Consider the following 256,808-nt stretch of genomic DNA (forward strand, 5'->3'; position numbering starts at 1 on the left):
CTTGTCTCCAGAACCCCATTTGGCAATGTTCTCTTATTTGATAGTGTTTAAGTATTTGAAAATTAAGCAATTTCTTCAAAGAACTCTTCTGTAGTTATAGCCACTTTTTGCAAACTTATTTTTTTCCCACAAAAATCAGAAATTATAAGCTTTTGTGTTGCTATGTGTTTTGTTTTGTTTCATTTTGGGTTGTGTTTAAAGAGCCAGTCTTCCCTTGAGGGAACAAGGGTGGCAAAGCCAAACCAGTCAATATCCACTGATTTGAGGCCAAGTTGGGCTAATGGTAGGGGGTGGGGGTGGGGGGTAAAAGTGAATCGGACATCAGTTTGTGCTTCTTTCTTGGTGAGCCTCGGTGTTTGCTCTGGGGACCCAGAAGCAACCTGACCAAGAATGTAGGTCAGCATTACTTTATGTAACCGTCCCCCTTTTGGGAGGCCAGGGCAAGGGTAAATGTTCATGGAGGTCAGCCGTCCAGAGTGAGCCTGGGGCCTGTCCAAGGAGACAGAGTTCAGTTGATGTTGGATGTTCAGAGCCTGGTGTCAGCAGATGAGGAGGGTAGTAATGAAATCTTCCCACTCAGGTGTTTTAAAGAGAAATGGACGCACCGTTACTTAGATCAACAACCACACCTCCCTTTGTGAGGAAGTCTCCGGAACCAGACAACTTGGGTTCGCCGCTTAGTAATTGTGTGATCACGGGCCAGGGTGCCTCAGTTTCCTCACATCTATAAAAATGAGAATAAGAATAGTTCTTACCACATAGGATTCCTATGCGGTGAAATGAGTAATATGTGTCAAGAACTGAAAGCTGTCTTGCACACAGCTGGTCCTCCCCAGATGCTGTTGGGTCTCTGCCCAACCCCAACGGCAGCCATTTGCCGAGAATTTGCCTCGTGGCAGGTTCCCATGGGACTCCATTCTAGCCTTACGACAACTCTGCGTGGTCACTGTGCTCATCCCCATTTCATAGAGGAGGAAAGAGGCACAGGGAAGTCGTACCGTTTGTTCAGGGTTACACATTCATGGGTCAAAGCACCAGGGTTCTAACCTGGTTTTGTCCCACACAGAAAACTTGTGAACTTCACCACCACGTGGCCCCACGATACACATAAAATTAAACAAAGCAAAAATAACCTTGTCATTAGCATACCGTTGCTCCCTGAGAAGGCTGTTAGGTTTTTCTCGGACTAGAAGCTCTGTTGTGGCTGTGAGTTTTTCCGACACCGTCTAGCACGGTGCTGTGGGCACAGGACACTTACCAGAGGCTTTCTGTTCCACCGTGACTGTCGCTGCTGATAACACTCTAAGCCCGGGTCTCGGATGTGGCCTCTGGTGCTGTCGGCAGGGACCCCGTGCACCAGCCTGTGTGGTACCGGAAGCCCGATGAAGGTAGGGGTGGTGTTTTGGGTGGAGGGAGAGTCAAAAGAGTCCCCATGGGAGTCCTTGATTTTCTCAAATTTCCATCCATTTTCAAGAAAAGCCAGACCAAGTTCGTTCTGTTCCGCTCTGCTAACATAGAGCCAAAGTCCCTTTCTGATTATGTCCCCCACTTCCCATGCTTCTCTTTTTTTCTCTCAAAGCTCAAACAAGGGAAGATTGATAGCTGGGTTGGGTGGAAAAACCCGTGGTGTGGTCTCACAAATATAGGTCTAGGCTGGGGTGGGAGAGATCCTCCTTCCTCATATGTTTGTTTAAAGATAAAGAGGCCCTTTCAGTCCACATGGGGTCCAGCAATTTAACCATAAACCATATTAATGGCTGTCAGAGAGGACCTGCTCGGCTGAGCTGAGGGGGAGGGACAGAACCCTGGCTTCCCATGGTTCTGGGCCAAGCTTTCCCAAACCCCTCAGCATAAAAGTGTGATCTCTTAAGTGCTTATTCCAGTGTCTCATACTCCATGTTTTTAAAGTAAAAAAAAATTTTTTTTTCAAGTGCTTTGTGTTCCTAATACAAAGAGACCCTGGGATTTCAGATCTGCCAATAACTCTCCCTATTCCAAAGGGGGAAAAAAAAAATCATTTTTTTTTTTCCTTACTGGAATTTTTTCATTCCTTCCCACCCACCCCACCTCCATTTCTCATTTCCTCAGGAAACCATTTAGTTGGAGACACAGGGAAAGTTTTCCAACATGCTTCCCGCAGCCCCCACAGACTCATGCACACCCAGAGAGCAATTTAGCACCAAGAACGTATGTTGCAATATACTCAACCTTGCCCGTGAAGATTTCTGTCTCTGGAGCACTCAGAAGGCCTTATGGTGACGGCCACCTTCATCCCTGCTCACACCAGTCACCCTTTGGGGACCCTTGGAGGTGTTTTGGCCTGAACATGACCTTCCTGTGGGCTTTCTAGGGGAAAAGGTGAAGTAGGGACTCCCTTTTGACTTTAGGAGGAAGCATAGGAGCGTTTGCCTTTTTGTTTCTACTTGAACAAATATCTGAGGACTTCACCACGTACCCAACAATGCTTCAGGGGCTGGGGAGACAGATGGCGGAGGGGAGAGCCACATTCCCTGCTTTCAAATTTGACTTTCCAGTTTGGGGACCAGGAGGGTTGAGTGGAGAAGGCCAAACAAGAAGAGGCAGGCAAAACCCAAGAAAACGAAGAAGCGAAATGCACGTGGTCGGTCATAAGAGCTGTGAAGAGATCAAATGGCAGTTTAGAAGAGTGACGAATCTCCTTTCCGCCTGCAGCTTTGGGGAAGCCTTCTGCCCCGGTCTCGAGTTTTGGAGTTGGCTGACATAACCGTAGGCTCTGAGACCCTTAGCGGCGGGTGCCTTTGTCCCGTGCGGAGCAAACGTTCCACCTCGTCCTCTGGAGACGGAGTCCAAAAAACTTACGCGAGCAAAGCTCTGAGGTCCATTCATCGCACTTCCATCAGCTCCTAGATGCACTTAACGAGTGGAGAGACAGAAGACTAGAAGAATTCAGCATGCTTCAGAAATCGCTTTCCACTCTCTGCCCCCAAACAAACGAGAGCTTTTTAGAATACTTGAGCAGCAAGGGGAGTAGGAAAATTTCCAGCAGCAGCAAAACCATTACCGGTCCCCAAAAGGGACTCCCCCTGTGCTGTTCACCTTCCCTGGCTCATCAAGTGTGTTGGGACAAAGCCGAACCCTGTGGAAGATCCAAGGAGTCTTGGATGCCCCGGGAAGCCGAGACTTCGTTCTGGCCGCCAACACCCATCTTTTCAGCGCTGGGGGGATTGTTTCTGTTGCGTCTTAGTCTGTGTTCTCGCTTCCCCTGTGGACACAAAAATGTTCTTAGAGCAAGAAGCGGCCTCCAAGAATCGGAGGCTGGGGAATTTGTTGTAACCGGAGGTAGAAGACCTTCTGAGACTGAGCTTACACTCTGCTTAGTAACCACCAGATGTCAGCAACTCATCTGATTTCAGCTCTGCAGCGAAGGGAAAGACACCAAGACGGAGGAAACCACTTGCCTTGGGCTGACATCGGTTCTTTCTAAGTTTCAGGTGTGACTTCAGGAAGGCATCTACCGTGAAGAAAAGTGTGAATGGCTTGAGCGGGATCCAAGTCGGAGGATGAGAAAAGAAAGCCACTCAAACACATTCACGTGATGGGAATTCTTGGGCTAACATTTTCATTTGCCTGTTGGCTGTTAGCACCACGTCCAGATAGCAAAGAAGTTCGCCAGGAAATTAAAGAAGATTCATCGGGAAGACTTTTAAGGCCAAAGGCAACTGAATGGATGCCTTTGCTTTCCAGGGTTGGCTGTTTGTTTTGCGCTGTTTTAAATAATCCTGCCAGACTCTTAAGAAAATCTCTGGAAGAAGGGAAAGAGAAGTCTGAAAGTGCAAGCATTATTTACAGGGGGCAGAAAAAAGGTACCCAAAGGGCAGGAGGTAATTAGAATCAGCTCCCATGATGGTTGTTTATTTTGCAAGCCTAGGTTAAGCAGCTATTCATATACATAAAATGTGAGACAAAATGCCTTCGGGAAATTAAAAGTCGAATATAAATAAAATTGCCCCCAGTTTCATGGAAGGCACCTCCCTGTCAGTTCACGGGTTTCACAGACCTATCACTACGTGTTCTTCCGCAAGCCAAGCCCAGGGTGCAAAGCGGTAAAATGACATTTATTAGAAGTTCTCAGAGGCACCTGGGTGGCTCAGTAGGTTGAGCGTCTGCCTTCGGCTCAGGTCATGATCTCACGGTTCGTGAATTCAAGACCCACGTAGGTTTTGTGCTGACAGCTGGGAGCCTGCTTTGGATTCTCTGTCTCCCTCTCTCTGCCCTTCGCCCACTAGTGTATGCCCTCTCTCTCTCTCTCCAACTCTCTCTCTCTCTCAAAAATAAACATTAAAGATAATGTTCTCAGGGGTGCCTGGGTGGTTCAGTCGGTTGAGCGCCAACTTTGGCTCAGGGCATGATCTCACGGTTTGTGAGTTCAGGCCCCGCATCGGGCTCTGCGCTGACAGCGTTGGGTCTCCCTCTCTCTCTGCCCCTCCCCCACTCATGCTCTGTCTCTCTCTCTCTCTCTCCCTCAAAAATAAAACAAAAAACATTAAAAAAAAAGTTATCAAACTCCCAAGAACCCTAATGGCAGTGATTCCCCATACATTCTTTTCTCCGTCTCTTTCCAGTGTCTCTTCTCCCACTTTTCACTTTTACTCTCCTTCCTGCTCTTGATTCTGTACTTCATGGTCAAACGGGCATCTCTCACACCGTTGTTGGAAAAAAAAAAAAAAAAAAAAGAAAACAACCTGTGGTTAGACGTGCAGGGGGGAGGGGAAGGTGTTCTCTGCAGCAAGGATCTCAGCCTGAGGGTTCATTACCATAAAATTCAAATCTGTGACCAAATTCCCAAGCCTGGCGTTGAGGCTGGGGCAGGGGCCTTGTGGGGGCTTTGCAAACATCTCCCTCTTCGAGGCCCAGGGTAGGGCTGGGCACGGACAGGGGGCCAAAGCCGACCGCCCGTGGAGAAAGTAGAGCCCAGCCTGCCTCGCCAACCTGATTCCCTGTTCCCACCTCTCCTGTACCTCGTCCCGCGCTTCAGCCCCCCAGACGGGCCTCCACTTTCCTTCTTTTAAGTCTGGCGTCCTGCCACCTCTCCGCACTCCCTCCCCTGGAATTTCCTTCCATCTCATTGAATTCGATTGCCTTGCCGTTTCAACCCTGGCCACCTCCCTCAAGCCTTTTACCTGTCACTCCAGCCTGATGTCAGTTCACACCTCTTCACCCCTAAGCACACCAGCAGCTCTGTCTGTGGTTCTTGAAATTAACCATCTTATATCCTATTAATACGGATACAGCTGTAATTATATATCAATAATGAATGTGATGATTTAGATCATATTGCTATCTCTATCAGTATTATGTGAACCTGCTTCTTCCGCATTTTCTTCCAAACAGATTTGAAATTCCTCGAAACGTAAAAAAAAAAAAAAAAATTTTAGCCACCCGTTTTACAAACGGTAGGATGCCCAATGGGCCCTCGTTCAGTGAAAGTGGAAGTGTTCCATTTGCTGATCTCAGTTTATGCACCAACTTTCAGAGTACACATCCATGGAAATAAACTGCTAAGGCAAATGAGAAGTAGACCCTGGACCCCTGGGTTCCTTCCTCTTTCGCTGCCCCATTTAAGATCCTCACATGAAGAAAGGCCCAGAGAAGTGTAGGCGGTTCAGTCCCCACCCCCTGTCTCTGAGGCTGTGGTTCCTCTCGACAAAGAAGAATGTCAAGCCTCAATTCCCTGAGGGTAATTTGATCTGCTAATTATATGCAAAGACTAGGATCCCTAAAAGAGGGCCTGACTTTGTTGTCACCTGGGAAATGTCAACAAATGACATTATCTCCCTTTGAGCCAGTACCTCGGCTTCTGGCTGGGCCAGGAGGGTCAACAGGGGAAGCAGGTGAATCAGGAGCCCTCAGGGTCATGAGGGCCTGGGATAGGAGGGGCATTCAATGACTCTTCTTTCTGTAACTTTTTCTTCTTGCTGAAATTTTTAGAATGCATCACGGTTCCTTTAATGAAGAGAATCTTGAAAGGAAAATCAACTTCCTGCTTGTGCCAAAGCTTTGATGGGTGTGTGCGGCATCATAACATCGCTCATGCTGGCTAGACTAAGGCCACATCCAAAGCCAGTGGTGTGCGCTGGGAGGCTATCTCTTCTGTACTTCCTGCTAGAGTAAGACGAGGTGGGATGAACGAGGGTGTGGTTGGTGAAGCTGATGATAATAACTTCCTACTCCCGTTAGCCAGTGCTTGCTGTGGGCTGAGCGCTTAACATCCATTCCCTTCTTCAATCCTTAGCACGACTCTTGAGAACCAATCACTACTTCCATTTTATAGAAGAGGAAATTGAAGCTCAGAGAGGTAAGAAAATTTGCCTTGAGTCACACAGCTAATAAAGAGGAAGTTTCATCACCATTACTGGTTTTAAACCCGGGTGTCAGGTGCCTTGGATTCCAATCCTGATTTTGCCACTCTCTAGTTTCATGACTTAGGAAGGACAATCTTTTAAGCCTCCGGGTCTTCTTCTTAAGATGAAGGGTCTGGGCTGGACCATCCGGAAGTGCTCCGTTCAATACGGTGGTCACTCGCCAGGCGTGGCTATTAAGCAACTTGATGCGGCGAGCCTGAATTGAGAAGGGTAAGTGTATGATACCTCCCGGCTTTCAAAGACCGGGAAAAAGAATATGCAATATTTTGATAGTATTTTAAATATTGATTACATTTTGGAATGATAATGTTACATATATATCTCACATATACTACATATATTATATTCATGGTTAAATGAACAATATTATTAAAATTCATTTTACCTGCTTTATTTTTCGTTTGTAAAATGTGGCTAGTAGCACATTTAAAATTACGCGTGTGGCCCAAACGATTGTTCTTTCAGACCGTGCTTTCTCGACTTTTCTGAGACATCGTCGCTAGAGGTCACGTGTCTCAAGAATGGCCATTTCTACGCGACTCTTCAGGTCTGGAGGTGGGTGGTCTCAGGAGGAGCCAAAGCTGAGGGAGGAAGCACAGACACAGCAAGCCCGACCCTTGAGCGGCACAAGCTTGGACTATTGGGACCCAAACTGGCCATCCAACTTGGTGACGAACGGACTTGTCCCGGACAGCATGTTGACTAAACACGCGGCAACATGTCGACTCACACTTTTCGGCCGGCACAACCACCTTTGCAGGTGCCGGTTGAAGCGCCTCACGTACACGGAGTTCTTTACCAGGTGTACAATTTCATGTATTCTTCGTGGCAGCCCTATGGGAGCAAAATCTGCTATTACGCGGATTTCACCCATCTGTGTGAAAACTGAGGCACTACACAGGTTGAGTAGCTTGCCCAAGGTCCTAGAGCTGGTTTGCGAGAAGTGGGTCTGATTCAAAAGCTTGTATTTGTAATCATTAGGTAATTCTACTGAGTCTAGGCAGCCTCAGTTTATCCAGTTGAAACCAGGTGACGAGTGGAAAAAAGCTTCTGCTTTGTGGGAAGGATATGGGTACTGGAGGAACCTTCCAGAAGATCCTTGATTCTGCTCAGGGATTATTTCTGTATATCGGAGGGCTGGTCTGTCATTCTCCACCTGCCGGGCAGAAGTGCTCTGTGAGGCTCTGCACCCCAGCGGTTTGGAGAGACTGTGCTTTCTAGGTTCTTTGGTTGAAGACAGACAGCAGTGAGGCAGAAGGAAATAATTATTTATCGTGCATAAAGCTCTGCCAAGCAATTGGATAAAAATGGGAGGTTTGTCTCCATTATCCAACCATTTCCAAACATTTAGGTGTGCAATTTAGAGGTTGGACTTTTAAATTTCCCTCCAGGTATGTAACGCTGTGTGAGTCAGTCAGGGTCTAATCAAAAGAGAGAATCGGCACAGTAATTTGAACACAAAAATGTTCATATAAAGAATTGTTAACTGTAACAGGTGATTAGAATAATGAGGGATAAGTAAAGAGAAGTCTAAAAACATAGGAAAAGCAGTCAAAAGAGGCAATTATTACACTCAGGGCTGAGATAGGAGCCTAAGGAAGAATTCTCTGCCTTTTGCCCACGCCCGGCTCCAGCTCACTCCCCAGGCTGGGATTCCGACGTTGTTGGGGGAGAGCGTGGTTGTGGCCCCCTGGATGGAAAAGGAGTAGCTGTGTCCATGGAATTTGCTGGAAATTTGCCTCATCATAGATGAGCATAGACCTCATCATAAATGAGCTCCCTAGGGTGCAGAGAAAGTTGTTCAGGAGGCAGTGTCTCCCCGAAGGCATTTACTATAGAATTTGAGGTCCTGGGGGAAGCTGATAGAGGAGGGGGCCTCTGGCCTCCACGCACTGAAGGACCCGGATGTTCGGGAAGCCACGGCGCTTCAGCAGCAGTTTCCTGGACCGCGGGAGCCTGGCCCTGAAGAAGCCACACGCTCTGCAGAAGTTGGGCAAGCCACGTGCGCTACAGGGGCTGGTGCTAAAGAAGGCGTCTGCCCTGCAGGCTTTGGATGCTGAAGAATCTGGGCGTGTGCGGGAGTGGAGCAGTGGAGACATCGCCCTCGATGCAGGATCCTGCCGAACGGGAGCACCAGTCGGGGGTGCAGATCCCCCTCCTCCCGCCATGTCTCTCCATGCTTTCTACTCGCAAAGCTTTGCGTTATGCTAGCGGGCAAAGCAAAAATACTTAAAGGGTCCATACATATTTTTTCCGAGCAGGCAGTGAAGGGTGAATTTGGAGCTAAGAGGCAATAGATCGATAACTGGCATACCAGAGAAGAGAAGAATGGTTCTTGAAGTCTAGCAATACCTACGCAGTACTGGGTACTTGTGAAAACTTCAGAGTCTTAGGACCCCACATTCTGATTCAGGGGATCTAAGATTGGCTCTGGAATTTGCAGTTGCACGGACACTCCATGTCACCTTGGTGGGTGATTTGCTACCGTCAGTATTCACTTGGATTATCGCAATTGTCTCTTCACTGATGTCCCTGATTGCCTTCTTGTTCCCGTATCCTATATAGTGCACAAAGCAGCCAAGTGATCCTATTAAAATAGAAGTTAGAATATGTCACTCAGTCATTCAAAATCCTTCAGTGGGTCCTCTTCTCACTAGAGAAAAAGCTCAAGTCCCTACAGGGACGTGTGTGATTTGAGCCCCCTGCTCCCTCTCCCCTAATACTCTCTCTCTGGTCATTCTACATGGGCCACACTGGACTTCTTGCTGTGCCTTGAACATTCCAGGCACACCCCAGCCTCCGGACCTATACCATTGCAATTCCTTCTTCCTGGCTGGTTCTCCTCCCAGATTTCCGCAAAGCTCAAAGCCTCACTGCCTTCTAGCTTTTGTTCATCTGACACTTTTTCAACAAACTCTCCCCGGATCACCCTGTTTAAAATTACAACTCTCGGGCGCCTGGGTGGCTCAGTCGGCTAAGCGTCAGACTCTTGGTTTCAGCTCAGGACATGATCTCACGGTTCGTGAGTTTGAGCCCTGCATTGGGCTCTGTGCTCACAGTGTGGGGCCCACTTGGGATTCTGTCTGTCTGTCTGTCTCTCTCTCTGCCCCTTCCCTGTTCATGCTCTCTTTCACTCAAAAATAAATAAATAAATAATAAAATAAAATAAAATAACAACTCTCTTCCTTCCCCTTTCACCCAGGTAACTCCGAATTCACCTGCCCTGGTTGTTTTTCTCCCTAGCACTTACCATCATTTAATTACATGTTCTATTTATTTTATTGTTTGTTTTCAGTCTTGTCCCACGGGAAGGTAAACTCCATAAGAAAAAGAATTTGTATCCGTTTTGTTCAGTACTGTGCTCTCTGGGGCCTTGAATGGAGCTTTGGATAACAGATGCTAGATGAATATTCCTTAAATGAATGAATGAATGCAGCCTGCACTTAGAAAAACGCCTCTATGGAGTATATAGATTGTGAAGTCATTGTACTCATGGAGAGACAAGTTCCTTAACGGTTCTCAAACGTGTCAAGAGCTTCACACACATGAACGCTAACATGGACTTTTTCAATGAAGCCACCCTTCATGAAAACAGAGGCTTCTAGAGCAGTGTGGATGCAGGGGGCGGGTCAAGAGCACGCCTATTCGGAGAGGCGCAAAAGCAGCCCAGTTCAATGAAAGAGCATGTGGAGTTTTAGAGAGAAAACAATGTAATTCCTCAAAATGGCAATTTTTGAGAAAAGTCTGTACTCTTCATCACGTTGCTTCTGGAAAGTTTCTAGAGGCTTCTGGATTTAGAAGGCTGGGCTCCAGATACAAATAAAACAGGTCTGTCTTCTTCCCAGAGCCACCTTTTCTTGTTTTAGGAGGAAGGAAACATGCATGTGACTGGTACTTCCTTCAGGCCCTGGAGATTGTCCTCCATCACTATCCGGATCAAAACTCTCCTGCCTGCTCTTAACACTGAAGGACTGAGTGAATTCCAAGAGTGGCCTTGCCGAGTGAGTCATATCCCCATTTCGCGTGATTTGGACCTTATTTAGCCAAGGACATTTAAGCGTTTCTGGATGAATTATTTAAGGAGGGGGCAAAGGAAGACTGAGAGGTAGATCCTGAGATTCAAGTTGGACTCTGTGGAATTGATTAGCAGCAACAAACCAGGCTTGGCACATCCTGTACACGTGCTATGGTAGGGCCAGCAGTCCGTAAGTCTTTAGACATATTTTAAAAATGGAGTTGGACAGAAAAAGTCAAATCTTGTTACTGTCAAAAGACAGAGGGGGAAAAAAATGAGACGATTCGAGTTGATTTGCAATTATTGGGACTATTAGGTCTATTTATGGAGTCGAGGCAATTCAATCCTAGTATGACTACTTCACCTGATTTTAACACTTGCTAACAAGGTATCCTGTCCTGAGTACAGGCACAATAGTCTGAAAAGATCCTGCTTTGTAAATTCACAAAGGTCGGGACAATGTATGCCCTCTTCCGAAGGTTGTCAACTCACCAAAGCTTTGGAAGTTGCAATGGGAACTTACCACCAATCATCGTTAACTTTTTAAAAATCTATCTCCTGATCATCATTTTATTATCAATATTTCTATTGTGTAGGAAACCAGATTAGACTAGCAAGAACAGTTTAAAGAGGCTAACTGACCCTCGGGTGTCCCTAAGAACCATGAAGGAAGACAAGAAGGATGAAAGGGAGGTTCATTGCCTCCCTTGACCTGGTGTCTTTCTGCAATGATTTCTTGGTTTGTCTTACTTGCTTATATTGGTAATGTATGTGCTCTCCAGATTGTCAGAGCCCATGGCCAGTCCTCCATATCATACTCCATCCGTAGCATGTGAGTGACAGCATTCAACTTGTAAAGCTACCTTCGTCAGACCCGGATACCCCTTTCTTCTGGTTATTCATTTACCTCACTAGCTGTTGCCTCCAATCTCCTTTGCTGTTTCCTTGTCACTTCTGTAAGATCCACCAGATAGAAGGTCCAAGGAATTAGTCTAAATATGTCATCTATGTTGTAACTAATCACTGCCAAGATAACCTCACTCATGGTTTGAAATATCATTTATCTTCCAACAACTTCCAAATTCACATCTCAAGCCTAGACTAGTCCCTGAATTCAGGTAATATGCAATTTTTTATTTGACACTTCTGCTTTGAGGTCGGATAGGTATCTCAAACTTAACATACCCCCAAACAAGCTCCTGATTTCCATACTCCCTGAAAACAAAATCTCTTTCTTGTAGTTTTCCCCACTTAGTTAATGGGGATCTCATCTTTTTAGTTGTTTGGGGCTGAAAAACTTGGATCCTTCCTTGATGTTTTCTCTCATAACCCACATCTGACCCATCAGCAAATCATGTTGGTTCTACCTGTAAAATAGACCTAGAATCTGACTCCCTCTACTATCTATTTTTTAAAGTTTATTTATGTATTTTGAGAAAGAGAAAGAGACCAAGCAGGGAAGAAGCAGAGAAAGAGGGAGAGAGAGAGAATCCCAAGTAGGCTCTGTGTCATCAGCAAGGAGCCTGACGTGGGGCTCCATCCCATGAACTGTGAGATCATGACCTGAGCTGAAATCAAGTCAGACGCTTAACCAACTGAGCCACCCAGATGCCACCTCCCCGCTGCCACTATTTTGATCCTAACCAGTATAATCTCTCCTTTAGGCTATTGGGTAGTTCTCAAGTGGTAATTCTGCTTCAACAGTTGCCCCCCAATTATATTCTCAAGACAGTAGCTGGAGTAATCCTTTGAACAGGTAAGTCACATCTCCTCTGCTAAAAACCTTCCAGTGGCTTTCCATCTTACTCTGAGTGAAAGCTAGAGTTTTGCAGTGGCCTGAAAGGTCCTGTGTGACTGTCCTCACTCCAGACACCTGCTTAACCTAATCTGCTACCACTGTCACCAGCTTCGCTAGGGCCACACTGGTCTCTTGACTTTCCTCAGACACACCAGCCAAATTCCTACCTCGGGGCCTCTGCTTTTGCTGCACGTTCAGCCCTGGAAAACTCTCCTCCCAGGTAACTTAGTGACTTCCTTCCTCACTTCTTCCAAGGTCTCTGCTCAAATGTCACCTTCCCTGCGAGGTCTTCCCTGGACAGCCTTAAAAAAATTAGCAATCAGGGGCGCCTGGGTGGCCCAGTCGGTTGAGCGTCGACTTCAGCTCAGGTCACGACCTCGAGGTCCGTGAGTTCGAGCCCCGCGTCGGGCTCTGGGCTGATGGCTCGGAGCCTGGAGCCTGCTTCCGATTCTGTGTCTCCCTCTCTCTCTGCCCCTCCCCCGTTCATGCTCTGTCTCTCTCTGTCTCAAAAATAAAAATAAACGTCAAAAAAAATTAAAAACAATTAGCGATCTGTCTCGGCCAGGTTTTTCTAGGTAAGGTGTGAAGAACTACAAGTAATAACGCAACCTACCACGTGATCCTTATCGCTGCTCCCCTTCCCGTCCCTTTGTGTCCCCCTCGGCCCCTCAGTCTTCTGCCCCTAGTGGTTTGTCACGCTTAATATCTGACATAGTATGTATTTGCTTGTCTGTATTGTCTGTCTCCTGAAACCGAAACATAGAAGTTCCCTAAGAGCAAAGGAACTTTGTATTCCAGTTGCCTTGAATATCACCTGGCACAAAGCAAGTGTCTGATGCCTACCTGTTGAGCGGATGGTAAAGAAGAAGCATTTTCTGGTAGACTACAACAGGTGTACCAAATGGCATTGCAGTGGACTGAATATTTGTGTCCCTCCCAAATTCATACGTTGAAGCCAACCACGTGATGCTGTTTGGATACGGGGTCTTTGGGAGGTGATCAGGTCATGAGGACAGAGCTCTTAGGATAGGATTAGTCCTTTTTTTTTTTTTTTTTTTTTAATTTTTTAAGTGAGCTTCACGCCCAGTATGGAGACCAACGTGGAGCTTGGACTTACGACCCTGAGATCAAGACCTGAGCTGAGATCAAGAGTTGGGATGAGTCACCCAGGAGCTGTGGGCTTAGTCCATTATTAAAGGGACCCCAGAGCACTCCCTCATTCCTTTGGCCATGTGAGGACACAGGGAGAAGATGGCCATCCGGGGCGCCTGGGTGGCGCAGTCGGTTAAGCGTCCGACTTCAGCCAGGTCACGATCTCGCGGTCCGTGAGTTCGAGCCCCGCGTCAGGCTCTGGGCTGATGGCTCGGAGCCTGGAGCCTGTTTCCGGTTCTGTGTCTCCCTCTCTCTCTGCCCCTCCCCCGTTCATGCTATGTCTCTCTCTGTCCCAAAAATAAATAAAAAACGTTGAAAAAAAAAAAATTTAAAAAAAAAAAAAAAAAAAAAAAAAGATGGCCATCCATGAACCAGGAAGCCAGACCTCACCAGACGCTGAATCTGCAGACGTCTTGATCTAGGACTTTCCAGCCTCTGGAACTGTAACAAGTAAGCGCTGTTATGTATAATCTGTCTCGTCTAGGTTAGTGTGTTACAGTGGTCTGAATAGATGGAGGCAGGAACTGTGAATCTAGGAGGGTTCAATGGAGCTGGATGCCTTTATGAGAACAAGCTGATGAGGGAAGTGATAATGTCTTTCTACTTAGAGAACTTCCAGCCAGAGGCAGGAGCCTGAGTGCTTCCTGTCCAGAGCCCGTTTGGACCCGTGTTTAACTGGTTCGGCCACTTACTAACGGTTTGTCTTTGGACATTGAACCCTGCTAAATCTGCGTTTTTCTCAACTGTAATAGGAGGATAATAATAGAATCTACTTTAAGATTATTATGAAGAAAAATATGTTCAAAATGTCTAGCCCACTGCCTATATATATATATAAGGGTTCCGTCGATGTTACAATTATTATTTTTGTTGTACGAAATACAATTTTGGCAGGATATACCCTAAAACATCAACAATGGCTAGCCTGAGGTTTGAGGTTGTGGGTGACTTTTATTCTCTTCTTTCGGCTTCTATTTTCCCATTTTCCTACAATGAATAAGTATTATTTACTATATGAAAACAAACGAGCATTATTGCTTTTCTACAAAGAATTGACTGACACAGTGTTTGGCTGGGACTGAGTCAAGTGGACCAATTCGAATGCGCTTGATGGGCTCCCCAGGTTCTGATCAGTCTTTGTATTGTGCTATTTCTAAAGCAAAGGCTAGCACACTTAAGAGCCCGCGTCCTCAGGGCAAGAGTGGGAGGAGGCAAGAGTAAGAAAAGACAGGAAAGGCAGAGAGCTTTGAAGACTAAAGACGGACAGAGGCTAAAGTGAGGAACTTCTGAATCTGGCTTTCTATTTCATGGCTTAGGATGAGTTTAACTTTAGGGCCCTATGCTGGGAAAAAAGAAAACACAAATCAATTCCGCTTTGGTTCAAGCACGAAAAGGTTTCATAATGAGGCAAAGCCTGAAAGTGGGTTCTTGAGGAAACCTGGATTCCAATGTGTTGAAGCTAAAGCTTCTCCAGAGGTGTGCTGTGTGATGGAAATAGAATACGCACCCTGGGAATTTCCAGGTTTCTAGTGGCCACATTTAAAAAGGGGGGGAAAAAAGAAAAGAAAAGAAAAAGAAAAGAACAGGTGACGTTTATTTCAATAATGTATTTTATTTACCCCAACACACCCCAAATCGCATTTCAACATGTAATCAGTATATAAAGGTTTTTAATGAGGTAGGTCACTTTTGTGGTTGTTCTCAGCCTTCAAAATTCAGTGCACATTTTACATTTACAGCGCGTGTCAATTCAGGCTAGCTGTCTTCCAAGTGTTCAACGGCCACCTGTGGCTAGTGGCCACAGCTCTAGAACATGTCACTGCCACCGCAGGAATGGGGATTCCCAAGAGTCAGCTGGAGCCTTCTCTTTCTTCTCTTCTGTCTTATCATTATCTCTTCTCAGAGGTCCTCAGATGTAGCCGGCTGTTTCCTGTCGGGGTTCATTCTCTGCCAACCTTTCCCAGAAAAGGAGCGTTTCCTGGAAAAGATAGGGCCTGTTGAGAAATACAGAGGGGCAGGCAGTGAGCCATTTTGAGGGCGCCCTGTGTCACCCTGTGCCTTCGGAGTCTCCAAGGATACTGTGAGTAGGTAGACAATACCTAATGGCCAGTGCCGCTGGGTTGAGAAACCCTCAAGGTTAGCAGAAGGCCTGAGTGGGGAGAGATGGCATGGCTTGGCCACCTGGCTGAGAAAGTGACCTTCGGGAGCTCCTCCTACCATACGCTGTTGCCTCCCCCCGACCCTGCTCCCCACACCCAGCCTCCATCCCCCCCCCCCCCCAACACATGTGGGGTAGCCTCTGTGTTCCTTTTCTCCCAACTAAAGGCAATTCAGGATAAAGAAATATGTTTATCTTGCCTGGGGGGTTCAACTAGTACATTTGTCAGCGTTGGAGCTGGGGTTTAAACGTGACTAGCTAGTTCATCTGTCACAGGGGTGTATTTATCTGTGTTCGGAAGATTTAATTTTTCCCAATGAAGAACTGTATAAATAGGTCTAATGAGCCTTGAGGGCTCTCATTTGCTTTCAGAGTTTGCAGCAAGCTGGGACATCTCAGAGCACACGCGCCTCTCAGGGTTCCGTGCCGCTCCTCAGGAGGAGAACGGGCAAAGGCCAGCGCCGTTCTCCTTCCGGAAGGTGCCTGTGGCCTTGGGAGGCCCAGCGTTCCCCATTCAGGGGCTCACATTTTGGGATATTTAGTGAAGATGATTTTTTTTTTCTTTATGCTTATGATAATCTGCATCATCTTTTGTTTGTGTAGCTGGCGAAGTGCTCTCCAGATAAAAGAGAAGGGGCACAGTTAATATATATGAATAGAAGAACACCACCGGGGCACTCGCTTCTCCGCAGATCTGCTCTCCATTGAGGCGATGACTGCTCCTGGCTCTCCTATGCTCTTCCTTTGTTTCATGAGCAGGGTTTCTGTCCAACTGTGGTAGCTCCAGCCGTATGTGTGTGTAGGGGGGGCAAGGGTAGAGAGAGTGAGAAGGAGAGACAGAGAAGCAAGGCTGCGTATGGCAGGCAGCAGAGAGAGAGCCAGAAGGAACAGCGTGGGGGAAGGGAAAGAAGGTTTGAAGACACTGAAGAAAACAGGAAGACCAGAAGGAAGGGAGGAGAAAGTGAGAAGATAGTGGGAAAAGGCGGGGGGGGGGGGGGGGATGGAGGGAGAAAATCACACCTGTTATTGCTGAAAGAGGCCCCAGAAATCATTGTTTTGTTTTCGAGCTGGGGAGACATGGGAGACAGGGCGATGGGGACATGCCCGCAGCCACATGTGGTTACCGGCAGAGTCCGGGTTCTGTCCACTGGTTTTCCCCTGTGGAACCTCTGAGCCTGACGCGAGGCTCGAACTCACGAGCTGTGGGATCGTGACTGGAGCCGAGGTCGGACGCTTAACCGACTGAGCCACCCTGGTGCCCCGAGACTAGGCAATTTTTAAACAAAATTGCTCTCTGCCCTGGTTTCCCCATTTGTGTTTCAAAGTAACGGGACTAATAATTTCTACCTCGTGGAATGTGTTTGAGGGAGTGGCCAGCAGAGTCTGGCTGTGGTGTAGTGGAGGGGAGTTATTTCTGCTTCGTTGCCCTGGGTAGCTTGTTGTCTCTTTCTTCAGTCCTGTGACTTTTAGGAGTCTGAGCTGAAGCTGGCTTGTGCTGCTTTGCCAAAGCTGATCTGGCTCATCTCTTTCCAACTCTGCACTCTAACTGTGTCTCCTTGGTAGGCCGAAATCAGCCTTGCTGGGGGTATTTACGCCATGAAATTGTCAAATGTTGTAAATCAAGGATTTTTTCTTTTTTTTTTCTCTCCTGGAAGAGTCATTAGTTAAACATTAGCAACACGCTATTGGGCTTGACCTTCTTATTTTACTTAGATGTCCTCTGATTTCTCTGGATTTTGAGCACGTTGTCCATTTGGGCAGCGATGACTTATTTTGTGGCCTACTCCGGATCAGCGGTGTGGCTAAGGTTGCCGGATAAAATACAGCACAGCCCGATAAACTTTAATTTTAGATAAGCGATGAATAATGTTTTAGTATAAGTATATCCCGCGCAACACTGAGGTTGTACCTATACTAAAAAAGAAAATTAAGTGTAACTGAACGTCCAGGGTTTTTACTTGCTATAGCTATCAACCTTAGCTGTGGAGAAACCATTTATACAAGATACAGTGTCTTCATGCGTGTTGCTTAGGATCCGGTAGGAGTACTGACCTTGTGAAATATGAAATCAAGGGATTATTAACCCAGAGCTTTTTACACTCTGATCCTCGTCTTCCTCATCATCTAGCCTTTATTTAATGTTTATTGAGCAACTGTTGTGCGCTGAGCACTATTCTAGGTTCTGGGGATTCAGCGGCAGACAGAATGCACACACCTCTGTTCTCATAGCGCTCCCCTCTTGTTTGGCAGAGACAGACAATAAATAAGATATAAATGTAAGAGACATGGTCTATTAGATAGTGGTAAACACTGTGGAGAAAAATAAACTAGAGAAGGGACCGGTGGGAGGCCAGGGAACAAGTCTTTCTAAGAGAGAGTGCTCTAGGTAGAAGAAACAGTAAGTGCAAAGCCCTTTATTGGGTGCTGGCCAGAGGCCAGGCCTGTGCTAAATGCTTCACTTCCATTATCCTATTTAATGCATGCAGTGGCCTTAGTGGTAGGTATTATTATCATTCCCTTTTTGCATGTGAGCAGACTGAAGATGTTTTTGAGAGGTTAAGTCTCTTGCACAAGGTCACCCAGCGACCACCCGGATGTTCATTCCCACTGAGAAGAGGGTTTAGAAGAGGCGCTTCTGTGTTCTCTCTACTCTCAACATACTCTGGCTGTGGGGAGAATCCAGGAGGAGACGGGAGCAGCTCTGAGCCTTCCTGGCTCTGCCTGTGCCCTGCAGCGAAGGAGGGAGCCGTGTGCTGGGGTCGGCAGGGTCCCCCCTTACTCCACACAGGCCCCAACCCAGGGGCACCATCACTCCTCGGGCGGGCACAGGCTGCCACAGCTCGCGGGCCTGCACCGGGAGGGGGGTGCGGGGGCTGTGCGCATCAGGGCCTCCAGCAGGATGGGCAGGATACCATCTTGCCCCCACGGTGGCCGGCCGGGTACGTGCTCTTCACTCCGCCCAGGAAACGCCTGGGCAGGCCTTTGGAGCCTTCGCCCCTGCGGCAGGGGGCTGGCCGTCACCCCGAGGTCCAACAGACGCTGACCTTGCACCTAAAAAGAATACATTGTTTTCAAACACTGCTTCCTATTCCTGCCAGATAAACCAACACATTAACAATGCGTCCAGGTTGTAAAATGTTGGCTGGGGATTCGTTTTTAGCAGCAAACTTTTTGTCAAGAGATCGGCATTTTCCTCTCCATTCATGGGGGCCGGCTCTGGTTTCAGGGCTGGGCGCTGGCCCCTGGGGACCCACAGACACACACACACACACACACACACACACACACACACACACACACATTCTGCCCGTTCAGCCTCGCAGCGTTGATAACATTGTTATTATTAGACGTGGCCTCTGGAATCCTGAAGTTCATTCCCAAACAACGGCCCTTGTGGGTGAAATGAAAGAGCAGCTCAGGCTACAGAGGTGGCGGCGGATCCATTACCTCCGGCCCTGCGAGAAGCCCCGCCTGCAGTGTCCCCGTGCGGGGCTGGAACCCCGGCCGCCACCAGCGCTCCCGCACCCCCCACCCCGCCCCCCCGCGCCCAGCCCCCTCCTGCCGGAGGCGGACCTGACCTCTGTTAATTCGCCCCGCAGCCTGCTGGCCCCCCGGTCCGCCCTTCTCCCCCGCGGAACCGGCTGTGCCCCAGGGCCCCCTGTCTCCTGGGCCGGCCTGGGGTGCACGTGCCCAGCGCATTCCCCCTGAGCACTGACTGTAAAATGTTACTGCTGCTTTGTCGCTTTCTTCCTAAGGACGCTTTAAGACGTGTGTATGTTTTTTCGCACAACATTAGTACCTTGAAGTACTTGTATGTGCCTTCCCAGCCAGATGGGAAGCTGGGAGCCTCCTGATGTGTATGTGGCTTCTCATGTGCCTAAGAATACCAGACTGTGAGGTCCTTGCGGGCAGAAAAAGTGTCTCTTTTTTCCCCATCATCTATAAAATATAAGTTGACTCTTGAACAACAGGGGGTTCAAACCGCGCGGGTCCACTCCTATGCGGATTTTTTTTTTTTTTTCAGTAAATACAGGATAGTACTATACATGTAGTTTCACTTCCTCATGATTTTCTTAATAATATTTTCTTCTCTCTAGCTCACATTACTGTAAAAATACAGCACCTGTATTTTTGTAAGGGCACCTGGGTGGCTCAGTGGGTTAAGCGTCCCACTCGGCTCAGGTCATGATCTCACAGTTTGTAAGTTCCAGCCCTACCTGGGGCTCTTTAATGTCAGCACAGAGGCCAGCTTCAGATCCTCTGTCCCCTTCTCTCTCTGCCTCTCCCCTGCTCACACTCTCTCTCTCTCTTTCTCTCAAAAATAAATAAACATTAAAAAAACCCAGTGTATAATTTAACATCCCAAACGATGTGTTAACTGTTTGTGATCAGTAAGGCCAATAGTAGGCTGTAAGTAGTGGGAGTGAAAACTTATACCCAGATTTTCAACTGGAGGGATATCAGTACTTCTCACCCCCACGTTGTTGGAGGGTTGACTGCATTTGGAGTCAAGTGTATATACACTGCACTAACCTTAAGTGTATGTGTATACACACACACACACACACACACACACACAAACACTACAAACACTGAGCTGTACTCATATGTATGTAAATATATACAAAAAATATGTATGTATATATGTGCATGTGTGTATATATGTGTGTGTATATATATAATGTACATATATATGAATATATATATATATATATATATATATATGACTGTTAACCAACATCCAGATCAAGATACAGAGAGAGTGTTTCTAGATTCCTCTGCGCCTTCCTGGTCAATGCCATCCCATCCCCTGAGATGACCAGGTTTTGACATCTAGGAAATGTCTTAAATGTCTTTTCATCCCACGTAGGAAATGCTTGATTAAAATATTTTTTTTTAAGTAAATAGTATTATGCTTTGTACCCAGTGAAAGGGGCAGAGCGCTATACTCAGTTGACCGCCTAAGATTGGCTCTTGGTTCTTAATGAGTTAATTGTGTAAGCCTGGGGTTGTATTTCAGCAGCTCTGCTCGGTGCTGAATTTAAACACAGTGGAAACCAAGTTAAGGGCAGTGCTGTTCTGTATATCAGTATGCCCACTGAGCCAAGGAGACCCATTTATTTTTAATTGAATTAAATTGCTCACAAAATGAAAGTAGCATACTTTCATTAATATTTAATTACATACAGTGTTAAACAATGATCACAAAGAAAACTTTGCAGCTTTTTTGGTCTCTGCTTTTTTTTAATTATTACTTTGTTAAACAAGATACTTTTATTAGCTGTCTTATGCTTGGAATTTTAAGGGCCCTGTTATTATACCACTCAAGAAATATTTAATTGGCAGGACTCAGCTGAGTGAGGTGGTAGGTTGGCTGTGACGCTGGCCACTGGTAATTTGTGTGTGTGTGTGTGTGTGTGTGTGCACGTGATGCATATATATGCTCTCACTTCGGTCCCTGAGCCACAGAAAGATATTTGAGGGAGCATTTAGGGCCTCCAACAAAGATAGGAAAGTCCACATTCTGGATCTCTTGAGGTCAAGTGGCCATGCCTACTCCTCCAAAAAATTCTGTATATACTGAAGAAAGACATTACTTTTTGTAAGAGACCATCTGCAAAGAAAAAGAGTTCTCCTTTGACAGCTTATTTCTGTACCCTAGCAGATTGTTCTCACATCAGAGGGCAGTGATTCTCCAAATTTCCAGTACCTAAGAAGCCCTTGGGGTGCTTATTGAAACATGAATTCTCTGTTCCCGTGGCCAGAATTCAGTAGGGCCACAGAATCTGCATTTTTCACTGGCTTCCAAGGTATTGATTCTGATGCAGGGGGTGAAGAGGCCACACTGAGAAATATCACCATGAAGACACAGAACAGAGTCAAAGAGACCATCGAATCATATTTTTAGCAATGACATTGTTTTCAAATTAAGTCTGATACGGAATTCCAATAGTTAGAACAAATAAAAGGATTGTTGCTATGATTAAAATGATGACAAGTTCCTTTCCTTTCCTTTCCTTTTTCCCCTTTTCTCCCCTTGGCCCTTTCCTGGGGACTGGAGCCATGGCGTTGTGGCACTTGGAGGTACGGTTTGAAAACCCTGAGTTAATCTTGAGAGATAATAATTGATGTTTTAATTAGTTAAGTATTTGCTTTAAAAAATTTTTTTTTGACATTTATTCATTTTTGTGAGACAGGATGCAAGTGGGTGTGGGGCAGAGAGAGAGGGAGACACAGAATCGGAAGCAGGCTCCAGGCTCTGAGCTGTCAGCACAGAGCCCGACGCGGGGCTCGAACTCACGAACTGTGAGATCATGACCTGAGCCCAAGTCCGGTGCTTAACCGAGGGAGCCACCCAGGCGCCCCTAATTAGGTAACTCTGTAACATCATGCGTGAATTGAGTAAGATGTGTCCAAAGATACAACAGTTTCCTGCAAAAGTAGCATCGAATTCTCTGTCATAACAGGAATTTAAGCAGTCTTTGGCTGCCCACTTGGTAGGGATTTTCATTTGTTCCTTCATGCATTTAACAGAAATGGACTCAGAAGGGGCACACGAGTGGCTCAGTCGATCTGACTCTTGATTTCAACTCAGGTCACGATCCCAGGGTTGTGGGATCAAGCCCTGCATCAGGCTCCACGCTGAGTGTGGAGCCTGCTTAAGAGTCTCTTCTCTCTCTCTCTCTCTCTCTCTCTCTCTCTCTCTCTCCCTCTCCCTCTCCCTCTCCTTTTCCCTCTCCCCCTCTGCCCCACTTGTGCTCTCTCTCTCTCTCAAATTAAAAAATTTTTTTTAGTTGACCGAATGCCCACCATGCAAGGGACACTAGTGTTGGCACCGGGAAACAACAGTGGACAAGACAGACCAGGTCACGGCCATCTTGGAGCTTGTGCTGCACTCCCAGGACAGATGGTGCACAGGAAAGCGAACACCCAGGGGCTATGGAGGGCACAAACACAGTCGCATGTTATTCAGGGAAGGTGTCCCAGAAGAGGTGATCTTTGAGCCGAGACCTCTATGATATGGGGGAGGCTCCAATGGGAAGAATTGAAGGAAGGGGCATTTTGTGCATAAGAATGCCGAAAGTCTGAGGTAGGAATAAAGAAAAGACGGAAGATAATATAGTTGCAGCATAGTAAGCAACGGTATGAGATGGCGGCGAAGAGTCTGGAAGGGGCTGGATCAAACTCCAAGGCCAGAGGTTTGACTGATGTAGAAGCCAATCTCACTTTGGATATTTCACTGGACTAGTGACTGTGGCTGGTTGCATTTTCCCAAGATATGTACGACAACGTCTCCCATCCCCACTCTCTTCTGCAATGTGACTGTGTCTCTTTCTCATCAAAATGTGGAGTTCACTTTTCTATTCTCTCGAATCTGAACGGGGTCTGTGATTGCTTCGACCAATAGAATACGGCAGGAGCAATGCCATGCCAGTTCTAGGCATAGCTCTTAACTGGCCCAGCAGCTTTCGCCTCCTACTTCTTAGAACATTCACTCTTGGGACACTCCCTCTTGGGATCCAGAGACCATACTGTGGGAAGCCCGAACCACATGGAAAGACCATATGTGCCCTCTTTGCTTGACAGTGGCTCTAACTGAACTCCCAGTTTGGTCAACATTAAGTGCCAGCCAGGAGGGGGAGCTATTTTGGATGTCTAGACCCACTGAACCTTCAGATGGACGTAGCCCAGCCCAAATCGGGTTATAAGTGCAGGGAGAAATCCTAAGCATGAACCGCCCAGCAGAACCCAGTCAACTCTCAGAACAAGAGATACCACGTTGTTTCAAGCCATTATGTTTTGAGGTGGCTTCTCACGAAGAGATATCCAACCAGTAACCTTTCAACACTGAGATCCCCTGATGACCTGAGTCTGGGATGTTAATCCAGCTCTATTTGTCCCTCTATTGTGTGGCCGTGGACCTCTTAATGGACCAGTTGTGAACAAATGAAAAACTAAGAGAGGCTTTTAAGACAACCCACTTTCAAAATCTAAGTTGTTTTCACTTTGCTGTGAATAACTCCTTACATCGATGATTTTACTAATTTTACTATCCTAAAATGATTCTTTTCTTTGATTACATGCTCCTCTTATTCTAAGCTTAATCGTCACAGAGAAAATGAGAGCTTGAGTACAGAAAATTCTCTGAAAAGCGAATTTTTCTCAGATGTAGAAGGGAGGTTTCGGTTAACTGTAAACTCCAGAGTCCATTAGGAGGACTGTGGGCTTTGGTTTTAGAAAGAGAATAGGTTGGTTCCATATCCCACAACTTTTTGATTGTATAGTTGGGTCACATAACTTAAACTTTCTAGTCTGTTTCCTCATCTTTAATACTCAGTTGTAGGGAGGATAATATCAAAGAGCAATGGAGAGGGGGCTAAATGGGATTTTTGCAAAATGCCCGGTGAATGTACCTTTGGCACTCGGGAAATGTCATTTCATCCCATTCTCTTCGACTCTCTGATTTCCTCCCTTCATTTTCTCCCCAATCTGTTCTTCTCCAATAGGACACAGAGCTCGGAGCATAAAAACGAGACTGGTAAGTGAGAAAACTCCAAACAGAGCCTAGGGTCCAACAAGCATGTCACTTGGCTTAGTCATAGAGGTTGGAAGGGGTGCAAAGGTCCCCCTGAAAAGTCCTTGGAGGCTTGTGTTTCTCCCTTTGCTGGGTGATTCATGATCTTGTGGCTATTTCGGGTTATTGTTAATTGGCCTTTTAGTTTACAAAGCACTTTCACATACCTTATTGCATTTGATCTGCACAATCACTGCAGGGCAGTTATTATTTTCCTCATTTTACAGATGAGCCAACTGAAACTCACAATGGTTAAGAAATGAGCCCACAAACTGAGAGTTAAGAGGCAAAGTCTGAACTTGAACCCATACGATCTGGCTCCCCTATTAGAGCAGTTCCGCTATTCGTATGCTGTCTCTTGAAAATAATTGTCAAATTGGTAACACAATAATGGTTCTCTCTCTAGAGATGTCTATTATATGAACTTTTAAAAAGGCACTTCTGGGAATAGAAAAGTAAGTACAAATCATAGCCCCTCCTTCTTGAATAGAGTTGCCATTTAATGTAGAGTTGAGAAAAGAGCTTTCTGACCATCTCTTTCTCTCTTTCCAGCTCTCTCTTTTTAGTACTATGACTCCAAAGATTCCAGTCACCCCACCAGAGTGGATACCCCGTGACCCTACCACCATTTTACCATCACTCTCTTGACTCATACCCTTGTTTCTCTTCTTCCCTCATTGAGATTCTAAGGTGCGTCATTAGAGCAACTCCTTATGTAACATTCGAACTCTTTTCTCATAGCTGGACTTGTCTGGCAAAGCACCAGCCCTGATTACATTGACTTCTCAGCCTACAAGGCGTCGCACATTTCTGGCTGGTCATGGCTGAAGGAAAACAAACAACTGTAACGAGTGGTCTGGCTTTAGCTTCAGGATGACCACCTTCGACTTGGCTCTCATTGTCGGCTGCCAATTCTACTAGGACTCCCTAGTCCATTCACTTTCCTTCTTACCTGCACAACTTCTTCTCTTTCCTGAGTATTCAGTATCTCCACTCCCACCCATGCTCAGAAGGGAAATTCCATAACCTTTACAACCACATCCACTCACCTCCCTCCCTGCCTTTGTACTATGTGCTCTACCTTCAACACTCAGCTTCCGAGACAAGGAAAACCCCTTCACTTTTGCTACCTGATACTACAAGTAGCCTTGCGTCTTGCTATTCAAGGGCATCACTCCGGCAATTCTCCTGTTTCATCCATTTCTTCTCTTGTGATGCATCATTCCCCTCAGCATACAACCTCTGCTGTTTTTCCCATCTTAAAAAAAAAAATTCCCTACCTTGACCTCTTACCACCCTTTAGCTTTAGCTCTATTTCTGTGCTGTTCCTCTTAGCAAAACTCAAAAGAATTGGTGATACTCAATGCCACAGTTTCCCTTCAATTCTCATTCTACTCCGGTCCGAGTCCGTGCTTCTCCTCCCTCCCCCAAACCACCAAAGCCTCTCTCATCAAGGCCACCGATGATGTCTGTGGTTCCAAATCCAATGGTGACTTCTCAGTTCTCACCTCTTTTGTCTCTAAGAAAAATTTAACAACGTAGATGACTTCCCCTTCCTTGAGGATCTCCTTCACCAGGCTCTTAGGATACCATATGTTTCTGGATTTCTTCTAGTTTGCTGGCCACTCCCTTCTCATTCTCCTGGTTCCTACTCATTTCTCTGATTTCTAAACATTGAAGAACTCCACCTCCACCTTCAGACATCTCATCTCCTTTCTTTACATTTACTGCCTTAATGATCTCATCTAATCTCTGTCAATTAAGGGATGACTCCCTATTATGGGCTGAATTGTATCCTCCAAAATTCATATGCTAATTCCTAACCCCCAGTACCTCAGAATGTGATTATATTTGGTGAAAAAGTCTTTAAGGAGGCAATTAAGGTTAAATGTGGCCATTGGGGTAGGCCCTAATCCATTGTGACTGTAGTCCTTATAAGAAGAGGAAATTCTGATGCACACAGAGACACTAGGGATACGCATGCAATAGAGAAAGACCCTGAAGGTTTTTCACCAAGAAGGCAAGGTGAGAGGACTCAGGAGGAACCCAACCTGCTGACACCTTGATCTTGTACTTCCAGACTCCAGAACCGTAGGAAAACAAATTTTTGTTTTAGCCATTCAGCCTGCGGCATTATGTTATGGCAGCCTAACCCAACTCTTATATTCCCCTGGTTATTTCTCTAGCTCAGAACTCACCCTGGAACCGCCCCACTCAACACCTCCACTTGGGTATCTAGCAGGCATCTCAGGCTTCACGTGACCTTCCCTCCAAAAGTATTTCTCCATCTTAGTAAATTCTAACTCCGAGCTTATTGGTTAGGCCAAAACCCTTGGAGTCTCCTGTGCCTCCTTTCTCTCTCTCTCTCTCTCTTTTACTCCCCACCCTCCCTTCTCATGTTCCATATTGAGGTCCGAAGCAAATATGTCCAGCTCTACCTTCAAATGATATCCAAAACATGTTACTTTATACCTCCATCATGCCACCACCTTGGTCCAGTCTCCATTGTCTGTTGCCTGGGGAAGGCCAGTAGACTCCAACCCATTCTTCTTCTTTCTGCCCGCATCTCCTCCTCGGTCTGTTTACAGCCCTGCAGCCAGAATGATGCTATGAAAACATACTGGGTCACATCACTCCTCTGCTCAAAACCCTGTGATAGTTCCCACCTCGCTCGGAATAAAACCGAGTCCTTACTGTGTCTCACATCTCTCATCTCATTTCCTACTCTTTTCTCTCTCACCCACTTAGTTCCAGCTCAGCTGGCCCCAACTTTTCTTCAGACACATCCCAACACTTCTGTCTCATAACCTTTGTCCTCACTCTTTCCTTGGCCTCGAGTGCTCTCCTCCCAGACACTTTTGTGTCCTTCAGGTCTTTGTTTCTATGTCATCTTCTCAGAGAGGGCCTCCTTGATCACCCCTCCACCCTTACCAGGCATTTCTTGACCCACCTTCCCTTCTTTACTTTTCTCCACAGCACGTATTTCGTTTTCTACATATTTTACTTACTAGTTCGCTGTCTCCTTTAAGAGCAGGAAAGCTCCATGGAGGCACAGGTTGAGAGTAAATTTGAGGTTCAGGCTTTCTACTTTGTTTCCTACTGTATTTTTAGTGTCTAGAACAGTGCCCAGCTCATAGTGGGCATTTAATAAATATTTCTTGAATGCATCAGTAAATGAAACTATTGGAAGTCTTAATGGTGAGGCTGAATAGTTTGGAGTAAACGTGACAGTAGGAAGAGAACCCATGGAAGATCTTGAGTAGAAGAGTTTATTAACTATTGTATCTACACTACATAAAAAGATCTACACTGATCACTTCGATAATTGCTGTTCCTTCTGTCTTTTCTCCATTTAAATTTTTATGTGGCATATTTCTAGTCATCCTTTTGGACCCAGCATAGTAGGCTTTAACCATAACTAACTTCCCCTAACTGCTCAGGCTAGAATTAACCCTGCATCTTCTTGGGGCCCTCTTTTGTGCCCACTGATTTTGTTACTACCTTGATCACACTGATTACTACTGCGTTTTTGTATGTCTGTCTCTTGCCCTAGACTGTGGGCTCCCTGCGATCAAGTATTGCCATGTCTGGTTTCTATGCCTTCCTCACCTAGCACTACATGTAGGATAGGCAACCAACAGTATTTTATTTCAGTAACTTGAAAGTAGGAATTACAGATTCTCTCTCTCTCTTTTTAAAATGTTTATTTATTTAGAGAGAGACAGAGAAAGCATGAACCAGAAAGGGCAGAGAGAGAGGGAGAGAGAGAGAATCCCAAGCAGGCTCCGTGCTGTCAGCACAGAGCCTGACGCGGGGCTCTAACTCACGAACTGTGAGATCATGACCTGAGCCAAAGTCGGACACTTAACCGACGGAGACACCCAGGAGCCCCAAGAATGACAGATTCTCTTATGGTATATAAATAGAGAAAGAATTTATCACCAAGGAAAATTAGATTCCAGGTTGTGAAAGAATTTGTAAATTTGATCACTTTCACACTCTCTGGGATCTTTGAGGAATTGGAGAGACTAGGAGGTAAGAGATACCACGTTTGAACGAGTTTTATCCTTGCTTGTAAAAGAAATGTGGATTAAGGAAACTATAAACCGGTGAGTTTAACAACATGGTGTTATAATAGTTTCTCTTTGGGAAGTTCATACAAATCAAAGTCATATTCACCAAAAATCCAGGGTGCATTTCCAGAGAGCAAGTCATACTGGAATAATCCCATGCTTGTTTGGGGCAGAGAAACTAGAATGACAGATTAATTGAAAGAGTAGAGTTTTCTCTGGGTCTTTGATTTATTGTTTACCTCCCTTCTTGAATTTAATTCTTGAGGAATACTGCTTGGCAATGAGAAAGAATGAAATCTGGCCTTTTGTAGCAACGGGGATGGAACTGGAGAGTGTGATGCTAAGTGAAAGAAGTCAGTCAGAGAAAGACAGATCCCATATGTTTTCACTCATATGTGGATCCTGAGAAACTCAACAGAAGACCAGGGGGGAGGAGAAGGGGGAAAAAAAAAACGTTACAGAGAGGGAAGGAGGCAAACCATAAGAGACTATTAAATACTGAGAACAAACTGAGGGTTGATGGGGGTGGGAGGGAGGGGAAAGTGGGTGATGGGCATGGAGGAGGGGACCTGTTGGGATGAGCACTGGGTGTAGTATGGAAACCAATTTGACAATAAATTTCATATTAAAAAAAAAGAATTTAATTCTTGAAAAATACATTTCCCCAGAGTCTGTCTCTGTCAGGCCCTGGTCAAGATGCTGAGGATATATCGTGGAAGGTCTGATGACGGGAGACAGGAAATGATGAAGTAGGACGCACAGCATGTCACATGCACACAGTGTGGGGAAACAGGTGCAAAGCGGGGAGATGGGTGGTCAGGAAGATTCCACAAGATCATCTGAGGCATGCTTGAAGCAGAGGGAGCAAGGCTTCACGGTAGCTGGCAAAGAGTGCTCAGAGCCAAAAGAGACAGATGTCCCTTGAGACTTCTGGGGGGACGATGTCTGCAGCAGGGCCAGTGACGGCAGGGCCACAGATGTCATCAGGCAGGAGAAAGGCCTCAGCGCTGGGGCAAGAATTCAAAGGGGATTGTATCAACTTTACGTTTTCCAGTGAGCTATGGAAAACCATCAGCCAGCTGGAGCAGAGGAGTGAAATGATCTGATGTACAACTTAAAAAGTCCCTTGAGGACACGCGGAGGCCAGTGTGAGTCCATTGCAGTTGGAGAGGCCTGGGTGGCCAGCATCAGGATGATAGCACCTGAGGCTGTAAGAAGTCGTCCTTGGATTTCTGATATATTTAAAGACAAAGCAAAGGGGCCTCATTACTTGATACTTGGGCAAAGACGGAGAAAGAAGGCCTGAGTGGAGGGAGGGAGAATAATGTGACAGGTAAAAGGGCAGACTGAGCCACAGTTCTGTCGATTTCTCATTATACGACCTTAAACAAGTTATGTAAACTCTTGGAATTTTAGTGTCCTTATCTAGAAAATGAAGACGGTAATATCTGCCTCTACTTAAGTATTGTTGTGAGGATTGAAATAAGGTAATACAGGTAACATTTTTTATGGTGACACACACAGAAAAGAATCCATAGGTAGTAGGTGTGTGTGTGTGTGTGTGTGTGTGTGTGTGTGTGAATAGTAGGGATCACAGCTTGAGGGTAAGTTTGAGGTTCAAGCTTGTGCTGTCTGACCGATGCTAGAAGAAGACTAAAGTAGTCTTTGAGAAAGAATTCATTCAAAGGGAAGAAAGAACCAGGTATGAAAATGACAAAAAAAAAAAAATCATAGGAAGGGGAAGAATAAATCCGACTCGCTTCCTGGACCAGCTGCAGGAGCTCACGTCTGGGCCCTAGGGAAAAAGATTACACTTGTGAAAGGAGAAAAAAGAACAACTGAAAATAAAAATCAAACTAAAATGTATTAATATATCAGGGACCCAAGCATTGTGTGCCCTTTCAACACTTTCAACAGAGTATAGCTCAGGGGCACCTGGCTGGCTCAGCGGGGAGAGCACGTGACTCTTGATCTCAGGGTGGTGAGTTTGAGCCCCACATTGGATGCAGAGATTACAGAAATAACAAACAAATAGAGTATAGCTCCAAAGCATAAGGAAGTTGGTCTGCCGTAAGCCACAGTCCATTTTTGGCAAACTGAGGACTCCAGTGTAGCAACAGCGGTGTGAATGAAAGTCGGCAAAAGCCAGAACAGTGCTTTAGGGGAGACCATCTTGCCACATATAGATGGCAGTGGTTCCTGGCAGAGGCAGCTGGTGTTAGACCCAGTGGTGATGGGAGCCGTGCTCACCAAAAGCAATGGTACCCAGTGAAATTGGCCATGGTGCTGGTGGGTGGCTCAAAGTGGCTGAAAGGGCATCTACATTAGCAAATATGAGACTCCCCTGGGGACATCCAGAAGAACTGTACCTGGACGACAAGGTGAAGGTGGAAGGAGAAACAGAGGAGGAGGCCCAGTTCTGCAGGACTGGGGGCATCTATAGAGGTAGGGAGAGGCAAAACCCAAAGTGATATTTGCATTCCCTGGGACCTCATCGTATCCAGAGCTGAGGGAAACTGGGGAAAGTTTCCCTAAAGTTAATAGGGTATACTGTGAACTCCATCTTCAACCGTACTGTTTTATGCTTTAAAGTTTAAACCAATGTTTAGATAACCTTGTAGAGAACAGATTTATCAGATTTACTGTCCCCAAAGGATAACTGCTAATCATGATAGCTAATATTTATCAAATTTTATTATATGGCAAGTGCATACGGCTTAGCCACAGCACATGTGCAAAAAGAGATTTTAACTAGCATACATCTCAATGCATAAAAAATAGTTTGAATGATGCCCTCTCCCCACAAAGCCCAAAAGAAATCTGCTTTTAAGAGGCATTATAAAAGCTTATGTTTAAAATTAGGTAGGTAATTGTCTTAGTCAATAGTATTTAGAACACACATGAAATGTGTTGTCCAGATGCCATACTTGAAGAAAGAAAGAAAGAAATGAAGTATACATTTCCAAAGAAGGTGTGAAAGCTAGAAAAAGGACTCAAAACTCAGTCCAGTGAAGTGTTGTTGATGCCACAGGAGATTTTTAGCCTGGAGAAGAGAAGACTCAATGGGGGAGTATCTTCATTGCCTTCAAATACAGTACTCGTCACTGGAAGAGGGATTTGTTTTTTTCTGGATGACCCCGATGGGGCGGGACTGGGACCGGTGGATGAAGATCCTGGGAGACAGGTTTTCATACAATATAAGGGAAGACATTTCTTTTTTAATGTTTAGTGTTTATTTTTGAGAGAGAGAGAGAGAGAGAGAGAGAGAGAGAGAGAGAGTATGTGTGTGTGTGTGTGTGTGTGTGTGTGTGAGCGGGGGAGGGGCAGAGAAAGAAGGGGACAGGGGATCTGAAGCAGGCTCTGTGCTGACAGTAGAGAGCACGATGCGGGGCTCAAACTCATGAACCGGGAGATCACGACCTGAGCCAAAGTTGGACACATAACCAACTGAGCCACCCAGGCGCCCCTAAGGGAAGACATCGCTAAGAGAGATGTGTGATATTAGAAGGGCAGCTTGAAGAGGAAGCGAGGTCTTTTTTTACTACAGTTATCCAATCAGGGATGTGCAGTCACTGGGCAGGGGCAACAGGGGCAATTTCAGTGTTTGAGTGGGAGTCATTTAAATGGCCCCTTCCCGGGGTGCCTGGGTGGCTCTGTCAGTTGAACATCTGACTTCGGCTCAGGTCATGATTTCTCAGTCCGTGGGTTCGAGCCCCGCGTCGGGCTCTGTGCTGACTGTTCAGAGCCTGGAGCCTGCTTCAGATTCTGTCTCCCTCTCTCTCTGCCCCTCCCCTGCTCATGCTTTGTCTCTCTCTGTCTCTCTCTCTGTCTCTGTCTCTCTCTGTCTCTCTCAAAAATAAATAAACATTGGGGCGCCTGGGTGGCTCAGTCGGTTAAGCGGCCGACTTCGGCTCAGGTCATGATCTCGCGGTCCGTGAGTTCGAGCCCCGCGTCGGGCTCTGTGCTGACAGCTCAGAGCCTGGAGCCTGTTTCAGATTCTGTGTGTCTCCCTCTCTCTGACCCTCCCCCGTTCATGCTCTGTCTCTCTCTGTCTCAAAAATAAATAAACGTTAAAAAAAAATTTAAAAAAAAAAAATAAATAAATAAATAAACATTAAAAAATATATTTTTTTAAATGGCCCCTTCTCACTCGGAAGTGGTTAGGTTAGACTAGTTGATTGAGGTCATAAGGCTAGTGGTCCACGAGGGGCCGTGGTGCACCTGACTATATTCCAGAGCCGCTGCTGATCCCTTCAGTGGCCATACGTAGAGTATCACTTGTGTTGACAGAAAAAGAAAGAACGTTCATAAAAGCCATGGAAGTGCAAAATCTTATGTCAAGATTCTGTTTTCTCTATGAAGATGTTTAAAATTGGGAGCTTTTCAGGACACCTGGCTGGCTCAGTCAGTGGAGCTTTCAATTCCCGATCTCAGGGTTGTGAGCTTGAGTCCCATATGGATGCAGAGATTACTTAAAAATAAATCTTAAAAAGCTGCAAGCTTTTCAAGAGAAAATGTGAAAATAAAGCAAAATTATGAAGATGGCACAAGCCCTGTTTTGACAATGCGTCAATGTCAACACGACCCCAACAGCCCGTATCTCCCTGGAGGTTTGAGCCACACCTTTCCGACCCTGTGCACACTGTATGTTTACCTCATAATGATATGAATCTACATCCTTGTCACCCCTATAACTGCAGGCATCCCGAGTTAGTCCCATGTGTGATTTAGCTTTGGATTTGACAGAGCTCCTCGCATAGGCCTTTATATGCAGAGGGTGCCTTTTACTGAATGAATAAATCCAAATGTCCTACTAGAGTGTCCCAAGGAAGTGATTATTTTTATATCAAAAATCAGTCCAACAGATGATTTGGTATCATATATATTATATATAATTTTAACCTTTTCAAGTGACCTACCTGCTGCAATGAGTTTCACGGTATTAGGCATTTGCATGGAAAGGTAAATGAGAGTGAAAAAATTCCATTTCCAAAGAAAAGTAACCCAGTCCAAATTAAATTTATTAGCCATTTATCAAGAGCCTACTGCGGGGCGGTCATCAGGTTGGACTCTATAGGGATTATAGAAACGACTCAGATGTGAAACCCACTTTTAAAAACCTCATAGTCTTATGAGACAAAGTGATAAACTATTGCCAGAGTTGTCAACAGTTGCCTCCCCCCCCCCCCTTTACCTGTATAAGGAGTAAATAGAATTTAAGGGTTGAGACTGAGCCAACAGAGAAGACAGGAGATTGAGGGAGAGGAGATCCAACGTGGAAACATGATGAGTGCTGGAGCCCCAGTAGAAGGCATGGTCGGTGAATACTCCCTGGTGGTCCAGAGGAATATTTGACCCTTACAGAGAAGTTGAGTATTTAGTTTTATTATCTGCCCTGAGGGCAATCACAGGGGCCCCTTGTCATTACTACTGAAAGCTTCAGTAATGTTTACTCTATAGGGCGTGGCTGGGTGAGTGAGAGGTGTTTGGGATAACATAAAACAAAGGGGTCATATCCCATTCTGGGGCCCCCTTGGGGTATGCAGTGGAAAAGTCACAAAGCTGGGCTATGAGGGAGACTGAAAATTCATCAGAAGCAGCGAATAGGGACCAGAATGACTAGCTTCACTGTGAGATTGCCAGAAAGCTCTGGAAACTTTGGGACAGACTCTGAGGTTTCTTTTAAATGGAGAAAAGGGAATGTGAGCCAAGCTTAAAGGGCCACGCAACCTTATCAAGCTAAGGGCTTGGGATCACACAGGTAGCTGATACATTGTTTTGCGAAGAAAAGAAAAGTATAATTTGCTAAAGCCGTTAAATGTGGGTAGAGGAATAAAAAAGAAAAATTCAAAGACATCACCAAAGTTTCCTTTGCAGGAGAGAAAGACGATGGTAGTGTCTTTGATAAGTGATAGCAAGAGAATGCTCTGGACCAAACTGAATTTGCAATGACGGCAGAATAGTTGAGAGGCAACATCCTGGAGGACGTTGGAATTACAGGATCAGAGCTAAGTAAGATTTGGGGATATACTATAGGAGCATGGGTTAAAGGTGATAATGGAAGCCATGAAATGGAAGGCTTCGGAAAGATTGATGTGTGATATTCAAAATTAAGAGGTGATAGAAAGCCAAAGATAGTTGGGGAGAAAGAGGAAAGTGGGGAGCTAGGAGGAGAGCCAAGAAATTAATGTAATGGGAGGCCAAGAAGTAGCCTCATCCAGTAAGTGATTGATCAACAGGGTCAGATGTAGCAAAGATACAATGGAGGAAATAAAAATGGGGAACCTACCGAATTTGTATTCATATGTGTATAAAATAATTTACTTCTTTTTTTTTTAAATTTTTTTTTTTAATGTTTTTTATTTATTTTTGGGACAGACAGAGACAGAGCATGAACGGGGGAGGGGCAGAGAGAGAGGGAGACACAGAATCGGAAACAGGCTCCAGGCTCCGAGCCATCAGCCCAGAGCCCGACGCGGGGCTCGAACTCACGGACCGCAAGATCATGACCTGGCTGAAGTCGGACGCTTAACCGACTGCGCCACCCAGGCGCCCCAATTTACTTCTTTATATAAATATAAAATATAGACTTCTAGAATTCAAGCATCATGGTCATAATCAAATAGTAATGTTGTTGTGACAATGCAGAGGCAACAGAAGATATTTATATTCCTAAAGATATTTTTAAAGAGTTTACAATCTAAAAGGTAAGGCAAAGACTTGTCCAGTACAAACACATACACGGGTTGAACAATTATGACAGTATTTGCACAGCATATTTCCAAGCTCTGGCTTATGAGCTCTTAAAAGCTTATTTGATAAAAATAAATTTGAATTTAAGCAAAAAATTTGCACTGTTCCTTAGAGTTCAACATAGCAAAATGCCCCCTGGAAACTAAGCAAGAAGAACTCAATATCTAAGACATATATTTTAGAGAGACACTGGTATTTAACCTCTCCTTCCAAAATCTAACACTTAAAAAACCTCATAGGCAATTGGTAATTTGTGTATCTGATGCTGATGCTGTGCATGAAAATAACCTTTATTCTGATGACTGGATATTCTTATTCTTCAATATCTGTCACCCAGCCTTTTGCTGGGAGTTTCTTCTGGGTACTTGCCTCTGAGATGTCTAGGTTTCCTCTGACTTCCCCTCATTTTTCTTCTTCGCTTTTCTTCAGCCCTCAATTCCTGTCCATTTCTTTGTTTCTTGCACACAGAATTCCAGCTATTTCTCTGTTCTCCGTCTTTCACCTGTGGCAATTAGGAAAGTTATGCAATCATCAACCAGATAGAAATGATTTCTTTCATTATTTGAAAGTAAGGTAAGCAGTTGCATAGAACTTACGGAAGCAAGAAACCAAAAATTCCCTCTCTATTTTATGTTTCTGTAATTGCCAAAGCTCTGCTTAAAATTAGCTCATTGATAATGTGTGGTGGTGATCTTGACAATGAGCCTAGTAGGCCTCCAACCAACCCTAGGGCGTGCAGTTGACCGTGGCCTCCAGCTGTTGTGCTGTGAAATCTCATGGCTACGTTCACACCAAGGTCTGGCTTCCCATGGGCTTTCTCCAGCCAGTGACTGAGTATGGCATGAATACTAAGGCAATTTCAATTCTAGGAGACACCAGGCTCCTCTGATGGCTGACTTGGGCTCCAGGATTCTCCGAGGACTTGCCGAACTTTCCTTAGACTGCTTCTACCCAACCTACCAGCCTTCTCTCCTTTCCTTGGGGTCAAACTAGCATAACTGCCTGGAAGCAATTCCAGCCTTTCCTGGTTCTCCCACCATTTTCCATCACAGACCTTTCCCATAATAAAATCCTTACACATCTCATCCTGACTTGGTGTCTGCTTCTCAGGGGACTTGGGTGGGTACACACATGCCTAGTGGAAGAGTGAGGCTTACAACGCCATGGGTCTTCAACCTTGGTTTTCTCACTAGCATTTGGCTTTGGTTATACAACCTACATCAAAATAGTTGAATCAAAGTGATCTGACTTACAAAGGGGGTGACGGTGGCTAAACAAGCAAGTCTGGTGAGGAGTCAACAAGGTTTTTATTGAGAATTACAATCAGAAGGTCAAATGCTGGGAGATCTTTGCTAAAACCATACACTCGCTTGGCATTGCAGTTCTCCCCTTGTATTCACATATCACACAAGAGATAGGACTGAGTGAATGGATATACTGCTTGGGTGGGGTCTGATTCTCTGGTCTCTAACAGATGTATTCAACATTGCCTACATTTTTGATGGAAAAGAACAACTTAGTATGAAATTGTTCTGACTCAGAGAACAGAAAGTTGGAAATGTTTGATTTTCTACAAATGATCTGTTAGACTGAGATAAAATTTTTTACTTATCAGATTAGCAAATATTTAAAAGATTGATCTTATCCAGTGTCGGTGAGGGGATAAGGAAATAAGCAACTTCTTTATATGTGTTAGGAGTATAAAGAGGTAAAGACCTTTAGTAAAGTTAATTTGTCAGGATCTATCAAAATTAAAGACAGACATAATCTATGGTCAAGGAATCCTGTTTTAGAATCTTTCATACAGGGGCACCTGGGTAGCTAAGTCGGTTAAGCGTCTGACTCTTGATTTTTGGCTCAGGTCCTGATCTCATGGTTCGTGAGTTCGAGCCCTGGACTGGGGCCCTGTGCTGACAGCAGGGGGCCTGCTTGGGATTCTCTCTCTCCTCCCTCTCTCTCTCTTTCTCCCTCCTCCTGCTTGTGCTTTCTCTCTCTCAAAATAAATAAATAAATGTTTACAGAAAAAAAGAATCTTTCATACAGAAATGTTTGTCCAAGAATACAAAAATCTATATACATGCATGTTCACTGTAGCTGAGTATAGTGCTGTTTGCAATAACAACACAGGAAGCAATCTAAAGGGCCAGCAAGATGGGGTTGGTTATGCAAATTATAGTACATCTACACCACGGAATATTACGCAGCTGCTAACAGGGCTACCATTAGCCCAGAAGGCGCCTGTGTGTAAATCGGAAAAAGATAACCCCTTCTCTGGGTGAACAAAGCCAAATCTCAGGAAGCACAGTCTGATGAATGAAGCACCTGCTAGATTTTAGCTTCCATTATCCCCCTCTGCCAGGTGCTCCGTTACAACGCACAATTTGAACAACGTACAACGTACCCTGGCTGTTACAAACAATGAAATAATGTTTCATATTATGACAGGGAAGGCTATCCATGATACCATCAGCCTTCCCCACAAGAAAAGAAAAAAATACATAAAGGAAGAGAAGAAAGTTGGAGAATGCATTGTTTACTTCTTCATAATAAATCTCCCTGAAACTCAGTATCTCAAAAAGACAAATCTTTATTATCTCACGGCTTCTGTGGGTCACGATTCCTGGTATAGCTTGACTGGGTCTCCTAGCTCAGGGCCTCTCGAAAGACTGCCTTTAAGGTGTTGATTAGGGCTACAGTGTCTCAAGGCTCAATCGGGGAAGGATCGGCTTCCATTCTTATATGTGTGTGTATTTATAAGGAGTATATGTGGTTGTTGGCAGGATCCAGTTCCTTCTCTGCTGTTGCACTGAGGGCCTCTGCTCCTCGATGGCTATTGGCTGGAGGCCACCCTCAGTTCCTTGGTAACGTGAACTTCTCCATAAGGCAACTTAAAACATGGCAGCTGGCCTCCCACAGTCAGAGAAAGAGTGTAGCAAGATGGGCATCACAGTCCTTCATAACTTAATTTCAGAACTGACATCCATCACTTTCTCAGTATGCTATTTGTTACAAACAAGTTACTAGCTTCCGCCCACACACAAGAGCTTCTCCGAGGATCACACAAGGGCAGGAATAGGGGACGCTGGGGTCATTCGGAACCATTTTAGAATCTGCTTACAGCAGAGGATATGCATTGTAACTGCAAATACGTGAATAGTTATATCTGAGGCAGAGGCTTGGAGAAGTTTTGCTTTTTAAAAACAGTATTATTCCAAACTTAAAGAACAGTTGCAAGAATAGCACAGGGACCTCTTACATACACATTTAGCCAGTTTAACCAATTGTTTCCATTTTGCCCCATCGCTTTTTCATTGTCTCTCTATGTATGTGTTGATGTAGGTATGCGTATGATCTTTTCTTTCTGAACTACAGTAAAACCTTGGTTTGTGAGCATAATTTGTTTTAGAAATGTGCTTGTAGTCCAAAGCACTTGTGTATCAAAGCAAATTTCGAAAACCTTTGGCTCAGCTGCAATCAGATGACATTTAGTGTCACATATTACCCGTATAACAAGGCATCACTCATTTATCAAGTTAAAATTCATTAGAAATGTTTGCTTGTCTTGCGGAACATGCACAGAACAAGTTACTCGCAATCCAAGGTATTGTATTTGAGAGGTATTGTATTTACTGTATTTGAGAGTAAGTTGGAAATACAGTGTCCTTTTATCTCTTACTATCTCAATCTTTATTTTTTAGGGTTAAAGACATTTCATTACTACGGTAAAATATTAAAATTAGTCAGGAAATTAAACATCGAAACTCTACGGTTACAGAGTCAATATTCAAATTTTACCAAATTTCTCAAGAATCCTGTTATAGCTATCGTTTTATTCTCAGGGCAGAATCCAATCTAGGATCATGCATTTCATCTAATGATCACAGCTCTTCAGTTTCATTTAATCTGGAATAAGTCCTCAGCCTTTCTGTATCTTTCTTGACTTTGGAATTTAAAAATTTTTTTTTTTTTAACATTTATTTATTTTTGAGACAGAGAGAGACAGAGCATGAACAGGGGAGGGTCAGAGAGAGGGAGACACAGAATCTGAAACAAGCTCCAGGCTCTGAGCTGTCAGCACAGAGCCCGACGCGGGGCTAGAACTCACAGCCCTCACGGACCGTGAGATCATGACCTGAGCCGAAGTTGGCCGCTTAACCGACTGAGCCACCCAGGCGCCCCGACTTTGGCATTTTTAAAAGAGCACGGGTCAGTTATTTTGTAGAAAATCCCTTAATTTGGATTTGTTTGGTGTTAGCTCGTAATTAGATTTAGGTGGTATACTTTTGGCCAGAATACTTCCAAAGCATGGTTACCGCTAAAAGCATTGTGCCTTTAATAAATGTATACTAATAAACCTATACTTAATAAACAACAAAATTTGTCATAATGCAGATTTACTTTTGTATATAAGATGAAACATTTTCATACCCCCCAAGAAAGAAACCCCTTTCGCCATCGTTACCAATTGTCACAATCAATCCTTCCTATGACGAATGACAGGATATTGCTTTTGGTGTTTACCGTGGACACTGACCACGAGCTTCCTTATTCTCGCCATCCTTCATAGCATTTCTTTTGGATGCTCTAAAGAAAAAGCCAGACAGGGGGTGGCAATCATCAGTGAACTGAATAAATACTTTGAAAATGAAGTTTTAACACAGGGAATGACCTACTAATCTTCAGTGGCTCTCAACTGTGATGACGAGTTCAGCTGGGGATGCCAGCAAAAATTCAATCCTGGTGCATGCCGACATTACCTGGCCAATGATAACGTTAGCTAGAGATTCAGCTAATCTTCAAAGGACAAAGAGAACTTTCTAATTTTAGAACGGGCATTTATTAGTGCTTCAAATGAATGGGTGATTACTTTTAAAGACTGCCACTAGGGGAATGACAACTAAGCTTAGGCAGCTTCATTTCCGGTGAGTGGAAGAAAGAAAAAGGAAAAACGACAGAAGAGATGGAATCTAAGACCGCATCTCATTCGAAGGTGTGTTGGTTTTCGGGATCCCTGAATGTCTTCTCCATCCATGTTGTTCACACCCCTTTTATGAAGCCTGACTATGGGACCTTGGCCTTCTGAACAAAAACCTTCCAGGTAGACCACACGTGACAGACAGGCAGTGCAGCTGGGGAGTGAGTAACCTCTAGTCATCTTTTGATTTTGCCATTAGAAAAGGCAAGGGGCTCCTTTCTGGAATGTTCCTGTGGGCACCCAGCATTTGAACTCAGGACGCCCTCCTTATGCCATTTGCCTATTGGCCCAGACATCCGCCTTGGTGCTGCAAAGCACTGCCCATCGGGAAAGCTGAATTGTGAGGGCGGCTTGTCTGCCTTGGTCGCGTATAGTTGTTGTTCCTTCTGTCTGAAGAACACAGCGCTGAATTTTTGACCTCCGTTGGCACACTTTCCCGATCTTCTCTTCCCCAACTGGCTGAGTGCTTGGTCCAGAGCCACCCCACTTACTTTTCACCCCCTTGATTCTCATCTTATTATCAGATTTTCTCCCCTTCTCCTTAATGGGAGACTCGGGGGAAGGGATTGTTTTGGCTGGAATTTGACAAGGCACAGGTGGTTTTACCAGCTGCAAGTTCTTTAGTTCTTGTTGGCTGCCCACCAACTCTTGGTCTTTTCACAGTTCTTTCTGCGGTGGTGGAGGAGGGGGAGGGGCAGGAAGGGACAGTAGGCCCTTGATGTGTTGTTCAACATCAGCAGCTGTCTCAGGTTGGCATGGAGTCCAGAGCGGTCCTTCAGGAAGGGTTCCCCCCGCCCCCTGAATGTTTTCACCTCTGGAGACTGGAGAGAGCTGAGGGGAACAGCCACAAAAATGGCAGCTCGGCCTGTATCGTGGTCAGCGGGCCCAGGGGCAGGAGGGCCACACGCCGTCCTTGCACACGTGCTGGCTGCCGTTGTGCGTGGCTCCCATACTCACGTGGCCGCCGCTTGCAGCCTCAGAAATTCAGGCTCGGCCAAGGCTGCTTGCCTCTCTACTCCCTGGCTGGTTGGAGTCCAATGACACGAGCATCGTCTCCCAAAATAGACAAAAATAACCCTCAGCCCGATCTCTCAAATGCCTCTTTTTTGAGGAAAGAAAAAAGGAACTCAAAACTTAAAAGAATTTTTCCTTCTTCCTTTTCCTTTCCAAGCATCTTTTTGATAGCAACAATAAAACACTTGAATGTGCCAGTTGACCTCTGGTGGCGCCCCCTTCACTGTTCTCTTCTCGGCCTTTTTCATTTTGAAAACATTCATCCGACCCCTTTCCTTAGTACGGTTTCAAGCCCCTGCTCACGCTTCCTCAGACTTTTCCTTCCTGCGAGGCTCTGCTTGAAAAGCTCGGTTCTGTGCTCTGCTCGTGTGTGGGTGCTCGCCTCCCCCATTAATCTGAGCACACGTGAAAGGGAAGGCCAAAACGGCCGTTTATTGATTAATTCCTCTCCCTCTTCTTTCCTCTGATGCTTCGCCTTCATGTCTCCTTGCCCTCCTCCTCCCTAATCGCCTCATCCCTCGGCACCAGACAACTACTGGGATCTTCATGTGGCCCTTTGCTGATGAGAACCAAGGGCTGCCTGGCAAAATCCCCTCTAGTGTGACGGCAAAGCCCAGTGCGGCCCGTAGGTGTTTCCGGCGGCTCTGACGTCTTCTTGTTTCCTCTGCCCCTTCACAGCCGCACAAAGTGCTGGTTCCTGTTCCTGACTGAATTCCCTGATTGTCTCCTGGGACATCCACACCACAGCTCCTACCTCCCCTTGTCATCAGTCCCATGCTGCCTTCATCTGTTAAGAGATCGTTCTAAGGTTGGGGCGCCTGGGTGGCTCAGTCCGGTGAGTGCCCGACTTCGGCTCAGGTCACGATCTCACTGCTCGTGGGTTCGAGCCCCACGTCGGGCTCTGTGCTGACAGCTCAGAGCCTGGAGCCTGCTTCGGATTCTGTGTCTCCCTCTCTCTCTGTCCCTCCCCCAACCCCGCTCATGCTCTGTGTCTCTCTCTCTCTCTCAAAAATAAATAAACATTAAAAAGAGAGAGAGAGAGTGAGAGAGAGCTCATTCTATGGCTTTCCCAGTTCCAACTTGCACCAGAAAGCTACGGGAGGCATATCTCCGTAACTGTGTGTGAGCTGAGTTTGGTTCTCCCAGCCCAGAACTGGCTCTTTCAGAGAGTATAAGCCCATTAGCTGTTTAATAATGCTTTGTTGATATTCCACCGCTTTCTGTTTGCTTTGCACACAGAGCATTTCTTTGAAACCCAAACAGCCTGGAGTGAGGCACAGAAACGAGGTGGAAGAGTGAGGGGTGTTGTTTAAGGATGGTGGGGCGCAGGGGGGAAAGCAGAGAGGTGTTTCCGGCAGCTTTCAATTCAAAAGCGGGCAAGGAGAGGAGAAGAGGAAAGAAAAGAGGAAAAGTTTTCTGCTTCCCAGATTTTCCCGAGGGAGGACACAGTGGGGCTGCTATGTGACTACGTCTGGATTCCCAGGACCTCAGAGACACCCACCATCAAAGATAAGCAGAAGCACATATTCTAAAGCTCAGTATAAATGAATCTTGGAATACTCCCTGCTTTGGAGTCTCCATACTTAAAAAAAAAAAAAAAAATCTTCTTCAGCCACAACAACCAGGAATGAACCTGGTTTGATTTGGCCAACGCCAGCATTTTTTTTAAAAAATCATAGTTCATAGTTCTGCTGTGTATGTCACTGCAAAGTATTCATCATACTTAAGGGATGCCGCATACACCCGTCAATTCAGTCGAGCAAATGTGCATCTTTCCTATCTGTCTCTCTTTGCTTCAAGGGACCGGCAATGCTAATCGTTAGCGATATTCTTTCCCCAATAAGAGCTCACATCCAATCTGAATGCTAAATAATGTTGTCACGAGGTTGCATGGGCACTGGTTAAGATCTATGCCCAAACTATAATGAATCTCTCTTCTACATAACTGTTATTGTGGCCAAAATTGGTGAAGAGCCCCTTCTCAAGGGAGCAGTGGGAGGAGACTGGAATATTGTGTTGGATTCTGTCCTGGACATATCTTCGGCTAGACTCCTGGAGCAGTTTAAATCAAGGGCTGGGCTGAGCAGGCCTGAATGGCTTTCAAATGACAGATTTATGGAGGGAGGCCTAATTAGATCATGGTAATTTGTAGTACGACAGTATCTTTTGCTCAAGATCTCAAAGCAAATTTCTGCCTCCATAGGTGGGCAAAACAAAGACCTATGAATGTCGAGGGACAGTCTCAATTTCACAAAATAAATCCTTGGGCAGCCCAGGATAAGAGTCATACCTTGCATTTGGATGTTGTCTTATTTGAGCCTCCTAGAATCCAATGACGGTATTAGGAAAGGCAGCCAGTGTCTCCCCCCATTTTAGAGAAGAGAAAACGGAGGCACTGGTTTGTGGTTAAGTGACCTGCCCAAGACCATAGCATCAGTAGCTGGGTTGATCTTTATATGCCCTATGTGGGTTGACAAGGTTTTTTGGAGAAATCAAGCGGTGTGATTCTTAGCTGTAAGGGCAGGAGGAAACCTCGAGATACTGCGGTTTTGCTCCTAATGACTTGGCAGAAAGGAGCGCGGCTGAGGAATACGAGCTGCAGAGAAGCCAGACTGGGAAATGGTAGCAGGAGACCTGGGATTCATGTAGGTCAAGGGCTTAAAATGAATTGCAAACCCCAGTGTTAGCAGTATGCAAAAGCCACGAATTTGCATATCAAGGTATTGCCTTGGCAAAAAATACTATCGTGTGTATGTGGCCACGTGGTCACCGTGGTGGCCCGTCAGTCATTATACAGCTGCCAACAGAGGTGGTGATCCCCTGAAAGAGCAGGAACAGTAGTGGGCAGGATTACTGGGTGCGCTCCCCAGGGACTCTAAAGTCACACACAGTTGCCTTACCTGCCTGTTGGGACTGTCCATTCCGGGTAACATTCATTTGTTTCATTCATTGGGTAGCCAATGATACCCAGTTGGTCCCTTATTAAGGTGATGCGTGGATTTTGCCTTCGAGCAGCTTACGTTCTAGTATAAGGGCCCAAACATGTGCCTATATGATAATGAACAAGGGGAAGGTGATACCTGTGATTAAAAACAAAAACAAAAACAAAAACAAAAACAAAAACTTGGTTCCTTGTTGCTGTGCTAAACTTGTACATCGTCCAGGTCTTTTGAAAGAAATAGATGGAGCCTTATATTTTTGGTTTCCCCAGTAGGATTCTGCACATGGCTGATGCTCATAAAAATGTGCTTATGTCCAGAGGATGGTTTTCTTTCCCCTTTTGGTTTCTTGAGGACTCTTACTGAAAAAGATCTTAATAAACAACTAACCTACATGAGTAGCTTGTGTTTTTCATCTGTCTTTCTCTCTCTCTCTTTTTGTCTCTGTCTCTGTCTCTCTCCCTCTGAACATGAATACTCTGTCATTTTGGAGATGAAGCCAATACCTACTAGTAAATGACCCATCACTGTTAAATGCAGATGGCCGAGAAACTTCATTTTCTAATCCTTAATTGTCCCCAGCATGTTAGGGGCAATTTTAAATCTAGTTATCCACATTTTAGCAAATCCAAATACATTTATTCCTAGGAAATAAATAAGGAGGTATCGATAAGTGTCTCATTCTCAAAAGGGTCACATCACATGGTCCTCAGCTCAGGCTTGCCCTGCCTCCTCTTTAGAACGAACCCCAAGTGGGTAGACAATGGGTGGGAGGCAACTTTGGGGACCCACAGAATCTTGAGACCGTCTCCCCTCTCTGTTTAAGCACATGGATTATGGCAAAAATCACAAACTGCAGACTTGGCGGATTCTCCCAGAGCAGGAGGGGAAGGTGATAGCCTTCTCCAAAGTCAGAGGAGGGATGGGTATTGAATAAATCACAACAAATATGTGATATGTCCTGCAAATGATATGAAAAATTAAATACAAAGAAAAGTGAAGACAGGGCTTCTCAAATGACGGAGCTGTGGGGAGGGTGAAGGGGGAGCTGGCGCGGGAAGGGGGGGCGAGGCAGCAGGGGGGGGAGGGGGCAGAGTGCTAAATTTGTGAAAAGAAAAACACTGATGCTATGCATACTCTGAAAGATGACATGGTTCCCTAGTCCAGATGGCAGTTTTTTAGAGTTTTACTTGCATTTTCTGATTGAACAGACTTTGCTCGGGTCCCGTTATTAATGTTAGAACTTGGGGCTTGGGCTCCTGTGTTCTTGCCAAGGCAGATGACAGTGCTGTTCCGGTGAAGGGGAGTTCAGAGTCTCAGGGAGCAGCAGCAGCAGCTTGGACTTCTGGGGAAACGAAAGGAGGACTCCCAGGCGGCCGGTCCTGCCACCCCATAAAATGGAAGAACCTTAGCTCTCCATATGCGTTCTCTTTGTGATTTGGAAGACAAGTAAGTCTGCTTAGTTGTCTATGAACAGGTACCGCAGATGGCTGGATCCTGATCCTTATAGGCTGCTGTGGAAGCCGGGGGGGCTCTTTTACTCTTGCCCAGCCCCCTGAAGTTGTTAGCTAAGGGTGGGTTCTTGGAAGACAATGGGCTATGATTACTATATACTATAAGTAACTCCAAGGGCAGTAGTGAGGATGTGGGCTACCGTGTGAGGTTTCCCCGTAAATAGACAATGTATATAAAGTTGCTCCTGGGGTGCCTGGGTGACTCGGTCGGTTGAGTGTCCGACTTTGGCTCACGTCATGATCTCACAGTTTCAGGAGTTCAAGCCCCGCATCGGGCTCTCTGCTACTGGCACAGAGCCCGCTTTGGATCCTCTGCCCCCCACCCCCCCCACTCCCGCCCCTCCTCTCTCTCTCTCTCTCTCAAAAAAAAAAAAAAAAAAAAAAGGTGCTCCTGTGATAAAGTCACTAGGCAGCTTGGAGATGTAAGGACATTTTTAGGTATTTTTAGATATTTCTCTTAGAGAATCCCAGGCAATATTTCTGAAATATTTTAAAAATATTTTTAGATATTTAGAAATTTTTAGATATTTCTCTTAGGGAATCCCAGGCAACAGGGAATTCTTCAGAATCTTTTCTCCTCTTGATATTGGAACCCAAGGGATACGTTTCTAAGATCAAAGAACTTTAAGGGAAGCAATAAAGGGAAGACAGTATTTTGCTTTTCTTGATAATGATGGATGCCCAATTTCTTTGTTCAAAGATGTCAGCCTGTGAATCAGAGGCAGAATCCCTTTTGGTTTTAGTTGTCACTGGTGTCTATTTATAGTCATGGCCAAATGTGACCTCATCCTCTAGGTTTTGCAAGCTCAGCAAAGTGAGGCCAGGTTAGCCTGGCCACAGGTCTCCGAGGAGCACCCCAGATGCTGCAGCGTGTCTTGTCAGCAATGCCAAGGTTTTTCTCTTTCTGCAACTTCTCACATGCCTTTCAGTTCAGAGAACAAGGTGATTGGAGACGCCATCTTTGAAGTCAGAAATAAAATGGAAGACTCAAGAATCACCGATTTTCTTTCCCTTCCTTCCTTCCTTCCTTCCTTCCTTCCTTCCTTCCTTCCTTCCTTCCTTCCTTCCTTCCTTCCTTTTTTCCTTCCTTCTCTCCCTTACTCTCTCTCTTTTCCTTCTTTCTTTCTTTCTTTCTTTCTTTCTTTCTTTCTTTCTTTCTTTCTTTTTTCTTCTTTTCTTTTCCTGTTTTGAAGACGAGAATGGAGAAAGGAGATGATGGTAGACAAGGAAGAATGGGACAAATCACTGGTGGAAGAGTCCCCATGGGGGCAGACCACTAAGAGTTTCTAGGGATTCAAGCAGGAACCTGATCCTTTCTCATAAGTATTTAAATATTGAGACCCAGGCAGACAAACACATCTGTGAAAATTACAGCTCTCATCTTGGGAGGAGCCATGGTGTTAGCGAGCTCTACCTAATTTCACAGTCCATTTCTTGGGGCCCTTTGTTCATCCAACCAATTTTCACTATGTGCTGCCTATGTGCCAGGCTCCCTCTGAAGGCACCTTCTCTCCGTTTTTCTGGTTTCTCATCCTTTGTTTGGAAAAAACGAACTGGGCAATAAAGCTGGAGATTGCTCTATCAGTAAAGTACAGCTCCATTTCTGTGACATGGCCAACTTCGTTGAAGTCAAGGAAAAGTTCTCCTTTTCCTAACCCAAGAATCTTTACTAAGCTGTGGATGGCTTTAGTGACCCCTTCCTTCCTATTTCATTCAATGCATATTTATTCAGCATGACTGAATCGTGTGTCTTCAAGTCTACAAAGTCATAGGAATCAGTTGCTTGGTTAATTGAATTGACAAGTCTGTTGAGCCAATTGTTAAAGAAATATGACTATTCAGTCAAGAGCTGTTGTTGTGGCTTCACATCGATGTGGCCAGGGTGGGTGACATTGTCTGAGACACAACAGTTTGCAGAGATGTAGTCCCTGACCACTAATTACCCAATGCATACTAAAATGTAGGGCACTTAGAGAACCCCAAGAAACGTAAGGGAAAACAGCACAGTGATCAGGAGAGATCAGTAGAAGCTGAAGGAAAACCAAAGATCTTATACCTGGGAAAAGGATACGTGTTCTGCCTCCAACTTCTACCAATCAAAACCATATTTAAGCCACATTGGTACCACAGCAAACATGTATTCGGTAACGAAACCTACCTCGATTTTTTTGGTGAGTGTTTAAGCTTCAGTTTTTCTAAGGTGAAAATAACCTGAAATAAAGATGAATAAAATCAAGGGAGTGAAATGTGCAGCAAGAAAAAAAATCAATGCAAATATTCTCCTTTCACTGATGTCCCCGTAAACTAAAATCCCAAGCAGCTTCTTTGATTTCATTTGTGGTAATTGCAACAGAAAATTGCATCTGGACCGACAATGTGTATACCAAGCTTCAGCCCAGTGTGCTTACAAATTGCCAAGTTATAGCAAACCCCCAGCAGAAAGGATGGAGATTTCTCACAGAAATACTGGCAACCCTTTAAGAGCAATGGCATTTACTGACACTACATCCTAGGAAAAAGAAATGAACTGGAAACTGTACATCAGGGTGATCATCAATGTCAACTGAGTCCTGGTTTTTCTTCTCACTCCCCTCCAAATAATTTGGCTTTCAAAATTACATCTGCTGTTCTCTCTTTAGTAGATACAGCAATGATGCAGTACCTAACTGGAATTCTCCTTCTTTCTCTTCCCTCTTTACTCCTGGAAATCTGGATATTTAACAGAAGCAGTTAGGAAAAGTATTATAGACAAATCTCAATCAGCTACGTGGGAGAAAGAATCCATTTTTTGAAAGTTTATTGTGGGGGGGGGGAGGGCAGACAGAGAGGGAGAGAGAGAGAATCTCAAGCAGGTTCTGCACTGTCAGCACAGAGCCACATGGGGGGCTCGAATCCACAAACCTCGAGATCATGACCTGAGCTGAAATCAAGAGTTGGACACTTAACTGACTGAGCCACTCAGGGAGCCCTGAAAGAATCCAATTTTGATTCCTAGACTACAAATATTTTAGGAAATATTTAATCCCACTCTGGTTTTCCTGTCCCATCCAGAACTCTCTTGGTTGTTTCCCCTAGGCTGTCAGTACATCCGTTTTGTAAAAATCTAAATTAATTTTCAATATTTGCCTGAATGGAACATGAACATTTCTTCACCAAACACAATTGAATTTTGCCTTTTTCAATTCACTTTTGCATATATCTCTGTATTTATGAAAGCTCTGCAGTTAATTGGAGATAAAAGTGGATGTTAGAACTCTTATAATCCTGGAGCAGTGGTTGCCAACTTTGGATCAGCGATTCCCTGCTCATCCGTGTAAAGAACTAATGTGACAGGGTTCTGGGAGGAATGGAGGAGTCCTCATCGCTGAAAGCTTGGGAATATGTTCTGGAACATGGAACTCTTAGGGTTCAATCCTGTGTTCGCTTGAAGAATGAGGAGTCTGGTCCTCCCCCTGACAAAAATCACGCACCATATAGGTATGCACATCCCAAATACTAAACAGGAATAATATGGTCTGGTGCGTACGTGTTTTTATTTGTTTGTTTTGTACTTAGGCCACGTCTATACATCCGCGTCAGCTTGAAAAATAATACACCAGCATCACTTAATCTCAGCCACTGCAAACAACGATTCACTAATTCCTTTGGTGTTTTTCAAAATAAAAGTTGTCTGATGAAAAGCCACTGCTGTTTCATGCTGTTCCTTACAAGATGAACAGGACAGAATCTCTATTTCTTACAATACCCGGCCAACAATAGATGTTTACTGAATGCAGCCTCACTTATTTATATGCTGCAAATAATTGTACCTTCCCAATGATAGTCACTCTCACGAAAATACAGTACTGTTTGTATCTTTTTTAAGCGTTCACGACGACGAAAGGATTACGTGGTCACGTGGCAAAGATTCCCACCAAAATAGGAGAACAGTGGGAAAATAGGCGCAGACTCCAGTGTTCTTTAATATATTCATCACCGTGCAAGAAGCCAATGTCCAGGCTCCTAAATGATTATCAGTCAGCGCCATCACACTAAAGTGGGTTTCCATCAATACTGAGGTTATCTTTGCTTTGCCTCCGCTGACCCCGAGTGGGACGGGAAGAATGGCCCGGGCACACCTAATGGCTCCTTGCCGTCAAGCAGCCGTGGGAAGGGCAAGTGTACTGAAGCAGCGGAATCAATCACCAGACTCATTAACCCGGCAGCCTCCCACCCCCCCTCCCACGGGCTCCCCAGCCGTACCACTTGCCACTACCCTCCCTCCTCCGGGATCCGAGGTCACCCAAACCACCTTCAAGGGGCCATGCACCTGCTCCCTACACCACACTTCCCTCCCGGCCCCTTGCAAACGGGCAGCCGCAACTTCAAGGAGAACATTTCCGAAACGAAACCTTCGCTCGCCCCGACGCGCACGCGTGCGCGCACACCCCCCTCCCACGCACGTGTGCGCACGCGCACCCACGTGCGCGCGCGCCGCTAAGATCCTATCGGTGCCAGTGTCGTGGACAGACGCCCCTCGGCTCAGGGCGGGGGGGTGGGGGGGGGTGGGGGGGTGTCCCCGCCCTCCTTCCTCTCTGCCCCCACCACCCGGAGCCCTTTCTCTCCATCCAAGGGCGCCGTGCTGCCTGCGCTCCGAGGCCTCAAGGCCACTGCCTTCCCTCTCTCGTGCTTGGAAGCCGCAGCCTCCGATCAGGGCTCTGTTTGCCAGCCCTGTACTGTACTTCATTAGGCAGCTCTATTTAATGGTTTCAACAAAAGCCATCATTTTAGCCCAACTGCCTTGACTAAATTAAAATTTCCAATCTCTGTTTTAGTGTTCTGCAACTGATGTATACATAAGCAAAACTGGTCAACATCTGCCAGGGGGTTGGCAAAAAGTTCTGTAAAGATGTACTTCACGTTTCTGAAGCATGTGCAAAGTAACAGCGTCCTTATCCTCCCGAGAGCCCTCATGGTTTTACTTCACCATTTGTTCAAACACACTTTAGCCGCGTATAAGCCATACAGTTCATTCCCCCCTTGGTTGCCGTTTTATCTGTAGTGTCATTTTGAGTAATTGGGGTATGGTAGCTGATCAACTTACAGGTTTCTCATTGGCAGAAAGGGACCGTATTGGCACCAAGAAAGAATATGATGGGTCCTCTCGGTGCATAAGCAAGTGTCCCTCTCTTGCACTTGGCTACCCAAGGCCATTAGGAAATAAGCTGAATAAAGCCTCCAAGTGTATACGTCTTCCCTCTTCCCGGGCAGAGGGAGGCACCTATAGAAGAAGCATAGCAAACCCAGTGTGGAAAGATGGTCAATGTACATATTTAGTCAGTGATCCGTGAAAGTTTTTGAATTAGTTTTTAAAGCTTTGTTAAGACCAGAACGCACAGATGTTGAAAACAAGTTCAGATGTAGCGACAGATGGTATTTGATTATGAAGCAGACTGTTCATATAATACAAAGATGCTGCTTCTGCCATACCCAAGTAACTGCAGACAGTGCAGTAGAGATTTTGGAAGGCAGGCGGTTCGAGAGGGTCTTTGTGCAGCAATAACTTTCCCATTTTCCGGCAGTGCTAGAATTGGGATGATTCCCCCCTTTTCTTTTCAGTCAGCGCCTCTCTCTGCTCTTCTGTGCCCTGCCTCCCTCTCCAGCCTCAAAACCTTCTCTCTCCCTTCAGTGAGCTGCCTTCCCTCGCCCACGTCGTTCACAACAACTGTGCCGATCGGAGGGTGCGTGGCCTCACCCGAAGCAGTCCCGGGCCCGAAGTTAGAGGGAAAGAGGAAGCGCTTGCCAATGCTTTTGTGGTCTGAGAGAAGAAGACTCCTCACCGTTCTTGCTTTGCGGTGAGAACTCCCCCTTTAAACAGCAGCCGGGATGATGGCTTCGAACGTGCTGCCACACGTGTGCCGAGGTTGCTGCTGACACGGCGCGGGCATCGAGACTCAGCTGCCCCATCTGTAAAGTGGGGATGCCTCTTGCCCCATTCGTCTCTCAGGCGTGCCCGGAAGATCATATGGGATGCCGAGTCAGAAAGTGCCTTGAAGAACGGACAGCACTGTTCACGTGCATGTGACTGTCATTGTTGGGGTCTCAGGATGGGAGAGCGTGGGTGCCTTCATGTCGAGAAGAGAAACCTCCCCGTACTTTGGGAGACCTCAGCTGGAAAGCCGCTGTCCTTCTTCCGTGTAAGCCCTAGAAAAATGCCGTGGTATCAGAAGTGTGCTTATTAAACGAGCGAAGACAGCAGAACCCCCGGCTGCAGATGTGTGCCTTCCGAATGGTTATTTCCCCTGTTCAGACTGGAAACTTTGAGGATCAATGACTTAGACATCATGGGACCCCCAGCGCCTGGCCATGATAGAGTGCCCTGGTGAAGGTCCTGGGTATAGAAGCAGACACGCTTAGAAAAGGGCGGTGTGGATTCGACAACCTCCTTTCCGGCCTCCTTCAGAATCCAAGCTTTCAGGTCTGGGTGCGTTATCAGGCCTCGTCTCCAAAGCTTTTTGTGGCTCTGTTACTTTCCTTTATCAACACAGCTGTGGCCTGGCCTGGGCTGCGGTGCGGGTGGGGGGGGGGAGGGCACAGGAGGGAGGTGGGGGCAGTGCCGGTACAGCCCCTTTCATGTAGACCTGACTCAAAAGCCCACCGTCTGTCCCCTGCCCTCCAAGTCTCTGGTTTTGAAGAGCTTGCTATGTGCCAAATAATGTTTAACAAACACAGATGAGCCACAGGAGACGAGGGAGAGAACTGGCGTGCCAATACGTATAGGAGGAGATTTTGAGAGAGCTGCCGGGGCAAAGGGGGGGGGGAGGGGGAGGGGGGTGTGTGGGTAGAGAGTAGTTGTAGGTGGGCTCAGGATGGAGGTGGATGAGGAGACAGAGGAATTTTCCGGGCCTCCTGCGATGGAGGGCCATCCCGGGATGTTTTACGTGCTGCTTCTATGCAAACCTTCCTCTTTTTTGGTTACCTTTATGGGTTTACTGGTGAAGCTGATGTGGCACTAACGTATATTAAATGCCCCGGGTTTGATTAGCCAATGAGAAGAGGGATTTATATTCTCTCTCCAATTTGCAAATGTATATTAAAGCCCACTGCATCTTTTTTTTTTCCAACGTTTTTTTTTTAATTTATTTTTGGGACAGAGAGAGACAGACAGAGCATGAACGGGGGAGGTGCAGAGAGAGGGAGACACAGAATCGGAAACAGGCTCCAGGCTCCGAGCCATCAGCCCAGAGCCCGACGCGGGGCTCGAACTCACGGACTGCGAGATCGTGACCTGGCTGAAGTCAGACGCTTAACCGACTGCGCCACCCAGGCGCCCCATAAAGCCCACTGCATCTTTATTGCAGACGGAACTGGTGATATAATCCGTGGGGCTCTGTCCAAAATGAAAATGTGGGGTCCTTTGTTTAAAAATTATTAAGAATTTCAAGAGGGTAGCGGCAGAGCGGGGAAGAAATGTGGGGCTCTCCTAAGTGTGGGACTCTGTGTGACTGCATAGGACTCACGCCTACGAAGCCGGCCCTGACCGCAGAGGGATAGAAAAGCAAACTCCTCTGATCGCCTCCCATCCAGAATCTCTGCAGCACGCAGAAGACACCTGCGGTTTTTGAGTATCAATTTGCTGAACTGTGAGACATTAAGAGATTGCCCTGAATGAGGAGGAAAGCGGAAGACGGGGACCACGGATTCATAAAAGAAAACAGAGTGGGCCAGAAGGCAGGCTGGACAAGATTCAGAAGTCCTGGGTTCGCACTCAAATCTTATCACTAGTCAGATTTCGGAGCTTATCCATGAGAGAGGAATAGTCAAGAGTTCCCGTTAGAGTCAAGAGTCTCCCAGGGTTGACGTGAGCTCCAAGGATGACGATGTGAATGTCAACGTGCAGGGTGCTGGCCAGCCAGTGTTCTTGGTTCAGGCAATGTGCACTACACGTTAGGAGGTGAGTTGATGAACCAGCCAGTCAGGCGGGATTGATGAGGCAAACTTTGTGCTCGGCCCTGTGACGAGTGCCATAGTTACTGCCGCGATAACCGGGGAGACACTGGTGCTTGGAACCAGGCTGATGGATCCTCTCTCTGGGTATTCCACTGAGTACTACCCATTCCCCAGGCCCTGGAAGAAGAACCGTAAAGCGAAGGTATGCGAGTCCTTACAAGGTACATAGGCCACTCACGAACGTTCACGTGGGTCGGGAAACCAGCTCCAGAAGAGGCTATTTTAGCCCAGGAGAAATACAAATAACAGTGAATTTGATGACCACGGATAATATCTGTCTGCCGATGAGTCGGTGCCATTGGAGAGCTGCACTAAGTAGCAAGACAGCTTTAAATGGAGAGCTGAGGAGTGGAAGAGGTACCTGGCCCCCACTCAGGCTCTCTTCCCTATTCTTGGCCCTTTCTCTGACAGCTGTTCTTGATGAGGACTGACCGTGGCTTCGTTCCCCACGCCCACAACCACCATCACTCCTCCACTGAGGACCCGAGTCTCCACAGGAAGTATTTCCATCACCTTGGTTAGGACTGTCTCTGAGGAAAGGAGATGTAAATAGCTTAATATTTCCAGAAGGGCCTCGTTTTGTGTGTCCTGCTTTTGGGTAAATTGCCCTGTTAAAGCAAAAGCACCCAGACAGCCCACGCCCAAACTCATGTCCATAGAAACGATGAGATAATGCATATGTATTGCTTTAAGCCACTAAATGTGTGGCAATTTGTTATCCAGCTGTAGAAAACTAATACATATTGCACTAGTTTATTATCATATAGTAATAACTCTCACTCATTGAGTGTCTGCTGTGTACTTAGCTTTCTACGAAAGCATTTATACATATTCTCTTAATTCTCACCACTCGGCGATAGAGGGACCGTAAGGACTATTTTAGAGATGAAGAAACTGAGGGGCAGGTAATTTGTCCGAGAGCGCAGAATAAGAGGTGGGAGGAGGGATTTGAACCCAGGTCCGCCTTATCTAGAGTTCATGCCAATGAAGTATGAGGGCAATTTTCTTTCATTGTGGTGTCTTTCTTCCTTTCCCAGCCTCCATCCCAATCCATTATCTTCCGAGTTTGGTAATGTATCAAGATCCTGCTACGTGCCTGGATCTCCTCCCCTCCACTCTCAGTTCTGCAAAGTGCTCAGGAAACCTAGCCTACCTCCTGGCCAAGTGCCTGGATGCCAAGGCCTCCTCAGAGACACATAGCACCCCTAGGATGTCTCACGGGGCTCCCCTAGCAGTTATCCTTGCTGCCTCCTGGGTCAAGGTTCCGGGAGCTATAACACTTTAGGCTTCAGGGTTCTTCACGAGAACAGCTGGCTGTAGTGCCTACAACCTCCTCCTGGACACTGCCATTGACACTGCAGTATGTGTTCCTTTTCTATGGCTAAATAGCAAATTACCACAAATTCAGTGGTGAAATGTGCACCAACAGGGCATAGTGCAGGCAGAAGGAGGGCTTTTGAATCAGATCTATTCGGATTTAAGTTTTGGACTCCTTGAGCCTCCCACTTACCAGCACTTAGCTGACAGCTAGCCTGTAGAGGACACTTACTTGAGTTTGTTGAACAAATCAATGAAGTTAAGCAATACCGATGATGATTGATGATGCTGATGGTGATGGTGATGATGGTGATGGTGATGATGATGGTGATGATGATGGCAGCAAGATGGTGGAACAGAGAGAATTCCTGAAACCAGCTAAGAAGCCACGGTACTTCAAGCAAGCTCAAAGCCAGTAACAGCTATTGAAACAGCTTCATCCACTTGAAATCAAATAGTGTTAAAGACCTGGAGACTGTGTAACAGAGACAGCCAGCAGAATGATCCTCCTCGTTGATTCATCGTCTTTGGAAGACACTCTGAGAAATGTCACTGCTCAGACAAAACCATCAATACTTAACCATAGTAAAGGAAGAGGAGGTCAGAGAAACATTGTTGGAGCCTTTGGATATTTCTTGCCATTTGAGACAGAAGCAGAGTCAAGTGTATCTGGCAGCCTTAATGACACGTATATCTACTAATTGATATAGTTTGTGGTTGAAATTGTTTTATGATTTGGGATCTGATTTATTTATAATGCCTTGTAAAGTTATAGGTAACAAATCACATTGAGCTCCACCTTGAATAAGTCATTTTCGTCGAAAAAAATTTAGCAGCGCAAATTTATTATCTCAAGTTTCTGTGTGGCAGGTCTTGGTGGGGTTAGTCCGGTCTTCTGCTCAGTGTCTCGCCGGGCTGAAATCAAGGTGAGGGCTTGTGATCTTATGTAAGGCTTGAGGGTCTCCTCCAAGCGCTCCAGTTAGTGGCAGAATTTGGGGAATGTAGTATAAAAGGTCCTATTTTCTTGCTAGCTGGTGACTCGGGACAACTTTCAGCTTTTCAAGGCTGCCATCAGATCCTGGCCATGTGGCCCCCTCCATAGACAGTTCACAATGTGACAATTCAAGGCCAGTAGGAGAATCTTTTTAAGATCTCACTTAATCAGTCCAGGAACACCCAGGGTAATTTCAGCTTTGATCAGCTGCTTAAGGACCTTAATTACCTTCATCTTTGTCATATAATGTAACCTAACTATAGGAGTGATAGCTCATCATATTCATAGGTTCTGTCCACACTCAGAGTGAAGGCACTGCACGAGACATGTACACCAGGGATGGGAGTCTTAGGGGCTGCCCAAATATTGCCAACCACACAGAACTTGAAGAGTGTGGCCATCTCGGAAGACTAAAGAACCTTGAGAGGTTAGAATAGTGGGCGCCGTTCTTTTTTTTTTTTTTTTTTTAATGTGTATTTCTTTTGGAGAGAGAGAGAGAGCAAGCACACACACAAATGGGGGAGGGGCCGAGAGAGACAGAATGAAAAAGACAGAGAGAGAATCCCAAGCAGGCTCCGCACCACCAGTGCAGACCCCGGTGCAGGACTCGAACTCACAAACAGTGAAATTGTGACCTGAGTTGAAACCGAGTCGTATGCTTAACCGACTGAGCCACGCAGGCACCCCAGTGGGCGTCAGTCTTAATGGTGCTTGAGGGAACCCGCAGGTGGATGACGGCCGCTGTATGTTATGGTCCTCCAAAGCAGAATACAATGCTGATGGCTTGGAGTCCCCTAGTCCAGAGAAATATAGGACTTATCTTTCAGTTTCCATATTCCCATAGTTTTCAGAAATGCATTTCCTTCCATGAATTTTGTTCTTGTTTACGGTGTGGCAAAAATTATTACTATTGTTTCAAGGAAAAAAATGTATTATGGGTGTTTGTGATTTTCCCCTTACCCCTGGTTTTAAACAGGGAACAGTTAGTGTTTGTAGAGGCAGCTCTAAGGCTTTCCTTTGTGGTGGAAAGTCTAGGCAATGGGGATATGATAGGGAATATTTATTTTCTTGATTTTCCTTTCTTATTGGTATAAGAAGAAGAACCTAATTTCATCATATTTTCACAAATATGTTCTCACCGTATTTTCCCATTCTGCCCATTGCATAGAATGTTTTACATTCTTCTAAAGACATCTTTCTTGGAACTATTGAGTTCTTGTTTCAGTGTGAATGAATTATAGTCTAAGGCTGCTACACAGCTGTGAATCTATTTTCTATATACTTCCTGATTTGTTTCACTGTTTCTTTATTCCACATCCTTTCCCCAGCCCCCCCCCCCTTTTTTTTTTTGGTTTGGTTTTCACCTTCATTCCGTTGGAATACATCTCAGGAAAATTTTTCAGAAAGAGTACATGGAAGATAAGCTTTGAATCAGTGCCTACTGGAGTTTTTTATTCATGATTGATAGTTTGGATTAATATTATATTCTAGATTTTCATATTCCACCTCTGGATAGCACTTTAGGGAGTAACAAAGAGCTCAAGCAGCAAATAAGAAAAGCATTCAGGCAGAGGAAACATCTATGCAAATGTACTGAGGCATAAACTAAGAGGGTATGTATTGGGAACCAGAAGCAATTCAATACTGTAGGGCAAGAATTAGAGGGAAGGGAGAAAGTATTAGGAAATACAGCAGAAGGAACAGGTACAAATAATATCCTAGGGATCGGGTCTGCCATGCTAAGGGGATTAGGTATAATGCTGGAGTGAAAGGGAATTGCAGATTAGGCTTAATCCGGGAAATACCAGAGTTGTGACACAGAAAGATCAATTACTTATTGATAGCAGTTGTATGAAGAATGGCCATGAAAATGGAAGAAAGGAACCAGCACAAAAGAGGTAGTTCATTATAGCTGGGTGGAGGATAGTAGAGCAGTAACCAGGGAGAGATCATAAGGGGTCTTAAAAAGTTATGTTAAGGACTTTGGACTTTATTCTGGAGCAGTGACAAACTCTCAATTTGAATAGAGGGACAGATTAATGCTTTAGAAAAACCACCCGATACAGTGCAGGAGAATGGATTAGTGCTGGGGTAGAAAGACTGAAGGAAGGAAGGCCTATCGTAATGTTGTTCACTGCCTGCCTTTGTAGAACCTGGGATGAGAGTTGACAGGGCCTGAATTAGGGTACTGTGGCTAGAAGGTGATGAATGGATTTGAGTGATATAAGGAACATGAATTGAACATCAATAATGGTTGATTAGATGTGGGAATTGAGAGAAGAAAGACAGAATGACTCTTGGGTTCTTGGTTTGGTCCAGTGGATGGATGAATGACTCCATCCACTTAGGCGAAGACATTTTGGGGGAAAGATGTCATAATCTGGAATAAAGCAGATTAGCCATATGTATATCTCCTTCCTTCTCTCCTGAAATATAAATCACTTTTATCTGTCTGGAGAAGCAAAGAAAAGAGCTTCATATCTTTCCTCCTCCAGAGCAATGGAACAGTCTCCCCATCGCACCACCCTCTCTTGGGAACACCCCACCATTGGCATCCTGGCTTTAGAGGAATAGCCTTCTTTCAAGCTTTCAAATGCTCTCCTTTTACCCCAAACACGGGTCCTTTGCACTTGCCTGTTTTCCCTCCTCTTTGGCCACGTGATACTTACTCACTTTTTAGATGTCAGTGCTAAGTCACTTCCTCAGAGATGCCTGCCTTCTCCTGTCCCAGGCCCGGGGACATTCGTTCCAGCATGACCCTGGCCTTCACCTTTCTAAACTTCTGCACCAATAAAGAACTTTGTAGTCTACGTGGTTCCTTTGTTTTTGTGAATAACTGTCTCCCCCACTGGAGTATAGCCTCCACCGGGGTAAGAACTATGTCTTACTCATCACTGTTTTCACGAAGCCTAGAACAAATGTCTGTTGAAGGAATGAAAGAGAAGAATGCCCTGTAGCTTAGTTTGGCTGTGACCACAGAGGCTTTCTGCCCCCAGAGTGAAATGACTCTTCTCAGACAACTCTGAGCAGCTGTTTGAGAAGCTGCGTGGCTAATTCCCAGACAGCAGTTTATCACAGGCCACGTTGAGGCCACTGCACACAGTTCCGGCAAAACTATAACTTTAGGCCTCTGAGGCACACCGCTTCAAGTTCTGAACTGGAGACCCTGCACTTGCTGTCAGGCCACTCTGGGCAACGACCAACAGGGTGGTTGCAATTTTACCTACAGACATGGGGGTACGTGCGGCCGAAGCGCACCCCCCCCCCCACCCCCTTCTGGCACCTTTGCTCTCTGGAGACCATGAACTCCTCAAGGTAAATGTCCATGTGCATTTCTCCCTGGACCCAGATGAGTGCTGGGCGTTAAATGAGCAAATGTGTTAAATAAGCAAATGGATGTAGTAAGACGGAGCTACCAATCTGCCATCATATAATTTTTTTTTAATTCTTTAATGTTTATTTATTTTTGAGAGAGAGAGACAGACAGACAGAATGGGAGTGGGGGAGGGGCAGAGAGAGGGAGACACAGAATCTGGAGCAGGCTCCAGGCTCTGAGCTGTCAGCACAGAGCCCGACGTGGGGCTCGGACTCACGAACCGTGAGATCACGACCTGAGCTGAGGTCAGAAGCTTAACCGATTGAGCCACCCAGGCGCCCCCATCTCATTTTGTTACAGTAAAATTTCTTTTAAAAATTGTTTTAAAATTGCAAGAGCAATAGAGCTTGCAAAAATTCAAATAATAAAAAGTTTACATGGTAAAAAGTAAAAGGTGCCATTCATATCTCCTCTCCAATCCCAGGTATTTATTATCTATCTGTCTACCTATTTAGCTATGTCTGCCTATCTCTATCTATCTATCTATCTATCATCTATCTATCATCTATCTATCTATCATCTATCTATCTATCATCTACCTATCATCTCTGGTACAAATTGGTCCAGACCATTTAGAATCAAGCAGTTGGACATTTCCTTTTATAAAGTGCCCCAGCCCTCACCCATCAGAGCTGGCTGGACATCTTGTCTGAGTCATGGGAAGACTCTCTCTTTCCCTTGACGTTGATTGAGAACTCCAGGATTTGTGGGACTTAGGAAGACTATGGATGGGCCTTTGCTCTCTTGTCAATTATGCTTCTGTATTCAGGGCTCCCTGCTTCTAACACTAAAGGCTACTCAAAGCAGAGAGCTCTTGTGGGGCACCTATGCCACCGTGATAAGCTTGGTCTCAGACATCTTTGCTTCTGCCTTCAACACGGTGAGCCTGGCACTCAGTCCTCCCCAGGCATCTGTGTAGCAATCCCACCCATCCCTCCATTTCAGGGAAGCAGCTTTCTGGCCTCCTAGCCTAAACCCTAAATTCCCACCTCCTTGTAGTCACCAGGGCATGGAGTTGGACTATGCCCCTCTCTTGCCCTTGAGACAAAGATGCCTCCATCCTCTCTCTTTCAGAGACCGCTATCACCGACAGATCTGATGGTCAGAACTTGTAAAGGCCCCTGGAGTGAATGAGCCAAATTCAATAATATAAAGACCAGGCTTCCCTTAAAGGGAAAGAAAGAAGATTCTCCTTCTGCGTCTTCTCCTGCCCCTCCCTCTTCTTTATTCCCCTTTAAGACCGGTACACAAGAGAGGTACCAATTAAGTTCTCAATTACTCATTTTGTTAGACGTATAAATAAATATAATTTTAAGTATAAATGAGGTGATGTGGTTACTATATTTCATAAAATCTAAGAGGCATCAACTGTAAGCCATGCTATTATCTTATGTTTAAGTAAGAAGAAAAAAATGCTATCTATTATAATTATTAGATGCTGTGGGCTGTATGATGCATCACAATTTCAGAAGTATTGATATGTGGGAAAAATGATTTTTAGAAGCAACAAAATATAGTACTACATTATTCTGCTCCTAGACTTTTCTAGTTAGTAATTTACCCTGGAGATCTCTCTGTGTTGTTACATAAAGATCGATCTCATTTTAACAATTAGTCTAGGGCACCTGGGTGGCTCAGTTAAGTGTCCAACTCTTAATTTCGGCTCAGGTCATGATCTCCCAGTCATGAGATCGAGTCCCACATTGGGCTGTGTGCTGGCCGTGGAGCCTGCTTGGGATTCTCTCTCTCCTCCCTCTTTGCTCCTCCCCTGTTTGCACACTCTCTCTCTTTCTCAAAATAAATACACTTAAAAAATATATCACATAAAAAAATTGTTCTGTAGTTTTCCAAATATATATATGAAATAATTTGCTTAATCATTCACTCACCAAAAATTATAATTTTTGCATTTGAAAACAGTGTTTTAAATAAAATTTCTTATACTGGGGCACCTGGGTGGCTCAGTCAGTTAAGCATCCGACTTTGGCTCAGGTCATGATCTCACGGTTCCTGAGTTCGAGCCCCGCATCGGGCTCTGTGCTGACAGCTCGGAGCTTGGAGCCTGCTTCGGATTCTGTGTCTCCCTCTCTCTCTTCCTCTCCCCCTTTCACACTCTGTGTCTCTCTCTCAAAAATAAACAATAAATAAATAAATAAATAAATAAATAAACTTTCTTGTATATTTTTGTGAATATACCCAGTTCCTAGAGGTAGAATTACTAGACCATATTAAATTTTGACCGTTACCACCAATTTGTCCTCTAAAAAATGTCTATTTATAATCTTGCAATAATGTCTGAGTGTGTATTCCCCCAGACCCTTGTCAAAACTGGGTAACATCAATATTTTCTATTTTTCCAACGTAACTGGCAAAAACACGGTATTATGTTTTAATTTGCACTTCTCTGGTTGCCAGTAAAGTTATGCATATTTTCACAGATTCACTAACCACTATTTTTTCCTTCTTATCTTGACTATTCCTGTCCTTTGACCATCTTACTATTGAATGGTACATTTTTTAACTGATTTATGGATGTGTTTTGCGCACTAAGGCTAATTAGTCTAAATGTAACTAATATGTATTTTCTTTTTGTTTATTTTCCCCCAATTTTTCCGCTTTTGTCATTGTTGCTGAGATATAACTTTTTATGTAGCCATATCTTTAATTTTACTTTTTTATGGTTTCTGGGATTTGTGTGGTTTAAAATATTTTACAAAGCGCAAGATGGTAGAATCAGTTTTCCAGAATGTTCATGTGTGTGTTTCGTGTAGGAGTACGTGTGCATGTGTGTGCACACATGCATTTGTGTGTGAATACATACTTTCAACCTTTTGTCCATCAATAATCTATTTTTGTGTATGTTGTATGACGGGGATGTGACTTTTTTCCATATCATTAGCAAATCATCCCCATGCTCTTTGTTGACTAGTGTTGAATACCTTTTGTGGTTGAATATCTTTTCATCCCGATTTGAAAGTTAACTTTATTATAGACTAAATTCCTACGTTTACCTGTATCTGTTTCTGGGTTTTCTAATCTGCTTTCTTGAACTATTTTTCCTCAGTCCTTATTACTGTGATTTCACATTTTGTTTTTATATCTGTTGGGGTAAATCAGAGAAGAAATAGAGAGAAATATAATATTAATTCTCCTAATATTGATTGAGTGTCCCCCATGTGCTGGGCTTCATTGTAAGCCCCTGAGTGGTGTATCTAATAATCTTACTGGACTTTAATGTAATTGTTTTTTAAAGTTTATTTATTTATTTGTTTGTCATTTATTGTTTATTTAGAGAGAGAGAGTGTGTGTGAGAGAGAGCAGTGGAGTGACAGAGAGAGAGAGAGAGAGAGAGAGAGAGAGAGAAAGAGACAGAATCCCAAGATCTGCGCAGAACCCAATGCGGGACGGGGCTCCAACTCAGGAACAGGGTGATCATGACCTGAGCCAAAATTGAGGGTCGGCCACCTAACCGACTGAGCCACCCAGGTGCCCCTGTAGTTGTTACCAGATTTAAAAATTAATTCTCTTTTTACTTTTCAATACTTTCTTGGCTTTATTTTTAGAATTTTCTCTCCTAGGTGAACTTAAAAATTGTTAAAAAGAATAAAAATCGTTATGTTCTGTAAGCAGTTCTCTAAATTTGATTGGGGTCACATTAATTTATAGAGCTAATTGATTGCATTAATTTACAGAATAGAGTTATTGAGCAAATTAAGCAAATTAAACTATTTATCATTTGGGGTCTTCCTATGCAAAGAAGGTATACTTTCTTTTATGTGCCCTACTTCCCTTTTTTAAAAAAAAAACATGAGGATAATCATATTAGTAACTCATAGGATTTCTGAGAATAATGAAATCATCTAGATAATTCCTGGCACATCATAAGAACATAATAAATATTAGTTCTTATAATCATTATTATTTTTATCATTGTTGTCTGGCTCTCACATTTTTCAGGTCTTCTTTATGTCTTTTTTTTTTTTTTTTTTTTTTTTAAATTTTTTTTTCAACGTGTTTTATTTATTTTTGGGACAGAGAGAGACAGAGCATGAACGGGGGAGGGGCAGAGAGAGAGGGAGACAGAATCGGAAACAGGCTCCAGGCTCCGAGCCATCAGCCCAGAGCCTGACGCGGGGCTCGAACTCACTGACCACGAGATCGTGACCTGGCTGAAGTCGGACGCTTAACCGACTGCGCCACCCAGGCGCCCCTCTTCTTTATGTCTTTACAGTATAGTTTTATAGCTTTATTCCTGATAGTTTATAGGTTAGGTTGTTATTTTATTTCCATTGTATGCTCTAGTTGTTTATTGCTAACATATAAAAAATGTAAATTGAAATATACATGAATTCTCCAAATATTTATTGGGTGTCCTCTATTGGCTCTTTCCATTCCTTCCTCCAGTATAGCTCTGGTGCCATTGGGAAGTACCAGGTGTGGAGAAACAGAGGCCAGATTCAGGAGTTACTATGTGAGCTTCGCTCAAGGTGGATGTGTTATCACTCCAATGTCAAACATAAATATGCTTTTAAAATTTTTTTAACATGTATTTATTTTTGAGAGACAGAGATAGAGCATGAGAAGGGGAGGGGCAAAGAGAGAGGGAGACACAGAATCTGAAGCGGGCTCCAGGCTCGGAGTTGTCAGCACAAAACCTGACGTGGGCCTTGAACTCATGAACCGCGAGATCATGACCTGAGCTGAAGGTGGCCGCTTAGCCAACTGGACCACCCAGGCGCCCCCATAAATACATTTTCAATGCTCAATTGTTCATATTAATCTTCCCCCTGACCGAGTTGGATGCATTGGAGAATTGACTACATTGCACATGGGAGTAATTATTGCCCTCAGAATCTCTAAATACTGACTTCTACAAAATACAGATTTGACCATCTATGTTGCAGATAGCCATTTGATCCAAAGGTTGGGAAGTCAGTTTGTTTTGAGACCTCAGAGCTAACTCAGGGTGCCCAACATGAGGATATGGCTTGGTGGATTCCGGCCATTCCTATGATGCCAAGAGAGGAAGTGGTTAAGGGTCACCCAATCTGCCAGAGTGTTTAGATACGATACTTCCAAATGAGACATCATGCATAGCATCTCACTATGCTATGCGAGGTAGAATATAGTGGCTGAGGCTGCTATGAGTCTAAAAGGACATCATCTCTCCCTTGAACAAACTATCCAGGCGATTTGTGGATACACTGGGCAACTCAGTCACATCATTAAGATCAAAGGAAGTCTACGATGGCCTCTACGGTGTTAGATTTTTAGGAAAAAACTCCCCAGGCAACGGTCTTCACATGCAGATTTTGCTGGCTGTGTTCAGGTCTAGGAAGCAGTCACACAACCACACGTTTATCTATTTGGAGGCTTTCAAAGGTCGGGGGAGCCCACTCAGTTTATATTCCCATCATTTAAAAGTGCATATTGCTGTTCTGGACATTGTTTAACTTGGTCTTAACTCTCTCTATTCATTCTTGCTACGATGGGATCCCCTCAAGTGTACTGGCCCGATTCCACTACGTCAGACGTATGCAGCAGGGAGAGGAGCTACACCAGCAGCTGGGGGAGCTGAGCGGAAGGAAGGAGGCTAAAACATATTAATCCCATTTCAAGTAACAGGCACTGTGTTAAATGCTTTCAGACACAATACCGCATTTAATCCTCACGGCAGTCTTGCAAGGAGAGCATTGTTACGATTACTTTCACACAGGAAGAAACTGAGGCTTAGAGAAATTAAGATCTGAACCAGGGTCTATTGGACTCCAAACCCCATGGGTCACAATTCTGAGCTCCAGCTAGAACTGCCAGTGATCTTAGGCCAGGTCTCCAGGATTCCTTGAGACAAGACTTAGCAATACTGGGTCCGAAGATGAGGCTAAGTGGGTTGGACCTGTCCACTTAGCCCTGGGTTTCTTTACTGGGAAAGCGTTCCGTCAAGCTCTCCCCTGATGCGCGGGTCAAAATTCTTTCCAACCGAATGTAGACCTGTAGTCATCATGGGAATGTTGCTATGTTGTTCCTTCAGCTCCAAACTCTACTTCTGGGAAACCAGGTCACAGACTTGTAGGAGTTTCCATCCACGGTTCTGCTTAGTCTGTTAAGATCAGATGAACAGGGCTGAGGAAGCTGTAGGCAGACAGAATTAGCGGTAATTCTTTCCCACAATACTGCGCTCCATTCTTCTAACATACCTCAAGTGCATGCCCTCGGCCAAAACAGATCTGGCAAGAGGGAGATTAACAATGATGACAAAAATAGTCCCTGACTTGATAAAACAAATATCAACTGGGTCAGGGGACAAGAACTGCCCATAGCCAACCTTGGGATCTAATATGTTCTTCATTAGGACAGGATTGCACCAATCTTAAGTATTTCACCTCATGCTAACTCTGAAGTTAGACCTTATACCCCTGCCCTTGAACTTAGTCAATATTTGCAAAGTGCAGGGGGGAAAAAAAGTATACAAATCAGCAAGTGGGGCAAATGTAAGACATTTGGGAATAACGTTTTTGGTTTTCTGGAAGCTCCTAATTCCCTATCCGTTAATCTTTCAGAACGGACCTTCGGAGACCAGGTGATTCGGGCAGATGTTTTACGTGGTCGTGCGTGCATCGTCGCGGGGTGGGGGGGCGGAGGGGGCGGTGCTAAGTTTTCATTGAATAAAATGTGGCTTTGTCTAGGTCTGGTCTCCCGAATTTCCTCTCAAGATAAAGATGAGCTCATTTGCACCTATCCGCCTCTAGATCAGTAAACACTCTGCATGGGTCAAATTCCAATCCCAGACCTGAGGCCCCGGTACTTCAGGAGTCCATTGATTTTCCCTTTTCTGAGGCTTCAGGGTGAGAGGTCAGGGCAGGTGGGGGTGCGGGCGGCCTGGATTTCCTCTGCCTCCCACCTTTGCCACCATACGTGCTCTGCCCGAGTCTCCAGCTCCCAGAAGTGTGAGCGTCAAATCCCACTCCGCCCAGGGCAAGTTTCTGTACCTGACCGTGCCTTCCTCACCGTCTCCTTCTGTAGCCCATTCTGCCCTCTACCCAGACTTCCAGTGTGGTTTTTGTGCCATCTGTTTCAGAAGTTAATTTTTTTTTTTTTTTTTCCTGCTCACTCACCCTGAACTCTGGTCTTCCTAAATAAGGTTCTCCTGCCTCTTTCCCCACTTCTTCCTTACCTGCGGTAGGGAACTACGAACCCATTATCACATGGACCCACGCGAAACACAGCATATCCCTTCTGCACATTTGACGCCCCCCCCCCCCCCCCCATGTGTCACAGACACATCTACATCCCACTTGGCCGGTACTTGTTTGAGGAAAACAAGTGCCCCCTGCTTGCTTCCCCTACCAGATGCTTGGCGAGAGTCGATATGGGCTATCGAATCGGCAAGGGAAAAGACAAAGGAAGCAAGCAGCCGTGGTGGCATTTAAAATGTCAGTGACCACCCTGTGGGGGCAGCCGTGTTTCCCAGACCTCAAGGTTAACGAGAATTCTTCCTACCTGACCGCCTCTTCCGCCTACCATTTATTGAGCACGTTGTATACCATGCACTGTGCCCAGCAGAGCTCATTTACTCCTTAGTGTGAGAGGTGGGTGTTCTTTTTATAAAAGATCTTGATTTTATAAAGCGATGATTCAAAAAGATGAAAAACCTGACATGTCACGGACTAGGCTTCAGATGTAGGTGTGTTTGGCCCCGTGCCCCCACCTTCTTCAGGAGTCACTGACCGCTGAGGTGAGCCCTGCAGTCCAGACTCCCCCGCCCCCGCCCCTGCCCCGGCCCCCGAGGACACAGACCAGACCAGGGGATCCATTGATCCAGGTCAGGACCTCACTTCCTCTCTGTGGTGAAGGCTGCACTCTTCCCTCAGTGCTTTCGTATTTTAATACCTATGCCTCTTACAAACAAAAGTTGTGCTTGTTTGCTGAAAAAAAAAAAAATTAAATGCATACATTTAGGCAGAAATGTATATAGTCAATGTTTAAACTCCCCCCTCGCCGAAATGCTTCCTTGCCTATTTTCACTCCTCGGGAGTAGCATTTACTATGAAGGTGCGTGTTCTCACAAATAGTGTCTGTGCACATGCATGTGGATATAGATAAAGGTATAGCAACTTAAAAAAAAACCCAAGGGTGCCTGGGTGGCTCAGGCGGTTAAGCATCTGACTTCAGCTCAGGTCAGGATCTCAAGGTTCCTGACTCCTGCATCAGGTGAGCCCTGCTTCCCTCTCCCTCTCTCTCTCCACCCTCACTCCCTTGCGCCCCCCCCCACCTTAAAAAAAACAAAAACAGAAACAAAAAGCCCGAATGGAGTCATGTTACAGAAATATATTACTCTATTACTTTAAAAAAATCAACAACATATTATGGATAACCTTCCATTTCACTACATAGCTATAGCTCAACCTCAAACTTTAATTGGATACATAATATTCCATAGGCCATGGACTTAAAATATAAATCTTACTACTAAAGGCACGAATAAAACTTAAAAAAAGCACGGATAATTTTTTTTTTTTTTGCGTGGCTGTGGTAACATAACAGGGAAACTTATTCTTGAGGTCATTTGTACCCACGTTAAAGATACCTCAAAGAGGAGTAAAGGAACGTATTTTAACAATTTGCCAAGTGATGGATATTTAATTTGTCTCCAATTTCCCCTTATTACCCCATAATCTTTCAGTGACTATCCTCGAACATTCCCCATGAAATTTACATGTAGTAACTGAGATCTTTCCATCTTAAAAAATTTTTTTTCAACATTTTTTATTTTATTTTTGGGACAGAGAGAGACAGAGCATGAACGGGGGAGGGGCAGAGAGAGAGGGAGACACAGAATCGGAAACAGGCTCCAGGCTCCGAGCCATCAGCCCAGAGCCTGACGCGGGGCTCGAACCCACGGACCGCGAGATCGTGACCTGGCTGAAGTCGGACGCTTAACCGACTGCGCCACCCAGGCGCCCCAGATCTTTCCATCTTTAAACCAGTATCTGTGACTCTTCCTTGTTCAGTCAGGGGCAAGCACTGCTTCTAGAAGGGATTCATGGCGCAAATGCAGAGAATTAAGAATCGAGGTTTTGACTTTAGAATGTCTAAGTAGGGTCCTAAAATTTAGTATTGAGCTAATAGTCTTGAAAGTCAAGGCTTTTAATTTGCCAGTCAGGCTTTTTTTTTTTTTTTTTTTTTTTTTTTTGGTGATAAGAAAGACTGTTTCATGTTGTTTGCGGCATTATTTACAGTAGCCATGATATGGGAACAACCTAAATGTCCATGTATGGATGAATGGCTAAAGAAAAGGTGGTATATACAAACAATGGAATATTATTCAGCCATAAAAAAGAATGAAATCTTGCCATTTATGACAACATGGATGGACCTTAAGGGTAGTATGCTAAGTGAAATAAGTCAGATAGTGAAAGACAAACACTGGATGACCTAACTTATGTGTGGAATCTGAAAAACAAACAAATAAATAAACAAACAAACCAAGCTTAGAGATACAGAAACGAGATTGGTGGTTGTCAGAGGTGGGAGGTGGAGGATAGAAGAAACGGGCGAAGGGGGTCAAAGAGACAAACATCCAGTTATAAAATAAATTGAGTCATGGGGGAAAAAACCCACAACCAGTTATTGCTATTTTACTACATATTGGATGTGGGAAGGGGGTAGAGTAGAATAAATCTTGAAATTTGCCTGAAAACTGATTTTGACAGGGTAAGAGAAAAAGTGTATTTTAAAATACTAAAAGAAAAGACTGTTTTTAGTTTCAAAAGCAAAGCACCAAAGGAATCAAGGCAAAGAACCTAGAGCAATAACAAATGAAAAGGACTTTTAGGTGACCCTCACTGGCTGGAAGCTTTCCTGGACAGAGAGACAAAATGGCCGAGAGACTTGCTTGCAAAGGCACTTTGCCCCTCTTGTCCTGGGCTGAGCCTGAGGCTTGGGTAGAGGTGACAGAGCAGCCAAGGATGTCTGGGGTTCAGAAGAAGGAATGTGTATCTCTGCTTTACCTGGCACCTAGAATGTAGAAGGCATGCAGACGTGCCCTGGCCACACGGTGTGGCTGTGGTAGGGTACAGACGTTATGAGCACCAAGTCCAAAGTGGCTTGAGAGGAGTCAAATGTTCCTGTGACCAGACCACTGGACACGGGATGGTGAAGAAATGAGCCACTGCCCCAGAGGAAAATGGTATGAACCCTGCGTGTCAGACGCCCAATGCAGAAATGACCATTTTAGCAAAGCATGGTGCCTTGATGACAACTGGGAATCCAATGCCTCATGTCTTCCTGCTCTAAGACTAGAGAGGACATCCGCCGGGAACCAGAAGCGTCCTGGCTAGCCCATCTTTTCTCATCCTCAGGGAAAGGTGCAGAAAGGGATAAAACCTAGTCTGGGACAGTGGTGTGATGCCTGAAGTGACCGGATTGTTTCTCCCACAGACAAAAGGGGAGTTTGATGAAAGAATTTAAGTTGAGTTGTAAAAAAAAAAAGAAAAAAAAAATCACAGATTTTAATGTAACCAGATACGTGCCTTTATAATTCCTGTTTGTCCATGGATACAAATATTCTTAAAAGCTGACTGCTGCTTTTGTTGAGTTCAGTGGGTTGGTGAGGCAAAGGCATGCACATTTTAAATAAAAAAACTATGCCAAGTTCCTCTCCAGTGTCCTGTTGCTCACAATGCAAGCTCTCGTAAGCATCACCAAATTGTCTGCAGTCCGTGCTGCCCAACTCACTTCTTTAGAGCCTGGTATCTGATTCTTTCCTCTTAGAATATGAACAAATGGGTTTTTATTTTCAGTTGATATTCCAGAAAATGAAAATCTCAGGATTCCTTTTAGGTAGAACGAAGAGCCTGTTTTTAATTAGCGTTATTTTTCTGGATTTCTTATCTTCTTCGTCTTTTTTAAATTGTTGAGGGAAATCCTTAGAGCTCCTCTATGTGAACCTGTCTTTATTCAAAGACTTGGAATTTCCAAAAGGTATGTTAAACTGAGACATGACCTCTGAGTTAGGCAGCCAGGCAAACTAAAATGGCTGAAAGAGCAAAGGCTACTTGGCCCTTGTTGGAGAAAAAATTAGGAGACGGTCCCACATAGTGGTTGGGTTAGCTAACAGTGCCAACAAGAAATATTTGTTTCCGTTATCATTAGAAGGTAGGAAAAATAAAACAAATCAACACACCAAGAAACTTTTTCCTGCTTTTCACCAAGAAGTAAATCCAGATCTTCCTACATACATCCCAGTTTGTTCTAAAAAATGAGCCTTGTTTGTTGGTAGTATAGCATTTATTATTATTTTTTACTACACTGCTCAACTAAACTTACTTACATTTTTATTTGGACTTTTTGCCCTTGTATTACTAGATGTAGGCTTTATAAAACAAATTGGGATGAACCATGTATCCAATATGATCTCTTTTTGAATAGTTGGTATATTTCACCCATAAAACTATAAAGGCCAGATGCCTTTGGAGAAGAGATTTTTGTTTGTTTTAGTTTTGTTTTTTGGACAACTTTTACAATTTCTTCTGTGGCCTTGATTCTTTAAAAAAAATTTTTTTTTTTTTACCTATAGAGTAATATGTGATACCTACTTTTTGCTTAGAAATGTGCCCATCTCATTGAGATTTCTCACATATCTAACCAAAGTGTTGATTCGACAAATTCTTGAATATCAAATAGAGAAAAGGCATTAACAATATTCAATTTGGTAATGTGTAATTATTCATGAGTTTTTCTAGAATGCACATACCTACACTCAGATGCACACGCACCTACCTCAAGACTCGTTTGCTCAACCTTACTATCAGTCACTGGGCTGGGATTTAGTGAGAACATTTCTTCCAGTTACCAAAGATTTTCCACTTGTGAATAATTGGAAATAGGACCATGGACTTTTGGAATTATTTCCCAATAGGCCAAGGGTAACAACAATAACAAGAAATCCATAGCTCCAATTTTGATGGTCTAGAACTACCCACACCAAGGAATTTCCAATACCAGCAAAGCACAGGGTACTATTTGCACAAGCAATGGGGAAAACCCAGTGCTTTCTCTACTGGCAGATTTATTTGCAGAGACACAGGCATTTTTTCCAGGGCGGCTGCCAAACTATCCCCTGAGCCTGTCTAGCTAGCACCTGGACAACTCAGCAGGGGGCTTTGCAAATAATACCCTCCCCTTGGCCAGGGTAGAGGCAGCCTGAGTGATTCTGTTTCAGGCTGCTGTGGCACCTTAATCTTTCTAAGCTGCTTCACCCCATTCTGGGGCCTACCCAAGCACGGCTGGCTGGAGGTGTGCCACAACAGCTCTATGCCTGAGGCTGAGGGCAAGGGCCTGAGGAAATGGTAGGTGTGGGAGAGAAGCTCTCAGTTCCTGGAGAACTTCTGTGTTCTTCAAAATTTGAACGTTCTGGGAAGTTGCGATGAGTCTGGGCATAATTCTTCCATCACAACTTAAAACAACATGGCAAGAGGAGAGAAGCTGTCAACTGTGGGAGAAGAAAGGAAACTAACAGTGATTCAGCACAAACCTATGTGCCAGGCTCTGTGTGCTTTCTTTTTTGAAGGGTTGACAGAAATCACTGCTTCTTAATTTTTTTTTTTTTTTTTTTAATTTTTTTTTCAACGTTTTTTATTTATTTTTGGGACAGAGAGAGACAGAGCGTGAACGGGGGAGGGGCAGAGAGAGAGGGAGACATAGAATCGGAAACAGGCTCCAGGCTCCGAGCCATCAGCCCAGAGCCCGACGCGGGGCTCAAACTCGCGGACCGCGAGATCGTGACCTGGCTGAAGTCGGACGCTTAACCGACTGCGCCACCCAGGCGCCCACTGCTTCTTAATTTTTTACACTCATCCACGAAGATCCCTCCCTCTACCCAATGAGTGCCGTGTTGCTGAGCAGAAAACTGCTTTCTTTAAATGAAGGTTTGACAGAACCTGTTATTTCATACCCATATTGATACTTAGAGATCTGCTCCATCACACCTGACAAGATCATTGTTATTTTATGCAGATAACTGCTTGTTTTTTTCAACGAACACTTTTTTTTTTAACGTTTTATTTTTTCTTTTTGAGACAGAGAGAGACAGAGCATGAACGGGGGAGGGGCAGAGAGAGAGGGAGACACGGAATCGGAAGCAGGCTCCGAGCCATCAGCCCAGAGCCCGACGCGGGGCTCGAACTCACGGACCGCGAGATCGTGACCTGAGCTGAAGTTGGCCGCTTAACCGACTGAGCCACCCAGGCGCCCCTCAACGAACATTTTGTGCCTTAGTATAAAGATGAAGCTCCTTTGGTTAAAAGAGGTCTCAATCTGGTGGCCCCTGAGATAATATCAAATTGCCGTTGAGATCTGGGTCATAAAAGCCACTGACGTTGATTCTCTCTAAAATGTCTTGAGTGCTAATCATTTTCCTCTACCACGAAGATCTCCAAGAACCAAGGGTGAAGGGTCTCTCCTTCTGTGCCTTCTTATGATCGATTTTGGGCACGTTTGGAAGGACTCTAGGACAGTGGGCAGGAAACAAGTACTGGAGAGGGAGGGAAAGAGGGCTGAGAGGAGGAAATGCCTTGACAGACTCCTGCATTCGGGCAAGGTGTAGCCATGAGTGATACCACCCAAAAGACCCGGCTTTATGTTTTCTGGGGGAGCCCTCCAGCCCTTAATCACTTGCGTTTAGGTGACCTTGGACCTAATATGAAAATGTGAAAGGTATTCCTGTGCGCCATCTTTTTATGCATATACCACTGGAAGAGAAACATAACCGAGTCAGCGATGGCTTGTTAACTTTACCAGATGGCTCATCCCTGTGAACAGAAGGAGGCTGGGGCAACACGAGAACACTATGTGCTTGGCAAGGGGTTGAAACACTGAAGGAAGAATGGATCATGAACACGGAGAAAAAGATCCAAACTCACACCTGGTCAACTTCAGAACTTTGTCCTTGCCTTGTCCTGCATCTTAAATTGCCTTTCTTATGAGAAGCAAAAATATCTTACTAAACTTTTTTTTCCCCACATAGGACTCTGCCAGAGAAAGTCAACAGGGTGGCTACACTGATCATAAGACTCCATTATAGCCTTTTGTAATTCTTTGGAGTCTTCTGGGCGCTCAGGGGTTAAGGGTCTTGCTTAGGTTTCCCTGGATAGTAAAGGTTTTTAGAAATGAACCAATTAAGGGGCACGTGGGTGGCTCAGTTGGTTGAGCTGGTTGAGCATCTGACTTCAGGTCAGGTCACGATCTCACATTCGTGAGTTCGAGCCCTGCGTTGGACTCTGTGCTGTAGGTGTGGAGCCTACTCAGAATTCTGTCTCCTTCTCTCTGCCCCTCCACTGCTTACTCTCTCTCTCTCTCTTTCAAAATAAATAAAAATAAACTAAAAAAAAAAAATAAAAAGAAATGAACTGGTTAAAGGCAAGTCTTCTGACATCCAAAGCAGTGCTCTCTTGATTACTTTTCTCTTAAAGAAGTTACCTTTTTTTAAAATTTTTTTTAATGTTTATTTATTTTTGAGACAGAGAGAGACAGAGCATGAACGGGGGAGGGGCAGAGAGAGAGGGAGACACAGAATCGGAAACAGGCTCCAGGCTCCGAGCTGTCAGCACAGAGCCCGACGCGGGGCTCGAACCCACGGACCGCGAGATCGTGACCTGAGCGGAAGTCATACGCTTAACCGACTGAGCCACCCAGGCGCCCCAAAGAAGTTACCTTTTAGGTTTTTACCCCAGTGTCTCGACCCTCCCTCCAAAGCGTTATATTATTGGTTGAGAGGAATGTAGCATTTATATAAATGTAGATTTAGTAATCTTTCACAATTTTTAGACATCGTATCATAAGTTTTTTTTTTTTTTCCTTTAAACAGTATTAGCTCTTTTCCTTTATATATACTCCCCTTGTATTTTATGCCTTTTAAAATACTGGAGCATTCATGGATTCTAGAATTTGGCAACATGTGGCAAATATCTGAAGTTTTCCTATGACTTTCATTCAGGGGCATTTATTCCTTATCTTTGCGCGTGCTCGTAAATTAATTGTCGAATTGTGGTGCTTTTTAGCTGTTAGTCTTTAAGAAAAACTTGTAAATTACTTATGATGGTAAATGGAGATAGCAATGAATAAGCCCAGCATTTTCTTTATTATTAGTTTGTAGAGTTTATAGTTTCAAGTAGAACATGAGTCATGGCAGACGTGGAAACATCTGTGGAGCAAGTTTGGGTCGTCAAGGGTTGGGTCGCTGTTGAGGATGGCGGTACATATTATTCTAGACCAACGCCATCAGATAATCGAGAGTCACAAAAGTAATGATTTGGCGTTATATTTTTAACAAACCTGTCAGAAAACATTACCACTTACTGTACCTTTTCAGTAATTTAGGTGCTCCCTGGGTTACCCAATCTAGTTTAAAGTGGACCGATTTCAAATAAATACAAGGAGATGAAAGGGTCATTGTATTACTTCAAATGCCTTCTTCCTTCCTTCTGAGTGCAGGTGGAAGAGGGGGCAAATCTTTTTTTTTTTTTCCCCCTCCAATCAGGGAATAAATATTTTGGCATAGAGGGACATAAGCATGCTCTTTTGCCCAATTTAGTTAGGAAGACTGGAATTTAAATCTGGGCCACAGATAGAAACATAACTTTAAGTGAAAAAAATACTGTCGTTATTTACTAGTTTTGATATCGCATTGATTCTAAGCATCTTCGTGTGAATAGGGTCAAAATAGAATTTCATCATTCAGGTGAAAGTAAATGAAATCGGAGATTAAGAAGACTCAGTCTACGGTAATATGGAAGCCAGAAAGGGAGGTGCAGCTGTGAATGATGTATAATAGAGTCAGTTTCGAGGAGGTAAAGGATTTTTGCTAATTCTTCATGCTCCTGATTCAAAGATAAAAGAGACAGGATTTTAAACCAAAGCGAAAGAGATGAAGGACATTTTCAAAAGCCATAGACCAGTGTTCTTAGTATGAAATATGCTGCCAGTCATCATGTCTAAAGGAACATTCTAGAAAGGTTTTGGAAAATTTACATTAGTACTTAGTTCTGAGTCCAACCAGAGTAGAAACAATACGAGCTCTCGTTCCACTTATTTCAGTGACATATTTGCCATTCTTTGACTTTAGGGAACATGTCCTCTTGTTCTGAGAATCGTCAGACATTTGCAGTTGGTGAATTGAATCGAGCTCCCAACATTGTTTTGAGCCAAAGCTTTTATCATTTAAAAATTTTGAGGGCTAAGTAAAGTTAAATCTGTGAGAATAGATAGATTTAAAAAGAGATCTAATCAATTACTACAATAGTCTCAAGTCAAAAAATCATTGCTAGGAGTCGTGTGCATTCATGTGAGGCTTGTGTAATTAAGCATTTTAATAAAAGCAAAGCTCCATAATTGATATTAGTCACAACTTGCCTGTTGTCCTCCAATGAGACGCAGGTCCAAAAGTTAAATGTCACATGTTTAAAAACCAAATCAGGGGTGCCTGGCTGGCTCAGTTGGTTGAGCATCCGACTTCGGCTCAGGTCGTGATCTCGTGGTTTGTGGGTTCGAGCCCCGCATCAGGTTCTGTGCTGACAGCTCAGAGCCTGGAGCCTGGTTCGGATTCTGCGTCTCCCTCTCTCTCTGCCCCTCCCCTGCTCACACTCTGTCAATCTCTCTCTCAAAAAAAAAAAAAAAAAAAAAAAAAACAAAAAACGTTAAAAAATTAAAAAAAAAATCAAACGGCACTGAGCTTGTAATGTATATTTTATTTTGCACAAGCTTGCATATATACTGCACATACATTCAGTTTAAGAGAAGATGAAAGGCACACAAGGCAATTGGACTACTGTATCCTTTAAGTGGTACAAAGCAAAAGGTAAAAGTTTGGAGAGTATACAAAAGCTTAAAACACACAAAGTAAAACCCCCTACCCACCCACCCCCCAACAACTTTTTTCTGTTTTAAAATTTAGTAGCTGCCAAACTAAATTTTTGTACTTTTACTTTAAAATCAATTGTCTACTGCACCTTTTTATTTTCTTTTTAATATGGACAGGGAGTCTCATTTTTTTTATCATATCAATTAATATTACAGTACATCCTTGGTAATACAAAATTGTACACCTTCATCAAATAAATTAGGATAAATTAAACCAATAAATTATGCAAAGTCTTCAGAACAATAGACAACAACAAAAATCCACAATTGAAATTGCCTCTAGCTAAAAAAAAAAAAATCAAAAATTGACTTTATCAGTTCAGTTATTGTACTATATTCAAATCAAAGGGTCTTTATTACAAAAAAAAAAGAGCTTAATAATGCTATTTACAACATATTGCTAAATAATAGAAAGGCAGTGTTTTGTCACGGTTTATACTATATACATATGAAAAATGGCTGGGACGACATTGGGAGAAACTATGACCTTGGATTTTTCTAGGTAGCTCTGAGACCAACCCCAAATACGTTGTTGTTCTAATTCTAATTTTGAAGTGGTAATATGCAATTTCAAAATGCCTTTTCCTCCCACGTAGAGGATTCAAATATTTTTAAAATACAGAATGAATGCATTTTCACAAAAGAGGGCCAGTCTGTTTGCCTTTTCCGCTCACGTTTGTGCATTTTAGGGGGTATCTGATTTGAGAGAGGGCTCAGTTGAATGACTCAAAGTCCAGAGGCTTCCAGATCCTGTTATATTCTTAGAAGGATAATTGTAAGAAGATGCAAAGGTTAAATGCCAGTTTTGATCCCAGCTCTGAATATGAACATCTTAGCTTTAGTTTTTTAAGATGGTTTACAACCAACAGATAGACAGAAAACAAAACTGCATTTCCTTCAACATAACATTTAAGTGCAATACAGTAACTGCTTACTCATATAAATCAGTTACATTCTTTTAAGGGGAGCTTTTTGAAAACAATGCTTCTTGTAATTTGCAAACACAGAGTTTTGTACCAGAAGGAAACATTTGTACTATTCACACCAATGAATATTCTATAATATACATGGCAAAGAGATTTTGCTCTGTCCTCACATGTACAGCTTTCAGGGAGTCTGTAAACCACTTTTTCTTTGATGAATTTATGATTGCTTCTGAGGGACAGCCTATTTTTAAAGCCCCCCACATCTTTAGCTTTCTGACTTAGTATTAACCTGTGTGTGTGTGTGTGTGTGTGTGTGTGTGTGTGTGTGTGTGTGTGTTGGGGGTTACTTACTGTTTTCATGTACATAAAAAGAAATTTCATAAATTTACAGAAACTGCATTACCCTTGCCCTTGACATCTGATGAAAGAGACTGTTATCTTTTAAAAGTAGAGAGCAGGATTTTCAAGAATGCTTTCAACTGTCTATACAGTCACTGTAGTGTTCCTAATAAATTCAACAGATGTTGTGAGAATGTAGTTATTTATTAAAATCTCATGTCTTACGTAACCACAGCCATGAGGTTAAATATTTACATTGCTTTATAAAAGTTCCCCTCTTGCTTTAGTGTTTTTGTTTTGCTTTTTTTGTTGTTTTTTACAATTTTTAAAAATGATATTCACCCACATCCCTAGCACAGCAACAAAGATTCTGCAAACATAAAACACTTTAATTAAATAATACTCGGAGGCACAAAGCAAACTTCAGGAATATGTGGGTGAACGTTTCCTTAAATAATTACTACATCCTACCATCTTCCAAGTGGTTTTACCATTTAATGTGAAACGTCCTCCTTAAACAGCCAGAGATACAGTAAGAATTAAATGTTTTGTTGTTGCAAATAGAACATTCTTTTCACAAAACGTAACAAATGTCTAAAATAGGTCCTTAAATCTAGATAGGAAAAGGTAAGCTTTCCACCTCACACGCATATATATATGTATATTTTTACATGTGTGTATATGTGTGCATGTGTTTATGTTTACCCACCCGCACACACATATATAGCACATGGTATGAAATATTGCTTCTATACTACTTTTCATTAGGCTAAGAAAACACAAGATTTGCACCACAGTTACAAAAAATTGGCTTCTACAAGAATTTTCAAAACTCGGATGCTGCTCAAACAATTGAAGAAAAAATAATTTGCGGTATCAAACTGTTCTAAAAATTCTCTTCTTCAAAAACGTATTCTCCCGCTTTGTTTTAAAAAGACACAAAATATGCATAGCTATCAACGTTATGTCAAACAGCCAGAAAAAAAATCTAGTGTTTATTGCAGCTGTAGTAATTGGAAATAAAGTCAAAAAAGATGAAATCGAAAGCCACAGAAGGCACAAGAACAATTGTACTTGTGGGAAAAAACTGGTATTTTTGAAGGATTTTTAAAAATCCCCCCGCTGGTGCATTTTAGGTCTAGGCACAGACTATAACCTCAAGTGTATATGCAAAAATAATTTCGGGTTAGCAGAAAATAACTGGAAATGTGGTATTTCAACATGCACTTTAGACTTTTTTTCCTATGTAAACTGTCCCTCATCCTTCACCCTCCCACCTTCGTAGAAAGTTAACTTTCTCCCAAGTAGCCAATTTTTTTCACTTGGTGAGAGTTGAGCTGAGATTTGAAAGATGGTGATTTAAAACAAACAAACAAACAAAAACAAAAACAGAAAAGAAAAACCCCAAAATTGTTAAATAGGAGTTGTGAGAGACAGGCTTTTGTCACTTTCCAATGCACTGGGAGGCACAAGATTTTATGATCGTAAAAGAGGAAAAACCACCTAAAAACAAAAGTGATCGAGTTCTGTTTTCAGAACAAAGAGATGAGTTTATCCTCAAGCAATTTCTACTCTGAAATAATTTCTACGCCTCAGTGAACATTGAGCGGATGTTATCATAGATAAGCACAATCAACATTGGTTGTGAACACACACTTTTGCTTAATTTGTCTATTTAAATTAGAAAGGCAGGGGAAAATAATACTAAAGATCCAAATGAGTCTGGAATCAATACTGAATTTGCCCCAGATCAGAAGAAACTTGCAGTCTGTCTACATAGGTGAATACACTACGGTTTTGCCTTCTACCTTGCAAATGGCAACACACAATGTTGATACGAATTATATGGAACAGCAAAGACCCGGGTGTGTAATGACGTGAACAATGAATTCATACTCTTTCACATGAAGGAAGGCAAAAGAGTGTGACCACAAGTTGAGATTGGTTCCCTACTTTGTGCCGATTCGATTTTCTTTTCTTTTCTTTCTTTCTTTCTTTTTTTTTTTTTGGTTTGCATTTTATTCCAATGTAATGATTATCCGAACACGTTTTTTTTTTCCACCCCCAGGCAAAGCCGGAACAAGAACAAATTGGATCTGATGGCTCTGTGTGCGTCATGTAGGGGGACACAAGTCGGATGATGCATTTGGCTGTGGGGTGCAGAGTGAAGCCAGGGGCGCTCCTGCCTGTGTTGCTGCACTCCGTCCACACTGTGTGAGCCTGTTAGCCTCCTGAATGATGCAGGGGCATCATACGACTGTGCCGTTTAATTTAAAGTCAGCAGGTTTTAAGGCTTTGTGCTGACAATAATTGCCTCCATACATTCCTGTCCATCAGCAGAATTTATAAATGATGTTAAATTGCGGCGATTGGGTCAGCTAGTTAGTCACATGGGCCAACCTGCATTTCTCCAAAGTCAAAGGTGGTTTTTATAAAAATTAAGGAAAAATGGTATTTGTGTTCTCTATAATCTAAATACCAGGTTTGTTCCTGTGTCATTTTAAGTGCGTATCAAATGACTTACGGAGGGGGGGCGGGGAGGGGGGCTTAGAAAAGCCTGTTAGGATGAACAAGGAATTCTTACTGCATCTGTACACAAAACCCATCTGAAAAAACAAGCGTGAATGCCATACGACTTTTTAAAAGCAAGCATGGGACACTGTACACCTTTGAAAAACTGGAAAAAAATAGAAAAAGGAAAAAGAGGAGAACCATTGAAGAAAGCATGAAATAGCAGCTAGCTTTCTTATGTATGCTGAAATTGTGTCTTTTGGGTTAACCCCAAACCTTCCTATGCCATCCATACACTGTTCGCACATTTTGGTCAGTACTAGCTTCTGAATTAGAAGAGACTTTATCAGTTGCTTTAAAATGTTGTACCTAAAATGAAGAAACACTTAATTAGACTGTCACCGCTCTGAATATCCATCAGGGTACTGTGGAATTGTATATGAAAATGGGTCATTCTCACACGTGCTCCTCTCCAGAGGTGAAGATCAAGTCAGCCAACAAGGTTCTAATGCAGGCAGGAATTGTACGGGTCAACTTGGGATGTCCTTTATTCCTTACTACAGAAAGGTATTCGGAAAATAGTGTTTTCTTGAAAAGCGTGTTAAATATTCAGCAGAAATTATAATCCTTCGAAGCACATCAACAAAGTTGAGCAAAGAGTACATTTGAAACGTATGCGCCTCTTAATATCTGAAGTAAGACAATAGAAAATGATGCTCTAGGGTTTCTTTTCTCTAATGATATATACTCGCTGATGATGAAGAGCCTGTTGTAAAATTTAGAGAGGTAATTTGAACACCATGTACAAATTCCTAGTCTCATCATGAAAGAGTCAGTTTTGTGTAAAATTGCTTTGCCTCCGTAAGAAACTGGCCCTAGCTTGGGCTCTTTGCCACTTTTCCTTGGAAAAGCTTGATAGTGATTATTTTTCTTTTTGAAATTTGGCCTTTCGGGGTAACTTTTGAAAAGTGAGCTGTTTACCTGCCGCTGGCATTGTTTTTCAACGTGTGATAAAAAGCTACGTACGGAGTTCCAACCAAACAAAATATTTAAGTTTATGTAGTGGTCTCGTTGAGTTTTCTGGCCTTCTTAGCAGTAAAAACAAGAGACACCCCACCGTTTGGAGAGCGGTCCTGTGTCACGGGTCTCCCTCCACCAACTGCCATTTGCGATAAACCATCAATCAAGCAGAGGCACCTTTGAAATGCCTTTCCTTGCTAATATAGATTTTACACACATCAACATTCTTTTTCCCTGAAAATTAACCCTATTTTTAAGTCTCCAAATGTTAAGGGCTTTGGGCAAAAGTAAACTAAAGACAGAAGGAAAAATAACCATCCCCTTGCGATGGAAAACGAAAGGAAATGAGCGAAAGATGATAAGGGGGAATTACCAGCTGATTTCATAACACATCCATGCCTCCCATACACATATATATGAAATCAAAATCTAGAGACGTACAACGTGGACATCCAAAGGGGACTGCTACTATTCATACATTCGAAAAGAGTTGTTGAAATTTCTACTCATGAAGCAGCTCTTGTAGGCAGTTCGGGGATTTGAAAATCTCGGGGACTTCACTATCCAGCTTGCAGATGACCTTGTATATGGCCTTCTTCCAGGAAGGATCAACATCTTTGCCTGCGATAATGGCATTGAAAAACTCTCGTAATGTGATCTGCGCAACTTCCAGGAATCTCTCTGGAACCTGCTGATACAAGGAGACAATGGCATTAATAAAGTTTTCAGTTTCAAGTCTCCAGTTCTTCAAAGGAAACTGAGCTAAGTTCTTTCAGGAAGGGGCTTACACGGCACCTGCATTTGCTAAAAATGGCCGGCCTCTATTCTCTTATGTAAATTTGTTATATATAGTAGCATTGTAATGTGGGGTTGACAGCTTTGCGAAGTTTTAGAAAGGGACTCGTGCAAAGGATCCACGCAGACATACTGACAAACTAGGGTCCCCTTCTGAATATCTGGGTGAGAAAAGGGGACACGCACTGTTGGGATTCCTGTTTACGCACTTCGTAAACAGGTGTATTCCAGGTGCAAGTTTCCAGCTAATCTTTCAGAACTTCAATCCTATTTCTCTTTGATTCCCATTATGAAAACAAAACGTGTTCCCAAAAGCAGGGTAAGAAATAATTGGCCTTTGATAGAAACGAACCCCCCTGGAAAGGAAGAAAACCTAGAATTTGTTTCCTGCATAAGTGGAGGGTTATTGACTCACCTGCTAAATTGGATACGAGAGTAATATGCATCACAAAGTACTCTGCATACAGAAAGGAATGAGATAATGACACTAACACTGAATCTCCAAATACAAAGTTTTAGTGACTCCTAAAATTCTACATCAGAAAGTACTTTCCTTTGAGATTAGAATTGTCCCACAACAGTGATTTATGCAGCTGATAATAGTAACGAAAGCTAACATTTTTGGGGTGCTCGTTACGTGTCAGGCGCTGTGTTGTGTACTGACTGTGAATGATGCCATTCAATTCTCCCAACATCTCTATAAGGTGTCATTATCCTCTTTTTACAGTGGAGAAAACTGAGGCTCAGAGAGATCAAGGTAATTTTTCAAAGCCCTTATACTCTAAGATAAACATTCTCCAAATGTTCTTTTCAGAACCCCTATTTGTTTATCCTTTTCTTCCAGAGTAACTTAATAGAAATGTGCATGGGTGTGTGTGCCCATGTTCTTAATTGTTTATTTAATAGTCTGACCTCTTGTCCAAGAAAACGGTAGCTATTGATGTACTTAGTATTCTTTGTCAGTTACTCAAGGTAAAGCATCCACACCAAGATAAAGGATTTGCAGAACCATTCGGTGAACTCATAATTTTCCAAGTACACACTGACACTCAGTAGATTTCTTTTAGTGGGGGTACTTATACGTTAGTAATGTTTTATTTAATAGCAAGAGCAGACATATGAGGAAGTAAATGCACTGTAGTTGTACGTGTGGACAAGTCCGTCCACACATACATAAGAAGTGAAAGATTTTCATCTCAGTTCACGTATGCCTCTTAACCAAAGTCCAAGGGAGGTAGTGTCATGTTGAACATATATGATCTCTTCCTCCCCACCTTTTCTCAATTTGTACAATAGACCATTTTAAAATGAGAGTAACTATTAAAGATAACTAAAATGATCACCAGGCATCCCCGTTTGATACATTTAAAATTGGACAAAGAAGTTCACTCCTTCCAGGGGTCAGTCACTCGTCTTCTGTAAAGAAAATGAGTAATTCCCCAGAAAAAGAAGGGACCCCATCTGGGGTCTATCAGAGTCTAGAAAAAGTGAAAATTTTGAGTATCCCCTTCCAAAGACATATACACTGGCCAGTTTCTCAGGACATAGCTCCCCCAGATCATCCAAATACCGCCCTATCCTCCATGGATGTGCAAACTCATACACCCAATGGCCATTCCCTCTTGAGAATTCATCTGGATTTTCTACAGAACGTTGGCGATTTCTCCCCAAAACCCCTGAAGATACATCTGTATTTGTGGAACAGGAAGAGCCTGGAGGAGAGATTAGCTCTCCAACTCACCTCGCACTAAATAAAAAGTCATTAAGCAGCCTTTTGGAGTACTCTCCTCTCTTCCCTCAAAGATAATCCTTCACATTTTATCAGATGGGCATTTCTGAGGGAGGGAATCTGGCTGGAGAACAGCGAGGCAGTACAACTACACACTCTAACTACTTGGTTTGGGAGCTGTTAGCCAAATGCTACAGAAACATAATCATAGGCATTTATTAAAATAAACATTTCAAGAAGTGTGGTTTTCCCGGCCATTGGCAACAGAGGCATGACAAAGATCTATGTTCCTCCAACACTTGGGAGACTCAGCATAGCATGAGAGCTGTAAAGGACAGTGGGTATGTCCTTTACAGATGAAGTCAGAGAAGGCCAGAAGCCCCTCCCCACCAAGGGCCCCACAGGAGGGCTGGGGCACCGGGGGCCAAGGGAGCAGAGGTATTGCTGGAGATCGTCAGAGGACAGAGATCCATCTGGAACAGCATCAGCACTACAGGAGGGAGGGAAGCGTAGTTCTAGGGTTTGCCTGAGAACAAATCAAAGGAACTTCTCTGGGGGGGCATGTGGATTCCACTCTATCGTTATCATCCACCATGCGTGTTAATGGTTTTTAGCGGGTTTTATCTTGTTTGAAACATTCATTTCTTTTGGTAGCCATCTTGGGCTGTCCTCTCCCATCTTTTGTATTTACGCCTTGTGGTGTTTAAGTAATGAATTTATCACAAGATGTCTTTAGCTAAAGAGCCATGGTTTCTATTCTTTGTCTCCCCCATAATGCTTAGTCTTTCATATTGAGAACTTGCCTTCTACTTTAATCCACATTACTCTAGAGTCACACTTACCTTCTCCCTCAATATTTAAAAAAAAAAAGAATTTTTAAAATAACGATGAAGAAAGATAGCATTTAAAGAGTTGGACTAGATCTCAAAACTCATTTTCTAGACAAAGAAACGAGACTCTACAAGATGACTAAATTATGAGAGGAGACTCATGTGAAATAACATGTCCAGGTGTCTTATCATTAAACCATGCTGGCTCCTTCTTAATGCCTTTTCAGTAACTTCTATTTAGATGAGGCATCAAAACCTTGACAAGCTGTGGATCTGTGACTGAGAAAAATCACGAAGAGCTGGTAACTTCAAAATAAATGTGAATGGTACAAAGGATTTCCAGGGGGAGACTTGGGTTATTAGTTTATGTTTGAGAAGGGATGAATACTTTTGGAACAAATGGAATGGTTTGCTAATTTAGCGCTTACTTTGAAGCAGTAACTCCTACAACGGATTGGGCTGGTTTAAAACAGTTGATAATGAAAAATCCTCTAATACTAGAGCAATGAATCTTTTTTCGTGGCTCCAGAGAGGTAAACTGATGAGTAACAACTGATCTTTTGAGAGAGTGGTCAAGGAGTTCCATCCACAGGTAGAAATACCACCCATGAGAGAAGAGATCTTTACCTTTCTGCTTCAAAACTTTCCCCAGCTCCATTTAACAGAGTAAGAGGGGGGTCCTTTCTGACTTGGGGGGGACTATCTTAGAATTCAGGCTTAGGAGAATGATGTTGCCATATTTTTCTGTACCTCTTCACACCTAATGGATTTCCAATCACTAACAAACATCTGCAGAAAATCCCTTAGTGACAAGTAATCCCTTATCTAGGTTTCTTTTAATAGAACCCAACAATCTGCAGAATGAACCCCAGAGTCTCTCCTCAGCATCAGGTGGTAACAGTCAATCAAGCCCCTGGAATGCAAGACAATGCAGGCTGCTGGGAGGGGGGAGGGAAGGCCATGCCTTTGGACATGCCACAGGGGAAAAACAAAAGGCTTCCAAAGACTCTGGCTGCAACTCCGAGGCTATTGTGAGAGCTGCTGGTGCCGAGTGTTCTTCAGGAGAGGAGAATGGAAAGTTTGCCTGATACAAAGGCATCCCAATATAGGAACCTCACCCCAAATGGTCTTGCCTCTCCTTGCCTTGATATTTGGAGGAGAATATAATTGCGAGGAGGTACTTGAAGGCACTTATAAATTTGAAGGGGGCTGGCTACCAGCATCTACCAATTTCATCACAATTGTTTGTACTTGAGTCTCCTCAGAGCAAACAAGGGCCTTATGGGCTTTGATGAAATGGGGAAATCGGGAGGATGTTTTCCAACCTGCTCCAGCTGTGCCCGGGTTGCGCGTGCGCGCACACGCGCACACAGGCGCACGCACTCACGCGCACGCACGGTATGTTGGGTGAACGGCTGTTTTGCTGGGTGGTGGTGGTTGTTTTTTTTTTTTTTTTTCCTTTCTCGGAGTGAGTGGCAAAGACACATTTTCCCCCTGTCTTCCTCCTCCTCTTCCCAGTTGCTTTACCTTCAAGGATGATTTGTTTTATTAAACTGACTGTCCCTAGCCTCTGCAGTACATAATAAAAGCCTGACAGAGCAGGCTGCCTGCCTTCTGTGTCCTGCAGACACTCATCATAAGTGTCAGGACATACCAAGGTTAGTGGTCACTGCAAGTGTGCTCGCTGGCCCAAACCTTGCCAAACGCTCTTGGCAGCTGAATGAATGTCACAGAGAATAGAAAGGGAATTACAAAGGTTAAAAAGAAGACAGCCTCTCCTATTTTCTGGAGACAAGAGAAGCTGATTTTTCACACCTCTGAAATATCCCCAAGCTCATCCCTTGGCCTTTTGCAGGGGACCTGAGCCTGGTCCCTCGCACAGCTCCCCACGGATGCCTCTCCATCCTTGATCCCCTTTAAAAATCGGTCCACTGGCCTAATTTCAGCAGTGAGATGATCTGCGCTGAAACGGACAGAAAACAAACCAGGCATGGTGCTCTCTCCCCAGCCCCTCCCCCATGACCAAAGGCTCAAATGGCTTATCAAGGTTATCAATAGATCACAATCTTATCAAGGGAGATCATCTTTTCAACTAGTTTTTTTTTTTTTTTTTCCCCCCAAACTTACTCTGACTGGGAAATGTAAAAGGAAACCTATGCATGGGCAGGAGTATTTAAGGGATGGAAAAGTAAAATCCTGGCTAGTATTTTGGTGAATTAGTTTGTGTGTGGGTTTTCTTTCTTCTTCCTCCTCCATTTTTTTTTTTTTAATACTATAAAAGGGCAATAAAATGCTGACTGTAAGAAGACAATGTCAAGGAGAAAAGGGTACTGGTATTTTGGATACTCTTCACTGCTCGCCTTGGAGAGAGAGTTATTCTTGTCACAAACCCTTTTGTCTGCATCTGCTGACTGCTTGCCTGTAGCCAGCAGCATACTTTAACTGTTTTGTCACCTCCTAACATCACATGCATCAGCTGTTGGGCTTTTGTTACGGGTATTGTAGAACTAATCCACTGTGGCTGTTCTACTGTGCAGTAAATAAAACAGAAACGGGCTTCTCAGACAATTCTGCATGAATATTTCAGATGGCTTTACAACTCCAATTCACAAAATCAAATAAATAAATAACTCCCCCAGCCTCTACCCGCACAGAAACAAAACCCCTCAAACTAGACCCAGATGCCTCCAAGTCAACCGCATTGAAGACACTGACTTGAGCCTTCAAGCAATTGTTTCAGTGAAGTTGAAAGAATAGTGCTCTCTACACTTGAACACCGCGCTATTCATACTTGTTATTAGCGTTAGACACATCTAATTCCAAAAGCTGGGTAAGCAGCTTTGGAAATCTGGAGAGCCACTTCTCTCCTTGGGCTTTGTATAAAACTTAAAAAAAAAAAAAAAAAAAAGTAATGCCATCAGAAATACATAGTTAGAGTTGCCTTGTCAAACCCCTTTCATTGTTTCCAACTGCATTTTCTTCCCTCCCACTTATCAAAGGGGTCAAAGGAAGATGCTTGTGTATCTAGTTCATCCCAAGAGCCTTTCCAAAATGTTTAACCTGGGTAGGAGCACAAAAGGAAAATCGAACTTCGGGCTGGGATTTACATCATGAGTTCTCTCATAGTATAAACAATACACTAATCATACACAGCGAGGCATTTTCTAGATGACTTCTAAGTGTCTTTGGAGAAGCTACAAAGAGAAAGGGTCTCTGCACACACACGCACATGTGCACACACACACAGACCCTAGGAAAGAAGACAAAGTTGAAGTACTTTCCCGAGCATTCATTCACCCTGGTGTGCACATGATTCCTCTAAACAAACTCTCCCATCCCCGCTGTTTGTTAAGTAAATATTGATCAAGGAGAGACATAGCTCCTGACGGCAGTGGCACAAGCTGGGGACTTAAACTGCAGACAGAGTGGACTTAAATGGATAAACTCAGATGCTTTAGTTACTTCTCACAGAGATTATCAGATGAAAAGGCAAGAACAGATACGTTATGGCTGCTCCTCTCCGCTGTCTTGTTCGTACTGAATTTTTCTGTCAGAGGCAGAGGAGGAAACCCGGAGCTTTGAAATGTGGTTACAGGACATTGTTACTAAGGGTCTCCCCTGCAGTCGTGCACGCGTTTATCCTGTGTGTATGACCGGGGACTAACTGGGCCCGAAGGAAGACAGGGTGCAGGATGCTGCCCAGGGTGCATTGTGGGATTGTGTCCCAAAGCCCTGTCATGGTGGGGAAGCATTAGGTAGGAAAGCAAACACGAATGTGCTTTGGAGAGCATAAAGTACCACCCAGATGTAAGGTGGTGCTTCGAACCTTTAAGGAAGAATCCAATAACTGGGAAGAGTTCCACTGTGATTAATAAATGTGCGCAAAGCAGTATTTTGAAAGATGCCTTGAGGATGTTTGCTTGAGTAATTTTACTGGCTGAGTCAACAAGTTGACAAAGTTGCTCTGCATTTCCTAAGTTTTATTCCAGTCATGTCACGATTGTGACTTGAGTCCCTATCAGGAGCTGCGGGGCCCTGGGTGCTTCCCTGGGAAGGCCAGGTTTTAAATCGTCTCTAGAGATTAGGTTTTGTACCTTAATTAATCACTGAGCACCACGGTCAAAGAACAAGGTGTCGTATTTAGAGTTCCCACCAAATGGCTACGTGGTGTTTAAATTTTACGAGGTTGCTCACACCTATGTTTGGAAGGCCTGGCATTATCTGGGGAGCACTGGTCGAGAAGCCACTTGCCTACGTCTGCTGGGTTATACCTGATGAGGCAAAGGAAGGTTCTATGGCAGCAACCAGGCTTCAGACTAAAGTCTCTTTCACTCTGATGTTCCAAGTGGCGTTCATCTTTCAGGGAACTTACAGGATTGGATCAGCGTGATCGTGCAGTTTTAGGCCTATGAGTGGGCTCACTTCCTAGTAACATGTTTTGCTACTTAAATATGTGAAGAGTAAATGCTTATAGGAAGTGGCTATAGTTCAAGGCTGTCCTTAAAAAAAAAAACCCAAAAAACAATAAAACAAAAACACCCCCCCATGTTTCCTCTAAGCAAAGGAACACATAGCAATAACAGTCTGTATCATTTTTTTTTTTTACAAACCTTCAAAAGAACAATGTTCTGTTGAGCAAAATTCAGTAGCATTCTGTAAACATTAATTTAAGGAAATCAATAGACTCAGTGAGCTAAAGCCATATTGCAAGATAAACTGGCCAGAGTGCCACTTTGTCAAATAGATTCTCGTTTTCTCGGCTAGATAAAGACAGTTTCAAAACGGGGCAAACGTGTTGCAACCAAGGTTTGAAAAGTATGTGGCCTTCAAACAGTCTGCTTGTTCCTACTGCAAAGCTGGACAAACATACTTTAAAAATGATAAGATGGCTTAGAATTGATGTGGCTTTCAGATTTTATGGACAGTAGATTTCTTGGTTGTCTCCCAGGCAAAAAGTAAAACAAAATCCCATGCGTTCTGAACACAAAAAATTGTACTTGGGAGAAAGGGTTAAACTGTCTTGAGAAAGGGAGCTTTGGGGGCAGTGTCAGTTGGTGCTTGACTTTAAAAAAGAAAGGAAGAAAGAAATCTTTATTCATGCTGACCTGATGGGCAACAGGCCTTCTTGCCAAAATCCAAAAGCCAAACTCTCTGGTGGGTTTGGGATCAGAGGTTTCAGCTGGTGGGAGCCGCTCCAGTTCTGTGCTCGCCATGCAATGTCATGTTAATGCGCGAGGGGTGGGGGTGGGGATGGACACCAGGGCCCCCAGGTTTCTCCAGGCCAGCCTGAAAGAGCGGCAGGGATCGTCGGAAAAAGTGGCAAAAGGAAAGCATGTCTCTCCGTCTGTCACTGCGGCAGGGAGGGACACTGAGCCTGTGGCAGGACACTTCCAAGTTAAACCGCCTGCCATCCTCCAGTGCCATACCAGTCCGTACACCTGCCAGTGGAGGGGCAAAAAAGATGGCACGTGGTAGAAATGGCCCACTGGAGGGAATGCAATAAAAAGAAGGAACAGTCACGTGGAAACTGCGAGGAGGGAGGTTAAGGGCCCGCCTTGAGTGGACAAAGGAACTCCACGAAAAAGCATCACGCGTGGGCTTTGGTCTGTAGCGCGGGCAGTGGGGGGCGACTCCAGGCTATCACCCTCACGCGGACCTCTCTGACAGCAGCCTGAAGGAAGCACAGAGGCATGCCCTGAGTCTTTTCTTGGTTTCCTCACCTGACTTGAGTCTTTCTCTTTTCAAAGTGCTCTTTACAATATACAGAATGCACCATAAAATGTCTACACCCTTAAGATGTTGATAACATCTGTACGGATACAAACAGCGTACGATTATCAACGCATGTGCTAGGATGGAGCGTTTTGAGCAGTTGTGACTTCCGGTGATAAAAAAAAAAAAAAGAATGTCTTAACATCTATTCTACCTGTTAACGACTTGTGTGTACTTCTTAAGCGGTGTAAGCATTCCATCGGTAATGCGTAGAGATGTCAAGATAAATACAACCATCTCTCCCCTATCCCAAGGAAAGGAGGTACTATATAATAAGCTCTTATGGTAGAGTTTAGAAGAAACTCTTTGACACTGGCAACAATTGTTCTGAGGGGCCGAAATGTGGTTCACCGAATATGATTAAAATGGCCTGGAAGTCTTGGTGATGTACATGTCAGGTAACACAATGATTGTCACGTCATTTCTGGCGACGGAGTCAATTCTCCTTCCTTCCCAAACTCTGCACACGTTTCAAAGAGTGATTCCACGTTTTAACAAACAAAACAAACAAATGAACAAAACTCGCCAAAAAGAAAATCAGGGGCAAAGTATTAAAAACTAAAGTCTAATACTTTCCCCAGTCTCTGCACCCCCCAGACACTATGAAAAGACTCTTAGACCTTAAAAACAGTTGGAAGCCTTCTGCTGGAATAATGCGTCTGGCAGGCTCTTCAGGTAAGAGCTCGAGCAAGACTATTTCGTCAAAGCATCAGAGGGTTTGGGGACCCCAGGACTAGGAGAGAGTCCATATTCTCCGAAAGAGTGAAACAGCCTGAGCCAGCCGTTGGCAATCTTTCTCTGAAAAGGGCTAGAGAGTAAACACATAAGCTTTGTGGGCCACATTCTGTCTCCGTTGCACGTTCTTCTTCTTGTTTACAACTTTTTGAAAATATAAGAACCATTCTGAGCTTGGAGTCATAAGAGACAGGCCGCGGGCCAGATCTGGCCCATCCGCCACTAGTCTGCCAACCTCTGCTCTTAGCCAAACTTGAGGGCTAACCCTTCTCCTGAATGCGCCTTCATTCTTCACTAATCCTGTGTGCCTCACTGGATCAGCACACTCCTTGTTCTCGCTGGGTAGCTGGGATTGATTCACCCAAATTCAACCTGCAAAGTCACGCCATTCCGCAGATGCGCTGAAGGCTGCCCGTGTCTATGGGATCAGAGCTAAACCACACCCAGAGATGGTCAAGGACCGGGAAGACTTGAGTCTTGCTCTGCCTCGATGGGGAGCTTCTCGTGAGGAACTTTCCTGCCAGTAAATATTCAATCGTACGAGACGGAGGGATCTGTACCTCCTTCACAACACATCAAATGAATCAGCTCGATACTTAGATTAAAAAAAACAAAACAAAACAAAACAAAAAACACAAAAATAAGCAGCGTACCAGTCACCGTGCAGTGTTAACTAACTTCCCTTCAAGGCAGCCCCACGAATTATGTGCCACTGGCGTCTGAGTTCAAGACGGGCTGATAGTGCTTAAAGTTTAACTTTTGCTACAATTACTGGGTGAGGTGGTAAGATAAATAGGGCCAAGCTTGGTGCCATTCTTGGACGGGAGATTATCCAAAAACAACAAGACATAAACTCTCCAATATTGCACAAAAGGAAGCTGGGGCACAGATAATCCACAGTTACTCCTGTTTCGTTCGAGAATGCATTACGTGATTGTTTTCTACGGCAGGTTTATCTTCGTAATTAAGCTTTGCCGAGGCTGACATGGAAACTGGTCTGCGTTGCCCTGTATTCCTGCTGATGGAGCATGTGAGGGAGGAGCCCAAGGAGAAACTGTTAGGAAGCAGAGTTCAGGCAGGACGATGAGAACAGCACCACTCACCGCGAGCACCAGAAAAGGCACTGTGAGATGTGGGTGATCATCAAAAGAGTGCTTCCCAGAACACCGGATCCTGGGAGAGCCTCTCAGTCTGCTAACAATAGAGGATGCGTCCCAAATCATATCCGGGCTGCTCTGAGAAAGGACTGGGATTAAACACCCCAGTCCCATCTTTTGGTTTTGCCCAAAACATCCTTGTTCTGTCAGACAAATTCTATTTTGTGCTTCTAGAGTATCCTGTTGGTCTCTCCTCCACAATTACCCTTTGCAAAACTAAGGATGAGCTGTATTTCAAAGCAACCTGAGGGCTTGTGAATGGCTTTGAAATTCCCTTTTCAAGAAAGGTACATAGTTTGGAGAAGGGGAGAAACAGATTCCGGAATGGCCCCTGGGGGCCCTGGGAGCCCCCTCCACCCATGTCAACGGCTCACTCGGCTTGAGGTGACATTCACGGTGGGGAGTTTTAGGGTGGTGTCGGGGATTGGCCCTTGCCTTGGCCCTGCTGAAAGGCACTTCCAGGAGTCTACATAAAAATGATCTTGTGTACCTTCAGGTCACATTCAATGATACATCTTGGAAAATCGTCTGTATATTAAAGGAAATGCAGTGGCCTTGAAACCAAAGCCTCTCATCTTCTTCTACCTACTTCTGGTTATTTCTCGACCGTTAGAACCACTCAAACCCCCACACTTGTTCTCAGTCAACGTTATTGTCACCTTTTATGAAAAGTCACTTGTACAACCAGATTTCACTTTAAAATGTTATGGTAGCCCTCCCCCCCCCCCAAAAAAAAAGAGAAGTTGGGGACTACGACCAGAGGAAGATAAAAAAAACACTTATCCAAATGACTTGTGTGAAGATTTGCCACCTGTCAACCACACACATGAGCACACACAAAACCCCAGTGGAAAAGACTTTCCTGATGGAGACTGTCACCATGTTGGGCGTCCCTAAAAGAAAAGGTGGTAGTGCCTTTGCAAAAATTACCAGCCGAGCCTAGGAAGGAAGGTAGTTGTCTGAGGGGAGGTGTTGTAGATTAAACAGAGGTTGATGCGTATCACAAATGCCAGCGGTCTGGGTCGATGTCGGGCATACAGGAAGGTGTACGGGAACAGGTACACAGACAATCCCTTAGTTGTCCTGTTCTATACCATCTCCCAGAAAACCCACTTGCACGAGGGCCTCAAGGACGAATGTCCTCATTGCTTGGCTGCCCTAGCCGACACAACGAATAAAGTGAGCAGCAAGTCTCACGACTAGTGCCAACTCAGTCAACAAATGTTTATGAATTTAAAAAATTAGTCCCTATAATCTCAGCGAGGGAGCTGCCACGTCTCCAAGGGCACCGCTGAGATTTAGATCTGCGAAGAGGGCCTTGGGAGAACACTGAAATGGGCACCCTAGAGATGTTCGCTGAGATAATTAAGCCACAGCAGAGCCACACGGGGGGAGGTGGCCCCACATGGACACCATCTGGATTCCTAGGGGCTCCGCAATCACTGCTTAAAGCTTTGCATCATGCCCAGGATTTATTTAGAGAATGCAGAATGTCTTTATTCTAGAATCACAGAACTTCAGAGAGAGAACAAAGCTCCGTGTTTAATCGTATCACTTTACAGGTGAGCAGAGTAGAGCCCAAAATAGACAGGTGTTGCCAGAACTAGACCCTCCGATCCAGGGTTCCCTCCCCCAGACCCCATCACCCCATCGCTGCTCTTCTCATCTAGAACCCATGACTCCAGAATCCTGGAGCTGTGCCAGGCTGGTGTCACCTTTACAGCCACACTTGGGGCAGGAAGAATCACTTTCTCTTTTTAAAACCAGTTTTGCATTGACTCTTTGTCCCAATTCTGATGAGAACTCCCTCTTCCGCTCATTTGTTTGTTTGCCTATTTAGGGTCAGCGGGAAATGGCGCAACCGTTGAGCTACTGATAACGGCAACAAGGTAACTTTTACTTGGCTCTGGGAATTAATAAAAGCAAATGCTTATACGCACTTACTTTGGGCTAATATATTCGTGCGTATTCATTTAATTCTCAAGACCACTCGGTGAGATACTTGCTATCATTTCCCCCATTTTATAGATGAGGAGACTGAGGCACAGAGAGCGGGTAAGACATTTGCCAAGGTTTCAATGCTAGAAAGTGGCAGAGCTGGGTTTTGATCCCAGGAACCGGTTCCAGGATGCAGGCTGTTCGTGAGGCTCTACTCTATTATAATCAGTTCAGGACCACGGACATGGCAAAGACTCCCCAAAGGATTTCCTTTTTCAGATTTCAAGGTGATGCTTTTATTTATATAAAAAAACACCTACTTGTAAGTGAACATTTTGTTTCCTGCCTGAGAATAATTTAGAGACCAGAGCTTTCTTGCTGTAGTTATCATTGTTATAGGCTCAAACCCAAGACTAAGGCCATATCTTCCCGATATCAAACACTCTGATACCTTATCAACAAAAACACTGAAAACATCCAGACAGTAGGGCAGATCTGCCCATTTTTCATCTGGCTGGATATGTCCCGTGGACACATTAAGATCTGCCAGAATTCTTGCCAAGCATCTCATAAATTGGTCTCATGGGATCATTTTAACCAAAAAGTGCTAACTGAGAAGCTACTCAAGAAATCCAACTTCCGAGGATAAACTTTTGGGACAATCAAAGCAAATCGCATTGGGTGTGTGTGAGAGAGTTATCATCACCAAAGCGTGGCGTGGTGGCCCACAGCTGGAATTCTGTCCCCTTGGCCAGTAACTGCACTGTCCCTCACGAAGACACAGTCATGCCAGAAGCGCATTACAGAAGGGCAGCTAAAATGATCAGGGGTGGCCCACGGACTGTATGAGATTAGACTTTTAAAAAGGATTAGAGCCCCTTAATCTGGACAGATGAAGATTAAGAGGGAGGAATGATCAAAGTCTATAAAATCAGAAAGGAAATGGAGAATATGGCTACAGTTCTGTTCACAAATCCCAGGATATTGTAACAAGGGCTATCCCTTTGGAGTTCCAGGAAAATGACTTTCAGAGCCATAAAAAGAAGATACAATTTTCACAGCAGGTAATAAATTTAGAGAATTATCATCTTGAGGAGTGGTATACTCTGAGAATGCAGTTAGGTTTGAAAAAGGCTTAAATAAACCTATGGGTGATAAAACCATAATGAGGTAATAATGGAAGGTTGGGAATGTTCTAGGGACATCCTGAGTCTTTTGAAAACGATCCCATCAATGACAGGTACCAGCCCCTCCTCACAGGCTTCCCGCCTGGGGCTGGGTGGCCTCCTGATGCGACCACCTCTCTTCCCTTCCCTTTGCCAGACAGGTTATTCCTAAAATTCCGAACGGGGCTCCGTGACTGGAAAGATTTCCGACCTGGTACAATATGACAACTCATTCCTTGGAGGGAGTTTTCTTTATTTCTCACCAATGTCTTTGTCCTAGTGTCTGTGATACCCATAAAAATATGAACTTAATCCTGAAAACAAACAAACAAATCTATGTTTTGCTCAAAGATAGAGACATTAAAACATCTTCTGTTGCAGTGGTTGGGGGGATAAAAACTGGTGAAACTCTCCCCTGGGGAAGCTACTCATTGCATGCTAACACAGACCAATGAATTCAAACTTAAGGGGAAATTAAACGTCCTGATTATGTAGCACCTATCACAGCCCAAGGTATTGAACTCTGAAATTTCCCGCAGTTAATAGAAAAACGCGCACACCTGAACAAATGCCATGGTTCTGTGAAACATACAAAATAAAACTTAAGAGAAAAGCTTTAGCTCCTTTCCCAAAGAGCCAAGTGTTAATCACTTTAAATATCTAATAATAGGTCATTGTTGGGGGCTGGGGAGGTTAGGGCCACAGAAGGAGGCAGGGGACTTCGGTAGGGGGTAGAAAGGGGATGAAGATTCCATTCAGAGAAAGGGAACCTTCAGACAACTGTAACATGCACAGCGAAGCATGAAGAACCTTTTCTGTACTCACGTTTTAGACTGCTTTCTGAAAATTGATAAAATGTGGCAAATGAAGGAACCAAGGGGAGGAAAGGGGTGGGGATGGAGGAGAAAGGCATTCGTCCAATAAGCAATATCTAATAACTCCTAACCCCAACCCTATCTACCTACCGTCACAAAGTGGGGGCTGTCCCTGGGCATCTATTCAAATTCCAAGTTTGAAAATGTGAGTGCTCACGTTGGGGAGCCATTCCAAGTCACTGTTCACTTGGGGAACGGAAAAGTAGGAAGGTGGCAAGGGGCGGGGACGGGTTAAGGGGTAGAGTCACCCCGTTTCTCGTTGTAGCCTGCAGAGTGATTTGGGCAAGAAAGCTGGGACATCTGGAGTTCAGAAGTCGAGGAAAATGGGGAAGAACCGGGAAGATGAATACATGATCATCAGCTACACAAAAGAACGGAGCAGAAAGAAGCCTGGATTTGGGCACTCGCGTCTGGCAAGGAGGCCAGCAGCAGGGCTAATGAAGCATTTGTGGTGTGGGACGCTTGCCAGCACGACAAAGAAGATGTGCTGGGGCTCTGCACATGTGCCGGGGCCCCCAGAGCAAAATAAGGACATAATCACCATCAGTGTCACAGACCAGACTGTACACAAGGTGACGGGGGGGGGGGGGGGGGCCTGTAATACACACACAGGGAGGACGCGCCATGGCCCACGGTGGCTGCTGCCCCGAGGCCGGGGACGCAAGCAGTTACCCACCTCTCCATCTCTAGCTGTCTCTCAAATCCTGAGGTCGGGCTCGGCCCCACCATCGGTGGGTGTTTCCCATGCAACCCAAGTTACTCCTGACGGGGCAGCAGACAGCTGAAAAGCTGAAGAGAGTGTTAGACTGGTGGAAAAGGGCTGAATAAAGGGAAGCAGAAGGGGGGGGGGGGAACGGAAGGAGAGAGTTCTGAGGCCAACTCCCTCTGTCTTGTGCCAAGTTCTGTGCTCTCACTTTCGAGAACCTGACCCTGGCCATACCACCTGAGGTACGGTATTATCACGGACGGCCATGTTTTTATGCTGTCAAGAAAAGGCAAGAGAAACGCGGGGGAGCCTGAGGTGGGGGACACAAACCCGCAGCGGAGGGTCCCCCTCGGCGTGAGCACGAGAGCACCTCGCAGGCAGGAGGAAGCGGCCCCCGCCCATTTGAAATGAGGTCTCTTCAGAGGGCCCGGCACCTGCCTGTGGCTCCCGCTCGCTAAGGTGGGTGTGTTAGTACAGCTGTCTAGCTTTTAAGTGACTTTTGTCAGTTTGAAAGTGAAAGTCTGTTTGAGGAGCTGCTTGAACAATAGCCCAGAGCCCGGAAGAAGAGCTCGCAGCACAAAGGACTTAGACGACACTCGTGTCCCTTTTCACTGCCTCTGATGAAAGATTCATAAGAATAACTTTAATTTTTTATGACCCCCTTTTTGGTATGACTATATTAGTTGTGTCAACTTCCATACACAGGTTCTCTTTAAATACCCAAAGGTCCGTGCTGAAAGTTGTTCAAGGAGCCACGGGGGCAGATATCCTTACGGGTCCCTTCCTCCAGGACAAACCGCTCTGCGAGACACAGAGATTTCCTTTCGAGATGGTTCCCTTCAGCCTCAACATCACTGTGAACACTACCGTGAGGTGATCTGAAAGCTTTCTAATGTGCCAATTCAACCTCTCTTTGGAAGAACAATTATATTTGTTTTTCTTGGCTTCACCCTATTTAGCAGGAACAGAGGTATAATAATCATTAATGGCCCTCCTTTGCCTTTACTTCTCAGATGGCTGTTTCCATGTTGCATCTTTATTTTGTGTCTCAGCCAAAAGCAGGCATTGGCGGGGGTGGGGGCGCGGGGGCACACAGACTGTGCTTGTTTTATGGCACGTTACCAAAGAGCACCCAAGACTGGCTTAAGGCAGTCACTGAAGGTGATACAATAGTTTTGAACCAGAATTATCTACTTTCAAGAACCAAAGTCCTACGCTTCCCCGAAAAGAATGTTTGCAAAAATACCTGATGCTGGCAAATTTACACGGAGAGACTTAAGAGGGATGAGCGAACGAGCACTACATTTTCTGCCCTACGGCTGCAAAGAGAACCAAACAATTACAGTGAAATAAAATCCGGGCAGTGGGAGGAAGATGAGGAAATTTGATTTAAAACACTCTCTGCCGTGTGAAAAGGGATCACCAACTTTCGAACGCGCTTTGGGCTGCTCAATGAGTCTGTTTAATCTCGACGAAATAAACAGGCTCATTTCCAAAAGGCTGTTAGAACTTCTTCAGACGTTTCATTCAGGATGGGCCCAACACAATGCCAACATCCCACCGAAAGATCCGACCACGACCGGCCGCTTGCTCTCTGCAGAGAACTTGCTTCTTTTCTCCTATTGATAACCCTTTGTGGGACGAAGAAAAAGAGCAGAGGCAAGGAGGAGTGAATGTCAGACAATAGCCATCCCTCCACACACTGTCTCTGAACTTCCCTCATCTCTGAAGGACAATTAATTATGAAGGCCTTAGGGGTAGGTCGAAGCAAGGGAAAACGCACTGCCATCTCCGTAACGCGCCTGCCACCTCTGTGTTTGCTAAATGGCTTCTCCTGTTGGGGTACAGCCACCAAGAGAGCCAATAGATCATGGGGGGGGGTGGCGGGGAGGGAGGAAAGCAAAAGATTTTTTTTTTGTGTGTGCGTCTGCCCTTGTATAATTCTATTCTCACTGTGAACTCATCCATACACAAAACACAAGGACAATTTTTTTTTTTTTTTAAAGAGAGAAAAGCCACAGGGTATGTTGCAGCAGAAACGGCCTCTCAGTGGTGTGTTAAAAAGGATGGTCTTTTCACCAAATCATTTCACAGAGGCAAAACAGACAAACACAAAGGGTTGAGGCTTTTTCTCCGACATTAAATGGAGTAACTGGTAAGGTCAGACATATGATACCTAAAGACATGAATCTGTGAACTCTTGAAGTCAAAAGGCCTCTCTGTGCTGAGGAACAATCTTTCAAAGGAAATAGATCATAGAACTCCACTGAATCCGCTTTAAACTTTATGAAGCAGGAGGAGAAAAAGTTCTAAGTAGGGAAGCTTGACAGAAGAGCCTTGAACTATTTTCTGAAGGAAAGATGAGACCCTCCCTAGGCTGCCACAAAACATTTTTTTTTTCTAAAGGCTCCTCTGAACTTTGATATGTGCCAAGACACTGCCATTGAAAGCTGTATAATTATGTGCTATCGCCACTGTAGAAAATGCTTTGTTCACCCCAACAAAGGACAATAAGCAAAGTAAAGCGACGTTACACTGTATCTTTTTCTTTAAGAATGTTGAGAAAGGTCATGGAATGCTATAACTAATAAAGCTGTTGAGTAAGGAGGTTTTAAAGCTGATCTTACTGGGCTTGAATGTAACCCAATGACAAAAAAGACACAGGGAGCTAAAAATGCAATGACATTACCAAACAGATGATAAATCAATGGGCCCGCTTCATTATACTGATCAACACCTTGAATCCCGAAAGGACACACGGTGCAAAACTGAAGCTCTGGTCCGCACACAATTCCGCCTCTGCCCTACCCCCCAACCCTTCAAGCCCACCTTGAAGCCGGGCGTCTTTACCACTCTCTCCTTCACCCTTCAGGCCATCACTTCGCACAGGAATATGCTCCCAGACAGCCGTGTGTGTACGTATATTTAGAGAACATTCATTTAGTCTCTTAACAGATCAATTTGGCTTGTCAGTGGCGGGACTGGCAGGGGAAGAAGTGCTAAGAGTCTCTTTCCCTCCTCGCCACCCACCAAGGGCGTGTGTCATGTGATCATTCAAAAGGCTCGGCGGCTCTGGGGCCAAAAGACTGCAACGGCAGTAAAAGGTTTTCACTCATGTGCCAGTTTTCCAAGCGATCACTCATATTTAAGTATCTATTTGGAGCGGAGGGAAGCGCTTCCTAAATCCACCTGTCCTCATTTTTCTTTAAAGAGATGACGACGTGAACGAGAGATTTCCAAACACATTAAATCTTCCTCAGTGTGCGCGGTGCGGGCAGTGGGAGGGTTGGGCACCGGGCAGGCAGGGTGGGGACGGTGTATTCAGCACGTGTATTTCCGAGTGTGTGTGCCTGGGGGTAGGGGTGGAGGCGAGGGGTGCGGCTTCTTAATTTTCTCTTTCAAAGCGGAAGGCGAGGCAACCCACAAGTTGGGTCTGCGGAAGCACCCTTCTTGCCTGTCATGGGACACCCAGAAAGAAATCGAAGCACAGGGTCTATGATGGAGCATCGACATAGACATCAGTGTCTTGGGATGGGACATCAGTGTCTTGGGATACGGTACGTACAAGCCCGCTAATCAGCGAATCAGGCTCCCCGTTCTGTTTATTTCTAGGCCTTCCATCCCCAAACCTGGGTCTTCAGTGAAGGCAATGGAGGCCAGTCAGTGTCGCAGGCACTTGCACCCTGCCCACAGACCAGTGGCTACCACCAGGAGGCCCGTGAAGGATGCTGGCTGCCCGCTGAGATGGAAGAGCTACCCTTCTGGTACTGGAGAAGGACAGACAGCGCTCAGTGCAGCCTTGGAGACTGACAGCCATCACTACCTTCCTTCCTGCCACGGTGGGGAGGGCAACAAAAGAGTGATAAAATCCAACTCGTATGCCCCTCAAGTCAGAAGTATCAGCACGATTTAAAAACTGGGAAGGAATCCCAACCCTCCTATCCCTCCCCATAAAAAAAAAAAAAATGTTGGAACCTCTTCAAAGCAAAGTGTGAATGGAGCATGGAAATACATCCCATAACACCTGGAAAGACAAATTTATTGTTGCCAATCTCATTAAACGTGAGAAGTAGGAGTGAAACAAGCAGCCTGTAATTAAACCCCCCTCTCCTGCACACCTTCGCAAACTCACCTTCAGCAGCGAGGTGCCCCGCCCCGTGTGAGGTGGCCAACTTTCTTTCCTTCCTTCGGTGCAAGCCGACCGACCGCTGCGTTGGTGCCCCTCCCCCTGCAGTGCCTTCTCCCGCTTCCCCCGGGTCTTCTCAAGCTCTCACCACACTGAGCCTGAGCGCTGTGCCAAGAATCTTGGCCATTGTGTAAACTGATACAAAAGGCAGAGCAAGCTCTCCTGTCACTTAGAAGGCCCTGACTCATAAAGGCCAGGAAACGCAGGGTCTAGAGGAGGAGAGAGATTCAAGCCACTCCTCCCTCCTTGCGAGTGATAAACCTTCCCCATCTGCTTCATTTTCCTGTAGGCCAGGGGTCAGCAACCACTCTGGCCTTGAGAGCCAGGAGCAGCAGGGGCGGGAGGGGGAGGGTGCCTAGCAGTCACAGGGGTGGCACCAGCCAGCTTATGACACAGCCGGAGCAGAGAGCTGAAAAAAGACAAGCAGCAGAAGAGAAAGAAGAAAGGAGAAAGTCCCAGCGAAGGAGGGAAGGCATCAGCCTCCTTCTCCCTCACCCTGCTCTCTCCCTGCCTCTACCGGTTCCCACTAGTTTAGAATTACTTTATAAACAGTATAGAGCGTTAGGCACACTAAACTTTTTCTCCTATTAATATCTCTATCATTATTCCCGCTCACGTTAAATCAGTTAATATTGGTAAGACATTTGGAAGGATGCTCAGGACGTCATCAATAAACATTAGCTATTTTGTTATTGTTAACAAACCTCTGATTGAGAGATCTAAAAATGCAATCAATAAGCTGTTTTAGTACTTGACCGGCTAATACTCGGTTGGGTTAAAATATTCCTTTAAATGTAGACAAAACTTCAAAGTCCCTCTATCATGCTTCATCTCCGTTTAAAAATTAGAAAATGGGGGTGCCTGGGTAGCTCGGTGATTGAGCATCTGACTCTTGATTTCAGCTCAGGTCATGGTCTTGCGGTTCCTGAGTTCGAGCCCCACATCAGGATGGAGCCTGCTTGGGATTCTCTCTCTTTCTCCCTCTCTCTGCCCCTCCCCGCTCATGCTCCCTCCCTCTCTCTCTCTCTCTCAAAAAAAAAGAAAGAAAGAAAGAAAGAAAGAAAGAAAGAAAGAAAGAAAGAAAGAAAGAAAATTAGAAAAGAAACAAGGCATCCAGTTCTCTACTTGGCCATCTTCTTCTTGCTCCTCTTAGAGTACAAATTCACTCTGGTTGATCTTAAGAGGAGAAACTTAAATACAAAAGTCAAGCAGTGCACACAGTATGGGTTGAGATATTCAGCATGGGGTGCTGGGTCTGCTTGTGGCTCGTGGCCACGGCCCACAGTGGTAAAGCTGCACTGATAAGACCAGTGGCTTTTTAAGCATCTCGCTTAAGCCCTGACCTCCGTGCACAGAAAAGAAGGGGTTGTCTTATCTGAAGCTCTAGTTAGTAAGCGCACCAAGCTGGGAAGCTAAATTAAAAGCTATTTAGTGATCATATGTGGTGGTGGGTAGGCCTATGGGCATACGTGTGAGGGGAGGGGGCAGGGCAGAATCCATGCTCCTGCGTTTCTTCTTACCACATTTCCGGAAAGATCCTAGTTTTTACTGAAGAAGGAAAAGACCCAGAATAGACCAAGAACTTGTCTGGAGTCACATGAGAAGTGACAGAACTGCTCCCCGGGCCCCATACTCCTTGCACTGAAGCAGTCTTAAAATAGACACTGCAGATAAAGGAGAGGTGGCCGGGCTGGAAGTGGATCTGATTCACAAAGAGAGAAATATCAGATGTTAATCATATTAAAGGAGGATTTAGATGATGCTAAATGGGGCAGCTCGTTGGGTACCTCCTGATGCCAGCCGCCCCTGTTTGTGTCATTCTGTGCCTTGTGCTGTGAGCACAAGGGATTAAATTCCAACCAGGTAAGGTTCAAAAAACCCTAAAAATCCTAATGTGCCCTGTAAGGATTTGTCCTCTCGAGGATATTACACAGCAAAAATGCAGCACTCAGCGCACGAACCTTGGGCAATTCTTTTATGAAGCCTGACGCACACTGCCAAACAAATATTTGCCGTAATCAGCCGTAAAGAGTTCACTAGTGCATAGCCGAATTCTCCTTGGGTCAAGTTTAGAGCAACAGACTTACCAGAAAGGGGCAGAAAAAGAAACGGAACTCTGAATAAGGTTTCTTTAAACTATTTAGCCACAGTCCTCTTCAGCTTTAAAAGAAATTCTGCTAGGGTGTCCCATCAGGTTAGTCAACCAGAGCTCTCTTTCAACACACTTTAAATACAGAGACTTTAAAATGGTGAAGCAAAACAAGGAGGATCCCCACTTTTCATGTGTTCAGCCCGAGAAAAACCTTGCTCATAACACATTTGGCAAGAAGAACATTGTAGTCTAGGACGACAAAGGTAAATTGGTGGCTTCCAGTATAATGGTTCAAACTTCCAAGGGAAAACTGTGACCTCCCCACGGCTAAGCTTCCACCTTCGGTGCCTGGTAAGCCACCATCAATGATCTGCGCTGCTAAAACCTGTGTGGGAAGGGCCCCCCAAGGGAATGGGCAGACAGGGGGGCAGGAAGGGGCAGATCCTTTCGTTGGCAAGTCTAGACCAAGATGCCCTTCTCTTCCCCTGAAGCTGCAAACTTCTGGGTGTTTCTGGGTGCCTATCTATGTGAGGAGAGCAAGACTATTAACATAAGGTTCCGGCAGGAGCAGATGTGGGAGAAAAAAAGATTCTTGTCCTCAAGATAACAACAAGAAAGGGACCGACTTTATCAGGCCACAGCCTGTCTACACTCACCATCGGGGGTTCAGCCTGCAGAACCCTTGCCACATTCCCACCTCTAACTATTGTTGCCTGAGCCAGCAGGGCTCAGCAAAATGCCTTTGTGAGGACTGGGAGATTCGCTAGTGTTGTCTCATGGAGAGTCATCATGTTGCAATGAAAAATGTTTGCTGAGGCACCACATTAGCCAGTAAAGAAACGCCTTACTCATAGCCACACATCTTTCACTGTTGCATAGCTATTGCTTTCTGGGACTCGTCTATACTGCTTTGCGTGTATCTAGAATATGCATGTCGTAGATGTGCGTGCGTGCGTGCGTGTGCGTGCGTGTGTGTAAGAGGGCATGAGCGACGGGCAGCTTGGTTGCGAAGCTACGCACACGCGAAATAAACACACTAGGTTCTCTCCCGAAAAGAACAAAAACGAAACAAAAACAAAAACGAAAGATGTTGATGGCTCTCATAATACGGACTTAGTAAATTCTCGTTCCATTTCTTCCATAAAGGCAATACATGCTGATTAAAGTAGAAACCACAGAATCACTCCCCCATCAACCTTTCCAGATTTTTTTTAGAAAACAACTTTTGCAGCTATCCTAGCACGCAGCGTATGTCAGCCCAAGCGACATGCCAAAACCTAAATAGCAAAAAACGCCTATCAGAGTGGGGACCTCTTCTCTGGAAAGGGAATCACTGTGTGGGTGGGTTCCTTGCTGCAGTTTTCTTTGAATTCTCCAGTTCCCTCTTTCTGTGGTCAATGGGTCTTCATGCAAGCAGCCGAGCTGGGGAATGGGAAAGGAAGCAGAGGTGGGTCAGCTCCCCAGGACCCGGATGGGAACCACACAGGGGGCTCCTCACTGCTGCTTTACCTCTTACCCCAGTTGGTCATGCTCTTAGGAGATAACGAGGCTGACGCCGATTTGGGGACACTGCTAAAGAAAATACATTTCTTAAAGAAAGAAAAGGGAAATGACCAAACAATAAAGATGAGTTCCTACCTCAAAGTCATTTGCTTTATTGTAGTGCATGTTCAGAGCCCTGTACAGCTCACAGTCTCTGGTTATAGACAGCTCTTCAGTACTGGTGACTCCATCGTTGATGGCTTGACGCGCGTACTTCTCCATCTGAATGTAGTAAAACTCACGGAAATTGCTAAACCACTTGATGAGCTGAGAGGTAATGCATCTGTTGAACTGTCAAATTTAAATGTTGAAAAGGGTAAGAACATCACCATTTTCTTCATTTATTCTTTAAGCAGTCTGAAGTATTTTTAAAGATCTCCTCTCCTTCCTGCTTGGATGGGTGTGTTTTTGATTTCACCAAAATGGTGGCAAGAGGGGTGAAAGCAGTAATACATTCATAAGATATCATAAAACCCGTCAACAATGGAAACCACTCCCCAATCCTCCACATTTCAAAAGGAAAACTCGCATTCTAAACCTGATTTTCTGTAAGTTGAAGATCTTATTTTAAACATTGTTCTTCAGCTTTCAGTGGAACAAACTGTATGTGTGTACTTCTTATGGAAATTCATTCAAACCACAAAACCCTGGGAAGAGTTGTTACTTTCAAGTACAGCCTCCCCTGCTTTTCAAAAGTTCATGTTCCGCCATTTTGCTTTTACGAAAAGGCCTACATTAGTGCCTGGTTTCATTAACAGAAAGAAATCCAAAGAGGATTTTTGCTTCTCAGAAAGAAAGCGAGAAGGGAAAATAGCATTCAGCATTGGTTTTGCAGCGAGCCATTAGGGAGGCAGCACGCACCCCCAGCAGCAAGAGTGGCTCCACCAAAGCTCCTTCCCCAGGAATGAGGCTCAGCATCTCAGCATCAAGCCGCCATAGCTTTGAACTGTGTCTGTGAGCATCTGTGCTTTATTTGATTTATTTTGTACATCTGTTATCGAGATGTGTCCTAGGGTATCAGAAAAGTCTAAGAGAGGTTATTTTTTGGGTCTGGGAATGCTCAACATTTCCCCCATATAAATTAATGGTAATTGCTTCTTTGCTTTATGCCATTTCGGCTTATGAAAAGTTTCTATAGGAACGCTCTACTTTTGGATAGCGGGGGAAACCTGTACCAGAGATGGTGAGCCACGTGACTTCACCGCCAGCATGATTTCTTTTTTTAATGAGAATTTGTGTCATCACATGACAGCCCCGTACAATGCTGGAAAACAGCTTTCGTGCAAAAGGGGAGGAAGCTGGCATTTGCTTATTTTTTGGCAAATGGGTGATCCCCATGGCCATCCAGCTCTGATTCCACTTTATGTTCGCACACGGCACTCACGTCCGGTCCTGTCTGGTCAGACCGCCATGCCTGCTTGCACACTTCCCATGGCCAGCATCGGATAAGACCCACGCCCCTTTCCATTGGCGTCTATGCCGTTTGGAAGGTGTGGCTAAGACGCAGATGGCATAGGCAGAAACTATATTGCATTTTTTTTTAAATGCCAAGTTACCATAACATGATTAGGCTTTAAAACTTTGTTTACCAAGGTTCCCTGATGACCTTTTAAATGAAGATGTCTTCCTGGATTCACTGCAAATGATACCATTCTTATTGACAAACCTCTGTTCACGTAAAGGACAGATGCGTCTCAACTTGCCAAGTCAAAACCAATAAATCCATAGCTTTATATCAGGCGGGCTGACAGACAACCCCCTGCCTTTTGTCATTACAGGCATTCCCTTCCCGGGGCCCCCAGAAAAAGATGTACATTCATCAAAAATCAACAAAGACCACTTATCAAACACTGGCCATGAGAACATCCAGACTCCAACAGGATGACAGCGAAAGTGTGTATTGGGGCTGTAATTACTACACAGAAAGTTGTTCCTATACTAGCAAAGATAATAAATGAATGAAAATTTATGGCAGAGAATGGACGTAACAAGGAAACAGAAGCAGGGAGACTGGTGTTTCTCCCAAAAGGCCAACTTGCATCATAATTGCCATGGAGTTGCAAGGGCCCTTACAGATAATTGACCAGAAAATGATTAAGTCATCAGCAAATCGCTTCTGCTTGCAAGAGTTCAAACATGTACTTAACCTATCCAAGAATTATATTTTCACTCTGTGTGTCTGCTCTGTCTCTATTCAGCCTTGCGGGGAACCCGATTAAAAAGACAACTGAAGGACCCCCCTTATCTGATCTTCTGGTTGCCGATTTCAATAGAACTTAAACCCATTACGATTTGCTGAACTTGGAGTTCTTTCCATTTTATCTCAGCAGTAAAATACACTGTCCAAATTTCCAGACACTGAGATAAGGACTACAGGCCCCCGTGACGGCTTACTGTTCCTTTTTAATTCTTTTAGAATAAGAAACAAAACATTACAAAATGATAGCAGGCTGTGCACTGGGGAATGAAAATTGCTTTGACATGGAGATTAGGCTTCTGCATTGTTACAAGACATTGTCTCCTATGGACAAGAGTACTGTAGAGGAAAAAAATAGAAGGGTGTTTTTTTTCTAGAATGGTCATGAATGACCTAATGGGGGAGGACAAAAAAGTAAGTGCACTTGCCATTATTTAGGAATGGGACATAAAGGGAGATTTAAAGCTTATTGTTAGAGAATGGAAATACCAGAGAGAAAGAATGGGCAAAAACAACAGACTCCCCCGACATAAGACAAGTGAAATGACCATCACAACAGCTTGAAGAACAGGGCTTCCCTCCACTAGAAGTGAACTGAAATTCGCTCTGTTTTAGTCGCTGGCGAAAAGCGAAGGCAGGCCCCCTCTTTTCCAGATACTCACGTTGGGGGAGAAAAAGTGTTAAACTTTAAAGAGTTAATTTCCCCCCCCCCACCCCGTTCCGTAGTGGCTTACAAGAAAAGGATCAATTGTTCTATAAAGGAGACCTCTGTCGTGTGTTAATGTGTTACTGCAAAAACTAATCGCTACAATAAAGAGGCTGTGTTTCCACAGTGTGTGAGTCTCTGTGACTTTGATTAATGCTTCCCACGGGACATCTCAGCCTCAATATGGGCTGAAGAAACTTCCTAAATATTCAATGAGCATGGTCAAAAGATGTATAAAACAAATCAATCTGACACCTTAATCTGGCTAGGCAGCAGTTGACTCAAGGGGTGGAGGGAATGAGATACATCATTTAACACTGCCGGCGTGAAAAGCTGTGAGCGTCTGTTCTTCAAAGCTAAAATGGCACCGGATCTGTTGTCCTTAGTGGTCTAAGAGTTATTAGTTGATACATTAAAATCAGCACTCGGGAGCGCACAGGAAGATGGTGGGGCCCATTGCCCTCTGGCACGTCTCTCCCATTTGCCCCTTTGCTCTTCCCAAAGGCTGGGCTTTTCGTCCGGCTAAATGTCATGGTGAGGGAACGAAGTTGGAGTCCGTGAGAACGTGGAACTCTGTTTCGATTCTGACTCGAGGAATGAGACCAAGTCAGCCTTGGCTTCATCCTTCCTCTGTATCAGCCCTGTAGGACTCTCACCATGCCAGTGTCTGAACTGTAGGAGGTTTTCCTCCACCTCTCTCTTTGCAAAGCAATTTAAGAGCATTCACCTAGCCTGCCCAAATGGAAGTCGCTAGTGGAGAGTGAAGCACTGTATCCGTTCCTAAGGCAAAATGCAAGGGAGGGTGGATCACTCTGGCTGGGCTCACCTTCTGGAGCTGATCAGAGGATTCACCTGGTCTAGCACGATCTTCCAACTGTGTCTTTGATGACACCTAGGCTGAGCTTCACTCATGACACAAAATATTTTCTACTGGTGTTGTTTCTTCTGTGTTTTTGTGTTTTTGTTTTTTCACTTGCGGAAGTAACTCCTGGTCCCCATTTGAAATGCAATGACTTTTATGGTTTGGAAAGGTACATTTTGCTAGGATTAGGACTTTTCATCTAAGTAGATGAATGCAGCCACAATCAAGTGTAGGCTTGTGTGATTGTGACAAGTACTGCTTGGTCCACAGACACATGAGCGTGTCTTTCTCAAGATGGGTGATGCCGAGTGTCACTTCCGATAACTCCTAAGGTGCTTCCTCTAATTTCTAGGGGGTGTCTTAATTCTGTAGTGGTTTTCTTGCATCTAAACTTTGTCATATATAGAGGAAACATCTGGTTATTTCAGTCTTGCAAATAAGAATCCACCTTTATGTGTCTATATCTAGAAATAGGTATGTGTGTATATATAGATACACATACACCTAACATAACATAATAATATAATATGACATCAAATCAAATTCTGGATTTTCCTTAATATTAAAAAATCCAAGAATGCTCTGCCATTGTTTTCTACAAAGTTTCTGGAACACCATGCCTAGAGGATCCTTCACTTTCTATGCATGCCTTTCCAATATCATCAGCATAAGCCCGGGGAATACAAATTCATTTATTACTAGCCAAAGAAAAAACACAATTAGCAAAGTTAAAAATGTATAATTCATTCCAAAAATAAAAGAGAAGTGACCTTTGGCGATTTTCTGCTATGCATTATATGCCCTACTGTTTCCCCTCCATTAGAGTGGATAATTGGGAATTAACTAGACTCAAGTATACTTTAACAGCCTTCTCTCCCAGTATGGATGGAGTATGGATAGAATCTATAATGTGAATATTAGTGCTTTTTTAAATAAAATATTCACCCCAGTATTTAATTGTTGTTTACATAGTGCTTATTTGCAAAGCTGAATTACTAGTTGTATTCTAAAGGAATGGGAATAATTTCATGTCAGTTTACACTGCAGAGTATTTATAAGGATTACAGATTAACTACTACAGATTAATAATCTCCCCCATCCTTGCCCTTCTCCCCCCCCCCATACACACATGCTTGCGTGTGAGGAAGTTTCTAATATTTACATCTACTATTGGATAGTGTTTCTGGCTCAGAATGGCTGCGCTCCACCCTCCAGGTGGCTGCAATTCAATGGTAGGCAAGGGATCCCTATGTGTACAGTTTGTAAAGCTCTCTGGCCTCCTTGTAATACAAAGCGCTATCTAAATAGCGTAAGGTATTGCCATTATTATATCTCAACACTGCAGATCATTGCACCAAGAGGAGTGGAGGAGGTAACATGGGCACCTACACGCACACACACACATACACACACACACACACGTGTGCAGTCACACTTTCTCCCTCTCCTCCATGTCCCCCTGTCCTCGAACTAGTGTTGAGAGGACCCCGTGACAGAAGTCTGCCGGGTTCCACTAGGCTCCGGAAGCTGTCTGGTCTTCAACCAGTTGACAAATTCCCTCCATGGTCTCTGTTTCAGATGGTCCCTCACAAAGTCCAGACCCTTTCCCTGGCCTGCTGTGTCGCTCAGCCTTTTCTGCGCTTTAATGATCCTCAACCAGCCATTCAAGTGACTGCCTTTCTGTGCCTTCCCATCCAGCCCAGTCTGCTGGCCCCGAGTGGGGAGAAAACATGCCTTCCACTTAAGGAGCTCAGCCAGGGGAGGAGAAAGATAAAAGGCTGAAGTTGATACACAATTCAAAAGCTAACAGGAGGGAAAACAGAACTTTTCTTAGGAGGCCAAATAAAACATCAGCGAAGGAAACTAAAATGAGTTGGCCTGCAAAGGGGGCCAACGCAGCAAACTGGGCATCGGGCACAGAACACACTACGCGGAGGGAGCGGAGGAACAACAAGCGTGTTCTGGCAGCTCCTGAGTTCTCAGCGGCAGAAAGAAGAACTTGTACATATGGGGGGTGGGCAGCAGAGGGCGGGGAAAGCGCCCAACCCCAATAAACTAATCTCAGCTAATGTAATGTTTATCAAGTCCCTCAGATAATGATACGATGCGTGTCATTATCATCATCAAAACCCAATCTATGTTTTAAAAAGTTGCAGATGATTAACACAACATCAAGTTGTTGCAAACAATTACTTAAAACCCACACACAGACACAGACGCGCGCGCGCACACACGCACACAGAACCGGGAGGTCCCCATATTCTGTAGAATGAGGGAGGCTGCAGCTGTAGGCCGACAGCTTTCATATCCTCATTTGAATAATGTGTCCTGAATCTGTCACTTTATTCATTCTCCTTATGCTCAGTGTACTCCACATCAACAACAAATTAAGTTGTAAATAAGAGACAATCATCACTTTTGTTTTTAAGCAGCTACTGCATAGAGAATTTCAATGTACGCTCCTTCCGACAGGGGGGAAAAGACGTGCTAGAGTTTGCTTTCATAAGCACAAATATGGGGAAACCAACAGAAACGAAAACAGAAACAGTTTACTGTTGCTCAGGGGAGGAGAAAAAAAAAAAAAACATTCTCTAAAGCACACCCATCCAGGACTAGCTGCGATTTCTTCCAAGGAGTTACTAAGACATATAAAGACAAGAGGCAAAGTTTCACGCATCACACTGGAGACCCATGTGACTTCATACCAGTCTTTTGGTCGTAAGGGCGTCTTTGCCCAGTTCAGCTTTAGACAAAATTGCAAGGGCATTAAATCAATTATAACACAGGTGTATTCATGAATTGTTTTCACACTCATCTCCATTAACTTCCAAGAGTTCAAGTCACTACCACATGCACAGAAATGGAAAAATTACTAATGAAAAACGTCCTTACCTTTACATCGGAGAAGTACGTCTTCAGCATATTTGAGCTGGGATAACGGGTATAAAAGAACATGAGCTTTGCTTTTTTCAAGTGATTGGGTGACAATCCTTCCTGCATGTAGGATGCATTTGGTTAAGGAAAACATTTCTTTAGACACAAGCACCTACCACCCCCATCCCCCCCCCCCAAAAAAAAAAAAAAAAAAGAATCTGGAGGCCCATCACAGAGCTGTGGGAATTCTGAAAGGTACGAGGCACTGGCCACGAAATCCCTCACTGCTTCGCTGCACTTGCTCAAAATGACCATTGTGTGTTAGCAAATGTCAAAGGTAATGGTGAGGATGCACAGCGTAGTTGCAGAATCTCGGCTACTCCGTGGTGAGGATGCAGAACATTGCCCCGTTGGAGGTCCTTACACTACGTATATGTTCACTTGTTGCTAAGGAGACAAATGTACCCAACGTGTATCCCGCAACTCTTATCGTGACAAGTTTTCTCCTTCTTCGCAATCGCAGTTCTGTTTGCTCTTCTCCCCACACTCTGCAGCTGACGGCAAATTATTACCCTAATGTGCGTGAAGATATAAAATGCATTATTTTGAACACTATTAGGCAAGCTTCACGTTTTACCTTTTGGTGCTAATCTACTGGGGCATTTTGACTCACTTTCTTCCTATCTTACTATTATCCCCTTTTAATTGTTTCCTTTTAAATAATAGCTAAAACTTGGGAGGGGTAGTTTTGGCACAGAGAGAGCAGGGAGGGGGTGTCGCTTTTGTTCAAGCAACGATCCAAAACCAAATACGATTTGCCTCTCCTGGATTTATAGTTAACTCCTTTGAGAGTGGCACAGTGGTTGGGGCTAACAAATCAATAAATGCGGGTTAGCAGATCAATAAATGGCCACTTACCCAAAATAAGAAGGCCTATTTATCTGGAAACATCATTACCTTTTAGATCTGTAAACAGCAGCAACTAAAACAGTTCCCAAGAGAATGTGAGGCTAACCATAACAATCCAGGCTTCCTGATTCTCCCCCAGATTCTTGGCACTCCTCAGCAGACTCGGAGCTGGGATGGCTCTGGTCACATCTGTGCCGCAGCCTGGCCCTGCCATTTCCTCGGCAAATTAATGGCTTTATAATTTATCAGAAATGAAGATGCACGTGGAGAAAATCAATGTGGTCCCCCACAAGGTCAATTAAGGGTCCTTCCTAGAAGCTTCTCTAAGGATTTTCTCTTAAAAGAGAGTCTGGGAAAAATAAGAAAAGAAAAGAAAACATGCACTTGTGTGTGTGTGTATGTGTGTGTGTGTGTGTGTGTGTGTGTGTGTGTGTGTGCGCGCGCACGCGCAGACGCGCGCACGCACACACACACGTTTTACTACCCAACAAAAATGCCACACCTTGTGAAAAAAAGGTCAAATAAAGACACATATTTAGGAAAAGTCAAGGTTTCTAAATGACCTCCATCAAGAACAGCGTGACCAATCTTAGGAAGACAGAGAAACCAGGAGGTGAGTAGAGAAACATAATCAAATTAATATCGATAAGCTCTTGACTACTTATAACGGGGCGTTTAACCAACTATTCTGCAGAGGGTTTGATCAATTAGCATCCCCTTTAACATCACGCAATTTTTAAAAGATCACCTTGGTTTGCAAAGAGAAAAGTGAGATATTGTGCTTCCCCCTCCCCTCGCCAGGAATAAACACTGAAGGAAGAAATTTTGATTTTATATCTGTACGCCAAAGCAGCTTAACCGAACTTGTGTTTTTGTTTCAGATCCTTAATGATCACAAAGACGATAATTTATGACTGACATACTTCTTGTGCCAAGGAAAGAGCTGAAAGGCCCTCCAGTCACCTCCATTAGACAGATAGACACGGCTAAAGGAACCCAGCGCACTTCAGGACCATCTGTCCAAATGGATAAGTGAAATAATAGTTGCAAGCTGTCTCCTATTGCCTCATGATAAGAGTTTTAGGCAAGCCCAAACTTCAGCAAACAGCCTCAGATCTGGGTTCTAATCTTTTCTAAAGGCGGTGAGATTAAAAAACCACCTTGCACACTGCAATTATTCGCCGGGAAAAGTAACAGAGTTTTAAAAATTTGGTGTCCTACAAAACAGACCGTTTTGCCGTGGTCCTCAGTGATAGAGGTACCAAAAACTCGCTGACACTTCCAATACACTTAAATGATCCTCAGAGGTATTCGTTCTTTTTATTTAAAAAAACAAAACAACACAAACTCTCCATCTTATTTTGATCAGGACTTAGGGGCTTTTTATTTCATGAAAAAATTATTCTAATTTGGGTTTCTGAAGCCCGTTTTGCTTTGAAATGCTTCCTGTCGGTGATACTTAGAATTGATCAGTTGAAATGGAACACAGAATAAATCTGTATCTCTTGCTCATCGTGTAATTAAGATAAAATTCCCATAAAATATATGTTTCTAATAAACTATTAAAAATAGCTAATGAAACATTTAAAAGCCAACAGTTAGATAATCCTTTTTTTCCTCCTCAAAATAAATCTGAACTGACCAATTGGTTAATTTCCCTTTTAAGTGCTTGTGCTGAAAAGCAACTGTTCTTCCAAGAAAGCACTAGCTGTTTCCAGGATACTTACACACGCACAATGACTCATGATGGAATAGATTCAGTAAACATACAGCTGTACTGAACACGAGCTAAGCTCCATTCAAGGCCAGGAAAGAAAATGAGCACAAATAAATATTAAGGAGGTAAGGGGGGTGGGGGGAGGGGGATGGAACGCAAACCAGATCTGTCCCGGCAGCTCATGTGGCTTTGCCTCAATTCTCTTAGCCATAGCTTTGTGAAGACAGATGACATTCAATTCTATGTGTAATGCAAAATAGACAATAACTGCTGAAACTTGAGACAGCTGCCAGGTGTAAAAAAAAAAAAAAAAAAAAAAAAAAAGAAGAAGAAAGAAAGAGAAAAAGGAAAAGGGGGGGAAGAAAAGATGATAAATCCATAAATTAATGAAAGACATCTGCTCAGGAATATAAAAGATCAGAGAAGGAGAGTACTGTGGCTGAACCTGAAGCGGTGTTCAAACAACCTGAGAATCTGAGTGTTGTCTGTTTACCAAGCACAGGATAACCTTACCCAAACAGCAGTGGCAGGGGAGGAACAGAGGCAGCGAAAAAAAGGCAAGTGCAAGAATATGTTGTGAAGGCTGGAGGAAGCGAATTCTTCCCCCCCGCCCCCATGGAACCCTGAATTGTGGTTAGAGATTTTACAGGCTGCCGTGTTCCAACCAAATTGGATTGGGGCTCCTTACTTACATTTTCCAAAATGCTTTGAAACCCAAAGAATTTTAGCTTTCTCTGTATGCTCTGATTTGTTGTTTCTAAGAGATGTTTCCCTTGAATGGCGAGAAAAGATATAACCTGTCTCATTTAACGAAAGTGATAGAACAAATTGTTTCTCCATTAAGGGGATCAGCACATGAAGGTGTGTCATTTGCGGAAATTAAAAAAAATGTTTTTGACTTAATAATTTGGGTGGGGGTAGGAACCTAGAGTCTCTCAGTCTGAAAATAAATCTTTTCCCCATAGCTAATACAGCTAATAGAATTACTATGGCCCCACAAGACTTCTAAAAAGGTCTATGGATTATTTCACATTTTAGAAATTCATTTTTAATCCATGTTTCCCAGTTGGATTTTAGTTTCAAATTACCAATTTCCCTTTCTAAACTTTACGTATTTTAAACATTCTCCCTAAAAGTCAAGTAGGAAACACTGGCTGTCACAGAGAACAGACTCAGTTTCTTCACCTGCACATCTTAAGGGCTTCTAATACTCCTCTTGTCCTTTAATTGGGTGTATGCAAATGTCTGAGGCCTGAACAAGGCTATTTTTCTTGAGATGCAAAGGGGGTGAATGACGAGGAACACCATGAAGAAAAACAACTGGCTGGCTGTTTCTTTTGGAATTTGAATAAAACTTAATATTTGATTAAATAGATTCATTTGCAAAGATACTGAACACATTTTTTTATATCCAAGACGTGAGTGAGCTCCTGGAGCAGGTGCACAGACATTGAGTTTACTGTGCACACATTCACTATTGCCTTCCTATTACAAAGGATAACGAGATAGTGCTTTTATATAGATTATATATGCTTAATGTGCTGAACCTAGAATGGATTTATCTGATAAGCTGGTATTCTTCATAGTTCTTATCTTGGCTACTTTGTTCAAAGACACAGATGATGCCCTTTGGGGTGTGAAAGAATCATTCCTTAGGCACTAAATCATTCATTTCTACTTGGAAAGCTATGGCTACAAATAAAAATATAATAATGGCAATCGTAGAGGTATCATTTCATCCCATTTCTACTCATGTTATTGAATTTTTTCCTAGGAGTAACTGTACCACCTGAAACTGAAGTAGACACCACTCGCTATATGATTCCCAGAGACTTCTTTAAACTAAAAGCTTGAGAATTTTGCCTACGACGCCATCAGATAAATCAAGGGAAGGACCCATTGCCATTCCAGGATGGAGAGAGGAGAAAAGTGGATCCAGTCTCCCAACAAACACTCAGATCCTCACTGGCTTCAGAATCATGCGGATTATAGAAAGAGAAGCCAGCCCATCTTCTTCCTGAGAAATAATAATATATCAATGAGATAAACGGTTAAAAGTATGGCATAATCAAGGGGAAAGATACAGGAAGAGGGTCAATGGCCAGAAGGTGGAAAATGTAATCATTAACTCCAACAAGAGGCCAAAATTATTTCGCTTCATGAAAGAAACAGTTCCAGGTGTAAGCAACATTTCACACGAACACAGGTGTTTCCAAACCATCACTCTTCCACAGACTCTTACATTGGGAGGAGAGGGAAGTTATTCAGCTGAAGAAGCAACTATATTCTCATTAAATCCTTTGATATGTATGGAAATAAAAGGAACTTCTTTCAATTCAAATCCTCTAAATTCCTCAGGGGATTTAGAGAGAGCGTGAGACAATGAAGGTAGCCAACACTTAAAGCAATCTAAAAGATTTCTTTCCTAGAAGACCCAACTTACTTATAAAAAAAAAAAAACACAGGCATAATTATCTGGTGACAATGAAAAGTCTAATAAACACACACACACACACACACACACACACACACACCCACACACACACACAAAACCCATAAACTGGTTAAAGAGTTTTTAGTCTGCACTTAGGGCACTTTGAAATCTGGTTTCAAATGTTCCTCGAAACAGGTATGTCCCTTCCTCTGCGTGTGTGTGTGTGTGTGTGTGTGTGTGTGTGTAGGAGACAGAGAGAGACAGAGAGAGAGAGAGAGAGAGAGAAACAACCCACCATCACGACTACTGCCTTCAAACTGGAGACGTCTGAGAGCAACAGGGTCTAGCCCTGGACATCATCAGCCTTGTATGAGCCTCAGAAGACGCTCTTCCTGCCAAGGGTGAAAAACCACTCAAGACACTGCGTCTTCTTCCTTCGCCTATCTCATCACCAACACTACATTACAATCATTTTGACCAATGTTTATTGCCTGTTAATCACGAGCAAGGCATGGTGCCTGGCGCAGCTTTGGTTCATGGCTGGTAGATTAAAGTTTAGGTCTTTGAAAGGTAGAAGTTAAATCAGCAACCAAATCAAGACTCAGTTTCTATTTATATGTCTAAGTCCTCAACATCTTTATGTTCCTTCCTCTCATGACATTATTCTCTTCTTCCTCACTATGGAAAGAGACTGTGTTTCACTGCCCTAAAGTGGGTCTCATTATTTGTGGCTCTCATTCACCTTATCAAAAATCTCCACAACTCTTCTGAGAGCTGGTCTGAAGGACGGCCTTCACTACATAGGAAAATGTATTTCCACCATAGCTGGGGCTTTGCACTTATGTGGCAGCCTCTGGAGTGGGCTTAGATACTAAAATGTCAATCTCTAGTCATCAGGACAATTGCTCAAAATCCTCAGTTTAGCAACAGCCAACTTAATTGCTAAATTTTATATCCATCTGGCAGTTTATTATAAAAGAAACACGCCTCTACGTGCCCCCAAATGCTACCATTCTACTACCCGTACCCCAAAACACCAACAACCACAAGATTTTTAAAAATTGACTGAAAGGACCGATTTACAGAGAGAAAGAAAAAAAGTCAGTTAAAAATAGCTGGAGTTCAGGAGGGGTCTAATAAAAACTATAACTGGCATCTCTACCTAAAAGTCAGGTTCAAAATATAGAAGAGTCATAAAAAGAGCCATTTTTAAAGCCGAATACAGCTGAGTTTTATATTTAATTGTGCTCTCTCGCTTTCCAAAATAATTTGCTTTGTGTATGTTAGGACAAAAGATTTCTGTGTATGGCTGAACAGAGGTTAATCATGCATAGAGGCAGCTGCACCAAGATCCAAAGAACAGACCTTGGGTGAACGAGAGAGACCAAAGCTGTCTGAATAAATCAGTACCTGTACATTTCCTTAAAGAACAAACAAACAAACAAACAAACAAACAAACAAACAAAAAGAACAACGACCCCCCCCACCCCCCATGTCTCACTTACAGATTAAAGAAAGAATCTAACTCCCCACCCATGTCCATTTTTCTCCCACTGAAGCCTCCCACCAGGAAAGTGCTCTTCATAAAATTTAATCGGGTCTTCTTTGCAGGGACCAGGGGCCTTGCAGACGGTTTAAAGAGGGACAATTCTTCCTATGGAATCTTAGGGATCTCAAAATTGACTTTTCCCTCGACGCCATTATAGAACGTAAAACCTTTTTTAAAAACCTGATAGAATTCAACGTTACAATGAGATTTTTTTTTTTTTGTCCACCTCTGAATCTACTCCTAAAGAAAAAAAAGTGTGTGTGTGGGGGGGATAATACTGGAACAGCAGAAAGAGCACAGTTGAAAAGGGACATATTAAATACCAGCTCTTCGAGGCAATTAACAACTTGCGAAAGTTGCAAAGATGTGGGTTTCCTGGGACGCTTTTGTGCAATCAGAAGTGTGTTGATAAAAGCCTATTACTCTGGATAATAGAGAAGATTGCGTTCTTAAGAAGATACTAATCTACATTATTCTATATATTGTGGAAACCTGACCTTGGGGGAAGCCTTGTTTTGTTCTGTTTTGTTTTCCTCCAGGGGAGAATAAAAGGATATTGCACTTCCCGAATAAGGTGAGATTTCGGACATGTCTTGAAGATCGCCACACTCGGACTTGATGAGCGACAGGGAGAGCCCTTCTGCGGTGCTGGGTGGGTGTGCTGGTGAACACGGATGGTGGCTTAGATGGTGGGATGACATCTTCGTCCTCAGACTCGTCGTCTCCCTAGTTAAGTCTAAGGATTCAGGGGAGGCTCTGTCTTTTCCCGAGAAGGAGCCGGAGGGAGCACCTAACGGACTCTGAAATGGGTAGGCCATCAAGGGAAGGGGGAAGGGGTGGCGGAAGGTAGACGTGGTGAAGCCTGCGGTGGCAGAGAGAGGCGACTGGTGCAGGGGCTGGTGGTGGCCGCCGGCCGGGGGGCCGGAGGCGGACTGGTCGGATGAGTTTTTGCGGACAACCAGGGGCAGTGCTTCCGTCTGGTCTGTGGAACTGGGCATCTGCACGTTGCCGAAGGTGTCCAGGGGGTTCGGAATGATGACGTCGCCAAAGCACTGCAGGCGCTGGTTGGCGGTGTGGAAATTGTGGTTCTCCCCGTTGACCGCGAATCTGGCCTGGGGGATCTGGAGAGGCGGGAAGACCTGAGGAACCTGGCGGGAGGGTTTGGCTGAAAACACTTTGACCACCGTGTCCACCACTTGCGACATGGCGGTGTTCAGTTCCTGCTTCAAGGTCTCGGCCAAGTGCTTGCCTTCGGGTTGCAAGGGGTTCGGCCCGTGATCTCTTTCTTTGTTGTTGCCTTCTCGTTTCGGCTTGTTTTCAGCCAGCTCCTGCTCCCGGATCAGGGCCCGGGCCCGGTCAATGAACTGTCCTGGGTCTAGCTCGCACATCTCGTTGTCTGACCGCCCCACAGAATCCTGGGCCCGGGCGTCCAGCATCTCCGAGCGCATGCTGTCTTCAGACAGGTTGCCATCTTCATCATTTTCGGAATCGGTGCTGTCATAGATTTGGTAGAACTTCTCCTGCAGCTGGCGCAGCTGCTTCTGCATGTCCTCCAGCTGCTGCTTCAGCTGTCGGCGCTCCTCTCGCTTCTGTTCTTTTCGGGCTGAAACCAGCTGCTGGAAACTCTGTTGCTGCTGCTGGGGCAGTTTCTGCTTGCGTTTGTTTTCTCTGTAACTTTCTCGGGGACTCACAGACTGCGGGGCCATCTCTCTTTCATTTTCATTGCCCCTTAATGCCACACTGGGGGAATGGCTCATACCCCGAATTATATTCTCAACCCGGGCGCGCTTCGCTCTCAGGTGCTCATCACATAAGCGATCCATATCAAACTGGCTCATAGTAGGCCTGCCAAAAGGGGAAAGACACTCTGGGGGGCTGTCTCTTGAAGAGTTGCTGCATATATCCTCCTGATGTACTTCGGAGCCTGTGCTAGAGAGGCCGCTGGCTTGGAAACTGGGCTCCGTGCCACCATTTTTGTTCATGTTATTTTTCAACAGCTGGGAAATTATGGTTGCTCCTGGAAAAGGCATCATGGCATCTTCATACGAGTTCGCCCTCTTCAGCAGCTTGCGGAGTACATTTGACTTTTCCCCATCTGCATGCTGCACCACTGAATACTCAACATCCTGCTCAGAACCTTGGGGATTCATGGCACTAAAAAACGTTGCTCTTGCCTTAGCAAAAAATGCAGATGCTGTCCCTACCGTCCTTTTCACTCCAATGTCAACTCTTCTCCTCTTGGTCTGCCGGCTTAAGAGGGCTGTGCTGTCATGGTCAGGCATCACTGGACAGTTATTGTGCCATCTTCAAAAGCTCGTCAGCTGGGCACAGCTCAAGAATCCCGGGACCCTGGCCAACAGAACAAAAGGACTGATGAATCATTTTCTTTAAATTTCTCCAAATTTCCTGACCTCAATCCTGAATCAAATGCAAAATGCATAGGCTCTGGGATTTATGGCACATTACAATTATTGCAATTTATTATGCACTCTGCTTGAAATGAAACATTTTTAAATATTTCTGCTCCACTGGTTTAAGATGGATTAAGATTAAAAAAAAAAAAAAAAAGCAAAAACTGCTTAAGCACCAGTAATATGATTCTCTTTCACAAATGCCTAAAATGATACTGTTTATCTTCAGAAGAAACAGTAGATTATAAGAACACAGCCTCTGACAACCAATTGATTAAATTTTGGGCATTGAGATTCATATTACAAAAGAAGATGAAAGTGGTCTCTACTTAAGATATAAGGTTCAATTTTGAGGCTGTGTGAAATTTGGAAGAAAAATTCCATTTCTGAATTAAAATTATTCTGGTTCTAATGCCCTTAGAGGAGAAAGACTCGAAAGTACATGCAAATGCTCAACACGCCCCCTTCATTACTGAATTTTAAAATATTTCTGTCATATCTGAAATGGGAGGGAGAACACCCCCATCAGCACCTTTCCAATACAAATGGTCAATTTAACATTGAAATAAACGCACAGATATTCATTTCACAAGTCTGCTTATTTAGCATGGATGTGCATTTTTATTAGTAAAATCACATTGGAAAATGCGATCTATTGCTATATCTTAACGTAAGGGTGAGAATATTTATGAATTTTCATGATGTCCTTTTGATGACTTAAATGACCACAAAGTTGGACTCACTGTAAAAGAAGGAATTGCCACATTTCAGAAAATCAGTATGGGGAACAATAAACTGAGTGAGGCAAGGATAAATGTATCTTCAGTATTAGTTCTCTTCTGTTAAAATCTGCCAAAATAATACTTCAAATGCCTAAAGAAACTTTAACATACACATCCTTTGTGAATCTTTTTTCTTATGCCAAATTCAAGGTGGGGGGAGACTAAAAGAAAGTAAATAAAGATGCAAAAGCATCAGTCAGATATATGAGAAAGAGAAATATCTTCTCTGCACATGAACTTCCATTGTTTCTTGAGGACACAATAGTAAAAGAGAATATCCTTCCTTGCATTTTATGCGAGGCACCTGAAATATTTTGTGACTTATTACCCAGTGATGCTAACCCCCAATTTTGTGTGCATATAAGATGTCATATCTTTTTTGCTTACAATTAACATTTTATGAAGAAAATGAAAATATTTTTTTCACACAGGGTTTATCTAATATTAAACTTCACGTTTGCTTAACAGAGCACATCTTCACAATAACAGGGTCTATTGCCAAAGGCAGCGTGCAGAGTGTTTGGAACGGTTCCCATCTCTTTCGGTTCACCTGTAAAAACATCTACGTGCTCCCTAGGACTGCATCTGTGGCTAGTTTTAAAGAATGACTATCCATGCAAATAGGCATAATTTCAGCAGGAAATAACCTGTAAAAATCAAGAAAATGCTCAATGCTTAGATGACAACGTGTGGGTTTTTTATTTTTATTTTTATTTTTTACTCAACAAAGATTCCGTCATGCATTCCTTGTTCCTGGTTTCTATGTGAAGACACAACATTTTTTAAAAAGCCTGTTCATGCAGGCAATATGATGCTTCTTTATATGTTTTTGTATGCTTAAAATTAAAATACTTTTTGTATGCCTCAGGATAAAATTTCCCAAAGTTGGAATGGAAACAGATCTTAATAACTTCAATATTGGGTTCAAAATTGAAGTCGGAATGATGGTGCACCCTCACACATCAATAATAAAACTGATTTCAGGAATACAAAAATGCAATGACAAATATTTCGCTAACACATTGGATCCCATAAATCAGGTGTAGCCATCAGGTGAGAAAAAGAAAAACACCGAGGCAAACAAGAAAAGAAATGGGTTATTTCGGAGCCCAGAAAGATTTGCACACTGGGGGTAGGTCTCTGCAAGGAGGACCTCTTTGTGTGTGTATCAGCTTCCCGCCAAATAGTTCATTGCCATTGTTTTAAAATTTTACCTCTGTTCTTTTTTTGTGTGCAAATTCTCTTCTCCTTAATATCACCTGAAAAGCACAGGGATCTCTAGTCAAAACATTGAACAAACTTTCCGCAGTCTTTTTTCTTCCTCTGTTCAGCTTAACCCCCAATCTGGATTTTTCTCCTGCCCATCCTTGCCAGGGGACAAGCATCTCTGCAACAGGGGCTCAGAATGACAGGCTGGTGTAAGAGATGCGCACAAGGTCATCCGCAGGCATCCTTCCTTTCCCAACTGTCATTTACCTCTGCGTCAACTGCACTTCCTCTCATAGCCTAGGTATCAACAGCTGCATCCCTGCCTCGTGCCCAAGCCAAGAAGAGGGCTGTGCTCTTCTGAAGGCAGAAAGAAATGATACTCTCATTTGCAGTGGACAGTAAGTGTTAATTAAACATGTTTGGTGGGTCTTCCAAGAACCAAATACCCTGTGACTTCCTTCAAATTCACGAATCTAAACAGATTTTTTTCCATCCCCTGTCAACCAGTCAGCATTTTTAGATTAGATAATGATTTGCTTCTGTTTGGGGCTAAGAGAATATGGGAATCCTTTTAGGTCTTGTTGTAAAATGTCCAGCTGAGACATAACAAATAGGACAAAACAAATGGGAAAAAGTATATATTCTGCCAAGACCAGACATTATATTAATAGGCATGATTAAATACAGCTCTCCATATAGCTAAGATCTAAACTTAAAAATAAAGGTAGAGGGGTAGTGCACGCTGGGACCATAACCCATGGAGGCAATAGACAAGATTAAGTAATTATAACTGGGTGACATAATACTTGATTAGCAAATTGATTCATAAACAAGAGATAGATGTGAATGTATTTACCACATAAGAAAACGCATTGTTCAACGACTATCATATAAATTAAATCACTTGAAAACACATTTAAAGGTGCTGCCATGGGCTTCCTAATTCAGAATTTAGAGAATGCTATGGACTGACTTTATCACTGATCTCATCCTGTCCAATAAGATTTTTAAAAATTCCTTTATTTCTCAACAGATGTCCTAAGTCATAGTGTTTCAACTACAATTATTATTGACTCTTATTGTATTTTGATTTTTACATTCGTTTTGAGTTTAAACAGGCGAGATGAAACCTTTTGATCAGCCCTTGGAAACAGTAATATCAGCAAGTATGCAGAAAAAAATCCTGATGTAGAATTTGAGCCCAAATGTATTACTGTTTGGATACATATATTCTGTTCCAGTAAACTCCTCTTCAATTAACATGAAAACCCATACAGAATATTTTTATTCTTAAATAATTTGTCACAGCTAGCATTTGGTATCTAAGTACTCAACTGCTTTAATAATTCCTATACAGTGATTATCTTGACATAGCAGCTTCCTCCCAGAGAAAGATAAGAACAAACATCCAGGTATAATCGAGTCAGATTTTAACTACTCCAAAAGATTCATTAAGATCTGAATTATCTCAAGAACGTCGGGTAGCTTAACATGGAGAATGCTAAGGAACTTGATGACTTAATGTTAGAAAAGAACTTTCAGCAAGGAATTTCAAAGGGATTGGAGTAGAAAGTGGCTAAGTGCTCTACTTGAATAAAGAAGTTATTTGGGGGAGGGGATTACAACTTTTACGTATCTATCCGGAGTCCAGATTCTGGACAAAGAAGTGTTCATCATGGTTATTATCCAAATAGTTTAGACAAATCTTTTATAAGACAGGGTGAGTGTAAGGTTGGCATGGTTTCCTGTTTGGATAACTTAGATTATCTGTCTTTGTTGGTAAAATTATTTGAAGAAATTGCTCAAGCCTACACTTTACTTCTTATGGAAAACAATCTTTGAATGGGCCTCTAATCTACTTGGGTCAACCTGGTTATGAAATTTCGAATGCACTATCACTAACAAAGAACATCTTAAATCCACCTGAAAATTGGTAATTCAAGGCAGGGGGGTGGGGGAGATCAGATGATTTGATTTAGGTAGTCTCCCCTAAGACCACCAAATCATCAAATCTTCCCCCTAACCCCTCTTCACTGTATTCAAGAGTTCCTTTCTGCTAATTAGCAACTTTTCCTTCAGGGATGTTTCTGCTTGCTGTAAGGTTAAGAAAGCGTTTTATGTTTAGTTTGAAGAACCCACTTGACAGAAGTTCGTACTTCAGTTAACTGAGATTGTATCCTCAAATCTCATATCAGGTTTTAAAATTTCCTATCATAACAGAGTTCTCATATCATAACCGTTTCACTTAAAATTCCTCCAACCTATCAAAAATTCCGTACGTTTTTCACCTGCAAAATGAACACAGAATATTTTCTGAGACATGCCTAAAACATTCATTTGCACCAATAATTCACCACATTAGTAAGTAAAAGAGTAAGAAACGATCTCAAGAAAAAGCACACTTTTTTTCTTTTTTGTAGAAAATTCAAATACTCTAAATGTCCTTTGAAAGCTTTAGACTACGCTAGGCATTAAGGTTGGAGAAATTCCTGAGGTATCTGTCCTTTCCAGTTGATACAGGTACTTAATTGGAATCCAATAATAATATGTCACGCACAATCCATCTTTATACTAGGAAAACAGTCACATTTTATAATTTATTTTGTTAATCCTAAACCTAAACATTCCTTCTATCAACAGTTGAAAATGCAAGACAATCCCTGAAATGATATAAGAAATTCATGAAAAAAAAAAGGCCTATTTGCACTTTGAACAGATAAAGAGAACCCCGGCAGCTGGCTTACGTTTTAAGATTGCAAGTGCTACTTCTAGAGGAACCATGCTAGGAAATGAATAAAGTGAGAACAGAGATGCATGTGACGTAGGCATGACTTTTCTTCTCACAAGGTGATGATTAAACTAAGCAGAATTCTGCATAATGGACACATAAACATACTAGTAAGTACCAAGCACAGACAACCTCTATCAAACATAAAGGAAATGGACATATCCATAGATGACGTGAAAAAACTTCGCAAACACCCAAGACAAGTATTGAGGGAGGGACTCTGAGGTTTTAAGTCTAAAGGACAAATGACACACAGTATCTCATTTTCATGAACCCACGATCGTCACCCAAACAACAAAGACAACCGATAAAACCATTCACCATCTAACCTATTTCTATGTAACACAAGAAGTAGCCTGTTTAAAGAGAAACTTAAAAGGTCAAGTTTGAATAATCCAGATATAGTGCTTCCACTGAATTCTCCACAGCTTCCCTCACACATCAAGCCACGGTCCTTACCCTCGCCGATTTTACCATTATATAAACGTGGCCACGTTGTAGCATATGGACAGGGTAACACCAATGCTCTGCTTTTCCTTTCTCACCACACACAGCCCATTTCATTCTGAAAACACTCAGAAGTTCTTGCAAGAAACTCCTCACACAGCTGATTGCCTGCATCTTGCATCAAACAGAGAAAGCGCAGTTACCTCTCACGTACTTGAGATTTTCCTTCTCCGTCAAAGTAATAACTAGGACATCTGGCACATGTCTGGTACAATGACAGGCTCATTCTGCTTTATGAGAGTATTTAACATAGGACTTGAAAGAGTTTATGCACATACCTATTCTTTCTGGGCAGAGAGAAGGCACGCTAAAAAGATAAGCTTTAACAACAGTAACACTTTCAAATGACTTTGGTATTCTTGGCAGTTACACACACCGCCCATGGCCGCCCAAAACACACAGGCACACAAAAGACGGCTCTCGCCCACCCCCCTTCCGCACCACGGACCTGGGAGATAGGCAGAAACTATAGAGGGAAGCAGAGGGAAAGTCAATCTCTCTCCACCTGCTGCCTGAAGTGGGGGGACTTTCAGCCGCCTGGCAGGCAGAAGCCTGAGACACAGCCTCAGCAGTAGCCTGCCAACATCCTTAAGGAAAATAAACAAACACATACCAACTTATCCCCCACCCCCAAGCAAAGAACTCACATGGCCCATGGCCGGGCTCAAAGCATAACAACAGCCCAGTTCCCATTAGCCCGGAGAATCCTATTAAGCAGGGCACCCATAAATTCATAAACTTCTGCAACCCTGGAGTGCGCATTGTGGTCTGGAGCTGTACAGACACACACAGACACAGAGGAAATCTGCACCTGTCTTTCTTGACCCAACACACCTGTCAGGCCCTGCCCATGCACAGAGCTCTACGAATAGACTTCTGCCTACCTAGTTTAGGAAAGGAAATTATTATTATTATTTTTTTTGGTAAGGGAGGTTATAGGTGGGAGGGAAGGAGGGGGGAAGGGAGGAGGAGAGAGAGGGAGGGAGAGAGAGAGAGAGAGAACAAGAGAAGACACTTATAGCCTTGACTTTGAGAGAAGGCCACCCTGTGCTCGCACTGTTTTTATAAGCTCTGGGAGACAACACAGACCTTCTTGGAAAAATAAAAACAAGCAGGTGAGCTCCCAGCCTTCCCCCAGGCGGAGCAGGGTTCTGGACTGCCAAGAACAGCAGTCTCACACTCCAACCTGCCTCCTTGGGCTATTTAAGACGATCGCCCAACCGCTCCTCCTCCTCCTCTCTGCCAGCCTGGAGGACTCTCAACTTCCGAAAAAAGCTGAGAAGTGGCGGGAGACGTGTGAGTCTCTCTCGAAAGCTACTCCCCCTTCACCTCCCTCCCGCCATTCCCTACCCACCCCCCGCCCCCCACTCCGAACCACGCTTTCCACCGGCGTTCAGGCGTTAGCAGGAGTAAGTGGATAGCACGCCAGAAGAACCAACAACTTGCTAAACTGGACTTTGGGTGAAGTCTCCCCCCCACCCAGCGCCCCCCTGCCTGTCCCCCTCCTGGTGTGTTCAGCCAAGATAGCAGCTCTTCCCGCCCTCCTCACCATTCTCCCCGGTAACAATCACCCTCACCTCTGTTCTCCTCCCTCCCCAGTCCGCTGAACTGGGGCACAACGGCAGGTACCACCCAGACAAGACCAGATCCCAGCAGCCCCGCGGCACACACACTGCCAGCCAGGGCTGTGAGAGTCCTCGCTTCGCAGATCCGCAGCCCAAGAACATCCCCTACCCCCACCCGCACCGCCAGCACTCGGTCCCCCCGCGACGCTCCGGCCCCATCCCTCCACCACCGCCACACGACCTCCTGAGGCTCCCGCGGCCGCCTTACCCAACTCAACTTGACCTAGCCCTGGTTCCTCGGAGCTCTGGAGAGGGACGCCGCGCTGCTTTCCCGGGACCATCTCTCCACCGCTCCAACCCCGATTTCAACATTGCGGCTTCGACAGCGTTTTGCGAGTAAAGTAACAGAGCGCCCCCCTCCTCCCTCCCCCCTCCTCCCTGCTCCCCGGCCCTCTGCTGGGGTTCAAAAGGAGAAGTGAAAGGTATGCAAATGACAAGCAAATTGGAAGAGGCTGGAAGAAAGGCAGCTATAATAAACAAGACAAAGAGAAAGGACGTGGGGGCTGGCCCAGGAGTTTTAGCCGGGAGAGACGGAAAGGATGGGGCTTGGCGGAAAGCGGGGATCCAGGCGAACAAAAAGCGACCCGGTGCCCCTCGCGGTCCTCTCTCCCGAGAAGAGAGGGCAAGAAAAAGAAGGAAGGGACGCAAACGCCTCCTCACAGCCCAGGAACAGTACACAAAAGGTGACAAGATCAGCGACAAGTCCAGCAGTATCAGCCTCCCCCGCCGCCCGCCCCCCCCCCCATCGCCACCACCACCCCAGCCACCAGCAGGAAAGAGAAAGAAATAAAAGCCAAGCGGATCACTTACTCTTAGGAACTGGGAGGAGCGGAGCGCTGAGTTCCACGGAGGCTCCTGCTTACAAACTGTTTAGAGCCTATTTTATTATGATTCATTTAAATAACACCATTTTCTCCTGGAAAAAAAAAATGTTTACACGGGCATGAGTAATGGGAGTCTCTTTTCTTTTCTTCCCATTCAAGAACAAGCCAGGACAAGTGATTCTGGAAAAGGGGAGGGGACTGGCGAGGGGGAGAGGATACTTACGCGGTGCAGAGGGCAGTGGGACCGAGCGTGGTTTTGCCGGCAGGGAGAGGAGAACACGCGCGCGCACACACGCGGCGGTGTCTTGCGGGTGATGAATGTGATAATTGGACCGGGGCCGGTGAGTGCGCGCGAGCGAGCGAGCGAGCGGGGCGAGCGGGGCGAGCGGGCGAGGGAGAGGGGACGGTGGGAAGGGTGGGAGGGGAGAGGAGAGGAGAGGAGAGGGAAGAAGACGAGGCAGAGGAGGGCAGGGAGGAGCGGAGAGAAGAGAGGAGAGGAAGGAGGGAAGAAGAGAGGAGCCGCGGAGAGGAGCCGAGCGGAGAGGGAGCGGGCGGCCCGGCGAGAGCTCTTTTGCGCCGCTGCGCTTCCCCGGCTGCAATGGTGTATTATTTCAGAGCGCTCCCTCAGCTGAGGGCTCCGCTCCACAACAAGATTTACTTTAAGACACAGCTGAAGGAAACAGGAAGACTGCACGTCACAGTCTGACTGACGTACCCGGCCCCAGCACCCAATCGCGAGGCGCCTTCGGATTCAAGGGGGGATAGCGAGGCAAGAGAACTTGGGAGGAAAAAAAAAAAATATAAAAGGGGTGGGGGGTGAGGGGCTGGGAGGAGAGGAGGGGAGAGGGGCCCCGCGCTCCCCCTCCCCCGCCTCCATCCCCGGCCCCCACCCCCGCCCCCGCCCTGCCACCGCTTCGGGGCGACTGGATCGCCGCGCCGGGGCCGGAGCGAGCCATCTGCGGGCACTGTGCAAAGCGGGCGACGGCGCGAGCGGCGCTCGGCTCACACTCGCTCGTCCTGGACGCAGGTCCTTTCCCCCCCCCCCCCCCCCACCCCCTCTCTTCCTTTCCCAGATACAGCTGATCGAGTTCACCGAGTGGCCGAGCTTGGAGCAGACTTGGGTGGAGAAAGGCACGGAAAAGTATACTGGAGAAAAAGTGGGGTTTTAGGGGTGGAGTGGTATAGGAGGAGGGAGTGGGGAAGCTCGCAGGTCGTTCCACATTTTAAATGATCACAGACAGTATCAAGAATACATGTCACCCTTGCTTGCTTTTAGAGGCAAAGTGGACAATAAAATACAGGTAGGTTTGGGATTTAAATAATACGTGCCAGAGGCTTCACTTGGGCTCCACTGCATCTGGTAGCAGACCAGTATTGGCTGAGTTCCAGTTAATCTCCCGTCAAAATTACTAGGAAGAAGAGTATCTGCCCTTGGTTCTTCTGATTGTAGGTACAGCAGCCTTTTTTTTGGGGGGGGGGGAAATGTTGCAAACATTACCTCGCAATTATCCCTCACTAACTCACTCACCCCACGATGACCAAAGAGAGAGGTTTCATACCGGAGTACACAATTTTGGCTCCTGGGTAGCCAACTTTAAAGTTTATTAAGTAAGAAATTTCAAACGCTTAAATTTCGGGCTTCAACGTAAAGCTATAGAAAATGCACTTTGGTTAGACATCTCTTGGAGGAAAAATAACCAGGGAGATTTCTTTAGATAACGTGGCTCTTAAAGAGCTCCTTGGAGGTTTGCAAGTTACAAATGCGAAAGGGCATTTCCAGCCGCAGCCAGAACGTGTCTTTCACCGGGCACAGTAAACGGCTTTTAATAAAGCAACCGCGTTTATGACCTAAAGATCCTATAAAAGCCAGGACTTACAAGGGCTGAGAAGCAGAAATACTCGTACCTAGTCGATTAGACACTCAGTTTTTAGGTAGGATGGGAACAAGTATTTTTTGTATGTTCCTCGAGTTCAAGCAGATCAAAGGTTTGGGACAACTGTCAAGCAGACGTTGGTTGGGACGGGGCGTGTTACCAGTACACAGACGGACAACCACCACCATCTTCTGCCACGCACATATACCCCTTTCCTAGGACGTTTACAATTTCAGTCTCAAATTCATCACTGTGAAGAAGTCTTCTCTTTGAATAAGAATAGAGATGGTAACACGCCTGAGACTATACTCTGTAGGAAACTTTTGGCACAGGATTCAAACATTGAGAAGAAGAAGAAGAAGAAGAAGAAGAAGAAGAAGAAGAAGAAGAAGAAGAAGAAGAAGAAGAAGAAATCAAGCCCGCCAGGGTAGGTGTCGAGGGTAAGAAAAGAGGCTTGCTTGAGCATCCCCCAGCCTTCACTTCTCTCTTTCCGCCGCCCCCAGACCCTCCCTCCACACCATTTCGGAAACGACACAGATGCGGGCAAACACATCACCCGCACTCCCAGTGATCGGCTATTGTATCAAGTGTTTTAATCGAGATGTGACAATTTAGGCTGGGGACAGAAATAATCTATCAACATGCCCATTAGTTGCAGGGTGGAATAATGCTTCTATTGGTTGGGTCCTTTCGAGGTAAGCGGGTGTATTGAGCCGGGAAATTTGGGTTCTGTGAATGGATCGAGGCTACTTCCTTTCTGCCTTTCCGTCCTATTATTTTCTTTAAGTATCCCAGTTTGTACATATGTTAGCGCCAGCCCACAAATAAACTGGCAGGAGTAGAGGATATATGCCCTCCACACCTTAAAACCATCTGCTCAGTTTGACATTTACAAAAAAGGAAGGAGAGAGCAGGGAAGGAGGAGGGGGAGAAGGGGGAAGAAAGGAAGCCGAGAGGGAGAGAAAAGATTCAGAATCTGCAAGGAAATGGCTTGAACTTCAGCCCACAAGTTATGCTAGTTACACCTAGCGCTCGGTTTGCACATTTTGCACACTCTACGCCCGGGAACTGGCGGCAGGAAAAGTTCCTCGCGAACCCCAGTAAGCCTTCTGTCACTCTCGGGGGGAAGGCAGGCCTGAGTGCAAGTCGGGGTAAAGCCGTCTGGCAGACAAGGAAGCTCCCCCACTCCCAGCCAACGCCGCGGAGGCTCGCAGCTCGCCACGCTCCGCCGCGGCAGTTCGCAGCCCGCATTAGGGCGCAAGAACTGCTGGTTGAAATAGGAGCGCGCGCGACGCTGGGCAAGCGAGCTCGGTCCGAAGCCCAGCTCCGTGAGCTACGTACGCGGAGCCCTGTCCTGTCCCCTGCTGTCGGGGCGCCCTACAGGCCGGGCTCCTGGTAACCTCTCTTGCCCAAGCTGCGGCGCTCTCCCAGGTCTTGGGACGCTCTAGAGCAAGGCGTGAGGCCCGAGCCCCCTATCTCGGGCGACTCCCGGTTTGTTTTCTGATAGGGGGAGAAGTGATCAGTCAGGTCGGAGACGAGAAGTCGCCTAGATACTGGCTCCATCTCTGAAACCAGCGGCCAAGCCTAGGGTCAACTCCTTCCTCTGTCCATTGGAAACACAACCCCAGTAACTTAAAAGTTAACACAAGTTCTGACCGCTTTTCCAACAAACCTCATCCGTGCAGACTGCCTTTACTTATTTATGGGAAGGGGGATCTGCTGCGAGTTCTTAGTCAAACTCCTGCAGTCCTCACTTGTGCATCTGGTCCTGGGTTAAACCACTTTGCCTTGACCTTTCCTCGGTGTGTTTCCGCCCCCCTTCCCCGTTCTTAAAGCCCTCAGATGAAGCTAGGAGGGAAGATTGCATATAAGTAATTTAAAACCTTACGATGAACCATCGTCAGATCCTAAGCAAACCAATTCTGGGAACTTCAGCCAGATCCAGTAGAGAGGCAAACGTGGGCGTGGATTTCGGAAGAAAGATGCTGAAGATCCCTGCCTGGACGGACACGCACACAAAACCATCCACTATCCAGCACCACCAGCACCACCCTGAAGAAGGGAAGAGAAAGAAAGAAAAACCAACTCCAGGGTGCAGGCCGGCCTGCTTCCGGCAGTCTAAAAGCTGACTGACCGCCATTCTCTCCTTCCCCACCCCCCTAGCCCCGGTGCCCAGTGCGACGCCAAGCTCAACCTGGATTTGTTCTGAATGGGGGGGAAAGTGAAATGCCACAAGATCAGTAGCAAGTAGCAGCTGCAGCGTTTCTCTCCTGGGAACCCCACTGCTTAGAAGCCTCCCGAGTGATGTTTGTTTAACCAACGGCTTTCAAAGTAAACAGAGGCGAAGCTCTCCAAAGAAGTTGAAATATAACCCTTACAAGAATTTGGGGCCGGAGTGCTGGCGGAAAAAGTAAAAAAAAAAAAAAAAAAATTTTTGTTTTTTAAATAATAAAGCTTCCATCCCAAATAAGAGCCCACCACAGTGCCTAAAGGAAACTAGAAGGGTCATAAAAACATAAATTTATCGAAAAGATTCATTGCAGTAAAGTGACCTCAAAATCATCCTTCGTCCACAAACACACACCTGCGGGGAGCGGGGTTGGTTGTCAGTGACTTGAAGGGGCACACTACTACTCGATTTTAGGGGAAGTGGGCGAAAACAATCGAAGGGAGGTGCTTTCCCAGCCCTGCAGTAGAAAGGAGTAGGCAGGGCGCTCTGCGCCAGCCCTGGCTTTGCCTCAGGCACCGAACTTTCCAATATCAAGATATTAACAGATGGTGGTGAGCACATGGAGGGCTGTTACTTACATAATCCAGCCACTCCGCCCAGCCGCGCTGAAGCCGGCGAGGCGCCCGCCAGGCCGCGCGCTCGCCTTGCGAGGGGTGCTGCTGTCCCCCGAAATAACGTGCTTTCCCCTCCAACCCCCACCCGGTTCTTTGGGGGCCAGGGTTTGGAGAGGTCGTGCTTTCAGAAAAACATTCGCATCGATCGGGGTGTGCTTTACCTTCTTCAGTCCACAGTAAAGAAGCTGGAGACCCAAGGGCAGAGGGAAGCGGAGGGAACGCTTTCGGGGAGACCCGGACGCCGTCCCTCGGTATGGGTGGGGGGGGGGGGGGTACACGGGAGTGGAATGTTCGCAATTTACATCCCTCCTTCTTTGGCTCAGTATTAGCAGATCTTTCCCAGTCACTGAAATACAAAGGCAGGCTCGGGCCGCGGCTGAGGGGGAGCGGGGTGGGGTGAGGGTGTGAGTGCGAGGGGACGCCTCTGCACGCGGGGGCGCAGTGGGCAAAGTTACGCAAAGCCTCCGGGCACCGCTAGGCTCCCGAGCTTCTGCAGGTTTTCAAGCACTGCTTCTCGCACGCGGGGAGTCCCTTTCGGCTGTGTGGCCGCCTGCTGCCTTCACGGTCCCAGCCACCTCCCCCGAGGCCCGGTCCCTCCCCGTGTGCCTGTGTACCTCCGCCCGTGGGTCGGGGGGCGCGTTTGTTTGCCGAGCCTCTCCCTGACGGCGACTCCGGCCGCCGAAACCCGTGAGGAACACGCCTCAGTGGGCTGGAAAAGTTTCGGGTTGGGAGGGAAGGGTGGGAGTCGCCTCTCCTGGCACCCGGCGCGAGCGGGGCTGCCTGGCCGGCGGCTACCTCCCGGTCCCCTCCTCCCTCCCGGCCCTTCCTTTTTCGCCGCGGCCCCGCGCTAGGTGTCGCGGCCTCTCGGCCCAGAGACCCGGAGCGCGAGGTGCGGCGGCGGCGGCGGCGGCGGCGGCGGCGGCGGCCGGGAGCTCCGAGCGGAGGGCACGCCCCTGCCGCCCGCGCGGCCCCCGGGGGTCCCGCTCGCCCCGCCCGGGCTCTGCGGCCCCCGCCTCCTCCCGAGCCGCCGCCGGGGCCGGAGCCCCTCTCGGCTGGCCCGCGCGGGGCGCACGCCGGGAGCAGAGGGCAGCCACCTGCTCCCCGGGCTGCGCGGGGCAGCGAACATCCGACGCCGCCCGGGCCCCGCGGCCCCGCGGCGCATCCCCCCGGCCCTCCCCCCCCTTCCCCCGCGTCCCCGCTCCGCCACCGCCACCGCCACCGCCAGCCTGTTGCTGCGGGGGCCGTTCCGGCGGCGGCGCGCCCGCACCCGGGGACGCGCACCACCTGGGCGACGGGGCCTCCCCAGGGACCCAAGGAGGGGCGGGGGCGTTTGAAAGGATGGAAGAAGCCTCCCCTCCTGTCCACCCCCTTTCTGTTGTCAATTAAGGACATTTGGCCGTTACCCCCAGCTTCTCCTTTCTTTGGTGTTTCAAGTCCAGGGTGTGAATTCCGAGGAGGTGCTCGATTTTTGGTGATTTGGGGTGATAGGACTTAAATTACCCCTCCTGTCCACCTTGCTAGCCTTTTATTCAGGAGCGGATTCGAGATAAATAGGTGTAGGCCTGGCACAGGGGGAAAAGCGAAGGAGGCTCCCAGTTTGGATTTATTTGGGGGGAGAGAGCGCGACTCTGGAAAGTTGCATTTTGTTTAAATTAGAGCAAGAGAGAGTTGAAAGCCAGATTTCTATAATTTTTTCTGGTGATATTTCTTTTATGAAGTATCTAAGTGTCTGTTTGTCATCATTTTGAGATCAAAAGGAAAATCCATATGCTGCATAGTTTTTCGAAATTGCTATTTAAATATGTTTTAAATGTTTTATCCAACGTGGAGAAGGCCGCTCGCTCGGAGGCAAGGCTGGTAACAGGGATAGCGGGATGGTTTGATGTGGAGCAGTGGTTCCCAAGAGTGGCCCATAATCAGGAGTCACCAAGGGAGCTTTTAAAAAACAAAGATTTCTGGGCCCACCCCAGCAAGGGAAATCAGTGGGAGGACCTGGGCCTCTGGGGGTCATGCTGTGTTTCCAATTACTGTTCAGTTACTGATCAGTGACCTTAGGTGTGTTGCTTAATCTATGTGAGCCTCAGTTCTTTTTATCTGTTAAGTGGGGGTAATATCCAACTTACGGAGTTGTAGAAAGTGTTATGTAAGTAAAATTGTTCAGCATGTGATTGGTGCTCAATGAGCCTATTTTGTCTACAAATGTGTGCTCTGTACAGTTGCACGGGATCCCTACTCCTTTTATGCAGAACCCTTTCTCCCAAAGATTTTGGTGAAACTAACTTCACCTAAACTTGCCCTTTGATATGTTTATGTATGCACATTTCAGCCTATGCATAGCTGCTCCACTGGGCCCTTATGTGCACACCTTTAAGGCCATAAACCATAGACTTGGTGCACATTTGGAAGCTAGGCTCTGGGCTCTTGCACCTATAGAACTGTCCATCCAGGCAGACAGGAATCATTTGCTGATCTGAGGTCTGCTTTTCTCTTTCTTTCTTTCTTTCTTTCTTTCTTTCTTTCTTTCTTTCTTTCTTTCTTTCTTTCTTTCTTTCTTTTTTTCCTTTCACCTTCCCTGCTTTATAGATGGCAAACCTTTCCTACAGAAGCTGCCCATCAGACCAGTGAAACCTGCAGGACAAAAAGTTCTATTCAAGAAGGGAACAACAAGGAGAAAAAAAGGCCAACATTCCCAGGTAAAACTAAAACAAATGTGTATCATCTATCGTTTGCTTTTACATGTCTGAATGAACAACTTCCCCAAATCTATGTAAACTACAATGCTTCATAAAATTCTGTTCCATTGAACCAATGAACACAATTACGCCCCGACATAATTAAAAGCGAACCCAGCCAAAGGCAGCTGTGAGAAGGCAAAGAAAGATAGGCAGGAAGGTGCTATCCCTGGCTGTGACTCTGCAGTCGTGTGAGGGGAAGAAAGCCAGAGAAATGGAATGGGCTGAACTAGCAGAGAAACATCGAGAAGGCTGACAATTTTAGAACCGGAGACGGCTGACTAGCTATTTACTCATCCCAAAAAAGGTATTCGCTGGGACCCTCCGAAAGCTTGAGATACATAATCAGGGTGTTTCGTGGAGCAAGATAAGGGAGAGATTGCCAGCTTGGGGTGTCTGTGGGCCCGATCCCTGGTGAATGAACCCATGGGTTGGGAGGAGATATTCCCTGAATGAGGGAGAGCTCATGCATCACCCATAGAGGCCTGTCCCCCCTACGGTTTGTGGATGTCTGTGGGCAAGTATGGAAGGCTCCTGCTTTCTGGTTACTCTCTGTACCTGGGGGAGATGCCTCTAGGGGACAAAACAGAGAACCCCAAGACAACTCCAGAGAAACCCGCATCTGGGGCCAAGCTGTAGGGAGACAGGTGACACCGACTGACCTTTCACTCCCAAAGGCCCTCATGGTACAAACAGCACTTTGGCCTACACTTAGGTGGTGGGGAGATGGGGGCAGAGGCTGAGGGGGGAAAGAGTATGTGTGGGGGGACAGAGTTTGGAGGGGCCAGGGATGGGTAGGGGGACAGTGTCTGTGGGGGTGGGAGGGGAGTGGGTGGGGGTGAGGAAAGAGTATAGGTGGAGGTCGACAAGGTGGCAGAGTTAGGGGGAGAGTGCCACTGGGAGTACTAGGGGTGACCAGAAAGGTAGGGGAGGAGCACCAGTTCCCCCACCAGGTGGCTTGCTGGGGGCTAAATGGCACGTGGGAGTGTGGTTGGAGGACTGAAAGGGAGTCAGGAGAAAAGGTCCAGAGGCGACATGTGGCCTTTGCTGAAGAAGCCTGGATGAAGGGCGCAGCAACTAGGTTTCCTCAGGCCCTCACCAGTCTCGCTGAGACAGGAAGCCACTGGCTGGCTTACTAGTCCCAGCTTGACCGGAAGGCCTAGGACCCCCTGTGAGGCCCGGCCTCACTGGGTGGGGCATCCGGGGTTCTCCCGCTGGGGATGCCCCCCCCACAGGCAGGCCTGCACCCTGCTTCCCTCTCCTACCTCCAGCCCTGCCCTCCCCCCCTCTCCCAGCAGGACGTCCCCTGAAGTGCCTCCATCCCCACTCTAGGCCCAGGGTTGCTTCTGAGCCCCAGGTCTCCCTGGGCACTCTTCTTTCCCTCCCAGATAAGACGCCTTCACCCCTTCATCTCCTCCATGCTAATCTTCTGCTAGTGGTGACTGAGGCGGGGAGGGCGGGTAGCAGGCAGAGGGCAAGAGAGGGCCCATAGCCCAAAGTGGACTCAAAGAGAAGGGAATGACACAATTCAACAGAGAGCTAACGTTTGCAAGACATGGCTAAGAATGGCAGTTGGTGACCCTGTTGAGGGAGCCGAGTGTACTGGAGCATTTGGGGTCTTAGCCAACATGGGGAGATCATTATCATGTGTGGGATTTAGTTGAGCCTCTGAAACTTCAATTAGGAACACAAGCCTAGAAGAATCTGGATGAGGGGCAAACGCGTCCACACGTAATCCTCTCGGTATCCCAGTGGTCTTTCTGTGAGACTTCAGAAGGAGGCAAACAGACGAAGTGAGAAACGATGATAGGCAGGTCGGCATTTATTGAGCACTTCCAGTGCCATAACTGTGCCAGATGCTTTATACCCAGCACTGCCATTTTCTTAATTCTAAAATGCCATGGATTAGAAGATGCACTGACAATGTAAAGATGAGAGAGAAGGAAAACACAGTGACCTTAAATGCACAATAGGTGGTAAAACATACTGATTTCAGGAACGTAATAAAATATGAGAAAACAGGAATCTCAGAAGTGAAGAAACAAAGTCTATTAAGCGTAGTTGTCTCAGCAGCCCTGATAGGAATTATCCCCACTGTATGGATGAGTAAACTGAGACTGTGGAAGCTTTCACCACTTGCTCAAGGCCACAGAACCTGTAAGTAGCAGTCAGCAGTGACGCCCGGTCTGCCTGCGGTCAGAACCAGAACAGTCTCTCCCAGGGCACGTAACCTCTGCAAGATTGGGCTCCTTCAGCTTTTTTCCTAGCCCGGGTTCTGTCTGGACCCTTTTACCACCGGCGACCCCTCCCCCACCCTCTAAGCTCTGGAGATTTCCAGGAGGAGAAAGTAATTCATTGGGGAGAAAAGGTACAAAATAGTCAAATTACATTCTTCAGATTCAAATAGAGTCTTTAAAAGGGTAAAAATCCATGCATGCCAGGTTTTGCTGTGCACTGCAGGAAGTCGATGAATTCAAGGATCCCTGTATTGCTGAAAATAGAATTGTAAAAAATAAAAGGGGTGGGGGGGAGAAAGTGAACGAAACTAATCCTATTAAACGTGGTAGCATGTTTTTGTGGCACGCAGGGAGAGATTAAGCACAGGAAAGGGGATAAGTACTGCTTCAGTTTCACTAAACTAATGTGACAACTTGTCATTGGAAATCTTTGCAGCCTGTTAGTAGATGACTAGCTGATTCAGAAGTGTTTTCTATCCTTCCCTTTGTGTCTCCCGTGAGGTTTTTTTTTTTTTTTTAATTTTCTTTTTTTTCCTGTTTCTTTCTTACCCATGCTGCTCTATTTTGCTTTTTAATCCTTCGTGTCTCCTTCAAGTCAAAACATTTAGCTGGATCTAATCAAGATTTGGTTTTGAAGATGCCCTTTGACCTCGAGTTGCCCAGAGAAGCCCCGGAGGGGACTGCTCTCCATCCCCAACCCAGCTTCTGTCCTGTGGCTTGAAAACCCGAGTTTCTGGGGGAACACTCTCAATTTCAGATGTTTCGACCTTCTCCTCTCCCCTTTCTCCTTTTCCTTTTTTGTTTGCACCTTCTATTCTCTCCTGTTTGACTTTCATTTCCGTGCTTCTGTTTTTTTTTTTTTTTTCCTCCTGTTTGACTTTCATTTCCATGCTTCTGGGTTTTTTTTCCCCTCACTTTCCCTTTCTCCTCTTATCTTTCCTAATTTCCTTCCTGTCACCTGCTTTCTTTGCATCTTCTCTTTCATTTCTTCCTTAGAATTTCTTTTCCCTCCTCAGTGTACCCCGGTAGCTCTCTTAGTGTTTCTTTCCTTCGGCTAAGACTGTTACATTCCTCGAGAAAAGTTGTGAATCCCTCCCAGTGGTGTCCATGTTATAGCAGTGACTGCAGCTGAAGTGGGCAGTGTCCTGGGGACCGAGAAGCCCCAGGGCCCATCACAGACAGGCAGGGAACAAAAGGCCGATCTAAATCAAGAGGAAGGCAAGAATTTTAGGCTCGGTCACTGTCTTTCCAAAGCAGGTGTCTGGCTTGTTTGGAAATGTCGCTGACAGTCCCTCTCCCTCTTGCTTTGGCATCACCCTCTCCCCCGTTCCTCCTCCCTCCCCCGCTCCAACTTTCCCCACTGGCTTACCACCAGAGGCGAGATGTTGAGTCAATGGAAAAACAACATTCGCCAACATTAAAGGGAGACTGTTTAGAAAAGGAAGGCCCTGCTGAGGTGCAGAGGAAGCCTGTACATTAACACGGGCCACCTCTTATCTGGGGCAGCTGGGTCTCAGCTGCCTGGGCTGATTCCCTGGCTTTGCCAAGAGGCCTTCGGCAGAGAGGCTGCCTTGCAGAGTGGGAGGGGGGTGGGGTGGGGGGGGGACTGCTCCTTCTCATCCAGGAGCAGAGCATCCCAATCACTTTTAGAGACAAAAAGTCATGGCTTTTCTCCCAGGGATTTAATGGGTGTGTGTGTGGCGGGGGGAGGCAGGGGGAACCTGGACCAATAAGTAAAGTCTTGCAAAAGGCTACAGGTCCTCTGGGCCTTTGCCTCTGGACACTCCTCACCATAAACTAGACTCCTCTCATTTTCAGTACTTTTTCGGACTCCCCAGTGCCGTACCAACTGGCCGTTCTGACCTGAACGTGAATTGTAGGGAAAGACATGCTAAAGTGACCCAAAGGAGAATTTAAAAGAAAAAACAAAACACGTGGGTAGGTTCACCCTGGCTCTAAATTGCTTACCGTTAAGTCTTGAGCCAGCTCCCGATGGAAAGATAAGGTAAATCCCTAATCAGTCAATAATTAACCGAAGTTCCATGAATGGGCCAGTCGGCCAAATCCTGCTGACACCTTCAGATCCCTGCTTTAAGTGGGATGCTTAGGTAGAACCTTCCGATAGACCCCACTCGTGGATCCCCATGAGGGGTAAAATGATGCCGATACCTGCCAGTGAAATCTTTTCTTAGGCTCACTCCTTTGGATAACATCTGCAGATTTCACTCTGGGAAATGTGTGTGTGTGTGTGTGTGTGTGTGTGTGTGTGTGTGTGTGAACACACGTGTGTCAGACAGAACAGCTTGGAGATCCATTCTGGTTCCAGGTCAGTTTGAACCAAATCCCAGATGTGTTCTGATCGTTACTCCCTTAGTCTTCCTAGAGGACTGTATCTTTTTTTTTTCCTGCTTTTCCCATCATTGTAGTTTCTTCCCAGTGCCTATAGATATTTCTGTTCCTTGTCTCTCAAGGTCAGTGTGTCTTCAATTTGTGGTAAAAGCAGAGATGCACTTTAAGTGATAAGCAGCCGCATAGCCCTACCAAAGCAGGAGAATAATTTTCAAATTTTAAATAAGTAGAAAATTAAACGACAAATAAATACTGATTTTGGTGCTTCTGGCAGGCCAGGTTCTTTTCACTTCCTACGGAAGCAAATTTTTAGTAAGGGGCTTAATTCTTAAATGGTTCTAATTTCCATTTTTTGGTTTTGCTTTGCTTTGTTATTCTGTACAGCATTTAGTGTATTATGATATGTGCTTGTAGTTATACTATTAGATGAGAAAAATCAGTATATTAAGTGTGGTTTGAATTTTTCCTAAGATCAAGCTGTGGGTCACGACAGGATGCCAGTCTATGAACTTTTCCCCTAATTTTGTCTACTCAAGCCATTTAAAAAACAGGTTCTTTTAGACACAGGGGGAGTGGGGTGCAAGAGTGTGGCTCGATGTGGTTCCATCTCCATTCTGGGAGAAAAACAACAAAAATTGAACGTTTGTCTACGAAGGTATCACAAGGGTGTTACTCCTTCATGTCAAAGATGGTCCATCCATTTACACTTCCGTTGGTTCCACAGCTCAGCCTCTGTGATCACCAACACATTGTTCTTCTCTCCTAATAGAACTCAGTAGTCTGGGTGCTCAATTAATCTTTGGCTGCTTGGGGGAATTGCCAATGAGTGGAAGTTCCGCCAATGATCTGTGACACCCTTTTCAACAAACATTAATTGAATGACATTTCTTTTTTCCCCACATCATCCATCTGTCCTTTCTTATGCAACTTGTGAGTTTCAAAAGGGCAGAAGGCAAGCTTTCTTTTGGTCACACATTTGGCCTAAGAAGACAATCTAAGAATTAAACAACATAATCTACTACAGCCTTATACATAAGTCTAGAAGATTCATTGGCCTGAAACAACATGTTAAATATAAAACCGGCTAGGGCCAGCCGTCTTTTTCTCTTTGCCCATTAAAACTTCTTGCTTTCATCAAGGTGGTAAGTGGTTACATTCAATGTTACGACAATCATTTGGGGATACAAGTGGGAATGGGAAAGATAAGAAGAAAAACAGTGAGAATTTTTTTTTAAACTAGTCATTAAATTTGTAGGTAAACCTGGGATCTAGGTAAACCTGAGATCCAGTTTTCTTGGGCTTTATGTTAACTTTTGATTGTTTTAAAATAGGAAAAAGTATCTCACCTATAAGAGGGCTGGTAAGTAAAGCAGAGGACATACATCATGCTGTCTGTGTGGTCATGTTGCTTGGATATTAAAATGAGATTTTAAAAAATGAAACTGGAATCTATTTTTCAACAGGTTGAAAGGCATTTATAATTACACTAATAATTTGTGAGTATCATACTAATGAGGATAGGGAAATGTAGACCTTGACATTGGCACGTTTAGTTACACTCACTATGAAAAAGATGTTTACCCCTCGAGAGTTTCTTAAGAAAAAGAAAAATCAATCTCCATCAATGAGCAATATTTTTCTCCCCAAGGGATATTGATTTGAACATTGACTTCGCAATGGGTGAGTTATTTCCTTCAGGCCCCCTGTTATGAATTGTTAGGTGACATGTCTTTTATGAGCCAATAAACATGTTGTTTCTAGTATAGTAATCTTGTCAGGGAGATTCCAACTTCTGAGCTGTGGTTGGTTTGGGATATTTCAGCTTTTGGATGGCTGCGTTAAGTATTTCTATGGGATATATTCCAAGTTTAAAAAGCAGTATCGCTCATCTGCCTTATTTTTTAAACGAAGAGTAGCCTTTCAGTACTTCTGAGGGAAAATCAGGTGGCAGTGAATAATTCCCTTTTCTGCTTGCTCCTCAGCTTTGTGTCCTCTCAGCTTGTGCATGGACCCATGACTCATGTGTAGTCATACAAATGTCTTCATGGCTCCCTTTTCTCCCTTTACAGAACGGTACAATGTTGGTATCTCTAATTCTGAAAATAAACCAGATTGTCCATTTGCCAGAGGAACCAGTACGTCAAGGAACATCGTGATGGGTGGAAGCAGAGGAAAGGATAAGTGGCGTTGGATGCTTGTTGACACGAATGAGCGTTTTTTCAATTCATCTGTCAGGATTTGTGTGCACTGCGTTTTCTTGATGAGCTCCTTGAAGGACGAAATTAGAATTTACATTAGATCGCCTTAGGGTCGATTCATCCATCCGTTCGTTCTTGAACGAATATTAACCTGTGCCCATATCATGTGCCACACACCATACTCAGCACTGATGATAAAGAAGACCCATCTGAGGCTTTCACAGTGTGCTTGGGAAGGCATCGGGTCGGATAGTTCTGGATACATGTTGACACAAAATACTTTAGGAGCCCTGAGGCTTATTTCGCAGAAGCTGGGAGTAGCAAGGAAGCCTTCAGGGAGAAGTTAAGCAAAAGCGTTAATTCATCGGACCATGGGCTCAGGAGAGGAACAGAAGCGTGTGTCCCCGTTGCAAAGGGAGTGGAATCCTAAGCAAGTCACTGTATCCCCCTGAGCCTTAGTTTCCTTGTCTGCAAACTGGGAATAGTGATACCTGCCTTCTGAGATTGCAGGTTAAGTGAGATTGCATGAAGAGGCCTCGACACCGTGCACAAAGTAGACACTGCATAAATGTCTGCTAGAAAGGTATGATAAAGTGACACCTTAGCACACTCTCTAATATTAATCCAGCAAATATTTGTTGGGCACTGACCAGGTGTCATGCCCTAGTGCTGGGTTCTGGGCAAAAGACCAGCAGTTCGTCAGGAGACACCATGAGGACGGAGCGAGAGATAGAATGACAGGTGGCTTCTGCGAGGCGTGGAGGAGGCACACTTCTGTGTGTGGCGGGCCTGAGCTGGTCTCTTACTGCTGGAGCCCAGAGCACCAGGGGGGGCCTGAAGGAGGAAGAGCCAGCAAAAGTCGGTCTTGCCCGACCAGGAAGGGCCTTGTGGGGCAGTGATGGCCTCAAAACAGGAAAGAGACAGACAGATTTGTTCATCTGTGATTTCTCAGTTTCCTCTAAGTTTTCCCACGGGTGTTCCTTGCCTTTCTGTAGCTGGATCGCGGCCTCTTCAGAAACCAAGAAGCCCATCTGTTTGCTGTTGCCTCTTCTAATGTGGCGCCTCTGATATACCCTCAGTGAACGTGGCTAGGTCTTTATACTTCCCTCTTCTCCACATGCTGAAATTTTCCAGTCCTTTCTGAAGCCCAGTCAGTTTCAGAGTGCTCAGATTTAAGTGCTTGCTTGTGTGCTTATTGAAGAGATTCGTGAATTGAGAGTTGTGATCGTGTCACTGCCTAAAACTCTTCATATTGCTCTTAGGATAAAGTCCAAGGTCCTGAATGTGTGCCACGAGACTTTTCATCATCTGGCTTCTGTCCTGGGCTCCTGCCTCACCTCCTGGAACTCCCCATTCTCCCCACGTCTCCACGTCACTGGCTTTTCTCCCGTTACCTCAGCACTGCTGGTACCTTTATCGTGTTGCTGCCTTTGTTTGAAAGGCCTCCCAAATCCCTTCTCCAGACAAACTCCTCTCTTTAGTTAGGGTCCCACTTAAAAGGCATTCGCTCAGGAAAGGCCTCCCTCATTTCCTAGGTTAGATGATCTAATGATACCAGCTCACATCACCTATGGTTTTCTTTTCTTCTGCTTACCCTAAGTGAAATAAGTTATTTGAGCACAGACCTTATTCACCCAACAAATACTCTCTGAGGCCTTCAGAGAATGGCCTAGATGTTGGGAATACCACACAGGAAGACAAAGTCTCAGCCCTTGGAGCTTGTAAGTGAGGCAACAAGCAAGAAGCAGATGTGGATGGGATATAATGTCAGTGATATAAGCACTCTGGAAAATAGTTAAGCTGGGTAAGGGGATGGAGAGGGCTTGAAGATAAGTTGGGAATGAAAAGAGGGAAGGCTTGTGGTTGTCTGGTTCAGTGTAGAATTCCCAATGCCCAACACAATGTCTGGCATCCAAAAAGGACCTTGCAAATATTTGCTCATTGAGAATCATCTTGGTTCAAGTAGGCCTGAAGGAATGAAGGGTTGAATTAGGCTAATGCAGTGGTGCTTGCTTCTCCCCAAGTTCCCTGACTGTATCTGGGACAGTGTAGTCTGCGTGTTTACCCAATATCCAATGGGAATCCACGTCAAACCTATGTCCCTGTTAAAGTCTATGATAGTCATACCTTTTGTGTGGTAGCCTTGCACACTTTCTTCTTAACCACCACAGGCCAAATAGCAACTGGTTGGTGAATGAAATATTTATGCTTTGGAGAAATCTTGATGTTCTAATCAGTTTCTATTTATATAATGATCAACTATGCCTATGAGGAGGAGGAGAGTTTTTTCTGTGATCTCTGTGCATCTAAGTGACTAATGAAGTCAATCTGGACTTGGCAGATTTTGCCACAACTTGGACAGACGTAGCACCCATGATGTCGTGTCACTTCTCAGCTTGCTGGTTGCCTTGTTCCCACTGCTGTGATCTCATGTTTGGCATTTTCCTTTCAAAGTGTTATCTTCCCATTTCGCATGGTCCCTCTGTGTGGCTCAGGCTAAGGCACTGTCTACCACTTGTCTTTCAACCAATCTTGTCTTCTTAAAGAATATTCTGAAGACCAAACATTCTGTTAGCTTTAGTTTGTTTTAATTTTGGAGGAGCCGAGGGGGTGGGAAGAGGAGAGGGGAATTCATACTTTCACAATTTTTTTCTTAATTTGAATGACAGAGCTGGACCGCGGGGCTGAGTTTGAATTGAGATTCAGACAAATTGGGTTCGTTCTCTATAGTCTTGGTTAAAGAAAATTTGCACAGCACGAAGGAAATGAGCAAAAGAATGGTTCGGATTCTCTTCTGTGGACCCTAGCGTACCTTTTCTTTTGTGCTGGCCCCACAACTCCCGTGAAACAGCATCTTTCCCTGCCCTGGGGGCCTCTTCTGGTTTTGCACTTTTATAGGAATTCATTGCTTTGTTTGTATCACTCTTTGGACCAAAAAAGCCGATCAAAGTCCATACTCTTAAGTTCACTTTGGCTCCAATCCCTGCTGTTTTGTCTGTCCCACCCCTTTCTGTGTATCACACTGTTTATCTCCACAACCAGATCTCAGAATCCCCAGCAGAAAATCACATAGTTTGTATCTGCCATTAACCAGCTTCCCCAACCACCCCATGCCCTAATCAGAGGCCTTCCGATAGTTGCTGCTCAGGGGTTTGGGTAAGAATAAGATCGGAAAGAAATGGAATATATTTCCAGCTTCACGCGGTTTCCTTCAATCTTATCAGTTTGTAATTATATATTTACTTATCTTTTTACGTATTGACGGCTCTACCTTCCCTCCAGCAATAAGCCTCATAAAGGCTGGAAAATGTGTCTGCTTTGTTGACCAAGGTATGCCTGATGCTGGCCAGAGTAAACATATTTAATGAATCTCTGTGGAATATAGGAGTGACTATAGAGAAGAAGGAGCTTATTCAGGGTGGATTTTCACTTACCCTTAAGAAGTGAAATGAAAGCAAACTTTGGTGGTTTTGTTTAACTGTGGGCAAATTGGTATGGACTGAGAAATTCAATTAACTGTATTCATCAATTTTTGTTTCTGGGCTAGAATCGTCAGACTGAGACCCGGAATTCTTGATTCCCTTTTGTGGCATTAAAAAAAACAACAACAAAAAAAACAAAACAAAAAACCCAACCCAAACCTTGGCATATTACACCACCCAGATTTTTTTTCTTTGTCTCAAAAAAGGCTAAGCTGAACACTAGATTCCTTACCCAGTGCAACAATCAAAAACTCCTAAAACCTCAGCTGCCTTGGATGATGTCACAAAACCCTCAAGAATGCTCACTGCTGAGTTGGGCACAGGCCCAGCAAACACAATTCTTTCTGCCAGTTATTCAGGGTCTTTGACAGATTAGGTGGTCTTTCTTATTCTTTCTTCTTCCTCTTCCCCTCCTCCTCCTCCTTCTCCTCCTCCTCCTTCTTCTTCTTCTTTTTCAACCTCTGAAAAGGCAGTTCAGTTTACCTCTAAGCAAGACATTAGCTCTGACTGCCCCCAAATAACATTTTAATTGGAATCTCAGTCCAAACAAATGCCCAGCTTCTTTATTAACCCCAACAGTGTAATTTTTCAACCTCAGACTGATTCAGGGGGAAACTGTCTCACTCAAACTGCCATGCAATGGAACATGGCAGTTTTCCTCAACCAGTCTCTCTTCTGACCTTGATTTGAACCTTAATCTCTTCTACCCGTGTTTTCTTTATTAGCTGCTCATAGCTGTGGCACAAGACTAATTTTCCTGTTTTTAGACTACCAGTTTACAGAGGTATTTCACTCCCTCTTTGATTCCCAAAAGTAACCAAGATTTCATGGACCTCGTTGGGAAAGGGAAGGTAATACCCATTCTTCACATTTCTTTTTAGGTTTTGTAATTTACCGTAGCTGCTTTGCAAAATGTGCTGTAGAATTTTAGACTGTACCTGCTTTGCAAAATGTGCTGTAGAATTTTAGATTGTACTTTTGAGGTACAAAGTTTAGGTACAAAGAAATCATACACTTAATTGTCAGAAAAAAACTAAAAAAAAAAAAAAACCCTTCTAAATGATTACAAAAGACTTTTCATCAATAGACAGGTCCACTCTCATAAAGTGAAAACTAAGGCTATTACCCGAGTAATTTAGGCAAACACAATATGTTTTTTTTTTATTAGAAATCTCTAATCTTTTGGGGGAGATACGAATTATCCAGATAATTGCTTCAATTCCTTCATTTTTATGCTGAAATATAATCAATGAGTAATGACAGAGAAAATAACTTTTTCTCAATTATACGTCTGCATTTTTTGACGTTGGTAAAATGATCCAAATTAAAAAGAAAAAAAAAAAGGCACCCTTTTCAATAACAATGAAAAAAAAAAGTGTTTATTTGGAGTATACCTTAATATAGCAGAACTGTGTAGGTAGAAAAACAGTGCTTATGATCGTGTGCTCAATTAGATTTATTATAGGTTTTTGTACTTTTTGGCATTAGCATGAAAGCATATTGGTTATTAGTTTTTATAACCTAATTGGAGGCTTTGTATCTAGTTACCCCTCTGTTCTCAGCTTCATACAATAGTTTGTTGATTGCAAAAATTACATTTCTGTGACTTTAAAGTCCTAGAACTAGGTCTGCCACTGCAAGTTGGGGATTCAGCCTGGTGTTTGGAGGGCAGGGACCATGTGCCCTCTGGGTGTGAGGGGGTAGGCAGCTGGGAACAATTGTCTGTCCCCCGCGGTGTTCAGTGGCATTAGCAGCACGTTGGCATGATAAACTTTGCCTTCATTTCACTGGCTCAAACAATTAGTGGGATTGAATCAGAGTTCTCCCAGATCATAGTTTATTATATGTTATTAAATTCCATTATTCAAGAAGTTGCCGCTCTGATTATAAAACTTCCCAGCATATCCTGCAAAGCCCTCATCTCCATCCCTGGCGCATTTCCTTTTACATTTATCTTTTGCTTCTCTGATAGACAAGCTTTTTTTTTTCTCTCTCTCTCTTTCTTTTTCTTTCCCCTTGGTACTTATTTAAAGAGCTAAGAGCTAATTTGAAAATACATCTACGAAAGGACAACAAAAATGAGATGTGAAAAAAAATGGGTGAAGATTCTTAATTAGTCCATTATTTGACACGCACGATTTAACATGGTATGCTTAGCATTGTGCATTCCCCAAAAGAACAAGGCTCTTTTTTTTTTTTTTTATCCCAATCTTTAACTCCCTCTCATTCATTATATCCCTTCTTGTCACTTTCCATTAGCTGATCATGACATCCTTTGCTGGAAGGGCGAGCAAGCAGATTACTTCCAAACTGGTGTAAGTGACACTCAAAAGACTGGCCTAAAGGGGGTTCTGTGATAGCAACAAGCTCTTCAGCCCCTGGAGTTGGAGAATGTCATTTCAATAATATATTGGAGTCCATTGTCACATCCTTTCTGTAGCAACTTGGCAACTCCCCAGAAGTGGCAGGAATGGTTCTTCTACCGTGATAGAATCTAATGTTACCACTGTTGCTGATGATAGAAATAATAATAATAATAATAATAAATTATTATTATGAAGAATTATTTATAAGTATATAAATAATAAAAATCATTATTATTACTATTTACTTAGCCAGTCTAACCCTTCATCTTGCATTTTGCATTTTACAGATGAGGAAACTGAGGATCAAAGTAGCTAAATAAATTGTCCATGGTCCCACAGCTGATAAGTAGCAGAGCTGGGATTTTAATTGTGAGGTCTGATAGACTCCAGGCTATGCCTCTTACTGCTAGAGCAGGTTACACATAACACACCAACTTTTAGGAAACGTCACCATGTCTCCCTAAGTCTAAAAGAGTAAAGAGATGATCAACAGAGCATTCATTTTAACGCAACTGAAAAATAACCTGTCACCAGCCACTTTCGAATGAGGGTGGAGAGGACTGAATGAAGCAGCCAGGGACGAAACACACATGCACAAATGGTGCTGACTAAGAAGAAAAGGGAAAGTCTGAGGCTCTGATCAGGTCAGCCCTGGAGATGCAAACTGTTCCCAGCGCATCTTCCCTGCCCCCAACAAGCCCTCTCTTACCCTCAAAACCCTGACCCTGGGAATCATCCTCAGCCTTGGAAGGGCACGGGCCCAGGAAGAGCTGAATGGTTGCAGGTAACAAGTCACAATGAACTCTGATCCGAACAGCACTGGGACCAGTCCCGGCTGCTGCTCATGCCTCGTACCGGCGTCCAGGCTTCTATGCTCCTCTGTTCCTGAGAAAACATGTTTCCTTCATTCACCAAATTTTAGCCTCTTTCCTTCATTAAGCATGTTTTATCTTCTTTTCCCACCAATCTTTGAAATATTTTCATTATAAAATAGAGAATAGGGAAATACAGGTCAATACATTAACTAAAAGTTACCTGTTTTTCTACTGTAGCAGGAGAAAATTGATAGTCCTATGGTGTATGTCTGTTTTGTTTAAGATATTTATTTATTTATTTATTCATTCATTCATTCATTTATTTATATGTATATAGTAGGCAGTAAAACAGGGCAGACTGAAATCGGACCACCCATCTTTAAATGTAGACACTGCCACCAGCCGTGTGACCTAACCTCTCTGGACCCTAGTTTTCTCGTATGTCAAGTACCTCCCTCAAAAAGCTGTTGTGACAGTGATCTGATGTGTGTGAAGTAGCTGGACCATGGGGAATCACTTCCTGCATCTCGTTGCGGTTACATACACGTTCGTCAATGTTCTTGCTCTGTTTCTGACCATGCTCCAGCCTCCTTGATTCCAAGCCTGTAGCTAACTTCATCCTCAGCCACGATTCTGTCCCTTTTCAGTCCATTTGGTGTGATCAGCTTCCCCCTTACACTTCACCAGCGGTTTTCCCGGTCTCAGTTCCTGTCCGTTTAACCCCAACTCTTAAGTAGGCATCACCCAGCCTCTTTTCCCCACTATGTGATGGACGCATTTCTGCCTGGGTGCCCTGCCTGCTCTGCCCGAAACCGAGGCAAAGCCTGAGCTCAGCCTTCCTTGTTCCAGTCTGGTTGGAAATCCTTGAAGTGAGTGCAGATGGAGGCAATATCACGAGTTTGTGATCATAAAGACAGCAGCAACATCAACCCACAATCTGGGGGCCTCTGGAATGTCATTGAAAAACTAGCGTCCAGACGTGTAGACATACGCAACGCCAAAGCAAGTGTATTTGTAATCATTTTAAATGTAAAAAATCATTTTAAATGTAAATGTAAAAAACAATCATTTTAAATGTAAAAAAGAAGGTAATTATGAATGATTTCTTTCATCTTCCCTTTAAAAGCCCTCTGTTGTCCAGGCCACCTTCTCAACGATCTTTGTACTTCTGAGAAGGGGGAAAATATGTGTGTATGTATGTATGTATGTATGTGTATTTTAACTGGGGGGAGGGGGAGTAGTGCATGTGCTGGGAGAGCGGTTGGCTGGTGGCAGGAATGGGGAAGAGAGAATTATATTTAATGAAACTGGGAGTTCACATGGACCTTTCAGACTTAAAAAAAGTGTTGATTTTTACATGCCAAAGTCTTGAAAGGGGCTTGACGGCTCACGGCTTTGGTGTATTTTTCCAGATGGCAGATGCCATTTTGTGTTTTGCATAAACTGACTAAATTTGCTTGCTCTTTGTACGTATTTCAGACGCAACCATTCTTTGCTTTCAATAGGACAGAAGAGCTCCTTGGCATCGGAACCCTCCTGGTCCGGTGAGGGAGGGATGAGGGTCGCTCGTGTATGAGGATACACGGCCATCATCCAAAACTTCCTAGTTCAGGTGGAAGGAAGAGGTTGGACCAGAACTTGGTATCCGCGTTGCCCAAAAGATGGTTCAGACGGTGTGAGTGAGTCACAGAAGGTAAGCTATGCTCAAGAACTTTCAAAAGTTATTTTCCCAGTTTGTCCATTCTTATCTCCATGGAGGACAAATAGGTTCGTTACGCTTTTTTTTTTTAATTTTTTTTTTAAACGTTTATTTATTTTTGAGACAGAGACAGAGCATGAACAGGGGAGGGTCAGAGAGAGAGGGAGACACAGAATCTGAAACAGGCTTCAGGCTCCGAGCTGTCAGCACAGAGCCCGACATGGGGCTCGAACTCATGGATCGCGAGATCACAACCTGAGCTGAAGTCGGCCGCTCAACCAACTGAGCCACCCGGGCGCCCCGGTTCGTTACACTTTTATTCCAACTCCTCTACGTCTTGCAATTGCTAGTTGTACGATCCTGTAATTTAATAACTCTGTGCTTCAGTTTCTGCAAAAAAAAAAAAAAAAAATTAGGATGATAATAATAAATAACTCATCTCTTAGGATTGTTGTGAAGATTCCATGAGTTAATCCACATAAAGGTTTCTGAACCACGTCTGGCATATAGCAGGTGTTCAAGAAATGTTGATAATTATTGTTGATATGATTCATTTCTGCGGAGGTATGCATTTTTGCCTTTATTTTCTGATGATTGACCTGTCCAGTTCCCATGGCCATTATGCTAATTCTTTGGGTTGATTTTATGGAAATAGACTGGTAACAGAGTGATTAAGCTATTGGCTTTGCCGTTGAACAGAATCAAGTTGAAGTTCTTGAAGTAACAATCAATAGCTGTTATCTCCTCAAGAAGTGACTTAATTTCTCCAGGCCTCAGTTTCTTCATCTATAAAATAGGGATGACAATAATCATACCTGCTTCATAACCTGACAGTGGTTGAACATTATCTGGCAAAGATGTAAAAGCATGTTGGTATTATTATTATTTTTGCTGCCCCAAATATACCGAATAGCTCATTATAGTCAAAAGTGCCTCTAGGAGCTTGTTAGGACCCCAGGGCTCTAGCTTCATGGCAGCTACCTCACCAGAAAAGAGAGCAAACACAGAAATAGAAAGATGCTGTGAGGCCACGACTTTACTGGGACTCTTTGCCACATAATGACACAGATTTGAGAATCGAGTCTTGCTCAACATGGATTCCAACTGAAGTTAGAAAACTCCAATTTCTGAGCAGACCAATCCCAACTCATTACATTGGGGGGGTATTCCAAAGGATGGGAACTATTGGGATAGGAACCGCAGCCTTATTTTTCTGTCCTAAACCCCCCACCCCCACCCCCGGCCCACATAAAGCACAGAGCCAGGTAGATTGTAAGGAAGCATTAGTGACCCGTGCTGGTTACCTTTCATGGAAGCGTCTGGCTTTTGCCACATTATAAATATTTACGTTTCCCATTTTCGAAAATGTTTGTTTATTTCTTCCTTAAAGCTGAAAATGGATAAAAGTTGCATCAGTGACTGAAAGAAACCCCTCTAGAGTCATGTTATTGAAAACAGTTATTGAAAACCGTCTAGATCACACATGCCACTTTCCTCCAGCAGTGACAGGTAGTCTCCATTAATAACTGAATAAAGAGAAAAACAAAGCTTTTACCCTGAAGCTAGTACAAAACCTGAAACAACCCGAAGAACATGGAACAAGGAAGTCTGAAAAGCATCACCAAACTCGCAGATACTTTGTTGGCTCTCTGACGGTTTTTGGACCGCCCCTTCCTGCCGCTGCGTCACTTCCCACAGTGAGGATAAGAGGGGACTTGAGTTGGGAGAAAAGGCACAGGAATGACTTCCTTTCTCAATTCAGACAAGATAGCAGCTCCACTTTTTGTTCCTGACCTTACGCTTAGAAATTTCTCAGAGAGTGGAATGCCACGATTCGTTATCATTAACGGGAAAATAAGAGGGGAAGGTAAGAGCAAACAAAAGACAAAAGAAAGTGCATGTCAAAAGAAAAAGAGAAGTTGGAAAGAGCACAAAGCTATATTGTTAACAAGGGGGGAAGAAAGTACAAAGCAGAAAACAAACGAAAGAAACGTCCCAGTGCTGTGCCAGAGGTGGCTAACTGGCCAATGAAGATTCATCCTCCCCTTCTGTCAGGTAGAGGTGTTTCTGGGATGTCAGCAGGAGACTGTATTTCCCAGCCTCTCTTGTGGTGATGTGGGACCAGGTGACCAGTTCTCATCAGGGGAGTCTGAGCTGAAATTCAGGAGATATGTGTCACATGGGGGTTCAGTGAAGACTGTGATAGTTTCTCCGTTCTGTCTCTGTCTCTCTGTCTCTGTCCCTCCCCGTCTCTCCATCTTCTGGCTAGATAATGCCAGGGTAGTCTTGATGTCCCCCATGCCTGGAGCCATGACAGGCAAGGAATATGGATTCCTGAATCACTGCTTAGAGAAGAGCAGCCCAGAACGGCTGCCCAACCGGGAATATCCACATTGGACTTTTTTGTGAGTGAGACATAAATGTCCATACGTGAAGCCGCTGAGCTTTTAGGGATTGTTTGTTATACCAGCAATCATTACTTACCTTGACTAATACAGAAATTGCTACCAGAAGGGAGCTCTAGAAGCAGTTGCTTTTTCTTCTCGCCTTTGCTTAAAAACCAGTTAATTATTTCCTGATATCCTCTTTTTCTTCTATTATGTTGTCAACAGCAGCCAATAACAACCAACGCATGCTATTTTTCACCTACGAGCTCCAGAGTCACATGGTCTGACTTCCAAGTTACGAAAAGCAGCAGTTTTGCCAGTATTTTTCCACTGCATGATATGGATCTGCAGCCATCCAGACTAATATATCTGCTCTGGCACCTTGACCGCAAAGTCAACGCCACATATATTAGGGTCTTGTTATAGGACACCAGATCGGGTACTGAAGAGAATAGTCAAGTTTATTCAGGAAAATAGAAGTCTCTTGAGGCAGATGCGATGTAATGTGTTCACCAAATGATTTCTTTTCCCCGGGCACAGGGGAAGACCACGAGCCCCTCTCCTTTGCAAGTTAATTGGGGCCAGAGGACCAGTTCTTTGTAAGGGAGTGTATGCAGAAGTACTGTGCCTCCTTTGGTCCACGGAGTTAAGAGTGTGTGTACGTTTTCCCTGTTTCTGTCTCCTCTTCGTCCATAGGGATCTTGCAGGACATGTGTTCCGGATGGTGTGGCTACAAGATAGAAGCCACTCAGCCTACAACATGAACAAGAAATAGCCTGTATTTTGTCATATTCTCCAGGGTTGGGGAGTTGTTTGTTACCGAAACATACCTACCGCATTCTGCCTGTACTCAAAGTGTTTCATCAGGGAGGAATTCAGTGCAAGGAATTCGAGGACTCCAAAACCAGAATCACTGGGAGAGCCAGGGAATGAAGGGAAATCTGAAGTGAAGGCACCACCAGGACATCAGCTTGCCACCGATGATCTCAGCTCCCTGCAGCACTGATGGGGGAGAGGCCTAGGAAGAAGCCCTGAAGCTGACATGGAACCCCCCCCCCCCCCACCGTGTCTGCAGTCTGTTAGTGCCCACACACCTGCTTGTAGCTACAGATAGAGAAAAATGGCTTTTGCCTCCCGCCTCCAATGATTGCAAGAGCATCTCTCAGTGGGAGGTGGTACTGAAAACCCTATTGCCAGAGGAGCCTGGGGATGTCATCACCAGGCTTTTAGCCGTTATGGTACAGAGGACAGAGGTGGTGCCTCCTGAGTCTCAACAAAAAGTGTCAGGCACAAATGCTCCTCGTCCTTCCCATGAGAAATCCAAATGGTCATCCCTCCATAACCCATTTTCTCTTGACTCTTGAGGGCAGATCTTACTCCATTCTTTATCCCCCGATGCCAGACAAGACCAAACAAAAAATTGTTCTGAAGTGATTTGGATGGAATGACAATAGAATGAGTAGCAAATCAGAAAGTTGTCTCCGTGTATTTAAGTTAGGTTTCAAGGTCTTGTGCCCATGGAATCTGATGATTCTCCTTAATGACTGCCCTAGTTTCTTCCCTGGCTTAAGCTCTTTCCCCTCCTAGTCTGCTCAGAGTGAAGAGCTTCTTGTTCAACAAGTGACCTTAAGCTTGAGCTCTGGGTCCTGTCCACATAGCCAAAAAGAGGAGGCTTTGATAATGGGTCTGGTAGAGGCTGTCTATATTCTCTCTCTCTCTCTCTCTCTCTCTCACACACACACACACACACACACACACACACACACACACACATGTTTTAAACTGAAGTATCACGTTGGTTTTGCAGAGTTAGTCCAAGTATTTCCGTATTTTATTCACTTGGTCTGAACATGACTTTTGTGCTCTGGCAGAGCTAGGACATCTTTGGGAAGGTGAGGTTTACGAGTTCACATTGGGGCAGGGTGGGGAGTATTCTGTAAGTGAGGAGAGGGTGGGGTAGACTCGGGTGTTAGCCCGAGAAAAAGATACTCAGGAAAGGGAAGGCCAGACCTTGATGTGGTTTTACCTAGAAAGGCACCAAGTTAAAACTCTGTGGAAGATTAAAGACATCCTCTTGATATTTTCATTTTCCTCATCAAAAAAGGGTAAGACTATTGTGCCTATGGTAAAAATAATAGTAGAATGACTCAGACTTATTTACAACCATCAAAGAAATGGAAGATATGGATCATGTCACTAATTAATCTTTTTATCATTATAAAGTGGTGACTGTATCTAGCTGAAGCGTTGTGTGCATAACAGCACAATTATGGGGGATGTGATGATGTAATAGCGGCTAGTGCCCAGTATTTAGCCTCTCTTTTCCATTCCCACCCACCATGATCTCTGGCTATATTTAGTTGTTTTACACAGTGTACCTGGAGCAAAGTCTATTTTACAAAATTCAAAGAATGGAGAGAAGAGATAGAGTCTTCACAGAAAAACCAGGCTCCACAAAATCTGTTTCCCTTGGTTACTCATGTTCCTTCTTGGTTAATATATTTTCTTCTACTTTGCACCCAGAATCATGGATGGAACACAATCGTGAGTTTATTTTGTGTAAAGGGAAGTAGAGCATTGAGCAATCATCTAATGAATGCAGTCAAGATGGTTAGTGAATCTGGAAAATTCCACTCTCAAAAAAAAAATTACTTTCTCTACTCTGTAGCAGATTTCCTCTTGGCCTTAATTATCCACAGAGTTGTCCAATTTTCTGATAGTCTTTACCATTGTTGACATCACCTTAATAATTTATTTAATGGATTTATTTGGGTTCATTTGGGAACCTTTACTCTAAGTGGCTGCTTTTATAAATCGTTCAATAAGCATTGGACACTATTCCAGTTATCTGTTGCTGTGTCATGAACTACCCCCAAACCTGGTGACTTAAGGAGACACTTCATTATTGTCATTCTCGATTCTTACGGTTGATGGGCTCAGCCGAGCAGCTCTTGCTTGAGGCCCTCACATGGATGAAGTCTGGTGGTAGCTGGGGCTGGAGTCAGCTAAATGTTTCCTTATTCGTGTCTGGCTTCGGGCTCCTCGGGAATCTTTTTTGCTCCCCATAGTTAGCTTGGGTTTCCTCAGAGCCTGTTGGTCTCTTGGTAATCAGCCTTCTTACATGACCGGCTTCCTCACGTGCAAGTGTTCTCGAATCCAGGTGCAAGTTGCAAAGCCTCTTAAGACCTAGCTTTGGAAGTCATGCGGGTGACTTCTACTTTCTGCTTGTTGAAGCAGTCACCAGCCATCCCAGATTCTAAGAGATGGAGAAATGGAGTCCACTCACAGTAGGGGAATGGCTTGTGCATTCAAAGAAGGAAAGAATTGATGGCGGTCATCTTAATGACAAGCTACTATAATTATCTGCTATGCAGCAGGTACTATGATGGATACTAGAGAAATGTGTTGAGCTAAACAGGCACAGCCTCTGCCCTTGTGGAGATTCAAATCCATCTTAACTTTAGGTTGACTTGACAGTTTCCACAATCCACTGCTGAGCAGTGCCAAGTGTATTTGGCTATTAAACTGGTAAACACTAACAGGATAATTTGTGGCCTGGTCATTAGCTGACTTTCTCAATAACCAAACTGAATGGAATTTGTGATTCTCTTATCCATAGCTTGGTGATCAATTTGATGAGCTGATTGATCCATGTATTCTTTTTTTTTATTAAAAAATTTTTTTTTAATGTTTATTTATTTTTGAGAGACAGAGAGAGACAGAGTGTGAGTGGGGGAGGGGCAGAGAGAGATAGAAAGACACAGGATCTGAAGAGGCCCCAGGCTCTGAGCCATCAGCACAGAGCCCGACGCAGGGCTCAAACTCACAAGCTGTGAGATCATGACCCGACCTGAAGTCGGATGCTCAACTGACTGAGCCACCCAGGCGCCCTGATCCATACATTCTTTAACGCATCATCTGAGCAAGGTTGGGATATCATCTGGTGCTTAACACATTGAGTTCCTGCTGTGCACAGAGGCTGAAACTAACTTTTAAAACTTGTGATAGGGAATACATAAGATACTGAAAAGCCAGATTTTGCTCCCGGTAGAGCTTCCATTCCTTTTGGAAGTTCGATCGGGAGCAGGTGGAGCAACTCATGACAATTACAAAGCAAGATGTGGGACCCAGAAAACGCAGGAGAAATTAGACAGGAGGTATCTTTCCATTTCCCTCCTGACGATCATCTTTTGGAGAGACAGAGAATTGATTGTTTGCCTCAGCTTTCTTCTGTTTGGTGTCATTAAAGGAAGGTGATCTAGGTTTGTTAAGTAAAAGGAGATTTCAGGACAGGAATGTTGACAGAAGAATTGGTGGTGTTCAGCAATTCTCAGGTCTTATCGTTTTTGGCATAGTTTATGGCCATTTCGCGGTAACAGCTCTGAGGGGCTGGGGGAGGCGGCTCGTGATGACACAAGAGATCCCTTGACATTTTGGAAACAAAGGTCAGAGCCTGAAAAGGTCCCAGAGCAGGTAGAATTCCTGTCCACACTTGTGAAGTTCTCTCCCATAAAGCTGGTATCATGTTGTGCCCTCTTATGTTATGTCTGTGTATCTATGTTATCTCACATAGTACGGAAGGACTATACAGGGAATATTTTAAGTAAAACAACAACAATATAATACGTGCTTTGCCTTCCTTACCTAGATGCTTCAAGCAAAGCTAAATTTTGGCTTAATTGTCACATAACAAGGTTCCTCTATCAACCCATTAACTTTAACTTTGTAATTCATACTTTATCAGTGTGGATACTTTTCTCACACTAGTGAATCTTGTGTCCCCTGGGTATAATTTGCTAAGTTAAACTTCTTTCCATTTCTCGTGCCAATTTATTCATCTATCTGAAATGTCTGTCCCTACTTCTCTGGAAATTCATAATAAATTTTAATTATATCCTTCTCTTTATTCGGTCAGTGCATACTTATTTGAGGTGTTTTTGGGTTACGTCGTTATTTTGTGTCTGCTGATACATATATCACTTTACAAATTTTCATGGGCACCTGATTAGCCCAACTTCTTATCAAGTGGTAAAGTGAATGGCAGGAGTTTCCCTATACATACAAACATAGATATACATATGGAGGGTATATGTATGCATACATACATACACAAGAGACATCTCCTGACAGCTAATTTATGTGCTTCATTCTCCACTTTACTTTTGTCAAAACCAAACAGGCTACGGAGCACCGGAGGGTTGGGGGGGAGGTCTTGGTTGGTTAAGCAACTGATTTTGGCTCAGGTCATGCATCTCGTGGTTTGTGAGTTTGAGCCCAGCATCGGGTTCTCTGCTATCCGATCTGCTCTCAGCCCACTTTGGATCCTCTGTCCCCCTCTCTCTCTGCCCCTCCCTTGCTCTCTGTCTCTGTCTCTCTCTCTGTCTCAAAAATAAACATTAGATTAAAGACAACAAAAACAACAAAAAGAAGCGGACTATTTTGTAATTACCTGATGAGCCGGATCAATACATACGTCTAGTGGATTATTCTGATTTTGTAATCACTTTTACTGCATATTCCCAAGGATGAAAATAATCTAAATTATTGCTCATCTTTTCCTCTGGGAACATTGTTTTTCATGAATTCATGTAAACATAAATACCTGAGCTGTGTCAGTACCTGTGATTGTTTGTGGCAAAAGTGATTTTTTTCTTGAATTATAGAAGTCTTACTCCTCAACTTGAGGCTACCAAGCCTTTGAAGTTCCAGGTCAACCTCGTGTGAGTTCATCAGGTTTTTTTTTTAATTGGTCTTGAGGGGGTCGTGAACATGACTTGGAGGATGTAAGCCCTTCCTCTATAATGTCTAGCTATCGTCCTGCTCTGACTTCCCAAATGAATATACAGTGTAAGTAGAAACTTGGTCTTGGCCTCAGGAAAAATCTCCTACCACGTGTGGTCCCCCTCTTCCTCTTTCTAACCAGTTGGCTCTCCCTAAGACCTTTCTATATACCAAGTTTGGTGCTGCTATGGCATATTCACTACATAAGGGGCATCCCAACTTGTCTGATTTTAGGGCCACCAGGAACCGTTTTCTATCTTTCAAATATCATAAATTATTTTGACATTCCTGATATTACATTAACGTGAAATAAAGCTTTCTTCTCATAATTATGCATATACTTAAAATGCAAATCCTGCTGGAAGCATTAATCTAATGACGGGTCCTCATTCGTATAAGATGATAATGACTGATGGCAGATCTTTTTTCGAAAATGGGTTTTGATTAGGGCGAGGTGGTGATTGAGTTTGGGACAGTGGTGGGTCACTGCATTCTTCTTAAAGCAGTGTGTTCAGAAGTAGAATATCCAGGCCCCATGGAGAATCCCAAGTGATCCCGTCATGTGCAGAAGGAAAATAGTAAATCTTCTATTTATTTTATTTTTAAAATTCCATCTTAGGTAAAGATTTTTTGAGATATATAATATATATTTGGGGGATATATACATAATATATATATTTAAGTAAGCTCTAGGCTCAGGGTGGGGTTGAATTCATGACCCTGAGATCAACTGATGCCCTACCAACTGAGCCAGCCAGGTGCCCCAGGGTGTGTGTATTTTTGATGTACACGCTCCAGTAATATGCATGGAACTTATAAGTAAAAGTACACAAATTGGATATGTCTCAAATAGTTTTATCGATAGAACTATGTGACCTAAAAGTTTAGCAACTAGTGCTTACGCAGGGTAAATGTGGATAAAGTTTTCACGATGCTACATGGAGGAACAGGAAATAGCTACAGAACAAGTGTTTGCAACCTTAGAATCCTGACTGCAGTTATTACTGTTTTCAGTTATTTGATCAATAGGGAGTTTACTAACTCTCAACCCGACGCCAGACAGTCCCTTTTAAGATGTCAAGAAATTGCTCAATTTTAGGATGTTGACCAAAGAAAGTAGATTTTGATCATGCTTCCCCCGCCCACCCCCATTTGTTTTCTCAAGGGTCTCAAGGGAACAGAAAGTTTTGAGAGAGTTTACTGTTTGTGCAAGATGACTCGTTGAGTAAAGAAGTCCAAAGGTTATTATCTGCAGAACAAATAAAGCCTGGGCAAAGGTAACTGTAACGAATGTCTCCCACCTTGTCCCTTCAGCCCGTCTAAGGGGATATTTGCGCCAACGATTGCATAACCGAGAACCTAATCTATGCGTGTCAAATGGAGAGGAGGCACATTTTAGACTCCTACTGGTTAAACATAGTCACTGACTTTTATTCTTCTTAGTTTGACAGGCAATTGAACGTGGTGTCTATGCAAAAATCATATGAAAAGTCTATTTGTTGATGAGAGTGTTTCTAAATATCCAGGTGTTGCTTGTCAGTGTCAGAGTAGCTGAATTAGAATTTTTTTCTCCTTCTCCCAACATAGACACAACACAACTCTTGACAAATACTAAAATAAGTTTACCAATTCCTGGCTAATCTGGACTTTTCTGTTGGTGGTGATTAATGATGTCAAGGACGATTGGATTGTTCTTATGAGGTCTCCATAGTAATTACAAGTATTCAGACTGGACGAACATACAGTGTGGAGATCAACGAGTCTTTTAGAAGATAGTATCCAATCCATAAATGTTGATGGGAAAGTGGGAGGTGACTGAGCGGTTGAGGTTAAGAGCTTACTATTGGAGGGGAAAAAAAGAACAATGCTTTGGGTCTCAGAGATTCATACTGACCACATATTTACTGAATCATTTCTCTTTATTTTGACTCCTTTTTTGTTGTTGCTTTTGTTGAAACTTGATGTCTGTAAAGCCAATTAAAGAGGCATTTTATATAAGACAGTCATGCATTGTTGATAATGAATGAGCCAGAAGCCAGTTATGGAAGCCAAGTAACTTAAAGAGTTGACCTCTAATTTTTTTAAAGTTATTAAAAAAATTTTTTTCAATGTTTATTTCTGAGAGAGAGAGAGAGTGCATATGAGTAGGGGAGGGGCGGAGAGAGAGGGAGACACAGAATCCGAAGCAGGCTCCAGGCTCTGAGCTGTCATTGCAGAGTCTGAGGCTGCCTCAAACCCACAAATCACGAGATTGTGACCTGAGCCAAAGTCAAGTGTTTAACTGACTGAGCCACCCAGGTGCCCCGACCTCTAGCTCTAAAATTAGGTACTGGAGAAGTTTATAAACTTTCTCCAAGTATGTTTATTATCCAAGAATTATTTTCTCAGAGAAATATTTTTTTAAGTTTATTTTTTTTGAGACTGAGAGAGAACATAAGCCGGGGAGGGGCAGAGAGAGTGGGAGAGAGAATCCCAAGCATCTATATGCTGTCAGCAGAGCCGGATGTGGGGCTTGATCTCACGAACTGTGAGATCATGACCTGAGCCAAAATGAAGAGTCGGACACTTAATCGACTGAGTCACCTAGGCACCCCTCAAAGAAATATTTAAGAAAGAGTTTAAACATGAAGAACAAAGCAATCAGAGTGAGATCCTCTGCCTAATTTTTAGATGGCTAAAGAAATCCTAATTGATTTGATGTATTGTATGAAATCCACACAGAATTGTCTCTGTCCTTGTGAGTATGTATGGGTACACAGGTAATCAAAACTAGTTGGCAACTAGATTATCTGAGTTTATGAGCATAATTGTTTTAGAGGAAAAACCCCACAGTTTTCCCGTATGGAAAAGACAAATTCCAATTTCTAAGCCTAAGCCCTGCTATGACCTATGGCTTGGAATTTCACTCATGACCAGCTATTCAAGTGGAAAAACTAATTATAGTATAAGTTTAGCTTAGACATTTGGAAATACTTCTACAGACAGAGACACTGAGCTGAGTTGTAAAGCTTCAAGACTCTTTCAAAGTCCAGAGTAGACAATTATCTTTCTGAGTCTGAAAATTTGATGTTTGGAGGGTCCATCAAACTCTAGGGTTTTTTAGGCCATCCAGCCAGGGCTTAGAACATCGAGCGTGTGAATTGTCTGTTCTGCCTTTAAAAGGAGCTACTTTTTTTTTTTATTATTAAATATTTTTATTAAAGTTTACTTGTTTATTTTGAGGAGGGTGGCAAAGAGAGAGGGAGAGAGAGAGAGAATCCCTAGCAGGTTCTTCACTGTTAGCGCAGAGCCCACTGTGGGGCTCGAACTCATGAACCATGAGATCATGCTCTGAGCCAAAACCAGAGTCCGACACTGAACCGACTGAGCCACCCAGGCGCTCCTTTCCTATGTTTATTTATTTATTTTTGAGAGAGATAGAGATAGAGATAAGGAGATAGAGAGCGCACGCGCAGATGTGAGCAGGGGAGGGGCAGAGAGAGAGGGAGAGAGAGAGAATCCCAAGTAAGGTCCGCACTGTCATTGCTCAAACTCAGGAACCATGAGATCGTGACCTGAGCGGAAACCAAGAGTCGGACGCTTAACCGACTGAGCCACCCAGGTGCCCCCAAAGGAGCTACTTTCTGAGGAGTGTTGGTGACCGTGGAGACATGTGGACATTGAGGGATAATGGGAGCCTCATGACTAGAAGTGTCAGAACAGTTTGTGATTGAAAAATGGGCTTCGAAACCTGCAGAGCCCATTAAATCAGTCAATCAATAATAATAAAAACAATAATTATGAACCCAAGAACGTTAAGGCATTTGGTGAAGAAGATGACAGAATGGAAGAGAAAAAAAAGAGAGAGAGAGAGAGCCAGAAGGGCAGAGATGAGAGAGCCAGAGCCCGAGCACACAGGAGGCACACGGCTGGCGGGCTGTAGGTGCAGAGGGCCTGGTTTTCCAATCTGGCGCTGGGCTTGATGAGTCTGTTTATTCAGCTATGGTATCAGACGTTCCCTTTTCCTGCCCGAAGAAGTCCCCTTTGAAGAACTGCTCTGCTGGGGAGTAGTTTCCCCTTGGACGGGTTACTCCTGTTTGCAGACCTAAAGGAAAAGACCTGGAAAGGCCACAAGAATGTTCTTTAAAGTGATATTCCAGCTCCACGTGAGGGGAGGATGAATAGCAGCGAAAGATTTATTTCCCGGTTGAGGTATTTTTTTCCCCTCTCCAGTGAATTTAGCAGTGAACAAAGGTGTCACATGAATGCGACGGGGGTCAGCTGTACTCGGGCACCTCCAGGTCTGTGGAGTGGGGTGGGAGAGCAGGAGCATGTCAAGCTTCTGTAGGCCTGGAGAGAGCGAGGGCACACCTGTGAGAGTCGGAGGGAATTCAGTAGGGCCTGCGGCCCAGCCTGGCAAGTCTGCATCCACAGAGGACTCCACGGCGGTGACTTATCAGGGGACCGGCCTCCGCTTTCACAGCGAAGCAGCCGAGAGAACTTTAGTGAGTCGGACGACAACATTTCATAACCAAATCGGGGGATTCAGAGGTTGAATTTTTTACTTTGGGGCCTTAAATATTAATTTCTTACAGTTCAGTGGCGCTTTTTACTTTTCAAAGAAGTTTTTCATCTAGCCCTCACGTTAACCCTGTGAAATAGCCAGGGTAGATGTCAGTATCCTGAAGTTTGCTCTTTGGAAGAGGCTGTGGCCAAAGAAAGACATATCGTTACCTAGCTCATCACCGGCAGGGGCAGGGACGACCACCCAGGTCTCTTGACTCCTGGACCAGGTCTCTCTTTTCTCTGTGTTCTTGCGACCTATACAAAGTGATGATGGGAGTTTCAGAAAAAAAGGAAGGTGACATTCTCCATCTCCTCCCAGGCATGTAGAAAGTTACTGTGACTTTGAAGCCACTGCTTTGCTGTGTCCAAATTCTCTCTCCGGGACTGGCCTTAGGGAGGAGATTCAAAGTGAAACCTTCAGAGGGGGAAGTCTCATATTCTAGTCACTGTGGCTGCCCATGCCTCTGGTGGATTTGTTCAATCTTTGCCTGTACCACATAAAACAGGAGCTCTCCAGAATGAAAGGGGTTCTTTGTTCCATCTCTGAGATGAACCCTTTGAGTAAGAGATGCCACTTCCCGGTGAGGTCTGGCTTTCCAGGAGCGGGGACGGGACCCACACGCTCCCCTTGATTCCTGGCCGATCCTCAATGACTCATGGTGACTCTGGGACCTGGAAGTGAGGTTCACGCAGAAGGGAGCCTGGAGCAGTACAGGTGCTCCACAGGGAAACTCAATGAGGTCTTACTTAAGTGCTGCCTTTTCTACTTGGCCAACACAGAGCCTTGTATTTTATCTACTTCCGGATGTTTGCCTTCTTTCTACATGTAGATCTGCGGTCGCCCAACCTTCAGCCGTATCTTCTCATTATTTGCATCCTCTAAGACTAGTTTAAAATTTCTGATGAATGAACCGGAAGCCATTTTCAGCCGAGCACTTATTCCAGTGCCCCTCCTCCGCCTGTGGTTCAAATCCGAATCACCAGGGCAACAGGCATGCGTACTTGGAAATGAGTCTCGAGACGCATCTCGTGTGCACCAAACTTTGAGAATTATTGCTTTGTCCCCTTTCTCCTTAGCTTCCAGAGCCCTTGGTGACTGCGTGGTGCTACCGGCACAAAGACAATCTCAGATTTGTGTGATGGTTCCTGATTCACAAGGCTTATTTCGCGGGGTTTGTCTAATTTAATCCTAATGTCGTGGGGGTGAACTTAATAACAGCCCTATGACGTGGATCCTTTTGTCCGCTCACTTTACAGATGAGGAGCCAGAGGAGTGAGGGGGTTTGGATCACGTAGCTAGTTCCTTGGCAGAGCCTGTGTTCGTCCCAAGTCTTGTGATTCCACGTGCCCTGTTCCTTCCCCCACAACCCCTGTGGCTCTGTACCTTTGTGGACATTGCTGTTCTTTGTGTGGAAAGTGTTGTTCTCGATAAAACTTGCTGTCCACGTAGCTGGGGACACTTACCGTGATACATATGAAGCCAGGGGAAGCCAACACCATGTGTATTCCTAATGAAGCCTATGGTGGGATAAGTGGCTAAGACTGATAAGGAAGTATCCTTTCATGCAAATATTAGGGTGCAACATTGTCATTCAGTGTCCAATTGGAAAAGCAGAACTGGGACCTAGTGAGAGATGAGGGTCCTTCCAGAGAAGGACAGGCTGGTTGTTGACCTGTGATTAAATTATATTCTCCTGACTTCATTTATCCAGGAACGGAGAAAGGGTGGGAAGCAGGCTGAGCGGGGACTCTAGATCACAGAGCAGGTGACCTAGAGTCCCCGGGATGGTCAGGCCAGCTCTACTGGGGTTGGCCGTTTTAGATATCTGTGAGGTTCACGGCTAGGGCCACACAAGACGACGAGGAAGTGGTGTGGGTGTGTAGAATGCCACGAAGGCGAGCGGGTCTCATCTCATTTCATTCGAAAGGTTCCGAACGCTCCAAAGTTCAAGATAGTGTGTAGCCATGATTTCAATGGCAATGTAATGGTTGCTAGAGTATGCTGAACAAAATTTTCTGGGAGGGGGGGGCTCTTTACTCTTTGATTAGTTGCAACATACAGACAGCCATCAGAAACTGAGACTTGTCAACTGAAAGAAAAGGTGGGTCTGAAACTTCTGCTAGAGCCCAGTTCTCTCCCACTTAGCTGGGGAAGGACCTCTTCTTTAATCATGGAGTAACAGATGATTGATATGACTGTACCCTGATTAGAAAAGGTTTCATTTTACTTGTGCATGGTACATGGAATTAGTTAAGGGTTGCATAGGAAAAGAAGTGATGGACTATTGTTCACATTAAATTATAATGACAGCCTTCCTAACCACTGTGTATTTATTATGTAAGAAAAGAAAATGTCTAGTAAAATTCTGTATAGGTTAATAACACCTTCATAATATACTCCTTCTTTTCTATTGACTTGAATAGCCCTCCTACTGACTTTTAATGGATTATTAGAGTTAATTACATCAATTGCAATATAATTGATTCTTAAATACTATGTAGAAACCTCATACAATTATGGAAAAACAAAAGTTATCTAGACATCTCAGATCAAAAAAGATTTGGAATTCCTGCACATTTAATTTCTGATAATCACTAGTCAGTTTGGACATTAAGATTGCATGGTGTCCTGTTTTCTCTTTGCTAGGTTTTGACAGAATTGATAGTTTTACAACATTTAACTCAATACGCATGGAAATATAAGATTAAAGCTGTGAATGGAATTTTTTTTTTCTAAAAAAGAGATCACTTCATGGCTTAAAAGCTGAAATGTGTTACCTGCCTAACACTGACAGAAACAAACTCAAGTGAAAATCAAAAGTGGATTTGATGTTGAGTTTTAGAAATCTCTTCTCCACAGGTGTAAAGATACCTGTGGGTCTTAGGGTTTGTCACCCGAGGGCTTTAAAATATGACAAGAGGATGATTTGTGCCTAAAGGGGCCAAAAAAATTCCTTGCATTTCATTACCTGGTCACGGGCTATGTGTTCTAATGTCAAAACCACTGGTTGAAAGTGAAGCATCGCTAATATCTGTTATTTGATGTCATACACATCAAAAGATATTCCTATAATAGGTGGTATGAATGCAACCTTTTCATTTTTAACTGATTTGGGGAAGCTAGTTTGTGGGTATTGACACAGTTATCAGTGTGAGTTTTCTAAAAGACTCTGCTGCTTCACTGACACGGATTTCTAGATCATTCTAAAACGGTTGACAAGGAAACGTGCAGTGGGTAGGTCCCCGGAATGGGAATCAGCAAACCTGATGTTTTCTGTTGCTACTTAGCTCGATGATTTAACCTGAATAGGCCTTCATGTTCTCTTCCATAAAATGAGGGGGAGAGCCTCTAAGCTTTCCTTACTGCAAATCTCCTGCCCTTGAACTCTCGTAATCTTATTTTCTATTTGATTCTTAATATGACCTACCATATCAATATGTATGTTGTGCATATCGATGTGCCTTATATGTATATGGCCATATGTCTCATCTGGTTAACTAGATTATAAATTTCCAAGGACAGAGACCATGCCACAAGTTACCTCTGTAGGCTCATAACATACACCATGGTATCCTAGTACAGAATGGCTACTGTTTGGTTGGCTGAGCAGCCAATCAAAAGGACATATTTCCATTTACCCCCCTGTAAGTCTTTGATATAAAAAGAATAATGGCAAAATATCCCACCTATGTCTTATGATAGTCTAGCTTTTCAAAGTATTGTAAAATATTTTGTTTCATGAAACTTTGTGCTCTAAATCAGATGCACTTATGATGTAAAATTCCATTCAGTTTTTTAAATCAATTACCAGGCAATCCCGGTAATAGACCTTGAGCAGTCTATTCTAAAGTTCATCCGGAAGAGCAACCACGTGACGATAGCCATGGGAAACAAACAAACAGTTAAAATGAGTGAAGACTTACCCTAGTGGTAGTGGCAGTGGTCAAAAGAACCACTCATCTTAAGCAGTAAACAGTTGTGATTCCATTACCGCACAAGCACAGTGATAGAGAAATCAAATAAAGAAAAAAGATCGCAGTCCAGAAACAGAGCTAAGACTACAGGGGAATTTAACAGATAACATGGAGACCTTTTGAATCAGTGGCTGAAAAGCGGACTGCTCAGTAAATGGCATTGGGACAGCCGGCTCTCCATCTGGACTCATACCATACACAAAAGTAAATTCCAGATGGAATAAAGCTCTAAACATAAAAATCAAATCTATACAAGCATTGGAAGAAAATATGAACGAAATCTTTTTTTTTTAAATAATCTTGGATTAGAAATTCTTTGTAAAAACAAGATGGGAGGGAAATCCAGAGATCATTAAGGAAAACCCGAGTTTGTAAAAAAAAAAAAAAAAAAAAAAAAAACATTATAAAGAAAGTTAAAAGAGAAATGACAGATTGGGACAAAATATTTGAATTACACATTACAGAATAAAGGATGTTCGGTCCATTATTTAAAGAGTGCTCCCAAGTTAATTAGAAAAATATAAATAATGTACTTGAAAATGGCAAAAGATATAAAATAAGCAATTCTCAGGAGAAATTGCCAATGGCTAACAAATCGAAAAATATGTTCGATCCCATTAGTTTTAAAGAAATATACAGTGAAGAACATGAGCTGCCATTTTTTTACCTATCAGATAGGCAAAAAACTAAGGGAGCTGATTTGATATATCAGTTAAAATGAATGAACCTACTGTACAGACCGTCAAGAATAGATGTCAGTAATATATTGCTAAATGAAAGAAGCAAGTTGTAGGACATCGTACATTATATCACGTCACTTTCATAACGCTTTTTAAAAAGCAAACATGAATGAACTTTGTTAATTATTTATGCATTACAAAGACACAACATTGTCTTGTATAGCCGTTATCTCTTGGAGTGGCTACAGCAAGTATAAGTATACAGCTCTAATCTTTGGATTACTTTCCTGCTGGAAAACGTTCTTTTATTATGCTTTATTTAACACCCATCAAGCTGAGTAACTGATCTTTAGGAGACAGTGTTACAAGTCATTAGTTCAGGGGTGTAATTGAATTGAGTATTACATTAATATAGTGCAGTATTTTATGGAATTTCAGTCAGCTCCGATTAAATTCTTCAAATCAATCCTGTTGAATTGGGTTATTTAAAGAGGGTTCTGGCCCTAACTCATGGCTGTGGTAGGATCTTGTCAGGACTCCTTCAGTCTTTAGGTTCTCAGGTTTTGTGCAAGGGCTGAGATAGAACTGCCTCCTCCATCAGCTGTGATATCATTCTAAATGACATCCAAGGACGCTCCCCACCTGCCCCAGGAACACTCAGTTAACTACATCACAACACCACGGAACCCAGGCCATCAGCGGGGTTGGAGCATGTCAATGTAAATAAGGTCTTGTGATTAGTTTGAACTTGCTTCCAAGTTGTTTGTTAGCAAGGAGTTAACAAGTTCAGACCTTTGGTCGTCTGGGTCTTTAAGGAAAGCTTTTTTCCCCATTCCAATGACTTCCTGTTCATGGGAAAATGAGAGGAAATGAACCTCTAACAGAAGGATGGACCCACCCTTTTCCAGTCGTGTGGCTTAATTTGTCAGGTGTAATATTGGCACCTGGTGGCTTGTATTGGCTTCCTGCCCACCCTTGCTGGGGAAGTATCCACATACTTGCAATAGGCGGTAGAAGACTTCAAAGCCATTTGTAAGAGAAAGGATATTGTCATTAAAGAACTTAATGGTGAATACTCCCATTTAGTGATGTCAAGATAAAAGGAAAATTTTAAAAACACATTATCTAGAATTTTTTTTTCTGATGTATCATAGGACCTGTTTAAACAAAGTAATGTGGTTGGTTTAATAACAATATATTTTCAAGGATATATATTTATTGACCGGGTGTTTAGTTTTCCTGTTTTCGAGAAATTAGCAGAGGTCTCAATTATTTATAAGAAGATAATGAATTGCTTCTTTCTGGCTATAATTCTCTTTGCTCAAATTCACCTTTAAATAGGTACTCTCTTTGTGTCTACTAATGGAATCGTTTCCTTTGAATCAAAAGGGAACACTACAATAATATCAAGTGGATCTGATAAATGAAAAAGGATGATATGGGTTTTCAGAATTCATTAGGAATTTTGGATGGGCACAGCTGGTTCAGTTCCATACCTCTCAATTTTCAGCTAGAAATAATTACTGCCTTTTGAACAATGGTATAGTTAATTGTCCAGCAATTCAAGGTAAATTTGTCTATGAATGAGGATTAACCAGACTATAATCAGTGGCCATTAAACCATAATGAATTTTACATAACAATGGAACTTATTTTAGTTTTTTAAAATTAATGTAAACTACATTGGCTTAGTAGATCTAAACTCTCATGGCAGAGTCAGCATTCAGGGATATGGAGAACAAGAATGATTAATCTCCCTAAAGCATATGTTCGTGTCTATCGCTTGTAAACCTTAATCGGTTAATTGTCATCAAATGATTAACAAGTTTTTATTAAGTTTGTATTGGCCCAACACAGTATCACAAAGTTTTATAAGCCATCGATTGAAGAGGTATTTGTTGAATGTCTATTCTGTCGAAGAGTGTAGAGTTGGATTTACCCTGGCAGAGACAGAAGACTTCTGTAGGGGGAACACCGAGGGTACGTTAGGGTCCCTCAACCCGAGGAGCTGGTGCAACTTTCCACAGATCTTTCCCTCTTTTACGGTCTACGTGGCTGGCAATCCTGAGACACACGAATAGTTAGAAATAGCATATTTTGTTCTATAAACTGTAAATGGGGTGGGAGTTCGGAAAAGAGGAGATCGATGTTGATTGAACAGCCTTTGAGGAAGATGTTAGTTTACTGAATCTTAAGGGTGAGTAGTATTTAGATAGCCAGAGAGGAAAACAGTGGACTTTTAAGCGAATGGGAGCTAGGCATGAACGAGTAGTTCCTTTGGTAAGCACAGAAGACTGCAGGATTGCCTGCAGGTTCCTGTGTGGTGAGAAATAGGGTGGTTCACTTTGGTAGCAATAATACGAAAGTTCTTGTAAGCTCAGTAGGAGAATTTAGGATTTGAAGTATGAGGTGGGGGCGGGGTAATGTGATTTGAATAGTGATCTAGGAAGGTTTTTCTGGCAGTTATTTATAGGATGACTATAACAGGGGAGAGGCCATCAAGAGGGAGATTTGTTAGGGGACTCCTGCGAGAGAGGGTTAAAAAACAACTCCAGATGGTGATGGTGGGAGGGCTAAAGAGAAATCAACTCAAAGGACATTTGAAAGGATGGAAGGATGGGCCAGGGTGGCATTGCATAGAGGGTTTGGGAGAGGAAAATTAAGTCAAAGATAACCCCACGATTTCTACTGTAGAAGGCTGGATAATTGATAACACCACTGATCTCTTGATGAAAGAAAATACTGACTTCTATTTTTAGACAGGTTATATCTGGGATCAATTGGGATACCCGGTGGAACCATCCTATAGACAATTATAAACATGGGAGTAGTGAGTAGCCAAGGGGCCAGGAGAAGACACGAAGAATTGATGATGAAGAGCTCCATACTACCTGTAGATCCCAACCTCACAGCCTGATTTTCAAGGCTGCTGTCACCTAGCCCCATCCTACTTATTCAAATTCATCTTCAGCTATCCCGCATTCTGTGTACCTCCCCTCCTGGTCCAGTCAGTTAGCAAACTGCATTTGCTTTTTGGTCTTTGTGTTTAAATGCTTGCTCATTCCGTAAATGTCTAATTATTAACATCTCTCTGCGCATCAAGGCTGCTCAGGTCCTTTCCATGTGAAGATGTTTTTCAAAAACTCCAGTGCATACTCTTCTTTCTCTTTGTCAAACTCCCGTAGCGTTTACAGCATGCACTGTTTGTGAAGCACTTGATCACTTACATGTCTGTGTTCTTGTTTAATCAGGTCAAACACAAATACCTATCTTGTTTCGTTAGTAAAACTATAAATGCCTCGAGTGTAAGGATCAATGTTCCTCTTGCATCAGTTAGGAATTCTATTTTACTGGTAAGAACAGAAGCTCCCACACAGTGGCCTTAAGAAATTAGGAGTTTGATGTTTTTCTCGTTTATGAGAAGTATGAAGGCAGGTAATCCTAACCTGATTTGGCAAATCTTGATAAGAGCAGAGACCCAGCCTGCTCCTACCTTTCCACTGAGCCGTCCTTACCATGGATTTGTCACTTCAGAATCACAGGCTGACTGATCTTTTTCAAGTAAAGCATCTGAGCTGCAGATCGGCAGAAGGGGAAAGGCAGGGAATAAATGGGCTTTCCAACCTAATCAGCCCCACTTCTATTTTATGTTTAATGTTTATTTATTTTTGAGAGAGAGAGAGAGTGTGCGACCAGGGGAGGGGCAGAGGGAGAGGGGGACGACAGAGGATCCAAAGCAGGCTCTGTGTGACAGCAGCAAGCCCAATGCAGGGCTCAAACTCATGAACCATGAGATTATGACCTGAGCTGAAGTTGGGCGCTCAACCGACTGACCCACGCAGTCACACCTGTCCTACTTTCAGTATGCTTCCCTGGACACTCCATGACACAAGTACTGCTTATATTTTGCTGGTTGTCAGCAGTTGGATATATAGCCATTCCTGTTCACAAGCAATGCTGCAAATATTTTTTTTTAGGTGGACATATTGCCTTCTCCAGAAAAATCTGGGTTATTTTAATGAACATAAGGGCTATTGACAACTTGGAGGCAACTAATTATCTGTGCTCTTTGTCTATCTGTCTGTCTCTTTCACTCTGTCTCTGTCCCTAAATATAAATTCTTGTTTGGATACACGCACACACACACACACACACACACACACACACGTAAATGGTGAAAGACATAGATTATGCTATGTCTCTGTATCTTTACCTCTATTTGAATCATATAAATATATATGAATATATATTATAAATGTGCATATGCACATATGTATGCACACACACATAATAAAATGTTTTTGCACTTTGCAGAGATTCTCTCTTTTTTTTTTTTTTTTTTACAAATTGAAGGTTTGTGGCAACCCTGTGTTGAGCAAGTCTGTCGGTACCACTTTTCCAACAATCTTTGTTCACTTCATGTCTCTGTGTCACATTTTGGTAATTCTTGCAATGTTTCAAAATGTTTCACTATTATTCTATTTAATATAATGATTTGTGATCAGTGATTTGGATGTTCCTATTATAAGTGCTTTGGGACACCAGGAAACATGCCCATGAAAGACAATGAACTTCATCGATAAATGTGTGTGTTCTGACTGCTCCACCCACCAGCCATCGCCTCGTGTCTCTCCCTCTCCTCAGGCCTCCCTATTCCCTGGGATGCAACGGTATTGAAATTAAGCCAATTACTAAGCGGATAATAGCCTCTAAGTGTTCAAGTGAAAGGAAGAGTTGCACATCTCTCACTTTCAGTGAAAGGCTAGAAATAACGAAGCTCAGAGGAAGGCATGTCGGCAGCCGACATGGGCTGAGAGCTAGGCCTCTTGTACCAGTCAGCCAAGTTGTGAACGTGAAGGAAAAGTTCTCGAAGGAAATCAAAAGCGCTGCTCCAGGGAACACATGAATGAGAAGATACGGAAACGGCGCTTTTGCTGATATGGACAGAGTTCGAGCAGTCTGCGATGAAGATCGAACGAGCCACCACATTCCCTTAAGCCAAAGCCCGATTCAGGCCCTAACTCTATTCAGTTCTATGCAGGCTGGGAGGGGTGAGGAAGCTGCAGAAGAAAAGTCTGAAGCTAAGCGAGGTTGGTTCACGAGGTTGAAGAAAGAAGCCGTCTCGCAACATCAAAGTGCAAGGTGAAGCAGCAGGTGCTGATGTAGGAGCTGCAGTAAGTGATCCCGGAGATCCAGCTCAGAGAATTCATGAAGGCGGCTACGCTAAACAATGGATTTTCAGCGTAGACAGAACAGCCTTCTATTGGAAGAAGATGCCATCTAGGACTTTTCATAGCTAGAGAGGAGAAGTCCATACTTGGCTTCAAAGCTTCAAAGGACAGGCTGACTGTCTTGTTAGGGGCTAATGCAGCTGGTTCCTTGAAGCTGAAGCCAATGCTCACTGACCATTCTAAACATCCCAGGAGTTTTTACCATTTAGAACGGTAAGAATGATGCTAAATCTACTCTGCCCATATGCTCTGGAGAGAAAACAACAAATCCGGATGACAGTGTACCTGTTTACAGCATGGTTTACTGAATATTTTAACCCTACTGTTGAGACCCACGGCTCAGAAAAAAGATTCCTTTTAAAATATTACTGCTCGGGGCGCCTGGGTGGCTCAGTCGGTTGAGCGTCTGACTTCGGCTCAGGTCATGATCTCACGGTCCGTGAGTTCGAGCCCCGCGTCGGGCTCTGTGCTGACAGCTTAGAGCCTGGAGCCTGCTTCGGATTCTGTGTCTCCCTCTCTCTCTGCCCCTCCCCTGCTCATGCTCTGTCTCTCTCTGTCTCAAAAATAAATAAAAACATTTAAAAAAATTTTTTAAAATAAAATAAATGATTACTGCTCACTGATCATGCACCTGGTCACCCAACAGCTCTGATGGAGATATACAGTTAGATTAATGTTGTTTTCATTCGTGCTAACACAACATCCAGTCTGCAGCCCATGGATCAAGGAGTAATTTGAACTTTCAATTCCTATTTTTTAAGAAATACATTTTGTGAGGCTAGAGCTTCCACAGATAGTGATTCCCCTGGTGGATCTGGGCAAGGTAAATTGAAAACCTTCTGGAACTCTTGGATCATATGGTACTTCTATTTTTAAGTTTTAGAGGAATCTCCCATACTGTTTTCCACAGTCAGTGGCTGCACCAATTTACATTCCCACCAACAGTGCACGAGGGTTCCTTTTTCTCCCCTTCCTCACCAACACTTGTTATTTTTTGTCTTTTGATTTTAGCCACTCTGATGAGTGTGAGGTGATGGTTGAAGGGGAATGGGAGCTGCAGGCTTCCAGTTATGGAGTGAATAAATCACGGACATAAAAGGCCCAGGAGAGAGAATCTAGCCAATGATACCATAACAGTGTTGCATAATGACAGATGGCAGTTATACCTGTGGTGAATACAGCATAACATACCGAGATGCTGAATCACTATGTTGTACATCTAAGATTAATGTAACACTGTATGTCAACTATACTCAAATAAAAAATTTGTTCAATATTAAACATCATATATATTATATGTGTGTATACATGTGTGTACATACACACACACACACACACACACACACACACACACACACATAAATGAAAACCCCTGGAAAGGATTCACCATTCTAGATGCCAATAAGAACATTCATGATTCACAGGAAGAGATAAAACCATCAACTCTAGCAGGAGTTTGGAAGAAGTTGATCCCAACCCTCATGGATGACTTTGAGGAGTTCAAGTCTTCAGTGGAAGAAGTCACTGCAGGTGTGGTAGAAATTGCATGAGAGCTAGACTGAGAAGTGGAGCCTGAAGATGGGACTGAGTTGCTGACATCTCGTAATAAACCTATAGTGGATGAAGAGTTGCTTTTTATGGATGAGCAAAGAAAAATGGTTTCTTCATGGAATCTACTCCTGGCGAAGATGCTGTGAAGATTGTTGAAGTGACAACCAAGGATTTAGTTGATAAAGTAGCAGCGGGGTTTGAGAAGATTGGCTCCATTTTCGAAACAAGTTCTACTGGGGGTAAAGTGCTATCAAACGGCATCACATGCTACAGAGAAGTTATTCATGGGGAGAAGAGTCGATCAATGCAGCGAGCTCCATTGTTGTCTTCTTTTAAGAAATTGCCACAACCACCTTGACCTTCAGCAACCGCCATTCAGCATCCACCAATACTGAGGCAGGACCCTCCACCAGCCAAAAGATTACAACTTGCTACAGTTCAGATTATAGGAGTTTTTGGGCAATGGAGTATTTTAATTACGGTATGTACATTTGATTTTTTAAGACATAACACTATTACACACTTAAAAGACTAGAACGTGGTGCGTGCATAACTATCATATGCGCTGGGAAAACAAAAATTAATTTGACTTTATTGTCATACCTGCTTTATTGTACTGGTCTAGAGCTGAGTCTGCAATATCTCCAGAGTATGCCTGTTACATGGATAGATAGATAGATAGATAGATAGATAGATAGATAGATAAAGAGAGAGATTTACTATATCTATCTCTATTTGAGAATTCACACATACACATTGTTAAAACTGAACAAAATCGAATAAATATCACTGTAAAAATAATCTGATATGGGGGAGCCTGGGTGGCTCAGTCAGTTAGGCATCCGACTTCAGCTCAGGTCATGATCTCATGGTTTGTGGGTTTGAGCCCCGCGTCGGGCTCTGTGCTGATGGCTCAGAGCCTGGAGACTGCTAAGGATTCTATGTCTCCCTCTCGGCTCCTCCCCTGCTTGTTCCCTGCCTCTTGTCTGCCTCAAAAATAAATAAATAAATAAATAAATAAATAAACCTTTAAAAAAATTTTAAAAAAGCCCTGATATGTTAAATATGATGCCAATTACCATGCTTGTTGTAGTTACACATAAGTGCAGATATTTTTGCTTAGGTAACTACTGGGATTATTTGTGCAAAATCATATCAATTTTTTTCCATTGTATGGCAGCTTCGATTAGTTTTCTCATGCCTGTAGTCAACATCACTTTTGATAGGAATGTCTGAATGATCATACCCTCACATTTCTTAGAAGCTAAATGATTTAGTGATCCAGGGTTTAGTTTAGTTTCTGGACTTTTTAATTTTTTTTTTAATTTTTTTTTTTAACATTTTATTTATTTTTGAGACAGGGAGAGACAGAGCATGAACGGGGGAGGGTCAGAGAGAGAGGGAGACACAGACTGAAACAGGTTCCAGGCTCTGAGCTGTCCGCACAGAGCCCGACAGGGGGCTCGAACTCACGGACCGTGAGATCATGACCTGAGCCGAAGTCGGACGCTTAACCGACTGAGCCACCCAGGTGCCCCTCTGGACTTTTTTAAAAGTAGGCTCCAGGCCCAGCATGGAGCCCAAGGTCGGGCTCAAACTCACCACCCTGGGATCAAAACCTGAGCTGAGTCAGGTGCTTACCCATCTGAGCCACTCAGGTGCCCCGAGTTTAGGCCTTCTTAAGTTTCACCTTTTGTTCTCTTCCACTTCCATGATTTAATCAGTAACTTTCAAACTGTGCGTGTGACATATTTTTGAATCTTATCATCAGCAGATAGGAAAGATAAAGATTACACCAGAGTAAACTAAGAAGAAATCGTGATAATTCCACACGATCATGGGCGTTCGGATGGTGTCACAGAGTCTCTAGAAGCATCCCCAATACTGGGTCTTTCAGTTGTCGCTGTTCATACTGTTCATACTGTCGCTGTTATTCATAGTAACAATAAAACAACGGCAACAATTAATGTTTTTGTAGAACTGTACAGAGGGCCTCACCAGGCATGCACGGCAGACGGAGCAAATATTATTGATCCTTTTTAGATGAGGAAGCACTATACAAAAATCACAACAGGTAGTGGGTGATCAGTAATTGGGATGCTCTCTCCTACTCAGTGGTCAATGGAGGAACTTTCCCCCACCAATTACAGATACTCAACTGTGAGCTGTTAACCAGGCGAAGAGATCACAATGCCCCAATCTGGATCCCTTGGGTTAATCGCTTGGGATAAGGTGACATTTGCTCGTCGTGACATTTCTTAGCCACTTCCCCTGTCATTTAGTCTTAGCCAGTGTAATTATGTCTTGGTAGTGAAACAACCAAATCAGTAAGAAAAATAAAAATTTACTGTAACCACTTGTTACACATCATTGCCTTCAATATGGCACTTGAGATTTTAATTTTCTAAGACAACATTATCACTTAGGGTTTAGGCATCTCTTAATCTGCTGACTGATGGAGTGTGTGGCAGGCATTTTCACACCAGGACCATATGTGATATAATTACCTAAGCATTACAAAGGAGATAGGTATAGGAGCAGTTATAGATCTATTACGGGCATGACGACGCTTGGGATAACAGGGGTGGTAGCATGGATCGATGGTGGTGAAATAGTTAAAGGCAATCGATATTAATTGGAACTCCCATGTTTGTTTTCTTTTGAAACCTTAAAGTTATCCAAATGGAGTGTTAATTTAAAAAAAAAAAAGCTGTTTTCTTGGGAGAAGACAATATTTTGAAATGTTTTGAATTTATGAGAGCCCGTTTCCTTCAGTCTCCCATTGCCGCATGAGGTTGAACAAATGTTAGCTGCAACTAATTAATTAAGTTTGCAGAAAGTAGCAGCAGGGGATTGGAAACTTGAAGTGGAAGTGAGCTTTTTGACTGTAAACATGTTGCCTGCCTGAGAGACTATATCTGGACTGAGCGGTTGCTGAGTTATCCAAAGAAATGCAGTATCTCTGGGAAATTCAGGCTTGGCAAGGAGGAAGCATAACAATGTCTCTTGCTGGCAAATCCATTCATTTATTTCCTGGGTTCATCTCATGTGTTTTGCTTGGTTCTGGCCATGCGCTGTGGCTCTGCTATCCTCTCTGTGTATGAAGGTGGCCCCACAGACTTGCTCTCAGGAGAAAAGGAACTAATTTTTATGAGTACTTTTTCTATGCCAGGTTCTTTATATATGTTCTTTCCTTTCTTTCTGTAAAGCTGATATAACTCTCTCCTTTTACAGATAAGAAAGGTAAGATTCAGAATTTAGGAACTCACTTGGGATCAGTTTATAGGCAGTGAAACTGGGATTTGAACCCTGACTAATCTGACACTGGAGCTCTTTCACTCCCAGGATGCTGAACTGCCATATAGGGTGGGGAGGGGCTGCAGGGGGCCCTCACAGCCTCTTGGCTGGTTTCCCTTATGGCTGAGGGAAATGCAACTCAGGGGAAAGATGTAGGGACGTGGAATGGGGAAGGGTGATTGCCAGGCCTGAAGGTGATCTACAGATCACACGGAAAAGTACTGAGAGCAATTCCTGAGCAGGATTCCCGGGACTTGGGTCCTTATGGTCTTTAGACTACACTGGGCTGGTCACCTCCCTTCCCTCAAGAATTTGAACTTAGACATCATATCAGAAAAGGTGAGGGGATTAAAGCTGAAAGGTGATGATACAGAGAAAGGGGCCCGCATGGCCATAATGGACTCTGGGAGATCTGAGGTTAGGAGGGAGTAGCACAATCATGATGAATCACGGGAAGCTCTTTTTTTATTTCCCTCCCAAACTCCGTGTCTATCATGGGGCTGGAACTCACGACTCCGAAATTAAAGAGTTGCATGCTCTACCAACTGAGCCAACCAGGTGCCTACACAGGGAGCTTTTTGTAGAGAGGAGGTGAGAGCAGAGGGAGAGAGACAAGTAAGGGCAAAGCAGATTGAGATAGAGTCAACTCCCAGCCTTTAGAGCTGCTTCGGTTCCAGGGCCTTGGTCTTCCGAGCAAAGCATGTTGGTCTCGCCATTATGGGGCTACCACTTAAATTTCATCACTTTGCCAATACAGGGTTCTACGACCATACAGAATAGACACTTGTGGAAGAAACGTGTTAGAAATGCAATAGACCAATTCAGGATGCCAGACGAATTCTAGAAGAAATTTGTCAGAAGTGCAATAGACCAATTCAGGATGCCAAACAAAATCTGGACTATCTGAGAGGAATTACACACAGTTTTCTCAGAGACTCAATAAGACTTCAGTCATATCATCAGTCTTGAGTTTTTAATGGATAGTCCTGATAAAGATAATCAATACAAAGTAAAAATTATATCACCTACACCCACACTTGGTAAAATATATTCGTCTAAAGCATGACTGAAAAAGTGAAATGTTTTTGACAAATGTTAGATCTGCAAATTTGGAATGAGTAAAATTAAACTTGGGAGAAACTATGGTTGCAGGGGAAAACTCACAACGGCTGCTGCTGTGAGTGATATAATTTCATGTGGTCAAAATACTGATCAATAAATCAAATCTTGGTTGTAAATTTACATGGAAAAAATTGAACTAGAAAAAAATCATGTCAGCAAATAAGAATGAAATGGAAAATACCAGTAAAGCTGGCCTATTCTATATAGAAAATGATTTATGGAATTAGTCTGGGCTAATGGCAACTTCTGCTCCTGAGTAGTACGTCCTGGTAGGCTATTGGCTCCTGCTGTCACAGCTGAAAAAAAGTGGGATAAATTATAAAACTATTTTTAAAGACGTTGGAGAACTGAGAAGCAAAAAGTATCAGATAAAGTCAAATTCCAGCGGGAAGTTCCCTTCCTGGGTTAGCTGAGATTATTGGCCATTTTCTTTCCTGCGGACGATTTCACATACAGTCACAGGCTGAGGGGCAGTTGGATTTGGCCCAGACAGACGGGTTCTGCACAGGAAAGACAGACCTGCCAAGGAAACTGACAAACTAGGATCTAGAAGAGCTCTAAATGTCCTAGCCAGTTTTCTCAAGGGACATTTGATGTTTGACTCTCAAGAGTCAGGGCTCAAGAGGCTGGGCTAGGAAAGCAGAGTGCAGTGTCTTACTGCCTTAAAGGGTCTTGAAACCCACCCTCCCTCCCCCACGGAAGGTCCTACAGTGAGCACACAATTGTCCTTGAGGTATTTGAAAACAGAGGTGGGCTTTTTCTAACTGAAGCTTCAGTCTGGCTCCAAGTTAGCTCAATTCCTCATGAGACGGAGGTGATCAGTCCTCCTCCCTATCTGCCCTTCAGAAGAATGTACAAACCTGCCGGGAGAAATAACAAAGACTTCAGTCTCTAAGACACTTTATGTCTGAGGTTACCTCTATTAAAAAATATTATGAAGCATGTGAAGAAGCAGAAAAATAAGACTGACAATGAACAATTAAATGAGAAGCAAGGGATAGAAGCAAGCCCAGAGATGACCCAAATATTGGAGTTAGTTCAAAGACTAAAATAGCTAGTATAAATATGCTAAAGAAAATATAAATATGCTAAAGGAAAAGATGTACAAAAGAGATGGACAGATGGGAAAGGACCAACTGAGAGTTTGAATCTATGTGGAGGAATCGATCAGATGTTCTATAACCTAAAAATATTATATCTGCTCTTTTAAAATTTTTTTTAACGTTTTATTTATTTTTGAAGGAGACAGAGACAGAGTGCGAGTGGAGGAGGGGCAGAGAGAGGGGGAGACACAGACTCTGAAGCAGGATCCAGGCTCCGAGCTATCAGCACAGAGCTAGACGCGGGGCTCGAACCCACGAACTGTGAGATCATGACCTGAGCTAAAGTCGGACGCTTAACCGACGGAGCCACCCAGGTGCCCCAGTATATCTGCTCTTAAGAATTCACTGTCCAGTAGCTTACTGGATGCAGTAGAAGGCAGGATTAATATACTCAAAGTCAGGCCCAAACGGAAAAGCTAAACTGAATCACAGGGTAAAAAAACAACAACAAAATACTGAGCAGAAGAGATACATAGGACATAGTGAAATGTTTTAACACACATGTAAATTGGAGACCCAGGAGGATAAGAGAGGGACAATGAGGAAGGAGAAATATTTGAGGAGATAATTGTCGAGTATTTTCAAAAACTGGAGAAACACATAAACCTATAGATTCAAGAGGCTCAGCAAACTCCAAGCAGGATAAATACAAAAAGAACACACAAAAAACTACACTGAGGCATGTAATGGTGAAGCTGTTAAAAGCTGAGATACACAGGGCCAATAGGGTTTGCTCTAGAAAATAGCTTCTCAGTGAAAATTCGTTGATGTTGGTATTCCTTTGATTAAAATGTTTACATTTACAAATACTAAGTCAACATGTTCCTGAGGTCAAGTCGGAGGAGTAAAGCCAAATGAAAACAAAAGGCAGGGTTAAGGGTGCCTGGGTGGTTCAGGTGGTTGAGCGTCGGACTCTTGATTTTGGCGCAGGTCATGATCCCAAGGTCATGAGATCGAGCCCTGCATTGGGCTCCGTGCTGTTAGCATGGGGCCTGCTTGGGATTCTCTCTCTCCCTCTCCCCGGCACTGTGTTCTCTCCTCCTCTCTCTCAAAATAAATAAAATAAACAAACAAAAAAAGGCAGGGTTAAAGTACCATCTTTTCCCTGGCATGAGTGGGTGAGTTTGTTCCTTGCAATCAAAGAGCCTAACTGAAATCCTCCTCTGGGTATTTCTACTTTACCAAGCCTCTTCTTCCCTTACCCGATCATTTTAGCTTCTTGGCTGAAGGTAGGGTTTTTAGGTCTGCTTTTTTGCTTAATCGCTGTCCTGAATCCTGGAATTCCTAGATTTTCAAAGTTACATTTCTGTTGACATTGCCATTTCACCAAGCGAGTGAACAGCCTGGAGCGTCCTGATGAGAGAACCATCTTGGTCCCTGACCCTGAAAAGCAGTGTCCAGTAGTCAATCACTTTTGCCTTTGGGGTCTGTTTTCTATGTTTGGAGCAAGCAATCAGGAAGGAACAGTGCAATGGATTGTACTTACTATTCTGGGTTTGCTGAAGTGATTTTTTAAAAATAGATACTACATGCATGCTACAGAACAGGTAGTCCCTTAGAGACAGACGGATAGTGGGAGCATACTTAAAACACCTGCAGATCGATGGATTTCAACCAGTCGCCTATCTTTTCCCATAGATGAAGAGAGAGATGTGTCTTATCTCCCTGGAATATTTGTCAGTGTCTACGTTTTCTAGCTCTGCCTTGCTGCAGGTCTTAGGGTGGTTCCACCTGCTTTCTCTTCCCTGTCCAGTTCTTGAGCCAGTACTAGTCAAACCAGGTACTGGATCAGGATCCCCATGACATGGCAAGTGCAGCCTAGAACTGTGGCTGGCTGCTTAAATCAAGAATCAGGTGTGCACAGATGTAGCCCTGGTGCGTAACCTCCCTTGTTCCTGCCAGTCCTCCCACGGATTCTGGGGCACCATCAGGACTGTGGTCCTTTTATTTGCGTCCCAGATTTCCTTTTTAGCTCTTGCCATTCTCTCTCCCAAGAGATAGATGCTGATCTGATGCTCCTGGATGTTATCTGGGGTTCACTGCCACATACTGTGACAATCGTTCACGCGTTCGTTATTTCCTTTAATGTTTTTATTGATCACTCGCTACGTGTTGCTACCATGCTAGGGGCTGCAAATGCAGAGGTGGACAGAATGGTGTAAACCTTGCTCTCAGAGAGTTTACGTTCTACTGGGGAAGAAAGACACTACACAAATAACCAGACAGATAAATATCTAATTATAAATTGTGATAAGCGCTTTGAAGGATGAGAACCAGATTCCAAAAAGAAATGCCAAGCAGGATCTAACGTAGATTGGGTCAGGGGCCAGGGAAAACCTTCTGGAGCCAGCCAAGTGGAGATCATGGAGAAGAGTGCTCCATGCCGAGAGAAGGCAGGTCTCATGGCTCAGAGGTAGCGCTGAGCTTGGCCTTTTTGGTGGCTTTCGTGGTGGCCAGTGAGATTAGCACCGTGGTTGCCAAGCCTGGCTTTATGAGTTTCCCGTGGCTGCCATAACTAATTGTCGCAAACTTAGTGCCTTAAAACAATAGAACTTATTTTCTCAGCGATCCGGAGGCCAGAAGTGCAAAGTCACTATCACTGAGCTGAAATCCAGGTGTTAGCAGGGCAACGCGCCTTCCAGAGGCTCCAAGAGAGAATCCGTTCCTTGCGTTTTTCAGCTTCTGGTGGCGGCCGGCATTCTTTGGCTCGTGACTGTATCACCCCAGTCTTCAATAGTGCAAGACTCTGGATCTCGAGATCTCTCTCCGTCCCATCTTCATATTACCTTTTCTGAGGTGTGTGTTCACTTTCCCTCCGCCTCTCTTTTATTAGGACACTTGTGAGCACATTTAGAGCCCACCTGAATAATACAGCATTATTATAGCAATATGGCATCTCAAGATCCTTAACTTAATCACATCTGCACAATCCTCTTTTGCCATATAGGGTACCATCTGTGGGTTCCAGGGATTAGGACCTGATAGCTTTGGGAGTCCCTATTCAGCCCCCTACCCTGAAATGCATTCGAATCTCTCGGGGGAACTTTTAAATATGCACTGCCTGGGCTCCACTTTAGAAGAGTTACATCAGAATCTCTGGGTGAGGCCTGGGCATGGGTGTTTTTTTAATGGTTCCCCAAGTGACTCTAGTGTATAGCCAGGGCTGAGAGCTACTGGGCAGAGCAGAATGAGGGAAGAGTGCTTACAGTGGCAGGCAGGAAGTCACCGCCGTTTAGAGACCTCTGCTGCCCTATTAACCCTCAGCTCTCAGTGCTATCTGAATGAAGCCCTCACTCACTGTGCCTGTTTGAAAGGAAAGGTCACCTCCTTGCAGTTCTTGGTCCTGCCTCTTTCAGTTCTTACTACTTCTTTCCATCCACCTGACACCAAGTTTCTAGACTGTGTGACACCTGAGCCCAAGTCCAAATTACGAAGGATATGTGGAACTAACAAGTCAAAGGAGATCTAACTTCGCTGGGCTCTCATAAGTATAGGGTTCAGTGCCCCGGAGTTATAAGTCCAAGTCTGAAAGGCATGTGCTGGCATACATTTGTAATGTGTAAAAACAATTGACGTCAGTCTGAACTACACACGAGAGTTAGAGGCAGGCTCAGAATCGGGAATTTCAGGCTGGGACCCTGGGCCCTCCGGAACTCGCTGCTTGTTTTAGCCAGTAAAGAGAATTTTTTTTTCTTTCTCACTGTACCCACTCAATCTATGAACATTTGACTCTTTTTTCAGTGAATGTATTTGAGGGAAAATAAGAATTTGGCCTATGAGGATCCCCCTGGTTATCACTAGCTTTGGCCCTAAGGATGGACCTAGTCCCACAGCCACATAGGCACGTCACTCGGGAGCTATGAGAAAGACCATGTAATTTGCTGAGAATTTGATAATCTGGGGGAAAAAAAGCCAATTTCGGGAGTTCCTATAAAGCTCTTTATTTGCTGGTGGGTCAACATTTTCAAATGGCAGTTTGAGAGACATTCCCAAGCCCACTCATTACCGGGCCCTTTGGGATTAATTTGAGGGTGGCCATCTTTGCCTCCACAGCCACTCAATTGTCTCTGGGGAGATAAAGATGCAGTGATCTCACTTTGGAGGCTGTAGTCTTTTCATGGTCAGATCTACTAATAGGCTTCACCCACAAGAGAATGGCGGTCATGCCTGGAAAGTGTGAGTAGCATTTTTAAGCCCTGGGAATGTTTGACTGGAAATTCTTCACGGACGGGTCCCGGGTCTGTGTAGCATCACCCTCCTGACCCTGTGTCACACCATCTCTAACACAGGGCCACGTTCAGTTTGTTACTATTTATTGCCGACAATCACCTTGACCAGGGCTGGGCATCATGACGAGATTCAACAGAAGCATGGTGCTTCTTTTGGGACCTTCCTCCCCCTAGCCACCCTCTCCTTGTTTCCATACCTGTGTGCACTGGATGACTTCATAACACTGGGTAAAAACGTTAAAATGTGGGTGCTCTTTCAATTTAGGGAGGCCAACTGGTGCCGTTTTCTCCTGGGTTCTTAGTGCTGAGCCTCCACAGTGCTCAAAAAGGTGTTTGAGTTTGTGATGGCCTCCTTTTCAGAACTCTTTTTTTTTTTTTTCTAAACTTTCTATTTAACGTATCCTTCCTTTTCCAAAATGCTACTTGTTAGGGGCACGTGGGTGGCTCGGTCGGTTAAGCCTCAGACTCCTGACTTCGGCTTAGGTCATGTTCCCACGGTTGGTGAGATCAAGGCCCATGTCGGGCTCTGTGTTGACAGCGTGGAGCCTGCTTGGGATTCTCTCTCTCTCTCTCTCTCTCTCTCTCTCTCTCTGCCCCTCCCCAGCTTGTTGTCTGTCTGTCTGTCTCTCTCTCTCTCTCAAAATAAATAAATAAACATTAAAAAAATTGGGGGCACCTGGGTGGCTCAGTCGGTTAAGTGTCTGCCTTTGGCTCAGGTCATGATCTCACTGTTGGTGAGTTTGAGCCCTGCATCGGGCTCTGTGCTGAAAGTGCAGAGTCTGCTTGAGATTCTCTCTCTCTCCTCTCTCTCTGCCCCTACCCTGCTTGTGCTCTCTCTCTCAAAATAGATAAACTTAAAAATAAATAAAAATAATAAATACATAAATAGATAAATGAATGAATGAATGAATGAAGAAAACAGAATGGCAGTTGAATGTCTTGTGAATCTCTTGCCTTTAGTCTTTATGATCCCATCCACGTGGAAACCTATGAGTCACGCGTTAAGCAGAAAAAATTCTTTCCTGCTGAGATCTGGCAGGTGGTCCCGGTAACACCTTTCTCGTCTAGGAAGTAGTTCAATTATTTCCACCTTCGACAAGGTGCTGGCCTTACTCGCGAAGAGGACAGAGGGATTGGAGTTGCCAGCGCCCCCACCCCCACGTGGGGTGCGGTGTCTGCAAACAGCCTTGCTCTCAAGTATAAATTCCCCTCTTTCTCGGAAGAGCAGCAGTGTCCGAGGCATTGGCATGCAAATACTTGCAAAGTGAAAATGGATACACTTCCACGGCTCCTCATCGCTGGCCTCCGAGGACAGCTTGCCAACTGCGCATGCATGTTGGGTTGGCACCGCGACAAATGTTCCCTGGAGCATAGACGGAAACCACCAAACTGATACCACGTGGGACGCCAGCCAAATCCTGACCTTGCTCCCTGTAGGTGAGCGGCTGTGGAATTCACCTGTGATGGTCTCCGGCTCCCACCAGGTTGGTGGCCGGGGTTTTTGTTTTCGTTTTTTTGTTGTTTTTGGTGGAACGTTTGAATCCTATTGCTTTCCTTACTCCCCTGGTATCTCCTCGCCCCCAAATCACTTTCCTGGTCTTGGCTTGTGAACAGTGGGCAGCTTCTTGGCTCCAAGAAATGGGCAGACCACACGATTTCTTCTTGCCCGGTGTCTTCTCGCCTTCCGAGAGACAAGGGCCACTAGCGGACTGTTCCGGAATCGTGCCCTGGGTGGGGGGGGGGGGGGGGGGGCAGGGCCTGCGGGCTGGCGTCGCCGGTGGCCGTGATGGCTGCCTGTTCCTTTTGCCTCCCCCTCCTCCTCCTCTACGTTTCTCCCATTTCTCTCCAACTCTTCCCATCCCCTTGTTTTGTTTCCAACCCTTATTTATTCAGAGCTTCCAATATTCTAAGTTTTTCATGAATTCAGGGCTTTAATTTAGCATGTGGGGTGCTGGCTCTTCAAGCAGGCTGCTTTGGTCATTATTTCCAACTTGAGGGAATAAAGAGGCAGCGGGGTGCAGTGGAGAGAGTGGGGGCTGGAAGCCAGAAGGCCCAGTACTAGTCCCAGCCCTGCTTCGAACTAGCTGTGGGACCCCGGCCGCCGGCCTCAGCGTCCTCTCCCATGTGGGGATGCACTGATTTCTGAGGCTTGTCCCAGTCTGTCATTCTGTGGAGCTCACTGTCTATGTGGGATCCATATGGGGCTGTGCCAATCCCACTTTCTCTTTTGCAAAACTTTGTCGTGAAATGAGTGAGTGAAGAGAGGTGAGCAGAGTCCCTAAGCTAGATTTCTCAAACGCAGAATATCGAGGGGAAAATCTTTGCATCAGTGTCCAGAGGCTCACAGGCTAGAAATAAAATTCACGACACTTCCTGTCTTGAAATGTGAAGCCGTATTTTTTGTTTTTGTTTTCGTTTTTTTTATCACCAGGATAAGAGAATGGTTCAAGCGGTATTTGCTGTGTGTGTGTGTGTGTGTGTGTGTGTGTGTGTGTGTGTGTTTAAGAATCCCATTTCTGTACTGTAGCATAAACACATATAATTGTTCAAGTAAAATTGTACTTTTGGGAGGAAAAGGTTAAAGTTGGCTACTGATATTCATCAGGAGATGGATATTTAATCTTTAATCTCTTGTCCTAGGCCTCTACTTTGGATCAGCTCATTATCCCGAATAAACGATGTGTCATTCCCATTACTTATGTCTCACTGCAGCCAAAGTATCTGGACCGCGTTTTAGTAAGCGCCATTCATTTCGACCCATTCAGTATTAATCTCCCTGCTAACATCTTTCCTGTTCCATGTGCTGTCCCCTATTTGCTTTTATGTTTTCTGCAGAGTGTTTATAAAAGGATAATCTTTTACAAAGCAGACAGAATTTTTGTGTATAAACTGCTCTGTTTGAATGCCTCATTGATATACCATCTAAAAACTGAAGTGTTCAGCAAGATTAGCAAAGCCCTGAGCTATTGAGCTGGGGGAAAACATGAGAACCAGTCCCTTCTCTACAGGAGGCAAAGGTGACGAAAGATGCCTTTGCCTTTCGCGGTAGCAGCAGAAGCAGAGCCATTTGCCCACACGGGCCCCGATAGGCCTGGTTGCCTGGAAATTGGAGCACAAAGCGAGCAGCTCAGAAGTCACTCGGAAAGGGATAACAAGCGCGGCGGTCTTCTGACTTCTTTCCTAGAATTTTCCCAGAAAATCCCATGGCTCTCCCAACGCTGAATTTGCACGTGGTCCCCACTTCGGCTTAGTTCTTTTCAACTTGCATGAGGTATGGGCGTGCTGTTGCTCAGCTGCTCGTGGAGGCTAAATGATCTGTGTTATCCGGGTCAGCCCCGCAGAAAGGGCAGGAGGCGCGAAGCTAGGATCCGAGGTGGCTGACGGTCTCCCCTCCCTCTTCCATCTTTTCTCTCCAGGGATTGGGATCTCATCCAAACGGCTCTCTCTTGCAGAGACGAGGGAGAGATCACTTCATTTTACAATGGACAAAGAAGGTTCCTTTGTGGAATTTTGCATGGCATGGGGTCCCAAATATGCCACCGATAAAAAGACTTAACAGATGGACTCTGAGAATAGGAATACGTTCAAGAAAAAAAAAAAAAGGTTTTAAAAATCAGTGGAGGGGGGTTGCGAGTCTGGCCACTGTGGGAGCTGTGCACGGGAAGCTGCACTGAGCAAATGTTTTGTACCTTAGACAGGGCAAGTGCTGCTGGTAGCGATGCATGGAAGCATCTGAGGCACAGCCTGTGCTTGGGCTTCTGGTTGGCAATGCTGTGGGGAAAAAAAAAAAACCCCAAGATGCACAGTGCCAAAAATTATACGTGCCTTCAAAGAGTAATTGTTTCCAACAAATTGATCACTTGTTTACTCAATAGGAAGGTTTGTGATTTTCTAAGGAGCGCCCTTTGTATACATGAGAATTTTGCCTACATTCCACGTTTACTGGGGAAAAGTTCAAAAGGGACACGTGGTTGTGCCATTCTCATGACATACATCCTTAAATGCTAAGGGCCTGCCAAATCTCTTCTGAAGATCTAAGCTATTAAAAACACTCCAAGTGTATCCGTCAAGACTCTGTCAACAGTCAAGCGCTGTTTAAGATTTCGTTTCAGCTCACGGCCACCATTGTTGACCGCTGATGAAGGCATTAACGAGGATGGGTGCCCTTGCCTGAATCTGTGGTCCGCCCCAATAGGAGGGGCTGACCAACATTTGGGAAAAACTTGAATCCAATTCTTTGGGGGCACTCTGTGTGGCCTTCAGGAAAAGTGACACCGAACGACAGTTCTGTCTCACCATGTGGCAAGAAGGCCCTGTACTGGGAGGCGGGTGGGGGGGTGGAGGGACTGGGGAAATGGCCAATTGCGATGGCCAGAAGAGTGCAGCCATGAGGTTCTCCTGACAGAGAGCCACCCTCTTGACGGTAGGAAGATCTTGGTGTTGGCTCCTTTGGCTTTGAAGAGCCACCTTAACAATACACAAGATGAGCTCCTCACGTAGAGGGGTTCCATCGGTTATTCACAGTGTTGATCTCAGTGGAGCCTAGTTTGGAACTTCATTTCTTCTATTTTCTATTCCTGTTTTTGTTTTTTTTTTACACAGTTCTTTTCTTCCCTTTTTTTCTCTTTCATTTTCTTTACTTCCCTTGTTCCTTTCCTCCTTCTCTTTCTTTCTCTTCCTCTGCCCACCTTTTCCTTTCTTATCTCAAAGCTACCGGGGACAATAAGAGTTTACCCTTGCTCTGAAAGGGTAACAATTAAAATCAGTAAATTTGGCCAGCACAAAGAGTGTCTGACGTGAGGATGGCCAGTTGAGTTCATTTTGCATTTCAGCACCTATCACTTAGTAGCAGCTGCCTGGAGCCCTGTGTCGAGAGGATTCTGAGTTCAGAACTGGGCTCAGAGGGCATGACTGTCCTGATCAACTAGATGTGACAGCAAAGGACACAAGGGGAGTGGAGAGGCGGAGCACTCATGGCAGAAACTTGCCATCCCGGGTCTAAATCAGGGTTTATCAACCGTGGCACCATTGACATTTGGACTAGATAATTCCTTGTGGTGGGGGCTGTCCTGCACGCTGCAGGATCTTTAGCAAGATGTTTAGGCTTCTGTTCACTAGATACCGGTAGCACCCCCACTGTTGTAACGACTAAAGCTATCTCTGGATATTGCCAAATGTCCCCTGGGGGTAAGAGTGCCCCCAGTTTTAAAACCATAGGTCTAAATAATTACCACCAGACTAAACATAGGGAAGCAAATGAGAAAGTTAAAGGGGCTGGAAGGATACAGAGCTTTTGGGCGTAGGTGAGGCTGTGTGAGAAATGTGGGACGTGTGATAGCAGAGAAGAGAATCTCAGTCGCTTCTCTTGCCTGACAGGCTGGGCGTCGTGCAGCATGTCCACAATTCTAGGGTCAGATGTACGAGCAGACCAGGACCCTGGGGATTAGAGCCTGAAATCATAGCAGGAAGGATGGAAGTATACTATAGTTTGTCGATCATTAGATTGGTGGATCATATTGGATGATACTCTGGATCATAGTATTGCTGTAGGTCGAGTTTTCAGAGGCTGTCTCAGGAATTGGTAGGGGGTTAAAAAAAGTGTTAGCTGCCTGCCTTCTCTCCCTTGTCCCTCTGAGACTTGTCGTCATTCTTCTCCTAGTTTAAGACAGTGGGAGAGGACAAAGACATCTGGTTTCTGATAAAGGTTTCCTTGAAGCTGCCTTCGACCACATTCCACCCACTTTCAGAACACTGACGGGTAATGAACCATGTGTTAGCCTCAGGTTGGACTTAAACTTTGGGTGCGTGTCTGTAAACCTGTCCAGTATTTTGGAGCATCCTTCCTCACCTTGTTCATATATCTGTGCAATGGGCAGGCATGATGTGGACCCGTTTCTCTAGCCCAGTAAGTTTCTTCAGAGTGAATACAAACCAGAAGTCATCTAAGGAACCAAGAAGAGAGAATGTATCTATCATCTTAGACCATTTCTTCCCAGAAAGCCTGAGTATTGAGACAGGAAGGGACTTCACTGAGGACAGGAAGTCTAGCTCATTCTCTCCCCAGGCGGTTCTCTAGAGCCCGGGGAGCAGGGACTCACCCGACTGGCATGGCCCTCTGATTAGAAGGGGTCTTGGGACCAGAGCCTGGGCCTCTTTGGATCTGAGAGCTCAGCCCGAGCTCACAGTGTGATCCTGTCTGCATTGAGGTGCTTGAGTTGTGCTGTCCTTGACCAAATGAAAGTTGTTTATCGCTTCTGCCCTGGTTTATGGATTTAGTCTTTCCTCCTAACCAGGCCAAGGGCACACATTTACTCAACAGCACTACAGTCATTTGCGGGTATTCATCTACTGTATCCATATCACAACCGTACCACCTTGCCAGCTCGGAGGCACCAGGCAGTTTACTTAACTATATGAGCCTTGCATTAGTGAAGCTTTTCCAAAAAAACAGAACCAATAGGAGATGATTTATCCATCTATCTACCCTATATTGTCATCTATCCGTCTGTGAAATAGAGACATATACATACACATATATATTCATATATACATGTATATATATGATACATATATATACATATATATATATGAATTGGAATTGGCTCACAGGTCACAAGGCCTGCAGTTGGCAAGCTGGAGACCCAGAAAAAACTGATGTTTTTTAGTTTGAGTCTGAAGGCAGGAAAAAACAAAAAACAAAAAAAACAAACCCTGATATTCCAGCTTAAAGGCAGTCAGGCTGGAGGAAGTCCCCCTTACTCAAGGGAGAGTTAGCATTTTGTTCTGTTCAGTACTTCAACTGATTGGACAAGGCCCACCCCGTGGGAACGGAGGCCTATTCATATGTTAATCTCCTCCAGAAACACCCTCACAGACACACCCAGAGTAATGTTTAACCAAGTATTTGGGCAGCCTGTGGCCTGGTCCAGTTGACACATAAAATTAACCATCACAAACCTCCCTCTCCTTCCTCATTTGCAGAATGGGGGGAACAATAGCATTTATAGGGTTAATGTGCACCTTCTCTTGATCATGTGAGTTAATAAAAATAAAAGTTGTGAGCGCCCTTACAGTATTTCAACAAATGCTGCTGTTATTGTTGTTATCGTTGGAGGCACCTACAGAAGTGGAGTAAGTTCCAGAGAGAAGGAGATGCGGGTGCTGGGGAGGGCAGAGGGAGGCGGGGCTTCCCGGCTGTGTGACCTGTGTAGTCACACTCGGCCCCAAGCTTCCGAAAGGCCCCATGCTTGGTTTAATGCGCTGTCATTGCTGTCTCAAAAAAACGCTTCATAATTCTGAAAAGACCCTGCATTTTCATTTTGCACTGGACCTTGCAAATGGTGTAGCTGGTCCTGGAGCGAGGGATAGGAAAGCTTTTAAAAATGCCCAACGAGGTGTTAGTGAGCTATCTGGGCTCTGCTGCATCCCAGATTCCTCTCCCTCCCCCGCTGAATTCTGCGGGCATGAAAACTGCCACAAGACATTCATTTTTAATGCCTTGTTATGGGCTTCTTAGCAATATATCTTTGGGTATTAAGGTGTGGAGTCAGAGACTTAAAATGATTGATGTCTTTGCTGCACATAAGGGGTCTCCCACTCTTACCTAGCGCCAGATATCCACTTGGGAAATTTATGGGGGCTCTTGGCAGCCTAAGCGGCCATCAAATATTAATCAAAAATATGTAATAACTAATATATACTTAAAGAATTGAAGAAAATTAATATTCAAGGGAAGCATTCAGGGACCCATAAAAATAACAAATGCTAAAGAGACTCAGTCAAGGTTGGCAGGTTCAGGGCTCACCCTGTTCTTATACTTGCTTGGAGATTCTGGGTTGGCTGGCTGATTCTCAGATGCTGAGATGGCACAAAAGGGGACTTCGTGCTTATTTCATTTGATCCGGGCTCCTGCTAATGAAAGGAGTGAACTCCGACTTCAGGACCCTGCATTTCTACCCCCACCCCCTTTCGTCTGTACCTCTTAGCATCGCACACCCAATCTACAGCTAATTCTTTTTTTTTTTTAATGTTTATTTATTTTTGAGAGAGACAGAGACAAAGCTTGAGTGGGGGAGGGGCAGAGAGAGAGGGAGACACAGAATCCGAAGCAGGCTCCAGGCTCTGAGCTGTCAGCGCAGAGCCCGATGCGGGGCTCGAACTCACGGACCGTGAGATCATGATCTGAGCTGAAGTCGGACACCCAACTGACTGAGCCACCCAGGCGCCCCTACAGCTAATTCTTTATGGGATTCTCTCTGGCAGCCTCTTGAGGATAGACTGTGTCTCATCTCCGTATGCATCTGTAACACCTAGGGCAACGGCTTGCACAAAGCATTAAGTTGGACCATAAGGTATTTCCTCTTTGGGAAGTAAAAAACAGGCAAGTAACAATTTTGGTGTGTTTCAACTTTGAAAATCCTCAAGGGTTGCCTGGGTGGCTCAGTCAGTTGAGCATCTGACTCGGGCTCAGGTCATGATCTCATGGTTTGTGGGTTCGAGCCCTGTGTCAAGCTCTGTGCTGCCGGCTCAGAGCCTGGAGCCTGCTTTGGATTCTGTGTCTCCCTCTCTCTCTGCCCCTCCCCCACTTGCACTCTGTTTCTCAAAAATAAATAAACATTAAAAAAATTCTATAAGAATCCTCAAACTGGACCCGGCCTTTCTAGGAGAACTTTTTATTAGAACTGAACAGTCTCTACAGAGCAGGCTGGGAGCATTCCCTTAATTCTCAGTTTCAATGACTGAAATTTCTCTCTCTCTCTCTCTCTCTCTCTCTCTCTCTCTTTTAATGTTTATTTTTGAGAGAGAGAAAGCATGAGCAGGGGAGGGGTGGAGAGGTGGTGGGGGGGACAAAGGATCTACAGTGAGCTCTTCGCTGACAGCACAGAGCCCAATGCAGGGCTTAAACGCACAAATTGTGAGATCATGACCTGAGCTGAAGTCAGATGCTTAACTGACTGAGCCACCCAGGCACCCCAAGGACTGAAACTTCCTATTATCCCACAGGCAGGAGGCGAATGTCAAAAGCTGCCTTTCCTGAGCTGAAGTAAAGGGGTGTAGGAGTAGATCGGCCTGGGTATCGGCAAGGTTAGTTCAGTTTGTCCCCCGTTGCTGCTTTTGATTGAGAACTTCTGGAGTTTTTTTCTCCTCTCTTCTGTTTTTGGTCTTCAGCTCCTTCTCCCCCTTAGTCAGCAGTGGAACTCAGACAAGGAGGGCTGCTCGTGTGCGTGGCTTTCCCAATGCTGTCCTTGGAAAGACAGGCTGCCCAGCGTCCCCAGGGACAAGGGATAGTCTTTAATCCCAGAGAGGAGTGGAGATGGGCTGATCGCATCCGCTTGGAAGGGAGTGGTTGGTTCGGATGTCGGACCACCATGGCAGTTGCTGGTCTCTTCTGTTATTATGGAAAATCAGGAGCGGAGCCTGTCACTTGTCATCTGTTCTTCGAGTGTAACCAACTTTTCTTCCATGGGCCATTTGGTGTGACTATGAATGATGGCTCCGGCTAAATGACACCATCCTGATGGTGGAGTAAACAGAAGTGATGTTGGAACAGGCGCCTTGGATCCAGCCTGTGTTTTTGGAGAGCTGCAGAAAGGGTCTGGGATGGCAAGGGATGTGCGGTGTGCTCGGGGCTGAGGCCTTGCGTGTGTCTCCTTTAGCGTCCCTGAGCCAGTGAGGCTCAAGCCAGGCGACTGGAGAATGACCCTACCATACCCCCATCCACGTCCTCTGTTCTTGGGTACCGTTGTTTAAATAACAACTGCTTGTTTTTTGGAAGATTAAAAAAAAAAAAAACAACCCTCTGGTGCTACGTTAAATGTACACATTCGTTGAAAATCTCAATTTAGAAATATTAAAAGGGGGAGCAATGCATTGAGAGGTAGTATGGAGTGATGGATAGAAAAGCAAGTTGTGGGGGGGCGGGCACCTGGGTGGCTCAGCTGGTTGAGTGTCCGACTCTTGATTTCAGCTCAGGGCATGATCTCACGGTTCGTGAACTCGAGCCCCACGTTGGGCTCTGTGCTGTCAGCGCAAAGCCTGCTTTGGATCCTCTGGCTCTCCCTCCCTCTGCCGCGTCTAACTTTGTCTCCTCTCCTTCTAACTCCTTCTAACTCTCCTTCTAACTTTGTCACCCACCTCTGATCTCAGGCAGGTTACTCTCCACGCCTCAGGCGTATCATTTGGGGGCTAAAAATAGCATCTACTTCCAAGGGTCGCCGTGATGAGTATGTCTGACCCTCTGTAACATGTTTGGCACGGTCTCTGGGACATAGTCGGTGCACAATGAATTTGGACTCTCGTTGTTATCTGTGTATGTGGTTGTGTACCTCTGTTGTACCTGTGTATGAGGGAGGTGGCACAGGCTTCTTCAGAGGGGGGAGCAGATGCCATTTGGGGGGGATGCCTGCCTGGTTCTCGGTTTCAGTTTGCCTGTGAAGATATTTTCTGACACGTGGTGAATTGCCATAACCCACGATTTCCGAGAGCATTTACTGGTCGGGCTCTAAGCAACGCTGAAGTCTATATCTCAGTAAGATACGCTGGGGGCGCCCAGGTGGCTCAGTGGGTTAGGCGTCCAACTTTTGATTTTGACTCAGGTCATGATTTCGGGGTTTGTGAGTTCGATCCCCGCATCGGGCTCTGCGTGGACAGTGTGGAGCCTGGTTGGGATTCTGTCTCCCTCCCTCTCTCTCTGCCCCTCCCCTGCTTGCTCTCTGCCTCTCTCTCAACATAAGTAAAAATAAACTAAAAAAAAAAAAAAAATAGAATACAGCATTTCTTATGTTTTCTGCACCCTTCTTAGCATTCTCCTCCAGGGTTTAATAAGAGTTAAAGGAGATGACACGTGCAAAGTGCAACAAAGTACATTTTGTGTTTATATATATTTGCTTTGCGCATATGGGACATGTAGTAACTGCTCAATAAACATCAGTGGCTGCTACTATGATACAGAGCCTACTGTGGAGTCCTATGAGGGGGGAAAGAACCAAATATAGTGGATTTCACAAGCAACTTTTAGCTCATCTGTCTGGATGGCATGCAAGTCCCCCAAGAACCCTCACAACCCGTTTGGGAGGAGTAGGATGTGTTCTTTCCATTGTACAGATGGAGTAACCGAGAGATTGCAAAGTGACATCACCAACAGGCGGTGACCTAAGGAGTCAGGGCCAGAACCAGGTCTGGAATACAGACTTCCTGGCTCCTGACCCAGGTTCCCTTCTGCCATGCAGCCTTCACCGGGAGGCTGGGGGACCAGGGAAGTATCTGTTTCAGGGCTCTCTCAGCTGCCCTTGGAGGTTTATCATCTATCAACTGAATGTTGACCAAAAACATGCTAATTCCTGAAGAGACCTTACAGGATGTCCTGTTGAGACTTTTCCTCCTTTTTTTTTTTTTTTTTTTGTCAGTGCTTTGCTGGCAGATTAAAATTCAGTGGACCCCATTTGTAGGAAGTCTGATAAAATATTCTCATCTCAATTGCAAACCATTTCTTCCATCTGCCACTTGGCTGAGAGGATCGGACTCAAACACCCTCACGAGAGAAGAGAGTGATACTAGCAAAGGAGGGGACAGGAAACAGCAAGGCAAGGGTTTGTGTCTGAACACAATTTCTACCTGGTCTGTTGTCTGACCGAGCTGATTAGTCAGCTGGTCTGCAGCTGGTGTCTCTTCACCAAAATGACTGAATCTGCCTAAAATTACTTTTGCTTGTTTTGTAGCCTCTTGTAGATGCAGTTCTATATAGGCAGTGCATGGATGTTAGGAGAAACAACAAATTTGGGGTGGGGTTGTGGGGCATGGATGGGTAGGGGAGGAAAAGACCGGAGGCTATATGGAGCGAGGTGAGCAAAGCTGATCTGGGAAAGGTGATACAGTGTGCAAAAGAGATCGACGGAGGTCAGCACAATCCACCTAAGAAGGCGTTTATAGTACCTACTCTTGGCAAAAAAAAAAAAAAAAAAAAAAAAAAAAAAAAAAAAGAAAAGTTCTGGGGTGAATAGGAAATGAAAAAGGCCTGATTCTAGATTTGAATTGGTGAGGGAAACATTTCTTCCTTCAACAGTCCTTAGTAAATGTCAGGCTCTTTGCTGGATCTTGGAGATATACTGGTGAGCAAGAATGACCAGGAGCCTACCTCTCAGAACTTACGTCTTAGCAGGGGAAAGCAACGAGGAAAATGTGACCCTGGCTTGTCATGAATCTTAGGGAGGGCGTAAGGAGGGTATGGTGATGGAGAGCATCAGGGTTGGGCACATGCTGCTATTTCAGATCAAGGAAGACCCTAGAGAGGGGTATTACAGGCTGAAGGATTTCAGCTGCAAAGATAGGGGAAGAGACATCTTGGCACATTCCAGAAACTACCTGAAATACTACATAGGTGGAGGGTAGTGGGGAGAAAGATGGCAAAACTAAAACAGGAATCTACATGAGAAATGACAGTGGTCACACTGGGACGCAGCAGTAGGTTGGAGACAGGTGGAGAAGTTCACGACCTTTGGGATGAAGAGTGGGGGGTAACAAGGTCAATGGCTTTGGCTGAAGGAGGAGACATGGGATTCAAAAAACACCCAGGTTTCTGGTTTTAGAGTTTGGTATGTGGTGGTGCCACTTCCCGTGACAGGAAGCACAAAGGGGGAATATCTTTGCAAGAGGCAGAATAAAGACTTCCATTTGGGGGCCATGTAGTTTGAGGAGAAGGTCCAAGGAGACATGCTAAGTATGTGTGGTTAAATATGTTGGTCTGGAGCTCAAGAAGAGGTTTAGGTTGAAGACATCAAACTATTAATTTAGAAAGAAACAGACAAAGTACTATGTGTGTTTAGAGAATGAAGCAGTTCATTCAGGTGAGGGAATATAGACTCTAGGGACAAGTCAAGTTCTAAAAGGCCATAAGCAAAGGAGCAGAGAGTGGCTAGAAAGAGAATTAGAGAAATGCCTTTCTTTACATGATGAAAAGGAAAGGGTGATGATTAGTGATATCGAAAGAACTATACTCAGTCCTTCTCCGGAGAAGTTACCTGGGAGAAGGGACCAGGTGAGGCCTGCTCTCTCACTAAGAAAATGAATAGTCAAGGCATAGACTGAGAAAACACATTGCAATGTAAATGTGACCAGGATCTCCTACTCGTAATATATAAAGAACACCTACAAATCAACAATAAGAAGACAAACAAAAAGAATGGGCAGAGGTCTTGCACAGACATTTTGCAAAGATCGTGTACAAATAGCAAGAAGGAGATGGAAAGTTGTTAGTCATCAGGGAAATGTACGTTAAAATCAGAGTGAGCTAATACTTGCCATGGCTAAAACCAGAAAGACTGTCAATACCAAATACAAACATGTGCAGTAACCAGGACTTCCTTTGATATGTCTGTTGGTAGGAATGTAAAATGATACAACCACTTTGGAGAAGTATTTGGTAGCTTCTTTAAAGAATGGAATGTAGATCTACTTGCATGACTCAGAAATACCACGTTCTAGGTATTTCCTCAGGAAAAATGAAAACTTGCGCACAAAATTATTATACAAGCATGGTAGCAATCTTAGTCATAATGGCCAAAGGCTGGAAACAGCCCAAATTTCTGTTGATGACAGAATGGATAGGCAAATAACTTATCCACACGATGGAGTATCATTCAGCAAAGCAAAGGTACAAACCACTGATTAAGGCAACAACATCTCAAAAGCACTGAGTGAAAAGAAGCGAGACATAAAAAAGTACGTGGTTTAGGGTTCCATTTCTATTAAGTTCTAGAACAGACAAAATGAATCTATAGTAACGGAAACCAGAAAGTGATTGCCTGCGAAGGGGCATGAGGAAACTTACCGGGGTGGTGGAAACGGTCTATATCTTATTTAAGTGGTAGTTACACGAAAGTATACAGCTGCAAAACTCATCAAACTGAATGTTCAAAATCTTAAGATCTTGCATTTTATTGCATATAACTCATACCTCAGTTAAAAAAAAAATCTGGATAGTCTAGCTGCAGAGCCTGCGTTCTGAAAATATTTCCCAATTTTAGTGGCAAGAACAGGAAACACTGGAGGGAGGAAATCGATTGAAATGAAATGAGTGAATTTAAATAAGCAGGATCCAATGGTCTTGGCTTGTGAGTAGTGCACAGTCTCAGCCCACACCTTCTCAGGTGGATCTGTCTTTATGTGCATATGTTGATATTAGATGAACATTATGTTGCTGAATTAGAGATCTGAAATTGTTTTTGTGGGTAAAGTTCAGTACGGCCTACATTTATGTGGCACCTACTGAATGCTAGGCGCTGGGTATGCTGTGTTTCCTAAAGTTGCCTGTTGGCTCCCCAGGAGACGGGTGGCTTGGCTTCTATTTCTCTGGTTTCTTCCATGGGAGGGCTTTGCTCTTCCCTTGACTGCTCACAGAATGATGTCTGCACAGAGTGGGTGCCGAATAAATATTTCGTGACAGAGTGGATGAAGCAATGAATAATGAATATGCAAGTGTGTGATGCTCTATATGCATGTGAGAAGTCAGTGTTTAATTTCTCTAAGATGAATGTTACCATATATCCGACGTTAAAAAACAAACAAACAAATACAAAACCCTCACCAGTTTCTTTTTACTCTCTGTGAATCAGACTCGAACAAGTGAAAAAGATACAGAATATAAAATGGTCTCATTTTCTGTCCCTTTCACTTCTGGTATTAAAGGCCAATCTGATGACAACTGGTCTAGTGGTTGGACTTTGGATTATTAAAAACTATTTTGCAAGAAATAAGCTTGGCTTATATGACCCAACAATGAGATAACCTACTTTGGTAAGAATGACAGCAACAGTTGATATTTCTTGGGGAAAACACTAACCAAAACAAGAACCAAAACAACCCCTCCCAATCTCAAGAGGCAATGGGATATAAAGAAGGTTAAATTGAGTTGCTGATGCCAACAGAGAGAGCCTTTGGGAGATGTGTGTCGTGAGGATATTTTATCAAAGTTCACTAGCTGCCAATATTTTTTACTTGGCATATAAAGTGGCCAAATAAAGCATTTAATGATTTTAAATCTAGAATGTATTTATAGAAATAAAACAGAATTAACCTGGGTCAAATGCTTCATCCTTTGAATGCTTCCCTCAACACTGTGAATTAGCTTAGTGATAAAAGAAAATAAGTTTAAATAAATCACTATGTTGAAAAATAGAATGTAATGGATAATTTGTAAGCCAACAACCTTAACTTTAAAAAGAAAATCTAGGGGCGCCTGGGTGGCGCAGTCGGTTAAGCGTCCGACTTCAGCCAGGTCACGATCGTGCGGTCTGTGAGTTCGAGCCCCGCGTCGGGCTCTGGGCTGATGGCTCGGAGCCTGGAGCCTGTTTCCGATTCTGTGTCTCCCTCTCTCTCTGCCCCTCCCCCGCTCATGCTCTGTCTCTCTCTGTCCCAAAAATAAATAAAAAACGTTGAAAAAAAATTTTTTTAAATAAAAAGAAAATCTATTCTAATTATATACATTTCATTTTAGATGGCAGATGGAAGCTTATTAAATATTTGGAAATTTTTATATGAAATTACAATTTATGCTCTGATTCTAAGATTTAAAAGCCCAGGTAGTGTGTGTTTACTGAATATTTTTATAAATTTGAAAATTTATTTGTTGCAAATTAAAAAAATTTTTTTTTAACATTTATTTATTATTGAGAGACAGAGAGACACAGAGCATGAGCAGGGGAAGGGCCGAGAGATGGAGAGAAACAGAATCTGAAGCAGGCTCCAGGCTCTGATCTGTCAGCACAGAGCCCGACGCGGGGCTCGAACTCACAAACTGCGAGATCATGACCTGAGCCCAAGTCGGACGCTCAACCGACTGAGCCACTCAGGCACCCCTGTTTGTTGCAAATTTAATGAAGAAAAGGATGCATTTCATTTGTCTCTGTTTTCCCATAGGATTTATGATTTCTTGCAAGAGTTCATAGTCTATTGTAAAGTGGAAAACAAATACTGTTGTCTTGAGAATATAAATAGGATAGAGAGTGGGGGTGTGATAAGAGGCAGAGTACCAAAAGAGGGAGAATTTGTAGATACGTAGACTTTCACATCTTATCCTGTTCAACTGACATTGAACCACAAGTCTGGTTTTGAGTTTCCTTATGACCAAATCAAAAAGAGAAACACAACTTAAATTGACACCATGCATAAGAAAATTTATATTAACTATATTGACCTTAAGCAAAGAGTATCTTAAGGAAGAAAGCCACAATTCTTAGGGCTAAAAGAGAGAGGGCTGTGTGTGTGTGTGTGTTGATTGTTGATTGTTGATTTCGGGAGATTGAACAACAAAATGGACAATATTCTCAACAATATGCCTTTAGTAAATGTAATAGAGAGTTTTGTTCTGAAATTTCTTCAGTGTGAACTCAAAGCACGTAATGCTATGTATGAGGAGGACCAAGATCGAGGAGGATGGTTTGGAAACTAACTGCCAAGTCATCCGGAAGGTGCTCCTCAGGTAGGCTGCGCTGTAAAGAATGTGGAGTTTTCTTCCCTGACATGGGTCTAATGTGAAGATGTTGGGCAGTGATCAGTCAGCTTTAAACAGCCATCGCCTTAGAGAAAGCGTATCGGCAGACTTCAGTGAAAATTGAGAAGCCAAACTAGGTGGGGATGTGGCACACGGGGAAGGGTAGGAAGTGGCCGATGACCTTAGTGAAGATGAAGTTCTGCAGTCCCCAAGAGTCAATCTGCGTAGATGACATGGCATCTTTGGGTGTGGCGGTCCAAAGACTTGACATCACCTTTTACTAATTGGGTGTTATAGGCGAAATCTCTTAATTTCTCTCTGTGCTTTTCCCCCTCATCTCTGTGATGATATCGGGCAGGAGGACATTGTTCCCGCTCCTGATGTTTCTTTCCATATAGAAGGTGTGGCATTTTGGACCCTGTCTATTCCTTTACATCATCTGTTCCAGGGGAGTGACTTATCTGATGGATACATTTAGGAAAAATCAACTGGCTGTGTTTGACTCACGCCTCCCCTCTTCCTTCTTGGGAGCTATCTGCCTGCCTGGAGGCAGGAGTTGTCTTCCCCTCTCCGCACTGCACACGCCATCTTGCCCAGTTCAACATGCCCTGTGCCTGGGAGGGCAATTCTGCCTAATTCTGTGGCGCTCACACCAAGCAGTGCCCTTCCAGTTGGCCTTTACTGGTCATAAAGAATTGATTTTGGCTTCCATTTGCCACTCTTGTTTTATTTATCAGTTTGTTCGGATTTTAGGTAGAGAGGGGTACTACTTGTTGGCCCCCTCCAGAGACCCCAGCAGGGTGGACTAGTTCTTAATCATACCCATCTCATATTGAGTGTGAGGTGTGAACAGGATAATGGCACAGTGGTGGTATGGTGTTCAGTGGTTGGCGTGGAGAGACACTGCTGGTTAGTGCTCTGTTGGCTGTTTTCCCTTTAGTCTGGAGGTATATTGAGTAGTGCCAATGACAGTACCCATCGCAAGACACCACAAGAGAATCAGTGGCGTCTTGGGCATTTTCCCATCAAATCCTTACGTCCTGGTTCGAGGGGCTTGCCAACACTTGACAAGTGCTCTTCTTGAATAGCTTTCTGGGGCTACCTACAGTGTCTTGTCCTCAGGGTGACCCATCTGTCTTGGCTGCAGATGTGGGTCCTGTCTCAAGATTCTTTTCAACACCAGCATCAGGCCAAAGCCTTATCAGGTGAAAAAGCCTTGTTGGCTTTAGGCTGAAAAATATGAGGTCTCTAGAAGCAGGTGCCAAATTAATAAATACTAGGAATGGCTAAAGGTTCAAGGTCCTGTTGGACGCATGTATTGGGTACGGAGGACGCGGTAGATGGCTCCCCTGGGCAGCTCTTATTGTTGAAGAACAGGGCTGACACAAACACCATTTCTGGGAACGTGGTTTCCCAGCATGGCTTCGTGCACCTTCTCCATCTGCTCCAGAAGCATTATTCTGGGCATCTTGACAGGAGGCCTCCCAATGAAAAGGGAGAACAAAAAAGTGCATTTTTTATCATCTCCAAATACCTACAGCTCAGGGATATGAATGAAAAACACTTATCTTGTGACCTTTCAGGCCCTATTGCAGGGGAAGGACAGGAAAAGCAGACCAAAATAAACAAAAAAAACCAAAAAAACCAAAAACAAAACAAAAAAAACAAAACCAAAGCCCAACTATTAAAACAAATACAAAAGGCACCATCTTGTTTCTTTTCTGTCCTTGTTTGCTCTTTATTGAAAAGGGAGGAAAGAAGAAATCTGCTATTTACACCAACCTGTTGACAGACGGTTTGCTTTTATTTGATTTGCACTTCATTTGCATGAATAAAAAGTACAGGGAGTGTTGTGACTTAACAGAGAAACTGTTGTGACTTAACATAGAAACTATTAGAGGGGACTTGACCAGTAGCTTCATCATCATAGGGCAATGATGTCTTGCTTTCAATCACCGAATGCCATTTAAAACAAAGCTATAGAGATTGATAGAATATATAGATTCCTTCACTTCAGGGCATGCTACATCTACTACAGCGTCTGGGTAAAATTCACCAGTTCCTAAAATGTAAAGGAAAGCGACTGCAAGATAATTAGTGTCTACTTGGTCAAGGACAAAGGGGGAGGGCACAATACCATCCATCAGCCAGAGCAACTCTGCCTTCTTTCTCCCAAAGGAAGCTCACCCTATCCTGCCACTACCCCGTGGACAGGACACAGGAACTTTGTGGAACTCACCTGATAATACAAGTGATTCTTCCCTAGTTCTGCCTGGGTTCTGGTAGGGGTTCTGCCCGGAAGCCCCTACTGGCCTCAAGGCCAGCCCCAAATGTAACGAGAGTGTTGAAGTTTAGCAGGTATTCATGGTAGGGTCGCTTTGGCAGGATTTGGTCTGGGTCTATCCTCAGGCTTATGGGTTTTCATTCTAGGGGTATTTATATTTTAACAAGGATTGAAACTTTAGCTTTTTCTGAGAGTAAGCATTCAGGAATCTTCAGGACTGTGGGTGGAGAAAGGTTTGAGGCAGGGAAGACAGGAGTACTTAGAACCTGCTGAAGGCTCACTACACAGGACAGTTTCCATAGTTTCCTAGCTTTCCAGAGGCCAGACATTCATGTTGATGATGAACAAGTCACTGGATTTGAAGTTTGATAAGTAATATTTGCTAGGGTATGAATTTGGTTGCATGTAACAGTGGCTTAGACAAGATGCAAATCTTTCCCATAGAACAGTCTGGAAGAAGGTGCTCCAGGGCTCATATGACAGTTTTGCTCTTTGAGATTTTCCAGAGGCCTCATGCTGATTTCTTGCTTTGCCTCCCCAGGGTATGGCACATCTCTCCTTGATCCAAGGTGGCTCACCATCACGTTCACAATGGAAAAAAAAAAGAAGAAGAAGGGGAGAAGGACAGGGAAAGGGGGCGCATGCCTCCCTTTAAAAACATGACTCAGAATTGCACTTGAGACTTTCACTCACGTCCCCTCAACCAGGCCCTTCTCATATGGCCACATCTAACTGCACAAGGGAGGTTGGAAAATACCATCTTTAACTGTGTGACCACATGCCAGGGTTTTGCCTCTGTTCCAAGAGATGAGTTGAAGCTCTTGGAAAGCAGAAGTTGCTCCCCAGGGAATGAAAAGAGGGGTGTTTGTGTGGGGTTGAAAGATGAACCAGGCGATAAGAAGTCTGGACGATCGTTCTCCCGTGACTTCACTTTCAACAGTTTGGTTTTATGTGTTTTTATGACTGCTTCCAGTATACTTACCCCCACGTGCCCTTGTACTTCTCAGACTGGTTTTTAACATTGGGTTAAAACAATATAGTTACAGTCCATTCAGTTGGTTCAGTTGAGTGACCACCAAGTGAGCAAACACTGTGGATTATATGACATGTGAGGTGTGGGAATATAATGCTGAAGAAGTTGTATGTCTGCCCTTAATTAAGCATCTTACAGTCTATAGTAGGCTTTCTCAACCACGAAACTATCAATGTTTGGGACTGGTTAATTCTTTTTGGGGGGGGGGTGGTGTCTCATTAGATATCAGTAGCCTTCCCCCTTCTGGCTGTGGCAACAAAAAATGTCCCACCACATGGCCAAATGTCTTCTGGGGGTAGAAATCACCACTAGTTGAAACCCCTTGGTTTAAAGAGTGCATTGGATCACTGGATCTCTGCGTGTGCATCCTAGGCCAGGAGTATCAGTGAAATGTCAGAATCACCTGAAACTTGTTAGCAGCACACATTTTCAGACCCTCCTCCAGAAGGACTGAGTCAGAAACTCTCGGAATGCGGCTTAGGAATCTGTGCTTTATTTAACAAACTCTCCAGGTGACTCTGATAATTCTGATTCTAAGGCTTGAGAATGGCTAAACCAGATCATTCAGCAGCCTGGATTTCAATTCAATGTAGTAAGAGGGATAATGACGGTATATGCTGAATGCCATGGGAACCCAGAGAAGGGCAGCTAATCCAACCATAGAGGTCAGAGGAAACTTATCAGAGTAGGCAGAAGTGTTATTTGCATCTGGAAGCTTTCTGTAGATTGTAAGCAGTTGAAGGAGTGGAGGAGGAAGGATAAAGAACATTCAAGAAATCTACTTGGTGGCCTGAAGAAGTATGGTGCATTCGATAAGTAAGAATAGTTCAGTACTGCTGGGTTGTGAAGTCCTAAGTCAGGAAGCCCTGGGCTTTGGGACTGGAGGGGCAGGCAGGAATTTGTTTAAGGGGTGGGGGGGGATATAGCATGGTATGTTGGACAATTGTTTTTAAGATGCTCAGCATCTGAACCCCTTTCTAGCATCTAGTATCCATGAGGATACTGTATTGATGCAGGAGCCTTGGTGGGAGGCCAAACTCTTCCTGCATTAGAAAAGTTGAACTTCCAGAAGCTAGCTTCCTGCTGCCCCGTGGCAGGTAGGGAGTGGGCATGTACCTTAGACCCGCCAGTCAGATGCCCCCTTCCAGGCTGTGATTCTGGAATGAAGATTAAAAGACAGTGGTGGTGGAGGTGTTGAGAGCAGTGTCCACCGTGATTTGTGGCAGGGACGTTCTCCCCAGGTGGGTTTTCAGGCTTGACTTTGCCCATGGTTCTGGCTGTCTGGGCTCCCTGGATTCTTGCACATTTTCTTGCCCGGTTCTTCAAGCCTTCCGGAGAGTCTGTGAAATACTTGTTAATAAATTCCTTCCCTGTTTAGCTCTTCGCAGATCATCATCAGCCAGAGGTGATGTCTCTCAGAGGGTGTTCGCATGTGGGAAATGATGAGCCTTTGCAGAAAGGATATTTACCACCCGCCATGTACAAAGTGAAAGCACATCATAACCCCAAACATTTATTAAGCACTTTACCTAGATTATCTCCCAATTCCCCAGCCAGCCCTTGAGTAGATACCATTATTGCTGTCCTTATTTTATACATAGCAAGCTGAGTTTTGAACCCAGGGGTTCTGTCTCTAGGGCCTGTTTCCCTCAAAATCATGACCAAAGCCCAATCCGAATCCAAATCTGAAATTCCCTTCAAGGCCTGTAGCGGCCATCAAACCCCACCCACAGAATGACATCCTTCATCAATCTTGCCTTGAGTACCTGATGATCCTTCCATCACTGTGTCTGCTGTCTGCCCCACATCATCAGGCACTTGTTTTCACATCATCCTAGATTCACTTCGTAGCTGTCTTCCTCTTCTATCTATACCATAAGCCTGACTTTGCCGCTCCCTAGGAGGTGGTCACCAGCCAGATACTTTAAGAATGTAAATATGACCTTGCAGCATTGCTGTGGGGAAGGGTGGTCTCCAAAATGCTGCATTTAACAACTGGCTCATAAGGGTACTGGCCAATCAGAATAGCCAGTGGCTGCAAATATCTGGAGAACACGTACCCTGCAGACAATTGAACATTAGCTCTGGTTGTAGAACAAAAAATGGATGAACTTCTTTGTCAGTTGTACAGCATGACAAACATCCCAAGCATTACTGTTTTGCCTGGCGTGTCTCTTTTAGTTGCCACAAAGCCTAGGGTGTTCTTATGTATTTGGTGGGTACTTGATAAGCTCTGAATTAATGGATGAATGACTGGGAAATCACCCTGGTTCAATCTCCCCCACCTCCCACGGGTGAGTATCAAAAACCAGTAATTCCCTATTTTGGTTGAATGATGACACCCCAGATCATCTCTTTGATTGCTTGGTAGTGAGGAGGTCACGGGCTTTTCAAACAGTTCTCCCACCGTACTTAACTTTGATTCACTGACCGGAACACAAAGTGATAGGGACCATACTGCCCCTTCAGAGAGATGGAGACCGGGGCCTTGAAATCAAACGAAAGCAACCGATGAGGCAATTCTCCAGCGAAGGAAGCAGCTCCTCGGATCACTCAATGGATCGGCCTCGATTGCCCCGGAGCCCACCCACCTGCCTGGCACTCAGAGCCTGTTGCCGAAAGTTCTTTTCGTCCTTCTGTTCCGTCTTCCATTGCTATCACACCGACAGCTGCAGGAACACATGGAGGTTGCTTGGCAGCTGCTAGACACAGATGCTGGGCTCTGTAATGTACTTTTCCCTCCTCTGCTGCTGCTTCTGAGTGTTTCTCTGGCTGCCTGGATGTCTTCGTTCCTGCCTGTGGGAGGGGTGTGCTTCGAGGTGCCAGTGCGGTGTGAAGCCTTGGGGGATTGGTGCTGCTGAACAGGCAGGATGGCTGGGTCCTCAAGATCGTCTTTGCCTTTTTTTACATGCAAGTGTCAGTGTGTAACTGTTCTGCACGCCTGAGAATGGTTTCCAGCTGGCCTAGAGGAAAAGAACGTTGGGGTGTCTTTTTCTCCCCACCCTTGGAGCACCTGCTTCATCCAGGTCTTCATTATTTCCTGGATGCTTTTCTGCAGCAATCTCCTGGTTTAACTGGCCTCTTTGCCCCTTTTCTTTCTTCCTGGCGTTTCCTTCCATGGTTCTACCAGGGTGATTTTCCTACGACCAAATCTGACCACATCTCTCTGCCTCTCTCCTTTAATCCTCATAGCTGGCAAGATAAAATATGAACTTAGTGCGACTAAAAGGCCCTTCGTGACTCATCTTTTGCTGCCGCTGCATCTATTTTGACCAGAACAAATCAGCTGTTTTTTTTAACGTTGCGTTCGCTAGGCCTAGGAATTCCTTCCTTCCTCTTCTTATCTGTTCCCCGGGTTCACTCTGTGTGAGCCGGAGAGATTTCTCGAGTACTCTCTTCTGGGTATAGCCTCTCCCTTGCCCTGATCCTCGGTGGGCCAGACTGGAGAAGTCATCAACCGAGCCACCTCCATTTGGAGACAGTCACTCAGGCAAAGCTGCTGATTAAGTAGCCTATTCGGTACCAGATACCGGGACCCAGGCGTGCACGGGAGAGACAGCACAGTCCTCAAGGAGTTCATCGACTGTTGGACAGATGAATGAGAAAGCACACGATTACAATATAGAATGAAATGAGCCTGATAATAGAGGTGAGTTACAGGATGTTACAGGAATTAGTTGCCCTCCCTTTGTGCTCCTGTACCATTCCTGAACCTCGTCCTATTAGCCCTGTAATACGGTTGACCCTTGAACAACATGGGGGTTAAGAGTGCCATCCTACCACATAGTCCCAAATCTGCATAGAACCTTTGGCTCCCCCCCAAACGTAACAACTAATAGCCTGCTATTGACGGGAAGCCTTACTGATAACATAAACAGTTGATTAACACATATTTTGCGTATGTTTTACATACGCAATTACATACTGCATTCTTGCAACAAAGCAGGCTAGGAAAAAGAAGATCTTGTCACTAAGAAGATCAGAAGGAAGAAGAAGTACATTTATAGCACCGTCCTGTATTTATTGAAAAAAACCCACGTGGCAAGTGTACCTGTGAAGTGCATACCAATGTTGTCCCAGAGTCAAGTGTACTTTAGTAGTGTGTTTTCCACCCATCTCCCCAACAATCTCTGAGTTTCTTGAAGGCAGAGACTGTTTCTTATTTAAATTGCACCTGTCACGGTCACTCAGTGCCCAGCACAAAACTCAAGAAATGTCTGTTGGGCATTGGCACCTGCATGATTGTGTCCTCGCGGTGACGGCCGTGTCCTACCATGTGTATCGGGGTGAGTGGCAGCCCCAGGGAAGTGTCCTGGAATCCTTTTGGGCTGAAGGACACAGGAAAGAACATGCCTGGGGGGGGGGGGGGGCGTTAAGAGGGCGATTGCAGGTTCTGGAAATTTTCTCCCTTGTTTTGGAAAATGAAAGCCTTATCTTTCTACCAGGTCCTTGGGCCTGGCGATGGAGATCTACAGTCACTCTGCTTAGTCCTCATCTTTCCCCTCTCCCTGAGAGCCCCTCTCCTCTGCTCTAATTTTCTTCTGCTTTTGGTCAGAGAAACCCTTTATTAAAGAAAAGTGCATCTCCTCGAAGAGTAATATTTATATACATTTAAAATAAATTAATTTGGGGAAATTGACAAGGAGGAAAAACAAAACCCGGAGTAATTCCACCACCCAGAGCTGTCCGATACATTGCTGTTGACGTGTTGGTGCACATTTTTCCAGACTTTTCTCTACGTGTATGTACAGAGAAGTGTTTGAGTAAAGACTCCGGATTCAGGCTGCCTGATTCTGAAGACAGGCATTGTTTTAGATAATGTTTAACAGCTTCCATTCTGGTTTAACCACCAAATATGTTAACTAGTTTTGTCGTTACAAAGACTATCATATTATACGGTGTATGGAATCTGCTTTTCTCATTTACAACATCTTGCTATGCATTATATGACATTTTTCTATGTCATGAAACCTTACATTCTTCCTTTATTTTTATTTATTTAAAAAAATTTTTTTTTAACATTTATTATTTTTGAGACAGAGAGAGACAGAGCACGAATGGGGGAGGGTCACAGAGAGAGGGAGACACAGAATCTGAAACAGGCTCCAGGCTCTGAGCTGTCAGCACAGAGCCCGACGCGGGGCTCAAACCCATGGACTGTGAGATCATGACCTGAGCCAAAGTCGGACGCTTAACCGACTGAGCCACCCAGGCGCCCCTTTACATTCTTCCTTTAATAGGGATAGAGGAACACACTTTAATAGTGTGTTTTCACTCACATGAGATGAGGATATTTCATTGAACGGATACCATGCTTCATTTACCAATCTCCTTGTGCTAGGTATTTAGGTAATTTCTAATTTTTCACTCTATGTATCATATATCATAGATTTCATATATCACCAGTACGATGTCTCTACGCCCTTACCTGGGTATTCCATCAAGATGCAGAGCTGGAAGTGGCCTTACGGATCAGGGGTGTGCTCCTGTGTAGGGCTTTTGGTAGAGGTGGCCTCCTGTGAGGGTTACGTACCAGACTGCAGTCCCTAATGTTGTGGGAGAGAATCCCTTCCTGCACACTCCCATCCGAACCAACACTGAGCTTTTAAAGTCTTTCTAAAAGTTGCATGTTAGGGCAAAAATTACATCATGTCGTTTTTATTTGCATTTCCTCAGCTTCCAGCGAGGCTGACTTAATATATACACTTCATTGGCTCTTCGTGTTTCTTATTTTCTGAGTTGACTTTTTGTGTCCTCCAGAGCTTCCGTTCCACCTTTGATGATTCTGGATGGGGCTTAGGTCAGATGGCTTTTCTCTGTGGAAGACCTAAACCCATGTTAGCTTTGTGAAGTAATGGTCTCGAGGGGCCTGTGCCCAACCTTCTCTGCTATGTATTTGCATTTGCTACTAAAACTGTCTAACGTGTTATAAATGTGACTCTTCCGCCTGTTGCCAGTGACGTGATTTTAATGCTAATGAACACTTTGGGCACCACATCTCAGTGAGAGCAATGGCCACTTTTGCAGACTTGAAAAATGCCGCATGATACCTCGTGGTGTGTATGGATATATGAGCTGCTGCATTCCTGGATTTTCCTCCATGGTAGGCGCTGGCATAGCTGAGAACACGTGCATGTCTGTCTGTGTACATGTCTGGGTCTTGAGCTGAGGTCGGGAAACAACGTGTGTGTTTTTGGGTTTCTGCGAAGTTACACAAGTGCCTTTGTATGCTCGTGACCTGAATCTGTCTCCTAGGGGACATTAGGTTCAAAATTTACTTTCAGGAAGACTGCCTTGGTTATCCACCCATCCTCGGGTTACTTCTCTAACTCTAAACTTCCTGAGCACATGCGTTTCACATCTAAACTTGCTAACGCATTGCTGAAAATGCGCCCTCAATGTAATTCATAGGTAGTTGTTCTCCCACGAGAACCCTCTGCCTTTGCCTGTGACCGTTTTGAGGTCAGACTCCAGGCTTTACCACATCCCCTCAAAACAGACCCAACCCGCAGAGCCTCAGTGAGTAATAACGTAAAACTGGCTGGGACTTATGGGGAGATGAAGGAGAACGCTACATGATACAACACCCAGCAATAAATAAAGGCCGCCATTTTCACCTTCTCTTGGTGAAAGCGTTCCTCTTCAGTCATGGGCCTCTGGGTCTCCCTCTTCCTCTCTCTGAAACTTTCCCTGAAGTGGCCGCTGTGTATCTCCTCCTTTCCTTTTCAGAGAAATTTCGCTTTCTTCCGAATTTCTTCAGAATTGATCCTAATGCCCGGGAAGGCCAGGATCTTTTCAACAAAAGTGAAACTCTTTCAATGGGAGAGTGCATTGCTGAAAAGAGTAAGGTTTTCTTCGAGCCATTCCACCAAGCTATATATCACAAGGATTTGTTTCATCCCTTCTTCGGCCAGTTGGAAGACCAGGACCACATCTGTCCTGCCTCAGCCTCCATTTCTCTCAGTGCGTCCTCCAGGGCTGTGGGCAACATAGGTTCTCAATTAATGCTTGCCAACCAGTGGGGAATCTTCTGTATGTTTTCATTAGTTAGCACAACACATGCAAGTTAGAAGGGATATGAATACACAGGCAGATAAATGATGAAGGCTTGGTCTGTGTACATCATAATGCAGGGAGTGAGGTGCTGTGATTAGCTGGCCCCTGCCCTGCTGTGGTACCCTCTGCTCTCTGGGGGTTGGACGTCAGACCTGCAAGCCTCAGCCATTTACTTCCTTCTACTTCTCTTTTTACTGTAGTTGACTTCTCTTCTTCTCTAATTCCTTTTGTGTCTTCCTTCATGCAAAGTTGGGTCAATCCAGGAGGGGATTTATGAGATCCATTTCCTAGAATATGACCATCATGGCACCCTACCTCCTACCTCCGCCCTCAGTAATGTGGTTCCTCCCAGCCTCTCTCCTACATAGGACCTGAATTATCTGGGGCCTGTTTCTGAGGTCCGACTCCTCCCCATTTCTCCATTGACCTCCTTCGACCACATGTAGGTCAGGAAGAGGAAGGTTTCAGGAGACACAAGTAGAGATATGTTGATTGCATAAAGGGTAGAAGGGTCAGGACAAGGATGTAGGAAGGAAAAGAGGATTCCACAGAGAAGAAAGGTAGGCCTGTTCTACCTGGAAATAAAGACAACTGGATGATTGAGTCAAATCTGTTGGATTTTGCTTTGTATGGCTCCTTCCTGTGCCATGGCATTTCCTCCTGGCTTCATTGTGTTATTTTTTGGGAGACACACAAAATGATAAATGCCAAACAAGGATGAAATGGTGGGAAGTGACTGGGAGTCAGAAAAGAATTTCAGGGTATCTTTTTACCCAACACCAAAGGGAGTCTGGAGACCAGTCTAGAAGATGGGGCCCATCACCCAGATAAAGAATCAGTCAAAAATCCCTACAGATAAAGAATGTCTCCTGGCTAACTCTCACTTGGAAGACACTGTGCTTTTCTTTCTTTTTTTCTTTTTTCTTTTCTTTTTCTTTTTCTTTTCTTTTCTTTTTTTTTTTTTTTTTTTGCATCTTCATCAATAGTTACATGGTGGAGAATTAGAGGGATCGTGAATGAATGGTAAATAAAGATGAAGGTTTTCTTTTACAGGGTTTTTTAATGACCACGGGTGTTTTTGTTTGCTTCTCCAAGGGCCTCTGCTGTAGGAGTCGCAAGCCAGGTGCATCTGCCCTTTGCCTGAATCAAACCCATCCCGTACCTCTTCTGCCTAAACCCGTGCTTTCTGAAAAACTTATGTGATTGTGGCAAGAACACTTGACATGAGACCCACTCTCTTAACAGGTTTTAAGGTATACAATACAGTATTGTTCGCTACAGATACGATGTTGTACATCAGAACTCTAGAATTTATTTATCTTCTTACCTGACACTATGCAGGTTTGTTAGTAACTCTCTATTTCCCCCTCCCCTAGTGACCACCGTCTGAGTCTTTGATTCTGTCAATTTGACTATTTTAGATACCTCATATAAGAGAAATCATCATATAAGACAAATCATCATTTGTCCTTCTGCGACTAGTTTATTTCACTTAGCAAATGTCTTCAAGGTTCTCAAACCCATGCATTTGAGCCCCTGCCTGTTCTTTTGTGACAGGGTGTATACAGAACTCAGAGTCCTTGCCCGCCTCTTTTTTGTTCCTATTCTACACTCTTCCTGATAATTCACTGGCCTCCTGGACCCTGGAGTCCTGTTCCCTAAACCCACGGTGCTCCCCTAAGCTTTTCCCTGAGGCTCCCCAGGCCCTGCCTGTCTGGCCCTGTGAACCGCACCTACTCCTTGGAGTCCGACTGCCTCTTCCCTGCCCAGCTCTCCTGCCTCTCCAGGCACCCAACCCTCACCCCTCCTGCCCAGACCTGCCCCGCTGAGGCCCCTGCCTGGCAGGACATGGTGCCTCTGAGGACTAAAAATAGGGGATGTATAAAAGAACGGTAGGACCCAAATAAAGTCTGAAGCAGGAAATATAATGATCCTCCAAAAATATGATTCTGGTGCTTCCACAGGAGCCCTGTATCTGCTTCAAAGCATGTGAACTATCTTTATTTTGCATTCAAACTATCTTTTGGGGCCAGGTTTCCTTCATAACACGGCTTATTGCAAAACGGATCTGAAGCCCTAGGGAGTTTATCTGTAGTTAGGTGTTTTTTTTTGTTTTTTTTTTTTTCTTTCCAGTAACTGTGGGTCGGAGGTATTCCAGCCATTATTAACTAAAGGACTACTCTGTTTTATGACATCTAATCAGGTAGATGTCCCACTGGGAGAACAGATTGTGTCCTTTTTTTCCCCTCTGAACCGAAGAGATAAAGAGATAAAACTCATACGTTGTTTTTTTTTTTTTTTTTTTTTTTTTTTAAATCAACAGCCTAGTCCCCTGTGAGAGCTTCACGTGAGCCTGTTATGCATGTGAGTCTGGGCCTAATGGGGAGACCTGAGGGCTTGTGAGTAGGACATTTTGTCCTCTCAGTGGCGGTGCATGGTCTGGTCCCTTCTTGAAACACCTCTTAAGACCACTCTTGTCTTGAAGTAGGATTATCTTTTATTTGCCTTGAAACTTCCCCCTTCAAGCCAGGAGGTGTCCCCTGGGTTTAGAGCTTTGGGATTTGTCAACAAACCTGTGTTCACTCTGCCTGTACTTTTCTCCATGGAACACGTTCCCCCATATTCCACCAAGGGCTTGCTTTTGCCTCAGAGTTGGACAAAGTCCCCTCCATCCCTGTGATCCTTTCAGAGTCTATCTGAATGCCTTCTGTCCATTGGCATTTCCATATGCGCATCCACAATTGTCCTGTCTTCCTTAACTGTAGGGGCCCAAAGGGCAGAGAGCCCTTTCCTCGTAATATCTCAGCCCAGTGTCGGCCATGGAGCTAACTATGCCTTTTAAGCACTTCAAAAATTGATTTTGGTGAAAAATTTACAACTAGGACTCTAAGGCAAGTCTGTCAGTTTCAGTGGCTCTGGCTCATTGGACCTCAGGGCTCTAGAAACCTCTAAGAAGAGACTCCAGTGCTGCCCAAGCTTTGGTGGGAGAGTAGGACAGAGATTTCAGAGTGAGATTTAAGAGACTCAGAAAGGTACTCTGCTCACAGCTCTTTGATTTAAGGCGTATCTCTTGTCGGAGGGAAGGCCCACCTGGTATCGTGGGTCATCACACCCGCTCGGTGGCTGGGCCACCTGGCTTGAATCTTGGCTGTGCTGTTTCCTAGATGTGTGACTTGACCTCTTCGTGCCTCAGTTTTCCTCTGTAAAATGGGGATAATAATAGCAACTACCTAACAGGGTTGTGAAGATGAGCTGAACTGATACTTTTTTTTTTTTAAGTTTATTTATTTTGAGAGAGAGAGAGAGCACTTGCAAGCGAGGGAGGGGCAGAAAGCGGGAGAGAGAATCCCAAGCAGGCTCCGCACTGTCAGCGCAGAGCCCGATGTAGGGCTCAATCTCATGAACTCTGAGTTCATGACTTGAGCTGAAACAATAGTCAGATGCTTAACCGACTGAGCCACCCAGGCGCCCCTGAATTAATATTTCTAAAGTATGAGAAGATGCCTAGAGAGAATCAGTACCCAATAAACAGACAAATGTAGTTCCTGGGAAAAACACGGATAGATGCCACACTGAAAAATACCAATATGAATGAATGGCTCTCTCCCACCTCATGCAGGAGAATGGAGCTCCTGGGAGCTCAGACCAGTCAAAAACAGCCCCAGGGAGGGCTTTCCGGCCTGAGAGCAGAAGTGACCTCCTCAGAAGTAAATAATAAAAATAACAATGAATACTATCGTGTACTGAGCACCTCCTCTAGGCTGGACCCTGTGGTCAGGGTCCTACGTTACCTCGTTCAGTCTTCCAGCAACTTTGTGAGAAAGAGGTTGTTTCATTGTCCAGATCACACAGCGGAGACTTGGAGAGACTGGTTAACTTGCCCAACAGCACATGGTCAGCAGGGGTAGCACCAGGAGTCCAAAGCCTGTGCTCTTAGCCAGTAGACCCTCTGTCTCCGTCTGCCTATCTGTCAGCCCAGCTTCTGATCTTAATTTCGTTTCTCAAGTGGGGATCAACCTCACTGGGGATGCTGAAGTTCATATTATCCATTAATAATTTGGCTTAGGGGAAGAACGCTGGATTAGAAGTCAGGAGACCCAACTTCTGGTCTAGCTCTGTCACCTACTATATCAGCCAGGACAAGCTAGTTACCTGTGCTGGGCCACAGCATGGGAACTGATCGTGCCTGCCCTGCCTATCCCAGGAACTAAGATGAGGCACCAAGGAGATGATTCACATTCAAATTCATTAAACAACGACTGCTTACTACGGGCTCCGTCCTAAGCAAACTGCATTTACCTATATTTTTCATTATTGTAAATCAGCTTAGGAAACACTTAAAAGGCAAGATAGCATTGTTCCTGTGAATTAGGACTTCGTGAACCACTTTTTTTTTAAGGTGCCCGATTGTCCCCCAAACAGGCGAAACGTCAAGGCTCCAGAGCCGGGGGGACCAAGCTGTCTATTTCAGAGAGCCAGCCACACTCTCCAGACCTTCCCTGCTTTCATGAAACAATAAGCGTGTTTAGAACTGCTTCAGAACCAGGATGCCAGCGAAGGTGGGAAGCCTAGCTGAAGACCTGCCCTGAGGACCTCCGTGAGGGTGAGGGCCTCCTGTGGCCGTAGGCGCCTCCTTCCCTGCGACCGTCTGACCGTCCGTCCGTCAGCTCGCCGTGGTGGGATGCTGGGTCGGTTCTGTGCTTTCGCTAAGAAGGGGGTGTCAAGATGGAGACGAAGGACTTAAGAGCTAAAGCAATAATAAACAAACATAAACCCGGGGTCTGTTCTGATCGGGCAGTGTCCACGGTGAGACTCTCACCCCTGGATAGAGTTTGCCCGCGTTTGGTTTCGCGGAGGACCTACTCAGTTCTGTGCTCCGGCAGGTGCCAACTCTTCCCATCTGCCTCCTGGGAGCATAGTGGTGGCACAGTAAATAACATGTGGTCGAAGGGCTGGCGCACCGCAGCTGACATCCGGGAGGACCTGAGGGAATGTTTCCGTCTGACTGGCTGACCTCTGAGAACAGGGGCCGGATCCTCTTTGAGTTTTCACCAACAACAGTCCTGTGCTGATGTTCAGAAGGTGCTCAATATGCGTTCGGTGAATGGATGAACCCATCAGAAAGCGTCCACTGAGTGCCAGCTGAGGGGAGGTGCTGGGTTATTTATGGTAGGGAGCGAAGGAAAAAGACTAAATCACACCTCTCAGAGAATGTTCAGCTTATGGCAGGTGATCCCACCCCTACGTGACAAATAAAAAGGACCCACGGATACCAGCGTTTTATTTGTGCGAACGAGGAGATGCGATTTTTAAAAGGTAAGGGGTATCGCTAAGTAAAATAAAAGAACCAAGGGACACGGAGGGCGAATAGAGATTTTTATTGGACGTAAAGGCCCCAGGAGAAGCAAATTCCTTTGGAAATGGCCCAACGAGAGGCATTTCCCATTCCTTCCTTTTTCAAAGGCTGGTTTTGTTGGGTTTTTAACTGAGAGCCTCAGGATGGAGGGAGAAGCTATCTTCTCAGCACAGAGTTTTCTCCCCCTTTTCCAGAGGGAAGGCAGATTTGGGAAACTGGCACTGCCCCTGCCCAGATGGCAGCCAGCAGCTGGCTCTGGCAAAGGGAAGTTCTCACTCTGGGCTGCTGGCTGCCGGGCCCCTCCCGTTTCCCCAGCAATGCCGGGCCGGGGCCATTGGAGAGGAGAGAATGTGAGAGGCCGGCCATGCCAGCAGCTCCTCGCCACCCTGACCTGCCGGTTCTGGCTCTGACACCCAGGCCCGTGGCCGGGGAGCGGAGGGAGCAGGCCCAGCAGCACTAGCCAGCAGCCTCAGCCTCCCTCCTCCTGCCTTGGCGGTGGTTGGCCCTGCGCTGAACCACACAATGGCTCCTGACGACTTCGGGGCTGCAGCGTCAGGGACAAAGGGTGGTTGGTGGTGATTTCAGAGAGAGTGGCCTGGCCACGCAACCGTGGGCCGATGTGGGTTACAGGGCTCCAGAAGATCCTGCTGGCCCACGGCTGCCCCTTCCCACACCAAACACTGCCCTGTCTTCTAGCAGACCCTGTGGGTCCCGGTTTCTTCCACCCCAGGCGTAGTTTTCTTTTTTCCTCCCTCCCTCCCTTCCTCCCTCCCTCCATCCCCCTTTTCCTTTCTTCTTTCTTTCCTTTCTCCTTCCTTCCTTCCTTCCTTTCTTCCTTCCTTCCTTCCTTCCTTCCCTTTCTCTCTTCTCACAATGCCTTTCTCGCACTTTCTTGCTTTCCCCCGCCCCCTCCTCCTTTCTTTTATTCTTCAAACATCTATTGACTGCACATTCTGTATCACTCTGCTAGGTTCTGAGAGTGCACAGATATAATAATACTTGGCCCTGCCCCCGAGGAGCTCACAATTCAGTGAGGACATCTGTGCCTGAGATGGGATGAGTCCATGACAATTAATGACAATAGAGCGTGTTAAGTACTATAAAAGCACACAAATTGCTAGGAAAGCAGAGGAAAGAGCCATTAATTTCTACCTGACCCATTTTGGGGAAAAGTTAGCTGAGGTTCTGCCATTTTTCAATTTAGTTGCTCACTCCGAGTCTTATGCTCCTGAGGAAAGGTTTTATGTCGCTAAGTCTCGTTGGAAAAATGAAAGGTTTGCTTTTTGTTTCAGTTCCTGCTTATGACTCAGGTCTCGAGGCTTTGAATTTTTATCAAGTCCAATTTTATCCATTTTTTTTCTTTTTTGCTGTTGGATCTAAGAACTTTTTGTCTAACCCAAATATTGCAAAGATTTTCTCCTTGATTTTCTTCTAGAAATTTATAATTTTACAATTACATTTGCATTTATGATCTATTTTTGCTCATCTTTGTATATGGCATGTATTGGGGGTTTTTCTTCTTTTTTTTTAGTATAAAAAAATATTGTTTCCAGTATCAATTATTCCAGAACCATTTGTTTGAAAAGCCATCCTTTCTCTATTGAATTGTCTTTGCACCTTGGTCAAAAGTAAGTTGACTATATTTGTATGGGTCTATTGCTGGATTCCTTGAGAGGAGTATTTTTATGTCCAATATATTGTTTCATGCACTCTCTCTGTCCCTCTCAAAATAAAGGCATTCCTGCCATGCAAACAGCACCCTATATATCAACTAGAGTTATGACTTGACTAGGCAAAAGAAAAGAAGCTTGGCCAACCAAGATTAGAGTTAACTTTGCCACAGATTGCTGTGTGACTTTGGCATGGGGGGCTTTGTGATCCTGAAGAAACACAGGTGAGACTCAATAAAGAGTGTCACAAAGATTAATGAGGGCCGTGGCTGGGAGAAGAGCTGGGCTTTGCCTCCTCAGCATCCACATATTTGTGTAACTCCTTCTGTCCTGTTTTACAATGAAAATATTTGGGGGGGTGGGGAACAGCAGTGGGCTAACTGTGAGGAGAAGCGTATGGTTAATTACAAGCACTTTAAAGGAAGGTCTGTCTTCTTTTGCAGAAATGAAGCTCTTCCCGTCACCCCCGAGAGTCGGTGGTAAACACGTCTTCGCTGTGTCTTGTCACATACAACAGTTACCCAGGGGATCCTTATTCCCGGTTACATTCTTTGGCTCTCCTTCACCAATAGAATGATTCTTTTACAACTTTGGAATGAAAAGCATGCAAAATGGTGTCTTCATACTGCTTAAATGCTTTCCACCCATGCCTCTCATTTCTGATTTTTCATGGCCTTAAACCACCATCTGCTGGGAGGGTGGGAAGGACGCTCCCAAGGTTGTTACGCCCTTCCCTCCAGTCTCAGACCCCGCTGCGCTTGGGCCACCAAATGAAAAGCATTTTTTTTTTTTTTTTTTTTGGTGTGTCTTTCTCTCAAGGGTTTTCAGAACTTAGTCCCCATCCTTGGAAGTTTCCTTTTCCGGGCCATGCCCAGTTCCCTCTTGGGGCCTGTATTTCCCGGGTGATGGACAAGGAGACTTCATTCATGCCAAGCACTCTGGAAAGCTCATACCATGCTAATCATTTTGTGTCTTTGATTAACTTTGCTTTCTTTTCCTTTGTAAATTGCTCTAACACTTTAAGTCCAAATACTCACACTGGGGACAGCTTGTGATTAACCTCTCTCCACTCCAAGAAGTAGCCAGCATCAGTGATTCTTCCTTCTAAAATAGCTTAACCAGTTTTTAATACACCAAAAAGACTTTTTGCCCATAGCCCTCTGGTCATCTATTTTCCTTAATAGCCTTTTATGAGGGACCTTATCAAAAGCTTGCAAGGAAATCCAAGTAAATTATGTTCCTTGGTTCACCTTTACCTACTATTTCATTAACTTTTTCAAAAACAATATGACATAGTTTTCAACATAATTAAAGGGGTTGGGAAAAAGGGAACTTTAACTACCGCTTGACAGTTTCCATAGTTGCTTAGGGGAGCTGGGTCACTGCTCACATTCTGCCTCTGCTTAAGGACACTAATTCATTTCCCAGGCTGTCTGGCTAGGTCAGCCACTGGTTCAAGGTGGAAATGACAAGTTTTTAGGCTTTCAAGTGTGCAGTACTCAGCTCTCCAGAGAGCTCGAAGGAAGGAAACCACAAGTTTATCCAGGTCTGGCCCAGAGAAAGAGGAAATGATGGAGGAAACTAAGACGAGGGCAGAGGGCGGTGTCTCTGTGGAGGGGAGAACTCGGCCCAGGGAGAGTCTCAGATATGCCCAAACAACTCTTCATTGTTTGCATGAGAAAGGGAGGGGCCAACCATAGAATTTGGGAAGACTCTCAGGTCCAGGGGAGGTATGTAATGCCAAAATGGAAGGGTGGACAGAGGCTGGTAGAACAAGGGAAGAATTACATATGAAATTGCTAATACCAGCAGTATTAAACATATCATCATCATAAGAATTGCAGGTGTATTGGGGCACCGTGGGTGAACTCAGCTGGTTAAGCGTCTTGGTTTCAGCTCAGGTCATGATCTCACCGCTTTGTGGGTCGAGCTCCACATCAGGCTCTGTGCTAGCCGTGCAAAGCCTGCCTGGGATTCTCTCTCTCTCTCTCTCTCTCTGCCCACCCCACTCATGCTGTCTCTCTGTCTCTCAAAATACATAAATAAACTTAGAACTTTTTTAAAAAATTGCAGGTGTCTTTGTTAAGTTTCTCTTGTGGGCAGGTATGTGTTGGGCGCGTGCACATGTCTGTCTCATAGAAGCGTTAACAACTGGAAAGGAAGATAACATTACCCTCATTTGTAAATGAGAAAAGTAAGGTGCAGAGAGTTCAAAGGACTTGAAGGTCACGCAGTTAATAAATGATCACATTTGGGAGGCAACCTCATCCTTCTAATTCTGAAGCACGTGGGTTTTCATGATACCAGCTGGTCGATTCTTAGCTCATTCAGTCGCCAAAGTGTCCCGTAAGTCAAGTATTCTGGTTAACTAAATGTTCTAAACATTCTAAATATGAATTACCCGTTTTCATAAAGTAAGTAGCATTACTCAATCATTCAAAAAATGCCAGACGCTATTTAATTTGTATCAATGATGCACAAAGGCATTTCAGGTGACAGTCTTTAAAACATCTTTATGGATCTCCATTGTCGCTGGTCTGGGAATTTGGAGGTATTTGTCTGCAAAGGACTCTGGCTGACAAAATGCTAGTAAAATTGGCTTTTAATGTAGAAAGGAATAGTAAGGAAAAGCAGAAAAGCTTTCATTTCTTTCTGGCTTACTTCGTGGTTTCCACTGGCTCGATGCCTATATTTCCTTATGTCCTGAGGGATTGGCCATTTTTAGTCTTTTCCACAACTTCAGAAAGCCCACCATAATTGTCTTGCCGCATGCTTCAGGCTCCACAGGATGCGATGCCTGCATACTAGAAAGCATTTTTCTAAGTAGCTTCTGAAGACCTGCCTGCTCCCCTCAAATGCTCCTGTAGGTTGGTGTTGCAGGTCGTCCTGGCACCTCACTTTCTGGTTTGTGCACGCTTCTTGTGAAATGTCCAGCATCGAAGGGAACAGGTAGGTATCTGAAGGCACCTGGGGGAGGCTGAGCAGCCCAGCTAATCAGCTCCCCGCTCCTGCTTCTGATTTGTCAAGACAATGGTCTTTAAGACAGGAGCCTGAGAAGCTGAGGGATCAGAAAAGCAACTTGGGCTTGTCTTCAAAGAATGGAACGCACTAATTGGAACGGACGCAAGAGTGGCCATCAGAGAGAAAAAGGAAATAATTCTTTTCATCTACCATCAAAATAGGGAACCTGAAGGAAAAAGAAAAAGTCTCCTAACTTAGGAGGGCGATAGCGTGGGCTTCTGGTTCTCGCTACGCCAGATAAATTCCGAGGCTGGCAGTTTTGGTAAAACATTGCGGTGTCCATTTCCAAGGGACAGGAGGCCATCAGCCTGCTGTATTCAGCAGGGGTGTCGTCATCAGGCAGGTCTCTGTATGAAACGCTGGGCAGAAGTGTGAGACCCTGGGCGAGGCAGTGGAACAGAGAGGGTTCTACCGAGGTCCTGTTGGTGCGTTCCAATACTAGTTCTGGGACCTTCTAGCTTTGGTGGCCTTGGAAAAGTAAATCTTGATTTATTAATCAGAGTTTCAGTGTCCTCATCTATAATATGAGAATAACACCTGATTTACCTGGTGGTTTGAGGGATACATAAGAGAGTGCATGCAAAGTCTCCGACAACATGTAGCAAACAGTGTCTTTCCCGTGACTTTCTGACGTGTTATTTTTCTAAATGACAGATCGAGATTCCTAGCACAACCACGTGTATGACTTTATGTTTTTTGTCACAGATGTGTCTAGGAGATACTGTGGACTCAGTTCCAGACCATCGCCATAAAGCAAACAATTCAATAAAGTGAGTCAATTTTTTTTTTGTTTCCCAGTACCCATAAAAGTTATATTTATGCTATGCTGTAGTCTATTAAGTGTGCGATAGCGTTATGTCTAAAAACACCCCCAATGTAAATACCTTAATTTAAAATGACTTCCTTGCTGAAAAAACACAAACCATCATCTGGGTTTTCAGTGAGTCATAATCTTTGCTGATAGCGGGTCTTGCCTCGATGATGATGGCTTGCTGAAGGCTGGGATGGCTGTGGCAATTTCTAAAAATAAGACAACACTGAAGTTTGCCACTTTGACTCTTCCTCTCATGAATGACTTCCCTGTAGCACATAATGTTGTTTGATAGCATTTTACCCTCAGGAGAACTTCTTTCAAATTTGGAATCATTCCTCTGCAACCCTTCCAATTTTTTTTTTTTTTTTAAGTAGACTTCATGCCCAGCAGGGAACCCAACACGGGGCTTGAACTCACGGCCCTGAGATCAAGACCTAAGCTGAGATCAATAGTCAGATGCTTAACTAACTGAGCCACCCAGGCACCCCCCCTTCTGCTTCTTTATCAACTAAGTTTATGTAATATTCCAAACTCTTGGTTGTCATTTCAACAATCTATACAGCATTTTCACTAGGAGTGGACTCCATCTCAAAAAACCCTCTCATGCTCATTCTTAAGAAGCACCCTTCATCCCTTAAAGTTTTGTCACGAGATTATAGCAATTCAGTCCCATCTTCAGGCTCCACTTCTCATTCTAGCTCCCTTGCTGTTTCCACCATGTCTGCAGTGACTTTCTCCCCCGAAGTCTTGAACCCCTTCACATCGTCCATTAGGGTTGGAATCCCTAATGATCAAACTTCTGTTGATCTTGATATTTGGATCTCTTGCCATGAATCACGAATGTTCTTAATGGCATCGAGACTGGTGAATCCTTTCCAGAAGATTTTCAACTTACTTTGTCCAAATTCATCAGGAGACTCATGATCTGTGGTAGCTATAGCCTTAGGAAATGTATTTCTTAAATGGTAAGACTTAAACATTGAAATTGCTCCTTGGTCCATGGGCTGCAGAATGGAAGTTGTGTTAGCAGGCATGGAAACAACATGAATCTCACTGGACATCTCCATCAGAACTCTTGGGTGAGCAGGTGCATTGTCAATGAGCAGTAATCTCTTGATAGGAATCTTTTTTCTGGACAGTAGGTCTCAACGGTGGGCTTCAAATATTCAGTAAACCATGTCGTAAACAGATGTGCTGTCATCCAGGCTTTATTGTTCCGTTTCTAGAGCAGGCATCGTTCTTAAGTGCCCTACGATTTTCAGAATGGTAAAAAAAAACATTGGTTTTAAGAGAAAGTTGCCAGCTGCCTAAGCCCCTAACAAAAGAGTCAGCCTGTCCTTTGAAGCTTTGAAGCCAGGGATGGACTTCTCTCCATAGCTGTGAAAGTTCTAGATGGCATCTTCTTCCAATAGAAGGCTGTTTTAATCTACACTGCAAACCTGTTGTTAGCGTGCCCACCTTCATTAAGTAAGTTAGCTGGATCTTCGGGTTCACTTACTGCAGCACCCACACCAGCACCTGCTGCTTCACGTTGCACTTTGACCTTGCGGAGACGGCCTCTTGCCTTAAAGCTCTTGAGCCAACCTCTGCTAGCTTCAGACTTTCCTCGTGCAGCTTCCTCACCTCTCTCAGCCTGCACAGAATTGAACAGAGTTATGGGCCTTGCTCTGGATTAGGGTTTGGCTTAACGGAATGTTGTGGTTGGTTTGATCTCCTATCCAGACCGCTGACACTTTCTCCGTATCAGCAATAAGGCTGTTTCCCTTTCTTATCATTTATGTGTTCACTGGAGCAGCACTTTTCATTTCCTCCAAGAACTTGTCCTTTGTATTCACAACTCAGCTAACTGGTGCAAGAGGTCCAGCTCTCAGCCTATCTCAGCTTTCAACATGCCTTCCCCACTGAGCTTACTCATTTCTAGCTTTTGATTTAAAGAGAGAGATGTGCACCTCTCCCTCTCACTTGAACACGTCGGAGGCCATCGTAGGGTTATTAGTTGGCCTACTTTCAATACCGTTGTGGCTCTGGGACTAGGGAGGCCTGACGAGAAGGAGAGAGATGGGGAACGGCTGCTGGGTGGAGTAGTCAGGACATGATAACATTTGTCTGTTAAGTTTGCGGTCTTGTCCGGATATGGATCACGGGAGCCCAGGACAATTGCAATAGTGATGTCAAAGATCGCTGAGCGCAGATCATCATAACAAAGGTAATGATGGAAAGGTTTGAAATATTGTGAGGGTTACCAAAATGTGACACCGAGACACGAAGTGAGCAAATTGTTGGACAAATGGCACCGAAAGACTTGCTCTATGAGGAGTTGCCACAAACCTCCAATGTGTCAATGATGAAATATCAGCGGAATGCAATAAGATCGAGCGTGCCTCTGTTCTCTCCCCTGAGGGTAAGGAAATAACAATTCTTAAGCGGAAATGCGGTGACTACATCTTCTCCCTCCAGTTGGATCTGTGATGTAATCAGAATAGTTTTTTAGGTTTAACATTACAGGGAAAGCCTTACAAAACTATAGGACGTAGATGATGTGACACGTATTTCTATTCACCTGCATGACGTCGCTTAAAGCATGGGGAGGGCTTCTGGGCGTTTTGACCAGCAACTTTGCATCGTTAGTAGAGTCGGGGTTAAAAATCACGTGCCCTACACTCAGCTGCGTTAAAAGCACAGGGCGTGTTGCTTTGGGATGTAATTTACCATGTTGCTCGGATCCCTCGCCCCTTTCTTGCGTGGAAGTGGAGGTGAACCAGACGGGACTTAAACCTGACAACTAAAGGCAACCCTTTCTTGTGTTAACAATAGTCTTTTTTGGGGTAAATGTCAGTCTTTCAGGGTTTCTCTACTCCGCTCCCACCTGCAAGCTATAAGTAGCATTTGGGCTTGGGAGGAGTCTTACGTAGCACTGCCATGGTGGGTGGGGGAGAGAAGCTTGGGTTGGCTTACCTCTAAGCTGCAGTACCTCCTTGCTAGTCTTTGCTGCAGGACAGGTCAGGTCTGTTCCCTGGGTACCCTGGGCTGGTGGCCACAAAGAAGGGGCTCTTCCGTTTGGTCTCTTGGGGTTTGTGTTTAATCCTGCCCCTGGTCCTGGCCACTCGCTTCTGGTGGTGGAGTCCTCGCACTCTGTGGCCGTCTTGTCCCAACTACAGATCCCTGCATGTCCTCTGGCATCTCAGTACCACTGTAGCCTCTCACAGGACCATATGGAACTTCTGGATTCCACGGACACCAAGTACAAGGCTTGGGAAGCCAGAAGCTCTACTTCAGGGCACCTAAACAACCCCTTCAGCCAGGTTAACCCACCTGCCAGTGGTACCATATTGCTGAGGTTTCAATACAAAGGCAGACATGGGGGGAGGGGAGAGCAGGATTGAAATTCTGGTATGTTCATGGGAAGGCAAGAATAAGCCCTATTGCTCTGGGGAATTTCTAGTGTGGGTAGCATGGGAGGTCAGGGATATACATAACTGGCTAGTTTCCTTTTTGCTGTTGTTGTTGTTGGGTTTTCCATTTCTTCCTCCTCCCTGCTCCAGAATAACTTCCAATTTTCTCCCAAGCAGGTAAGAATGCCTCTTATGTCATATTCTAAACTCTCTATTCCTGTAAAATTCCATATTGTTACTCAAAGCATGGCTTTGCTCATGTAAAGGGAACTTTTGAAATTTAGAAGTCCCTTTTTCTCAAAGCTTAGCTTTCAAGGTTATCATTTTATTAAGCACATACATACACAAAAAGAAATACTAATTTGATGATAAATGCTGGGCAATGACTTCCTTTTTCTTATTGGCATTTACCCATCACCTAAAAACTGGGAAGCATTGATTTGATGGTGGCAACCATAAAGAATCGTAGTTTAAAGGAAGGGGGAAAATTGTATCACTTTAACTGAAAAAAATGACACCTGTTAGATATGGGTTGGAGATCACCCACCTTGGTTATCTTAAGTCATTCAGTCGTGAAGTGGAACTTAGGAAAAGCGTTAGGGAAGGAAGATGCTTTGCTGAAGGACCTATCAAAGCTTCAAGTGCATCACCAGTGTGTGCTGAGCCTGGGAAAGTGGCACTTAGACAATGACTATGTTAAAACCTTCAAAGATGAGCTTTTCCTGGGCTGTCTGCCTTTCTGGTCACTAGATATCATCATTCAAAGCATCTACTAATTTCCTTCCTTGTGCATTCATATAAACTCCATGTAAGAGTTGATCAGCAGTCTTCACTGTCTCGTTTTTAAGGAGGTAAACTTCTACTCACTCACCTTGCCTGATTTGAAGACTACAGAAAAGCTGCAATTCTGCCAAGCAAAACTTTTTCAGAACTTTACCAAACAACTTAACATTTAACAAACATTCTTTGGGTGCCTACTATGTGCTAGACCCCTGTCCCAGGTACTTGGCATGTCTCTGTTGTAGTAGCATGTATGGAGTTGAAAAGAGAACGTTTGAGAAGAGAAATAGGAAAACGAGGATTGTTGCATTGGAAAAACACCCAATATACCATACCTTTTCAAAATTGTACAAAAGGTGTACATTTTAACATTTTCCTCTTTGTACAAATGTTTGCAATTACTGGAATCCATTATGGCTGTGTTCCTGTCAGTACCCTCTGGAAATGCAATGATCTCTTTGGGATGGGGATTTTGCCCTTTTTGATATAAAAATCAAGTACCCATTTTACTCCGCACGAATGTGCAGCACTGGTGATAAAGTTCATTTCTCTTTAGTTGCTCTCCTCTCCTGTCTGATTGGTCTCCTTGGTGTTCTCTACTTTACCAATCTTTATGCAGAAGCGTCCCCCCAACCTCCAGCATCCTCCAAACTCATGGAATCACCTTCTCCGTGGAACCTTCTTTGACTTGTGCAGCCAATGCTCACATGAATTCCCTCTCTGAGTTCCTGCCACATTTCTAGTTACCTTCACATGGTGGGCCCCGGGACTGGGTTGAAGACCGGGTCTACGCCTTAAATTAAATTTCTTTGTATCTTGCATAATGCCAAGAAAAATGATAGGCCTGTTGTAGGCCTAAATAAATAAGTAGGTAGGGGCGTCTGGGTGGCTCAGTTGGTTAAGTGGCCAACTTCGGCTCAGGTCATGATCTCATGGTTCGTGAGTTCAAGCCCCGCGTCGGGCTCTGTGCTGACTGCTCAGAGCCTGGAGCCTGTTTCAGATTCTGTGTCTCCCTCTCTCTCTGACCCTCCCCCGTTCATGCTCTGTCTCTCTCTGTCTCAAAAATAAATAAACGTTAAAAAAAATTAAAAAAAAAGAAAGAAAGAAAAAAAAATAAATAAGTAGGTAGGTATAGACTTATTCAGTACACTCAGGGATGATATTAAAATAGCCAAAACCTAGTACAGCATGAACACTGACCATTGAGAATACCACTACCAGCTCATATTGTCTGAATGTCAGCCATGCTGTGTGTGTGTGTGTATATGTGTGTGTATCTCAGATGCTCACAATAGTATACAGCATATCCCCCATTTCACAAATGAGAGATGAGGGAATTGAGTTTCAGAGAAGTTCAAATTACTTGCACAGGATCCTAGATCTATTTCACTCAAAACTGCTCTTTCCACTACACTGCCACACTGATTACTACTTGTTGGTGGATCAGGTCCTCTGTCCCCTTGGGCTGAGGTACACTTGAGGAGAGTTGGGTGACAGGTGAGTGATTAGAGAGTGCCGATAACCAGTTCACTTAGACTAAGCCATCTCCGTCATGCATGGTCATGACTAATTGTCATTTACGGCCAGTTTACACACTAATTGCTTGTGTTATACAGATTTGGTCAGAGAAGGTTATCTTTCAAAGCCAAAGTTCTGGTAGCTTGTTGGATGATCCACGGTGGGTCTTGTGAAACCTCTCACTATTCTAATTTTCTATTGTTTATTAAGTGGGAAGAAAATTATATTTGCCTTAAATTCTTCACAAATAATTTTAAAGTGCTTTGAACTTTTTTATTTTATATAAAAAATTTTAATATAATGTATATAATTTTTTAAAAATATAAATTGTGGGGCACCAGGATGGCTCAGTCGTTAAGCATCTGACTTCAGCTCAGGTCATGATTTCATGGTTCGTGAGTTCGAGTCCCACACCTGGTGAGCTCGAGCCCCACTTTCAGTGAGCCCTGCTTCTCTCTCTCTCTCTCTCTCTCTCCTTTTCTCTCTCTCTCTGCCCCTCCTGGGATTCTCTCTCTCTCTCTCTCTCTCTCTCTCTCTCTGCCCCTCACTCACTTGCACCTTCTCTCTCTCTCTCAAAAAAATAATAAATTGTTTTTATTTTTAATATAAAAATAAGATGTCCTATTGTCCAAGATTCTTGTTGGTGATGGAGAAAAGACAAGTAATCTCTTCTCAGTTTGGTCAATCATCAGTAGGGAGTCAATGACACGTTTCAAATAATGACACATTATCATGCAGGAAGGAGAACGATAAGCTCATCAATCCCATTTCCTGGTCCTGCACACTCAGGAACGTTTTATTCCCTCCTTGTTAGGTTGGGGTCATGTGACAGGGTTCTGGCCCTCCAAAAAAAAAATTAGGACAGAAGAATACAAGCTACTTCTAGTCCTGCCCCTTCAAAATATCTTAAACAATAGCCCAGCTTCACTTCCCTTCCGCATTATTTTCAGTCACCACTGGTTTCAGATTCTAGCACCACAGAATGGAAGGACTTTGGGTTCCTGAGTCACTACCTGGAATAGAGCCTCCAAGGAGAGCTGCCAGAGTTGGGCTGACAGTGGCCTGAGGGAGAAATGAACCTATGTGTGAGATCATTGAGATGGTTATTATGATAACAGGTATTTATGGCTCTAATATGGAAACTGCTACCAGAAATGGGGTATTGACATAACCAAATCATATTCCCTGACCGTTATACTATTTTAACTTTATGTATTTAATTTTTTTTATTTTACAGAGAGAGAGTGGAAGAAAGGGGCAGAGCAGGCTCCATGCCTGGTGCGGAGCCCGATGTGGGGCTAGATCTCACGAACTGTGAAATGACCTGAACTGAAATCCAGAGTCTGATGCTCAACTGACTGACCGACCCAGGTGCCCCTATATTCTTGGGTGCCCCTATACTGTATGTATCATTGGTTTACTAGTTCAGCAACAGGCAGAAAGGCATTTAATACCAGAAAATGGAAGACAGAAATTCAAGTTATGCAGTGACAAATCATTTGGTATACCTATTGCCAGATATTAATTAGAAGGCAGTCACATGCACAGTTTATACCTTTAGGGGACATGGTTAAAAAAAAGAATTTCAGCACTGTTTTTAGTATTACAAGAAATCTAGATATGTATTACAAGGAAGAGATGGTTCAGGAAAGCATCATGATTTTGCGAGTGGAAATAGAATCCAGAATCCAGAAATTTGGGCTCTAGGGTAGGAAACAATAAATTTATTTTAGATTCAGACAGTAAGACACGGTACCAAAAAGGGCTTGAAGTGACAAATATCTAGTAAAAGTTCTCAACTGAACGGAGTCATTTGAGGCAAAAATCAAATCAGGGGTATGGTGTTCCCATCTCTTATTTCTGAGACCCTCAATGTATTTAGGTAATTATGTTGAGAGAGAGGAAGACATGGAGGAGAAGAGTCAAAGAAAAAAGGTGGATTTGATAACAGTGTCTAGAAAATAACTCTGGGTGTGATTCCTGGCACATGGACCTGACTGGAAGCAAATATATCATATACCTTCTAAGTTTTTGAGGATTGCATTACCAAAGACACCACGGCCCTGGACCTGAAAAGTCCTTCCTTGTTCGAAGCTTAAAATAATTCTTGAGTTCCCAGCCCAGGCCACACTGAGCAGAAGTCAAGCTTTTAAAGTGGCGCTGCTCAGAATGAAGGGTGTTCCCCCAATTTCACCTCACGTGGGGCCAAGGAGAAGCACAAAGAAGGGAGTCCTTTCTAGGGCAAACCCCACACCCCCCATGTCTGGAGGGTATGGACTTCACAGTGCTGACCCGGAAGGGTTTTAGCATGGCTGTGAACCATAATGTCACATGTTGTCCATTACTTCCCTCTTGAAATGGATAATTTGTTGTTCTTTTCCTACCATTATAAATGGGTTGTGACGGTGGGGAAGCTGACACGCAGATAGCTTATCTTTTTAATATGGAGGTGGTGATTGGATGGGACCTTGAATTGACCTTATTAGGGTGAGGTGAGTGTGCTTTGTGAGTGAAAGGAAGAGTAGAGTAGACATTTGATGTCCAGAAGTGCAGACTGTGGGAAAAAAATCTTTCACTGCTCACCATTTTGAGTTTCTTCTTGAACACAAGGAAGGTTACATCTCCCAGGCTTCCTTGAAGTTAGACGGGCCATGTGCTCCTGAGCTCTGGCCAATGGAATATGAGCAGATGACTGTTACTTCGAGGCCACTTGTATTAAAACCTGATATGTCTTCTTTACTTTTTTTTTTTTTTTCATCTGAATAGCTGGAAGCAAAGGACTCCAAGATGGGAAAAGCCACACAATGGAGGGATCCCAGCATGCACCAGATGTTCACAAGTAAGTAATAGCCTTGTATTGGGTTGTAGTATTCATATTTGGAAATTGTATTTTATAGCAGCCTGCACTGATTACCTTAACTGAGACCCTGTTCTAAACTGAAAACCGGTTGTAAAAGGTGGAAAAGCTCTTTATTTCTCTGGAAAGGAGTGAAATCCTCCTCCTTCCCCGTCGTCATCATCACCATCTTCGTCATTGTTCACAAAAATGCTTTTTGAGTATCTGTAACTTGCCAGGCACCGCGACAGAGACTGGAAGGCAAAAAGGAAGGAAACATTGTTCCTGGTCTTGTCCATAATCTGGTGGGAGAAACATCTAAATAAACAAAGAATGACATCAAGAATTATATCCTAAGTCTAACGCCGTTAACATACGACACAGTTAATTCTGTTTGGAGGTGGGGTGGGGCAGTGAGAGGTACAGATCTGACAGAGGTGACTTACGTATCAGGTGCTAAGGGATGAAGGGGGATTTTCTAGGCAAATAGGACAGGTGGAAGGCATTCTACGTAGAGGAAACAATTAGTGTGAAGGCATGCAGATATGAAAATCAGGAAAATGAAATTGATTTCTATACTTGGAGATGAAAAACATAAATCACTCTTATCATCATCGTCAAATGTATCATCCTACCATCAGAATTATTCATTAATTTCCATACAGAATGACCACGTGGATTGGATCCCGTTCTCCAGAGGATCCTAGCCTGAGAGACCATAGGTAACAGATAACACACTGACCAGGAGAGTTGCCCTGTAGAATGCTTCAGAATTTACTTGATGTGTAATATGGGGCAAATTCCTTGACTTGTCTTTATCTTACTAGTACTGTTGTATCAAAGAGAGAACTCATGTTTATCCTTTCTGACTTGGAGAATTGTTGTGCAAATCCGGTGAATAAAATATGTGAAATCTGGTTTGAAAAAGACATATACGTACCCTAACATAGACGTCCATGTTTTAAAAAGGCAGTCAGTGAAGGAGGGTTGGGGTGGCTCTGGCCGGGGTCATGGCAGTTTCTACTGACATCACATTCAAGGGCATAGTTTGCTTCTTTCTGGTGGCAGTTGACTGGTATCCTCAAACAGACCCTACGGGGTAGCGTACCTGTGGGCTGTGGCACACCTGGAGGGAGAGCTGCTCTCGACGGATGAGGACACGCTGACATAGAGAGGTCGAGGGGGCAGTCCAGACCAGGTGACGTTTCCTCAGTGTGCACGAATGCAGTACAACCAGACCAGGAACTGGGATCAAAGTTTAGGAAGGAAATCAACATTTTAGTCAGAGGGTGGCTGGTTTCGGGGAGAGTGGGTAAGGCTCTGAAAAGGAAAACAAATAGATCTGAGGCCTCGTCGGGATGTAGAATATAAGTGAATAGGGGCAAGTGGTTCAGAACTAAGGTTTTAAACGGGGAAGGCACTGGAGGACCGGCCCACCTGCCAAGCTGGTCTGCAGGCTCCCTGTGGACAAGCGTCTTCTCGGTGGGCTGCCGGATCCAGCTCCTGCTGGTGCTGATTGTTAAATCTTTAGGAAGTTTGCAAGCCAGTCGTTAAAGCGCTGGTAGCGTGTAATCAGAGAGTGTGTGCTCTACGGAAACTGGCAATGACTACAAATCAGAAACTTTTCTTTCCCTGGTCAGCTAGTACTTTTTTAAAGTGTATTTATTTATTTTGAGAGAGATAGAGAGAGGGAGAGAGAGAGAGAGAATCCCGAGCGGGCCCTGAGCTGTCAGTGCAGAGCCCAGTGTGGGGCTCGAACTCACAAAACGAGATCGTGACCTGAGCCGAAATCCAGAGTTGGAGGCCTAACTGGTTGAGCCACCCAGGCACCCCTCGATAGCACATTTTTTGGATAGCACCTTTTTCTATGGCAGGATAGCACATTTTCATGTATACATAGGCATCGAGGACACAACAGAGACTTACGAACCTCAGTCCTTAAACTGAGAGCTCCAAGTGAAATAAACACTGGTTAGTTGCTTCCTGCCATCTGCCCTTCTCCTCGTTTTTATGTGTGGAGCACACTTGAGAGATTCAGCATGGCAGTGACTCTCATTCCATCAGTGGCACCTAAGGAGGCTATGCAGCAGGCAGCAGGATACCATCGGTCCCCTTGATTGGAAATAAGTGTCTCAAATACCCCATTTTCTCCTGGTGATCCATCGTAGAGCTGCAATCCATGCAGTTCTCTAAAACCTTCTTAAGCCTATTTAGATTATCATAATCTATAACCTTGCAAGGACACAAGTCCCCCATAGGCAGCTACTTTGTAAAGGAGTATTTCCATGTCTTTGAGATCCTAAACCTGCCTCGTTGAAGCATGAATGCTTCTAGTATTTTCTTTTGTCATTGCAATAGACATTTATCTAAAGTAATACGTTTGCAGCTCAAGTAGTTCTAAATTGTACATTTCCGGTTTAGCCAACTTCTCCAAAATATTTCAAGGCAGCCGCAACCACAGATTTCCATTCCAGGATTCTTTCTTTGCCCATTCTTCTCTCTCTTTCCCAAGTTACTTCCTTCAGATGCAGTTCGAGATAGATTTTACCCTCCTTATATTTTGTCCACTGCTCTATAGGCAAAATCTGCTGCCTCCTGGTCAGATCCAATGCTCTCTTTACACGAAACATCTTGCCGTTATGAATTTTCTCAGGAAGACTTCTTATGGCCTCTCATCATCATTCTTGTATAGTATCATCTCACATGAACTGGACTTTCTTGAACCCTGGAGCATTGTAATACCATTTTCAAATACCCTCCAGCCACCGACTTGGTGCTGGGGCAGCAGGCCTGCTCGCCATTTTGACCTAAGACTGAAGCACTGAATGCTTCCAGTATTTTGAGATGGGGTAAGCCACTTTGTTTTTACCTCTTGAGAGCTTAAAGACTGTGACTGAGTTCTAGAACTTTCTCTTCATGATCTAGGCCTCTCTGGTATTACCTAACTAAAAGTCGCTAGTGATGCACCTGAGGAGTTCGTGCCGAACAAAACCCAGCCTAGAGACTTGGGTGACATTGTGGCCCATCCAACCCATCGATAAATCCTTCAAGCTTTAACCCTGCCCTCCTCCTCCCCCCCCCCTACTTTACAATGCCCTCTCTTTTAGGAGAAGGATGGCAGAATTACTTTGCATTGGAATTAATGGTATAAAGAGCTACCTTCTCATCTGAGTAATGCTAATTCACCTCCATCCCTGGTCATTTGCTACCTATTAGAAATATCCTGACAGCCTGCATCTCATTACCATTGTAGCAGGTCGGACTCCCAAGAATAACCTTCTAAGGAGGATGAAATGTACGCCAGTGGCATCTAATACCAGGGCATTCACATTCATATTTTTAGCAGCATATATCAGTTAGCCCAACCTTTAGTGTACTCTATGTACTTTTAATAATCTCCATAAAAGCCTGATTTCCAATCCCTGGGCTCAAGCTGACAGTGTAAATAAAATCACCCAAATCCACAGGGTAAGAGAAATGAAAATGACAAGGATTAAAATTTGGTCAAACCTCTTTCTTTTTAAAAATTCTGCTTCCCTTCCAATTGGATCACGACCCTCTGTGTGCTCAGCTTAAGACCAGACGGTATGCTTTCACTTTTATTCCTCTCTGCAGCAGGCTTACAGTATTTAGTGAGAGTCTGTAAAGAATGTGTGCTGGGTAGAGAGTTAATACCATAATCCCCTATCGTTGGGGTCAAATGCTGAATAGAGCAAAAGAATTAGAAAACATGTTACATACAATGGCAGGAAAAAAAAGCATCAGCACGCTGTTCTGTGAACGCTAGCATTCATCACCCACAAGCGATGGCCATGAGGTAACAGAGTGCGTGAGAGACGCGGACTTGAAGTCTAGTAGTGTACGGAAGCCAAGCCGGAGGAGACTTGAGCATAAGTCTTCATACCCATATACCCTGGGAGGTATTTGTCACCATTCTTCATTGCTTCTTTCCAAGTACCTGCGTGGATTTAGTTCCTAAGTAACACATTGAGCCACTAAATTGTTTCACGGAGCTGAACCTTCAGCGATCTCTTTTTACTCTTCAGCAGTGGGTGTGAATATTGTTCTCAAAGTGCTGTAATACATCTGTCTCTGGAGAATTCTCTTAATGAACGAGTAGAAATTTGAGGCACTGCAGGCAAAAAGGGTTGCACAGCCACCTCCCATTGTACCTTGGGAAAGTCAACTGAACTCCCCTGGAGTAAGATTACAAGCAAATAAATAACTTTGTCTGGAAGTTCTATACAGGGAACTTGCGTGCATGTGTGTGTGTGTGTGTGTGTGTGTGTGTGTAAATGGTTTAAACATAAAGTGACAAGTCAAATTTATTTTAAATGTTAAATTTTTTTAATGTTTTCTAAGAGAGAGAGAGAGACAGAGACAGAGCATGAGTGGGGCAGAGAGAGAGGGAGACACAGAATCTGAAGCAGGCTCCAGGCTCTGAGCTGTTAGCACAGAGCCCGACACGAGGCCTAAACCCAGGAACTGTGAGAGTATGACCTGAGCCAAAGTCGGACACTTAACTGACACTTAGATACCCGGGTGTCTCCCAAATTTTATTTTAAATAATACTCTTTGAAGTAGTAACTATTATGTCAGCAATTTAGAATTTTTGTTTATGTTTACATTTACATATAGTAAAATTCTTTGGGGTGTAGAGTGCTATAGTTTTGACAAATGCAGAGTTGTGGAAACATCACCCCAGTCAAGATACGGCACAGTTCCATCACCCCCAACAATCCCTTGTGCTGTTTCTTTACAGTCAACCCTTTACCCCCAACCCTACAAATCTTAAATCCTTATGTAGGATTTTACATAGGTATATCTTGTACAATGACCAGAGTGATAACCTGAAATCATATTTTTATATATTTACATGTAACAAAATAAAAATAAACCAAAACAATAGCATCTGCACATTTTAAACAAGGACATATTTATATTTAATTTATATTTATATTTATTTATAAATACATAAATAACTAGAAAGCCAGTGCTCTCCGATCAAAAAAAGGCTTAATTTTTGCTCAGTAAATTCAGTGAATACAGGGACAGTAACCTAACCCACTATTGTATTAGCATGAACAAAAGTGTTTATTAAATGTATACTGAATTGATTATTAAGCCATGGATTGAGTAATGGTTTTAAATTCATGACAACTAAAAATGTGACATTCACAGTGTTGCAATTGTACCTTAAAGACAGCCAAAGAAGGAGAAGTGAGGTATAAGAAAGAGGGGGAAAGATTGTGTGTGTTTGTGCACATGTGGTGATTATATCACCAATTTGCTAGTTTACAAATGATAAGAACGGAATTGTTTTTGCACATGACCACTATTATATGTGTCTGTGACTCAGTGATTAAAAGTTAATGGCCTTAAAGAGAAAACTATTAGAAACATTAACTAGGGTTTTGAGTTATATTTGTGAGGATAATCTTTGTTTACTTAAAGAAGACAGCAGGATTTCTATGAAAATACTGAGTAAGATTGGAGTCTAACCAGGAAGCATAAGACATGTTATGAGTAATTCAGCATATCTTCCCTTTCCTGCAGGGCATGCTGACTAAATTACTAAAGAAATCTTATTTTCAAGCAAATACATCGTTATTGTTTAAAACAGAAGTATGAACATGTCCTTAATTTTATCCATTATCTTACCTACATTTCTGTTAGCCCAAGGTCAGACTATCGGTCTTCTTTACTGGCCACTCCTCTTCTCCTCAATATTCCTTTCCTCGTACTTCTTTCATTTTCATGGAGAAATCGTTTATATTCAAAATTAGATAGAGACTCTCAGTCTACATCTCCAACCCAGGTTCCCTCATGTGTTACGGACACATACTTCCAGCTTTCTACTTGATATCTCTCCCCGGATAGTCCACAAGCCCAAACTTAAATTGTCTCAAATGGAGCTCATTATCCATCAAATCAAATGGTTCCTCCCCCGTAGAATTTTCCATATGCTTCCACTAGCTCTTATCTCACTTCCTGTTTCTTTCACTGGACTGAAGGCGATGAACGTGCGTCTTTTCCCTAGTGCCTGGCACGGTGCCTGGCATCTGGTAGGCATTTATAAATATTTGTGGAAGGAATGAGTGCACATGACACTCATATGCATATAAATAGGGATTTATTTCCACCCTAAACCCCAATGTTTATGAATGGTTTTTAAATGGATGAGTAGCTCTGATAGACATATAGATATAAGTATTTATTCTCACATCAACCACCAACTACTATATCTACATGAGGTCTGGAGATCGAATAATGTCTGTTTTATGCAGCAAGGAATATAATTCGCACATTTCAGGTTTCTTTCCTATTTTTTCTCACATTGAAATCCTATTGTGTTTGAATTCAGTATTATAACAGAAGCACTTTTCTATGTCTTAGAAAGTCCCAGACATTATTTTTACCGATGGAAAAATTGTGCCTTGAAAAGAAGTTCTTCAGGGGCGCCTGGGTGGCTCCGTCGGTAAGCGTCCGACGTCAGCTCAGGTCCCGTGGTTCGTGGGTTCGGGCCCCGCATAGGGCTCTATGCTGACTCTGGGCTGATGGCTTGGGGCCTGGAGGCTGCTTCGGATTCTGTGTCTCCCTGTCTCTCTGCTCCTCCCCTACTCACACTCTGTCTCTCTCTCAAAAGTAAATGAACATTGAAAAAATTTAAAAAAAGAAAAGAAAAGAAGTGCTGCACGCTTACTCCAAAAGATGAGTTTGAAACATCATAAGGACCTCATGTAGCACCTACTTCTATTCAACCGTCTCTGCTTTCCACCAGTGATTCTCAAAGTGTGGTCCCCGGACCAGCAGTATCAGCAGCATCTAGGAACTTGTTTGACATGAAAATTCTTGGGGTCCACCCCACACTTTCTGAGTAAGAATCTCAGGCCAGGGGCCCAACAATCGGTGCTTTAACAAGCTCTCCAGGTGATTTCAATGTACAAACAATTTTGAGAATCACTTTCATACACTTGCCAGTGAAAGAATCCTCCTGAACTCTTTCCACCCACTTCCCCTGTCAGTTAGGTCCCTTATTAGTCCCACATCATGTTTGGGTTGGAAAACGCCTTCTATGTTTGATAATGACTCTTTAGAACAGGGCATGGCTTCCTGTACCTAAAACATAAATATAAATGTGGTGCAAGGCAGTAGTTTTTTTAAACTTAGGTTTAACAACAGCAGTATTCTTCAAATGAAATCCTAAACAGAAGCCGTGTGCACGTGCATGCATGTGTGTTGGATAAAAAGGAATTACTGTGATTGGATATAGTTGAGGGGGTGGGGGAAACAGAGTTCCCATACGCCACTAGGTGCCCTCCCACCCAACCCTTTTCCCCATGCCATCTCCAGGGAATAGAACTTGAGAATTGCAGAAGCAGTGGAATAGATGAACAGTTGGGAGACCTGGGCTCTAGTTTCTTTCCTTGGGCCATTCATTTGGCATCTCTGAGCCCCGTGTTCATTGTCTGAACATGACGAGTAATCTGTAATTCCTTATCCAGTTGGAAGTTTATTTATTTTTTTCATTTTTTATTGCTTAGCTTCTGATAGCAAGAGATCCCGGCTGTCTTGAAAGGTCTCCCTTCCTTGGAGACGCAGGAATAAATGTTGGCCTTGCCATTTGCTTGTCTTCTGTCTTCTACTTCAGTATTGACTTCCAGGCATTAATGAATAAACAGGGCCAGGCTGCTGTCATTAGGAGTGCCAATAAAGAGAAGAAAATCTTCCACCAGAGTCACATTAACATTGAACAGATTTTCTTTTTTTTAAAATTTTTTTTTTTCAACGTTTTTTATTTATTTTTGGGACAGAGAGAGACATAGCATGAACGGGGGAGGGGCAGAGAGAGAGGGAGACACAGAACCGGAAACAGGCTCCAGGCTCCGAGCCATCAGCCCAGAGCCTGACGCGGGGCTCGAACTCACAGACCGCGAGATCGTGACCTGGCTGAAGTCGGACGCTTAACCGACTGCGCCACCCAGGCGCCCCTTGAACAGATTTTCAACCCCAGCATTTGACTGGGAATGTGGGCTGGTGATAAGGGCATATGTGAAGAATTTAGAGAGTAGCACAACATAGTTGCACTGGCCTTTTCTGCAGCCTCCCCTCCATGTTCTCTTTCTGCCCTCCCCCTTGTTCTTCTTCCTTCCCCTCCTTCCTCTCCTCCTCTTCCTCAGAGAGCTTGCAGAGCACTGGCCTACAGTCACTCTCCCCATATTACATCACCTGACTCTATGTCTTTGTGACTCCCAAGGTCAAAATCTATGATGGGAAACCAAACGTGTAGGTGCCCCTAAGTATCGTGAGCGTTACTTTCACACTCCCTCTTGCAGAGATCTCTGGATTTCCCTCTTCTCTCTCCCTGATCCTTCTCTTCCTCCATTCAGTTCCCCTGACTCTGTCTGAGGCCACCTAGAGACAGCTCTAAGTTTACTGGTCAGAACTGTGCTATCCCATTGCTATAGACTGAGATATTTGTATCCCTCCAAAATTCGTATGTTGAAACCTAATGCCCAGTGTGATGGTGTTTGTGGGGGTGGGACCTTTGGGAAGCGCTTAGTCAGGAGGACGAGCCCTTATGAATGGTAATGGTGCCCTTCTAACAGATCCCAGAGAGATCTCTCATCCCTTCCACTGTGTGAAGATACAGTGAGAAGACAGCCATGTATGAACCCAGAAGCGGGCCCCTCACCAGACACCAAATCTGCCAGCGCCTTGGTCTTCGACTCCAACCTCCAGAACCATGAGAAATATTGTGTAGCCAGAACAGAATAAGGCACCTGCTCTTCTGTAGAGCAGGGTCTGCGTGTGTGAGGAAGGGGATGGTGGTAATGGAGCAATGGGGACCTGTGGGGTGAGGTGGGCACAGTGTCATGTTCTCGAAACTTCACTCCCATAAAGTCTCCTATGACTTTCCTGGAAAGAAGGTCATTCTGGCCTCTGCTCGGCAAACGGCGAGGGGCTCATTCTCTGAGATGCGGAGACCTCGCTCCATCCGTCATCCCCTGGTGTGTCAGAGGTTCTGACAGAAATACCAGACGCACTTTAATTGAATTTGTGGACCAAAAATGGCCTGACAGGGAAAGCATGTTGATAAGAATCTATGTTATAGCTTACATTTTACATTAGACGGTACTACTTAGGCACATAAAATTCTTTTTTAAATGGGATTTAAAAAGTGGAATCTATATGACTGTGCTCTTGTTTGCTTTTATCATATGGAAAACGAAAGTACTTGACTGCTTGGTCTGGACAGCTGGCAGCCTTATCCATCCTTTTCCTCTCTCTCCTGTGTTTTCAGCTCCCCACCCCCAAGGTTCAGTCTCCATTTTCCCCTCTACATGTAAATGAGTACAAATCTTATCTCACCTATCTTTTGCCCTTGTGCTTCCCCTTAGCCCCTAGTTTACTTCTCTTTTCCTCACAGTCAAGCTTTTTGAGATAAGGCTTAATACTTGGGGTCCACAGCGGTGCCCCTGCTGTCTTTCTCACAACCACCCATGAATCCCCAGGCTTCCATTACTTCCAACCCCCTTGCTGGGTCACCCATCTCAAATCCGACAGCAACACTTCAGTCATTATCACATTTGGTCTCCCTAAAAAAAAAAAAAAGCTGATTATTTCCTTCTTGAGTCTCTTCCCTCCTTCAGAGTCCACGGCCCTACTCTCTGCTGGTTTTCTTCATAGCTCAGTAATTCATTCTCCTCAGCCTTTGCTGATCCTTTAAATGTTGGTGTTCCCTGAAGTTCTGTCTTCTGCTTCCTGCTTTTCTGTGCTATTTACTCATCCTGGGCCAAACCATCCACATCCGGGGGCTCAGCCCTCACCTACGTGCTGATGGTTTCCAGACCTATACCTGCAGCCCAGGCCTGCCTTTCTTGGGCTCCACACACACTTATCTTCGAATGTCTCCATTTAATAGGTTCCTCAGACTTAGGTCTGTTAACAAATTAAAAATATTATCTTAACTTTCAAGCTCTGCTCCTTTTGCTTGAGGAACAACACCGAGTGAGAAACAGAGACTCATCCCAGACCTGGTTACACTTAAGTTCCATCAATCAGATCCTCCTAATATTACATTTGACGTGTTTTTTTTCTTTCTACTGTCTCCACCAGCTACGATCACTACTGCCTTGGATTTAGTTCAGACTGTGTCCACTTTTCACCTGGGCCAATGCCTTCTGGGCTCCCTGCCTTCAGTCTCTCACACTTCCACGTCACCCTACATCTACTCTCCAGATGATCTTTCTCAAAGGTCTATATTGGTGTTGTCCAGTATACTAGCCTTTAGGCACACACAGCTACTTAATTAAAATTAAGTAGAATTTAAAACACCTCAGTCATGCTAGCCACAGTTTAAGTACTTCATAATTAGCCCAAGTAGCTAATGGCTATCTACTGAACAGTACAGATAGAGAGCATTTCCATCATTGCAGAAAGTTCGACTGGATACGACTATTCTAGAATGTGATGTGATCATGTCTTCTCTCTGCTTGCTTCCATAATGATTCCCCACATACTTCAGATGAAACTCCAGACTCATTAGCTTGGCAAGTAAGTCCCTGCTTTTGGTGCACTCTCCCTGTCACCGCCCCCTCCACTTGAACCTGTGCCTTAGTCGTGTCAACCCACTGCTCCCATCCCCACGCCTCTGTGCTTTTGGTTATGCTGTTTCTGCCGCTCGGAAGGGCTGCCTTTCTCTGTCCCTTTAGAACTCTTGTTTGTTCTTCAAACTCAATTCCAGCATCATTCCTTCTGTGAAGCTTTCCCTTGCCTTTCCAGGCAGAGTTTAGGCTCACCTTTTTATAATTTCCACTGGCAGCTTATAGTGCTATGACACTCATTGTTAAAAAGAAAAATCTATTGATTCAGCATGAAAGCCTGCATCATACTCCCTTCCCCCAACACAACCATGTCCTAATCTCCCAAACTTGTGACTATGTTACCTTACATGGTAAAAGTGCCTTTGCATTTGTGACTGAGTTAAGCATCTTGAGATGGGGGAGGTTGTCATGGATTATCCAGATAGGTCCAATGATAGAATCAGAAAGGTTCTTGTAAGAGGGACGCAGGGATGTCAAGATGGATGCAGAGTTTGGAGTGATCTACTTTGAAGATGCAGGAAGGGGCCGTGAGCCAAGGAATGAAAGTAGCCTCCGGAGGCTCTAAGAGTCAAGGGAACAGATTCTTCCCTAGAACCTCCAGAAGGAACACAGCCCTGCTGACCTATTTGGGACTTCTGACTTGTAGAACTATAATAGAATAACTTTATATTCTTTTAAATCACTAAATTGGTGGTAATTTGTCACAGCAGCAATAGAAAACCAATATATTCACCCTTTCATCTATCCATCCATCCATCTATACCACATATTTCACATAGATTTACCGAGTGACTGTCTTGTGCCAGACCCAGTATTGTATGCTAAGAATACAGTAATGAAAAAGATCCAATTATTGTTGGGGAAGGTGTGATGTAGGGGCAAGGGAGAAGGCAAGAGTCCTGAAACCTGGAATTGTGAAGGGCTGCCGTCCAAAGTTGAGGCTGTTTCCTGTAGAGTCATTAAAGGTCTTTTACCTTATTGCTTCATAATTGGATCTTTGGCTGCCCTAATGTGGAAATGGGTTGATGCTCACACACCAGGAAGATGCACCAGGCTGCTTGTAATATCTAGGTGAGAAATGATGAAGGCCACTAAGAAAGTGGATCTGGTAATATTTGGGTGGCATTGCAGAGGTAGAATTGATGGGGTTTTGTGATCAATTAGATACTGTGCCTGAGCGACAGAATCCAAGATGACTCTGCTCCAAGATGACTCTGAGAACGGGTGACTCTAAGCTCAGTGCCTGGCACACAGTGGATAAGAAACAATTGTCTTGAATTGAATTGTGTGGCAAGAAGACAATGGAGTAGATCATCACTGGGAGGGAAGGATGATGCCAATGAATCTGCACAGTGGAGGAAAATAAATAGAAGAATGTGTGTGTGTGTGTGTGTGTGTGTGTGTGCAGGGTGCTAGGAAAAGGATGTGAAATGTGTGCCCTGCCACCCTGTATGATTTTTACTGCCCAATTTAAGCTTTTGTGCTTTAAACCAAAACCATGTTCAGGGAGAAAATTGAGAAAACCATACAACCACCTTGAAGATGTCAGATTTCTCTCAATGGCGAGTTTAGCTACCGTTTTGATCTGAAATGGTTTTGAGCAGGGGAGGGAGAACAAGTCGTTTGGGGCGATATTTTGGTGCATTTGCTGTATCATTCTGGAAGGAGGGCAATGCCTCTGCTTTCTTCCTCTACGCATTCCCCTGTGCTGTGGGCAAGCCCAATGTCCAAACCCAGGAGTCTTTTCTGGCACCGTGTGGGATTATTTAGGGCCCCCGTGCCCAAGACCAGTGACCACATGGTGCTGAATGTTTACTATATTGAAAGGGTACTTAGGATTTCTGCTCCTCAGAGTGGCATCCTGTTCCACACTGATGGGAAAATAGACACAATTATTTAGCAAAGGCCCCGAAGCCCTGGTTTCCCACCAGCCTTGCTCTGTGGCATATTGACTGTGTCCCCAGTCGAGTAGAGCCCGTGGCGAGTGAAAAATCTCTTCTTTGATTTGACTAAACCTCTCCTTTGATTTGTGTTCACGCAGAATGTTATTCTTTTTTTTTAAGTTTTTAAATGTTTATTTATATTTGAGAGAGAGAGAGAAAGAAAGAGAGAGAGAGAGAGAAAGAGAGCCTGAGTGGGGGAGGGACAGAGAGAGAGAGAGGGAAACAGAGAATCTGAAGCAGGCTCTAGGCTCTGAGCTGTCAGCACAGAGCCTGACGCAGGGCTTGAACCCACACGAGCTGTGAGATCATGACCTGAGCTGAAGTCGGACACTTAACCGAGCAGGCCACCCCTATTCTAACAGATATTTATTGTGACTCTGCAGACTGAGGGAAGGGGAAGAGTCTTATGGTCTAGTTAGTTTGGAAAATTCTGGGTTTAACAAATGTACTGAAGTCTGCAGGACTTCTCAGAAGCTTTACTTTACAAATATATCCTGTGAATGTCTGAGAGAGAGGTAAAGATTTTCCTAAACTTATTTGACTCCACAGCACTATGAAAATTATGTGGCAAAGTGTTCCATGCAACAGAATTTGTTCAGAAAGTGTTGTCCTACTGAAGTAGCAGATGTCCAAGGTGTTCCTGTATGCCCAGCACACTCAGCAGGAGGCCACGATGATGACATTGAGCCATTAGCCATCTTCACAAAGCCTCCAATGGGCATGAATTGCTAGAGATAGACTGAGATGGTAATCGGACGAATTTTGTTGTTGTCATTCTGACACTTTTAATTTGGGTTTGGACTCACTTTGCTGATGAGCCAGGATGCAGTTCTAATTCAGAGGCACTTCTGTCACCATTCCATACCTTACCACACGCATCATCTCCTTCCCCCTCCCCTCAAATGTCTTCTTATAATAAAACAATCCATGCTGGTTACCTTCTGAAAAACTGTTTTAAAAATACTTTGATAGGTCATTTTCTTTGGGTATCGGAGCATAATACAATAGTATCTTATTACTTACGTTCTGTGTTTCTTAATCCTCTGTGACTCCAGATGCATAGCATTTTGTGGTTTGGGGGGGATTTTTATCATCTGGAATTTCATTTGATCCTTAAAACAACCTCCTAAGGAGGAGATGGTGAAATCATGTTGTCTTAGTCTGTTTGAGCTGCTATAACAAAGCACCGCAGACTGGACGGCCTAGAAGCAGCAGAAACTTTTTGCTCCCAATTCTGGAGGCCAGAAGTCCAAGAGCAGGGTGCCAGCATGGTGAGAGTACGGGTGAGAGCCCCCTCCTGGATTGGAGACAGCTGCCTTCCTGCTTCGTCCATACAGAGTGGACTAGGCTAGGGGTCTCTTTCATAAGAGCACTAATCCCATTCATGAGAACTCCACCTTCATGACCAAATCACCCCCCGAGGCCCCCAGCTCATAACACCTGTCACCCTGGGCATTAGGTTTCAACATAATGAAATCTGGAAGGACACAAACATTCAGCCTATAGCGCCCAGTGTATAGACAAGCGAAGCAAATGACATATTTGGGTGCCTAGTTTGTGGAACTAAGCGTTTTACATACCTGAGCTGGCTTAGAGCTCCTCTCCGCTCTACGTATTAGGACATGTTATCCTCATGTTAGAAATGAAGACCCTTGAGGCTAAGAGAGTGAAGAACTTCTCCAAGGTCACGTAACTTGTAAAAGGAGGTCTGGTAGTTTAAGCACATGATCGTTTAGCCCCCAAATCCACTCTCTTTCCACTGTGGCATCCTTAAAGAGGAAGCTGAGACCAAGGGCAGGGAAAGATTGCCCAAGTTCACACAGGGAGTTTGGGAAAGTGCTAATTCACTTGACTTTTAGTCCAAGGGCCTCTCTTCTACATATTTTTGCCAGGTCACTGGAGGGCATTTTCGAGAATAAGTAATGACCTGTGAAATGTCACTGACAACAGCAACAATAACAACCAAAGGAGAGCAGCAGGGGAGAGAGAAAATGCAGGGCCTCAAAACCTCCCCGCCCGTCCCTCAACATCCTCCATGGTGCAAAGCAGAAGTGAGCCTGCATTTCTGAGAAAAATGCCACCCAAACTGTGTTCTCTTTTGTGACATAGGTGAGGGGCTGGGGACGGCTGTGATATGGACGAGGAGTTTTGGCTCTCCTCACCTCGTCTTGTCATGGCCAAAAAGAAAATAGAGCAAATCCCCTCCCTCCCCACCAGCCCCCTCTAGGGATACCTACTGTTTCCACTAATCAGATGCATGCGATTCAGAAGCGTTTAGCAGGTTTCTCCTATGGGCGAATCCCTGTGCTGGTGTCATGGGGACAGCAATGGAGGTGAGTAGGGCACGTTTTCTCAGTCTGAATGGAGAGGCTGGGTGTGAAAAGCACTACTGAAGAGGTACAAACTGTCGGGAGAGCAAGACTCGAGGCACTTAAGGAGATTAAGAGGGAGTCTTGGGCATTTAGCGCACATAATGTTCACCGTAATCACTCAGAACAATTACTGAGGGTGTCCTGCTTGCATTTACCGTGTACTTAGCTCATGGGGCAGTGTGGGGGGGAGTGGTATTTGCTGTGTAGCCCCTAGCACACAACCACGGTGGGGCAAATTTTTGTTGCCACTTTCCCAAACCCACAGCCCTTCGAAAGCTTTCCTTGAGACCAGGTTGGAACAGAAAGGTAGTTATGTTTCTATATCCTAATTCCACCCTGAGGGCTCCATGACACTCACGCCACAGGAGAGTGAATCCTGAAGCAAAAGAGAAGTGGCCCAGTCCGTACTGTGTTGTTGAGTTCCAACCCTCCGCTCAGGAGCTGAGAGTGATTGCGTTCCTCTTCCTCCCTCTGTTTCCCAAGTGTCCCTTCCCCTCTTTAATGCAGTGGGGGGCAGAGTCTGCACCTGGGGCTTGCACAGGGTCACTGCTGGTGGGAATCATGGCAGAAATCCTTCTGCTTCCTTTCTTGTTCACTGAGGCTCTGAGGGCTGGGCAGAAATAGAGTGGCCCAAAGGGGAAATCTAATGGATGGAGCAAAGGCCAGGAGGAGTCAAGGTAGCAGAATCTCTTTCCATCTGTTGGGATTATTTTATTATTCATGTATTCGTGTCTTCGGCTGTTGAATGAGGATCTGTAGGCCAGGACTGACTTCGGTGATTCACAAAAACTTTGAAGATAACTAGGGGAATATGGAAAAGGCTCCTCAAAGAAGAAAAGGCACTTTATAAATCCAAGGCAGTTACACTGTCTTGGGTGACAAATTCCAATGGGCTCATTCACATTGGCCGCACTTAGGTGTGCCAGTGCCCAGTGGTTTCCCCTCTTGCGCATTTAGGCTTACAGATCGTTAGGCCGGGAGAAGTAAGTGCTTCCCCTGAGGAGATACAGAGTCACTACTCCACTATTCTCCCAACCTCGCCGTTGACTCAGGGAATCTCTGAGAATCTCTGGAAGGGACTTCAACAATCATTTAGTCCGGCTGCCAGTGTACATTCCCTTGGTGAGTAGACGAGTGGGAATGCAAAGTAAAAGGGCAGTTAATTCTCACTTATTTGGATACAGATTGTCCACAGGCATGGTGTGCACGATTTGTATGTTCGGAGACAGTGGTCGGGGATCTTCTTACCTGTCCCTTCTCCGAACTAAACAATCACAGATCACATTAGTGTTCCTTGGAGGGCTCATTTCAAACTCTGGAAATCACATGAATTGAAGCCATCTCCATCTAACTAGGTTGATGCTGCCTTCATTTTCATTCCAGAAACTTTTGGCTCTTCCCCATTCAGAAGGGATTGCCTGCATTCGAAATAGGATGACGGAGGAATTACTCTCGCTGAGATTACCCTTCAGCGCCATCCCAGAACTGAGACACTCTGCTAAATGCTATTGCCGTAATGACTAGCAATCACGGCACAATCACGGAAATGAATTAAATTATTAATTTCAATAGCACCCCATGGTGCATTTATAAATTCCACCATCTGGGGAACATAAATATGGAGGTCCGCGTTCTAAACTTGGAGGCATGGTGCTCACTGCCAAGGGCTGTATCTTTGAAGGCAGTAAAGATTTTTCAAGATACTATATGTGGAGCGGCAAGCTGTGCATTTGAGAGAAGGCTCTGTCCCCAGGTCTCTATTAGCTTTACCATTTATTTAAGGCTCTCTTTCCTCTTAATTTTTAACCAGTTCTTATCTTAGAGAGCCAACGCGTAAAAATCCACAGGACGGGAAATAAAATAGACCTCAGACTTGAACTGTTGAGTTCTTCACCCCCTTTTCTCTTCATTGAATTTCCTTTTGTCCTCCCCCAAAGTCTCTTACCGACTAGCTTCAAATATGTAAATCTCTGTGTTAATAAGTTCTTCTTACCGAGACAGCTATTCTTAGGTTTTGGATGTTTTGAAAATCCATCTAAAGCTTTAAGATAATTGTTTCTGAAGCAGAGGGGATGGAGGTCCTGGAGCGGTGTGTAACCTACTCTAATAAAAGAGGTTTAACTTTCCTTCCTTATGTGGAACCATTTGACCAGATGTTGGGGTTCAGCAAGCCCTCCCTGTTTGCCATCTGTGACATCCCCAAGGGCCAGTGAGAGAAGGGCACTTCTAAAGAGCATATGTAAATGACTTCCACGGAGCCCTGCAGGGACACGGTAGGCCATCTTCTTCCTACTACGGATTACCAACTCAAAGCCAAGAAACAGCCCAGACCTCTCTGTCTCTATGCCACAATTTCCAAATATCCACAATGGGAATTCTAATCGATGAGTTCACTTAAGAAGCAGAAGACAAATGCATAGCTTTTCTATAGGATAAATAATTCTATGGCATCGGTGCTGTTGTGTGCTTGTGATCTCTTAGCCCTCCGCGTGTATAGGGCTTGGAAGCAACTTGAGTCTCCGCTAGCTGATAAGGAAGACGACTGCTGAACATCAGAGCTGCTCATTTACGACATAGCTCAGGCAGTTCTGTAAGTTAATGTAGGCCTGTGGGCCACTGGTCTCTCGTTGAAACTGAAGGTTCGCCCTAAAGGTCTCCCTCTGATCCTGCGCAGCCACCACCAGTTGCCGACGTTCACTGGCTTTGGTAGGTGAGGTCAAGTGAAAACGTTTTGGGATGGGATGTTTTCTAGCAACTGTCTTGCTGGTTGATTCCCGTGCAGGTCCCTGTGGAGTCAAACATCAGGGTAGCTCGGGATATGGTGATCTGAAGCTTTGGGAATAAGTGGTTTGTGCCTAATCGGCATTTCATTTCTTCATTGTTTTAGATGCCATTCTCATAACGTAGCCAAATTAGCTTATTATTAGCCATTTACAACAAGAGAATAAACAGAACCAGTGATCACAATGGATTTGCACAAAGCTGCCGATCTTCACGGCAAGGCCCTTGCCAATAGCTTCCCTTTCTGTCCCTGGATTGTAAACATTAACGTTCATTACATGGAGGAGCTGGACCTCTAGGGACTCCCGTGTCCTGGGTTTATTAATGATAATGAAGGACCCCAAATCAGTGATTTCTGCAGTTTAGCCACGGGGTCCCCAACCTCTGTAGGAGTTAGTAGACTGGAATAATTACAGACTAAATAGTGATGATAAGGAGGAAATGTAGTGTAGTTGGAGTTAGTGGGCTGAGAAAACCAACGTTTCCAGGATCAGGAGCATCTGTTTGCTGTTATAAAGGGGAAGGGTCGAAGCAAAGAGACCTTCCCCTGATCTGCGTGAGTTCAGTAGCTGGGAAGACTATGCAAAGTTATCATAAAGACAAGATGTAATAAATAGCAAGACTCTCCAGCACCTTGCTCCCAGCAGTGGGAAGACGAAGAGTTGGCATGGGTTTTGAGGTGAAAATCTTGAACAGTCGCTGCTTTGCTATCGCAACCAACACTGGTGAGCCTGGAGGAGACATTGTAACTTTGCTTGGGAGCCTGGATTGACTTCCGACTCAAACATCAGAGAAAACGTCTCTCACACAGAATTGAGAAGCTCACTGTCTTAAGGTGAGCCCGTCACAGCAGCAGCTCTTGGAAACTGCAACTCTTCTCTCTGGGTGTCAGATAGCTCACCCTAAACCACCAGCAGCTTTCCATTAATGAGCTGAATTCCTCCGAGGCCCAGGTCAAGCGGCCTGCCCAAGGCCATGACGGAGGGCCCGTGTAGACTGCAGGCCCGGCAAGTATGGCTTCCTGCCAGACCATACCTCTCCCCTACAGTCTCCTTGAATCCCACTACGTGGATAGATACACCATCTGACACTGCCCCGCAGTGAATAAAGGGAAAGAGGAAACCAGCATTTCTTTCTGAGTTGAAAGCATATGGTGCCATCAAGGTGGGGAGGCGGGGAGAAGGAGGCCGGGGAAGATTCAAAAGTATGTTGGTTATACCTATAAGGGCAAGTAGCATAAGAGAGAAGAAAATGTTTTCTCACTCCTTGGGCAGTATCTAAACAGCCCTCAGTCCAGGAAAGGAGAATGCCTGTCTGAGTGAGGACCAGCTCTAAATTGACTGGGCACTTCTTAGTTCAAGGGTAGTTGCTTACCCAGGTGACAATTTTCAAGTGAATGTTTCTTTATCATACGATTTGATGGCGAATTTAATTGGCCCTTGGGGCCAGAGGACAGAGAAACGGTACAGCCCTGTGAAGAATCACTGCAGGAGATCTAAATAAAATTCAGAAAAACTCACATCTCAATCCCTTCTAAGATGGCCACCAGAAGGTAAGAGTAAATTGGCAATCCTTAAAATAAGACCCTGATAGACTCACCTGGCTTCTTACACCATTCTTTTACTCAGATGCTTCCTGCATTTTTCATGAGGGAAGCATTATCAGTTTTTGCTTCTTTAGGGAACCTTTCTGAGGCAGTCTGGAAGAGGTAGGTTCTGCAGGAGGGCGGGGTGGGGGAGGACTCTCTGGCTGCCCCAGGCCCCACCCAGCCACCCTACAGGCTAAGAGTGCTACCTTCCAGCACACTGGTAACCCCTTCATGGAGCCTGGATGTGTCGTGCCACACCCGTGAGGGAGTGCTGCGCTCCTCTACACAGGTGCACGTGGTGGGAGGCTCTGTGAAAGGAGAGTGACCCTGCTTATATCTCTGGACGTCTGACTGCAAGCTCGTCCCCACATCTCCAGCTTCGGGGCTGCCTCCAAAGCTCCCAAGAAACTCATCACTGGAGTCTTCTAACTTCAGGGAAATTCAGTTACATACGGATTTCTTTGGGACTTGCCTGAGTAATTCCATGTGGTCATTATTGGGCATTACTGGGAATCAGGGGACATTACCAGGTATCATTGGATAATCTTTGTGATTTTCATGTGAATAGGTCAGGCCCACCCACACTTTAAGGCCATCTCTGGCCCTGAACAGAGGGAGGGCTGATCCGCTTCTGAAGACGGATGGCACAAAATAGAGCTGCTCAGAACCAGGCTTCGGTTCTGTCCTCTTGGGGTCCACCTGTTTTATGTTTGCTCGGATCTCTGATGTTTGCTCCCCGACTCTTTCAGATGGAAGTCTCTAGGGCATAGACTCTCAGCCAGAGATTTTTGTGTATGTGGTTTACTGGAAAGTAGTCTCAGAAACAACACCCTGTAAAGGACCAAAGGAAGCAAGACTGGGCGGGGGCGGGGGGGGGGGAGTGGAAATGTGATACAGTTATAACAGAGGCTTGGCCAACTTCACAGTGAGCTCTAGGACAGGTATGGCCTTGTAGAGTTGTTCTGAATTGAAGCAAGTGCGCCAGGCATTTTGTACTTCTGAGCTAGAGGGGTTCAGCAGAAGCCAGTTGCCATGGCAGCTCTTGGCAATAGACGGGGGCTGCTGGGGAAGGGATGTGTTTTCAGGGAGGTGGCTCCCTTCAGGTGAGGGAAATTCTCAGGAAGTCAGCTGTGAATTCTCAGGAGTCAACTCACGATTGCTGGGGGAATAAGTGTGTCGGTTCTTTGAGACAGACAGGTGGAGAGAGAGTGCGCGCACACGTGTGCATGTGCGTGTGTGTGTGTGTGTGTGTGTGTCTATGTGGCTGAGTGGCACACCCTGGCAAACACAGTAACCACCCCTGAGTGACTCAGATACATTTCATTTGTCTAGTAAATTTGCCCCATCTGGGAATAGCTCCTCCAGGATTATGGATGGCCTCTTTGAGAAAATTTACAAGATTAAGATTAATGGGACCAACTAGTTTCCACTATTATGGCTGCTCTTTAGGCCACAACTGACACTCATCATCTTCGTCCTCTGCTCCCGATTTCATACTCTCTCTTAATGTGGACACCTCTGCCCTCAGTTGGCACTAAGTCTGGGTCGCTTGCCTGATGGAATGACCAGATTCTCATGCCTGAGAGGTGCGAGGTCCCTGTCACCATGTCCTCCTCAGACCATGACTTGCTGGCCTCGTCCATTTGCCATCACAGTTAGGCAAGAGAGTATAAAAACGTGCTCCAGTGAATCAACTGTATGCCAGGCATATTTCTTTCTCCCCCCATTATAAGAGTCCTACCTCCTCCTCATGATCAAGGTCAATTATCCCTACCAGTATAGTGACTCCTTTTCTTGCCTGCTTGTCTCTAGGTACAAGGATCCTGAAGTGACCAGGTGGTACCTATAGCCTTAAGCCTTAAGGCTATTTTTGCTGTGTCCTTAATAAAACATCGCCCCTCTGGGAACCAGGACCTCTAGACCCATAGAGCCTAAAGTTGTCGGGATGGAAAACTTGGATTTCTCAAGTGGGCCACCAGGAGTGATGGTAAGCGGGGCCATTCCTACTTCCATTTCCTGGTCCCCAGTCCAATGAACTCCCCCTATCAAGGCACAGCACCATATAACAGTTGTTGATTTAAGATGTAGATCTCATCCTGGAGGATGGTGTTCCATTCTTGCAGGTATCATCTTCAAGCAAACAACTTCCACTATGCCCTCAAAAAACCATTTCATTGCTTTATCAGGTCCACAGATTCTGTGTGTTGTGATATTTCATAGGACCACTGGATCCTTTGGTTTTATGCCCACTGCCACACCTCCTTTTCCATAAAATGGGTCCCTTAGAAGTGACATGAAGTGAAACATTAAGCAGGTAGTAAGTGACATAATAAGTGACATATGAAGTGGATGTTAGTAGACTAAACATCCATAGTTAAGTTGGCCAAAGCCTTGCTTGCAAGCAATCTGTATATTGGTTTCAGTCCAGAATTGCTACCCCATCCAGGGTGAAAGGAATCTATTTTGATCAATTTGCCACCAGGTGGCTGCTTGGTCTTCTTGAAGGATGATGCCATGTAAGGGGCTCAAAACTGGTCTTTACGAAAGTTGAGTTGGACATTTGGCATTGACAAATAAGTTGCCTCTGGTGAGCAGGAGCCCATAGTTTAGGGTCTCTTCATGCCTCCAATTCCTGTCACAATGGCTGTCCCATTCATCACACCAGAATTAGAGTGACTAGTGATAGAGGTTGGCTGACATCAATTGGCCTAGTTGTTACATTTAGTTGATTATTTAGTTGGCTGTTTATTCCATCATGGTTACTCTCTGATGGACATTAACATACTATAAAAAGATTTTCATATTTCATGCCCACCTCTATAGATTCATAACATGTGTCTTTCTCAGATTTGGTCTCCAATCTTCTAAGCCTCTTCATTCTAGATCCCTGTCTTGCCAAACCATTCACCACTACTCATGAGTCTTGGTATAGTCTAACTTCAGCTGACTTTTTTTTTCCATATACAGTTTATGATCACATATACCACCTAAAGCTTTGCATATTGGAAGGATTTCCTCCTTCTTGCTGAAGGCCACCGGTTAATGGAGGTGTAGTTCATCAGGAGTGCATTTTCAGCTTGCACTCACATTTTGAGCCATCCGTATATCAAGTTTGGCCTTTTCTCACCTCCCTCAGGTGCTCATAAGGTGCCTGCCACATGGTCATAGACGCGAACCAAGGGCAAAAGCATCAGCGGTGGCTGACACAGGTTTCTGGGTCCCTGATTTTGCCATTTGTACATTCTGACTGTGCTTATGTCTGATCCTGGATGTCCTATTCCATCTTAACGATTGAAAGCTTTTGTGCCTGACCAGCCTTTCATGACTTGGTGGGTCTGATAAAGATCATCATGACGGGTAGTTCTGGCTAGTAGACCATGGCCACTCTGTGTCCTATGGTCAATGTTCCATCTCTACGAGGGTCCGGCAGCATGCGAGGAACTCTTTTTTAAATGTTTCGTGCTTCGCTATAGATGGCATACCCTCACTTCAGAAACTTAGGGTTCTATATTCTGATTCTTCTACTAGCGTTTGCCGTATACTCTGCATGCCATCTTTTTGGATCATCAGGTCCAACAGGCTGTATCGAATACGTGGCAGGCTGCCTGTACCACAGTCTGAACCTGCTGCACAGTCCTTTCTTTCTGCGCCTCACTCAAAGCTGTGTGAATTATGCTATGGATTTCTAATTTCTACATCAGCAAGTTTCAGCCACTCTGCTTGCCAAGTTTTGCTACATTTTAGATAACCCACCTCCCCTAAATTATCACTGATAAGCACCCCTATTCTCTCATCGGCTGGCCTCCTGCCATCTAACATGACTCTCTCCCCTTACTTCAAGGCCTTTGCTCGTTGTGTTTCACTTGTCAGATTTACCCTTTCTTTAGCTTCGTCTAATCTCTCACCTTTCTACATAAAACCCTACCTTCCCTCTGAAGACTTCTTTGACTTTTTCCAGCAAGTCGTTCCTCTCCTCTCTGCAATCCTGTGGTACCTAGAGGCATGCCAATACCCGTTGCCACTAACATACCTGTTGTTGAATAACGCTTGCCCTGTGCTTCATGTCCATTACCTGTTTTTACCCTAAAACTAAAATCTCCTTAAGGAATGCATCCAAATCTTCCTACAGTTTTTGTAGGCATGCAGCTAGTTCTTGGTAAATACTGCCTGATGGAGCTATTCCCTCCTTATCCCTCAGCCTAAACCATCGGGGCTCGTAGTATGACCCAATGTATGCCCTGAGGGCTGAGGATATCCTAGAGTCCACACTTGTCTTCTCTATACCCAATCCAGAAAGATTCTATGCATTGATAAACTTGTCAACAATCATGCAAGCTCATGAATTGTTAGTTGTCCCCTCAAATTGCTTCAGTTTGGAAATTTTGCCTTCTTGCTTGGCACAATGGTCTGATCCTGCTGCCAGTGTGCTTCACTAAGGAAGATCGTCAGATCCTGCCTGGTTCTTAGCCTCTTTTGCCTCATGTCAAGTGTCGTAGATACCACTTACTAGGCACATCCCTCTCCCAAACTCCAGAACAAACCTGAAGTTTGAAAGATTTAAGAAACTACAGCTGTCCGTTGTGTTTCAAATCCCCTAGACCTTGGGCTAGAAAGCTGAATAGTTGACCTTGTCCTTATTTCTGAGACAGGCTCCACATTTGCCCTGGAGCCAAGAGCCGGATCGTCTTGTATCCCCTGCCTCAGAAATGCAACCAATACTCCAGAGTCTGTTTTATCGAGGGTTTACATCACCTTGCACACTTCCCTGATTCTGTCTGCTCCTCTGGGCCTCCTGGTGTTGACCACAACAGAATTTACCAGTAAAGCTTCCCTTTTTAAGTCATATGAAGTCTCTTGACATTAATCTTTTGCCTAAGTTTCAGCTAAGTCCGCAGTCTACCTGTTGGATTCAACTTCTTTCACGCCTATTGTAGAATATTTCTGGCCTTTGCCTACTGAAGAGAGAGGACAAGCAGGGAGAAGAGAAAGCTGTGGCTGAACCCTGGGAGAGCAGCATAATGAACAGGCAGTGTGACAGGTGGTGTGACAAACCAGGAGTGGTTCAGACAGGGTCTAAACTCAAGCCAGGTGGCATGACAGGTGTCATAGTACAGGTGGAGGCAGAAGATAACCTAAAACGACATTGATGATGTTATGGAGGTGTGGAGAGTGCTAGTATAGGGTCAACTCCCAGCTCAGAGGAAAAACGGAAGCATGAACTCAGTTACACAGTCAAGGCTAGTATTGTAGAGAGTGCCTTAGTGAGCACTTACATTCCCGGGACTCTTGTCAAGACTTCAGATACCTGATTCCCACTGTCTGAGAGGCTGAGATGCTGGAATAGTTTCTTCTGCGGTAAGGCAGTTCGGACAGACTTTGGAAAGAAACAACCCTAAACTCTCCATGGTTAAAATAACAAAGGTTGATTTCCTGCTTAACCTACCATTAAGAGGTGGTGGTGTAGGGTCAGGAGCAACTCTGTTTCACATAGACATCACTCAAGATCCCAGGCTGATGAGATGCCATCATTCCTGGTACTGACGTCTCATCTGGAGGCTCAGATTTGCCTCTGGGTTTGTTGCTGCCAAGTCTAGAGAGTTGTATATAAACTATTAAATGTTTTGGACTCTTCTGATCACATTTCATTGGCCTGAATGACTCACAAAGGCAACTTCAAAGGGTAAGGCTCTGTAATCTTCCTATACCTGGAAGGAGAGGAGAATGGGATGTTGGAACACTAGCGATGCCTACCAAATGGAGTCAGAATCAACTCATAAGCTGGACTTTGCTTGTGTCTATGTGCTTGGTGGGAGCTTAGGGGACACTTCATTGTTGTCTCATCCTGGGAAGAGTAGAATAGAGGAAAAGGACAGGTTAGCTGTTAAGAATCCTCCATAGAGAAATATGTATTCTGAACTATAGCCATAGTTTGTAGTCTGGAACCAATTCACCTTTGGTTGGGCCTCTACTCTGGGCATGTGTCTTCTCATTCACCGCTCTTAATATAAAGCCAAACCCAGCCATCAAAATTGGCTATTATTTTCCATTGGAGACGTTTCTACAATGAACTTCCATGCTCTGTCTCCACTTGTTGTCATTATGTAAATCACGTCACATTGAGCTAGTTGGCCCTGCCTAGGATTGTGACCCATGGCTATAGAAAAGTCCCATAACTCATCTGGGAACTGAGCTATCTTCTTTGATTTTATTAACAACATTCCTTGACTGACTGACTCACTCATTATATCCTGGGAACTTATTGAAATAACTTCAGCTTTTGGAAAAAAAAAAGGAGTACAACTAATGAGATGTAATTCAACTTATTTTTTTAAAGAGATCTTTAAAAGCGTATCTATACACAGACTTGTGCAGACAGAGACACATATCCAAACTTGCTACCTTTCAGAGCAAGGGAGTTGTACTTCACAGTTTAAGAACCACTCTGAAGAACCTCTATGCTGTCATAGAGTAGCAAGAGTCATTTCAATTGTAAAACCCATTGTGGAAATATCTCTGCCATAGATCCCTCAGCGGACACTCAAAAGAAGTGTTTTGTTCATAGGCAGAGCTTCGAGTGTCAGGACTGACAGTGTGGAAGGGTTTCAAAGAAGAGGCTAGGGGTGGGGGGGCGGGTCACAACTGCAGAAGATTCGAGTTGGCTCAGACCTGAGAGTCTCTCTGAAAAGCACTCTCCAGCACACTCCAGCAGGTTCCATCCCAGGGCGATGCTCCCAAAGCCGTCATCACCTTCCAGGCTGGAAGCCACACTGATAGGAATTCTTGCTGGACACAGCCATGCAAGGAGGGAAGATTCTTAGAAATTGCTTGTGGATGTTCATGCTGTGTTTATTTGATTTGAGAAGCATTCTCTTCTTAACCAGCAGTTGTGGGCTTTTCTTAGCTCCAGGTGAAGGGGTGACTTCCGTCTTTGATTCAGTGCTCCTAATTGGGCCGTCCGTTAGCGGAGGTGGTGAGAAAACAATGCTAATGAGGTCAGGGGTTCAGTGCCCACGTGGGTCAGTTAGCTTTCCTTTGTTCTTTGGCCAAAAGTCTGTACAGGCAATACCTCGTTTTCTTGAGCTTCACTTCATCACACCTCAC

The 256,808-nt window shown here is 44.4% G+C and overlaps 1 protein-coding gene, 2 long non-coding RNA genes and 1 pseudogene across 9 annotated transcripts; 2 read left to right on the plus strand and 2 right to left on the minus strand.

Moving 5' to 3' along the window:
• Positions 1 to 75,768: 75,768 nt before the first annotated feature.
• On the minus strand, positions 75,769 to 128,009 carry PROX1 (prospero homeobox 1). Of its 6 annotated transcripts, none has more exons than XM_058701672.1 (6): positions 127,897 to 128,009; positions 127,660 to 127,765; positions 118,083 to 119,876; positions 110,937 to 111,042; positions 104,376 to 104,570; positions 75,769 to 81,444 (listed from the first exon to the last, which is right to left on the minus strand). In XM_058701672.1, exons 3-6 carry the CDS (start codon positions 119,807 to 119,809, stop codon positions 81,259 to 81,261), a joined length of 2,214 nt encoding a protein of 737 aa, XP_058557655.1. In that variant the 5' UTR covers positions 119,810 to 119,876; positions 127,660 to 127,765; positions 127,897 to 128,009; the 3' UTR covers positions 75,769 to 81,258. The 6 variants fall into 6 exon arrangements, with proteins under 6 accessions (XP_058557655.1, XP_058557649.1, XP_058557651.1 ...); XM_058701666.1 differs by having other exon boundaries at positions 75,769 to 81,447; XM_058701668.1 differs by lacking the exons at positions 127,660 to 127,765; positions 127,897 to 128,009 and adding exons at positions 121,935 to 121,979; positions 127,058 to 127,186 and having other exon boundaries at positions 75,769 to 81,447.
• Positions 128,010 to 135,170: 7,161 nt separating this feature from the next.
• Positions 135,171 to 232,269, plus strand: LOC131496247 (uncharacterized). Of its 2 annotated transcripts, XR_009254395.1 has the most exons (6): positions 135,171 to 135,430; positions 150,076 to 150,263; positions 221,782 to 221,846; positions 230,347 to 230,419; positions 231,082 to 231,138; positions 231,485 to 232,269. It is a non-coding gene; the product is annotated as an uncharacterized LOC131496247 (long non-coding RNA). The 2 variants fall into 2 exon arrangements; XR_009254394.1 differs by having other exon boundaries at positions 231,082 to 232,269.
• On the plus strand, positions 214,361 to 218,702 carry LOC131496248 (uncharacterized). Its single transcript, XR_009254396.1, has 2 exons — positions 214,361 to 218,279; positions 218,499 to 218,702. It is a non-coding gene; the product is annotated as an uncharacterized LOC131496248 (long non-coding RNA).
• Positions 232,270 to 232,804: 535 nt separating the features above from the next.
• LOC131496246 (cytochrome b-c1 complex subunit 7-like) lies at positions 232,805 to 233,217 on the minus strand (annotated as a pseudogene).
• Between the last annotated feature and the right edge of the window lie 23,591 nt (positions 233,218 to 256,808).

Source organism: Neofelis nebulosa, chromosome 15, assembly GCF_028018385.1.
Source record: "Neofelis nebulosa isolate mNeoNeb1 chromosome 15, mNeoNeb1.pri, whole genome shotgun sequence".
Classification (NCBI taxonomy): domain Eukaryota; kingdom Metazoa; phylum Chordata; class Mammalia; order Carnivora; family Felidae; genus Neofelis; species Neofelis nebulosa.

What these genes read in the sequence shown, in the direction of transcription:
- PROX1 (XM_058701666.1), bottom strand. Translation starts at nt 119,809, where the DNA reads ATGCCTGACCATGACAGCACAGCCCTCTTAAGCCGGCAGACCAAGAGG. An exon ending in CCTTATTCGGGAAGTGCAAT is followed by an intron (nt 111,043 to 118,082) that starts ATCCTTTTATTC and finishes TGCATCCTACAT; the next exon opens with GCAGGAAGGATTGTCACCCA. An exon ending in ATAAAGCAAATGACTTTGAG is followed by an intron (nt 81,448 to 104,375) that starts GTAGGAACTCAT and finishes TCCTTGTATCAG; the next exon opens with CAGGTTCCAGAGAGATTCCT.